At 38.9% G+C, this 278,342-nt stretch overlaps 8 protein-coding genes and 1 pseudogene across 31 annotated transcripts; 7 read left to right on the top strand and 2 right to left on the bottom strand.

The window, feature by feature from the left end:
* Positions 1-27,890: 27,890 nt before the first annotated feature.
* On the top strand, positions 27,891-29,346 carry LOC101083524 (annotated as a pseudogene).
* Positions 29,347-77,576: 48,230 nt separating this feature from the next.
* Positions 77,577-257,227, bottom strand: PDE6H (phosphodiesterase 6H). Of its 7 annotated transcripts, none has more exons than XM_019834578.2 (5): positions 257,106-257,220; positions 113,192-113,254; positions 81,690-81,863; positions 80,623-80,663; positions 77,577-78,394 (listed from the first exon to the last, which is right to left on the bottom strand). In XM_019834578.2, exons 3-5 carry the CDS (start codon positions 81,821-81,823, stop codon positions 78,318-78,320), a joined length of 252 nt encoding a protein of 83 aa, XP_019690137.2. In that variant the 5' UTR covers positions 81,824-81,863; positions 113,192-113,254; positions 257,106-257,220; the 3' UTR covers positions 77,577-78,317. The 7 variants fall into 7 exon arrangements, with proteins under 7 accessions (XP_019690137.2, XP_023112563.2, XP_006933597.2 ...); XM_023256795.2 differs by lacking the exon at positions 257,106-257,220 and adding an exon at positions 115,685-115,748; XM_006933535.4 differs by lacking the exon at positions 113,192-113,254 and having other exon boundaries at positions 257,106-257,227.
* On the top strand, positions 100,130-119,048 carry ARHGDIB (Rho GDP dissociation inhibitor beta). Its single transcript, XM_003988447.5, has 6 exons — positions 100,130-100,280; positions 110,524-110,707; positions 111,361-111,444; positions 114,233-114,309; positions 117,425-117,488; positions 118,347-119,048. The coding sequence occupies exons 2-6, from the start codon at positions 110,530-110,532 to the stop codon at positions 118,544-118,546; spliced, it is 603 nt and encodes a 200-aa protein (XP_003988496.1). The 5' UTR covers positions 100,130-100,280; positions 110,524-110,529; the 3' UTR covers positions 118,547-119,048.
* On the top strand, positions 120,073-145,465 carry ERP27 (endoplasmic reticulum protein 27). 3 transcript variants are annotated; one of them, XM_019834567.2, is made up of 8 exons: positions 120,387-120,404; positions 120,500-120,589; positions 120,783-120,883; positions 122,765-122,902; positions 135,774-135,890; positions 139,893-140,018; positions 142,141-142,338; positions 145,295-145,464. In XM_019834567.2, exons 3-8 carry the CDS (start codon positions 120,836-120,838, stop codon positions 145,349-145,351), a joined length of 684 nt encoding a protein of 227 aa, XP_019690126.1. In that variant the 5' UTR covers positions 120,387-120,404; positions 120,500-120,589; positions 120,783-120,835; the 3' UTR covers positions 145,352-145,464. The 3 variants fall into 3 exon arrangements, with proteins under 3 accessions (XP_019690125.1, XP_003988495.1, XP_019690126.1); XM_019834566.3 differs by lacking the exon at positions 120,500-120,589 and having other exon boundaries at positions 120,073-120,404; positions 145,295-145,465; XM_003988446.6 differs by lacking the exons at positions 120,500-120,589; positions 145,295-145,464 and adding an exon at positions 142,744-143,412 and having other exon boundaries at positions 120,143-120,404.
* LOC101096741 (matrix Gla protein) lies at positions 179,885-183,258 on the top strand. The gene is made up of 4 exons (XM_003988445.5): positions 179,885-180,044; positions 181,504-181,536; positions 182,390-182,465; positions 182,879-183,258. Exons 1-4 carry the CDS (start codon positions 179,984-179,986, stop codon positions 183,018-183,020), a joined length of 312 nt encoding a protein of 103 aa, XP_003988494.1. The 5' UTR covers positions 179,885-179,983; the 3' UTR covers positions 183,021-183,258.
* On the top strand, positions 223,983-237,870 carry ART4 (ADP-ribosyltransferase 4). Its single transcript, XM_003988444.6, has 3 exons — positions 223,983-224,730; positions 226,508-227,216; positions 234,773-237,870. Exons 1-3 carry the CDS (start codon positions 224,545-224,547, stop codon positions 234,862-234,864), a joined length of 987 nt encoding a protein of 328 aa, XP_003988493.1. The 5' UTR covers positions 223,983-224,544; the 3' UTR covers positions 234,865-237,870.
* On the bottom strand, positions 240,902-257,245 carry CB4H12orf60 (chromosome B4 C12orf60 homolog). 14 transcript variants are annotated; one of them, XM_045061430.1, is made up of 5 exons: positions 256,417-257,070; positions 256,138-256,193; positions 251,748-251,834; positions 245,510-245,584; positions 240,902-241,832 (listed from the first exon to the last, which is right to left on the bottom strand). In XM_045061430.1, the coding sequence occupies exon 5, from the start codon at positions 241,806-241,808 to the stop codon at positions 241,074-241,076; it is 735 nt and encodes a 244-aa protein (XP_044917365.1). In that variant the 5' UTR covers positions 241,809-241,832; positions 245,510-245,584; positions 251,748-251,834; positions 256,138-256,193; positions 256,417-257,070; the 3' UTR covers positions 240,902-241,073. The 14 variants fall into 14 exon arrangements, with proteins under 14 accessions (XP_044917365.1, XP_044917366.1, XP_044917368.1 ...); XM_045061431.1 differs by having other exon boundaries at positions 251,748-251,827; XM_045061435.1 differs by lacking the exon at positions 240,902-241,832 and having other exon boundaries at positions 251,748-251,827; positions 256,417-256,483; positions 256,848-257,097.
* On the top strand, positions 244,942-256,003 carry SMCO3 (single-pass membrane protein with coiled-coil domains 3). 3 transcript variants are annotated; one of them, XM_019834573.3, is made up of 3 exons: positions 245,149-245,225; positions 252,773-252,835; positions 254,146-256,003. In XM_019834573.3, the coding sequence occupies exon 3, from the start codon at positions 254,162-254,164 to the stop codon at positions 254,837-254,839; it is 678 nt and encodes a 225-aa protein (XP_019690132.1). In that variant the 5' UTR covers positions 245,149-245,225; positions 252,773-252,835; positions 254,146-254,161; the 3' UTR covers positions 254,840-256,003. The 3 variants fall into 3 exon arrangements, with proteins under 3 accessions (XP_006933598.1, XP_006933599.1, XP_019690132.1); XM_006933536.5 differs by lacking the exon at positions 252,773-252,835 and having other exon boundaries at positions 244,942-245,225; XM_006933537.5 differs by lacking the exon at positions 252,773-252,835 and having other exon boundaries at positions 245,129-245,225; positions 254,190-256,003.
* Positions 257,243-273,223, top strand: WBP11 (WW domain binding protein 11). The gene is made up of 12 exons (XM_011283816.4): positions 257,243-257,379; positions 259,235-259,366; positions 259,853-259,884; positions 260,720-260,813; positions 263,740-263,936; positions 265,217-265,350; positions 265,561-265,760; positions 266,420-266,611; positions 268,843-268,944; positions 269,362-269,655; positions 270,624-270,806; positions 272,208-273,223. Exons 2-12 carry the CDS (start codon positions 259,303-259,305, stop codon positions 272,639-272,641), a joined length of 1,926 nt encoding a protein of 641 aa, XP_011282118.1. The 5' UTR covers positions 257,243-257,379; positions 259,235-259,302; the 3' UTR covers positions 272,642-273,223.
* Positions 273,224-278,342: the final 5,119 nt, after the last annotated feature.

The raw sequence follows: 278,342 nt of genomic DNA, 5'->3' as shown, positions 1-278,342 counted from the left end.
GGAAGCTTAATCTTAGATGGAACAGAGTTGAACACAAATGGCATTAATATCAGAGAAAAGAAGATATTTCACCATCTCATGCTAATAATATCTGGTAGCAGTAGTATAACTAGTAACCAGGAGTCTCTTTTAGAGTAATCCCTATTATATGCACTAAATTTGGAACTACTACGGAGAACACATTGTCCCAAATTTCTGAATGTGAAGCCATTGTGTAATCTTTTAGAATCAGCCCAAGATTCCCTTTTATTTAAAGCTAAGATGGGTGGCTCAGTCGGTTAAGCAGCTGACTTCAGCTCAGGTCATGATCTCGCGGTCCGTGAGTTCCAGCCCCGCGTCAGGCTCTGGGCTGATGGCTCAGAGCCTGGAGCCTGCTTCCGATTCTGTGTCTCCCTCTCTCCCTGCCCTTCCCCCTTTCATGCTCTGTCTCTCTCTGTCTCAAAAATAAATAAAACGCTAAAGCTAAGATGGCATTCCTCCCCCTAACAAACTGTGTATGTAGTCCATCAGTTTTTTTAAAAAGTTGAAAACCTGTTACACTAATGGACTGTTAGCTTTTAATTATATTGCTTCTCTGAAAATTTATTTTAAACTAGATATTTCTTTTTGAAGACACTTAAGGTACCTCTGTGTACCTTAAGTAGCACAGCCATACACAGAGGAAATGAGTGGTATGAAAGCCTCACTTTCTCACAATTTCACCACTTTGCTGTTCCCTCTGGGCAAACGTATTATTTCTGGTATTTTGATTTATTTTGTTTATAAATCTCTTACTATGTGTTATGGTGTTTACAATGCCATACATGGCACCAGGATAAATGAGCCAAATTTCTGCCGTCAGTGTTCAAAGTCTACTTGAGGAGAAGATAAATTAAAATGTTTTCTTGGTATTGATGTAATGTCATGCTCTGATAGAGACAATTATAGATAAAGTACCTGATCCACACAGCAGGATGGGCGTGAGGGCGACCCAGAGCTTTGTGGCAGAGAATGTACACTGGGAGTTCATCTTGAAGGCTGAGCAAAAGTCAGCTCAGTGTGGATGCTTGGAGGATGAAAAAAAAGTAACTGTTTCAAGAAGAAGTAGGCAAAAAAAAAAAAAAAAGTGCAGAATGTGAATGGCACGTCATCCATCGCATTATATGGGTTGGGAGCAAATTATGGTGCATATAGGCAAAGGTGGTTTGGCATAGAATTTCATCATTATTAGATATAAACAGTTATTCCTGAAGTGATACAGACACGTAAGTCTGCACTGGCCAACAAAACTAAAAGTCTAGTATAATATGATTATAGTGAAATATCAGGATTAACAAAATTTTCAGATGCATTGGAAGTTTTTTCTAATCTATCTTCTTGAAAAAACCTGTGATAGAGTTTTTGTCCTCAAATCACACTACAACTCCCTTTCATCTAGTTGTACCTTATAACGACATCCCTTCCCAAAGGAAGAGGATTGCAAGTATCCTACTCACTCCATTAAATTGAGATACAGATATTAATGATCATAAGTGTATAGAAGGAAGCATTTGGCATTAGTATTTCTCTACAGTCATTAAGATTATATCTCTTGCGAGCCAAGGAGACATCAATTTCCTCTGCAATTTTCCTGAGTGATCAAGATATAGCTCAGCTCCATTTGGGTTTGGCTAATAACAGAAGACTACACAACTCCCACAGAGTCTCCCTATGTCCCCAAACAGCTTATTTTAGGGGCACATATGTATGTTTGAATTTGAGGGAAAGCTGTTTTATTACTAAACGTTGTACAGATCAACAGTGCTTTCTTGAAATAGTGAACGCTACAACCTATCAGCCATTTTTTATTCATATCCCTTCCATCCCTATTTCAATCCCAAGTTACTCATTGGTCAAGTTAAAAAAAAAAAAAAAAGAGCCAGAATAAATAAGTAACAGAAGGGCACCGGATAAGGGCAGGAATGAGAGACACTTTATACTTCAGGATGATCAAACTCAACTATTTAAAGCTAGTCATCACTGCTGGGGGTTAGGATAGTTTGTTTCCTTTCTCTGGAAGTTCCTCTACCATAATCATGTGCTTCGAGTAGAACCAGTTCTTAGTTACATTTTACATCTATAATTAACTGCATCTAACAGAAAAATGACAGTTACACTTTCAGAATTGGTTTATGTCTCCTTTCTGGCTTGAAAAGTCATTGTTTTAAGCAAAATTGGGAAAGGAAGGGGATTGATTTGAAGTCTAACATAGTCAGCATTTTTATTCAAATGTTCTTGAAATTTCTGAAGCTGGGTGTCATGGAGACCTATGTACATTCAAAGGGTCACAGCTGTGGCCAGAGGGGTAATAGTTGGTCAGGGAAACTCAAAATATAAGACTAAATACCAGAAAGTATTTAATCAGTATCCTTTGTTTATAAGTGAGGAAACTAAGACCAGAAAGGGTATGTGACATTCCTAAAGGTGTCAAAACGTTGGATGATTCAATAACCAAATCTTTGAGCTAGCGTGCTCTGATATACACACAACAGACCAGCACTGGTTTGCTAACAGTGGTTGTTAGAAGTAACATCTAATCCTGAATTTACTCCTTCATCATTTCCTTTTCAATTCTTCAGAAGGGTCCAAAGACATACACAGGCATTTTACAAAGATTAACAGACACAGAAAATAAGTCTTAAATTATATGAAGGCAATCATACCAAATGTCCTTTTGGAACCAATATCACCTAAATCAATTCTATTCCAGTCATTCTTTCAGTGTTTATAAGAGTTATATTGCTTTGTAGTAGGTTTCATCTTAGTGAATTAATTTCGTATCTTCCCCCAGAGGCTGACAAGATTCCAATACCTTTCTTTCAGTATCTCACAGAATTCCATACAGGAAAGTAGAGGTATTAAGTAATCAAAATACTGAGAAAATATCATATGTAGATATATAGATATATAGATATAGATACATCTTTTCTTTTTAAAAAAGCATTATTTTTAATATAAATATTTTTTACCATCAGAGCAAAAATGAATAGCTACTATAATCCTATCTCAAACTTAATTTGGGAGTAGAGTTCTTTTAGCAATAAGTCTAATATATCTGGTTATTGCTAGCTGATTTGATTGAACTCATTTTAAGACATATACAAACTCCTGTATGTGAGTGGTAGAAATGTGACTATCAGACACTCATCAGCTTGTTATAATTTTTATAGAAAAGAAATGTCAGTTCCATTGTAGGCAGTCAATTATCTTTTATGAGTCCTTGTGAAACCAATAAACCCTATGACTCCACCCCTGAGAGTTCACATAACAAGATTGAGTTTAATCAATCCAAAAAAAAATTAACTTTGATAACCAAGGAAACATAAAAACCAGTCTTTTCAAATAGGAAATGAATACATGAATTTATAATTTTACTTAGCAATTCAAAATGAAAGGTCAAATCATGTCCCTGGGCCAGCAAGTAGGAAAGACTATTGTTAGACAGTAATTTAATAAGGGAATGAATGGACAACTAATCTCGCAGTCATGGAAACTGATTTCTCTGTGACTGTACTGAAAACAGATCCATCTGAGGAAGGAAAAGCTCTCATTTTATTCATACAGCCGGGATCTCATACCAGAAAAAATTGAAGCATAAACAAGTTTTGCTGCTAACATTTTCAATATTTGCTATAAAGAAAATGATACCTATGATGTCTAGCAAAGGTGAATATTTGGTTAAATACCGTATACTCTGGTTATTTTTATCAAAGTGGCAAATAGGCATGTATTCAATTACACAGCATAACATTTTTAAACAAAGATCCCAAGCTATGTTTCTGAATCTGCTGATATGAGAAGCAAATTTTTATGACAATGCATCTATCTATAAAACAAAGCATTCTGATTAGATGTACAAAAGACAAAAGATGAGAGGTAGATTTGAACAGGCAGTCAGGCTGCATAGAAAAAGAAGTAATCTTCCCAAATTTTAATGGCATCTAAACATATATTATACCTTACACTATTTAATTATACATTAAAATACATAATAGTTAAAAATATAGCTCCTTAAATATATATAAAGTATAAATATAATTTTATATAATTACATAAATTATTTATAAATGTAGTTTAATTATAAATTAATTCTATATGACATATAAATTATATAAATAAATTTATATAAAATATATATTATAATATATAAAATATATTTATATATTATATAAAATATAAATTATATAAATTTATAATATATAATATATAAATATAATATTTATATAATATAAAAAATATATTATATAATATTATATACTATAAATTATATACATTTATAATATATATGATATATATTATAAATATAAATTATATAAATTATACAAAATAATTTATATAAAATATAAAAATGTATGTAAATTAAATAAATAAATACATACATAAACAAACACACATATATATGTACCGGTAATAAAGGTCAAAACTGATAAATGTCATGGCTAAGCATTAATTCTGAAGAAGAAAAAGAAGGAGGATGTGGCAGAGGAGGAGGAGAAGAATTAAGAAGAGGAGGAGGGTAATGAGAAAAAGAAAACGAAGAAGAAGTTTAAGCTTATTTAAGTTAATGAACTATGGGAAAGATAAGTAGAAAGCATGATTATACATGTATTTAAAGCTAATAGGAACAAAGTTTCTCCAAAAAATCAGTGATCAAAACTTCTGTTCTGCTCATGAAAGATTTCCACTTTTGCTCATGAGAAGGTAACTAGTACCCAACTGATGTTTCCAAGGTAAGCAATTGTAAAATAGGATAAAATATTTGAGGAATCTATTTTCAGATAATGGACAACAGGCATAGGGCTGTGATCCCTCAGAGAAGAAAGTCAGTGAGATGAGCCTAGGAATGGCCATGACTTTTTGGCTGGGGGTACTTTCCTGATTGATCTACATGAAAGGGAGACTTCATGAAGACCACATGGGTCTCAATAAGCTGGAAAGTCCTAAATCAGACTTCGATGTTACCACACTGGCTGAAATTTGTAGAGCAGTCTACCAGGGAGAAGAGAGAGACAAATGAAAAGAAAGAAAGAAATCTTCATGTGACTCCTTTTAAGATTTTAGCCAAATATTAATATGCACATGCATACGACAATGGTAAGCAAGGTCCTCCAGAAAAGAGATGCTAGGAACTTAGAAGATGAGTGGATCCTAGGGAGACAGAGAAATTCTGACCAGCCTTATACACATAAGGCTAAAATAATGGCTCCTCTAGAAGCAACCTTCAAATGTTTAAAAACAAACCTCAAAAAGCTCAAGCTTATCTACCTGGAAATTAATTGTCTGCCAGAACAATATGAAAGGTGATAAATCCAGATACAACTACACAGCACTCAGAATGTGCAATATACAATAAAAAATTACTAGACAAGCAAATGAGCGAAACAATGTGACTAAACACCAGGAGGAATGAAGGCACATATAACAAATGAGGTAAGACACTGCAAATAGCAGACAGTGGCTTTAAAAAATCCATCATAAAAATGGTCTAGGACTTAAAGAAAAAAAAATATTAATCCATAGTTGCCCAAACTGAGCTTTCAGCAGAAAAAATAATGGAAACTATTAAAAAGAAGAAAAAGGAGAGAAACAGAAGAAATTCTAGAACTGAAATTGAAAACATTTAAAATAAATACTCCCTCAATGAACATAAAAAACAGACTGGGGAAAACCAAAGATTGGTGAATCTGAGGAGAGAACAACAGAAATCTGAAACAATAGATACAAAAAGAATTAAAAACTAGAGCCTAGGTGACCTGGGGAACATCAGCAAATAGTCTACTAGACATATAATTCAAATCCCAGAAAGAGAAGAGAGTGTGGGGGAGGAAAACATATTTGAAAGCACAGAGGCTGAAAATTTCCCAAATTTGGTGGAGAAAAGTGACAGAGGGATCCAAAAATCTCAATAAACTCTGAGCAGAATAAAGACTAAGAAAACCCCAGCTAGGCACATTACTGACAAATTGTTGAGAATAAAGAATAAAGAGAAAATAAATAAAACAACCAGAGAAAAATATCAGATACAGGAAACCAATTATATGAATCATAGAAGACTTCTTATCCAAAAAATTGAAGACCAAAAGACAATGGAGTGACATTTTTTGAAGTATTAAAAAGGTTTTTTTTTTTAATGTTTTTATTTATTTTTCAGACCGAGAAAGACAGAGCATGAGCAGGGGAGGGGCAGAGACAGGGGGAGATACAGAATCTGAAGCAGGCTCCAGGCTCTGAGCCCCACGTGGGGCTGGAACTTACGGAGTGTGAGATCATGACCTGAGCTGAAGTCAAGCCGAAGTCGGACGCTCAACCGACTGAGCCACCCAGGCACCCCCATTGTTTGAAGTATTAAAAGATGAGGAAAATGGTAGCAGGAGGCAATCAGTATTGTAAACCCAGTGAAAATGTTTCATCTACGAAATAAGGTAGTATTAATAGAGAAGAATTAAGAGAATTTGTTGTTAGCAGAACAATAAAATCTAAAGGAAAATTTTCTCAATGCATTGTATTAACATTGAATGCAAACTTGAATACGGAGGAAAAATGAAGAGTACCAAAAGAGGTGAAAATGAGTGTAAATATAAAAGACTATATTCTTCTTCTTTTAATTTTTTTTACAAACAACCATTTAAAGCAACGATAAATGTCTATTCTGGGGTTTATAGTGTATGTATATATAACATACAATAGGAAAGTGGGAATTCCACTATTAAAAAGTTCTTAAATTGTTTGTAAAGGGTTTAGATATCATCTCAAAGGGCTACATTCTGAATACTTTGAATCAAACACTAAAATATAATCCTACAAATATAAAAATATATAGATGTAAACAAAAAGATATACCTAAATGGCCAATGGAGGAACTAAGATGAAATAAAAAATGATTAATCTAAAATAAGACGAGACAGGAAGAACTGAGGATAAAAAAAACATATAAATGACAAAATTTTTATAAGTACAAAATAGTATTAAATCCAACCACATCAATAATTATGGCATATGTAATGATCTAAACCCTCCAAATAAAAAAGGAGAGGTTGTCAGACTGAATCAAAAGCAAGCCTCAAGTAAACGCTACCTCTAACAGACACACTTTAAATATAAGGACACTGACAGGATGAAAACAAATAGATGGAAACAATATTGGCACACTGAAAAGAGTCGGCATAAGAAGTCTGGAGTAACTATATTAATAGCAGATGATGTAGACTGACTTCAAGACAAAGAATATCACCCAACACAAAGGTATTGAGGCGTCTGGGTGGCTCAGTTGGTTAAGCGTCTGACTCTTGATTTCAGCTCAGGTCATGCTCTCACTCTCTGTGGGTTCAAGCCCCACATCAGGCTCTCTGCTGTCAGTGCAGGGCCTACTTCAGATCCTGCCCCTCTCTCTGCCTCTCCCCTACTCACCTGTGCCCTCTCTCTCCCTCAAAAACAAATTTAAAAAAATGTTTTTAAAGACAAAGTTATTTAATAATGATAAAAGGCCAGTTCAATAGAAATCATAATAAATTGTAAATTATAAATGTATGTATGCCTAATATAATAGCGCTTTGAAATACATGAAACACAATACACGGACAGAATTAAAGAAACAAAATCCCCAGAGATAGTTTGATGCCAACACTTCTCTTCCGGCAATGGATAAAACAATTAATTATATAAAACCAAGTAGTGAAGACAAAAAAGATTTACACACCATAACCAACTTGACCTAATTTACACTTCTCACAATATCCAACTGAACTTTATATATGTATATACTCTTTAAGTGGATATGAAATATTTACAAAGAAGGTATGTTTTACCATAGAATAAATTTAAATTCATTTTGAAGACTGGTATCTCATGAAGTACATTCTTTAAACACACAGGATTTGGGGTGCCTGGGTGGCTCAGTCAGTTGGGCATCTGACTTCAGTTCCGGTCATGATCTCACGGCTTGTGAGTTTGAGCCCCACGTCGGGCTCTGCGGTGACATCTCAGAGCCTGGAGCCCGCTTCAGATTCTGTGTCTCCCTCTCTCTCTGCCCCTCCCTGCTCATGCTCTCTCTCTCTCTGTCAAAAATAAATAAACGTTAAAAAATTTTTAATAAAACAAACAGCAGAATTAAATTCGAATTCCATAAAAATAAGATCTCTCAACATTCTTTGAGCTTAAATTATTCATCTGAGAGGTAGAAGAGAAGACATAAAAAGCTGAAATCAATACAATAAAAATATAACATACGATATAAAAATTAAAGCCAAATTGTTTCTTTGGAAAGAACAATAGAATTGGAAAACTCCTACCAAGGGAGTATCATGGTGGGGGGAGGGGAGAAGGAAAGGAGAGGGGGAGGGGGGGAAGGAGAGATTGAGAGAGAGAGAGGAGAGGAGGAGCAGCAGACAGAGGAGGGACAGAGAGGCCACAATTTTCCAAAACTATAAGTGAGAGACAAAACAGCCGCAGATGCCACAGATATTACAAGGATAATAAGGGGTGTCCGGGTGGCTCAGTAAGTTAAGCCTCAGACTCTTTATATTGGCTCAGGCAGTGATCTTGTGAGATACAGTCCAGCATCAGGGCCCACGCTAAGCGTGGCACCTGCCTGGGACTCTCCCTCTCTCTCTTTCTCTCTGCCCCTCCCCTGCTCTCTCTCTCTCTCTCTCTCTCTCTCTCTCTCTAAGAAAAAAAAAAAGAATAATAAGGGCACATCATGGATAACTTTATGCCAATAAATTCAACAGCTTAGATCAAATGCTTAGATTCCTTGAAAGACAAAACTGAATCAAAATTAAGAAAATATGAAATAGAAAATCTGAGTAGACTTATTCCTACTAAGGTAACCATAATAACAAACAAAAAAAGGCCATGAAGAAAATGCCACACCTAGATGATTTCCCTAGTGAGTTCTATTAAATATTTAACAAAGAAATAATAGCAGTTTTCCATATGCCCTTCAGCAGAAGGAAAGAGAATGGAACACTGCCCAGACTGTTGGGGCCAGCATCATTCTGATACCAAAAACTAAACAAAGATTTTACAAAGAAGAGAAAACTGTAGACCAATATGCGTCATTACATACATGCAAAAATCCTTAACGAATTCAGCATATTGGATTTGGCGACAGATAAAAAGAATAAAATGTAATGGCCAAATGGTATTTATTCTAGGAATGCAAGTTGGCTTAACATTTGAAAATCACTCAAGTCGGCACAATGACAGGTTTAAGGAAAAGTCATATGCTTATCTCATCTGATACAGAAAGCATTTGACAAAATTACATGCCAGTCATGATAAAAGTTCACAGCAAATAGGAATAGAATGGAATTTCCTTACTGTGATAAGGGTATTTATTTAAAAAAAAAAAGAAGAAAGAAAGAAAGAAAGAAAGAAAGAAAGAAAGAAAGAAAGAAAGAAAGAAAGAGAAAACCCTACAGCTTACTTAATGGTGCAACACTGAATACTTTTTCCTTAAGATCAGGAACAAGGCAAGGATATCAGTTTTCATCATTGCTATTTAATAGAATACAGAAGGTCTTACACAGTGCAACAAAACAAGAAAAATACAAACTACATAAAAATTAGGAAAGAAAAGTATTTGAAGATAACATGATTGTCTACGTGAAAATATCTGAGATCATTCATGAAACAACTACTAAGAGAATTTATAAGTTCTCCATACAGTCAATATGCAAAATCAATTTATTTCTATACACTTATGCCTTACAATTAAAAACTAAAATGTAAAACTTATATCCACAGTAATATCAAATTAAAATACTTAGAAATAAATTTAGCACAATATCTAAAGACCTGTATACTGAAAACTACGAAGACCCAGGTAAATAAAGGTTATATTAAATTCATGGATTGAAACACTCAGTATTGTTCACGTTAATAATTCTCCCTAAATTGACATATACATTGGAAAACAGTCTAATTATAATTCCAGCAAGATTTCACTAAAAACAACAAGCTATTTCTAAAAATTAAATGGAAATGCAAAGAGCCTATATTAGTCAAAAGGATTTTGACCAATCATCAGAAGACACCAACATATTTCAAAACCTACTATTAAGCTACAGTAATTAACATGTGTCATGCTGGCATTAGGATTGGCAAGTAGATTGATCAAACAGAAGAGAGGGCTCAGAAATAAACAAACTTACACAGTCAATTGACTTGAAAGATGATATAACTATTCAGTAAGCAAATAAACATTTTTTCAATGAAAATGCAGAAACAACGGACTATCCACATGGAAAAGAATTCATCTCAACATTTATCTGAAAAATTAACACAAAATGGACATATGGAAATGCTAAACTTACAAACTAAAATATAAAATCTAAATCTATAAAAAAAAATTAGGAGGAAATATGTATTTGCAATCTAGGATAAGGCAAATACTGCTTGGACAGAATGCCGAAAGCAAAAACAACAAAAGAAGCATTAGATTTCTGTTCATCAAGACAGGCTTGGAAAATAAATTGGCAAACCACCAACTCAGAGAACGTATTCACAGTACATGTGAACGATATCCAGAATATATAAAGAATGACTACAACTCAATGACAAAAAGACAATCCTATTCGAAAATGGGGGGAAAATTGGGATATGTCACTAACAAAGATACAAGAATGACATATAAGCACAAGAAAAAAAACCTCAACATATTAACCAAGGAAATGCAAAATAAACCTCAAAGAGATCCCCTTATACCCAGTACAGTGGCCAAAATTTAAAAGACTGACAACATAATGATATGAAACAAATGGAATTATCATAAAATTGGACAAAATGGTACATTTTGGGAAGGTCTTGGCAGTTTCTTTCATTTCCCATCATTTACCCTGTAACCTAGCAATTCTCAAGAAAGGAAAAGAGAAAGGAAGAGAGAGAGAAAGACAGAGAGGGAGGGAGGAATGAGGGAGGGAAAGAGGATGGGAGAAAGAAAGAAAGAAAGAAAGAAAGAAAGAAAGAAAGAAAGAAAGAAAGAAAGAAAGAAAGAAAGAAAGAAGAAAGAAAGAAAGAAAGAGGAGAAGGGAGGGGAGGGGATAGGGTGTGGGAGGGAAGGCAAGGGAAGAAAGAAAGTGGATATCCACAAACTTATACACAAATGCTTATATCAGTTTGACTTATAGCTAAATATCAGAAATAATCCAAGTGCTCACCATGAAAACAGATTAACAAATTGTGGTGTGTTCATACAATGGAATATTACTCAGCAATAAAAAGGAATAAACTACTTACAATGTAACACAATGGGTAAGTCTCAGACATTGTGCTGTGTGTAAGAATTGGTACACAAGGAAGTATCAACTATGTGATTCTATTTGTAAGAAAGTTAGCCTACGGAAAACTTATCTATGGTGGGAAACAAATCAGAACAGTGATTGTCTGAGGTAGCGGCTGTATGGGAAAGGTCCTCAGAGAATATTGGGAAAATGAAAATACTCAGTATCTTCATTGGTGTGTTGGTTGTACAGAGGAATGCATTTTTCAAAACTTGAATAGTACACTTAATATCTGAACCTTTCACTCGATGTAAAATTTGCCTTTACAACAACTAAAGGCACACTGTCATCAGCGTGGTATCATATGGTAGGTAGCAAGAACCTTGCCCATGATCTAGAAAAGCTGAAACTAATGAGTCCAAACTCTAACTAGAAACCTTAGAAAATTATTTTAACTTCTCAGTGCTTCAGGCACCTATTTTAAAAAAGAAGACATCAATATCCACGCTTTATTCAGTCAATATTTAAGAACCTACTACATGCCAGGAGTTTCATAAGTGATTCTATTACTTCATAGGCTTATTATGAAGTTCAAATGAGAACACGAAAGCAATTTATCCATAAGAAAGTATGCAAACATTATGATTTTTTACTGGGCAAGTAACAGAAACCACCTAACAGGAAAGAAAAAAAAAAAAAAGACATATTTAGGGCTTCAAATTGGAGACACATCCTGTATATAGCAGAAACTAATTTCTTTTTTAATATGAGAGAGAACATGAGAGACCTTAGATGAGAGGGCATATTTTAAAAGGAAAACTACACACACAGCCCTTTTGCTTCATCATCACAGAAAGGACTCTTATTTGTGCAATTAAAGTTGGTTCCCAAGGGAAATAGCAAACCTAAAATCAAAAGCTTAAAGATCAAGAATTTAAATCCCCGAAGTAGAACAGTGGACCCAGAATGAATCAGAAGGAAATGTTCTAATCAAAAAATGGAGGTAAACTGAGGATGATAATAGATCACTTCTATTCTCACTCATTTTAACTTCCATATGTACAATACATTAAAATATGATATTCTTTAAACAGGAATAATCATTGATTTAAAAAAAGTTGTTCAAAGTTAGAAAATAAATGGTTTAAATCTATATAGCTCATAGAAGATAAACAGCCCATTACTTTGAAGTAGAAGTAGCTATTTCCATTTAGTTCTGAACCTTAATCGGAATATCAACTTGGGAACCTAAAATGCCAGAAATAAGCCCCACACCATGCTTAAGATGTCTTGATAAATTCTTCCAAACTTGGCTTTGTGGGATCTAAACTAAGTTTGTAAAATACTTTCATCACTGAAGTTGTTAGTAAATTTTATTTTAATGAAGAGTCTTTTCCTTTTTAATTCCAATGTTGAGGAATAAATTGAATACTTTTGATATCACAAAAGGCAGTGGTGGACAGAATCTATTTCAAAATGGAGAGTGGAATTACGGAGATAATGCTCCCCTCCCTGTTTGTCTTCTTCATACAGTAAATATTTCTAAATTAAATACAGGTGATAAACCCTACAAAAAGGTACATTATTTATATTTAGATACATTTAACTTATGTTTAAATCTTGTTTTCCAGAAGAGTGGCAGTTCCAGTCATGAGATAGCCTTTGAATTCGGGAAACTGAGAATCATTGAATAAAGATCCCAACAAAAAGTTCAGCCAACTTATGAAGTTAAAATAAGATAAATTATTAGAGGGTACCCAAAGTCACTGGGACAATATCTCCAATGAATGTCTTACAGAGCAAGGCGTTTGGAGAATTTATATTGGCAATGTAGCACAGTTTGCAAACAAAAAAGTCTGACAAATAATTTTAGTCTTCCTTTACGCATTTTCAGAATGATAAGGCATAGCTACGTGTTCAGTCAACAAAGAAATGCAAGTGTAGGTTCTTTGTCCAAGACAAAACAAAACAAAGCTGCAAACATACTAATAATGGCACGAAGAGCTTCCTGACATCCATGGAAATTCTTGAGAGATACTGTCTTGCCTTACAGGCTAATTAAGATCCATTCAAATAGGGATCAACCAAACAACAAAGAAAATCTGTTTGTTACAGATTTTTCAGATCTAGTTCACTGGGTGCGTGGATAAAAGTAGGGAGTGTATGGGATCATCATGATGGTGATAGTAAGTAGATTAAAGAAAGTTTAGACATCTATAACCTTAATATTAATGTCTACAACCCACCTACATTTCACACGCTTTATTTTCTTCCCTCCTCACACTAGTCATCAAGGAATATTTTTATATCTTCATTTAAAGAAAAGAAATAGGCATTCAAACTGTAAGTAACTTACCCAGAATGATATAACTACTGAAGGTAGGTACAAGATTTGACCTTAAGTCATCCAAACTTTGACTCGTGGTTTGTTGTGCTTTTTACCACAACCACAACTGAATTCAATTTTTTTTTTTTTTTTTTTACCTATAGTGTTTATAGTTTACCCTTTTCCACATCATATACAGTGCGGGAATTTTTGCATGTGGCCAGATGACTAAAAAGCTCTCTTATTGCATGTAAACATATTGATTCAAATGTATATTGCCTTATCTTTCTAATCAGGACAGCCTCAGTTTAAGGTTAAAAAAAGAGTCCTCAACCGCCCTGCCCCAAAAGCTGGTTACTATAGAGATAAGATGAGTGAATACATTGTATACTAATAGGTATACCAAACCAAAATAAAGATGCTTTCCAAATGCTAAATTGAAACAAGAAAGATTTTAGACTATTGCCACTCTTTTTTTAAATTTTTTTTAATGTTTATTTTTGAGAAGGAGAGAGAGAGAGAGAGAGAGAGAAAGAGAGACACGGAGACAGAACGTGAGTGGGGGAGGGGCAGAGAGAGAGCTAGCGACATAGAATCCGGAGCAGGCTCCGGGCTCTTAGCTGTCAGCAGAGCCAGACATGGGGCTCAAACTCACAGACCGTGAGATCATGACCTGAGCTGAAGTCAGAGGCTTAACCAACTGAGCCAACCAGACTCCCCTAGTCTGTTGCCATTCTTAATGATCAGCACAAGTGAGAATAAATGGAAATTAAATGTTTTGAATAGTGAGATTTAGCTGGGTCAGTATCTCATCACTGCATATGAAATACGGCCTCAAGGGGTTTGCAGATACTTTGTTAATTTCTTCTATATTGCTTTTATTTGGCAATATCAAGACATAGAAGCACATGGCATTACATTTAAAGAAACAAAGATCATATAAGCGTAAACAGTGAGTAGTTACTCTACTCTTGTTTTCCATTAAGTGGATATTCTTTTCAGTTCAACGTCATGGACACTAAGTGTTAGATCATTTCTCAGAGGCAAATATCCCTGTCCTTGCTTATATTAGGATAGTTTTTGGTTCTAGCTCATATTCTTTGGTCCTCAGCTGTCTTTGTGGTTCCATTTTCTAAAAGGCAACCAACTATTATTTGCCCAATAACATAGGGAGGTCTATACTGAACCAATCTCCCTTTAAAGAACTTTAGAAGTAAGTGAAAGCAGAAACTCTTTAAGGAAGACAAACATATGGGTAAAAATTAATTCAGGGCTCTGTCCCTTCCACCCCCCCCCCGACCCCCCCCCCCCACCATCTTTCCTCTTACTCAACTGAAATGTTCCAACATACTGGCTGTTTACTTGCTTCCTAATCCTCCCCGCACAGAAAACAATCTAACTTGCTTTGGCATGCAAGTCTTTGTCATTTTTTCCAAAAATAATTAGTAGGGAAGAGGCATTTGGAACAGGAGGGCAAAAGGGGGTATTTTTTGGACAGAGGGAAAAGGTTGTTGATGCCCTTCAAATCAAAAAACATTAAAACATAACAGTGTGAGCCCAGTTCTGAACAAAAAGGAAAATTTCTACTTGCAACCCTAAACTTTGCAGCTTATGTTTGCATATCAGACATCTAACAACTTGGCTGACATTTAAACATATGGCTAACATATGCCAAATTTGTTTAAAGTTGTGTCCAAAAGTTCAAATGTGGAAGACTAAAAGTCCTTATTCATGTTTTCTTATTATATTCTCCTGAAGGTAACTCAGTGCCAGCATGTCTGTGTGTGTGGCGGGTGGGGGGGGGGGCATAAAGGAAACTTACAGGGAGGGGAGACAATCCTTCTTTGTTTTCCCTCCTTCCTCAGCAAATGGGGAAGTGAGGCAGAGCACTGAAAGTCTTGCGGCAAAGCAAGACTTTGTGACCAGCAGAATACACGTTTTGCATGATCGCTGGAGAGAAGGACACAGTTTATCCAGAGAAATGTAAAACTACCACAATTTTATGAATGGGAGAATATAATAGGGTGGATTTAAAAAAAAAAGCAAATATGTAGAGGCGTGTCAAGGTTCACTTAAAGTTTTACAATTATATTTTGCCTGTGTAGTAGCAACTTTTCAGTAGTAGAAAAAAATATTAGAAAATGAAAATATGTCACCTTAATTACATTACACTTTCTTACTTGTGCCTAACACTTTTTAAAAAGGCATGTATTCCTTATTTAAAGCTCTCAGAATGATCCAAGAAGGTGGATTTTGATGATCATCTGCATCTGAGAAGTAAAGACTCAGATGCACTGAGAAGCTAGATATTTTGGCCAAGTCAGCAGTGTTAGAAAATGGTGGAGCCAGGATTCAAACGAAGGCAACTTGGCTCCAGAATTCTCACCCTTAGTCATAATATCATGTTGATGCCTTGGGCTAAAGAAGGCTGAACTGATCAACTCTGCCACTATTTCTTTGAGAGGGCAGGAAGCAAGTTCCATCCTTAGAAATATAAGGATTATTTTAATTTTTTTTTAATGTTTATTTATTTTTGGAGAGAGAGAGACAGAGCATGAGCAGGGCAGGGGCAGAGAGAGAGGGAGACACAGAATCGGAAGCAGGCTCCAGGCTCCGAGCTGTCAGCACAGAGTCCCACGCGGGGCTTGAACTCACAAACCGTGAGATCATGACCTGAGCTGAAGTCTGGCGCTTGACCAACTGAGCTACCCAGGCGCCCCTAAGGATTATTGAAATGTTTTTTATATCCATCTGTCCATCTACCTCCACTCAGTTATTACAGGTAAAAATATCTAAAAGACAAGATGCTACACGTGATGTACTATAAAAGAACTATAGTTTATCAGCAAAGGGAAGGAGGTAGTCTCATGAGAAATACAGAATGACCTCTCCAGCACCATTAGACAAACACACAGTAGTAGATCGATGGTAAGCAAACAGTGACTAGTGAAAATGTGGTCCTCCGTCTTCTACCATTAACAGAAAAGGGCAAGCCCATGGGGCACCTGGGTGGCTCAGTCAGTTGGGCCTCTGACTTCAGCTCAGGTCATGATCTCATGGCTTGTGAGTTCAAGCCCCACGTCGGGCTCTGCGTTGGGGACATCTCAGAGCCTGGAACCTGCTTCAGGTTCTGTGTCTCCCTCTCTCTCTGCCCCTGCCCTGCTCATGCTCTCTCTCTCTCCTTCAAAAATAAATAAACATTAAAAAAAAGCTTTTTAAAAGGAAAAAAGAAAAGGGCAAGCCCAGAAATAAGTATTAACTAGTACTATAAACATTGGGCAATAAAAATGAGAGGAGATACGCTCTTAAACTACACTAAAGAAGCATCTTCAAAATGACTTTTGTATTAGTAAATAAGATTACATCAAAAGGGCAAGTACATTTATCAATGTGTTTTTCCTAAAAGGGATCTGAAATTGAATACAAGCCCTTCCTCCAGCTGACAATCTACTTATTGTTTGTGACCATACCTGACATTCCTGTGGCAATACCTTTGCTCCTGTCATTCCCATATGACGATAATCTTGCCAAACCCATAAAGTTTTCTTCAAGGGATTTTCCTTCAAGCCATTCCTTTCTCTTGAAGCCTTCTCTTTGAAAGTTGTGACACTGGGGGCGCCTGGGTGGCGCAGTCGGTTAAGCATCCGACTTCAGCCAGGTCATGATCTCGAGGTCCGGGAGTTCGAGCCCTGCGTCGGGCTCTGTGCTGACGACTTAGAACCTGGAGCCTGTTTCCGATTCTGTGTCTCCCTCTCTCTCTCTGCCCCACCCCCGTTCATGCTCTGTCTCTCTCTGTCCCAAAAATAAATAAAACATTGAAAAAAAATTTTTTTAATTACTATGGAATATTTTAAAAGGTGAAAGAAAATGTAAAGATTGATTATAAATTAACAAATAGCTAGAAGCCCAAATAATGATGTTTGTTGCATCAAAGTAGATTAGAAGTATAATTTTACCAATCACAGAGACACATTGATATTCTTGCCAAGATACATTTAAAGTATTCTCTCTCACAATAGTCCAGACTCAAAGGGAATTCACATCACTCTGGGTCACAATTTCTGAACTCACATGTTTACTTTTTAAACCAGCCCAAGGAAGCTACAGTGTGTAACTAACACAACCTATTAGCCACTTTTTTAAAAAAAAATTTTTAATGTTTATTTATTTTTGAGAGAGACAGAGTGTGAGCAGGGGAGGGGCAGAGAGAGAGGAAGACACAGAATCCGAAGCAGGATCCAGGCTCTGAGCTGTCAGCACAGAGCCCAACACGGGGCTTGAACTCATAAACTGTGAGATCATGACCTGAGCCAAAGTCGGACGCTTAACCAGCTGAGCCACCGAGGCACCCCAACCTGTTAGCCATTTCTTTCCTTATTTTGCAGGCAGCCTTCGGAGTCATGAAGCTGGCCTTAATGAAAAGAGCATTCTGATTACCGAGGAGCTGGGTTCCTTGCCTGTTTCAAGTGAAATAAGAATACTTGTTGTTCAGCTTCCAATTTTATTTGGGTCTCGACTCTCGCTGCTAGAAACTCCAAGGACTTTGCAGAAACACTGATGCTAGGATCCCCAAGTCAGTCCAATTAAAATTTTTTTTAATATTTATTCATTTTTGAGAGAGAGAGAGACAGAGGCAGAGCACGAGCAGGGAAGGGACGCAGAAAGCGAGGGAGACACGGAATCCAAAGCAGGCTCCAGGCTCTGAGCTGTCAGCACAGAGCCTGATATGGGGCTCGAACTCATGAACCCTAAGATCATGACCTGAGCCAAAGTCAGACGTTCAACCGACTGAGCCCCCCAAGTACCCCCCAATCAGTCGGATTAAATCATGTCTCTGGAGAGCAGGGCTGAGCATCATGATTATTTGAAACGCCCCAGGTGATTGTAATTCAGGATCAAACCCCACTTCCCCATAGGCTCTTCAGTTGGGCCCAGCAAAGTGCCTGTGTGTGTGGTTTATACTGGTGGCCACTACAGGTGCAACAGCTCAATTCAGGGTCATTTAACAGATAGGGAGGCTTTGCAGAGAAAGGAATGATAAGACTCACCTTCCTGTGAGAAAGAATAGGTACAATGATATTATAGCTAATAGGACTCAAAATGTCAGTTTTATTTATGGTCAGTCGGGTGCTCATTTCTCTACTAAAGTGCAGTGTCCTTCGGCAAGAGTGACTTCAACAACGTGAAAGGCCATTTGTTCCCTAACCCCAAATTGAAGACATCAAAAATACGCAGAACTGGTTTGATTTACTCACCCCATGGCAGGCTAAGAAGCTGAAATAGAGAAAGCAGAAACTTAGTTGGTCCTTCCAGATAAAACCCCTATCTTTCTTTGTCCTTGAAGGGACCAGAAGAACAAGATAAGCCTTTTGGCTGAGTGGTGCCATTTTCCTAGATTTAAAGGAGAGTCCTCTAGAAACTAGTAAAAAGCCACGACCCAATAAATGCACAGACTCTCATTATTCACCCTCCATCTGAAAAGGACAGCAAGTAAGGATGTGAAGTAGGCTTAACACTCTCTCCTATAGAGGTAGGAGATAGATATAGATAATAGATAGATCTATTATCGATACATATATAGATCTATAGATAATAGAAAATTAAAATCTCCTCCTTTCTTGGCCAAAACAGCAGTATAGGGTTGTGCAGTGTCATCAAGATTCCACAAATTTTGTTCTATCATAGCCCGCGGACCGTACGGCCAAGCGTCTGGTCAACCAGCAGTGTGAATGGCCCTCATGGCTGTCCTTCACGGTGCCATGCCACACCACGCTCAATGCCCTGAAATATTCTCCTGAAATTCATGATGTGGCCACTCAGTGGTTGCCCCCAAGTGCTTTGATATGGGTCAGAACAGAACATTAACTCAAAGTTATGCTATCTATACCAAAAGCCAGTTTTATTCTATTTCTCATTTCAAATTACGCTCAGTAATTTTATCCATTGTAACTTACTCAAGATTATATGTGATACCCAAATGACAGCGCAAAGACCATCTCCAAATGATACAATGTGCTGAAAATTAATAAGATATAGATCTTTCAAATATGAAGCTGCCAGAGAGAATTACAGTTTTGGATGGAATATCCTTCTTAGGCACTAAAAATTTTAAGTTCAAAATCAGTTTTCAGCTCAACTCAGAGGATACTCATTTAATCTGGGTTTCTGTAGCACCTGCTGCATGCTGCACTGTCTCCCCCCGGGTGCCTCCTAAATTGTTGTTATTTCGACTCTAAAACGTGTGTGTACCTCTTTGCAGTCCTGCCATAAAAGATATAGGCTATCACACTACTGGCCTCATGTCCCTAAAACTTATACAACAAATTTTTGACCCCGTGGCCAAATTCCTAGGAACAAAATTATTCCATAACTCAAGACTACCTATACCTACAAAAGTGTACCAAGGCAAAATCTTGGTATTATCTTGGAAAGAAGGGTAGACAGGAAGTATAAGAGGTAAAGGAGAAATATATATCTTGCCTTCAGTGATTAGGATGCCACTCATTTTCTGAACAGTAGTCTGAAGCTCGCTATCTGTGAGATGAAACTCATTTCCAAGAAATCTCCCACTGAGCCATAAAGTTTCATAATATGTTTCCCCATCTTGGGGGAAAAATATCTATCATATACAATGCTTTATCGCTCAGTCAGAGCATTTGAGATATTCCAGTTTCCATGAGCCTTCTTTTTGCTCCTTGATCCCACATATTTAAAAAAGTCTTAATTTCCATTTTCCCTTTGAGCTTTATGTACTTAGCGCTCTAGGCATGGAATTTGTGTAAATTATTTCTCACGTAACTACTGGTGCTTCTTATAAGTAAAGCTCCTCTCATTTTCAACATGCAACTTCTCAAAGCAACATTTACTGTCCTTTCTTTGCACTTTTTATCTATTTTTACCTCCCAGGAAGATTCCGAGGCATTCCAGTCTTCTGCCATGTGCTACCTATGAATCCTGCTAGGCACAGTTTCCCCATTGACCCCACATACACACCAGCTGGTGAACTAGCCTCTGTCAGTTCTTGAAATGAAGTCATTTGTGATGCTTCCAACACCCATGCCCTCAGAGATGCAGTGAGGTTCAATGCTTTCCTTCACCTTCAGAAGTTTCTTTCTTTCTTTCTTTCTTTTTTTTTTTTTTTACATTTATTCATTTTTGAGAGACAGAGACAGAGTGCAAGCTGGGGAGGGGCAGACAGAGGGGGAGACACAGAATCTGAAGCAGGCTCCAGGCTCTGAGCTGTCAGCACAGAGCCCGACGTGGGGCTTAAACCCACAAACCGTGAGATCATGACCTGAGCCAAAGTTGGACACTTAGACTGAGCCACCCAGGTGTCCCTGAACCTTCTTTTTTTTTTTTTAATGTTTATTTTTGAGAGAGAGAGCATGAGCAGAGGAGAGGCAAAGAGAAAGGGGGACAGAGGATCCAAAGTGGGCTCTGTGTTGACAGCAGTGAGCCCAACGTGGGGCTTGAACCCACGAACTGTGAGATCATGACCTGAGCCAAAGTTGAACTGTCAACTGACTGAGCCAGCCAGCAGGCACCCTCACCTTCTGAAGTTTCTAGATAAAAAAAAAAAAAACAAAAAAAAAAAACCCTAAACAAATGAAAAAAGAGGCAATTATTAGCTCCAGGAGAAATTAAACTTTTTACAAGAAAAAATGTAATCATAATACACCAAGTGCCTGAGAAAGAGACAGAGCATGCCCAGGAGAGGGGAAGAGAGAAAGGGAGGCAGAGAATCCAAAGCAGGCTCCAGGCTCTGAGCTGTTAGCCCAGAGCCCAATGCGGGCCTCGAGCTCACAAACCACAAGATCATGACCCGAGTCACCCAAGTGCCCCTATAGTTTCTAATTCTTTAAAAAAAATTTTTTAAGTGTTTATTTATTTTTGAGAGAGAAAGAGACAGAGCATGAGCAAGGGAGGGGCAGAGAGGGAGGGAGACACAGAATCCAAAGCAAGCTCAGCAGAGAGCCCAGTGCGGGGCTTGAACTCATGGACTGTGAGATCATGACCTCAGCTGAAGTCGGATGCTTAACCGACTGAGCCACCCAGGCGCTCCTGTGATTTCTAATTCTTTTTTTTTTTAATTTTTTTTTTCAGCGTTTATTTATTTTTGGGACAGAGAGAGACAGAGCATGAACGGGGGAGGGGCAGAGAGAGAGGGAGACACAGAATCGGAAACAGGCTCCAGGCTCTGAGCCATCAGCCCAGAGCCTGACGCGGGGCTCGAACTCATGGACCACGAGATCGTGACCTGGTTGAAGTCGGACGCTTAACCGACTGCGCCACCCAGGCGCCCCTGTGATTTCTAATTCTTAAGCAGAGGAAAGCTATATGCACTTTTCCATTTCCATGAAACAAAGAAGTAAGAACCATCTGGAAAACTCTACACACTTCAGGAAGCTTTATTTGTTTGGGCTTCATAGTGACTTGAAGTTAAAAAGTGTTGGTGGGGTGAGAAAAAGAGATCAAGATGGGTAGGTGAACACTCCATTGGGAAAGATATTTTTGGATCTGAGCAAATGGAAATATAAAACATGTTTGAGGTAGAGGCAGACGCTCCACATTTGGAAGGAGTAGTTCCCATATGCACATCCAACTGACAAACCCTGCTGAGCCTGACGAGGACTTCACACAAGCAAAAAAACTTTTATCAGACTTCTAACTGTATTCCAACTTAAAAGAGAGAGAGGGAAAAAAAAAGACAATTTCCACCTCTGGATACAGGACATAGCATTACACCTGCTTCATAGACAATTTTGCCTTGTGGAAAATGCCAATGTTATTTGAGTCACTGACTTTAGTTGCCGGCCTCTTCCGGGCCCCATCAGTCCATGTGACTGCTATGACTTCTATTTAATGTGCAGAATTCTTGCCCTTTGTTGAATTCTTGTATGTATCCTTTAAGATTTACTGATATTGATACAGTGTTTCCATGTGCTCTGTAATTAAAATCTAGATCAGGAGACTTAAAAAGAAGAGAAATAACAGGATTAGAAAAATAAAACATAAGAAAAAGCTAACAGAATTCTACTTTTTGAATCTGAATGGAGAGTTGAGAAATAAATGTGTCATGTATTTCAATATATAATAAATTATCGTAATGCATAGCAGTCATAAATGTTTTTGTTTCATTGAATAAATATAAGAAACAATTGTAACTTGCTTCAATTATAAATTGAATATACGGGGCTCCTGGGTGGCTCAGTTGGTTAAGCGTCCGACTTTGGCTAAAGTCATGATCTCACGGTTCGTGAATTTGAGCCCGGCATCCAGCTCTGCGCTGACAGCTCAGAGCCTGGAACCTGCTTCGGATTCTGTCTCCTTCTATCTCAGCCCCTCCCCCACTTGTGCGCTGTCTCTCTCTATCTCTCAAAAATAAATAAATGTAAAAAAAATTTTTTTTAACAAATAAATAAATAAATTGAATATGCAACTCTTTGATGATTTCATCCTATCCTGAAATACTCAAACAAGGACCAAGCCTCATATTCAGTTTGCCAACATTATCTTCCTGCCTCCAATTATCTGGCCTGTTGAGACCAGCTTTGGCCTGGTTTCTAGGGTTAACTTCTGCCTAGAGTGCTGGTATTTCTCTGTATTGCACTGCCTCTTGGTAGCTGGTCCCCTTCACACTCTCCCTGTGAATATAAAATGCTAGCTATCTGAACATCTCCTAACAATATCAATATAATTCTGTAGTTTATTCATGTATACATATGGTATGCATATAATACTTTCAAATGAATAATTGAGTTTTTTTAATCTGCAATAAAAGTATTCAATGAAGTTTAAGATTTCTTTCAGTTTTTAGTCCTGAAGTTATACATAGCTGAGGATTTACAGTTATAGTACTGTGTTCCAAGGTCAAGCAGAATAAATATTTCCTTTGTAAGGTTTTTCCGCCAAATTAGTATGTGGTAATGTTCATTTGTTTCTGTTGTTTTCAATTCTTATCAATACCAAAGGATTATTTTTCTTCATTACTTAGTTATTTTATGATGTAAAATATTTACGTAATTCCAAGTTCAAAAGTCAGTGAGGTATCTCAAAGAATTCCTGCATTAACTCTACACTCCCTTCATTGTTTCCTTTTGCAAGGAAAGATTCCAAATGATTTTCCCTTTTTCTCCTTCTAATACAAAAGCTAGCATGCTATATACCCTCTTCTATATTTTGTTTTTTTTTTGTTTTTTCACTTAACAATATATTTTGGAGATAACTATACTTTAATGTATAAAGATCCTTCTAATACCTTTATTCCTTTCTACCACTGCATAGTTTTCATGGTGGGATTGTGCTATAGTTATGCAACCAGTTGCCTATAGATAACTATGCGAGTTGTTTTGAGTCTTTCACTATTATGAATAATGCCTCAATGAATAATCTTGTACATATGTCACTTTTTATTTTTGCGAATTTGTGTTTATGATAGATTCCAAAAGTGAGATTCCTAAGTCAAAGGAGCAATTTTAGTGGGAATTTTACTCACTGTGGTCAAATTCTCTCCTGTAAGAGCTGCTCTACTTTGCACTTTCACTAGCAAAGTGTGAGAGTGCCTGTCTTCTAACAGTCACACCAACAAAGTGGGCCGTGAAACTGATGGCAAGAAACAGTATGTCACTGGGGTTTTCATTTGCATTTCTCTTATTATGAGAAAGACTGAGCAGAGCTTTTTCATATTCATCGTTCGTCAGGGTCATTGTCATTCTTTTTTGAGAACTGTCTGTATTTTTGTCCAGTTTTAAAAATCAAACATTTATCAACGTTTGGAGGTTATTACATATTAGGGTTTTACAACAGGTTTTTCCCAGTGTGTCATTTGTCTTTTTGGTATTTGCCATGAAGAAGTTTGGTTTTGTTTTAATATGACCAAATGTATGTACATTTATGGCTTTTGAATTCTGAGTCATAATTAAGAAGTTTTTCCCTATACCTTGTTGAGAAAAAGGACTTCACAAATGATTTCCTCTAGACATAGTACAATTCCATTCGTATGGTGCTAATCTTTCTGGAATATTTCTTAGTTTATAATATAAGATCTGGATAGAATTTTGCCTTCTTCCAAATGACTAACTAGTTGTTCCAAAACCTTTTATTAAAAATCTGTCTTTTCATCCATGAATTTGAATTTCCAAATTTATCATATCATTTGCAGAATTACTATGTTCATGGTCTATTTTTTAAATTTCTTTACCCTATTCCATTAGTTTTCCTATTTATTCAATAATATCACACTCCCTTAATTATAGAGGCTTTATATTAGGTTTTAACATGGAACATGGAACATGGAACTAGTCTCCTTCAAAGTATTTTTTAGCTATTCTTGTTTATTTACTCTTCCAAATGAACTTTTGAATCTATTTGTGTGGTTTCGGAAAATAAAAACTTGTTGGCATAGTTATTTGAACTACATTAAATAAATTAGAAAGAGCTGGCAACTAAGTGATATTAAATTTTTAATAGGAACGGGGTATATTTGTTTAAGTCAACTTTTAGGGTTTTCACGAGTGTTTTAAAACTTTCTTCATAAAGAGATTGTTCATTTTATCTTTCTTATTATGATTGTAAATGGATTCTTCTATCCAACTATATTGTCTAACTAGATATTGTCTGTATATACAAAGGATGGATGGATAGATTGATAGATTATTATTTTTTATATTTTTCTACCTTATTAAGGGCTCTTATTTTGTAGTAGTTTTTCTACTGATGTGGGGGATTTTAGATATATTATTATATCATCTATAGATGCAGATTATTTTACCTTTCCTTTTACAAATCTTAAGTCCTCAATAACTTTTAACAGTCTAATTTTGTTAGTAATACTTTGTAATGTTAAATAATAGCAATGATATAGGAAATTCTGTTTTGTTTCTGACTTTAGGAGGAATATGTTGGTTATTTAATGCTCTCCTGTTAAATAGGATGCTGGCATCAGAGTATGCATGTTGTATTGTTTTATTCTTATACCACTGATTTTATTTTAATCAGGAACAGACATTGATTTTTGTCAAATGCATTTTCAGAATCTATGGAGATTACCATATAATTCTTCTAGAAATTTCAATATACAGTTTAGATTAGTGGAACCCATAATATTAAAAACCATCCTTGCATTGTTGAAATAAATCTCACTGAATCTAAAGATAACATATACTGAATTATGTGTGCTTTGTGATTTTTATAATTGACTATTTCGCATCAGTATTTTTAAACAAAATTAGTTATTCTTTTGTGAAGTTTTCATCTGATATTGACGCTAGTGCTATATTTACATTATATAAGAATTTGGAATTTTTTTTCCCTATGTACTGGAATAGCCTAAATAGAATTGGGGCTAGCTACATCTTCAAAGGTTAAGGAGCATTTCCCTATGAAATCATCTGGGTCAGTGAAATTGGTCTGCAAGGATCTGCTATATTAACTGCATTTTTAATAAACTATAGTTTCCTAGAGACTTATTCATTTCATTTAGGTTTACACATTTATTTGCAAAATATTTATAGAGTAGTTACATGATAATTTAAAATTATTTCACTTTGCTATTTATTCCCTTTTGTCAACTTACTATTGTATCTGTGCATCTATGCCTAATTCTTTTAACTAGACTACAAAAATGCTTTCTATTTTGTTGATAACTTCCCAAATATGATATTTTTTTTATTTGGTAATTTTTGTTTTCTAACTCATTGGGTTTTTACTTTTAGTAATTACTTCTGCCTTTATAAAGTTAATATTGATGTTCTTTCTCTAACTTTTTGAATTGGACGTCCGGTTCACATATTTTTTAATGAACTATGGCTGTCTGCTACCCCAAGTTGTGCAAGATATGTGCTCAGGCACAAACCTGTAAATTTGCAAAACTTACCTGTTGTATTTTCCATATTTGAATGGTTTATTCCCTTCAGCCTGCATTTGATCACTTTCCGGTGCCTTCCAATAATTGTGCTTTATGTAGTGTCCAGATTTCACAACTGTCATCTTAGAAGAGTTCATTTGACCAAGCTATTGACCAATTACCAGAAGCTAGAATGTCCATCTGGTTTCTAGAAAACAGGTTGGGAAGGTTAAAAAAGAAAACAAAAAACGACCCCACTTTCCTTATATTTCCCTAAATCTCACAGCCTCTGCCTTAAGCAGAAGCACAAGAGGGAGGCATTCTTCATGTTGTATGATTTTCATAGGATTTTGAGAACTCCTGTGAAATGATAATGGCTTGCACTCAGGGAAATAAGATTGCCCTCTGACCCTTAAAAAATAAAGCAAACTTATAATATATTAAAAATTAAATAAATAAAATTACCCTGTAGAGAATGAAGGGCCCTGCTAAAAAAGAGAAATAACTAATGATATTGACACATTCAAGAAAAACCACATAGATGTAACAGTTCTACATAAAATATTAACTCCCGATTATTGAACAGGTTCTTATTTAAATTTTTAAGGTTTAAATTTTAAAATTTGGTTGTGAACATTTTCAAACTCACAGAAAAATTGGAGTAATACTAGGATCAATCCCCTTTACCTCAACGTTTTCCCTTTTGAATGCATGATGGTAATGTAGGTATCACTCAGGAATATGAGGAGGTCAAACATAAAAAAAAAACTCTCAAATTTGCCACATCACAGAATAAAAAAGAAAAAAGAAAAACGTATGCTATAATTTTCAAAATACACTAATAATAAAATTATCAGAAAATTATGGATGGAACAGAGCTTCTTTAATCTTAAGGCTATTTTCCAATCACTTTTAATATAAAAGTTTTAGACAAACTTTACATAAGTTTAGGAGACTGACAAGAATTTTTGTCATTATAAATGGTGCCTCAACCAAGTATTGTAGGTCTTCCTAGTAAAAAAAGGCAAAAAAGAAAAACTATAATAACAAGTAGATATTATTTATGAATGATTTCATTTACAATGAAATCCCAAGAAAATTACTATACATATAACTATAAGAAGTACAATAAATTTACTTAATAAAAGAGCCACATATAAAAATTAATATTCTTCCTCTAGTCCAATAATAATCAACTATAAAAAATTATATTTCACAAAATTTGCACCATTCCTAGGAATTAAAAAAGATGGCATAAGACCTTTATAGAGAAAATCTGAATATTCTGTTAGAGGATACAAAAGATCGTATATGTCTGTATGTGTATATGGGTTAATAGCAGTCTGCCTCTAAAATAATTTATAAATTATACACTCCATGAAATTCCAATCAAAACCTCAGAAAGTTTTGAAAGGAAGATCATTAATAAATTAACTCAAAAATTAATGTGACTGAATAAAAATTCCTGCAGAACTAACACATTTTGAAAAAAAGAAGAACAAAGGTGTTTGTACTCCAGGAACATTGTACTGGGCTCACTGGGGCGTGGAGAAACGGATGGCGGCTGGCGCCTGCAGGTGTTCAGGTGCAAGCTGAGGGAGCGCTGAGGCTGGCCCCGGGGATCGCCTACGGATGGAGGCTGGTTTGCTGAGGATTGACTGAGCACTGAGAAAACTTCATCGCAAACGTAACGATATTTGGAGCTGAAATGGAACAAGCATTTGGTGAGCCAATGGGAGACCAGGTCACACGGACACATTTGACAGAAGATGTTCCAAATGCCAACAAGTGCACAGTGATTGGAGGCGCTGGATTCCTGGGGCAGCACATGGTGGAGCAGTTGCTGGCAAGAGGCCACACTGTCAATGGATTTGATATGCGGCAAGGGTTTGACAACCCCCCAGGGTGGGGGTGGGGGGGGGATTCTTTCCGGGTGACCTCTGCAACCAACAGGATCCGTACCCAGCTCTGAAAGGTATAATCAGAGTTTTCCACCGAGCATCACCCCCACCATCCAGTAACGACAAGGAGCTCTTACAGAATGAATTACATTGCAACCAAGAATGTCATTAAAACTTGCAAAGAGGCTGGGGTTTAGAAACTAATTTTAACCAGCAGTGTCAGTTCATCTTTGAGGGTGTCAACATCAAGAATGGAATTGAAGACCTCCCTTATGCCATGAAACCCATTGACTGTTACACGGAGACAAAAATCTTAAAGGAGAGAACAGTCCTGGACCCCAGTGATCCTGAGAGGAAATTTGTAACCATAGCCACTCGCCCTTATGTCACTTTTGGCCCCAAAGACCCCCAGTTGGTCCCCATCCTCATCGAGGCAGCCAAGAAAGGCAACATGAAGTTTGTGATTGGAAACGGGGAGGACCTGGTGGGCTTCACCTTTGTGGAGAACGTGGAGAACGTGGTTCACGGACACGTCTTGGCTGCAAAACACCTCTCCCAAGATGCAGCCGTCATTGGGAAGGCATTTCACATCACCAACGATGAACCCATCCCTTTCTGGACATTCCTGCCCCACATCCTGACAGGCCTCAACTACGAGGCCCCCAAGTACCACATCCTGTGCTGGGTGCCCTACCACCTGGCCCTTCTGCTGTCCCTCCTGGTGACGGTGATCAGTCCTGTCATCCATCTCCAGCCCCCTTTCACACCGATGCGGGTCACACCGGTTGGCACATTCCACTATTAAGCTGTGAGAGAGCCAAACAGGTCATGGGCTACCGGCCCCTAGTCACCATAGATGACACCATAGAAAGGACTGTGCAAAACTGTCACCACCTATGGAAGATCGAGGGAGGCACCCCGGAGATTGGGTCCTCTCAGTGCATTCCCTGGCCACTAACTATCCCCTGCGGTCCAATAAACAAGCCGCCTTCAAGTGAAAAAAAAAAAAGCCAAATATTTAAAATTGTGCAGTTCTAGAACAAGAACAAATAAATAGACCAGTAAAACAAGTAAAGAATGCATAAAGGAATTTCTGTATACATGTAACTTATTATATAAATCTGGGAGATAACTAATAATGAGGTAATCAAATGTACAAATTGCTTTTTCCTCTTTAGTTTGTACTTTTAGGACATTAACAAATAAATGTATACATCTGACTACATCAAAACTGAGATTTCTCTTCAATTAAGGACCCTTTAGACAAGGCAAATGAATAGAAGATTGAGTGGGGAAGGTATTTGTAATTTTTAAAACTCACTAACTAACTAACTAACTAACTATATATGAAAAACCTCAATCAAAAGATTGAGTGCACCAGAATATCCACATAGTATTGCTTATGGTAGCAGAGTTGGAAATATCTAACATGATTATCACTAGTGGAATGACCAAGGAACATCTGATATATACATAGAATAGAATTACTATTGTAGTAGTCAGAAGCCATAACTAGAATTCTTAACTTTTTTGGTCATCAAGAGCATAATGTTGTGTGAAAAACATAAGAAAAATGCAATTACAACTTTTATTTTATAGCGTTAAATGTATATGCATATTTAACTGACAAAATACCACCTTGCATTCTTCAAAGATTAAAACATGTATGGAAAGTGGATTGGAAGAACATATATTATAAATACTAGAGTGGGTGCCTCCTGAGGAGATAAGGAAATGGAATTGTGTTTGGGAGCTGGAAAAGGAAAAAATAATAAATATCACAAGATAAACATTAAGTCTTGGAATGCTTACTATAACGAGCCTGAAACCTCGCGAGGAGTACAGTCTGTTCTATTTTCCTAAAGGAAGAAAAATAGTATTATTTATTGCATTTTAGGAAGAGAGGTTGTGGTTGTCAGCAATAAAAGCATAAAATAAGAAACACTGACTTATTATTCACTTTCCAGAGAGGAGAATATTCTGGCAGACTGACTCAAATGTCCCATCCACCTTACAGACTGGTATTCAGCAAGTATGTACCATTTTGGTAGATTATGGCCAGAGACCGCATTGGTGACAGTATCCATTTATCTGGGTTGGGGCCCTGCACTTTACCCACCATAGATGCAATTCCACTGTGGAGACTGAATAATCAAATTACCAGAATTTGATAATAGTAAGCATTTAGATTATATAAGTGATCCCTCTCTTCTGAAACCATGCCTCCTGGCAACATCATCATTAGTTTGCCTATAGGAAAATATACCCTGATCAGAACAAGGAAATAACTGCTATACCTGCCTGCTGTCTGGTGTATATTAAGAACATTGATATTATAGTTAACTTTTTATAATACAGTGTCTGAACATACAAAGTTGAGGATGAGAACCCAGACCCTGACAAACTCGTCAAAATGGGATTGCTTTCTATGTTCACTTATTTTTGAAAATTAGATATTTGTTTGGATTTTTAAAAATGTTTCCTGGTCCCATTTCAATATTTATGAGAAGTCTGAATTTGAATGATTAAAAATGGAATTTCCCAATAAATTTTCATTTTGAGGGAGTCTTTCAATAGCAAAGGACCTTTATTACCTGGGCTATTGTCTGAAGTGATTCTAAATTGTTATAAGATAACAATCAAGTTGCCCAATGCATGAGCATGCAAAACAAAGCATGGTTTCCACCCCTAGCTCCCAAAATATCTTATAAAAACAAGGAATGATATTTGATCCACTGCCTCCTTTCTTTTAATGCCTTCTCAGAGTTGACATTTTAATTACACATTCAACCATTTATTTTTTAGTCCAGGCAGGAATAACTTATGTGGTTTTTAACAGTTTGAGTTACTCACAAACTAAGAAGTCTCTGAGCTCAAATCATCTTCCCCTTTTCCTAGAGAGAACCTCCTAGACAATGTGTGACTTGCCCTCTCAAAGAGAGGGAAACCCAAAGGACATCTAAACCCTTGCTACCTAGAGAGTAGAGCCTCAGCCCCCAACCCAGGTCTCCTGAATTAGAATCTCCATTTTAACAAAAGCCTGAGTGAATCACATGCATTTTAAAGTTTGAAAAGCGTAGGTTTCCCTAAGTCTGGGCAATCATCAAAATCACAGTAGATCACTTTTGAAAACATTTAGTCTTGGATCTTACCCATGGAAATGCTGATTCTCTTAGTTTGGGGTGGGTCGAAATCTGTTTTTAAAACTCCCAAAACTTGGTCAAATTCAAGAACCACTGTAGAAAATGTTTTCATCAGTAGTGCCCGGAGATTAATTCCAAGTGTAAATAGCTGTTTGGTTGCATACAGGAAATTGCTCTCCCCTAATGTGAGAGATGCCAGTGCAACTCTGAAGCACCTAACAATGTATCCTTGTGAGATAAATATTTTGTCCTATAGAAAACAGCTGGAGATATGAAGTGATTTATTCAAAATCACATGGTTAGTTATTCTCAGAGCAGGAATTGAACATAAACATCCTGCCTCAAAGTACAGGAATCCTTCCACGATGCAAGAACTCTTCTTTCCTACATCTTTTACAACCATGGAGCCTAGATTGAAATTTTCATTTTACATTTAGTGGAGCCCTAATTGTGCTTGCTCTCTGACAGCCGGGCAAGAGTATGAGGAGGTGAGCAGAAGACCCCACCCCCACAAGTCTTGTGTTCCCTTCTCACTGGAAGACTGTACATTGGGCTAATGGAAATCCCAGTTACATCTTCTCTGTTGCCTATTAAAGCTATAAAGTACACAATTTACTTAGCTCCAAATTCTAAATTTGAACATTATTTTCAAAATTTATGGGGAAATAAAATCTTGTAACCTCACCACCCGACCACAACTTCTATTGTTATATCATCATTTCTAGGTTTTGTATCACATGTATTGACATAGCGACAAGTGCTAAAGCTTGAGCTCCAAGACTTCCTCAAAATCTCCCCCCATCCAAAAACAGACTGTGGTGACCTGAGAGTCACTGAATCCACATTGGTGCAGGAAGATAGCAGCAGAGGCCGGGAAGGGGGAGTTTGGAGGCTCACAGAGAGAACTCCCTGTTTGCAGTCAAAACTTGGACATAGAGCATGTCTTTCATCCCAGTGACATCAACATAATTTCTGCAGAGACATTCTCCTTCTTCAGTCCTGCACAACATTCTGTTTTATTTTGATTTTTAAGGTAATTAGAAAGAGTGACATTAGCAGTGATTTTGATTAGCCTTCCATGTTTGGATTTTAAAAACTATGTAGTTTTAACCAAAAAGAAATCGTCTTGCTTCAATATTTCCCCACTCTTCAGGCAACCATCCTACATATTTTTCGGGGGACAATGAGTTAGGAGAGTGGTTTTGGAACTGTTGGCAGAGAAAAATGGGTTGGGCTTGAGTTTCCTCTCCAGCTATCCCACTTAATCCAGAACAATTCAGATCTATATGTTTTATTTATGTTGCACGTCCATGTTAAAATTTAAAAAAACAGGTGTCTGTGATTTTAAACATCTTGGGGAGTGGTTTGGCATTGGGGCTTTGATGTAGTGTGTGTAGGAAAGAGTAGGAGATAAGAAGTGCAGGGATCACGGGTGGCTGGGAGGAGTGGCAAATGCGACATTTCTACCTTGCCATTCGTGATAGCCAACATTAGAGGTTGTCGGTACCACCACTTTTCCCAAGGCCAAAACCTGCACATGTATTTTTCCCATAGGTGTTTTGCATTTTAAGCTGTTTATTTCTAACTGTAGAATGAAATAATCTGTTTCCTCTGAAAAATTTTTTTTATTATCAGCAAGCCTGAGAAAAGGTACAGTAAGAGTCTTTCCCGTATCCCTAAAATCACATCTCCTTCACAGAAGTAAGACAGTGCGGGCCTGGTAGGAAAAAAAAAAAATCTGTTTGTCATAGATTCGAAGTATCTGAAACTCTTTGATCCTAGTGAGAAGCAGAGTTCTTGGAACTCAACAAAATTTTAGCAATCTAACCAAACGTGGAAAAGATATAATATATCACAACCAAGTACCATTTATTCCATGTATACGTGCTGGTTCAATATTCAACATTTAACCGATGTAATTCACATAACAACCACTAAAGAAGAAAAATCACATGATATAAATTAACACAGAAAAAATATTTGATATAATTCAACTTTCATCCGTAATAAAACTCCTAGTACACCAGGAATAAAGGAGGGCTTTTCTAACCTCAGAAAGAGCATCTACAAATAACTTACAGCTAACATCGTATTTAATAGTGAAAGAATGCTTTCCCTGTAAGACCAGAAATAAGGCTAGGCTATCCATTCTCACACTTTTATCCTACACAGACCTGGAAAATTTTTCCATTGTAGTAATAAGGCATAAAAGAGAAACAAAAGGTTTACAAATTGGAAAGAAAGAAAACTACTACTATTTGCAAATGATATCATATATATACAGAAAATTCCAAAGAATCAACAAAACAAAACCTTCTAGGACAGTTTAGTAGGGTGACAGGATCCATGATCAGCACACAAAAATCAACTGTTTTTCTGTATATTGACCGGGAACAAGTAGAAACTGGAATAAAGGATGCAATACCATTTACAGTTGCTCAAAAGAAAGTGGCATAGTTAGGTATAAAGGTAACAAAACATAGTGAATCAGTTTGCAAAAATTATAAAATGCTCAGAAAAAGAATCAGACTTAAACATTTGGAGAGACTATACCATGATTATGGATTGGAAAATTCCACATAGCACATACATCAATTCTCCCCAAATTTATCTGCCTGCTTATCAAAATGCCTATCAAAATTTCAGACAGTTTCATGTAGACATAGTCAAACTTATTCTAAAATTTATATGGAAAGGGTAAACGTTCTAGACCTTTATTTTTCAAAACAATTTTGAAAATTACAAATAAAGTAGAGGAGTCACTTTTCCTAATGTTCCTAGGCTTCCTACATAGCTGAAAGAATCAAGAGAGTATAGTAGTACCAGAAGGATACAAATGAAGATCACTGGAATAAAATTGAGAACCCAGAAACTGACCTACACAAATATGTCCAATTAATTTTTGACAAATGAACAAAAGCAATTCAGTGGAGGAAGCGTTGCTTTTTCAATAAGTGGCGCTGAAGCAATTGAGTATTTATTGACGAAAGAAAGAAAGAAGAAAGAAAGAAAGAAAGAAAATGAAACGACCTATATCTCACACATTATACAAACATTAACTTACACAAAATGTAACTTATACAAAGATAGGTTACGGATTTCATGTAAAATTATAAAATTCTTATAAAAGAACATAGGATAAAATACTGGGGATTTAGGACCAGCCAAAGGGTTCTTAACACTTAACACACCAAAAGCACAATTTATAAGAGGAAAAAATGATAAATTGGATTTAATCAAAATTGAGAGCTTTGTTTAGCAAAATATCCTGTTAAAATACAGAAAAGACAAATTGTGGACTCCATATATTTGTTAAACCACATAGACCTTATATTCAGAAACATATGAAAATATGTTCAACATCATCAGCGATCAGTGAAATAGAAATTAAAATCACAATGAGCGATAACTACATACCTATCAGAACGGCTAAAATGAAAAATAGTGATGACACCAAATGGTAGTGAGGATGCCAAGAAACTGGATCACCTATATGTTGCTGGTGTGGATATAAAGGGATAAAGCCACTCTGAAAGACTGGCAATCAAGGCGAGGAAACCAAACACAAAACCACCACGTAATCCAACAGTTGGCTCCTGGGCCGACTTACTTAAGAGTAATTAAAACTTATGTTCACAGATAAACCTATGCACAAATGGCCATAGCAGCTGTATTCATAATAGCAAGAAATTAGCAAAATTCTAGATGTCTTTCAACAGCTGAATGGTTAAACAAACTGTTACCTCCATACCACATTTTCATTCTACTTAGAAATGAAAAAGAATGAACTATTGAAACATGCAATTTGAATAGATTTCCAGAGAATTATGCTGCTTTAAAAAGATCCAATTCCAAAAGGTTCATACTATTTGATTACATTTGTATAACATTCTTAAAATGACAAGATTATAGAAATGGAGAACAGATCAGTGCCTGCCAGGGGTTAAGAAAGAGGGAGGAGGGAGGTTAATTTCAACAAACCTTTCAACAAAGGTTAATTAAAACTTTTAAAAAAAAGTCATCTGATATTACCTCTGATGCTGAGAAAACTCAATCAATTACCATACTATGCTTTTCTATCCCAAAATAAGAATTTTCTATGCCTACTCTGAGTACTTCTCTCCCACTCTTGACCTTTGCTGGAGACACTGTGCTGTAGACTGTCAGCACTCACCCACACTCCTTATGATTTTATCACTGGAGTGGAAATCCAACCAATTTTAAACTGACTGAAGGCTTTCTTTGCAGGCCGGAACCTGCACAAACCTGGCAACAAGTGCTGAGGGAACAGTTTCCCTTTTACACTAATCTCTGCAGCATCCCCTAACCCACAGCCCTTGGATGAGCAAACTATGAAGTGCATTTTCTGCATCAGTTCCCAGGGAGTTCCCCAGTAGAATCAAGATCCAGTAGCAAACAGTTGTAATTGGCTTGTCATGCATCGCCCATTTTTGCATGGCTTCTCTCCCTTTCTCAATTTCCCACCCTCTAGCTGGTATTTTCTTGGAAACACCACCTCCCAGTCAAACTTCTTGCATTGGGTCTGTTTGTATTGGGTCCTTGTATTGGGGTCTGTTTCTGAAAAACCCTAAACAAGACACCTAACTTCAAAATTCTGGCAGTGAATTTTGGTGGGCCTGGTATGGTCTCATTTTTTCCTCTGCTTCCTGCACTTCACATTTCTGCACTTACCTGGACCTTGAAAGCTTGAAAATATATGAGATCTGAGGTCCTATTCTTTTCCCATTCTATCTGCTTTCAGCCATGAGCAATGAGTCCAGTGCCTATCCAAACATTCATGGTTCTAGTACAATTGTCGTTCCTTATTAACTCCCTGAACTCAGCCAAGACACAGGACCTCACTGGGTCTTTTATTTCTTTCTTAGATAAATAGGGATAACAGTACTTTCCTGACTGCCATCACAGATTTGTCATGAAGATAAAATGTGAAAGTAAGTGGGAAAGAATAAAGCATGATGAATGTGAAGTCAGAACACTTGTGCCTTCATTTTCACAGGGAAAATTCTTCCTGAAATCCCACTGCCCTGCTGGGACTGGCTAGGGGGATGGAGGAGTCTCTGCGTTGCCCATTTCACCTTCCCCTTCAGGGCTTTCTCCTCATTCTGCCAGCCCCGAATGGCTTTTGTAAGCAGTGGAGGTCTGGTTATGTTCTATCTTATTAGGAACATCAAGATATCCAATTCCCTTTTCACAAATCCTGCTCCAATGTCATTTCACGTTCAGCCTAAGCCAGCGAAGGAGCTTCAGTGCTGCAAAAAGGACTTGTCTGTTCATTTTGTTGTCTTGCATGAATCTCTAACAAAGCCATTTGATTTTTAGGATTTTCTCCCTCCCCACAGTCATAACAGAGCTATGCCATTTTTCCTCTCTTTCAAATTCAAAGGGAAGATGTGGCCCAAGGCACAGAATACTTAACAGATATTCATTTTCCATGTAGCTCTCCCCCTGCTGTGGCTTAATGTAGAGATGATGAAGGTATAGAGCTCATATAATCTGGGTTTTAAACAACTGTGACAAAGGTCTCTCTCACACTTCCTGGCTAATGTGGTGCAGATCCCTTGAAATGAGAGAAAACTTAAGAGTAAAGAAACGAGAAATGTGTGGGGGCTCAGGTTCTAAGAAGTCAGCCCTCCAAAGCCTTCTCCCGATTCCAAATTCTCTGTTTCTACATTTTTTAGAGGCAGTAGTAGCTATAATACCAAAGAGGCTTTTACATTATACTCTTATTTTATAGCTGTGTGGCCTCCAACAAGAGATTTAACCTTGTGAGCCTTCCTCTGAAAAATGGGGCTAAGAATGATGATACCTTCCTTGTGGGCAAAATGGTTAGTTCCTAGCACGTAGTGGGCTTTTGGCAAATGTTCACTGCTTTTATCATTATCAACATCATCAACAGCATTAATGCTATTTCTTCAAAAGTATTGTTATGGTCATTTAGGATTTTCTTATTAGAAGATGTATAGTTGTTGACTAACTTTTTCTTTCTTTGAATGGCAGATATAATGGGGCCCCCGGGTGGCTCAGTCGGTTAAACATTGGATTTTGGCTCAAGTCATGATCTTATGGTTTGTGAGTTCAAGCCCCACGTTGGGTTCTCTCTGCTGTAAGTGTCGAGCCTGCTTGGGATCCTCTTTCACTCCCTCCCTCTCTGACTCTCCTCTCTCTCTCTCTTTAAAAAAAAAATAAACATTTTTTTCAACACGGCAGATTATTCACTTGCTTCCAATGGCATAGAAGAACGGCTGATTTGAGAATCTATCCTACTCCACAGAAAGACAAAATTTTCATAAATATCCTGAGAATCACCAGTTCTTCCCCTGTAATGCTTGGCATGAACAATCAATGACAAGAAAAGGTATCCACCTGTGTTTCATTCATATCGTCTTTAGTTTCTTAAAGGTGCATCATAAAGCAGATATAAATGGTTAAGTAAACTAATTACCTGCCTATTTTCAGGAATTAAGGTGTACTTTTAAAATATATAACTGACTTTGTTTCTTTTTTTAGAGGTAGTTTTAGGTTTATGGGAAAATTGAGCAAAGAGTATAGAGTTCCCATGTACTTGTGTACATTTAAAATCAAAGAAATAATAAAACGATAGTTATGAACCACCTACAAATAAGACTCCATATGGGTACAAAAAGTACGTTCTCTTATAAAAGAATTCCCTGGGCAAGTTTTTAGCAGGGTATTCTAGCCAAAGGAAATAATATACAATGGCACCAAAGTGAAAGCAAGCATGAGAGAGTCTCAAATTAAAGAGCAATGTGCTTGAGAATAGGATGCAGAGATTATATAAATAAGAGGTGGTGCTTGAGAAGAGGCAAAGAGAGAACCCAAAAGATATTGAAAAAGTGTAAAGATTTTACCTTACAGGTAATAAGGATCCACTCAAGAATTTTGCAAAGAAAAACAACATAATCAGACGGTGTGTGTAGGGGCCAAAGGCAGGCTGCCCCGAGACGACCCACTTGAGCATGAAGATCTTTTTTGAGTTAAAAGTAATCAAAACCCAGGGGTGTCTGGGTGGCTCAGTCGGTTAAGCATCAGACCTCCGCTCATGTTTGTGAATTCAAGCCCTGTATCAGGCTCTGTGCTGACAGCTCAGAGCCTAGAGCCTGCTTCAAAATCTGTATCTCCCTCTCTTTTTGCCCCTCCTCTGCTCACACTCTGTCTCTCTCTCTCTATCTCAAAAATAAATAAACATTAAAAAAAATTTTTTTAAGTTATCAAAATCCAGCAGATTCAGGAAAAGCTCTTTGCTTTTTTATACTTCTCCTTTTCATTTTCCCAAACCAGTGAAATGAGATAATCAGGTCTCAACTGCCTAAAAAGAATTTAGATAGAGGACTTACTCCAGGAAGAGAGCAATCGTGGTAGATAACTACATTATAATATGAACTAGGTGTGGTAGACAGGGAGGAACGTAGCAAAGGCTCTTTGGTCAAAGTCATCTATGTTCCATTGTTTCTGAATGGCCCAACAAACATTTGTGTACCAAACATTTACTCTTTTTCATTTTCCTGAGTCGCATTCTTTCCCTTTGAAGTCCCAGACTTCTACATCTTTCTCCTTAGTTCAGGATGACACGTGTACCTCATGTTGCCTGACTGTCTCTGGAAGTTCATGTCTGTGTGGATTCCCCACACATATGAAATTAAATATACTTTTCTCCTGTCAATCTGTCTCTTGTCAGTTTGATTCTTAATCCTGCTAGAAGGACCACGAAGGGCAGAAGTCCAATAGAAGGACCTTGAAGGACAAAGGAAGTTCTTCCTCCTCAACATGTACTAAGGTCCTTCTGAAAACAATATGTTGGATGAATTAAGGAAAGTCAAGGCTAGGTGGGTGGGAACTAATGAATCTGTTGAATAATTAAAAGGAGATCGTTCAAATGAATGTCATTGGGACGTTCAAGTAGAACTATCTAGTACCATGTAAGATGTCATACTTTGGAGTCCAGAAAAAGATATTTGAGCTGGAGATAAGATTTGGGGTCATAAGTTAGTTGATGAGATTTCCTAGGGAGTATGCATAGAGAAGAAAGGGGGGGGGCGGCCTAAGATCAAACCCTGAAGAATACTAATATTCATAGGACCAGCCAGAGGAAGCAGCTCTAGTGGAAAAAGAGCCAGGTAAGGGTGATGTCATGGAAGCCAATAGAGAAAATGTTTTAAGAAGGAGGAACTAATCAATGAGGCTCTATGAAACATGCTTCTAATGTATTTGGTTACCAGAAGGTCATTGACAACTTCAACAAGGAAGAATTTGCAATAGATTGAGGTGTGAAATGTAAGTCAGTCTTATGCATTGCTGAATCCCTACCACCTAGCAAAAAGATTTGTTCTTCTCATTGTTCAGTAAATACTTATTGAGTGATTACACAATATATCTTTTCCTAGGTCATGTAACAGGCAATGAGCAAAGAATTGTTGTTCTTTCTTGTCAACTGTACTTAACATTTAGTGATCCTCACTCTGATCTGAAAGCTTATCTGACAGACTAACACAACCACACTCAGCTACACTCTCTACATTCTGTGTTCCTACTCAATAATTCTTGCCAATATTTTAGAGCAAAGTCTTGCTGTTTGCAAAGTAGCTTAAAATAAAATTTAAATACTTTAAAATGTTTAATTGTAAAAAATGTAACATAAAACTTACCATCATAGCCATTTTTTAACTATATAGTTCCCTATTGTACTATTCCCTATTATACTATTAAGTATACTTACATTGTTGTGCATTAGATCTTTGGAACTTTCTCACCTTGCAAAACTGAAACTTTACCCACTGAAGAGAAACTATTTCTCCCTCCCTCCAGCTGCTGGCAACCACCATTATACACTCTGTTTCTATGAATTTGGCTATCTTAGATACCTCTTATAAGTGGAATCATACAATATTTGTCTTTCTGTGACTGGCTTATTGTCCTCAAGATTCATCCATGTTGTACCACATAAAATGGACCTATTTTTAAAACACAGCTATCATATGTTTTCACTCATATGTGGAACTTGAGAAACTTAACAGAAGACCATGGGGGAAGGGAAGGGGGAAAAATAGTTTCAAACAGAGAGAGGCAAACACATAGAGACTCTTAAATACAGAGAACAAACTGAGGGTTGATCCGGGGGAGGAGGGGAGAGAGGAAAATGGGTGATGGGCATTGAGGAGGGCACTTTTTGGGATGAGCACTGGGTGTTGTATGTAAGTGATGAATCGGGAATCTACTCCCGAAGCCAAGAGCACACTGCATACTGTTATGCCCAGAATTCGTGATCCCCAAAGACCACTAGGGAGGTGAGTCCGATGCAGAAGCCAAAGAGCCTTTATTCGAGCTAGCTCGAGCTCAGTCCCCTACCTGCACCAACGCAGCGGTGAGATACCAGGGAGAGCGAGTTTCAAAAGCACAAAGGTTTTATAGGGGTCTAGGGGCAGCCGATTGGCTGGGGAAGGGTCAGAGTCCTGTTACCTAGGTCACTGGGCGTGTTTTGATCAGGAAGTTTGAACTGGGTGAGTGGGAGGTTACTCAAGGGGAGGAGGCGCGATCTGAGGTTTCTGCGATTTTCCCGGAAAAGGGGTCATGTCGGGGACATAGTCACTCAAGGTGGAGAACACAGAACAAGATGGAGTCGGCCGGCGTAGGCCCGCCCTTTCACATACACTGTATGTTAAGCTCACTTGACAATAAATTACATTAAAACAAACAAACAAACATGGTTTCAGTGTTTTTCTTGTAAAAGTTCTAAGAGTCCAACAACACATGCAAGTCACACAATTTCCAGTTAGGTAGGAATCATGAGAATTTTTCCATCCATTTTGTGGCTATCCTTTTTTTTTTTTTTTTTTTTAATTTTTTTTTTCCAACGTTTATTTATTTTTGGGACAGAGAGAGACAGAGCATGAACGGGGGAGGGGCAGAGAGAGAGGGAGACACAGAATCGGAAACAGGCTCCAGGCTCTGAGCCATCAGCCCAGAGCCTGACGCGGGGCTCGAACTCACGGACCGCGAGATCGTGACCTGGCTGAAGTCGGACGCTTAACCGACTGCGCCACCCAGGCGCCCCTTGGCTATCCTTAACATGGAAGAGATCATTCTTCTTATTAGAAATCATTCCATGACAGGGAACTGCTAATTTTGAGAGCACTACTGCATTTTTTCAAAAAACTACTGTGTTTTTTCAAAAAACCTCATCATTAAAAGCTACAACGCTCTATCTCTGTACTGTTCTGAGGATGCATTTATTGAATCCTAGAATTTGACAGACGTAGAGGAAGTATAGAATGCCAGTTTAGAGCACTTGTTTTTCTTAAAACCTCCTAACATTCTTCAAGTCACCTTTGTCTTTCTGGCTACTAGCCCTTCTATTCCTTGTATCATTAAACCGTAGTTACTTATTAATCACCCCCTTGAAGATGGCTGCAGTAACGATGTGCCCTTAGGGTAAGCTGTCTGGTTTGGGAAAATGTAAAGGGAGAGTCATATAAAAGAAGAGGGTTAGAAACCATCCCTAAAAGCCAAAGACAAAGGAAAGGCAGTCTGGCATCTCAGCTGCTACCTCCTACGCTACTAGATTTTACTATAATTAAGCTCTCAGCTTCCAACTTAGTACGACTGTGATCTCCAGCAGCATTTCACTTATAGAAAGCCTGAAACACATTTCCACATGTCTTTATGTGTAGCTTGGTCTACAGAAAATTTGCAAATGAAAATGAAACTCTGAAATGATGTCTAAGTTTCTACATAAAGAGGAGGTGGGGCTAACCCAGTCACTGTACGTATATCTACGCTTCTGAATTCTGCCACATGTGGTATATCCCCGGAAGAACTGGGTGCATCTTAGTCGATGTCGTTTTTCCTCTTGGCCTGGTGCTAAAGGCTAGACTGCTGAGGCAAACATGTTTAGTTATTTTGACTAGGGTTGAGCAAATAAGCACTAAATCTTGCCTTAAAACTTGAGCTGATCCTCATCATAACCTTTTAGGAAGCTCCAAAAGGTCTTGTTGCCTTAGGTTTTCAGACCGGTGTTTCACTTGTTCCCCTGTTGTCTACCAGCCAATTCCAGTCCTGAAAAAATATATATGCTTTAAGAAAGATTTATCGGCCCTCCATACAGGATATAAGGGGGAAGGGGAGGAGGGGGAGGGGAAATCCATGATTGTTCTGTGTAGGGAGTTACTGAAAATATCTAAAAGTTTTTGCCAGGCAAGTATTCTTTCCACCATGGAACACAAGCAGCTTATAGACATATCGTGATCTTATTACTGAGATTTAATAAGATTTCCTTTTTGGGAAGACCTATACCTGCACATTGAGATTCTCAGAAATTCCTTTAGATGGAAGATGCTAAGACTTGAATTTTACTCTCCCGTCTACCCAGATATAACTGTTCACTCTTGGATGCCTTATAACTGCTGTTGAGCCCCGGGGTTAGGTGATGAAGGATGGCCTGCATTTTAATTAAACTACATGATTCTCCCCGAGGATGAATTTGACTCTCTCTGCCTCCAGGTCCTCCGTAGTTTTGAGTTACATGCCCGCAGCCTCTGACTTACATGAGAGGCACGGCCATACAAAAATAGTAATTCGTGACGCTCTTATGGAGAACACAATCACAAGATATGGTCTCATGTATTACCTTAACACCACAACCTGAGATAATCGGGTCTGGAAACAGAGCCCCATTTCATAGATAAGAAAACTAAGCATAAAGTCATGATTTAAAGACCAAGAGGGGAGCAAAGTGGGATCTTAGGTTTTCTGACTCTCCATTGTGGTTTTCATCTGCTGGTTATCTGTGTAAGCACTAAAGGGAAAGCCACATTGTTCTCAATATTTCATCTTCCTTTCAGCTTTCTGTCTCCCCCTCATCCCTGCCTCCCCCTCATCCGGTCTTCTGAGGTTCTCTGGAAGTGACCTCTGTGTCACAATAACCAGCTCACATTTACCCTTTGTAGCCACTTCCTACAGCTTCCTGAACTTCTGGTTTTCCTCAGCTCCAGAAACCTCTCATTCTGTCAATGCTCTCTTAGATTCTTGGAGCCAAGTCACATGGAACTGACAGGACATAAACAGTTCAGTACAGTTGGGGTGCCTGGGTGGCTCAGTCGGTTAAGTGTCCAACTTTGGCTCAGGTCAAGATCTCACAGTTCGTGAGTTCGAGCCCAGCATCAGTTCTGTGCTGTCAGTGGGGAACCTGCTGTCAGTGGGGAATGGACACCCTCTGTCTCCCTCTCTCTCTCTGCCCCTCCGCCGCTCAGAAATAAATAAACATTAAAAAAAAAATAGTTCAGTGCAGTGGTTCTCAACCAGGTGATTTTGCCCCACGGGAGAACTTTAGAAGTGTCTGGAGCTATTTTTGTGCTCCTGGCATCTAACAGGTAGAGATCAAGTGCTGCTAAATATCCTACAATACACAGGGCAGCCCCCAAGACAAAGAATTACCTAGCCAAATGCTAATAGTGCCCCCAAATGTCAAGGTTGAAAAGTCTTGGCTTAGAGCAATAACCCATCCCATACAACAATATCTATTACAAGCATTTACCCAAAGGAGGAGCCAATGTCAGGTCTTTTGATCACCACGTGGTTGGAGAAAATAATAGGTTTCAGCAGAGGAGATGGGGTAGTGGAAGGGTATGGTGGTGTTTTCAGTCATGTCATGGGATAAATAACCTACTTGGATTGGGTTAACTGATAACTCTGGACACCATAAAGCCACATTCAGTTTGCAGCATTGCTCCATGGCAACACAGCAGAAACTTGCCACAAGGGGAAAGGAGAAAAACCAATGACTCCAAAATTCTCTCTTTCAGAGACACCGAAGGTTTGTTATGAGGCTGCCCCACAGTGGGTCTCCAGCTTCCGAAGGTGACCTCTTGGCAAATGAGTCGCCAGTAACCACATAAGATGGATATGTGATGGGCAACAGCCTTGAGGATCAAAAGACAAAAGATACATTAAATGTAGTATCCCGTGTTGAGGAACACATTGCAGACATGAGAACTTGAGTGTGAGATCTTCAGTCTGCCTTACTGGATCTGTCAGAGCAGGTGGTCATGTAATTTCCATTCATTCTGTACAATAAGACATCTTTAAAAAATTCATTCTGGGACCTATGCCATGTACATGTCTAACCGACAGTACAAAATTCCATTCCATCTCCTGGACAAAGAACAATTTGCTCTCAGCTACACCTTCCTTTCTTCCTTCTCTGACATCAATTCTGTTCTTGGTACCTCCTCTTGAGCCCCATGTGGAACTAGCTCAAAGACAAAGATGTCTCTTGACCCCGCTATGCCTCCACTTTCATGTTCATGACACATATTTACAATATTTGAATGAATGATCATCACTTAATTCTAACACAGTTTTCAGGAAAGAGCATTTTCCTTAAACATTTTACTTTCCAAGTCTAATTATCTCAATCCCAAGAATTTCTCCCTTCCCATTTAGCTAAATCCAGGGGCCACTCTTTATTATCTACTTTCTGGATCCCAGTTTTATACTTGACATTTTTCTATGCTATGTGCTTAACCACTTTCCAGCTTCAGCTGCAGACACGCTCAATTTTTATCTTACTGCTTCTTTATGTTACCAGAACACTATATGTACTTACATTGCTTCCTTTCCTTCCGTGTGTACTATAGGACTGGAACTAAATGAGGATGTAAGTTCTAGCTGCCACCAAGCATGGAAAACTGCATTTATTTTGAACTTGCATCCCAATTGATGGTAACCCACTAGTTACAGGTTAGTTTATCTACTGAGATAAATGGGCTTGAACTAGCTACTAAAGTTTCTCCTTTCCACAATCAATTTTGAGAAACAACTACATAAGGGTGTGGGGGTGGGGAGCAGGGAGGGGTGTTTGTGATTATAAGAAAGAGAGAGAAAGTAGGAAATTACTTTGGTGTATTTAAGGGGGATAGAAGTTCTTTTTCTTAAATAAGATCCTATCTGTGACATTGGCCTATGTAGTACATAGAACATAGCACGATTTCCCCTTGTTCTTCCATTTCAAGATTCAAAGTACAAGGATCATGCTAAGAAAAGAGGGATTTGGGGCTGCATTAGTTTCAGTTCACTATTGGAGCCTCTTCCAGCGGTTGACCCTTATTTTTCCTTTGGCAAGGATAAATTTTTGTTTTGCTTAGAAAATCTTTTGCTGTTGGCTGTGATAGACATTTCAAAGAAGGACAGAATGAAGGAAATGGAATGAACTGTGTGATAGAACATTTTCCTTGATTTTTTTCCCCTCACAGTAGAAGAATGGGGGGTCATTTAGGATGAGAAAAATAGGATGTGTTTTGACCTCCCTGAAGCAAGCACCATATTATTTTGCCTTCCCACAGAGCCTAGTTAAATTTCTATAACCAGTGAGTGTCAGGAAAGTATCATTATCTGACTGTTTTTGTCCCAAAAGTCCAAGAAAAATACTCAAATAAGAATTTCATGTGAAAATATACATTGTACCTTTATAAGAAATTACTGTTTAGAAAGTTAAATGAATCCACCCAGTGAAAAGTATATATGGCTTTAAACCTTTCAGTGTGCTGCTCCCTAGTGAGCGTTTGTTAAAAAGACAGCTAGCTCTTCCAGAACTGTACCACAGACAACAACACTGGGGTCTGTGGGGCCAGATAGGTAGTGGTGTTGGTGGGAACGGGCAGAGGGGATCAGGAAGGGCAAGAAATCCACCAAAGACCCTGAGACCGAAATACAGAGACCAAACCTGGGTGTTCAATGACTACTTATGAGAAGTATCACCACATTAATAGATTTTGCAGACTAAGCCAGCCCCAGGCCTAAGCCATGACAAGCCCAGTGATCACGTAGGCACTGTCTTTTGCAAACTAGGGACTGATGGGAGTAACCGAGAAGCAATGAGCAACAGATTGGTCTACCAGTTGGTGTAAAATAAACAAAAAAAAAACCCGAGGTTCATATACGCAGTCAGAATCCTGTCTCGAAGAGCTGCCTGCATTCTTAGAAATACACCAACTATCCACATTACCTGCTCGTTGTAAGTGGTGTCTTCTCACTTCCTTTTATTATTTAAAAAAAAAAGTTTTTTTGAGAGAGAGTGCATGCAGATGAGCAGGGGAGGAGAAGCAGAGGGAGAGGGAGGGAGAGAATTTTAAGCAGGCTCCGCCTCAGTGCTGAACCCAACACAGGGCTCAATATGGCAACTGTGATATCCTGACCTGAGCCAAAATGGTTCAACCAACTGAGCCACTCAGGTGCCCCTTCTCACTTCCTTTTAGTCTTTAGAGTTACCCTACATACACACAAAAAATTATTGCAGGAAAGATGGAATTTGTGCCGTGTTGGGGAAGGGTTGTGTTTGGGCTCCTGCAGTTAGCAGGCCCAACACGGGCACTCTGTCAAACATGAGTTGTGGGTAAACTGAACCACAGCTTACAAAGGATGAGGAATTTGGTGGTTTCACTACCCCAGTAAGTAGTAAATCTTTTGTTTCAGCATTCTAAGGTAGCCTACTGTCCCCTACTTCGGTGTGGAATATAGGAGACTAACTTCATCAAAAAATAAAATAAAAAGGTAAAATACATTTTAGATGTCATCTTCTTACATAGCAACCCCATTCCCTTTTGATATTTTTGTTATTTTTTAAATTGTAGGAAACATATTGGCTATTATTTTTAATAGCTACTGTCTATTTAAAATTTTTTTTAATGTTTATCCATTTTTTAGAGAGAGAAACAAAGTGTGAGCAGGGGAGGTGCAAAGAGAGAGGGAGACACAGAATCTGAAGCAGAATCCAGGCTCTGAGCTGTCAGCACAGCTGACATGTCCGACATGGGGCTCAAACCATGAACCACGAGATCATGACCTGAACCGAAGTAGGACGTTTAAACAACTGAGCCACCCAGGCGCCTCTGTCTCTTTCTTTTGTAAGTTTTGGGGTTTGTTTGTTTGTTTGTTTTCTTTGTTTTTGTTTTGTTTTTCGGTAATCCCCAATACCCAATGTGTAGGCTCAAACTCACGACCCCAAGATCAAAGGTCGTGTGCTCTTCTTTTTTTTTTTTTAAATGTTTATTTTTGAGAGCGAGAGAGAGACAGAGTGCAAGCAGGAGAGGAACAGAGAGAGAGGGAGACACAGAATCCAAAACAGGCTCCAGGCTCTGAGCTGTTAGCACGAAGTCCAATGTGGGGCTCGAACTCATAAACCACGAGAACATGTCGGTCGGATGCTTAACCAACTGAGCTACCCAGGCACCCCAGGGGTTGTGTGCTTTTCTGACTGAGCCAGCCAGGGGCCCCTACCATGTGTTTCTTTAATCCTAATAATAACAAACCCTGGATGTAATTTTAATTGTCCAAGAGAGTTGCCCATGATTAGGAACCTAGTACATGGCAGTACTGAGAATTAAATGTTTAGCCTAACACTAAAGACACCATGCTCAAGTGGCTTTCTTGCTTTCTTTCTTTTTAAGAATCATTTCTTTTCAAGACATACCTAATTCTGTTGCTCTTTGGAAGATAATTAGTGAAGTGGATGAATTAATATGACCAAATATGACCCTCCCTCTTCTCCTGAGTAACACGGGCACTTGTGACCATGACTTTTTGAGATGATGTCTGACCCAAGGGGGTCAATGGACATTTCTAATCAGCCATAAAGGGAAACTAAACCCGTGACAAAATTGTAGGCAATTTCTGAACAGATGAAACCTTACAATTCCTCTCAAAATAAACCAATACAGTAAAACCTTGGATTGCAAGTAACTTATTCTGTGAGTGTTCTGAAAGATGAACAAACATTTCTAATAAATTTTAAATTGATAAGTGAGTTATGTCTTGCAATATGAATAGCACCTGATGTCAAATGTCACATGAGCACAACTGAGCCAATGGGTCTTCTCTCTCTCTTGCTGTGGGATTGTGGGTGCTTGGATACTTGGTCTCAGGCCGTGATGTTTGGTAGAAATCAGTGATTTTTCAGAACGTTGGAAAGTGCCCACAACTGGCACTAGTGTATTTTTTTTTTTTTTGGTCACTTCAAAGGACCTTTGGCTACTCCTTTGCTTTTTCATACAAGGGTCAGCTTAGGAATGCTTTGCTTCATGCTCGGTCATTGGATAGCTTCCTGGTTAAAGTTGTACAAAAAGAAAAAGATTCCATTGAACCAATAGACAGCAGTGATTCCATTAGTGATAGTGGAAATCATCCTACACAATAATCCTCTCCTCTCTTACCTCCCTCACACCAACCACGAAGATTTTCAAAGGTAAGTGCAGGTTAATTTGTTTATTTTTCTTTATATTTTGTATTTTATTTATTATTTTGTATTATAGTACTGCAATCATTTTTACATGAAAATTTTTGGTTGTGGAACAAATCATGAGTTTCCATTATTTCTAATGGAGAAATCCGCTTTGATATACAAGTGCTTTGGATTACATGCATGTTTCTGAAACGAATTATGCTCACAAACCAAAGTTTTACTGTATTTGTTTGGATGAGTAGACCTTTCCCCCTTCCTCCTCTTATTAAACCCCTTTGTGCAGGGTAAATAGTGTCTGCCACAATTCACATCCATCTGGAACTTCACAATGTGCCCTTATTTGCAATAGGGCAGTAAGGAGAAGTAATTAGTTAAGATGAGCTCATACTGGATTAGAGTGAGCCATCCAGTGACTGGTGTCTTTATAAGAGAAAGGTGGAGCTTCAGACACAGAGACATAGAGGAGACATAAGGGACAGAGACTAGACTAATACAGGTACAAGCCAAGGAAAACTGAGGGTTGGCAGAAGCCATCAGCAGCTCGAAAGAAAGAAGGAAGTTTTCTTCCCCTAGAGCCTTCAGAGGGAGCACAACCCTGCCAACACCTTGACTTTGGACGTCTAGCCTCGGAAATGGTGAGAGAATAAATTTCTGCTGTTTTAAGCCACTCATTTTGTAGCACTTTGTTATAGAAGCCTTGGGAAACTAATATGCCCGTTGTCACTAATTGATTTATCCATGCAGTTATCTCCTAACCACTTGAAAAAGCATAGAATCTGAAAGAATGAAATAGAAAATAATGAAGCTTCAGTGGCTGCCAAAGCATAGGAGTGAGCCATCCCATGTGGTTGGTGGACAAATATGACAACCCAGGAACTGAACTGAAGAGAAAGCAGATCAAAAATATGATATTATTGGGGCACCTGGGTGGTTCAGTCGGTTGAGGATCCAATGTTGGTTCAGGTCATGATCTCACGGTTCATGAGTTTGAGCCCCACATCATGTTTGCTGCTGTCAGCACAGAACGCATTTCAGATCCTCTGACCTCATCTTTCTGCCCCTCCCCCATTCACTCTCTCTCTTTCTCTCTCTCTAAAAAAATAAATAAACATTTTTTAAAAATATGATATTAAAGTGAGACTACCTGCCATTCGCTTTTGTCTAAAGGTCCAGGTTGATGATAGTCAGCCTTGCCTATGTCCTGAAAATCATTTAGGAAAATTAGCATGCTTATTTTATGTAAATAAAACCAGTTTCCCCAATAAAAAAATATCTAACAAACTTTGATTATAATTTGCTAAACCAAAACACACATTTTTAGATAAATGAGTGAATTTTCAAAATAAATAAACTTCAAAAATTGATATTCACGTGAAAGTCTTCCTAAAGTCAACAGTCAATGTGCGTTTATATTAATTCTAGCCAGAAAACTCTTTCAAAATGGTATTTATACAAAGAGTGCTTTGCTTAAGGTTTCATAAAGCCCTTAGTGAATACTTGTCCAGGCTCTTTGGAAAAACAAAGTTGGAGTTAAAGTTGATTGCTTTCTCAGAATAAGCAAGCAGGAGTCTTGGATGGAGTGTGGAAATCCCTTCTAGCCCCATTCATTATTAAGGAAAAAACAAAAAGACTTCGTAGTTTAATAAAAAGAGCCTTGTGCCAAGAGTCAGGGGACTCCATGTGAATTATAGCCCAGGCTCTGACATTGATTTACTGTATGACTTTAAGGCACACATGTCGTCTCCTAATATCCCAAGTTTCCACTCACTTTTTTCTGTGTAATACTGGACAAGTTATAACAATACTCTACCTTTGTTTCTCCACCTATCAGCTAAGGATGACATACTCTTCCCAAATTACTGTGAGGATAAAATGAGTTCATATGTCTAAAGCCCCGAGAACGATGCCTGGCACGAAGTAGCTAGTATTAGTAGCTGCAATATTTCATGGCTTCTCTCCCTTCTAAACCTTAAGCCTCTTAAGGATAGGAATCATACCTTATGCACCTTGGTTTCTCTCAAAACACCTAGAAATGTATCTTGCATAAACTAGTTGCTCAATAAGTATTTGCTGAACTGAATTTAAACTTCAAGGACAAAGTCTATATATTATCTAGCTTTTTGGGGTTGTAGTCATTAATTTTTTTTAATCCAGTTATCTGGGGAAAGAAGAGAGAGCATCGTTTGGGAAAACATCTGTGAACAAAGGATTCCAATGAGAAAAATACTTTAACGAATCTCCTAGTGAGGGCAGAAGACTAGCTCTTTCGACAGCTTCTTTCCCATCCTGCTGGTGGCCTCTTTCTCCCAGGAGAACTAATAGTAAATTCTTTATTGCTTTGGCTTTATTGCTTTTAGCTCTGGAAACAGTGCGCTTTCAGGCAGTAATTATATTTCATGTATAAATATTATTTCTATGAGAAGAGCTAATAGCTTTTTTGTAATGCTATCTGTAATTCTGTAGTTGCTAAATTTATGTGTCAGCTAGAATCTTGAAGTAAACAAAATTTATAAATTGATTCCTTTAGAACGATGTAAGATCTTGCTAGACTCTACTACTGCTCAGATAAGAACAACTGAATTCATCAGCTAAGCCAGCAGTGAAATTAAAATACAATTGAATATTCTGAGCAGTCTTTGAGAACTATGGCAAATTACAATAAAACCCAACAAGTGAATGTTAGTCACTTTGTCAAGAAGTCAGGTTGTAAGTTACTCAGCCTCCTATTCAGTCACAGGTTCATGTGTTTCTTCCTAAGTTAACTTCAAGTTAATTTTCCCATAAAAATAGCTGAGATGGGAAAGAGTCTTTAACCTTCATAGCAAAGAGTTCAAATAATTGTAAAGAAGAATATAAATTACGGATAGCACTACTAACTTCTCTATAGGGTCAGTTGATGGAAATGCTTCGTAAGAAGAGGTTAATGTACACTCTGATGTCTTAGCTGTAATAACGTGTCACGGTGAGGATAGGATGGCAGGTTGGATCCTATCTTCATACAGAGGGCCTCTTAAGGAAACTATGTGCAATGGCCTTCTCAATGCTAAGGAGTATTAAATATTTGCAGATTTCTGCGCACTTGCTGAAATATACACTTTCTCTCGAGAGGTAGCATTATGTCATGATAAGCTGCATAAGCTCTGAGGACAGAACTTGATGGGTTTATATAAAAAAAACGGAGTCGCACAAGTTGTATCAGTTGGTTTTGTTTTGTTTTGTTTTTTTGCATTTTTGAAATGGACAGTAGCTAGGAACATTAACTGAGTTAATACAACTGAAGGATCTAGCACACCATAAAAGATCAATGGTGTTTGCCATTATATATTCCTCTTATTATTTAGAATTGTTTTATTTAGAATAATTATTAGGATTATTCCATTTTGAGTCATTATATTTTTCGATTTATTAATTAGCTCTTTCTTGGCTCTTGCTACCTTAATTTTAGCTCAGGAACTCCAAACTACCATCGGTTCTACTGTCCTGAAGAGGCATTCTGACAACCTTCTGTCTACGACGACCCTGGCCAGGAAAATTCTAATTAGCCTGGAAAGGAGGGAAAATCTCTTTGAAAAAAAATTAAAAGACCAAACAAGAATAAAAGCAATTATAGTCTAAAAAGAAACCCTTACCCGTGATTTTGCTCTCCAAGGTTTCAATTACCTGCAGTCTATCACAGTTGGGAAGCACATGATCCTCTTTCTGATGGTCAAGAGTAGCCTAAAGCTACTCACAAGGCCTGTATCACTCACCTCACTTCATGTCATCATGTAGGCACTGTATCATTTCCTGGCATCACAAGAAGAAGAAAGGTAAGTACAGTACAGTAAGCTATTTTGTGAGCGAGAAGGCCCACATTCGTATAATTTTTATTAATGTATTGTTATACTTTCTACTTATTCGTTATTGTTGTTCATTTCTTACTGTGCTTGATTTATAAACGAGACTTTATTGTGGTTGTGCATGTCTAGGAAAAAACCATCATATATAGAAGGTTCAGTACTATCCACAGTTTCAGGCATGTACGGGGGGTCTTAGAACCAATCCCCTGTAGATAACGGGGGTGCGGGGGGGAGCTGCACAGAATACAGCCTTCCAAAGTGACTTGTTACTACTTCTAAGGGAACTGAGGTCCCTGGGAATCCTCTGTAGTCCCTGGGGGCTCCTCTATTCTTAGAAGCACAATGAACTCAAGCAGTTTTCCTCTCCTTCTCTGAGCTGTGGCTTCTGTTTTCATCGCCTGGGATGTCCTTTCCCCAAGACCTGTTTCAGAGAGGATCACAATTCTCTCTGACCTTTTCCTCTTTGTGCTATCTCCCCAAATTAGCAAACAACCCACTCTCATCCAACGATTTTATTACTAATTACCATACAGTAAAAGAATAGTGCCAAAATTTTTGTTAACAGAAAATAAAATTGGAAGCTACAGGGTTCCCAGAGTTCTCCTGGAACTCTGGGGTTTTGACTCTGAATGCCTTTCTTGGATGAAGCATGGACCCCACTCTCCTCCGGTGCTACCATAAGTCTTAAAGGTGAGATTTACCAAAATATCATCTGTTACTACACTTTCGCCAAATCCTTTTCTTTTTGAAAACTCTTTCAAATAGAGCTAAAGACCTAATTAAGGTGGGTTGATTAGGCTTTTCTCAAGTGAGTGATGTGTATATCAGATGAATTCCAGGCATACATCTGTCCTTCGGGGCCATCTCCGTGTTCCTCTACTTCTGTACATGGAAGGTAGCACTGGGTGATGCCCATGTATTTCATGACTCAGTTCCCATCCTTTAATCCAGTGGTTCTCAAATTTCAGTGTGTATCACAAGAGCTTGAGAGCTTGTTAAAACACAGATTACTGGTCCCTGCTCTCAGAGCTTCTTAGTCAATGTCTGGGATAGGTCCCAAGAAGTTGCATTTCCAACCAGCTTACGGGTGATGCTGATCCTGCTGGGAGTACTCTAAAACCCCTTAACTTATGGTCCTCCTATCCTGGTTTTCCTCTTTGGTCAAATGGGGAAAGCCTTTCTGTAGAACAAAGTCAGGGTCAGAGAAATGAAATAAAAAGAAAGGAAGGAGAACATGGGGAGAAACCTAAACACAACTGCTCAGCTCTGGGGTCCATCAGGGTCTGCAGCCAGCTCCAACACTCCGTTTCCCAGCTATATATTAAAAGTTATAAATATACTTTTTTTATATAAATATACTTTTTGTTATGCCAGTGTGAGTTGGGTTTATGCCACTTGCAACAAAAAATGATACTGCCAACATAATCTCAGTTCGATGTACTATTATAAAAATGTCCACTCAAGAACATCTCCCATTGCTCCTGTAGGTAATCAAAGATGTAATTTCTCCACATCCCTTAATCGGCTTTGTCAACAACAAATATCTGTTACCAACTTAACAACAACTATGTGTTTGTTTATGGAGATCTGATGGTAGCTGAAACAGATGGAAATTCCCCCAGGTAGATATAGGCACACAAGGCAAAGCTGAGCATGTCTTTGGCAAGTCTAGAATCATTCATCCATTTATTTAATAAATATTTGTTAAATCACAACTATGGGCTCCTCATTAGGCCAAATGCTGGAATGAAACAGTGGAAAGACCTCTTTCAAAGATGCCTGTTATTCCTTAAGTTGGGGCAACAGAAATTAAGTCAGTTACAAGAGAGTGAGATCATTGCTCTACAGGCATTGCACAGGACCATTGGCTCTGGAGTGAACACACAGGGTCACCGGGGCACCGGGCATGTGCTCTGTAAACCATCACTCTGAGTCAAGTTTGGGGTGATGGTATGATGCAGTGGACATGGATAGGTTTTAGTGTGTCAAGGGGCAGGCTATGGGCTGTGGACAAACTTGGGTTTGAGGCACAGCCCCACTACTTTCTAGTCTAGTTAGTGACCTTGAGCAATTACCATCTAAGCCTCAGTGTATCTTATTTATAAATCGGGCTTTCAATATTACGTATCTTAGGTAAGATTGCAGTAAGAATTGCACTCCAGCACCCAACGTATATAAGTGTTCTTTCAATGTTTGCTAAAGAAAACACCCAAAAATTATACAATTTTAGTAAAACAGTAAAGGAAGTGCCCATCTTCTGCCAGAAAACTACTTACAGAGGAAATGTGAAACCTGAAGTTCTAATGACCCAGTTGACATTAAAATTAAATAAAGGAGGAATTTCTGAGTAATCAATAGTTTCAGATCTGACACTCTAAGGGGCATCTTTAGGAATCAATACTGATGCCATAAAATCTATTGAAAATTACAAGAGATGGCATGATATCTGTTTTTGAAATGGAAAAATAATGCAAATCAAGAAGAAGTTGAAAGAGACAATAAGTCCTCTGTGGTCTTCATTAATGGAAAATAGGAAAAATGCCCCACAAGATTATGCTCAAGAGCACATCAGCTGTTATAGTGGAAGGAAGGAAAATAAAAAGACAAAACTTCAGGTTTTAAACTTAGTTTTGACAAAGGGCTAGTTCCACCACTTTCTAATTGTGGGTGATTAAATTCTGGGCTCAAGACTTGTGATAAATTATGTCACCATAACACCTACAAACACAGGTTTGTGGGGAACCAATAAAAAAAAATGCATGTAAAGTGTCTACAATAATGCTTTGCACCTAAGAGGCACTTGGCGGATAGGAGCCCCAGAAATTGGTGAGAGAGAGAGGAACACTTTTATGTCCTCTCCATAGGTCAAGCAACACTCTCTACTGATGGCTGGAACCTTCCCATTATATCACGTTTTCATCTTTTGCTGAATACAAGGAAATGCTGTGATCAGCAAAATCAAATGGATTGCTGGACCTTAGGTCACAATTCAGAGACAGAAAGCCTACTGTGGGCATAACTGTGAGATTACACAGAACTTCAGCCATCGTAGATGGCCATTTCTGTTTCTCGTCTGGTCGCAGCCCAGGATTTCCTAATGAGCTGTTTGGAACCCCTTACTCTGACCCAGCAGGAAAGGATAGCTTCCTAAAACATGGTTTTCAAATTCTGTGTACTTGCATCCTTCTTGCCATGAACAGACTCTGGCAGGAATAAGCAAGTGGTCTGTCAAGATGAGGCCCTCCTGAAAACTACTCAAATTATTCAATCTGAATTTTTTTTTACCTGTCTGGGACAGGATTATAAATCTATAGGAAGTTCTTCTCTCCTCCAGTATCATGGAAAGAGATGATGATCTCAGAATCCATGGACCATTCAGGTTTTTTGGGTTTTTTTATGTTGCATTTTTAAAAAGAGTTGCTCTGAAGAGTAAAAAAAAAAAAAAAAAAAATTGATCCAACTGAAATATATTAAAGTTGATGAAAGGAATTATGGTATTTGTATTCTGTACATGTTTCCATGTGTGTTATGTAGTTAAATACCCATCATCAGAAAGATCTTTTAAATTAAAAGAAATCCTGCAATTACAATTAAATTAAATTGTAGCAGCTCTGAAAGTCTGTGAATTATTAGAGCCTTAAAATATAAAATTTGGAGAAACACATATAGCTTTAGGACAAAGAACATGACAAGAATCTTTGTCCACTGAGGTCCAGTTCAGGAAACTAGAAAGCGTACTAATCATTTAACAGATAGACGCAGTATAAAGTAATTATCAGCAACTAAACAATTGCCTAAGTAAGTGTTAGAGGGTGGAAAATGCGAAAAGGGGACATTGAAGGGATTAACACAGAGAGAACTTCCAGAAGCAGGAAGCACCATGGGGAAGGTGCAGTGGAGGGGGGAACTTGGGGGTGGAGAACGGGTCCTCAAAGCCCAGCAGACCGCTGCGGAGACGGCACTGCCTGGCTGGTGCAGACAGCTCTGCAGAATTAGGGAGGGCTTAGAAGGAACTGGAGAACAGACCGGAACAGTCACGGCTGCCAAAAGAGAGCAGCTGCTGCTGGGTATGCTGTTGACAGAAACCAGAACAGGAACGTCCAGGCAGTCCCCTTCCAACCTCACAGCATGCCCCCAGGGCTTCCTCCTCCAGGCAGCCCAAACTATATTTCCCAGCCCTGTGTCACAAAGTTGAAGATAGAAAGCTGGGTTTGGAATTGAGACTAACTTCATAAATCAGCACAGTATCTTCTTAGCAATGACTTCGAGTAAACGGAGGCATTCACAAATCACAGCTGATGGTTCAACTGGCACCTGAGGTTTGCAAACGGGGAACAGCACTGCTGAGTCTAGAGTAAGAAAGCCCCTGTCTATGCCCCATTGATCTTTGCAGCCATCCATGCACACAAATAATCATCTCCTTCATTTTATTCATTCGTGTATTTATTAACCAAGAAATATTTATTGACATCCTTCCATTTCCAGGCATTTTTCTAGGTGTTGGGGTGGTTATAACAGTGAATAAGACAGACAAATCCCCTGTCCTTCTGGAGCTGACATTCTAATGGGGAAGACAGACAGAAACAAATACATACCAATGGCCGGTAGTGCTAGGTCCATGGGGGAAAAGGGTATTCAATCCACTTCTTCTTTTTAATGTGATGAACACACAGAAAATTCTAGAAAAACAACTAATGGCTCCAGTTCACCTGGATTGACATTTTACATTAACTTTCTGTGTTTCATAAGCCATCATTCCAACTGTCAGTGGCTCGTATTAAGCATTCTGGCTAACATCATCTCCCTGATAAAACAACAAGACTTAAGATTTGTGGCGTCCTGGGAAGAACCAAAGACAGACACATGAGCTCAAGCCCAGCACACTGAGGTGGGTGGGCGGCAGGACACTCTCTTGGAGGATGTTTTTGCATCCCAGACATACTCTGTGGTGTCTGAAATGATCTCCTCAAAGTTGGTAAAGAGCTACGGGCACAGATTATACAGGAGAATGAAATCCCAGAGAAGATGAGTTAGCAACTTGTCCTTTGTTCTTTTTAACTTTTTTTTAATGTTTATTATTTTTGAGAGAGAGAGAGACAGAGCACAAGCGAGGGAGGTGCAGAGAGAGAGGGAGACACAGAACTCCAGGCTCCGGGCTCTGAGCTATCAGCACACAGCCCGACGCTGGGCTCAAACTCATGGACTCACGGACCATGAGGTCATGACCTGAGCCGAAGTCTGCTGCCCAACCGACTAAGCCACCCAGGTGCCCTTCAACTTGCCCTTTTTTTTAAAGCTTCAGTGGCAAATCACCTGTTCGTAGCTTAATGTATAGTTAGTTGCCTAGATAAAAATATGGTAAAATGGTTGTTCCAGCTCTGCTATATTTTTACTTTGGGCAAAATAAATACCACAGATGCCTGGACTCTAATTTGTTTTGCTTCTTCAAGGCACTATGACTATTAAATTATGGAGGATATTAATCAAATCTCTATGAGTGTGCATGTGTGTCGTTACAGTAACATGTGTTAGAAAGAGTAACTGAGACTCCAGCATATGTTTACTGATCCTTAATTAATTTAAACTCTGTTTAATATAAAACATCAGGTTATACATACTACTTAAAATGCTATAAATACAATCTTTATTTCCCGAGGGATTAAAAAAACTCTTCTCACCATATTGCTTCTCATAGCTAACATTAAAACCCATATTCTGACTTCTTTTCTGACAATCTGGTAATACTAGGCCTCACTTTCCAGGGTCCACTGCTTGAAGATGTCTTCTGACACGAGCATGCTGTCCTCAGTGCTGCACAACCTCTGGTCCCACTCAGCTTGCTGCACCAGGTTTCCACTATCCCCTGGCCTCTGGAGGCATTTGAGTTTTGCAGACTCTATGTGCTGTTGAATAGCTCAGAAAAGGTATTAAACATATTTAAGAACCAAAAGGCACGGGCAATAAAGTGACGTCCTCCAGGTCTCATGCAGTGCTAGGTATTAACCCATTGGCTTCAGATGTAGAAAAGAGTCTAAGGTGCAGGAGTGTGGGGGGGGGGGCATGTAGGGGGCTCAGGACAGTAATTATGTACCTATGTTATGGAAATATCAATATCTGAACAGCCCATAGGGTCACATTGCCTGAATACCAGATGTAAGTGTGCATTCTTCAGGTGAAGGATTCATGAGACTCCTTCATGAGTTTAAGGTGACCAGTGAGGGAAGGAAAGATATAGAAGGGAAGGAAGATGTGGAGGGGAAAAAAGAGGATAAGAGGCCTTCAGGTCATAGAACTTGAGGGTAGAAGAAAGTGTGTGTGTGTGTGTGTGTGTGTGTGTGTGTGTGTGTGTGTATTTCTACCGAAAAACCTACAGAAAGCCTGTAGAGCTCAGAAAGAATATAGTTTCTAAGGGCCTGAGCATGGGGTGTAGAAGTTGCTAGACCTACAAAATATCTAAGACATTTCTGTTTTGAAATGGTTAAGAAGGGTCACCTGGGTGATTCAGTTGGTTTGGGGATTCCATCTTTCTCTCTCTCTCTCTCTCTCTCTCTCTCTCTCTCTCTCTCTTTCTGCATCTCCCCTTCTTGTGCACGCTCTCTCTTTCTCAAAAATAAATAAATAAACATTTTTAAAAAAATGATTAAGAAAAGCAATGATTCCTTGGTCCTAAAGGCCTGAATAATGGAAGAACTAAGGTGACAGGAACCTCTATCTCATCCCTTATCCCACTCTCCTGTCTGTCTTCTTCCACTGAACTGAATTTCTTTTGTCTTTGTATTTCCCAAATTTAAGACAGTGCCTGGTTCAAAATGCCTCCTCCCAGCCTCTTCCAACTTCAAACCGATTTAGGTGTTCTCCCTTTGTTTTAGTTTATCTGTCTCATCTGGAAACTCCCTGAGGGAAGTTTTTTTTACTGCCTGACTCAGAGTAATGTATTTGTTGAATGGATAAGTAGATGAATATCAATCAGTAAGCTATCTTGGCACACAGTTGTGGGGGGGAATCTGTAATATTAAGCATTTATTTGTTCAAAGTAGGCTGCCGACTTATGAAATAATGGGGCAGACATTGGTGATTGGCTACGCAAAAGGCATTCCCAACCCCTTCATCTTCATGGTCTCTTTGTATAGCAGCTGGAAATCTTTATGGCCTCCTTTTCTTAGAGGTAGCCGTGTGATAGTTCTGATCTGTAAGGAAAAGTCTGCTGGAGTGGGGATAGGAATCAGTGTTGCATTTTCTGGCTGTTTTTGGCTTTTCTGTCTCCTTCGTCCTATCGTGAACATGGATGTGATGGCTGGTGCTGAAACAGCCACCTTGCAGTTATGGGAAAAAAAGACCTGAAAATCTTTTAGCATGTTTTAGCAACCCTGACATCTTTCAGCAATGGACCTGTCACTAGCATCTACACAGCTTCGGTCTGATGATTGAAGAAAAGTGAAGGTTTTCAAAAAAGGTTTAAACCAACAGATTTCCTGTTACTTGCCACTAATGAGTAGTATCAAATGTTAAAGTTACACAATTCTGGAATATAGTTTCTCTGCTAAACACACTGTGGGGATGGGGAATGTAAATGTATTCAGAGCACTTTGGGTCTGAAAGAGTGTGATGTCAGAAACCAAGGTGTATTTTCTCAGTGTTCTCTACAGTCTTCAGATGATTTCCCTCCAGGACAAACGCTAAGAATTAACCAACCCTGCTGGAAAATGAAAAAAAAAAAATTTAGAAATTTACTTCTCCATTTCTCTGGAATAGATATTGAAGTCCCTAATTAAGCTCCTTGTCACTGTAGACAATGTTACTAAACTGTGTATGATTTCCCTCCTTTTCCTAGTTCCCCAATGGCCTTTGCATCTGTTTGATCAGCAAAGAACAGTAAATTTAGCCCTGTCCAAATCCACAGTCCCTCTGTATTTTCACAATCAGACTGTCTTAGTGGTAAGTGCTTTAATACCTTGCTACAATGTTATCAAACCAATTACAGTGATGAAAAGATTAATCATTATATTGCTATCCACTAATATTTATCTTTGAAAAACTAATGAATATTGATGATCTGCATGTTCTTGCCATGCATCTGCAGCAGTTTGAAAACCCCTAGATCTGAAACAGAATAAGCCAACAACTTGAAGTACCTCTAAATGTGATTGTTGCATAAGTTATAATCATTGAAAGGAGGCTTAGAGATTCTATCACCCATCTAACATCTTTGTTTTACAAATGAGGAGACTGAAAGACCTAAATTGGGAGCTGTCTTAACATATGTTCTCATGCTCCCATCAGCTGTATCTATTTCTATAAACAGAAAGAGACAAGGATTTCTTTCACTGTTTTACCCATCTGGCACCCAACACAATACCTTGCTTGCACATAGGAGATGCTCAGTTAGTGTTTATTGACCAAAAAAGTGATTCCACACATTCGATTGGGTTTTGTCTGATTCATTAGACCATAATAAGCTGGCCCTCACTGGGTCCTCTGTGCCTTGATCATTCCCATCTGCCCACCCTCTCTCTAACTATGGTCCTATTTATGCCAACTCAGCTTCTAGCTCCTCTAGGGAGGCATCCACACTGTCTCAAGTCTTCATGGCTCTCAGTCTCGATGAAAGAGGTTAAAAGACAATCAGCTATTTTATACAATTTGGGATTTAATTATATAATGTCTTTTATTGATTCTTGTTTTTCTGAATAGCTTTGTCCCTGCCACTATCATTTATAGTTCCAGAAGGCAGCAACAATACGTTGTGTTTTTATGTACCAAAGTGCATATCATGTTCCAGAATGCATAGAGGTCCTCAGACTGTCCTTGATTTATTATTTGGAAGGAACAGAAACTATCTCCAAGTTCCTTTGTAGATCCTTACTCAACAAAATATGTATGAAATAATTTCTGTGTCCTGAAACCGACATCATAAAAAACAAATTGTGGGAAGATTATTTTTTTAAGAATCAGAAAAGCACACACTAGCACTAATAAAATACAACATTTTAACATCAAAAGGAATCAAACTGTTCAAAGGTACATGCCTTTATGTCCCATATCTCCCAGAATAGATTGAAATATTTCAGAAATATACACACACAGACTCAAGAAAAGAGTACAGATAGAGGGCAAGAACAACCAATACATAAGAGATTTTAGTAAATCTTTGGAAGATAGAATGCAGATGGGAGTTTATTGATGGACTATAGCAAAAGAAGTCATGGCCTGGAATGTTCCATGAGAGAGCTGTGTTGGAAGATGAAGGGGGTGTGGGATGCCACCATCTGCCAACTAGAATATCAGAGGGGCTCTGAGCTCAGGGGGAGGGACTGATTAGGAGCCTGGAAATAGACAGATTTACTGGAAATATAAACAGAGAAATTTTGCTCTCTTCTTCTCTCTCATTGCTGACATTTGCAAGTCTGGGGAGCTAAGACTTCTAGTATGATGTTGACACTCACAGTCAAGTCTCCTCACTCTGACTTTTGGGGAAACCACACCTGACAGCCACCCTCACATCTTCTCATCGTAAAGCTAAGCTTGCCATTGCACAAGCTCTGCCTTTATAAACAGAAGTCCCTCTCAGAATTTCCACTCAGTGAATACTCTAATATCTGAAAGCCAATATTAGAAACCAGTATAACAGGGGAGGTGCTTTTACCAGATCCCATCCTTTATTCTTAAATATGGAGAAACAAACCAAAGGTAACTAGATATGTGAAAAAGTACAGCAGCATAAAGAAAAAAAAAAAGATCATCATCAACAACAACAAAATAACCACAGGGAATAAAAGAGAACTCAGGGATACAAAAAGATTTGACATCCACGAACAGGATGTGCAGAAAAAGGACAAAGCAGAGACTGGTAAAGAGTTTGAAAATAGGATAGAAAAAAACCCCCACAAAACTATAGGAAAAATAAAGGACAAAAATATCAAGAAACATAAGCAAAACAAAAAGGAGAAATATAATATGACAGAAAACATAAGAGAACTAGAGAAACCATCTTTTGACTTAGAATCTCAGAGAGAGAGAACAGAGAAAATGGGGGAAAGAATATTACCAAAGACACAGCAGGCAGAAAAAAATCTCCAAAATTGGGAAAGACATTTTCAGCAGAGAAGGATTTCCTAATTGCTGAGTAGAGTGAGTGAAAAATCCTTGTAAATTTTAGAGCACCAACAACAAAAAATAATTGTAAATATTTCCAGGAAGGAAAACACGAATTTGATCTAGAAAAGAGTATGTCTGGAACAACATAGCTATGCTCCGAGCTTGGAAACCAGCCAGTCCAGATAGGCCCAGTAGGATAGAGGCTCTGGTAGGGAAGTGTCCCCCAGAGGTGGAGGACTTGACACAATAAACAAAATAATCATGAAGCTAGATAAACTATGAGAGTATGATGTAGTATATTGGTTTTTTGCCAAAACAAAAAACAAACAAGATAATTAACAAGTAAACAAATAAATAAAACAAAAAACTTTACAGGACCTTAAATAACTAATGATGTGTAGAGGAAGAAATTCTTTCTGACCTTTATACTGGAAAGATGTTTCCCTGAGCAGTCCAGAAATGTAGACACTGAATGAGTAGAGAAGAGATGTTTACTAAGCGTACTAGTTGGCCCCACTTTGAGGGGTGGGGGGAAATTATATAGTCACAATAATGTAACTGTTGTTGGTTAGTTTTGTTTTTAGAATCAATTTATAGGGAAAATATAGAAGATTCAGGGAGTGCTAGTGAACAGAATGTTAATATTGAAAATCCTGAGAATATAAAAGAAAAGTTGTGGCTGACATAATGGGCAAAAGAAGAAAGAAATTTGGAGAGAGGGGTGAAACCCTAAGAGTGTCATCCTAAATAAGCGAAGATTCAAGATAATGACTAAAGCTGGTAGAAGACGGAACATCACTGAACTGTATCATTGAAATAATAGTGGTAATGAATAGAAAATCTAAAAATAATAAGTATTGAATATAGGAAATGAGAATGGCTAGGGGAAGTAGCCAATGATAAAAGTTAATATGTCATTTTTTATCCCAAGGAGTCTCTAAATATTGTTTAAAGACAGAAGCCTATAATTTTAAGTTATCCTGGTAACTATGAGATGATAAAAAATAGAAGCAGATAAAGAGTTGCCTCTAGGAAGTAGAGAACATAATGGGTATGAGGGGCATTTTACTATTTAGAACAAGCTCTTCCATTTTATCAAATATGTATTTTACACTGATTTTTAACACTAATTTTACAATAAAACAATGTGTTAAGAACCATCCCTCAGCCTCATCCTCTTCTGAACCTCATCTATCCGATTTCTCACCCCAAATCTCGTATCTGTCCAACCTGCGCCTTTAGCCTGTCTTAATCCATTTTGAGCCCTGGAGGAGCACGTAGCTAAAGTTTCAAAATGGCTGATCAAATTGGTCAAATGAAAATATCATGAGTGACCCACCACTTCATCCTCTGTGCCTCAAGTTTTCCTTCTGTAAAATGAGGTCATGCAGTGAATAATTTAAAGTCTGTTCCCATTTTAACAGGTCTCAAGAACATTTGTGCACATGTGTTTGTTTATGTATTTGTTTTTGTTAGCACTAGACTAAGAAGCTAAATGTCCACAAGCTGGCAGTCTCCTAATCTTGCTGGTAGAAATTACAAAGCATAAAGAACTAAGAGAAATGTTTTGAGGAAAGCTCAATAAGGCCATAAATAACATTCAGAGACAGGCTTACTGCCCCCCACTTTCACCATCATTAAACCTGTCCAATAACACGGAACGACATTGCCACGGATCATAACGGCCTGAATGTTAACATATTTTCAAAATAACGATCACAAAACCATATTTCTCTGGTTTGGACCTCCACTCCTCCTGTGGGAAATTTAGTCTGCTGCTCACTAACCCAACCCCTCCACTTAATTTTGAGATCCCCAACAGGTGCTTCATCAACCATACCTCTCAGCACCCTCATGTCCATATCAGTCAATGTCCTAGCGGAGAAACAATGATTAGACTTAAGCATTAATACATTTTTACACAGAAGTTGTGAGAAATTGGTGTATGTGGTTGTGGGGGCTGGCTAGGCAAGCCTGAAATCTTTAGTGAAGGCTGGAAACTCTCAGGTAGAAACTAATGCAGCAGTCCACAGGCCAAACTTTTTTTTAAGGGCAATGTCAGTTCTCCTTTTAAGGCTTGATAATTGATTGGATCAGGCTCACCCAGATTAGCAAGGATAATCTCCTCTATTTAAATCAATTGATTGTAGATGTTAATCACAACGACAAAATTTCTTCCTGGCCTATTCCTTAGTGTTTGATTGAGTAACTAGGTGCTATGGCCTTGTCAAGCTGATACTTAAAACCGACCTTCACAATTTCTTTGCCTTTTTCTTTCTCTCTTGCTCTCTGGGGCAAGGCTGACTCCCAAAGATGCAGATGTTGTGGTGTTGCTCTTGTGCAGCATCCCTGGAACACTCTCTCTGAACCACTGAAGCTGTAACCGCCTAGGCTTTGAATATGCTCATGCCCCCTTGTCCTCTCAGTGCTCTTCCCGGATTTCAGTGACACAGTCTCTGATTACAGCATCTCTTCCTGGGTCTCAGGACACTGGCAAATCTGAGTAGGAAGAACCGAGGACGTAATCTGGCGCAAACACACCATCAGCCACTAGCTCTTTTCTTTGGACTAAACGTGTATACCTTGGCTTTCTCTAACATGCTCTTAGGAGGGATAAATAAAGGTCTAACTAACTCTTGGCGTGACCTTCCAGACACATTGTCTGATTCCCTCTGTCTCTCCAGTCTCGCCCTACAATGTGTTCCTTCTGCCTCCCTACACTCCTGCTTCAACGGTCTCTGCTTCAGTCCTTGAACTTTGCCAAGCTCACTCCTCCTTGGGCCTTTGTATGTGCTCTACCTTCTGCCTGGTATATTTCACCACATCCTCATTAACCCATCATCTGGATAATGAGATTTTTCCTTTAGATCTCACTTCAGTTGTCATTTCTTCAAGAATGTCTGTCCCAACAACCTTATCTGATTACTTCCCCATTATGTATACTTATAGTTTTAAGTACTAGAGATAATTACAAACCTAACCACGGTTGAAATTTTACTTTTCTGTATGTCATCTTTATCTATTTTATTTCTCCCCAACTAGAGTGTAGGTGCCACAAAAGCAAGGATCATGTCTGTTTTTGTTCATTATGTCTACAGTGCGTATTCTTCCCGTGCAAGAGAACCTGGCATAAGCTGGCACTCAAAAATTTGGTAAATGAATAAATAATTAGCTTCTGTATTCCTTTCCAGAACTAACAGTGTATTAATTTCCATACAGCCATAGCAAAGGCAATTAGTGCTGCCATAGCAAACTACCAGAAACTGGGTGACTAAAGCAACAGAAATTTATTCTCTTACAGTTCTGAAGCCTAGTGTCTGAAATGAAGGTATCAGCTGGTCCATGTTCCCTCCAAAGCCACTAGGGAAGGGTCCTTCCTTGCCTCATCTGGCTTCTGACAGTATCAGCTGTTTCTTGGCTTCTGGAAGCCTACCTTCAATCTCTGCCTTCATCATCACAAGGCCATCTTCCCTGTGTGTCAGTGTCTGTGTCCCAAATTCCCTTTTCTTAGGACAATGGTCATATTGAATTATAGTCCCAAGCTATTCCAATATTATCTCATATTGATTACATCTACAAAGACCCTAATTCCGGGTAAGGTCACACTCACAGGCACTGGGAATCAGGACTTTCACATATCTTTTGAGGGGAGTACAGTTCGTTCTATAACACACAGAGTCTTTTGAAAAGTTGATACTGAAAATGTTTATTAAATTTATGTAAATTTTTCCAAACTTCAAGCAGAAATGTCATCACATAATAAATATCTTTTACTTGAGGCCATATATATATTATTCCTAGAACACCTCCAAACTATTTTAAGTTTATTTACTATTTGTTTTGAGACAGAGGAAAAGAGAGGGAGAGAGAGTGTGTGAGTGGAGGAGGGGCAGAGTGAGAAGGAGAGAGAGAATCCTAAACAGGCTCCACATTCATCACAGAGCCTGATGCTGGGCTTGAACCCACAAACCATGAGATCCTGACCTGAGCCAAAGTCAAGAATAGGATGCTTAACCAACCGAGCCACCCAAGCATCCCTTTCAAACTACTCTTTGCATTTCCATGGAACAATAATTTATACTTGAATGTTCAATGTAGTTCAAGTCCTTTTTCATCCTGTGCAAATAGTAGGTGTAATGAAAAGAACTTTCCAATTTGTGTTCAAAGACCAGAATTTTAATCATAGTTCTGTTATTTTAACCTTGCTAAGACATACTCTCCTGTGGTGTAAAATGCTATTAACAATGCACATATTGCGTTGTTATTCTCACAACTAAAAGGGGGTAATAAGTCATCAGACACTTAGAACATGTTGAATGAATATCCATTTCTTCTTTCACCTCTATGTCAATTTTTCTACTACCTCATCTGAGACCACACACACATACATATGTGTACTATAGGTACACTACATATACATGTACTTATATAGCATCTGTATATAAATCTGTGTATATAAAAATATATATTTCATCTGTCCATGTTTGCTATGAAGAACATGGGAAAATATTGGAGCTCATAATAGGAGCTAAAGTGTTAAACCAGGAATTAGTTATCTCCTGGGTCTCCGGACATTATGTGTAAAATGAGACTGTCCCACTTCAAAAGGAAGATCTATAGGACCACATAATTAAAAATGAGAGGGGCGCTTGGGTGGTTCAGTCGGTTGGGCGTCCGACTTCGGCTCAGGTTGTGATCTCGTGGTCCGTGAGTTCGAGCCCCGTGTTGGGCTCTGTGCTGACAGCTCAGAGCCTGGAGCCTGTTTCAGATTCTGTGTCTCCCTCTCTCTCTGACCTTCCCCCATTCATGCTCTGTCTCTTTTTGTCTCAAAAATGAATAAACGTTAAAAAAAATTTTTTTTAAAAATGAGAATAACTCAGCACTAAGGTAATTGGCCGTATCAGATATTTAAGTGTGAGACAAAATTGGCTACCACAATATTTTCCTAAGTGTTCAAAAATATTAATAAAAATGTTGAGGGGCATCTGGGTTGTTCAGTCAGTTGAGCATCTGACTCTTACTTTTGGTTCAGGTCATGGCCGAAGTGTTGTGGAATTGAGCCCCACATTGAGCTCCACACTGGACATGGAGCCTGCTTGGGATTCTCTCTCTCTCTTCCTCTATCCTTCTGCTCCACTCACAATCGCTCTCTCTCTCTCTCCCTAAAAAAATTTTTTTTAAATATTTGAGTAATAGATATATAAAGGACAAAACCAGAGGCTTTGTGAATTAACTCTTCAATTATCCTAATGCCCTTCTCTCTACCTCTAGACAGAATGTTACATAATAGGGGCGCCTGGGTGGCGCAGTCGGTTAAGCGTCTGACTTCAGCCAGGTCACGATCTCGCGGTCCGTGAGTTCGAGCCCCGCGTCAGGCTCTGGGCTGATGGCTCGGAGCCTGGAGCCGGCTTCCGATTCTGTGTCTCCCTCTCTCTCTGGCCCTTCCCCGTTCATGCTCTGTCTCTCTCTGTCCCAAAAATAAATAAAAAACGTTGAAAAAAAAAAACTTTAAAAAAAAAAAGAATGTTACATAATAGAGCTAAAAACAAAAGCTAATATGCTCTAAAACTTTGTGGTCTCTAATTGAAAACAAAACATTCATTTACTCTATGGCGATTCCTGAAAACATAAATCAATAGACTTCTGCTAAGCCAGTGAAGGATATGCAAGCAAGGTGCTGTTGATATGTCTTTAATTGACATTGTTCATGATGTTTCTTGATTTTTAGGAAGAGAGAGAGTATATGTAGAAGTTTCAGCTGAGAGTACAATGCTCATCTAGATCAGCATAATATTTTGCCAGTTTTGCCAAGTGAGCTCTCATGAATACAAAGTCAACATGAAAGAGGGTTCCTTTAGGCTAGGATAGCAATGTTAGGGCCAGAGTCTTTTACTTCATTACTTATTCATTAATTCAACAAATATCTATTCAGTGCCTACTGTCTGCCTGACTCCATGACAGACACTGAGAAAACAGCCAAGAATAATACTTTAAGGTCACTTTTTTCTTGGAGTTTACATTCTAAGTTCTGGGAAAACAGACATTATGTCTGCAATCTGAAGGATGAATTGGGGGACAGGGGTGAGAACAGAAGGATTATTTGAAGTTGGTTGTAATAATTGATCCAGAAGACTATAGAAACGGAGAGCAATGGACAGATTCACCTAAATTATTACTCTTCCTAACTTCAAAACTCATCCCCCACAGACACATCTACCAGTACTGTCATGCAGTTGATGGCTCCCTTCAGTGTGATTTCATATCAAACCGTGCCCTGTGCTAGGCTATAAGCATCTTGAGAGCAAGAGATTCATGATAATAATAACAATGACAATAGCAATTATACTGTGATCATTGAGCATTTACTATGAGCTTGGTATTACATTCTTATCTCATATAATCTTCAAGAAATACCCCCATGAAACAGATGCTACTTTCTCCACTTTACAGATGAGAAAATACATTTGGAGAAGCAAGTTGTTTATCTCTGTGACTCCTGAGTTTGTCTTGGCTGGGTCTCATCCTAATAAGCCTCCAAAAATGCCTATCAGAGGGTCTATTGAATTGCTATAACCAAAGCATACCATTTGCCTCTTTTTCCTGTTCTGATCATTATCTTCCTTGTCTGCATCTCACAACCTTCCACCATGACATTATTCAGGCCAAAATAACTAACTAAATAAATAAATAAAATAATTTCAAGTTGAGAGGATTTGGAAAATACCAAGATGTATATGTATTTTTTTTTCTTTTGGCAAATGTCAGCTTATTTTCAAAAACTAATTTGTTCCACTCAAGGTCAGCACTTTATTTGGTCCAACATTTTGTAAACAGACACAATACCTTTCAAGAAATAGAAGGGAAGTTCTTCAAATGAAAACAAAAAGACACTAGACAGCAACACAAAAGCATATGAAAATATAAACCTTACTGATAACAGTAAATATAGAGAAAAATAAAGAATATTGTAATACTGTAATGGTCATATGTTAATCACCTTTATTCTGGTATAGAAGTTAAAATACAAAAATAGAACTATAACTATAAAAATACGTTCAGGGATACACAATATGAAAAGATGTAATTTGCGACATCAATAACATAGAAAAGGGGAGTAAAAGTGTAAAGTATTTGTATGCCATTGAAGTTTAAGATATCAGCTTAAAATAGATTATTATAAGTATGATAACCAGAAAAAAATTACTTATATAATATACAAAAAAAAATAAGAAAAGAATCAAAGCATATCACTATATAAAATCAATGAAATAAAAAAGAAATTAGCAAGAGAGGAAGACAGGGCAAAAAAGCTACAAGACAGACAAAAAACATTTAACAAAAGAGCAATAGTAAGTCCTTCCTTATCAGAAATGAAAATGGATTACATTCTCCAGTGAAAAGACATAGAGTGATTGAATGGATAAAAAAAAAATTTTAAATATCCCATGTTCATGGATTGGAAGACTTAGTATTGTTAAAATGTACATACTACCCAAAGCAATCTATAAGTTAAATGCAATCTTTACCAAAATCTCAATGGTGTTTTGACATAAATATAAAAAATAATCCCTAATTGCATCTAGAATCACAAAGGTCCCCCAATAGCCAAAATGATCTTGAAAAAGGGCAAACATGGAGACCCAAGACTTCCTCATTTGAAAACATATTACAAGACCCCAGTAATCAAAACAATGTGGTATTGGCATAACCACAGACATATAGATCAATGGAGCAGAATAGAATGCCCAAAAGTAAACCAATACAGTCAAATGGTCAACAAGGGTGCCATAGTACCCAATGAGGAAAGATAGTCTCTTCAACAATGGTGATGGGGAAACTGTATATCCACATGCAAAAGTATGAAATTGAACCCTATATTTCACCATTCATAAAAATCAACTCAAAATGAGTATCAAGACTTAAAGACCTAAAACCATAATATTCCTAGAAGAAAACCTAGACGACATCTTTCATAACATTGGTCTTGGTAATGATTTCATTGATATAATACCTAAAGCACAGGCAACAAAAACAAAAATAGAAAAGTGGGACTACATCAAATGAAAATGCTTATATACAGCAAAGGAAACAGTCAACAAAATGAAAAGGAAACCTATTGAATAGGAGAAAATATTTAAAAACCATATATCTGGTAAGAGATTAATGCCCATAATGAACTCTTACAATTCAATACCAAAAAAAAAAAAAAGAAAAAAAAAGAAAGAAAAAGAAATCCCAAATAACTTGATTAATAAATGGACAAAGGACTTGAATAGACATTTCTCCAAAGAAAACATAACAAATGGCCAACAGGTATGTGAAAACCTCACTAAACCATACTCAACATCACAAAACATGAGTGAAATGCAAATCAGAACCACAAATAAGATATTATTTCATACCTGTTAGTATAACCATTATAAAAAATAAACAAACAAAAAAATGTCCCAGAAAATCAGTGTTTGCAAGGATGTGGAGAAGTTGGAAGCTTTGTGCACTTTTGGTGGGAAGGTAAAATGGTGAAGCTCCTATGGAAAAGTGTGGAAGCCCCCCCAAAAATAAACAGACCTATCATATGATCCAAAATATTTGAATTAGCATCTCAAAGAGACATTTGCACACCCCTCCATGTTTATTGAAGCATTATGCACAATAGCTAGAAGGTGGAAACAAGCTAAATGTCTATTGATAGAAGAATGAATAAAGAAAATGTTGAATATACATACAATGAAATATTATTCAGCCATGAAAAATGAGGAAATATTGTCATATGCTACAACATGGATGAAATGTGAGGATATTATGCTAAGTTAAATAAGTTAGTCACAGAAAGACAAAATAGAATGGTGGTTACCAGGGTCAGGTTGGGGGTGGGTATTGGGAAGCTGCTATTTAATAGGTGTAGAGTTTTAGTCATACAAGGTGAGCCATTTCTAGGAATCTGCTATACAACATTGTACTTATAGTTAACAATATTGTACACAAAAATGTAAGAGGGTAAATTTTATATGTGTTTTTTACCACAATAAAAAGAATTCCAAGGTAATTTTTTAGGAGGGTTCACACACAGGATGAGAGTGGAAGGAGCTAGACAAGCTGATTCTAAATTATACATGAAAAAATAAATATGCAATAATACCCAGAAAATATATGAAAAAGAATCATAATGAGGCAATGGAAGTTTTCTCAGGTCTTATAACATAGTCTGAAGTGGGTAGCTATTTAGAAATAGATCAACATAAAATGACAGAAATAGAGCCACTGTGATAAATACAGCAATTCAGTAAATTAATGGGAACATGGATTGTTAAATAAATAAATCCCATTAGGATATATGGCTGTTTACCTGGGAAAAAATACATCCTACAATAATAACTTTCAGATGAATCCAAGATTTTAAGTAAAACATGAAAGAAAAAACTTGGGAGAAAACATGAAAATTTTTTTTGCAAATTTGGAATGGGAAAAACCTAAGTAAAACAAAACTATACAGAGGTCATTAAAATCAGGGGCGCCTTGGTGACTTAGTCAGTTAAGTGACCAAGTCTTGATTTCTGCTCAGGTCATGATCTCAGGGTTCATGAGATCGAGCCTCATGTTAGGCTCTGTGCTGACAGAGTGAAGCCTGCTTGGAATTCTCTCTCTTCCTTTCTCTCTGCCCCTCCCCCTCTTGCATGCATGTGGGCACTCTCTCCCTATCTCTCTCTCTCAAAATATAAATAGATAACAAACAAATAAATAAATAAATAAATGTCTACCTGATAAAAAATAATATAAAGGAAAATAAAAAACTAAGAAACCAAATAGGAAAAATGTTTTTACTACAGATAAAGATAAATATTTCCATTCAGATAGATTGATAGGAAAATAGAGATCAGTATCTTATAATTCAGTACAAAGATCAATCATTTTATTGGAAAACAGGCAAAGCACTTAAGAAGACAATTTATAAAGATGCAAAAGTGATTTTTTTATTTGTTTAAAAACATTTTTTAATGTTTATTTTTGAGAGAGAGAGAGAGAGAGAGAGCGCATGAGCAGGGGAGGGGCAGAGAGAGAGGGAGACACAGAATCCAAAGCAGGCTCCAGGCTACAAGCTGTCAGCACAGAACCTGACATGGGGCTCGAACTCATGAACGGTTAGATCATTATCTGAGCCGAAGTCTGATGCTTAACCAACTGAACCACCCAGACACCCCAAAAGTGATTTTTAAACATGAAAACTTGCTCACTCTCAGGCAAAATAAAAATTTAATAATATTCTGTGTAGACCAGAGTGTTAGGGAAAGTGTATATAATTGTGTATTTTGTGTTAGTGATTACAAATTATTTGGAGGCTAATTTGGCAATCTCTTTCCTTCAGAATCTATCCATTCTACTACTAAGAATTTGCCCTGGAGATAAATATGTGCAAAAGTGTCATACATGTGCAGACAATTAATGAAAGACATAAGAGTCTAAACATATCCAAAACGTCCATCAGTATGAGACTAAATAAGTGAATTAGAATTCAATCATATAAATGGAACCTATGAGGTGTATGAAAATGAACAAACATGAAGCAATCCCCAAGATAAGATAGGTGGAAAAGCAAGGTATAGAATAGTGAATATAGTATGCTATCACTGTGCAAAGAAAACAATATATACACATAACAATGTCTCTGGAAGTATGTACAACAAACTAATAACAAGGATTGACTAAGAACAGGAGGGAGACAGAAAGCATTGGGTAAATGAAACCTCATTCGCATGTATACTCCTTTAATGTTTATCTTATGCCTGAATAAACATGCACTTGATACACATGAATAACCAAGTGGTCCATTTTAAGTTGGCCAATGAGTGGGAAGAAATTCAGAACTAGCTCAATGAAATTAAAAGTTTTCCATTGCAAATGGTCTTCAAGTTCATGAAGTGTTCATTCATCACAGCAGGTGGCAGTGTTATACATGAAAAGAGCTGGAAACAGCGCCTTAGGACTTCTGGCCAGAAAGAGAACGGTTTCTTCATGTTCGAAATATGCTTAGATTTATTACTTGGTTTTTAGAATTTTGAGCTGCAAGGGACCTTAGCAATTATTTAATCCAATATCTTTGCTTTATTCTCAAACACTGAGACCAAGAAAATGTCTAGCGGATCCTGTGCAGCTCAGCCAGGCAGAACCCGAGCCTCATGATTATTTTATCATAAGGACATGGTGTGACTGATGCGCACAATCGGTTTATGAATCTGGTTTTAAATTTCAGTTTTCATCAGTCTGGCTCTGCCCTTGAAAAAGAAGAAAGTCAAATACTTCATTTTGAGTTGCAGAAAGCACTGTGCTAGTTTATACACATACGTGATTTTTGTGGCTTGTGTAAATAAGCCTTTCCCTCTAGCCTTTTATAAAATACGTCTTTAAAAAAAAAAATTCAGTGTCATATTATCTCTGTTCTCATAATATTAGTTGTTGTGTTGCCAGTCTTATGTTATTGGTTTTCCTCTTGTGCAAGATATTAGTCTTATTGATTAGTCTTATCTATGTGTGTTTTCCCTTCACTTCTTTAGTTGTTGAGAAAATACTCTCCCTCCTTTTCTCAGTTTATAGCGATTCTTGTTTTTCTCATGGTGCAAAGAAAAATATTAGAGGTCAACTGCACAGTCTCAATTGTTTAGTAACAACTGTGTATATTTCCCCACACTGGGACCCTCCAGAAGAGCATTTCCTCCTTACACACTTTTTTCTGCTTTAACGCTCCTGAGCTCTAGAATGGGAGTTGCTGCCTGCATCACCAGCACCATCAACCCCAACTTCTACCCATTGATGGGAACAAATACAAAGGGGTGACGGATAAGTGAAGGTCACGGCCTCCACCTGCTGAGACAAAGCTCTCTCCCTCCCTGGTCCCCTCTACTCCAGTCAGAGGGGACAAATGAGGACAGAAAGTGACATTGACTACACAGAGGGCGGCCATGTGAGACAATGGTAAGAGGTCCACCCCAGAAGTAATGGTGCCTATTTGGCCCAATATTTCTTGGAACTGCCTCAGTCTAACACTTACCTTCTGAACTCTGACATTCTGTACAATTGGAGAAGCATTTAACTGGGTTAGGTCTGAAGTCATGAGGCATGTCTATTAGTCTAAAAGAGTCAGAACACATAAATGGTAGCCCCTGTTCTCACATATATTAGATATGTTTTTATGGCAAGTAGGCCCAGTGAAATCAGTCACCTGGATGTTATTAGAATTCTCTAATTCCTAACATTTCCTAACGTAGGCTTGGACGGCATCAGTGTTTTCAAGGTGGTACAAATGTGAGAATCACCTGGAGTCCTTCTTGAAAACAAAAGATGTTTAGATCTCACCCTTGGAGACTTTTCTTCAGAAATTCCAAAATGTGGCCCAAATTTTGTGTTTTTAACAAGAAATCCTCAATGGTTTTTATTATCAAGAAAGTGTTAGAACATTTCAAAAATCCTCCAAATTGCGGAATGCTATGTAACTTCCTTCTGGGATTGTTCTCTTTTTCTGTTGTGTTCTGCCTGACATTATCCTTCCTCCACCTTTGGTTTACATATACCTTAGGTTTTGCGCATACACAGGCTTATTTCCCAACTCCAACTAACAAGCTCTGGTGGATGAATGGTTTCTGTTCTTTGATACTGTGCCCAGTTGGATAATTCCCATTTGCCCCTCCACTCTCTACCCTTCTCCACCTGATCCCTGTTGTTGGAATCAACTTTAGGAAATGTCAATGGGCTCCTTTGTCCTCTGACTTCCAATTGGGTTTATCTAATGGGAGGCATCCGCAGAAGAGTAGAGAATGAGAGAAGAATAACATTGGGTTATTTATCAGCCTCATCCCCACTCCCTCATGATTACTCACAGGATCCCTGTGAGGTGGCTGTGTCCTTCTACAGCCCCCTCAGTGGCCTTTCTTATAGAGAAGACCTACTGGGATTCCTTCAGGCCTAGGGTTTGAAATATTGTAGTTCCAACACTGCAGCCAGCCCCAAGTTACTGTCCTACCTTTTTTAGATATTCCTTAACCCTTCCCAAGCCTTCTTACCTTACTCTCTCCTTTTTTTTTTTTTTTTTTTTTTTTTTTAAGGTAGCTCTACACCCAATGTGGGACTTGAACTAATGAACTCAAGCTCAAGAGTCACATGTTCTACCCACTGAGCCAGCCAGGCCTTTTCCAAGCGTTTAAAAAAATTTTGTAATGTTTATTTATTTTTGAGAGAGAGACAACAGAGCATGATCAGGAAAGGGGTAGAGAGAGGGGGAGACACAGAATCCAAAGCAGGCTCCAGGCTCCAAGCTGTCCAGAGCCCAACACTGGACTTGAACTCATGAACTACGAGATCATGAATGAGCTGAAGTCTGACCACTGAGCCACCCAGGCACTCTCCCCACCCCAAACCTTAAATAGTTCCTTTGTTAAAATTTCCTCAGTTACTCTGAGTATGGCATTTCTGCTGCCAGGACTTTGATGGAGACCATGATTTACCTTTATTCTCTTTCATATGTGTGCTATTTATATGAGAAAGGTTTTCTTGTTTCTTATTAGGAATAATAGAAATGGTAGACATAGAATTAGAAATGGAAAGGACAAAATTCTAGAATTTGAATGGCTTTCAATTATATCTGATTTGGCTTACCACTAAATGCTATACTTCATAAAATAGACCTGCTTCATCCCACTCATTACAACTTTTCAAATATTTGCTGGCAATTATGGTTTTCTCATCTAGCCTAAATATTATCAATTCCTTCAACAATTTTTCATGCAGCATGGTTTCTAGATCTTTCTCTAGCCTGACCATTGAATATGTTCCTCTGGGTGCATTCTTAAAATGTTTAGAGAATCATTTGCAAAGTAATCCAATGGAGAAATCTCACTGAACTGGAGAAGAACCCAGACCTCCCTACCTGAAAGGCACGGGAATGAACAAGCACACCCGGAGGCTCTGGCCATCAAGTGGAGTCTCTGACTTGAAAATAGGAGCATGAGTGGAAGCAGGACTTCCTGCTGGAGGGGAAGTGCCTACACATCATCACTATACTTCCTGCATGTCACAGTTCCAACTCTTAGATTTTATGCTTTACTTTTTCTTCTGTACTTTTTCTTTTCTTTTTTTTTTAATTTTTAATGTTTATTTCTGAGAGACAGAGAGAGACAGAGCATGAGCTGGAGAGTAGCAGGGAGAGAGGGAGACACAGAATCCGAAGCAGGCTCCAGACTCCTAGCTGTCAGCATAGAGCCCAACATGGGGCTCAAACTCATGAACCATGATATCATGACCTAAGATGGATGTCCAACCAACTGAGCCACCCAGGTACCCCTCTTTTCTACTAAGGAAGAACAGCAATGGACTTCTAGCCAGGCCAAGAATTAAAATGAAACATAGGAGTGCTTTAAATTCCCATGGTCTGGACATCTCCTTACCCCCAACCAATCCAGATTCCTCCCTTGGGCTTCAAATGTTTTGGCCAGAGGTAACTAGGTCATTTGTGCAAAACAGTGCAGAGCCTGCAGCACAAGACATTTTCTTGAATGCTGAGCTTCTTTGATTTTCACACTCACACTCTGCAGACCTCAAAGTTGTGGAATTATCAATACCGTGAACCTAGATGGCCTAATTCAGGCAAACCAGAAGATCCAAGGCGAAAGATTTTTGTCCAAAATTGCAGAGTAATGTACTGGTCAAGCCAGGATTAGAACCCAGATTTCTTTTGTCTCTGTAACCCTGTCTTTCTTTTCAGTTAATTTTCCCCATTCTTTTACCACAGATTACGAAACTGAAATGAAGAAATCAATACTGCTAGTACCCAAGGCATCCAGGTCACGTAGGGGCAGCAATTGAATTGCACAATTGCCGTGAAAGTATTGGGGAAAGATGGCTATGTGCACATTACATTTGACACAACCTCAGAGGTGAAGCAAACCATCATTTTATTCAGAGGGTTCAACTACCTGTCCCACCTGAGTCTAAATTCCGTAGCATATAAATATTTTCAATCAACTGAGCCAGGACACTAAAAGGAAGGTTCACATTAACAGAATCCTGAGTTTCCGTCTCCAAATTTAGACACAGAAAATGTACGATTTACAAGTTACAAAGTGGAATCAGAACTTGACTTTATTCCTATGCTCTTTTGCATGCTTTGTGTTTATTTCCTGTACGACTGTGCCCTCTTTGCTGAACTGACTTTCAGAAGAGGGCATCAGATATTTGCATATAGCATTTAATACGACTTCATCATAAGGTTCAAGGTAAGTATCTCCTTTATTAAATGAGAAGGGGAAGGGGGGGTGACAAAAATGTTATCTTAAAAACTACTATTAATTGTAGGGACTGCCTGGTAAAAACTAAATTTGAAGGGCTTAACAGATAAACAAAATTTCAAGAACTATCACTGAATTCTAACCAGCTGATAGGAAATTTGAAATGTCCTAACAAAAGTCTATTTGCATCCACTGTTCTGAGCTGAACTATATAGGGCAAGAGAGAATCTCACACCAAGAGAACTCTTCATAGCAATTTAGGGGGAAATGACTGTGTAAGCTGAAGAAACCACTTCCGAACAGCTGAATTTCAAGACTCTGGCAGATCAATAGGGCAAAAGTAAGCAAAATTAGAGCAGATGCTGTTGAAAGTGGCAGAACCTCAGGTGCATCAGATGATCCCAAACTGAGCAAGCTCATGCAATTCCAGGTGGCTGAACGCCTCCCAGGGGCAAATCACCGTGATATCTGCAGAAGAGGGAAGAAGAACTTGTAAGTCTGCCTCACCACCACCACCCCAACCCTTCAGAGCCTCTTCTGCTCAGAAAGACATCCTTTGGGCAGAGACACCTCACTCCTCTCTCCTACTTGTTGTCTCAGCAACCAGGAAGTTATCTAGAATGGCCCTGCAGCCCAGAAAGGATCAGACCAATTGGGTTCTGATGCCCCCAGAACAGACTCCACTTAGTAGGCATCTTCACATAGGTACAGAATGAAAGGCTCAGTTTCATTCTGTACCTCTTTGAAGAGATTACCCAAGGCTTTTGACTGGAGCTAGCCTGAGGGGGTGCATATCACTGATCAAACGGGGTCTCCCCAAAGCACAACCACTATGGAAGGAACACAAGTGGAATTCTAGTCAGGCCAAGGGTTAAAATGGGAAATAGAAGCACTTTAAATCCCCACAATCTGGAAATCCACTGCCTTCTTACCCCCTACCAATTCAGATGCATTCCTTGGGCTTCTCTGATGCACTCTTTTGTTCCTTTACATTTTGAAATGCCTACAATGCCCAATCACGTACTGAGAAATAATCTCAAGACATCTACTAATCCAATTTTTCGCTTCAGGCAATAAAATACTATTATCCCTGGATTACAGACAAGCTGACTGGAACCTAAAGAGATTAAAAACCTATAAAAAAAAAAAAATCGGAGTTACAAGGATGGGACTAGAACCAAGCCAAAGATCTCAAATCTCCCTTCAGTGTAAAGCTCTTTCTAGTATTCCAAATATGTTGGCAGAGTTAAACATAAGCCCAAAGCAAACCTACCGGTCTTCTATACACCTGGCCAAAATACGGAAGCAGTTGATTTAGGAGAACAGCGAAATGAGCTCTATAAAGGGGCTAGAAAATGAATTTGAGATCCCAGGGGTGGCACTTGACTGCAAAAAGCAAGCACACTGAGAATTGCCTGGTAAGGACACTGATTGCCAATTATATCATTTGTCAAAAGAATATTGGGTGAGTTTAAGGCATGTTCACACAAAAACATGCACAATTGTATTCATGGCAGTATTATTCATAATTGTGAAACTTGGAGGCAACAAAATGTCTTTCAATAAAATAAGCAAACTCTGATACAGCCATTTAATGAAATATTATTCAGTGGTAAAAAGAAATGAGCTGTCAAGCCACATAGGACATGGAGGAACCTTAAATGAATAAACATTGCTAAGTGAAAGAAATCAGTCTGGAAAATCTGTATATTGTGTGATTCCAACCATATGACAATCTGGAAAAGGCAAAACCCTTGAGAGTAGAAAGATTTGTGGTTGTTAAGAGTTTGGGGAGGTGGGAGGAGGGATGAACAGATGGAACACAGGGGATTTTTAGAGCATATATTCTGTATATACCTGTAATGATGGATACACAACGTTGCGCATTTGTCAAAACCCATAGAACTGGACAACACAAAGAATGAATCCTAATATAAACTATGGGTGTTAGTTGATAAAAATGTTACCAATACTGGTTCACCAATCGTAACAAATGTGCCACACTCAAGCAGGATGCTAATAATAGGGGAAACTATGTGCAAGAGGAGGAAGGTGGCAGAGGGGGCATGTAGGAGCTCCATACTTTCTGCTTAAATTTTCTGTCACCCTAAAACTGCTCTAAAAAATAAAGTTTAATATTATTAAAAGGAATATCTGGTGATTTGTGTTCATTAGCCAACAAATCAAGTTATTCTAGTCAACCGAAATTTTGTATTGGATACATTCAGGGTGCAGGCCCTGCTCTGGGTGCTGGAGGATGTGTAAAAAGAGGAAGTTGGTTACAGAGTGGTTTGCCAGGCCCCACCCTTTTTTCCAATATCTCACTCGGGGGCCTCAGATTGTCCCTTAATTTCTCTCTGCCTCAGGTTTCTCTTCTGAAGAAATAATGAAGTTGGGATGGACTAACCCTGAGAATCTTTCTACATTGAAAGTCTACGACTCAACCATTATATGTCCTCAAGAGTTGCTTAACAGAAGAGGGTTTAGTAACTCTGGGCCTTAGCTTGATTCCTGTAGGTGTGTTTCTCCTGGGCACACGTGCACTTACTTAGGAGGTAAAATTAAACCCCACATTTCTACGCCTTCAAGGATCTGCTGCCTCAGGTATTTCTTTTAACTTTTCACAGCCCTTTGAGGCCTAAAGTGTGTATAGTAGTGAAATTCCGAGTGAAAGTCCACATCTTTTGGTGGCTCACCTGTTCCTAGCCCCTCCATGCCTGGAATGTCATCTCCAAACCTGGGGGAAAAAAGAAAAATTAAAAATTAGCTGAAAGAGTGAAAAGATCTTGGAATTACTCATATAGTTTCCTGATGAAAGGGGAAGAAGAGGTTTAGGTTTTTGTCTTTGTGAAACACCTTTAATTTGCATTGACCCAGGGCAAAGGCGATGTCACTCAGGCTGTTTTCAGACAGCGTGTCCCCTTGGAGAGAGATTTTTTTCCCTTGTGAGAATATAGCCTTTGACAACTGAGAACCAAATAGCACCATCATGGGGGCAATTTAGTCAAGTTCCACTTTTAAAAATAGAAATTGGAATGAAAACACAGTATGAAAGGCATTAAAGTGATCAATTTACCATTTGACCAGTTATCCAAAAGCATTTAGCAAAGCATTTACTATATGTCAGGCATCGTATTGAGCATAGGGAATTAGGGAAAAAATAATAAATTTTCTTTGAGGGACTTCAATCCCTAAGAACAGATGTAAGTAAACAAATGTAGTGTAAAATAATACAAGTTGTGATAGCTGAATGTATGAAATGCAAACATAGAAGTAATGATCACACTTGTCTAATAAGAGAGTCAGTAATGGCGTCCAAAAGGAAATTAACAAATGAGCATATGTTAAAGAATAAATAGAATTTGGCCAGAAAAAAGCAAAGAACTGAAGGCATAACATTTGTTGCCATACAAATAAACTGAATAAACTCTGTGTTCTGGCAATGGCCAGTGTTTTAGTATTCCAGATTAAATCACAGGGTGTGCTGGTGAGGAGGAGTGGTCAAGAAGAGTCTGGAAGGTCAAGTCGAAGTTTGCTGTGATAGGCCCCATTTGCCATGCTAAATGTCACCACAGACCTGGTTGGTGAGGGAGAAAGGATTCCAGGGCTAAGGACACGATTCAGCGAAGATTGTGGTAGAGAGGAAAATAGAGCAGAGGGTGGAAGTCTTTGTAAGTCTGTTTACATTTATGAGCACTAATTTCTCAAAACCAAAGCAGGGTTGTGGGGAAAAAATAGAGTCTTCTTTTTAATTTGGTCTTACCCTTTCACCCCTTTCTTAGGAGGTTTGCTCTTGAATTGGCGAGTCTGCCTCTGCTTGAACTTGGGGGGCCCTTTGCGTGGGGTAGTGGGACCCTGGTTTGAAGCTGGAGGAGCCAAAGCAGTGTTGTCACTCATTCTGATGTCCTTGGGTGTCTGGTTGTTCTCTTTCTTGCTCCTTAGGCAGTGAGAGAAAAAAAAGAAAGCCCTTCAGGGTACAGGAACCATTGCTTCTTAAACCCTCATTGGACACTCCAGAAAAACTTAGGATTTTGTGTTGACATAAAAGGGAAGAATTTATCATCTTTTAAAGAGATTTTCAAGAAAATATCAATGGAGGCACTTAACATAGACTGACAATGAATAGATGAAAAGTCTATTTTAATCTAAAATAATCCCCCAAAATCTAAATAGACATGTTGTTTCAATAAATTGTCCCTAGCTTTCAATGTGTCACTAGTTTTCTGGTTTATTATAATATATACTTCTCCGTGATTACCAGTTCCACCATCTGTAAAGACAAGGAAATGGACTAAATGCTAACTATAGTCTTTACAGCATTGGTATGTTCTTTAAACTTTCTATATTTTTCCACCCAACTGCAAAATAACCCGACTCTGAATGTTTATTGACTCACATTTTATGGGCTTCTTTCTTTATAATCCTTATTTTGTCTAATCCTCGTGTGATCAAGTTACTTCTCTAGTTCTCTACTTCTCTACTTCTCTAGTTCTGGGGGATAGCACTTGGGGAAGCTCTGCACCAGGGATACTAACACCCACATAGTATCCGATCCATTCCAGTACACACGTGCACGCACACACACACACACACACACACACACACACACATCAATGGAGGGTGATTAAGTAGTAAATTTGTGCTTTAGCTCCATATCCAGACGTGAGGTTCTTAAGTCACCCATTTCTCTGAAATGTCCAATATTTTCTTCTATCCAAATCATGGAACTTATCCAATGTGACTTTCACAGACTTTGATTTTAGCTACAGAAATGTACATTGTCATTCTTCAAGTAAAAATAGAGGTGTGTTAAAAAGATAAAATTAAAAAATACATATGCTACGCCAAAGGATGACTTTTTTTTCTTTCTTCTTTTCTATCACAAAAGTTGTAACACCTATCCTCGGAAGGAAGATTCTAGAAAGTGCTGAACAACTTCTCAGTAGCCTTAATCACTTACTCTGAGCAAAACCATCTCATACTCTGCTACCTGGAAGGTTTATATAATCTGTAAATTATAGACTTATGCTAATATTATTAGCTTCAACTCTCCCTGACACTCTTTGGCCCGTGCTAACCATCTTTCTCTTTTTCTGCCACACTGACCATCCCTCAAATCTTATATTGTATGACTTTGAGTTCATCAACTTTTTCTGATTACTTTCAAATAGGGTTAAATTACTATCTTTGCCAAAAGATATTTTTTCCTTATCTTCTTTTCCCCACTTACTATTTTCATTTTCTCCTGCTGATTCTCAAGTTCTTCAATAGAAACACGTTGACTAATCTGTAAGTGGGTACCAGGGGTGGTGCACCTGGCTAGGGCTCTGGATCACTTGCTTATGCCATGGATTTTATCTAAGTTCCCCACTGGAATGTGTTCCATAAGCCCGTTTTTTTTTTTTTTGTTTTCATTCATTTCTGTGACCTTAGAACCTACAACAGTGCCTGGAGCATAGCAGGTGTGCCATATATATTTGTCGAGTGGGTGAATAAATAAGTGAAAAAATTGAACTAATACTTGGGATACTGGGTTGCAAGATCCTGACCCTGTGACTTCTCCATCAAACCATAGAGAAGGCATCATTTGGCCTTCATCTCACAAAGCTCTCAGTGGCTTTTGGAAATAGGCTGCCAGCTCCTTTGCTCACTGAATCCAGTCCTTGTGCTATGGTCCCTCTTCTGCCCTAGTAAACAGCCAAAGTTTGTGCCTCATCCGAATGTGGTTGGGACCATGTAACTTGCTAGTAGGCAGCCAAGAGACACATTATTGTCAGAGTTTACCACCGCTAACTGACACATCCCAACTCTGACAAAGTCATAGAGGAAAACTAGACAATTTCTCCCAGATCAAGTTTTTGTGACTTCTCAATTCTTTCAAAATGTTAACATACCACAAACTTTCCTTTCTCTCATCTGGAGAGTTTACTAGGACTAGGATTACCAGATTTAGCAAATAAAAATACAGGGCACCCAGTTAAATTTGAATTTCAGATAAATAACAAATATTTTTAGTATAAGTATATCCCAAATATTGTATGGTGTACTTATACTAAGAGAATTATTCATTGTTTATCTGAAATTCTAATTTTACTGGAAATATTTTATTTTATCTAGCAAGTCTAATTAGGATCCCACCATGTGAGATCTAGAGTCTACAATATGAGGGCCTAAGGTAAACTAATCAGTCAAATTACACTTTGAGGGCAGTGCAATGTAAAAGGTATGTGCTTGGGGTCCCTGGGTGGCACAGTCGATTAAGAGTCCTACTCTTGATCTTGGCTCAGGTCATGATCTCATAGTTCATGGGTTCAAGCCCCACATCAGGCTCTGCCCTGATGGCGTGGAGTCTGCTTGGTATTCTGTCGCTCCTCTGTGCCCCTCCCCTGCTTGTGCGCTCTCTCTCTCTCTCTCTCTCTCTCTGTCTCTCTCTCAAAACTAAATAAATTAATTTAAAAAACAGAGAATATGTTTTAGAATCAAATAGACATAGTTTCAAATCCCTGTTCCACAAAACTGTCTATGTGACCTTGGATAAGTTGCGTAACTTCTCTGCTCCTCATTCCATCTATAGAGTCAATCAAATATAACTTCTTTTTTAGAGTTACAGGGAAAATTAAAGGGCATAAAGTAAATAAGAAATAAGAAAAAGAGTAACCATGCAATAGACCTTCTATAAGTAGTGGAAACCAGGCAAGTAAATCTATAATTATGACACAGTTTCACCTGCACTCCTACACTCATTCTCCTGGGCCAACTGCTGAAGATCCCCTGTCATGTACCAGAGAGGTGACCGTCATTCAGCACTTGCTGGGTAATCCTCTGCATCCCTCAAAAACCCTGACTATTAATTTATGCCTCGTCTTGAAATTCTGTCTTAAACCTTCCTTGGATTCCTTTGACATCCCTAACAGCAGTCCCAAAGAACGTAAAAATTACACTTGATTTCCATCTTTCCCTGATTATACTTCCCCTTTTTTCTTATAAGTTTCTTTTGCATGTTTTCACATATAATTTTGAAGTTGCACCTCTGGGCTTGCACAGACTTCCTGTCTATGCTAGGTGTGATGCGTTATGTAAAAGAATTCTCTTCAGAAAGAGTTACATAACAGTTGCCTGGTTAATCCCTGGATCATGAAGATAACCCTCAGGGCTTGCACTGTGGAAAATAAGTTTATGTTTCGTGTGCATTTCATGTACGATATTTCATTTTTGAGTACATAGGAGTACATAGGTTGAGTACTAACCCCTAGAGTGTTTCTGTCATAGATATGCCCTGTAGTTCTCCCTGTTCAACCTTTGGGAGGAGCAGACAAATATGACCCTTTCCTGGGTGGAAGTTAGTATTGTCTGCCACAGATATCACTATAGCTAAACTTATCCTGGCCATGCTTTCCTAGGAATTAAAAGATATCTCCCGGGCTAAATAATTCTGAATCTAGAGTCAGACTCGATTTTACCTAAAAAGGACGTTTCACATTTTTGCCTCCCCAAAATGTCAAGCAATCCATTCCTTTGTGAGGCAGAATGGCTTTCTATTTTTAAGGTGATGCTAGCTCTTCTCCTTTTGAAGGTTATGAAGCATTGTTCTTCAGGAAGAAGTGGATGCTGCAGGGTAATACATCAAGGCACAGTTTGGTAGGAAACCAGGGTTGGTGTCGCCTTAGAGCCAAGGCAATGGAGCTCAGCTGTAGGAAGCTACAGAGGATGATCTTTTATAAATTCCAGCTAAGGAAGAGCAGTTTCAGAAGGTTCTTGAGTAAGGATCTCTGATGCTGCTGCTATCACCCCAGACTTCCGGTCTCTCTTCAGCAAAGATATAGGCTGAGGGGCTACAAGAGAAGGGTTGGGGAGGAGATAGTTGCAGGGGTGTTCTTTCTGCACTGATGGGGTTGAACCCATAAGGATTCTGCTGAAGCAGAGAGAATCAAATAATTTGGAGAGCCAAGGAAGACCCAAACCAAAGTCACGAAAAGATAAAAACAAAAATCCAACAAGTGCCTTCCTTCAGACTGGAACAAACACTTTGACCTCAGAAAGAGAAGGCTAAGCCACCCACACTGCACCGAGGTCATGCCTGTGCTGGCTCTTGGCTTTCTTCCTCCTTATCCTCACACTCTCATGTCCCCCGTCTTGTGCCTTGGTCCTTTTAAGCACATCCTAGGAATAAATACTGTTTTCTCTGTGGTCATTTAGTGCCCCAAATCCCTCCTTTCCCAGAAAACTGTTTGCCATGGAACCACAGAAAAAAGGAGGGTCAGTTTGGAGTTCTTTCCAAATGAATTTAGTAATCAAGTTTTGCAATGACCTTGTAACGATCAAGTTTTACTTATAAGCTTGCTACATGACATTATAAGGCTATTTGGGTGTATTTCTTTCATGTTTTCTCCTAGTTTCATTCCCGGCCCCAGTCCAGGCCCACAGGTTCAGTGTGTCCTCTTCTTCCATTTCTTTATTTTAGAGCCAGATCAACCCCTACCCCCGCCCCCCCCACCAAAAGCCCTTCAGTTATAATCTGCCTAAACACCACAAGTTGAGAAATACTCACAGAGTTGAATGTTGCTCTCATAAACTGTCCAGTGGCCTTCTTCACAGGAGATGAATAAAGGATCTTTGCACCCCGATTTATCTCCCTATAATACCCACATGCTTCTTAATCCCACTGTTAGGAGCTTAGAGAGCCAACCCAGGTGCAAAGAAGTTGGAAGAACAAGGGGTGAGACTGGGACAGGCTTAGGAGTTTTCTGACAATTGAATACTCTCACAAAACTTACTTGGGCTCTCTCCTGTCAGTAAATAGGTATTGAATCCACAAACACACACACAAAGTGTTGATATCCAGGAGTATATTTCCAGTTTGTGCCTCCTCCATTCCCACCGTTAGTCCTTGTTATCCTCCCATTCCTGCCCTTTCCCTGACACACACATCCCCAATCATAAATCAATCCCCAACATATGCACATCGTGTCATAATTCTCCTGGGACTCTAGATAACTGGAAAGAAGAGTGTCAACCATCGTGTCCCCCTACACCCCATGGGGACACTGGGATGCTGATTGTGTGAGCCATGACACTGAAAAGTATTCAGCATCTCTCCCTAACAGGTACTGTATATATTTCCTCAGTAAGACAGAACCACAAATCAAAAAAGACACAGAATAACTGCTAACCGATGGCATTTATTTGAAATGATTGCTGGATCTTCGTACCCAAAGGCTTCAGGAGCAAGACCCAGGCTGCAATTCAATTCATTGGTACACTTGGCTTCAGTCTTTCAATTACATTGAACCACTGGTGTTAGTTTGGACATCAGTTTGTATAGATCTTAGCCTAATGTTAATATCATCAGGCTCTTTTGACATACTTAGCATAGAGAAATAAAGTGATTGATTCAAAACTGCCGACGAAGTTAGTAGTGAATCCAGGAGAAAAAATCTGAGCACACCTTACATATTTCAGCCATCTGTCTACTGTAGTAGAGCGAAGCAGACATAGACCAAGATGTATCTGTCGCTGGTCTTTCTAACACCTTGCCAGCGGATTGTGATGTGCCTTCCCTAAATCATTACTTGTTAGAGAATTGCACTCCGTAAGATGATAGAGAAAGAAGGTCAATTCATCCTTCTCGGGCAGGGAAAGCTTCTCAACCAGGGGCCCCGAGCAGATTAAAGGGGCAGCTAAACAGCTCACAGGGTATTTTGATGAGCTTTCCTCTGGTCTTTACCAAACTTAGAGGAGTTCTGAAGCAGCAGACACCTCACAGAGCTGGCAGAGTGTTTGGTGTCTGGATGAGTCTTTCCACTCCCACCTCTGTGTCTCCATTACCATTGAGATCTTCCTCTACTCTTACACACTGGGCACATGGAAACTGAGATTCTTATCTGTCAAACCCTCACCCATTCTCTGTTTCTTTGTTGAAGGACTGCAATTCATACAGGCGGTGAATAGAACAATAAGCTGAATGTTCTCGAGTGTTGCTACTCAAAGTGTAATGGCATGCACACCACCTGGGCATTTGTTAGAAATGCAGGACCTCAGGCCCCGCTCCAGACTGCCTGAACCAGAAGCCGCATTGTTACAAGGTATCAAGATGATTTGTTTGCATATTAATGTCTGAAAAGTACTATTATAGACCCATGTGCAGACCCGTTTTACCACATCTCTGCTATGTGACAAGATCACCACCTCTTCAGGTCTCAGTTTCCTCATATGTCATATTCCATAATGTGCCAAGGTTCTCAGTTTCTGCCATCCCAACAACATCTGAGAGAGATAAACCATACTGATCAGTAGCAGGATTTGTAACCAGTGATTTCCCAATGTTAGAAGGAGGACGAGGGCTGTTGTGCCACGACTCTTCTCCCTCCCAGGGAGACCCAGGAGAATGGAGAGTGAAGAGTGGGATGTGGGGGGCAAGGTAAAGTCTATAGTTGGAAAAAACTCTCCTAAAATGATTCTAATATAGCTCTCGATGGTTTATGATTAGAAAAATCTTAAATTGCTTTAAAGATTTAAAAGCTTCTATCGTATCCAGTTCTGGACAAGAATGGGGTAGATATACTTCTTTCCATTTCTCTTGCTAAGTACAGCAAAACTCCTGGATATTACATATGGAACAAACATAAGAATATTTTAAACGTTCAAAAGAAGATAGATCAAATAGGCAACTTGGGACTCAAAGAACAATGTGGCAGCAAATTCTTTGAGTTCTCTTTTTGCCTTGTATATCCTGACCTAGATGCAAGGGAAGCATCTAGGGAAACACAAACAGGAGCAGACAAAAAAAATTATATATATATATATATATATATATATATATATCCTCACAAAAAGCCTACTCTCTCTAGACAAATAACCAGGAAAGAGAATCTAGTAAGGCAGAAAATAAGTAGAACAAAATCTCGATGCCGTGGAAACAAATCCAACATCAACAAATCCAATATCATGGGAAGAAAAAAAGGCCAACATCAACCCCCTCAGCACAAGCAGAGTAAAGAGACTTCCATCCTGGCCCAGCTATAATTAGGTAATCCTACCCCATCCCTACCTGGGTAGTATCAGAGAAGGCCATATGGGGATATTAAACTTTCATCTCCCACCAGTGATAACGAGGCACCCTCTTCCTTTCTACCAGAATGGTATCAGAGGAGGCCAAATGAGGAATCTTAATTTTCATCACTATTCAGCAATAGCAAGGTATCTAAAGAAGAACAAAATGAAAATTTACAACTGAAAAATAAAACAACCAGCATAAAAAAACTCAATGGATGGGCTTGACAACAGAAAAGAAGAAGAAGAAGAAAGAGAGGAGGAAAGGGGAGGTGGAGGTGGAGGAGGAGGACAGCCTGGGACCTGGGAAACTAAAAGATCTAATATTCTTGTCTTCAGAGTTCTGGGAGAGGAGAAAAGGATAAGGCTAAAAAAGTACTTGAAGAAATAATGACTAAAAATTCCCTAAATCTGGTGAAAGACATAAGTCTATGGAATCAAGAAGCTAGCAAACCCCAATGAGATAACCCCAAAGAAATGTATGCCAAAGCACATCATAATCAAACTTCAAGAAACTAAAGACAAAACAAATTTTGAAAGCAATTAAAAATATATATATTTATATATATTTGCTTTTGAAAGCAACTTAAATATATATATGTATATATATGTATATATGTACATATGTATATATGTATGTATATGTGTATACATATGTATATATGTATACGTGTGTGTGTATATATATATATAAATATATATATGTATATATATGCCACCTTACCTAGACGTGAAAAAAAATAGAATGACAGAGGATTTCTCATCAGAAACCATGGGTCAAAACGAAAGAAGCACAACACTTTCCTAGATCTGACCCCAAAAAACACAAAAAACAAAAACAAAAAAACCTGTCACCTCTGTCCAGAAATTTATCCTTCAGGAATGAAAGGAAATAAAGACATCATAATAAAGAAAGGCTAAGGCAATCTATCCCCAGAAGACTTATACTAAAATAAATGAGAAAGAAAGAAAGAAAGAAAGAAAGAAAGAAAGAAAGAAAGAAAGAATTTTGAACATCTAGAAAAAAAGAACAACAACAAAAAGAGATAGTATGGGATACAAGGGAAGTGTGGGAGATAGGACCCTCAACCACATTCAGCAAGGTCTGGTGGAGAATGAAACAGTGTTCCAGACTCTGTGAAGTTCTAAAGATCTGGTCATTTTGTACCTTTAGGAAATGTATCCATTGTTCCCTGTTCCAAGGGGCTGTTCTTTCTAACTATTCCTCCTGTTGCCACTGAGTCTTAGAGGATTTGAGGAGCCTGGCCTATCAGCAGTAAATACACACTGCCTCTGTCAGACAGAACAATTCTACCAGATCACTTCATTGGTCATTGGCTAGGTTAGTGATGACTGACTTTTGATTGGTTGCCTATCTCAAGATCTTACCATTCAGGTAATGGAGTCACATGGCACTAAGCAAGCTGACTGATGACCAAGAAATTTCTCTAGACGAACTTTGGTTGTGCTGGACACTAAGATTTCAAAGACATAAGAATAAAACCAACAAGAACCATGCTGGAAAAGAAAAGGAATTATTATTGATAGATGTAATAACATAGATAAATATTAAGCACATTTCACTAAGTGAAAGAACCCAGAACTGGAAGGCTCTATACTGTCTGATTTAATTAATGACATTCAGAAAAGACAAAACAATAATGTTGAAGAACAAATTCGTGGCTGCCAAGGGTTGAGAGAAGCTGACTGCATGTAAAGGGACGATGCAAGGGATTTTACAGGGTGATGAAGTTATTTGGCATCTTGATTATAGTGGTGGATCTATAAGTCTATGCATTTGTCTAAACCCATAGAAGTCCACACCACAGAAAATGGGTTTTGCTATATGCAAATTTAAAACTTAAACATCATAAAGTACTTTTAAAAAATTATGTTTCATAGCTCTATAATCCTTGGTTCTTGATACTTTCTGACAGATGGGAAAGTATTATTAATCATATACAGGAAAAGACTCAAAGGGCAGGTACTAAGTAATTAGAAAGTGATTAAAATTTTAGCTGTCCGATAAGCTCCTTACACAAGTGCTAATCTCTAATCCTTCTTTAGTGTTTCTTAAAATACCTTTGAGTAGGAAGACAGACATCAGAGACAGATTCCTTCCACATTTGGATTTTTCTAGTCTGAGATTCCATCTCTAATCAATACATAGTGGACTCCAGAGAGGAACACCCTAAATGGGAAGGAAGAAGTTACCTTCTCTTAATATCTTAATATCTCATCATATTATGCATTTTCCAGACCAACAGTGCGAATCTTAAGATAGCAAAAAGGAAAAATACTGATCAATCTCTCTCATGAATTTAGATGTAAAAATCCTTAACAAAATATTATCAAATCAGATACAGAAGTACATAAAAATAGCACCCCATGATCAAGTGGATTTATTCCATGTATGCAAGACTATTTAAAACCCAACTAACATAATGCACTGTATCAACAGGCTAAAGAAGAAAAATCATATGATCATATTAATTGACACAGAAAATGCATTTGGCAAAACCCTGTGCCCATTTATGACAACTCTCTGCAAACTAGAAATAGGAACTCATAAAGAACATCTACCAAAAAACCCCTACAGTTAACCTCATACTTAATTGTGAAAGACTGAATGCTTTTTCTCTAAGATCAGGAACAAGTCAAGAATGTCTGCTTTCATGATTCTTTTTTTTTTTAATTTTTTTTTTTAACATTTACTTATATTTGAGACAGAGAGAGACAGAGCATGAACGGGGAAGGGTCAGAGAGAGGGAGACACAGAATCTGAAACAGACTCCAGGCTCTGAGCTGTCAGCACAGAGCCTGACGCGGGGCTTGAACTCATGGACCGCGAGATCATGACCTGAGCTGAAGTCGGCCGCTTAACTGACTGAGCCACCCAGGCGCCCCTCATGATTCTTATTTAACATGATACTGAAAGTTCTGGCCAATGCAATTAGGCATCAGAAAAATAGATAGCATACAGCTTGGAAATAAAGAAACAGAACTTTCTATTTACAGATGACATGACTATCTACATAGAAAATCCTAAGGAATCTGTATTTTAAAGCTATTCTATAATTAATAAGTGAGTTCAGCAAGGTTGAAACATACTAGGTTAATGCAGAAAAAATCAGTTGCATTTATATTTAACAATGAACAAATGGAAACTGAAACTTAAACAGTACTGTCATTTGTCACTGCTCTAAAGACAATGAAATAGGGGCGCCTGGGTGGCGCAGTCAGTTAAGCGTCCGACTTCAGCCAGGTCACGATCTCGCAGTCCGTGAATTCGAGCCCCGCGTCAGGCTCTGGGCTGATGGCTCAGAGCCTGGAGCCTGTTTCCGATTCTGTGTCTCCCTCTCTCTCTCTGCCCCTTCCCGGTTCATGCTCTGTCTCTCTCTGTCCCAAAAATAAATAAATGTTGAAAAAAAAATTAAAAAAAAAAAGACAATGAAATACTTAGGTGTAAATCTAACAAAGGATGCACAAGATTTGTATAATTAGAAACTACGAAATCGAATTAAAAAGAAACCAAAGCAGACCTAAATAGTTGAAAAAACATACCACGCTTATGGATTAGAAGACTCAACGTAGTAAAGATGTCAATCCTCACTAAATTGATCTATGTTTATTGCAATTCTTATCAAACTTTTAGCAAGGTTTTCTGGAGACATAGATAAGTTTATTCCAAAATGTATGGCCAAAACAAGTTTGAAAAAGAAGGAAGTAGGGTGGGAAGGAATCAGTCTTCCTGATGTTAAGGCTTGCTGTATTGCTACAGTAGTCAAGACAGTATGCTATTGACGGAGTGATAGACACACACATCAGTGAAACCAAGTAAAGAACCCAGGTGTAGACCCACACAAATATGCCCAGGTACTTCTTGACAAAGGTGCAAAAGCAATTAAATGGAGAAGGGATAGCCTGTCCAACAAATGGTTCTGGAGAATGAGTAGCTAAAGCTTGGGCAAATGGTGCTAAGCATGGATATTTTGTCCATGGACATCCATAAAGAAACCAAAAAAAAAAAGTGAATCTTAATCTAAACCTCACACCTTATGCACCTAAAATTCCACACCCAACCCACACACCTTGTCTAAAAACTATCTCAAAATGTATCACAGACTTAAATGTACAATGTAAATCTATGAACATTTAGGAAAAAAAATAGAAGAAAATCTTCAGGGCCTTGGACTAAGCAAAGAGGTCTTAGAGTTGCCAGCAAACGTACTTGGCGGGAAAAACTGATAGATGTGACATCATCAAAATTTAAAACTTTTGCTCCGTGAAAAACTCTGATAGGAGGATAAAAAGACAAATTACATGCTGGGAGAAAATATTTGCAAATTACATACCCAACAAAGGATTTGCATCTAGAATACACAAAGAACTCTCAAAGTTCAATATTCAAAAGGCAAACATTGGGGCGCCTGGGTGGCTGAGTCAGTTAAGCGGCCGACTTCGGCTCAAGTCATGATCTCGCGGTTCGTGAGTTCGAGCCCCGCGTGGGGCTCTGTGCTGACAGCTCAGAGCCTGGAGCCTGTTTCAGATTCTGTGTCTCCCTCTCTCTGACCCTCCCCCGTTCATGCTCTGCCTCTCTCTGTCTCAAAAATAAATAAACGTTAAAAAAAAAAAAAAAAAAGCAAAAGGCAAACATTCCCATTAGAAAATGGACAAAGAATACAAATAAACATTTCACTGAAGAGAATATACAAGTGGCAATAAGCACATAAAACGATGTTCACCATAATCACCCCTAAGGGAAATGCAAATTAAAACCACAATGAGGAGGAGTACCTGGGTGGCTCAGTAGGTTAAGCGTCCAGTGTCCAACTTCAGCTCAGGTCCTAATCTCACGGTCTGTGAGTTTGAGCCCCACATCGGGCTCTATGCTGACAGCTCAGAGCCTGGAACCCACTTCAGATTCTGTGTCTCCCTCTCTCTCTGCCCCTCCCTTGCTTGTGCTCTGTCTCTCTCTCTCTCTTTCTCCCTCTGTCATGCAAAAATAAATAAACATTTAAAAAAAAAACCACAATGAGGAAATGAATCAGGTATGGACATCTGGGAGAAGAGGATTCCTACAGGGAGAGTAATTGCTGAAATAGGAATCTCCTTCTGATGTAAGGATTAGCAAGAAAGCAGGGACTGGAATGGAGAGAATAAAACAGTAGGGAGAGCAGTCTGGAGTGGTGCAAGGGGCCAGATCGTGAGTGCATTAGTTATCTAATAACATAAAAATTGCCTCAAAATTTGGCAACTCATAGCAATAAACATTTGTTAATATCCCACGGTTTCTGAGGGTCTATCCAGGAGGAGTGGAGCTGGCTGGCTCCTGCTCAGTCTTTCACGAGGTGCCAGGCAAGCTTTCAGCCGGGGCTGCGGTCATCTGGAGCTGGAGGGTTCACTTCCAACAGAGCTCACACGCATGGCTGTTAGCAGAAATCCTCAGCTTCTCACCATGTCTTTCCTATGTCGCTTCAGTGTCCTTACGACATGTCACCTAGCTTCCCACAGAACAGGTGATCTAAGAGATAGAGAGGCACAGTGTCTTTTATAACATAGCCTCAGAACTGATATAGCATCACTTCTGCCATGCTGTATTGGTCACACAGACCAACCCTGATACAGTGTGATCAGGGCTGATATCAGGATCAATGGGGCCATCCTGGAGGGTGGTTACCACAATGAGAAAACCTGCTGGCTGTGGTAAATGCTTCAGTGTTAGTGTAAATGGGTAAAACGTGCCTAGAAGTTTCAGAAAGAAGGAATGATCTGGTCATAAGAATGCTTCGTACTCTGACTACTTTGAAGACAATAATGCCTACAAGGAAGCTGTTGCTTCCTTTCACTGCAGGCACGGTGAGAGGAGGACTAGGCTTCTAGAAGAGGAGGAGATGAGAAGTAGTCAGCAGCTTATATATTGAAAGTAGAGCTTTCATAAAACAGGATTTTCCTATGCGTGGCCAACTTCTCTTTTTATACTCTTTCAGGATGATCTCATCCTGAGGGTCTATCCAGGGTCTATGGTTCAAACCACTGTTTCTCAAACTTCGCAATTTACCTGCAGAGTTTTTTTAAAATAGATTCCTGACTCCAACCCTAGACATTCTGATATCATAGGCCTGCAGTTGACCTAAGAATTTGCATTTCTAACAAATTCCTAGGTGATGCCAATTTGCTGATCCACGGACCACACTTTGGGTAACTTGGTTTAAACTACTATCCCTAGCCTGATGAAGTATAAATCATTAGTTTAGAGTTGAAATCCGGGCATAGATATATATATCTGTCTGTCAAAAAATCGTCTCCTAGAAATAGCACAGGTTTTTCAAACTCAACACTCGATACGTCCAAATTCAGGCCATAATCTCCCCCAAAACATTTATTCTTTCTTTTGTATTTTCTATCTCAGTTGATGGTACCCCCAAGGACATTGTTGCAAGAAACCCGTAAGTCCTCACTCCTCCTCACCTCCATCCTTGACACCCCTCCAATTACAAGGTCGTGCCAATTTTACCTAAGTATTTCTTGTATTCGACAGCCTCTGTCCATCCCTCCTGTGAACGCTCTAGTTCAGACCTAAACAGTCTCTAAACTGGTTTTGTTCCCATCCAACCCATCAACACAGCTACCAGAATAAACTATAGAATAAAATACAAATCTGTTCACGTGCCTCTTTTAGTCTCAACGCTCTATCGTCATTGACAGGATCAAGACTACGTTCCTTATTTGCATAGCATAAGAGATCTACTGTGATGTGAACCCTGTGCCTGCCCTGCTCTAGACACATTTCTTATCCTTATATAATGTTCACTTTGGAAGTCCAGCAACCTTGAGCTTCTTCTTTATAATTTCCTGGACATACCACACCATTTTAGGCTGCCATGCCACTGCTCATGGTCTCCCTTTCCTCAATTGCCTTGCCCTCCACTTCCAACCCTCCCCAGTGTACCAATGTATACTACCCTTTGAGATTTAGCGTTGCAGTCACTTCCTCCAAGAAGCCTTCTTTATGGGGCGCCTGGGTGGCGCAGTCAGTTAAAGCGTCCGACTTCAGCCAGGTCACTATCTCGCGGTCCGTGAGTTCGAGCCCCGCGTCGGGCTCTGGGCTGATGGCTCGGAGCCTGGAGCCTGTTTCCGATTCTGCGTCTCCCTCTCTCTCTGCCCCTCCCCCGTTCATGCTCTGTCTCTCTCTGTCCCAAAAATAAAAATAAATAAAAAACGTTGAAAAAAAAATTTAAAAAAAAAAAAAAAGAAGCCTTCTTTGATGTCCTTACTGACTTCTCTCATACTACCCCATGTGCATTTCTTTTCCTAAGCATACATAAAAAATTTCATTTGTTTCTGTCTTCCTCACTACGTTGTTAGTAACATGAGGTCTAGGATTGTGCCTCAGGACTGTGTTTCTCTCTGCTCCTGTGCACAGGTCCTGGGATATAGTCGGGAATTCTTAAGGGCTTGTCGAATTCGGAAATAAGCCTTTACGTCAAGGCTCTGAATCCCTGCAGAATGTAGTTCGCTGTGTCGTATATATAGAAGAAAGGAAGAAACAGAGAAGTTGGTTTCAGTGATTCCCTGTGGACACACGACCTTGCTCATATTTGTATTCTTTCTTCGCCAAGGCAACGCTCTCACCAGAGGAAAGAGATGGAGTGGGGTGCATAATGTAGGCATTCCTGTCTAATTTAGACATATACATATCTACTAAAGAATTTTACTCAATGTCTTGCATAAGTCTGACAAGCATTATGCGAGCCACTCCAAGCATTACACGATACGAACGACACCGGCCTTTCCTCACACATTTTATATTTGGGTGGAGAGATAAGTCTAACGCTCAGAAAAGAATCGCTTAACACAAAGCAGCGCTCACTAAAGGTCTAAATTGTAATTGTATAAACAGTGCACACTCTAGGGGAAAAAAATACAACACACTTGTCCTGGATCGGTGCTGGAAAGCTTCAAAGAAGAAGGAGTTACTAGATAAGATATTTATATTTGAGATTTATGGATGCTGATTGTGAGTACTTAGATGAAAATGCCTCTTTCCTACTTATTCTAATATGTGTTATGCAAAAATAAGGATCAAAATGTAAAGTGGGGGGGCGCCTGGGTGGCTCAGTCATTAAGCGCCTGACTCTTGATTTCAGCTCAGGTCATGATCCCAGGGTCATGGGATCAAGCCCCGCATCGGCCTCTGTGCCGGGCGTGGAGTCGGCATCGGATTCTCTCTAAAAATAAAAAAAATAATAATGTGGAAATGATGATGGTGATGATTTTCCTAGCCTCCACCATTTGTTGAGTATTGAGCACTTTTCTGAGGTGGAAACCTTGCTGGATGCTTTCTCACACGTTATTTCCAACCCTTCTAGCAATGCTGAAGGTTGACATCATTCCTCTTTCACAGTTGAGAAAACTGAGGCTCAGAGAAATGAAAACCGTGGCCCAAGGATCCACTGATGGGAAGACACAGAGCCAGAACCTCTGTCTGAACTGCAGCTCTACCCCCAGCCTGCTGTTGGTGCCTCGTGGGCACATTTGAAAATGGATAGCTCTCAGGGCAGAAAGTCTTCTCTGAGAGTCTATTGTCTCTACTTGTAGACTCAGAGAAATACGTCTGTGCAAAAAGGGGAAGTTTTAAGTCTGTAGTCCTTTGTTGCTTTTTTTAGGCTCGAGGCAAAGGCACCGCCCCTTGGAAGATCTGCCTAGAATTTACCTTTCAGGCGGTGCTTATAACAACAAAGGAAAGCTGGAAAATACCTCAAAGTTTCCATCATTTCTCTAGAAATTCTTAGGCGGTTTTCCAAGTTCTGCTGATTTCGTTTGGCAGCACAGAGCTAAGGTCCTTAGACTGAGAGCATCCTTACCGCCACGACGGGCCTCGTCTTACATCTGAAGAAGCTTAGATATGGGGAAGGAAGTTTCGATGCATAACACACCTTCGTCAGCATGGGCTAGAAGCAGAGTCTCCCATCGTAGACTTCTTTGAAAAGTCTTCTTCATCGGTTTTCCCATCCGATAAATACAGGTGAACAATGAACTATGATGGAAGAAAAATGAGAAATGGGAATTTTGGATAGATCCCTGCCCTGACTGTGATACCAAAGGATATTTTAGGAGAACATCACAGTTGTCCCCCAAGTTACTGAAAGTCCACTGCTATATCATCAAGAAGAGGCTTTAGGGGTGCCTGGGTGACTCAGTCCGTTGAACATCCAACTCTTGATTTTGGCTCAGGTCATGACCCTGGGGTCGTGGAATCTAGCTCCTTCCTCAGGCTCCACGCTGAGCACGGAGCCTGCTTAAGATTCTCTCTCTCTCTCTCTCTCTCTCTCTCTCTCTCTCTCTCTCTCCCTCTGCCTGTCTCCCCTGCTCATTCTCTCTCTCTCTCTCTCTCTCTCTTTCTCTCTCTCTCTAAAATTAAAAAGAAAGAGAGGCTTTAAGTTGGCAATTCTTAATCCTTTTGAGGTCATGGACTCTTTTGAGAATTTGATGAAAATTATGAATGTTCTCTCCTCCCCCAATAAATACATACACACTGCACACGTACAAACTGATTTTACAGACAATTTCTAGTGGTGTCTATACCTTCTAATGCCATACCTAGAGCAGTGCATTAAGAAAAATTGTGGAGTCACATTGGACTTGGCAGGAAAAAAAAAAAAAAAAGCCCTGTTTGACTCGTGACGTCTTCCCAAATAGCATGAGAAATGGGTATGGCATGGAGACTATGAATCTACCATTCCCAATTTTTAAATCTTTCTTGTTCTAAATAATTTATTCTACCTATGTTATTTTTTAATTGTCTGTCTCCCCTAGAACGTAATTTCCACAAGAGAGCAGAGATTTTTGTCTGTTGTCTACTGATGTTTCAGTGGTGCCTAGAACAATAACTGGCAGAAAAAAGGTGCTCGACAAATGCTATTGAAAGAAGAAATGTGTCCCCTCTTGAGAATACTAAGCTACAAAATCTCTTCCCTGCAGACTAATATTTGCTTTGATTTATGATGCAGTCAGATGCTTTGTTTCAAGGGCTATCTTCTCTCTACATCATTTTGAAATTTACACACTAAGTCTGTATTTGGTTTTCAGCGCTTTTGCCAATTTTAATCATACACTGCTGTCCTTTTTCTATTTTTCTAGATTAACCTCTTTTCTCCCACCAAATGACCACCATCTCGATTGTTTCAGTTCCAGTGACTAAAGGTAACGTATGTTTGGTGGCATCCGTTTACAAATTAAAGGGAGCAAAGTGCAGTACGCTTAAATGACAGCAAAATAGATGTCCATTTCTTCAAAAATATTTGCTTGATTAGTCAGCTGTAAACGTACTGAAATGATATAAATAGTGAATATTGAAATGTTAGTATAAATAAGCGTTGTTTATTGGCAGCAGCTATGGAAGTGTTTGGAATAAATGTGGTTTGAATGCCTAAAAAGTGTTCCTTTAAATGGTTTCAATATGGCCTCCGCAACTCGTTCCCATTTAAATTACTTCACAGACCAATTCCCTAGATATGGTACAATTTCAGTACTTGTTAAATTATCACAAATTCTGAGGTAGAAGACAACGAACTAATGAAGTTAGATGCTATTTTGTGATCTTCATTCCTAGGTTTAATCAAAAGCAGTGCTTTACGTTTTTTACTTAAAACATTTGGCCACAACGACAAGCAACATTTGACTGTGCTGCAGTACAGAGAGCTGCATTTTGAAATTATACCAACAAAACCCCCAAAATCTGTTTGAGGACAATTTTTTTAAGTTTAGGGCCAAGTATATGCAGTTAACATTCATAATTCCTTAGCACTCTGTATTCACAGCCAGCAAACTTTCAAGATATCTGGCTGATGAGAAAGCTGGCAGAGACCATATAGGATGAGACGTCAGTGCTATGAACTGACGCTGGTGCGAATTTATTGCCACTGGTTTCAAGGATACTTGCCTCAAGAAGCTTATGCACTGAAATGACTCGATTTTTAGACACACCCACACAATTATTCGTAGTGCTCAAGACTATGGCCTCGATGCCCTTGCATGGACACTCATGCATACCCAAGTTCACACTCACGCGGGCAGTCATGCTCCCACATGTCCCATTAATTGACAAGAACACTGTTCAGTTGACTGATCGAGAGATATGCAGTCCAAAGGAACAGAATTTGAGACAGCCCAGGGTTTCCTCTTCTAGTAGGTTTAAAACATTTTTTTTTCCCCTCACTAACTTCCTTCCTGTTCTAACTGCCAGTACTCAGAAGTCAGAGTAAGAGACAGAGGCACCCCAGAGAGCTGTGAGCCACTGAATGTAAGTTGAAATACCTCGGATGCGGGAGGCTCTAGGTGGGCGCAGGGAAACGTGGTAAATCTCGCAACTAGGCTACGACCCTCTCCAGTTTATTATTTTTTTTTTAGAAGGGCAATTCCTCTTTAAAACAAACTTTATGATAAGAAAGTACTAAAGAGGCTGTTGGAACAGTTCTGCAGAGAATGGGGAAGTCAGAGCAGGGAATGTTAGCAATGACTCAGGGGAGAGAGCCCCGTGAGGGAGGGGAGGGTGTGCCCTGCAGCCCTGGGGATGAAATCCTGTGTGTCTGGGGAAAGGACTATGAGTGTAACTGCTGCAGAGTGCCCGGAGGGGTTTCCTACAAGGTAGGACTGGGCATCTAGCCGAGTTCAGAAGCACAAAGACTGTGGACACAAACTGGTGTGGAACATGCTGGTAGATGATGGGTTGCTGCTGGGGTGGAGATGTGTGGTTTCCTGTTTTTAAGTAGATTGAAAGAGACTGATTGCAAAGCAAAAAAGATAAAGACCCAAAGCTGTCAAACATTAAACTCGTTGCCACTAAAGAACTTTTCTGGGGATAGGAGGGAAACGCATAATGAAAGCCTCCCTTGGAGTACGGTGGGATTTAATAATCGAAGGGAAAGTATGGTAGAACATATTGTTACTTACTTATCAGTCATATAGAGACAGATTTCCACCATGAACAGAAACCGTTTATTAAATGCCTGCAGTCAGACGGGCGGAAAGATAGTGGGTATTGTTGCCAAAAAATAGCTCTTTACATCCGAGAGAACTGAAGGCAGACATGGAAGGCACCAAATAATTTATTAAGAGATAGGTTCTGGGGCACCTGGATGCCTCAGTCAGTTAAGCGTCTGACTCTTGATTTGAAATCAGGTCATGATCTCACGGTTTGTGGGGTTGAGCCCCGTGTCACGCTCCTGTCAGTGTGGAGCCTGCTTGGGATTCTCTCTCTTCTTCTCCCTCTCTCCCTCCCCCTCTCATGCATGTGTGCACATTCTCTCTCTCTCGCTCTCTCTCTCTCTCTCTCTCTCTCTTTCTCTCGCTCTCTCTCACTCTCCCTCTCTCCCTCTCTTTCACTGTCAAAATAAATAAATAAACATTAAAAAATAGAGGTTCTACAAAAATCCAAATAGATCTGTTAGGATATCTGATCTGGGAAGCCACTAAATTTGGAGACCATTAGAAAGAAGTGTTTTAGGCATGACCTGAAATTCTTTCTTCCCTTTAAAGGACGCTCCAGTCAGCATGTCTTATAGATCTTGTCTGTAATTAAACTCTAGACCTAGGGTAATTTATCCTGGGTCTGATAAATCCTGGGGAAGGCAGACTGCTTTCATAGAGAGGTCCCATGGTCACCCCTTCACGTGGAGACCAAGAGCCACTGAAATCGAGGTGAGCGTGTTGGATCCTCACTGCAGGAACGATCAAGCAAGGGAAACCAAGAGGCCGGTGTTGGCCCTGGAGGTTCAGGCACAGGTAGACATCCTTGATCTTTGCCATTGCTTTGTTTTGTTAAGTGGACAAGAAAATATCCCTCCCAAATCCAAATACGACACAAGCATAGTAGTAAGATCATCTTGCTCTCTTGTAAGATGTGTAGAATTCTGAGAGAAGAATTCATTCTTCATGTATGCTACACAGTCCCAGCACTTGTGGAAGAGCTATGTCACAGATGTACACAAGCTGACTGGAGTGTTCCAGGGACTGGAATTTCGTCCTTCCTTGTTTGGGAGAGCATGAATCTGTCCCTAGGGAAGTGTGCTGTGAGCAGCATCGAGGTTCTGTTTTCAGCAAAGTCACCCTGACAGAAAGATTGGCCTGGGAGCACAAAATGTTACAAACCGCAGCTAGCAGGGAGAGAAGCCCCAGGGAGGAAAACCTAAGCAGATAAGCAGATAGAGAAAGAACCAGCATCTGTCAAGTGCTTTCTTGGTAGAAACTCAACTCTGAATCCTGAGAGGACTCAGAGGAGACAGTAAGGCTCAGAAGTGTTAAATTATTTGACTAAAGTCACATACTGGTGCGAAAAAAAAAAAAAAAAAAAAAGAACCAACAGCTACAATGCCTTAGAAGGACATTTTAAGAAATGTCTCATGGGAGAAATTGTTTTTAATCCCTTGTTTGTAGGTCAGTGTTATGTTGTCAGGGACCCTGGATGAAAGTCCATACTGGCATACCCGGAGATGGGTCTCATGTTGCTCCCGAAACTTCAATGCTTATCCCCTCAGCAAGCACTTACTGAGTCCCCCTGTACTCTGGTCACCATAGCCAGAGCTGGTAAAACGTCAGTAAAGCTTTCTTAAAGGGCCTGATCTTGTCGGCACAAGGGATTATAGAGAGTGTCTTTACTTATTTTCATGCTTAATTTAAAACTTCTGTGACTGTATTGAGTTATGGCAGTGTAGTATTTTGCTTAATAACGGCTTAATGCAGTTTTTGTTGAGGATTATTTAAAATAAATATTTGCAGGGGCGCCTGGGTGGCTCAGTCGGTTGGGCCTCCGACTTTGGCTCAGGTCATGATCTCGCGGTCCGTGGGTTCGAGCCCCGTGTCGGGCTCTGTGCTGACAGCTCGGAGCCTGGAGCCTGTTTCGGATTCTGTGTCTCCCTCTTTCTCTGACCCTCCCCTGTTCATGCTCTCTATCTCTCTGTCTCAAATAAATAAATGTTAAAGTAAATATTTGCAGAGGTGCCTGGGTGGCTCATTTGGTTAAGCGGCTTACTTCGGCTCAGGTCATGATCTCACAATTGATGAGTTCAAAACCCACGTCGGGCTCTCTGATTCAGCATAGAGCCCGCTTCAGATCCTCTGCCCCCGGCCTCTCTGCCCCTCCCCTGTGTGTGCACGCTCTCTCTCCCTCTCTCTCCAAAATACATAAGCCTTTAAAAATAATTTAAAAATAAAATAAATATCTGCAAAAATACTGAGCATAGTAACTTCACAGGGTAGACACCCAGAAAAGTTGAATGGGTCCACTGAGTCCTCTCTCCTTCCACGTATGAATCTGGGTTAGAAGGATGTATTGTGAATACACAGGGAAGAAATTATGTATTGGTTCTCCCACCAAGGAAAATGTTAAAGAATTCTGCATCTAGTAATATGTCCCCTCCTCTGGATTGATTTTAATGTTTACTGGCCCTAATAGGGACTCTCAGGCACTTAGTTGATTCCCCTCATCCAGCTTTGCTCTCTTGGATGCTCTTCATAGAGCGAAGATGGTAGAAAGCCGCCCTGAGGAGCCTGGGAAGCACCGATCCCGCCATGGTGCTATGGAATACTGAGAAACCACAGAGGACTCCAGAACCCGGACAGCTTGTGGTGTCCTGAGGGATGACCTTGGATTCCCCCAGATAAGCCAATCACCAGGCAGCCAGGAAAGCAGAGCCGAACCCTTGACCAGCTCTGACATGTGGACAGTCCTTCAGGGATGGCCCAACTCTCCAGAGCTGGGGAAAGTGGGACGTGTCCTGGTCAGCAGGGAAGGGACAGGACACGGTGACAGAGAATGCTCATACTCACATAGGTACTTCTCTGATGGAAATCCCCCTACTTCTGGTACTTCCCTCTCTCATCCCCACCATTTCTATCTAATAATATTCATGGCCTGCGCGTCTAGATACGTGAGTGATCTGGCAACTTCGGAACAGAAGTTAAATCTCCACAGTGTTTTGCTCCACAGCCAAAGGAAGTTTTCTCTATTGGCCGCCCCTGTGTCTTTTATCAGTTCTCATCATTCACAGAGTGAACTCTGGCTTCAATTATGAAAGAGAGCAATAAATAGAATCTAAAATTAAATTGCCCATGAGGAAGCTTTTGTAAAGAAATAGAATAGTGACAGTCCCATTTTCAGGTTGATCCAGTTAATAAACAATCCTTGCGATTCCCAGAACTTCTTGTCTCTTCCGTACGCCTCAAAGAAACAAAATCTATTTTTAAGAAGGAAGGAGTGGACGTTGTCAACACCGCAGATCCAAGGGAAAGCACTTGGTGCCTAGGCAGTCAGTGACCTCACTTTGCTGAAAGTGTTCAGCAAAACAGATGGCATCGCTGGGAAGGGAGCAGAGGACGAGCATGGGTCCTTTATTCAGCATCTACCATTGGCCAGGACAGCCGGGAACTTTTCATGTCTTTGTTCCAATTCTTCAACCCCGTAAAGAAAGATTATTACTCCCACACTACTAGTGGAAAATCTTGGGCTCAGCTAGGTTGATAATTTACTTGTGTCATGCAATAATTCAGTGCAGACCCACATTTTGTTTTTATTTTACTTTTTTAATGTTTGTTTATGTTTGAGAAAAAGAAAGAGAGAGAGAGAGAGAGAGAGAGAGAGAGAGAACACAGCGGGGGCAGGGAGATACAGAATCTTAAGCTGGCTCCAGGTTCTGAGCTGTCAGCACAGAGCCCGATGCAGGGCTCAAACTCATGGACCATGAGATCCATGACCTGAGCCAAATGTGGATGCTCAATCCATTGAGCCACCCAGGTGTCCCGCAGAACCGCGTTTTCAATCTCTGACCCATCAGACTCAAAGTCCGTATTCTAGTAGGCACTGAAGATCACCTTTCTTTGACATAACAAGGTGATTTGTTTTATCTAAAGTCGAGTTTCACCTTTTCTGGCCCTCAGCTTATTTAGAACTGCATTAGTGAACCAGACAAGGGTGCTCCATCCCGAGGTGGGTGCAAATTCTTAAGGGTATTTCACTTGCGAGGTCTTGGAAATTTCACTCAATTTGCAAGCAAAACCACCAGTTTGGTGCTATGGCATTCTTGCACCATGAGGAAGCATCCTAATTTAATGTGGCATTTTAATTGAGCCTGAGAGGATTAAGTTCCTAACTCAGCACACCCTTCGTGTTTACACTGCTTTGCTGAGTAGCAAACACAAGGGTGTGAGCGTTTCACTGTGAAAATTCATCTGTGGAAGCATCAGTGAAACAGAAGATAAAGATAATGAGTAGTAAGCACACACACACACAAAACCAGTATGTGCTTCAGGTCCTGCCGGAGCCCACGCTAACCTCGTTAAACATGTAATTGTTCATTGTCCATTCCACTTTTACTGTTTAAAAAAGCCAAAGTCAAAACAACATACAAACAGCAACAACGACAAAAAAAAAACCCAGCTCTGCTGTTTGTGGAACAGTGGGTGAGCTGCAGAGGAAGGTGAGAAAAGACCAGCCAGAATGTTCTACACAGATGGACTGGGTTCTCCCCTACCCCACCTCCACTTCCTCTTTTCTCATTTCAGAGGCTTCTGTAAATTAAGGAGCATTCGAGCATTCATTGTATTAGGAAGAGGTTTCAGAGACCCTTCCAATGCAATGATTTCATTCTGCAGAGGACAAAATCCGGAGCACAGGGAGGTTCCGTGACCTGTGCCAGGTGACTTGGGCAGAGTTGCATGGAAACCCTCTTTATATGACACTTCCCTGCCTTGCTAAAGCCTGCAGAGTTTTGCAAAGAAGCATTTACCGCAGCCTGGGCACCCTCAAGATAGATTCCCAAGAAGACTAATGGGTTCTATAATTTTATCTTTACTTCTTAATAAAGACGGCTGAAGCAACAGATCGTTGCTCCTGGAAGCCAGACAACCTGGGCTCAGCTATAATTCTGCCCCTTACACAGCATGTCATCTTGGGCAAGTTACTTACCTGAGCTTTAGTTTCCTGAAGAGAATGATAATACCCGTCCTCAAGGCTGTCATGAGGATGATGAGATAATCCTCAGGAAAGCATTTAGCATTATGTAAGTTAACTATTATAATTATTACCATCAATAAGAGAACCAGTTTTTCTTTTTTTTTTTTTTAATGTTTATTTATTTATCTTTGAGAACGCAAGTGAGGGAGGAGCAGAGAGAGAGGGAGACACAGAATCCGAAAGCAGGCTCCAGGCTCGGAGCTGGCAGCACAGAGCCCAATGAGGGGCTCGAACCCACAAACCATGAGATCATGGCCTAAGCCGAAGTCAGACGCTTAACCAACTGAGCCACCCAGGCACCCCGAAAATCGGTTGTTCTTTAGATGATACTTGAAGATAGTCTATAGAATTTCCATGACATGCCTATTCTCACTTTAGCAAGCACCCATAAAATGGGGGGATAGAAAGAGAAAACGGATATCTGTGGTTAAATATATGCACACGTATAATTTGGGAAATCGTCATCAAACTATATAAGCTATTGTGGCTGAGGCTTTGGCAGAATCTGAAGTTCTGCAGAGATGAACTGTGAAATGAAAAATGCAGTTCCTTTTGGGAAATCATGCAAATCTGAAATAGTAAAACAGAGATAGATAAGTCTCTTGGGTACACAAGTGAAATAAGGTAACTGAATGACTGTGGCTTAGTGGACACATGACTGCAGGGCAGGAGAAATCTACAGATGGAGACCTTAGGAAAGATACACTTAGAGGTTGTGTGCTCCAGCCCCCCAAACCCCAAGATAAGGAGAGTAAGATCCGCAGTATTTGAAACATCTTCTTAGGGTGTTACAGCTGATCAGTAGCAAAGCCAGAACCAAAATCCACACGTGATGAAGTCCTAGTTCAAAGCAGAGATAATTATCCAAAATCAAGTATATTGAACAGAACTCTTCCCCTAAAGAGCTGTGCCCTTTGCACTTTTGCTCCTCTGCCAGGCTTTGTGCCATTACCTCAGATATAGACATTACCTGGTATCTCCTTTTGCTTCTACATAAGCCAACATTTGGGGTTTGATACACATGATTCTCAGCTGAAAGCTAGGTGGGGTCAGTGACCCAGCCAGGCAAGCTTCCATTGTAACACTCAACTCTCTGCCTCATGTTTCCAAGAAGTCACAGTGTCAAGGTCATGTTTCTAATCTTGGACTCCAGTAAAGCCTAGGAGCCTCTGGATTGCAAGCACAATCTCATAGGTGTATTCCTTTTTTCTAAGTTGTGACTTTCACCAGATTTGTCAAGAGACCTACAGTTTCTGAAAAGATGAACCAACCAAACCACTGTGGTTGTCCATCCCCCAGCCCTCTCTCCACTTTGGAGAGTAACTTAAACACCAGTATGAGTGTGCTAAAGCACTGTGTCTTATAAATAGTAGGTGCTCACCAAACATTATGCTTTAAAGAAGTTTCCTTGAGAATTGCTTTTCCAGTTCTTTATTTCTTGTATTATTATGTTTTCATCTTTTTCTACTCAGCTTTCCAGATTGAACTGGTTTGGGACCATCTAGCTTCATATCTCCTTTTTATATGCTATGTGATTAAACCAAATTATTTTGGGGCGCATGGGTGGCTCAGTCGGTTGAGCGTCCAACTTCGGCTCAGGTCATGATCTCACAGTTCGTGGGTTCGAGTCCTGCATCAGGTTCTGTGCTGACAGCTCAGAGCCTGGAGCCTGCTTCGGATACTGTGTCTCTCTCTCTGCCTATCCCCTGCTCACACTCTGTCAATCTCTCTCTCAACAAATAAATAAACATTAAAAAACAAACAAACAAATTATTTTGATGTGGTCCTGAATTTTCTCTTTACTACAGCAATTTTATACAGTAACCTCATACTATCCTCTGCTCTTACACGTCTTTTAAACAAATTTGTTTCATTTTTGTGAAGCAATTATTGTATACCTGTTTGCAATGAATCAAGCAAATTTAGACTTGACATAAGTCTCAGATTTACTAGTAAGAATATCAAGATCTAGATGACAGATAAATTGACTTGCCAATGATCACACAGAGGTTGTCAAACCCTGTCTGAGATCAGGTCTTTGTCCTTGTCTCTCCCTTCTCTCTCTCTCTCTCTCTCTCTCTCTCTCTCTCTCTCTCTCTCTCTCTCCCTCTCTTTCTCCTTTCAAAATTGAGATTTCAGCCTGCAAAATAATAATTCCCTGCAGGTTATGGAAATTACCTTGGGCTAGTTAGTGAGTACGTGTGATATCTTTTGATGGTCAGACTTCAAGCAGATGATTTGTTAGAGCCAAGCGATATATTCCAGAAAGGCCTTTTGAAGAGGGCCAAGATGTCCTCATCTATAGATAGGCTTCCTGATGACCTGTCCACAGGTTTGTTATGTGACTTCCATTCTGGGTATCTAGTCAGGCTCCTGGGTGTCACCAGAGGAGAGCCTGTCTCTTCTGATTAGTCTTATCTGGTTTGCTCTTCATCTCACTGCTTCATGATTGTCCTCAAACTACCTACAATCTACAATCTCCACCCACTGTGCCCTTCATTATTTTTCTAACCCGTTCATTCAGTTTCCCTGAGTGTTGTTTGGAATATTAGTTGAGCTGGTCATGATGTTTATTGTGCTGTGAGAGGCTCAGCTTTGAGTGGTGCTGAATCTTGGGCTGAAGCAAGAGTTGCCATAGGAACAAGCCTGCCTGTTTCCTTCCTGCACAGGAAGTGGACCTGGGCATTGCAATGCTGTTTGCAGACTTGATCAAGCGCATGGTGTTTGGCTTGTTATTTTGCTAGCAGAGGATCGATGAGCCAAGAGATAGTGTTTCTTTCTCTTCTCTTTCTTTTCCTTCCTTTTCTCTTAAAATTGTTTTTGTTTGGCTTCACTTCCCAATTATTTTCCTTTCTGATGCCAATGATGGAGACATCGAAACTCAAAACCATAACTGGTTTTGGCCAGAGATAGCTTCATCCCCTGGGGGACTTTATAGAGGTTTGCAGAGTCATTTAAGATAAGATATGCTAGATATTGTCTCACATTTGTGCCACTCAGGAACAATGTAGCCTTTAACATGGCAGGGAAGAGACATACTCTTGGGGGAGGACTGAAGGAAATCAGGAAATTATCTCCTTGCCCAAATACCTCCTGTGTTTCCCCCAAATAGCTCCATTGCTGCCAGCCATGGGCCTGAAATTCTTCCAGCACAGACTTCCTCTTTATTAGGACACTGCAGTTCCAGCTATAGGAATTTGAGCATTTCTCTTAACCTCTGACTTTCCATTTTTTCAATGATTCAATGAGGGGTTGAAATATATCACCTCTAAGTTTCCTTTCTGCTCTGAAAATCTCTGACTACACATGCCCTAAAATGGGTAATTTTTTAAAAATCTATTATTCAGTCACTAACAACTAAGTGTGAATAATTTAATTAGAATCATGCCTCAGGGCACCTGGGTGGCTCAGTCATTTGGGCATTTGACTCTTGATTTTGGCTCAGGTCATGATCTCATGGTTCCGCGAGTTTGACCCAATCTGCACTGGTGGTGCAGAGCCTGCTTGGAATTCTCTCTCTCCTTCTCTCTCTCTCTCTTTCTCAAAATAAATAAATCAATTAAAAAAAAAGAATCTCCCCTCACTATTTTAATACACAGCAAGTAAAGGTAGATTATAATGTGATAATGGAAGAAGACAGACTCCAGAGTATGCCTAGATGAGGCCTTAGGGCATAAAGTCACTAGAAATCTGGGTAGGGGAGGTACTAAAAGGGAAGGGGATCCAGAAAGGGGAGATCAGTGGAAGGTAAAAGTAAAGACATACTAATCCTTACCATTTCGTCTGGAGGAATTTAATTTTGTTATTTTATGTCATTTCAAAAGAACAGAAGATCTTTAGCTATAGAACCAAACAAATCAAACAATGGATGTTTATAAAATGCCTCCACTATTCAATTATTATGGGAGATTCAAGAGAAACACAGAACCTGGTACCTGCCCTCAAGGAGTGTTGGATGGGAACCATTCCTACACCTCAGGCAGGTATCATAGGGGTCTACAACGTTGCATGACTTACCTTTGAAGTATTGCAGGAGTTCAGGGAAAGATTCAATTAATGGGAAGATGCCAACTCTTTCTTTGGCTCCCTGTGTTTTGAAACCATCATAACCGAGACTGTACAACGTTAAGAGCCTTGACACTGGAGGGGTGGTGGCTGGATTTAGAGAACTGTGGTTATTTCTATAATTATTTGAACTGGGGCTCTCTGCTCATTATTTGGGGCTGCCTGTGTTATGTTGCTTCGCTTACACATTACTCACAAATGAGCTATTTCTTTCTTGTCAGTTTTATTCGGTGAACAGGAGACATTTGTCACAGTGCAGAGAAATTCAGGAAGATCTGAGAAAAGACCAAATGCATTATATTCTCATTGCATAAAAATATGAGATTAAATTAGGAAAAAATATCCTGGAAAATCCCTGACAATGACAAAAGTCCATTAGGGCAAGGATGGTGTTACCAGTAGCCCCACAAACATTTTCCATACCTGTGGACTTTTGGCTAATGGACTATCATCCTCTCTGTCTCTAAAATAGATCGAAATGACTGAAAAGGACCCAGAAGCACACCTGGAGGAAGATGTTGATGAGCTGGACAGCAAGCTCAATTACAAGCCTCCACCTCAGAAGTCGCTGAAAGAGCTCCAGGAGATGGACAAGGATGATGAAAGCCTAATCAAGTACAAGAAAACACTCCTGGGGGATGGCCCTGTGGTGGCAGGTGTGTGTGTACAGGGGGATAGGGGAAGGTGGGAGGGCCCCGATCAGGCATACATTTTGGCAACACAGGAGCAGGTGCAAAAGAAAGAATACCAAGTGTTTCCAGGGCTCAGTGAGTGAGGCACGATCTATATATGCTGCATAAAGTGACAACTGCAGGATTAAGTCCTCTTTGGAGATAAAGTGCAAGCTGGCATTGAAATAGGCAAAAATTACACATAAGGAAGATTTAGAAAGAACTTCAGACTACCACTCAGATGGCATTCTCTTCATTCTCTCACATTTTCTTTCCTTCTTCTCTTTCTCTTCCTTGCTCCTTACTTAACCGTTCCTCTCTTCCACATACACAACAGCAGAATTGGATATAGATGGGCACTGCCAATCTAGCAGAGGAATTTACCCACAGCCACTCAGGAAATGTTTGCTGTTGATAACTAAGATGGGCCTCCAAAAGCTTGACACAGAAATAGTCCTGCTCGAGTTTCTGAGGCCATTAAGGCCAACATAGTGAACTTGCCGCTTTCATCTGTATATTCGCTCCACATTAGAGATATCACTTTTCTTTTTATATTCCTTCTCTCCTACTTGAAATGTACACACACTGTACCCGCATGTTCTCTTCCCTAAAATTACATTCTTTTCTGAATCCTGCAGACCCAACAGCCCCCAATGTCAAGGTCACGCGGCTTAGCCTCGTTTGTGACAGTGCCCCAGGACCAATCACCATGGACCTCACTGGTAAGTGGACACATCTGTTCTGTTCAAAGGCGTCTAGCGATATCGCAGGGAAAACTTAGTCTCCGCCCCCTCTCCCAGCAAAAGGAAAGGCCGGCAAGGTGAATGCCAGACACATGTATGCTGGCATTGGTTCACAAATCATTGCTCTCAGAGTGCAGTATTTACCATGCTTAATGAAAAGCTCAATCTCTGTCTCTAATTAATTGGAGGGAGTGCAGTCATAAGCGTTGGATGTATTTACTTGTATCATAATTACTTCAGAATTTTATCTCTACACAGTACCAGGGGAATTACTATCCGTATAAAGCGACTGATGATGGAAATATTAAGAAGCAGGCTGTATGCTTCTGAAATGTAATATTTATACATTCTAAACATCAGAGAAAATATTCATTTACATCACCTAGAGACCTTACTTGAAGGCAAGAAGCAATCTAAAATCTTTTATTAATTTTTTAAAAATTTTTAATGTTTATTTTTGAGAGAGAGAGACAGACAGAGCAAAAGCAGGAGATGGGCAGACAGAGAGAGAGGGAGACACAGAATCCAAAGCAGGCTCCAGGCTCTAAACTGCCAACACAGAGCCTGATGCAGGGCTCAAACCCACGAATCACGAGATCATGACTTGAGCTGAAGTCAGAAGCTTACCAAACTGAGCCACCCAGGCACCCCTAAAATCTTTTAAATAGTGCTGGAAATTCTACTGTTAAGTACATACTATTTTAGCCTAAAGCTCTGATTCTTGTATAAGCAACTTCCCCCACTAAAGATGTACCAATTAAGATGTTATTTCTTTTCCCCTTATTGTGACAAGGGTCAAATCCTTTCCTGGAACTTAAATCATGAGGAGATAAAGACAGGCTGAGAAGTCAGGTATTATGGGTGACGTGTGCATCCCAGGGTAGAGAAGGAAGAGCCAGGAGGTTGAGGGTGTCCAAGGTAGATCTTCAGCAAAAAATAAAATTACCAGATTCAAAAGGTGGACTCATGAGACAGAGCAAAGCATGATTCTAGCAGTAGGCTCAGCGGCCAGGTGGCTCCCTTCTCCCAGGACACATCCACTCTTTGCCTTATATGGGCTTGTCTGAGGGAGGAAATCAGAGGCTAAGACACACTTCCCCTTCAACTGAAATCATTACAGCAGACACAAGTGCAGCTACCCCCACATTCTAGCATCTCTCTAGGAGAATCTCTCTCTCTCTTTCTTTCTCACCAGGACTCAGGCCTCTTCCTGTGTGAAATTGGGTAATGTTACCAGGTGCAACTGTCAATTTGTTAGATGGGGTCTGAATTAGCTCTGAGGAAATCTAAGGGCCCGATGGTATTGCAGGGAAAACTCAGTTTCTTTCACTTTCCTAGCACTGGGATGTCTTAAGTTTGGTTTTCTGTCACAAAAAGGCTATTGAGGTGAATCCCAGTATAAACACACACACACACACACACACACACACATATATAATACCCATAATATACAGTATATATAGAAAACAGTGTGTGTATGTATATATGTGTACATATGTACAATATACTTTATATATATAGTATATATACAAAACTGTGTGTGTGTATATATATATACTATATAAATGCACACACACACACACACACACACACATATATATATACTATTTGGTATATATATATGGTATATATACTATGTAGTATTGTAGTATATATACTACATGGTGTGAAGCACATGCTCAGAGCTATGCAAAACAGCAAAACACACACACACAAACACACTTACCCCTGAAGGTCAGATGACACAGGATCACATTGGGAGAAGAACAGAGAGTGATTATCTCCATACCTAAAGTACAGGAATTAGAGTCAGATCCTGGTTTTATGGGTCCTGAAGCTTTTATTACTTAAGGGACTCTCCTTAAGGAAAATAATATGAAATTACAAATGCAAAAGCAAAATTAAGTACAAAGTGAATATATATCTAGAATGATAAAAGGGAAACCAAGAGAAGTAAATTTTTTTAAGGCTAGAAAATGCCATAAACATCACCGAATCTACAAAAACAATTAGGTGGTACTACCATATAATATTTTTCTTATATTTATCTGTTTGAGAGGTAAGGGCATATTCTTTAATCATCTTTTTGTTTGGCCACATATGTGATATCATTTTCAATAGAGAAAATAGCAAGATCATTCAGATGTTCCTCTAGGATCACTGATTAAAACTTGTTTTTATTATTGATAATTAGAAAAGACATTGTCAGGGGCGCCTGGGTGGCTCAGTCGGTTAAGCGTCCGACTTCAGCTCAGGTCATGATCTCACAGTTTGTGGGTTTGAACCCCGCATCAGGCTTTGTGCTGGCAGCTGGGAGCCTGGAGCCTGCTTCAGATTCTGGATCTCCCTCTCTCTCTCTCTCTGCCCCTCCCCCACTAATACTTTTTCTCTCTCTCTCTCTCTCTCTCTCTCTCTCTCTCTCTCAAAAATAAATAAACATTAAAAAAGAAAAAGAAAAGACATCGTCACACACAACTCACTGCTGTTAATACCTTATATATTTTAGGGTTGTCATCAAACTTGGGGGAAAAGTACTATCGCATTTCTTCCATATCTAGCTATAAGATTTCAGCTTTTCAAGTGTGTGTGCGTGTGTGTGTGTGTGTGTGTGTGTGTAGCAACTAGTCTCAAATATTCTTTGAATTGAGGGCCATGAGGACTGTGTTGCTCTGATGAGCCCAGCAAACAGCTCCGGAGTTTAAATCATTCATCTTCTTGTGTTTCTTCTTCTGAGGAGAATAATCTCTTTCTAAATCTACTTCTACAGGAGATCTTGAAGCTCTCAAAAAAGAAACTTTTGTGCTAAAGGAAGGTGTTGAATACAGAGTCAAAATTAACTTCAAAGTGAGTATCTTTCCCTGAATGTTTTTATAAAGCTTAAATTCTTCCTATAATCAGAGAAGGAAAAAACCCAAATGTCTTGCATTAACATGCTGTCATAGTTTTTGTGTTTCCTTCCCCCTGACCTCCCCTCTCTAGACTGTCCTCTCCCCAACTCTGAGCTCTACCTGCTGAGGCCCACCCTTGCTTCATGCCTTTTCCCAACCAGTGCCCTCGCCTTGAACTCTCCATTGATAACTCAACCAACAGGACTGTTCTGTGAACTCCCAACGCTCCCGTCCATGAAGCACACCCTATTTTGTATTGCACCATTTGTGGCATTTCTTCCCTGTACAGCCCAAGCGCCCTGAGAAAGGGAAAGATTATTTATCTCTTGTTTCCAGTATCGTACCTGAAACTTTGTAAATGATATTTAGTGAGTACTTATTGAGAAATCGATAAATGAATGAATCAATTATTAGTAAACAATGGAACAGATGGAGCCACAGTTCTAATTGCTCGATGGTTGTATAAATCCAGGAGTATGGACCTTGGAAAATAACTGGAAACTACAATTATAGTTGTGGAGCAAGCAAACAGGTAACAGCAAAAACTGAACAAGAATTGACATATAAAGAATGAATGCATACCCCATTGAACAGCCAAAAGCAAGAAGAAAAATAATCTTGACTGAAAACAAATAAGTCAGAGATGTACTGTTTGCTCTCAATTGCTTATATTTGCCTTGGTTGCCCTTCTCAGCCATATCCTTCAGGGACCTTTAGGGCCACCAAGGAAGACCCCATCTGCCCTCTGTGTTTGCACACTGGGCTCTTCTTTCCCCTCAGTGCGGGGTTGATTCAGGGTCTGTGGACAATCACTCTGTACCACGTATAATTATGCCTCAAAATAATTTCATTCTGAAAATACTTGTTGATGCCTACTCTACAATATGCACTGAGCCATGGTTCACTTGCTTGTTTCGTGTAGTATTATTCATTATCAAAGCACTCGAGAGTTTGGTATTGTATCTAAATACGCCTAGAATTATATCTAAGGCATTGCATCCGAATATGCTTAGAAGGGGTTACACATCGGTCGAATTTTTAATCATTAATGCTATTGCCTTAATTTGTCAGTTTAGTAAGCCCATTTGTACCAAATGAAGGAGGTAAGGTAAATTTTGATGGGAACAAGATGAGAAGGAAAGGTCTGGAGCATAGGCCTCTGCTGTGGTGGGAAAGCCGAAGAGGATGCAGTGGTCGGGGTTACACATGAGGGTGATGCAGGAGGAGGGCACAGAAAGGAGTTTTCAGGTCCCACCCGCTTCAGATACTTAGCATTGTCTCAAGCAAGAGAAAACCATTCTCTGTGTGCAACCCACACAATGTTAACCAACCTGTGGCCTGTCCCAGCATGGGGCTCCAGGTAGAAGAAATAACAGGTCAAAACTGGAAATAATTGAGAAGCGTTTTAAGTCTTTACTGACATCTGCTGAAAAGTATCCAAGAAAGTTTGCATTTATAACACCAGCAACACATTCCAAAAGTCCTCTTGCATTATCTGTCTTTCAATGGTGTTCAGTGTTCTTCTCTTTCTTCCCCCCAAAACCTGGCCTGGGGGGCATGGTTCTTCTAGTTTCTCCCCCTTTTCCTTCTGCTCCCAAGGACATGTAGTATCTCTGACTCACAGTACTCTGGTCACCAAGGCTTCTTCCTCTGGAAGTGGAGAGGAACAATGGGAAGGCGTGCAGACAGAGGAAGAGAGTTCTATGAATATTCGTACTTTTCTATTACCCATCTCAAACATATTTATATTAAATGAACCCTCTATGGAGCAGTAGAAAAACAGGAGGCTCCGTTTTGAAGTCCTTATGGTGAGTAGCAACCACCATTCCTGTTTTTCAGTCTTTTTACCACCAGACCACATCTCCTACAAAGACCAAAGGACTAGCTTAGAGACTTCTAGAAAAATGCATTCACTTTTTTTCTATTTGTATGAGCCACATCTGGCAGAGTGATCAGAAAGTTAGGGCATCACTTTGTCACAATTTCTTCCATGGAATTGTTTTCATTCTGTATGCTTTTGATAGATTTGTACGACAGATTTTACTGAGTGACCATCTAAAACCTAAACTAGGGTTCATGGCTGAGCTACCTCATTGCCAATAAAACAAAACATAGCACTGATAAATTGGTTTAATTATTCTGTCCAAAACAGGAAAGCAGCCATAATTACTGTTGGGAGAAATTATTTGAAGATGCTTTCATTCTTCATCTTGGCGAACAATTAACCAAGCCCTCCAGCTAATGACGCAATGTCCACTTTATTTGTTTGTATGAACATGAGCACAGTATAAAATTAATGGGCAATGCAGTTCAGTCCTAGGCAAAATGAATCATGGAAAAACAAAGTGCTTGGGCTATATATATTTTCATCCTACTTTAGTGAACTTTCTCTGAAAGGCTTGGGAAAGTGGTGACATCTCAGACAACATGTGAAAATAACAGACATCCAAAATGCTTGCCAAACACGAGTGGATTTCACCCATTATTTATCAGTTTAGTAAGCCTATGTTTCCATGAGGCCCATCTCCCCATCTTTAGACTCCAGTCTCAGTGACATTACAGGCACAACCATCTTTTAAATCTGATTTTCCATTACAGCTTTTCTCCTTGTTGTTTGTTTTTCATGATAGATAGATCATCTCTGAGGTTAGGGTTTTCAGGTATTCACATAATATTTTCCATTGGTACCTTTGTAGCCTTTCCTAAGACAAGGACAGTCTTCTGGCCAGTAGTATCAGGGAGGGGAAGCTCAAGACTGTTCTTAGGACCTTTGGAGGAAGGATAAATGTAATGAAGAACACTGAGACAATGTTTTAATTAAGCACCCCCCTCCCCCAAACCAAACAGCACAGTATTCCATGATTAGAACCAGATTGGCAACGTTGAGTCTTGTGATCTCTCCAATCTCCGCCTCACCATCACATGAAATGATAATAGTAACACTTATTCTGAATTAAATCTCAATCTTCTTCCGTCCTCAGAGAAGACTGCTAGGTAGGATAAGCATGAAAGATGAGGGAAAATGAAAGACCTATTTTAATCTGAATTGCTTGGATCCTTCCCACCTACAGGTGAACAGAGATATTGTGTCAGGCCTGAAATATGTTCAGCATACCTACCGGACTGGGGTGAAAGGTAAGGGACCCACACTTTACATTGTCCCAAACTCTGCTCCCCACTGATACTTAATCTTCTGCTTATTAACAATTTTAATCATAGGCTCATGTAAGAATCTGATTAAAAGCTATGGGCGCTCCCCCTAGGAAAAAGCACATATGTACCTCTGACCTCGACACCAATGGTAAGGCCTACGTCCAGAGATCCAGTTTAGACTGGGTCCACCACTAACCTTCAGCATTCAGTTTCTGGAATTTAAGCTTATTATTCATAAAGGGGAAGAGTAACCAAGATAAGTTTGAATAAAGATGGAGTATATTAAAATACTCTCAAAAAAAAAAAAAAAAGTTCACAGGTATACATGTGTCAGAGAAATCCAAGACCAGAAGAAGTTCATTGCATATAGGAAGAAACAGAGGCCCAGAAATGTTATGTGACTTAAATAGTTGCAGAGCTAAGATCAGAACTCAGGTTTCCGTTAATGTGGAGTTTTTTTTAATGGTATAATCTGCTACATCTACCATAAAAGAGTCTTGATCCCCATAGCTTTAAGGCACAGATTTCCCAACTCTCCTGATAGTATCAGCTGTGATGCTTTTTAAAACACTGATTCTTGGGACCACCCATGGAAGATTACTTGTCCATAGTATCTAAGAGTGGGTCAAAGAAAACTGTATTATTAAAAGGTACTCCGATAAAAAAAAAAATATTTTAAAGAAAATAAAAAGGTGCCCCATGTAAATCTGACATTTTGCCAGTATTGGAAACTGTGGCTCTTGGCGTTGATCACTGTGAGCTGTGCTCCGAAATTTCCAGTTTGCTGTGTTTGTTTTCTCTTTCAGACTCTTACCCTAATGAACTTTCCTTTCTTCCTAGTGGATAAAGCGACATTTATGGTTGGCAGCTATGGGCCTCGGCCAGAGGAGTATGAGTTCCTGACTCCAATTGAGGAGGCTCCCAAGGGTATGCTGGCCCGAGGCACTTACCACAACAAGTCCTTCTTCACCGACGATGACAAGCATGACCACCTTACCTGGGAGTGGAACCTGTCTATTAAGAAGGAATGGACAGAATGAGTGCATCTGCCCTTCCTTTTCCCCACCGTGCCACTCAGAAGTACCCTCTCTGTCATATTCATCACCCTGTCCCTCCTCCCTGTTCAGAGCTGGGTCCTTTCCCCAATACTCCCCACATTCTGTTATCAATGCTTCTTGTCCCGCAATGTCTCTCAAAGTGGTCCCTAGCACAAGATGCTTAACACCCAGACTTTAATCCTGCCCATTCCTTCCAATCCTCATCATGGCCAGATCTTCAAAATTCTTCATTTCAATACATGGTCATTTAGTATTTCCTTCTATTTTTCCCATGTGAGCAACTAGAGGCCAAGAAATAGGCAAACTATCACTAACAGTCCTTTGCCTTGGGTTCCAGTAGCTCATTCCCATCCCTGCATTCTTCTGGGGTTGCTGCTGGCTCAGTGAAGGTCCCTAATCACGTTGCCTACCAGTTGGGGTTCTTCTTTTATGGGAGACACTGTAAACAACACAAGAGAATAAATAAAACAGTTGTATGATCTGACTGAGACCCTCATTTCCCTGCCTTCTTTCTTTGAACAAATATGATAACTACATTGTTTACATTTGTGAGCTTCCTCAGAGCATATGTGTGGGCTGGACACAGTAGAGACGGTATTTACATCACTAGGAAATGTTTAGTCTCCCTGTTCTAGTGCAATGAGCAATGAATATTCAGAATGTGAATAGTAGAAATCCTGAGATATTTTATTTTATAGTAGTACCATATGGAACTTTCTCCTGAGCTTGAGACCCATATATCCTACTACCTATGGGAATCCTATCTTGGATTTCAGAGGGCACGTGTGGGCCAAATCAGCCACTGCTTCTCTCCTGCTTACGACCTTCCAATATAATCCCAGTTGCTTAGAGAATAAGATCCTACACTTATTGTATAATACCCCCTACAATCTGGCCTAAATTCAATTACTAATAATTCTCTCACACATTACATTTGCATCTCCGTGTTTGGGCTCTTTACATGAATGGGCTCTTTACATGAAACTCTCCTTCCACCTCTGTTGCCTGGAAAAATCCTATTTACAGGGGACTCTGCTTAGGCATCCCTTGTAGGAAGAAAACCTTCACTGAACCCCACCATTGTGCTAAGTGTCCTTAAGTCTGTATTTTCATAGTATCCTATGAGTTTCTCAATTTTTAATCACCTCCCATTTTATATTTAAATGATCTGTTTATTTGTTCATCTTTCACACTAACAATCTGGGAAAGGCTGGATCAGATCATACTTATCTTTGTATCCCTAGTACTTAGATCAATACCTGCAGAGAATATTTCCTTTTTAGTTAATCTAAATGAACAGACTTGGGGTGCCTGGGTGGCTCAGTCTGTTGAGCGTCAGACTTCGGCTCAGGTCATGATCTCACAGTTTGTGGGTTCAAGCCCCGCGTCGGGCTCTGTGCTGACTGCTTGCTCAGAGCCTGGAGCCTGCTTCAGATTCTGTGTCTCCTTCTCTCTCTGCCCCTCCCCCGCTCACGCTTTGTCTCACTCTGTTTCTCAAAAATAAATTAAAAATGTAAAAAAAAAAAAATTTATAAATGAACAGACTTGACTTTCTTCTGGCCGGTTATGTTCTGAGATCTTGTCACTGAACCTGGTCTTTAATCTCAGAAGTTGAAGGTTCCCATAGAACCAGCTGCAAAGTTCCCAGAACACTAACAACACTATGGCCAGTTAACTGGAGTAGGCTGCTGTGAATTGGCCTCCCATAACAGGTCCAGGGCTTGGAGCAGGAGCAGAAAAAGAAGGATGGAAGCTGACCAATGCAGATTCCTGTTTCTATTATTTATTTTCATGTGCCAACTATCTCCAGAAGTTGCTGCAGAAGTTCAGGAATCCTCAGGTAAAAGAAAAAAGCACTTGGGTGACCATAGGGCAAAAGTATTGTGAAGGAAAGGGAATATGGTAGTGATCTGGGTGTTGTTCCTCCCGATGTAGGACATCTTCTAGGAAATGCTGGATGAAGATTTGTGTTCCATAGTAGAGACAAGAGAAGCCTAGCATTATTCTTCAGAGAGAGACCATGAGGTGAAGTCACCTTCCTTATAAAACAATAAAGCCTTGGGATGATGACAGTGCCCCTAGAGACTGTGATCTCCTTGGCCTTAGTACGGAGAGAAAAAGTATGGATACCCTCAGCATTTAGAACTGCTTCTTCTGCACGTGATACCCCAAAACCTTCTGCTTCTCTCTCTCTCTCTCTCTCTCTCTCTCTCTCTAGATGATCCTGGTGCTTCCCGAGAAACTGTGCAGCTCACAGATGTCCCAGCTACCATGGAATTCATTGCTGCTGCTGAGGTGGCTGTCATAGGTTTCTTCCAGGTTTGTCCAGTGACCCCATTTCTGTTCCCCCAAAGAACCGGAAACATTCTACCTCAGAGCAGACATGAGAGTCACCTGCTGGCCACCGCACTAGAAGTCAAGGGGCACAGACTTCACTTTCAGCTTATCAATCTAGACCTCTCAATTTCAAGACATTCCCAGTCTCTGAATTCTGTCTTTCTCACACTTGATTCAAGACTTCTCAGTCTTGGGGTGCCTGCGTGGCTCAGTCAGTTGAGCATCCAACTGTTAGTTTTGGCTCAAGTCATGATCCCAGGGTCATGGGATCAAGCCCCTCATTGGGCTTCATCACTGAGTGTGGAGTCTTCTTGGGATTCTCTCTCTCTCCCTCTCTCTCTCTCTTTCCCTCTGTCCCTCTCTTCCCCCCATCCCCCCCCAAAAAAGAGTTCTGGATCTTCTCATCTATAAATGCTTTCAATGTTAAGTCAGTGTCTGGATTGCTGAGGCAGAGACCAGAGTAAACCCAACCTCTATCATCCAGGGAACACACAAGTCAATAGTTAATCTCTTTCTAAAGCCTTACCAAGTAGGTAGTCCCTCACTCGTCTTTCTCTTTGTTTGTTCCGAAATGTTGAAAAAGGATGACATTTTGAATATTTGAGGTATTAGCCTCCATCTTCCAGATTGGCTGCCTGACTAATGAAAGCAGCCATAAATGAAAGGGCACCATTCCAGCATTTTTATCTTTCTTTGAAGGTAACATCTGGTTATTCTCACAGATCAAGCCCCTACTCTTATTGCAGACCTTCTTATCTATTTCCACTAATTAGTCACCATCACCCTGTCAATTCTGTGTACACAGCTGGAAATAGCTTCAGTGAGATGCATGTGGGGAAGGAAGACAGGGGGGCATGTTTCTCAGTGATGAGAGATCTGAGCGGTAGACAGAAACGGACACCTTCAGAAAGGCAGGGAGAGGCAAAGAAAGTGGGAATAGAGGAATTTGCAATAACTTAAACAGCCACCAGATGCCGTCCGTCATTTGATCCATGAGTAATTCCACTCTAAGGGGAATTAAAAAAGGGCAAGCCTAGATTAGCAATTGTTCATAGCCTCGGATGAACTCCACACACCCTGTCCAATTACCCCAGATGCAAGGTTAGTCAGCTTCTTTCTTTTTGCACATCTCTTCCTCCAGCCCAGAAAGATGTCAGAAAAGAATATGCTCCCTCCTGTTTATCGCCTGGAGCTGCTATGGGCAAAGGTCCTGTGACAGCAGGGAAAATGATGCCAGCTTGCTGTAGAAGGACTGGATCATCGCTTAGATGTGGTTTCCCTGCTGTCTGCTGCAGGCCTGAGTTCTAGAGTTGGAACAACACAGAAACAGTATCTTCATGGGCAATACCTCAGGCTCAGTGCAGGGGAAGAGGATTGTTCTTCCACATCCGGCACAAACTTTTGTTAATAAAATCTCTAAGTTCCATTTTAATTTCCTTTATTATTATTATTTTTTTCCTTTCAGGACCTTTGACAGTACCTATTTATTTCTGCATTCCTTCTTTCCTCCACAAATTGTTCCCAAGACATTTGCCTCCTCGGGTATATCAATGACAGTGCAGCCAAACTCCACAGGCATCTATGATTTTGAGGCCCTTCTCTGCTAATAAACTGCAAGTTTTATGGTAAGGCCAGACAGGAGTTTCAGGCTTAGCTACAATTTTGTAGTTACCTATTAGCCCACCAAGCCTGGAAAATTCAACAATACCACTGCAAGTTTAGAGGTAAATGTTGTTTCACTTGACACTAAATCAAGTCTATTATTTTTTTATACGAGTGAGCACGTTTCTACTCCCTATTCTATTTCTATGTGTCTCCTCTCCAAAATAATCCCTGTGGGTTTTTTCCCCCTCTTGTTTTCAGGATTTAGAAATCCCAGCAGTGTCCCTATTCCACAGTATGGTGCAAAAATTCCAAGCCGTGTCATTTGGAATCAGCACGGATTCTGAGGTTCTGGCCCACTACAACATCACTGGGAACACCATTTCCCTCTTCCGCCTGGTAAGTTGGGTGGGCTGCTCGAGCCTTCTTCCAATTTTTCCTTTGGTTGTGGATTCACAAATCTGTGCAACTAGGAAGGGCTCTGTGACTTTAACACTAATGATGGTGCCAGGGACCATTAAGTCAGGGACGATAATGACAAAGACGGTGGATCAACTCAAGCTTCCCAAACAGGTGCTGTCATGAGTTGGAAAGAAGACTGGACTGAGCGTCAAGAGGTAGGATTATAGCACTGCTTTGTCACTGACCAGCCATGCGACATGGGCAAGTCACTTAGCAGTTTTTAGTTTCAATTCCTTCATCTGTAAAATAAAAGAGTTTGACCATATCATCTCTAAGGTCATTTTGAGCTCTAAAATTTTATATTTTTATATCACTGGGAGTTCACTTACATTTACCAAACATGCATTAAACAATATCTGTGTCATCTGCAAGATACGGATAATAAAAACATGTTAAATACGTGCCCTGCTCTCAATAGATCTTAAAACATAGTAGAGAATGTAATCATAAGTATCTACAATGCAAAAAACATCACTGTGGATAAAGTATTATAATGGTTAAAAAGATAAATGCAATGCAGGAATTCTGACCAAAAAAAAATGAGGAAGGAGGGGCACCTGGGTGGCTCAGTCAGTTAAGCGTCCAATTTCAGCTGAGGTCATGATCTCGCATTCACAAATTCAAACCCCACATTAGGCTCTGTGCTGACAGCTCAGATCTTGGAGCCTACTTCAGACTCTATGTCTCCTTTTCTCTCTGCCCCTTCCCCACTTGCTCTCTGTCTCTGTCTCTGTCTCTGTCTCTGTCTCTGTGTGTGTGTGTCTCTCTCTCTCAAAAATAATAAATAAACATTAAAAAAACTTTTTAATGAGAAACTGGACTGAACTGGAATTTAAAGGGTAGATAAAATTTGGACAAAGTAGAGGAGCATTCATGTCCAAGGTGGGGAAAAAATTAAACTCAAGAAACAATGATCAAGCCACTTTGACTGGATCTCAGGGTACAAGTTTGGAGAAAAAAAATATAAGACAGAGAAGTTTGATTGAAACCATATTATGGAGAAACTTGAATACCAATTTAGTGGGTTTGCATTTAACTGGGTTGGCACTAGAAAACCCTTAAAGCCTTGAGATCAGGAGAGTAACATGAACAGGAATGTGTTTTTAGCAAGATGATTTTGGCAGTGATGGCTGGGATGGATTGTTAAGCAAAAACACAAGAGTTAGAGAGGACTTTGGTTAGGTTGACAAAATCAGTCATGTACTGAGGGTCTGCAGTAGAGAGGTAGCAATAGAAAGTGAAGAAAAGGCAGGTCCTGCTGCTGATTAAATATAAAAATTGTGGAAAGGAGGCAAAGTTTAAAGGCAGGGTATGTAGAAATAGTGAGGGCATACACAAAAAATAGGGTTTTCTGATGCTTTAGTTAGTTGTTGAGTTTGTATTGTTGGTGGCATATCAAGATAAAGATGTCCAGAATCCACTGGAAATGCAAAATTGGGACAAAAGATAAAGTTTTCAAGATTTCTGCACAAATGGCCTTCTCCCTCCAGCCTCCATCCTATATATTTCACTTCTCATCCACATCTCTTTTAAATGTGTTTTATATTCAGTGTCTCCAATTTTCTTTAAGCTCTTAAATACACTGCTATCTTATCTATGCCCCACACCCCCTCAAAACTGCTTTCACTGAGGTCAGCATTGCTTCCATATTTCCAAACCCAATGAACATTCTTTAGGTCTTACTTAAGTAAACATCTCTGCCATATTCGACATTGTTGACTGTCTCTTTAACATTCTTTCTTTCCATTACTTCTAGGAGCCTACTTCTGGTCCTCTTCTGCTTTTCTTAGTCTCCTTGAGACCTTCTCTGCCTCCATCTACACTGCTTTCTGACCCAGTGCTCTTTCTAATCTGGTTTATAGAATTCACATTCTGTAGAAGCAGAGACTATTTTGTCCATTACTTCAACCACAGAGCCCAAAAAAGTGTCTGTCATATAGCAGGTGCTCATTAAGTGTTTGTTGAATGAATGAATGAATGAATGAATGAGTTTTCCTTAGGTAATACAATTCTTATTGTTTGACTATCATGAGTCTGCTGAGGATTTGAAGTGCTTTATCTCTAGCCTGGACCTCTCTCATGATTCGAATGCTTGTTGTATATAACTATTTGGATACACTCATAAGCACTACCATCCCAACATGTTCAAAACTGAATTTATCATCTGCACCTGCTAAATTATATTTGTTCCTCTAAAACAACTGTATTGAATGGTTATGTTCATTTGGTCTAATTTTTGCCCATTGCACCTCCAATCTTATTGAATCTATATTCCCCTTTACTTTTTCTACTTTATTTCCTAGTCTCTTAGCATCTTTGACATAAACAATTTCGATAGCTTCTTACTCTCCCTTTGTTACTTCATATCCAGTTTCTAGATTGGTATCACAATGCTGTATTTCAAATGGAAATTGGGCCATGGTATTGCCTTCTTAAAACCTCTTCAACATTCCCCATTTCTTACAAGATGAAAAACTGACATATTTAATGTTACATATAGTCTTTTATGACCTGGCCACTATCTGCTTCTCTAGTCCCTTTTCCAACATGCTCCTACCATAGGCTTTATCCTCTCACTTCCCAAGAATACACAGTTTGATGACACAACTCCATGATTTCACTCACACAGGCTGTTCCTCTGCCTAAAATGCCACCACCCTCAATGCCCCCTTTCACCTAGCCTCACCCAGCTAACTCCTCAGATTCCAGTGAATGAGTTCAGACATTGTATCCTACACAAAGCCTCCAAGGAATCTTCAAATTGGCCCGCCTATTCCTCTATACTTTGATATCTCTATTTATATTTATCACTTTATAGTGCGTGTCATGTATCTTTGTGTCTGTCTCACCTACTACTCCATTAGACCATGAGCAGTTCAAGGGTAGGAACCACGAATTGTTCACATTTGTCTTCCAAAGCCCACAATATGCCTCTGGTCACAAAGACCCTCAGAAGTACTTGAGAAACTGACCCACCTCCAAAAGCACATCGGAGTCCCTTCACCAGTTCTTTCCCACCTGGACAGTAGTTGCAGGTGTGCATTTCACCATTGTGAAATTGGATTAAATGAAGCTCTTCCAATGAAAAGCTTTGGTAGGTAAGATGGAAAGTTAGGCTAATGCCTTTTGCGTGACTGTTGGACCACTGGTAGTAACCCTTCAATAAAAAAATTCTAATCAGCTACATCTCCACAAGTACTTCTCTCCCAGTTTGTTATTTTAAGTCTCATAAAGAACTGATTTTTTTTTCTTTGTTTTTAATGTTTATTTATTTGAGAGAGAGAGGGAGTAGGGGGAGGGGCAGAGAGAGAGGGAGACCCAGAATCCGAAGCAGGCTCCAGGCTCTGAGCTGTCAGCACAGAGCCTGACTCCAGGCTCGAACCCACAAACTGTGAGATCATGACCCGAGCCGAAGCTGGACACTTAACCGACTGAGCCACCCAGGTGCCCCTCATAAAGAACTGATTTTAAAAGTCTTGGTACTAAAATAAATAAATAAATAAATAAATAAATAAATAAGTAAATGTCTTAGTACTACCAAGATACACATGTGGGAAAGAAAAAAACAAGTGCTGTTGCTTCCAATGTCTCTACAGATTTTATAACCCCTAATAGGCACATTAGCTTTGCTTACAATCTATCCTTTGTGAAGCCCCGTAGATGACTTCCCAGAGCTGTTCATGCTCCCTTAGCATCTGCTTGTTGTTTACCGCGAAGGGCAGCCCCACTCTGAATGAACTCCTGGGAACCCTGTGGATGAGATTATTGCTGTACCATACCAAAAACAAACACACCGGTTCCGCCCTACTCCACTGGCAGGTCTGGGAGAGGTTCGGCTTGTGCTGCGCCAACTTTTAGATAAACATATTTTTCTCAGTTTATACTTTCAAAATTTTGGTCCATATTTTAACAGGATTATTATTCAGGAGTTTGGGATGACTTTTTTTTTTTTTTTTTAAAGAACATCAAGACCATGCATTTTTCAATGAGGAAATGGGAACCTGCTGCAAATTTCTTGGTCCCTACCTTCATCTTAAATGTATAGTTCATTCTGTTTGTTTTTATGTTTGTTTTTAGTACCTAATTTATCATAGACACTATGCCAGGTGTTTTTCAGTGTTCTACCATTTAATTCTCGCACAAATCTGATGCAATCATTATTATGGTCCCTGCATTATCCAGAAGGAAGCTAAAGTTCCATGAGATCAATTCAGTTGTCAAAAGTGTATAGAGTAGGGGCGCCTGGGTGGCTCAGTCGGTTAAGCGTCCACTTCGGGTCAGATCATGATCTCACAGTTCCTGAGTTTGAGCCCCACGTCAGGCTCTGTGCTGACTGCTCAGAGCCAGGATCCTGCTTCGGATTCTGTGTCTCCCTCTCTCTCTGCTCCTCCCCTGCTTATGCTCCCTCTCTCTCTGTCTCTCAAAAATAAATAAACGTTAAATTTTTTTTTAATAATTAAGAAAAAGTCTATAGAGTAAACAGACATCTGATTCATACCCAGCATAGCTGTCTCCCAATCATGCCATTTCTGTGATACTAGAGTGATTTTCCAAAGTACTTAACCCTGACAAAAACCTTTGTTTTTGCTCCTAGATTCTATCTATTCTAATACCTCTCATGCTAAAGCCTACTTATTTAGAGCACTTGCTCCTAAACGATTCCTCAACCCCACCCCCACCCCTGCCTTTGCACTACTTAAACCTTAGCATCATTTCTCCAGATTTACTCTAGGCATTACACATTTTGACAAAGAAATCTCAGGATTTAGACATAGAGAGTTTTCAATGGTAAGAACATATTTGGAGATAAACTGGAATAATGATAGGTGAAAACACAGTAAGACTGCAATGAGTTGACAGGACTGGGTGCTTTGAAATGTTTGAGCAATAAGAAGCCAGCAACTGTTATATTCATGGAATACACCACTCTCCAAAAACAGGCAGGACAACTATACAGATGTGATCAGGAAGAATTGAACTAAGTGGAACAATAATAAGTTGTGTATGACAACTTGTTTAGTGTGTACGACAGCTTGTCTTTTGTGAGGGTGACTGTAGGGAGACCCTCCACACTCTCTCAAGTGCTCTCATTGTTGCCCTAATGGAGGTATAATCCTGGGTTGAATAAACCATGAGCCTGTTCTAAAATGGAATTTCAGATATTATTTGAATGTTTATCCCGCTTTGGGTTTCTTCAATCACCTCTATTTTAAGAAATATAATTAGCCTAACTTTGACCCAATAGGATAGTAATGGAAACACAGTAAAAGCATTCTTCCATTCCTTACACGGTTATGTGCTGGCTACTTATTATACGAAAAGCACCTTGGGGCACTGGGTGGCTTAGGTCAGTTAAGCTTCTGACTTGAATTTGGATCAGGTCATGATCTCACAGTTCATAGGATTGAGTTCCATGTTGGGTTCCATGCTGACACTGCAGAGCCTACTGGGGATTCTCTCTCTCTGCCCCTCCTCTTCTCTCTCAGAGAGAAAGAAAGAAGGAAAGAAAGAAAGAAAGAAAGAAAGAAAGAAAGAAAGAAAGAGGAGGAAGGAAAGAAAGAAGGAAATGAAGGGGGAAAAAAGGAATGTACCTTTCCAAACAAAGAGAATCAAAAGGAATGAGTGCATAAAAATAAACTAATAAATGCAGGAAGTAAGGTATGTCAAATTATTAAGTTTTTTTTCTAAAGTATAGTTTTATGAACTATATGGCAAGCTAAATGGTTTATAAGAACAAACCCAGGGACATGAGGGATTTTGTTTAACAAATGATTTCTCAGCGTTATTCAAGATATTTAATACTGTAACTGTGGTGTAAACTAAGACAACTTTAATATACTTTATGAAGTGCTGGGTTGTTAATTAAAGAAATACATAGAAATTCAAAAGAATATTGCTGAAGTACTAATGAACAGAAAAAAAAAAACCTGATTAATCTTTTGGTATGATAGTAGTGTCTAAAACAAAATAATCCACTTCAAATATTCTTTGGGGGGTCTCAAAATTATATTGTAAGGTGGAAACTCTTCTGGTTTACAGTTTCTGTTTTTCTTCTGGTGCTTCTTTCTTGGGGAAGAAAAATAATATGATATCTCAAGTAAAATTCTTTCCAAACACTGGGGAAAAAAAATATATTAAAAAATCTTTCCCCAGCTCTTGGTTTCAGGATCAGATTTTCTGTCCAGGGCATTATGCAAATACTTCCCTTTACAGAGGGAGATTTCCTGTTCGAATATTGTTTCCAGCAGCCCTACACATGACGTTCCAGAGTTTATTAGCTTAAGAAAGAGTGACCCAGTCGGCCATGTTTTATTAAAAGAAGCACTACAAACTGGAGAGACTTCAGGAGAGTGGTTTTTATTAAAACTCTTTGCTACTTCGAGAATGTTATCACCACTTAACATCCTCCGCCTCCAGTATGCCGCATTCCTTAAGCCCAGAAACACCTGGAATAACTGGGCTTCCTGCTCTCCCTGTTCTGGGAAATGGGAAGGACTGCCTGGAAAAGAGCAGAGAGGGAGGGGCTTCCTGACCGCAGCACAGCTCTGTTAGGTGAGGCCCAGCCGCTAGAGTTCCTAGGCAAATAATCAGGAAGTAGTCCGACATATGAAATAGTAAAAGGACCCTGATTGTGATTATAATAATGATGAGCTTGATGTTTGCAATTAGCAAAGCCTTAAGTTCGAAGGACACATGCCAGCTGGCAAAGCAGGCCTTAAGCAGCCTCAAAGATCCTGTGGGCTCATTTTCTTTCTTGCGTCACTCTTAGTGCCCTGGGAAGGAGGATAAGAGAGGCTGGGCCAGGACTCCCCCTAGGAAGACTTTTCCTTTTGCTTTTATATTTCTGCCCCAAACCCTCCCCTCGGTTCCACTTTGTGAATATTAAAACAATTAAATATACAGAGAGAGAGTTCACATTTTATTTTTATTTATTTTGAGAGAGATAGAGCATGCGCAGGGGGGAGGGGCAGAGAGAGAGAAGAAGAGAGAATCCCAGCAGGCTGTGCACCAGCAGCAGCGCAGAGCGCAACTCGGGGCTCCAACTCACAAACCATGACATCGTGACCTGAGCCAAAACCAAGAGGCAGATGCTTAACCGACTGAGCACCCAGGTGCCCCGCGACTTCACATTTTAAAATATCCTATGGTTTGGGGGCGCCTGGGTGGCTCAGTCGGTTAAGCGGTTGACCTCAGCTCGGGTTATGATCTCAGGGTCCATGAGTTCAAGCCCCAGGTCGGACTCTGTGCTGACAGCTCAGAGCCTGGAGCCTGCTTTGGATTCTGTGTCTCCCTCTCTCTCTGCCCCTCCCCTGCTCATGCTCTGTCTCTCTCCGTCTAAAAAAAAAATTTTAAATATCCTATGGTTTTGATGAATTTTTTTCAAAACTCTTATTTTGAAATACATATTTTTGTACCTCAGCATTTATTTATTTCTTAAATTTGAGTTGTGCAAAACAGTCATAAAATAATTAAATCGCTATCTGAGTGAATGTCAGCACTCCTGTGCCTCAGTGCCTAATATACAACAGGAACTCAACAAATGATTCATTTGCAAATGTATTACAGGAGATATATCCAGAATTAATAATATTAACCATAGCGTGCCTTGGACTTCTTAAAGGTGCATATTACTTTTAACTAACCAATGGGAAACCGCCTTGAACAAAAGAAGAGAAAAATACGCAACTGCGAGTCATCATGCGAAAGGCATAATGAGCAATCTTGGATTCCTAGTGTTTAATTTACCTTTAAATGAATTCCTTCCTGCATAAACTAAAACGACACTTATCTCTGACTTTGCTGGGTTGACTCAGAGAAAGGAGCTTGGGGGGTAAAAGGATAGTTCTGATCCAGACCAAGAGCAGATTGGGTAGGACCTATATGAGAAAGCAGACATAAGGGAAAGGGGTTGAGATGTCCAAGGGTTGGCAGCTCAAGGATCTCAAAAGTGATTCAAACTATTTTAAGAAACAGAACTGTTCAGAAGCTAGCATTTGTCTGTAGGCATAGTTGCTCTGGGTGATGGAAGTATTATCTTGTGCTTTATGGACAGGAGTAGATTGGGGGAGGGGAATGGAAAACTCTGGGGATAAGAATTGACAGTATGAAGTCCTATCTTTTAATGTATCTGAGTATGGTGGAAAGGTAGTCCTAAAATGCTAATCTGGGATTACAGACTAGGTAACCAAATAATCCCTTTCACCAGTAACAATTTATTTTAAAATCCAGGCAAATAGTAAAGGGGGCAAGAGTCTTTGGAGAACTAGCAAGAGAGAGAGAGAGAGAGAGAGAGAGAGAGAGAGAAATAACTAGACTAAGATCTAGAAGATAAAACCCCAAAAGGAAAACCCTGTATTGGGACCGCTTTTTGTCTAGGGGGCTCTTCTTGCCAGTTTTTAAAGAAGTAGTCAAGAGTCTGAGGAGTTTAACAGCTTTTTTGTGACACTCAAGGAACCTGAAAAGTAAGTGTTGAAATCCTGGGCCCAGATGAGGAAGTAGGAGGTAGATTTAGTAAAACAGCCTTTGCCCCACTTTGAACCCTAAAGAACAGTACCCTAAGAACAAGGATTTACCATAAGTAAATCATCCTTCCCAAGGACTACAACAAATCATCTCAATCCCTGAAATTGGATTAGGATGATCGTATGTGAATATAATATATATACACATACCCATGCACATAGATATACACACATATACCTCTACACATATATAATTATACATATGTATCATATATATAATCTACCCTTAGCCATGCCACAGTATAATAGCTGACTCAAAGAAAAAGAGAATAATTTTATTTTATTTTTTTTAATGTTTATTTATTTTTGAAACAGAGAGAGACAGAGCATGAATGGGGGAGGGTCAGAGAGACAGGGAGACACAGAATCTGAAGCAGGCTCCAGGCTCTGAGCTGTCAGCACAGAGCCCGACGCGGGGCTCGAACCCACGGACCGTGAGATCATGACCTGAGCTGAAGTCGGACGCTCAACCGACTGAGCCACCCAGGCGCCCCCAAAAAAGAGAATAATTTTAAATCAGAGAAAAGAGATTACCCTCAAAGCAATATCAAAAAGGCAATACTAAATTTCACTGATGACTTCTCAGTGGAAAGAGTGGAATGTTACATATAAAGAATTATATCTTGCAAAAACAGAAAGAAAATAATTGTGAACATAGACTTCTACCTCCAGCAAAAATAGGCTTGAAAAATAAAGCTGAAATAAAGATATTTTCAGAAACCAAACTGAGAGATTATGTCGCCCAAAAGATCTGACTCATACTAAAAGGTGCTTTCTAGACAGAGGGCAAAACATCCCAGATAGAAGCTCAAAAGTACAGGAAGAAATGAAGAAATCTCACAAAAAAAATATGAGATTTAAAATTATAATACACAATAATAATCATCTGTAAGCCTTGAGTGTGGGGTCAGGGTATATAGTTGGATGGAGGAAAACTGTATTAAATTGTTCTAATCTCTACATTGTCCAGGAAGAGACAAAATTGCCAGCTAAAATTAGACTCTGACAACTAAAGAATGCATGTTGTGTAGTGCATGCTGGTTATCTTCAAAAGAATAATTGTAGCTTGTGTAACTTCTAAGCTAATCAAGGGGAGGAAGGAATAATATAAAGTGCTCAATCAATTCAAAGTAGTCCAGAAATGGAAGAAAGTGGGATTTGGAACAGGCAGAAACAATGGGAAATGCATATGGAAATAAATATATTAGTAATTACATTCTATAAAAAATAATGCAATGCAAAGACAAGGATTGGCAGACTGGATTAAAAAATACAACTCTGAGCTTTTTACAAAGGACATATTTAAAAACATGGGGACACATGTAAAATAGAAAGATAGATTGAAAGTAAAAGGATAGAGTCTAATACATGGCCTAAGAATATATAAGCAGAATCTAACAGAGTTATAAGAAAAAATGGTTAAATTCACAATCATGTTGGGAGATTTTAATACTTTTTTCCCCTAAAGTTAATTTATTTATTTGGGGATGGGGGAAGGACAAAGAGAGAGGGGAAGAGAAAGAATATTAAGCAGCCTGCGAATTGGCTTTCAGAGCCTGACGCAGGGCTCGAACTCAGGACCTGTGAGATCACGACCTGAGCCAAAACCAAAAGTCAGTCGCTTAACAGACTGAGCCACCCAGGCACCCCAGAGATTTTAATATTACTCTCTTGATAAAATAAATTGGTTAAACAATTCAATAAGAATATAGAAAATTTGAATTATAAAATTAACCAAGTGAGTCATTAGTTTATACAGAATACTATATTAAAAAACTGCAGATTATGCATAATTTTAAGGACATATATAACACATGCAGAAGTTGACAAATGCTATAAATAAAATGTAGAAATTAAGCTACAAGGTTAATACTGATTACAAGATTAATATTGATTCATGTCAATACAAGATTAAATTAAGTTCTTAAGAGCCAATAGGTTAGAGAAGAAATAAGAACAGAAATTGGAAAACATTTGGATTGAATGATAGTGAAATCTACATATAAAATTTATGGATACATTTATAGCCCTGTAAGGAGGAAATGTGTAGATTTTAATATATATTTTAGAGAAGGATGATGATAAAAATCAAGGATCTAAGCATCCATTTTAAAGTGAGAGAAATAAGTTCCAGGTAGATCTTAGATCTATTGTGAGAGATAAAATAATAATGTTTATGGGAGATAAGAGAATTTCTTCATGACTTTGGTGCAAAGATTTTTAAACAAAACAAAACAGGGGTGCCTGGGTGGCGCATCGGTTAAGCGTCCGACTTCAGCCAGGTCACGATCTCGCGGTCCGGGAATTCGAGCCCCAAGTCGGGCTCTGGGCTGATGGCTCAGAGCCTGGAGCCTGTTTCCGATTCTGTGTCTCCCTCTCTCTCTGCCCCTCCCCCGTTCATGCTTTGTCTCTCTCTGTCCCCAAAAAATAAATAAACGTTGAAAAACAAAACAAAACAAAACAAAAATACACACTAGTTACCAAGGAAAATATTGATAACTTCAACTACATTGAAATTACCTTCCGTTCATGAGAAATAGCCAACAAAAGGGAAGGTCCCTGTGAAGGAAGATATGCCATACAGAAGCAACAAAAGACTCACATAACAAAGTGTATAAAAGCATCTTCAAACCAGTGAAAGAAAGATAGCTCAACAGAACAATAAGCAAATGATTTGAATTGACACTTCGTAAAAGAGGACATACAAGGGGTTACTCAGGGAAATGCAATTAAAGCCACAATAAGACATCACCACACATTCACCAGAATGGATAAAATTATAAGGGCTGGTAATACCAAGTGTTGGACCAATGGGAGCTTTCAAACAATATAGGTGTAAGCAGAAATTATTATCTACTTTAGAAAATAGTTTGGCATTTTTTTAAGTTTATTTATCCATTTTGAGAGAGAGAGAGAGAGAGAGAGAGAGAGAGAGAGAGAGTGTGTGTGTGTGTGTGTGTGTGTGTGTGTGAGTATGGGAAGAGCAGAGAGAGGGGGAGAAAAAGTATCCCAAGCACAGAGCCCAACATGGGGTTGGATCTATGACCATGAGATCATGACTGAGCCAAAATCAAGAGTTTGATGCTTAACCAACTGAGCCACCCAGATGCCCCAATAGCTTGGCAGTTGTTGTTAGTTGAAAATACACACACTCTCTAATGAAAAATCCCAATCCGAGGTATATGGACAACGGTTATGTCCCATGAACAAGAGTGTTCACTGCAGCATTATTTTAACAATCAGAAACTGGAAATAACCTAAATATCCATCAGTGTAAAATGAGTAAGTTTTGCATATTTATACAATGGAGTATTATATGCCAAGGAAAATGAGCAAATTTCAGCTACATATGATGACATGAATGACTATATACAGAATGTTAAGCAAAGAAATGAGATATGTGTACATAAAATATACTGTTAATTTCTATTTTCATGAAGTTTTAAAAAAGAAAACTAAACCATAGGATTAAAAAGTGCATCTTTAAGTGCATCTAAAGCTATAAAGAAAAGGATGACAATGCCCACCATAAAAGTCAGGTAATGGTCAACTTTGGCAAAAAAAAGAAAAGGGCAAATTATGGATTAGAAGGGAAGACAGAAGGCATCAGGAGTTCTGGCAATATTCTACTTCTTTACCCAAGTAGTGGCTCCACAGTTGTTTGCTCTGTGATAATTTTTTAAACACTGAGTTTTACATTTTATGTTTCATGCTTTTCTCTGTGTGTGCATATTATTTCACATTAAAAGGGTACATACATAAATCTGATTATGTAAATGTAAACCCTTGACTTCAGGTTCTTAGAGTGTAATCTATTTAGCTTGACTTCAAGGCCCTTCAGAAGTTTGCCCCAGCCTACCCCACTAACCTTGTCCCTCTCCTACTCATACTCAACTAGAATTACTGTTATAGTTATGACAAACTAACTGCAGCTTCCAGAACATAGGATCTCTCATCTTTTTGTCCATTGTAAATACTGTTTTTCGAATTAAAACTCTCTCCCCATCCTCATTCATCTAACCAAATTTTAGCTATTTTTCAAGACTTGCTTCCCCTGGAAACTTCTCTGCTCTTCCTTTAGGTGATATATGGGCCCATGATTCCCCTGTGATGACATTTCTGTATCCCACAGGACAGTGTGTTCTTTGAAAGTGGAGAATATTTCTTATTTCCCTTTATGTCTTTTGAGTTTTAGTGCCTGACACGTGGTAGATAGTCCAGAAATATTTATCAATGAATAAATAAAATCAGAACAGTGACAATTTTATCCTTTTTGTGTTACCCAGGTGGATAACGAACAATTGGATTTAGAGAGCAAAGACATTGAAAGCATTGATGCCACCAAATTAAGCCGCTTCATTGAGATCAACAGCCTCCACTTGGTGACAGAGTACAACCCTGCGGTAAACAATAGTCCTTGGCTCCAGACCCTTAAGTCCCTATGTCAGGGAGGGTACTTGTCTCCATACAGAGATCTCTCCTTCCAGGAGTTTTAATCCTTTGACCAATAATAACAGTAACTCATATTAACTGAACACTCAGCTGTTTATGTTGCAAACTTTACTCCAACCCTTTAAGTTTGATAGACTTGTCCCTCCTCAACAAAGAAACAGAGTTAGAAAACTTAAACACTCATCAGACGACTAGTAAGGAAGAGAGCCAAAATGTAGAGTCAAGGTGACCGAGTCAAACACTTCTGAGCTTTGCTGTCTGAGAGTGTTCGCTAAAAGCAACTCATCTAAGCAACACTCTAGACCACACTTCTCAAACAAAATTGTAATCGATGCTGAAGATCCACTTTTCCAAAGGCATCAGTGACCAATCCACTTGCAAAATACAATTTAATAGAAAAATTAAATATTAAAAAATAAAGCCCACTGATCACATACTTGGATGTTACAGCGATGTAAAATTTCTACAAAAGTTTTTAAAACTTCGTCCTACCTCCTTGTGGACCTGTAACTAACAATTCTTGGTCTGGCACCCCCTACTCATGCCTAGACCCTCATGGTGACGTAGCTTTCTTTCTAGGTTTATCTTCTTATGGTGTTGCACACTGCATGCCACCTGGGTGAAGGCATCAGCCCACCCATTCCGATCATCTTCTGGTCGTCTAACATTCTACAGCGTACACAGTGAATTAATTACCTTCTATGTCCTGTCTTTTCTTTTCCCTGGTGTAGAACATAAGGTGATAGCGTATTAATTTCCAGTGATCTCATCAGTTCTGAAATGCTGTGCATTCTCTAATAACAGTACTTTAGAGCACATCATGGTTTTTAGAACTCGCAAAGCCAATTCACACCCATTTTCTCACTTAATGTTCACATTGATTTTTTGAGGCCAAAGAGAGAAAATTACTATGCCCATTTTATCAAGGAGCACATTTAAGATCCAAGTGACTTATTCAAGGTCACTAAGTCAGAAAGGTAGAACTGAAGGCAGAAATTTTAACTCCTGATGGATTAGCTCATATTGTCTACTCCCATTTCACAGGAAAGAAAAGAGAGTTCAGAAAAGGGAAGTTCCTCAAGGCCATATGACTAGCAATTTGAGCTTCCGAAACAGCTCTCTGCACTTGTCCCTGCTTTTTTTTTTCATGACTAGTCTGACAGAATCCTGTGGTTTTTCCATTGCCCCACACAGCCTTCAATAGGAAACACCCCTTTTCCTGTTGACTAAATTCCTGTCCATCTTTCACACCACGTTTGTCTTCATAGAGTGGTGACTCCATTTCCACCTCTGTTAAGATTCCAAACACACGCACCCCAGGGGTATTGGCAGCAATAATCAAAAAGGCAGTTTTCTCCTAGACATCATCATTCTCATGATTATATTTGTAGAGGTCAGGAGTGCTTGTGGGAAAAGAAAAGATGATCTTAGAGTCCCTAGGTTTATGGCCCCAGGGTCCTGGAGTTCTGCAGGCTAACTAAACAAGGACTGGCCTTCCTGAGTTCTTGTGCCTAGTTCATCTCTTATCTTATAAAGTAATGACATATTACTTTAATGACAAGTACTTTAATTACTTTCACTCCACATTAGTAGTGAAGGCAAATCACATCAAGAAGAAATTAGGTAAGAATTTCTTTAGAAAAGCAAGTTCACCTTTTGTTGTGACTTCTACATTTCCCAAAGGTGATATTTTTCTCATTTGGAGACCTGCCTCCTCTAGTATAGCTATTTCTCATCTGCTGTTGATGCAGAGGTTTGCACCAGTAACAACGAGGAGGCAGAAACTCACAATCATGTATTAAGCCAGCTGTATACGTTTAATGCCCACACTTGATACTTAGCTTCAAGGTGGAAAATCAGACTCTCTGTTAAGATTAAATTAATCACTTCTGATATACCCAAGACAGCTGGGTATACCCAAAAAGTAAGACAGCTGTACTTTTTAGCTTTGATTTCTTGACTTCCCCAAAATTATTCTCCAACTCAGCTCTAGGAGGATACATGCATGCTTTAAGTTTAGGTAGCAGGATCTAGTAAAACAAGAGACTCTTATTTAACATCCAATCTCCCAAATTTAAAATCTAAGAACTGGCTTTAAACTCCAGGTAGAGGGGCACCTGGGTGGCTCAGCTGGTCAAGCAACCTTCAGGTCATGATCCCAGGGTCATGGGATTAAGCCCTGCGTCAGGTTCCATCCTAAGTGTGGAGCCTGCTTAAGATTCTCTCTCTCTCCTTCTGCCCCTTTCCCTTGCTCATTCTCTCTCTCTCTCTCTCTAAAATATAAATTAATTAATTCCAGGAAGAAAGTTTTGGAAAAGAGATCATTGAACACTCCTTGCCTACTTGGCCAATACTGCTGGAAAATCTCTACGGAGTAGTGTGTAGCTTCCAGAAGAATCCGACCTAGCTGGCTCCCCTTCTCAGCATCCTGGGACTCTGTCTTACAGTTCATTCATCCACCATATTCTCGCTTCCTGTACACATGCTAGTTCTATAGAAATGCTTTCTGTATTTAAGCAGGAGAGGTGAAAAGGGATAGGATTTATTTAAAAGAGACTCTGGAGCACGGTTTCAGGAAAAGAAAGAAAAAAAAAGTGAAGAGAGACAGTGCCATAGTTTCATGCTCTCTCTTCTCCTCACTCTGGCTCATGGCTGTACTACTCCCCTCCATCACTGATAACTTCATGGGAAATCACCATCTCTAATAAGCAAAAAAGGGCCAGTGCTTCTGGCCTCCTGAAGAGCTTATCTTATTGCTGAGGTTTCAGGCAAATGGCTTTCATTTGAGTTGGTTTAGATGGGGTTTTCAAATTAACTATGTATAAAGCAGGACAACCTGATGGTTAAGAGCATGGACTCTGGGGTGCCTGAGTGGCTCAGTTGGTTGAGCTTCTGACTCTTGATTTTGGCTCAGGTTATGATCCCAGAGTCGTGGGATGAAGCCCTGTGTTCGGGCTCCACACTGAGCATGCAGCTGCTTAAGTTCTCTCCCCAGCTCCCCCTCCCACTGCCCCTCTCCTCTCCTCTTGCTTTCTATCTCTCTAAAAAATTAAAAAATAAAGAGCATGGACTCTGGAGCCAGACTGCCTGGTGTGAATCCCAGTCCACAATTTATGTAACTTTGGGAGAGTTTATGCCTTAATTCCCTCATGTATAAAACTGAAACTTTGAGGATCAAGTTGGTTATTATATGTAAAGACCTGGAAACAGTGTCCAGCACATAATAAGCATTCAAAAGTGTATCTGACTGCTCTTGCGACATGGAAAGGGACTGACAAGAAGTAACTGATAAGTTACATGATATATTCGTTGTCTATTGATGTATAACAGATTACCCCAAAATTTATCAGCTTTTTTAAACAGTAAAGTTTGATTATCTCACACGGTTTCTGTGGGTTAACAATTTGGGAGAGGCTAGGCGAGGTGCTTCTGATCTGGGGGTTCTTGTGAGGTTGTAGTCATTGGTCAGAGAGGTAGTCAGTCATCTGAGGGTTGGACTAGGGCTATAGGATCTGCTTCACATAGCCGGCAAGTCAGTGCTGGCTATTAGTAGAAGACCTTCATTTTGTGCTGTGTGAATCTCTTCAGAAGGCTACTTGTGTGTCCAACACTGGGACTGGCTTTCCCCAGCATGAGTGATAGAAGAGAGAAGGCAGATGCCCCTATGTTTTTGATGACTTAACCTTGGAAGTCACACTCTGTCATTTCTGCAATATCCCAATGGTGGCTCAGTTCAGCCTTTTTCATCATGGATGACAGGGATCTACACAGTTGCATGACTGCCCAAGGGGAGACTTATGGAGGGCCGAGATGGAGACTAGTTATCATTTGTGTTATGGGTGGATAGTTCTCATTTATATTTCAGCCTACCTATTTACTGGGTTGCCACTAATGGTTTGTTGTTGTTGTTCCTTGTCTATTCCATTTAACTATAATACACTTCAATTTGCCAGACTGCGATTGGCCTATTTAATAGCATGATTCAGATTCATCTTCTACTGATGATGAACAAGGCCTCCCCAGAGTATGAGGAAAGCATGCACAGATACCAAAATGCTGCCAAGCTCTTCCAGGGGAAGGTAAGTCTGGAATGGCAGATACCCTTTTGAATACTCAGTACTAGGACACTAAAAAAGGCAGATGGGTCCAGGGAGGTTAGATAAATAAGGAAAGTGAGTATGATTAAGAGATCATGAATTAAGAACTGGGACATAATAAGTCACATTACTCCTTTTTAAAATTAAAGATGTTGCGACTGGGGCACCTGGGTGGCTTGGTCGGTTAAGCATCCGACTTTGGCTCAGGTCATGATCTCGCCAAATGAGTTCGAGCCCCGCGTCGGGCTCTGTGCTGACAGCTCAGAGCCTGGAGCCTGTTTCAGATTCTGTGTCTCTCTCTCTCTCTGACCCTCCCCCGTTCATGCTCTGTCTCTCTCTGTCTCAAAAATAAATAAACGTTAAAAAAATTTTAAAAAAATAAATAAATAAAAATAAAGATGTTGCGATTGCTGTATTAGGTATTTACCCAAAATATACAAAAATACAGATTAATAGGGGTACATGCACCCTAATGTTTATAGCAGCATTATCTACAATAACCAACCTATGGAGAGAGCCCAAATGTCCATCGACTGATCAATGGACAAAGGAAATGTGAATTTATATATATATATATATATATATATATATGTGTGTGTGTGTGTGTGTGTGTGTGTGTGTGTGTGTATAATGGAATGTTAGTCATCAAAAAGAATGAAATCTTGTCACTTGCAATGATGTGGATGGAGCTAGAATGTATTATGCTAAGTGAAATAAGTCAGTCAGAAAAAGACAAATACCATATGATTTCACTCATATGTGGAATTTAAGAAACAAAACAGATGGGTATATGGGAAGGAGGGAATAAAAGAGACGACAGGGAAACCAACCACAAAAGACTCTTAATGATAGAGAACAAACTATGGGTTGCCAGAGTGAGGTGGGTGGGAGGTGAGCTAGATGGGTAGTGAGTACTAAAGAGGGCACTTGTGATGAGCACTGGGTGTTGTATGTAAGTGGTGAATCACTGAATTCTACTCCTGAAAAACAAAAACAAACAAACAACAAACAAACAAAGAAAGCTGATTAATGAGTTTCCTAAAAATAAAAAAATTAAAACTTAACAAAGGTACAAATATTTTCAATATGAATAAAATGAAGCAATATAGACAAACTTTTTTGCTTGCAAATTCAAAAAAAAATAAATTAAATTAAGTTAAAGATGTATTTCATACTATTAAAGACCTATATAACCATATCTTCCCTTGGTGGTAAGTCTATTTTTTTTCTGTATTGAAAAGTGAAGAAAATAGAGACCCAAAGATGCTGAAAATAAAAATCACTTTTTAGTCACAATTTATTTATTCCCTGCCATTGCCTCTTAAAGTTTTAAACTCAGGACTTATTTCCCATATAAAGCACCTATCATACCTGGGGCCTACTAGATGTCCCATAAATGTTTATTTCTGTCCCCTCTCTACTTTGTACAGTTCTGTTTGGTATGACTGAAATAGTAAAACTTCAACCACTTCAAGGCTACTGCATTAAACTAGAGACATTTTCAATACTGACATCTGTCTGGTAGTAACATAAGTTGACTTTCTGGTGGTTGTTTCCCTAACACTGGCAGTTTTCAGTGTTTCTAAATGTAGACGATCCTCTAACAAGAATATTCTAAATATTTCTACTTTGGGTAGAAAGTTTGATTTAATAATATAAAATAGTTGACATTTATCAAGCATTTATCATATGCTAAAAACTGTACTGAAAATACTAGATGGATCCTCTCATTTAATCTCCCCCAACAAAAGCCTATCTTGCCGATGAGAACACTGAGCCTCAGAAAGGCTGAGTAATGTGTCAAAGTCACACAGCTAGAAAGTACCAGACACAAAACTTAAAATGTATCATCTGCTTTTAACCATTAGGCTATCCTTGCTTATTTAGCTAATCACTAAAGTTGCTTCCAATTCTCTGTCCTTAAAATTAAATAAACTTGATCAAAGGGGTAAAATACCAAAGCAGTGAAAAATAAGAAGCAATCCATTCAATTGGATGGCACAGACCACAAGTTCAATCAGTATAACCTGCAACAATCGTGAAAAGTCTCTTTCTCTTCCAGACCTCAGATAGATGTTTCCCTTTCAAACCTCTCCAACTGCAGATTCTTTTTATTCTGGTGGACAGTGGTGTGAAGGCCAATGGGAAGGTGATCTCATTTTTCAAACTAAAGGAGTCTCAACTGCCCGCTTTGGCGATTTACCGGACTCTAGATGAGGAGTGGGATACACTACCCAGAGTGGAAGTTTCAGTGGAGAATGTGCAGAACTTTTGTGATGGATTCCTGGGAGGGAAACGGCTGGTAAGTGGGAGACTTCAGGAAGAGCAAGTTGAGTGTTACTCTCTGTGTCTTCTCATTTCCTGTTGAATAAAAATTCTTTAAGCTCTACTGGATTTGACTAAGAGCAAAAGTACATGAGGATATGGTGGACAGGATCAGGAGGCTTGTTAGGATAGAATCGTGAGAATAGAACTACACATGCATCTTTGGAAGATGTCTTGCACATGCAAAGGAGCTGAATTTGGGGTTTTACCATTCTGTTTGCATTATTAATGGGAAATAAATAAGATTCCCATATATAAGAGTTCGTGAAATAAAAATTAAAGATGGATTTAGGTCTTCCAGGAGTAATTACATAACTCATTTTGCTAATCTCTCAAAACCAAGAGCCCCAAATCTAAATAATAGTGTTGTGATGTTTTTCAGAGAGAAAATCATGAATCAGAAGAAAAGACTCCAAAGGTGGAACTCTGAGCTCTCCCTGATACTCCCGCATACTACTAAGAATTTACACGATATAACAAAAGGGCAACTCAAACTTCAGAGATGCTAACCAACAGGATGAACAGGCCTTAAACACACACACACACACACACACACACACACACACACACACCTCCATTTTGTTCCTTAAAATCTCATTTACTCTCCTTATCCTTTCTTTTAAATTGTCTACACTCTCTCACTACCCATCCGATCTTCTTCTACGCATTCATACTGTGTAGTCCCGTACACGGCAACACACATCACTGAATGGAGCCTTTAACAGAAATATTGTGATATTTCTTTGAAGGAGAGGCATTCCTGGAGGGAGGATATTCTGATTTGTCATTTAATATTGAATCTTTACACTGCACAGGACGTACATGCAACTCTACCTTCCTCATGAGCACATGTCCCTCTCTAACTCCCAGCCGAGAACAAAAGGAAGGTTTAAACACTTTTGCAGAACTGCGTTTTTGCCGGGGTCAACCGGTGTTTCCAAGTCTCTAAACTCAGCAGAAACAGACTATGTAAAAACTCTATGCTTGTGTAGCATTCCTAACTCCCCATGTAAATCAACAACCGCATAATAAATAAAAAGCAATAATGTTATAGGAAAAGACTGGCATCTCTTTGCAGGCCAAACCTTTTGTAAATACCCAGATGCCCAATTAAGCAGTAGGCACCTCACCCTTCGGTGTCCACTGTTTAGCGTCCGGCCATGAGCCACTAATGTGTTATTGTTAACTTGGTGGGTGGGATGGAGAGTGGGTAGAGACCATCCTCCATGAGGATTGGTATAAATGTGGCAAAAGAGCTAGGAGTCGAATTATGTAAAAGGTTGGGGAATAGGTAGGGAGGGGGGCACTTGGCTCTGGGGGGGGGGGTTGGGGCTGACTAGGAGCGGATTATTGCAGGTAAGGTGTTCAATCCAGCCCATGTGAAACAGAGGGAGAGTTTGGCTGAGTGTCTCTGGCCTACAGGCTGTTTCTGTCAACACACAGATGCTGCATTGTTCCCAGGAGGCCCTTGGCTCAGAAGGAAAGGGACTAAGTGCCGAAGAGTTGAAAAACCACAGTGTGCACCTTAAGGATTGGTCCAAGTGCGGAACAGAGAGTGAAAGACTTAGTTGTTTCTTTCTGTGGGGAAAACTCCACAGCCTCTGAGCTGGGAGTGGACAGCTGGCAAGGACACTATGAAAGCAGCAGTGTATGGCATGCTCCCTCAGCAACATGAGACTGAAGGATTGTGAGGAGGCCGTCCAGTTCAGCCACGGGGAAGAAACCACCCCGTCTTCTCTCTCGAGGCTAAAATATATTCCTAGGGTAGGCACATCCCAGAAGCCTCTCTTTGATCCTGTAAACCAGAGCTCTTGATGTCTACAGTCAGGAAATTCTTCCTGATATTCAGCTGAAATCCTCTGGCCACACGAACTCGTTTCTTCTTACCTGCAGTCCATGGAAATTCTTAATAGCTGCCAATCACCATCTCCAAGTGGCACCCCCAATTCTTACTGGGTGTTCTTAACCTCCTTATCCAGTCTTGTTTTCTCCCTACCTACAATCCAACTCTTCAGCTAATTTGCTTTATTTCCAAGTCACTTAATTGGCTTTATTATTTTTCCCTCTTCCCTCTTTCTCACATTTCCTTCTTTTTTTTGCTTAAAAAATAGCAGATTCCAAACCACTGTGAGAATTTGGTGGATGTCAAAAGATAAATTCCCATGAATTCACCCAATATTCCACATTGGTCAACACTGACCGCATCTTTATAGTGCATTTTGCTGCTTGATGACATGCGACAGAAATTTTATTATATATTGTCTTTTAATGCTTATCTTTTATCTTTATTGTATTGAATTGTTCCTTCAGTTTATGGTTTTCCAGAACTGGGAGAGATTTTTGCCTGTCTGTTTCACAGCCAATCTGGTTTTTGTAGCTCTGGCAACTCATGACCAAAGAAGGGAACTCTTTCAGAAAGAAGAAATTTCTAAAATTTCTCATTCATTCATTAAATATCAGACTTAGTATTATAAAGTTCTACAGTTTCTAGATCTTCTCTGTCTTCGGATAATATCTTCCTAAGACTCTGCATTCTTTCCCCAAGGTCATGTTATTGTTGAAACATCTAGATATATGTTAGCTACTTTTCATGATGGACTCATTCTTTAGCCCTAGCTGGCAAGAAATTGCCATACTTTTGTTTAAAGTTTGAAAGAAGTGGTGATGTCATACAATAGAACTTTGTAAAAAGATACTAGAAGATAGAAGACTTTGATAGAAGAAGTAGAGAAACAGGGCATGATTGAAGGAATGCCAGGAAAATTGGTGTGTGAGTCTCATGTCTTCTGTGTATGGGACTCTGTGACCTTGGAAAACCCTATCTTTAAATTTCAGTTCATTGAGGGCAATACAATAATTCACAGGATTTTTTGAGACCCCAAGTTGATAATATGTATGAGGTAAAGTGTGTCATTGCTTTTGTTTTTTAACAGAATACTATGCTGCCTTCTCTGGATAACAGCTATTTCTCCAATCGTCTGAACTTTTAAAAAAGGAGAGACTTCCTTTGGAGTCTTAAAAGAATTAGCACGGGAGGCCTCACACTTGAGATTAGAGAAGTATTTGAAATAACTATTTTAAAATATAGATTCGGGGAGCACCTGGGTGTCTCAGTCAGTTAAGCATCCGACTTTTAGTTCCAGCTCAGGTCATGATCTCACGGTTCCTTGAGTTCGAACCCCACATCGGGTTCTGTACTGACAGTGTGGAGCCTGCTTGGGATTCTTTCTCCCTCCCTCTCTGTCTCAAAAAAAATAAATAAAATTAAATAAATAAATAAATAAATAAATAAATAAATAATAAAATGTAGGTTTTATTGTTGCTCAGGCATGGTGAAGCCAACAGACCAGGAGGCAATTGACATTGAAAAGATAGTTTGTTATGGTTTCCAAGAGGGGGGAACATGCCATACCATGGGGAAGGACCACGGTTGGTCAGGAGGCAGAGGGACCAAGGGGAAAATATAAGCAATAGCCTTTATTGTGCTTTGTGTGGGAAGGAACAGTCAAGGCCAGGTAAGCAGGCTTAAGATTGGCTGCTTTGAATAATATCATCTGTCCCTAGCTGTCCAGAACCTGGTCCTGAGGTGATGAGAGAAGGTGAATAGTGGATCAGAGTGTGAGAGCCCAGTGAGAGCTCAGTTAAAGCAGGTTTGGGAGAGTATGGTCTCTGGCTTGGTTGGTTTGCATATGAAAGACAGCCCTGTGTGAGTTGTTCACCATCTCTGCGAATTAGCTAGCCTTATGAGGAGCAGTCTCTCCAGGGTCAGCAAGGCCCCAGACGTCACATCAAAACATCAGAAGCACATGGTTAACACAATACTCTCACATTCATCTGTCATAGGACTCCTCTCCCAACTCACCTAGTTTGGTCCTGCTACAAGGGAAGGCATGTTGTTTTCTTTCAGGCCCTTGTTTATACATGTTTACCTTGAGTGGATGGGGGCAGGGTGGGTGCTAAGTGGTGTATTGTGAGGGAGCAGTTTATTGATTCATAGTCTCATCCAGCTATTTAAATACTTACTAACCAAGTATAAGTGTGCCAAGCAAAATTGCTTCCTAAGAGAGAAAAGTTAGCTGTACAATAGGGACGTTTCAGTTATAGTAACAACAGGTAGCAGGGAGGCCATCAGACTGACTGTAGGTCATGGCCAGGAGAGGGAGGAGAAGGAGAAGGACAGGAGACTGGCAATAAACCAAGAAGTCTCAATGTTAGGGGAAGAGTAGCCACAAAGAAAAATAGTCTGCCGCAAAAGGGAAGAGGCTCATCATGGACAAACTATTTCACAATGCGTTTGGAACCAGCCCTATTTATTTATTTTACCTTTCTGAAAGTATCTGGTTTTCTAAGCAAAGAAAAATAAAACAGGGAGTGGGATATATCTGACCCATGCTCCTAATTACAGTACTTTTACATTTCTAGAGCCTAGAAAAAGGAAGAACTTAATTAAAAACCTGTTTTGAGTTTTGAACCTTTGGAGAAAAAGTACTCTAGAAATCAAACAAACGAATTTTAAAATTCTACCCCTGTAAATTTGAAGGGGAGTCCCCACCCTTCAAATCATTTCCACGATAGCCCAGTGTCTCCCTCTTTTCTTTCCATTCTGTCATTGTTTCCATGGGCTTGACAATGAAACGCCTGAGTTACACCAGGAGTGAAGGTAAGAAGGGGACAGTGAAGGGCGAAGGAGTTAAGTTACTTCTATAGGTTATGAAAAGTGTGGAATCCAAACTTGAATGCTTCATTATCCAAACAGTTAGTTACACTAGTCTTTTTTTTTAATTGAAGAACAATTGACATAAAATATTGTATTAGTTTTGGGTATAAGGCATAATGATTTGATCTTTATATACATTATGGTCACTGCAAGAAGTCTAGTTATCATTTGTCACATTACAATATTATTAACTGCATTCCCTGTGCTGTACCTTACATCCCATGTCTTATTTATTTTATAACTGAAAGACTGTACCTCGTAATCTCCTTCACCTACCTTGTCTCCCAATCTACTCCATCCTTTATATGTAGATAAGTGAAATTGAATGGTATTTGTTTTTCTGTCTATTTCACTTATGTAATTAATAGTCGTTAGGTCCAACCATGCTGTTGTAAATGGCAACATTTCTTTTTCATGGCTGAGTAATATTCCATTTTATATATATCACATCTTCTTTATGCATTTACCTACCAATGGACACTTGGGTTGCTTCCATATCATGGCTATTGCAAATAATGCTGCAGTGAATATAGGGGTTCATTTGTCTTTTCAAATTAGTGTTTTGGTTTTCTTTGGATTAATACCTAAAAGTGGAATTGCTAGATTGTATGGTAGTTCTATTTTTAATTTTTTGAGGAACCTCCATACTGTTTTCCTTAGTGACCACACCAATTCACATTCCCACTGACAGTGCAAGAGCATTCTTTTTTCTCCACATCCTCATCCACATCCAGTTGTTATTTTGGTTCCACTAAGTCTTAATAGCAGGATACAATTCTACATTAGGCCCACTGGTCTTAATATGGGAACATATGGTGTTAGCCGAGGCTTGAAGAATTAAAAATAGAAAAGATCTGACATAATTCTAGCAGTGGTGACGTAAGAACTTTGAAATTAAAAAACATGTTGTGTTAGAGGTTATGTTTCCCAAGAAGAAGACTCTGAGACTAAATTTCCTTGCAGGAAGTTTATTGGAGAGTACCCTAGGGACCTGTGGGGAAATGAGGAATGTAGGATTGGGCAGAAGGAAAAGTTGGGCTATGACACAGTCACAACAAGGGCTCAGATTAACTCATGGGCATATTTAGTGCTGGGATGTACTTGCAGAGTTGTCTAAAACTGGAGAATGGGGCCAGGCCTTTATACCCTCACAGTGATCGTTTGATGCAGGCTGCACACAGGAAAGGTGTGTGATCACAGGAAAGGCAGCTCACCTTAGCAGAGGGAAATCTCTGTGTTGGAGGTCGGTGAGTGGGATTCAGCTAAGAGCTGAATCGATACAACCAGCAGCTGGGCGGTCATGGTCTGAATGTTTGTGTGTCCCCAAAATGCATTTATTAAATCATCATGCCTAATATGATGTTAGTAGGAGATGGGGGGTCTTTGAGAAGTAATTAGGTCAGGACAGTGAAGCCCTCATGAACGGGATGAGTGTTTTATAAAAGAGACTCCAGAGAGATTCCTTCCTTTTCTCCCATGTGAAAATACAATTAGAAGTCTGCAACCCAGAAAAGGGGCCTCATGCGACCATGATGGCTCCCTGATCTTGAACTTACAGTCTACAGAACTGTGAGAAATAAATTTCACTTGTTTATAAGTCACTCAGTCTGTGATATTTTATTATGGCATCCCAAACAGACTAAGACATAGGTGAAGAGTGTGTCTGATCTAAAGAAGTTGGGGGTGATCTATGTGGCTCACCATAGTATCTACCGTAGCAGATGGAACAGTGTTTTCTTTCAGATTACCATAATCACTGAACCAATGCAATGCAAAAGAATGGATTTATTTATCAAATAAAATACGTAGTACCTTCACTGAATCAGGGTTGGGGCAGAACATATGACCATGTTGTCTTCACTAAAAGGATTAGAGTAGGCTTCCAGCAGCAGTACAACATGATCAATCACTCATTCATCCCTTCGTCAAATATTGATTGAGTACCTCTACCATGAGATGAAGATGGACCAGAAAACAGATGAGACACCCAAAGCATAATGTTAACTTCACCTCTTCCCATCCTCACCATCTGATTCCCCAGATGGGTTACAGGACAAACACGAAGTTCACTGGGAATTTGAGAAGTGGTCTGAATTTCTAATATACTTAGTAGATATTCAAATATTTTGATGATGGTGGTCATAATGCACATCAACAAAGAGAAAGTGAAAACTTGAACAGTAATTAGTGACTGTGCAAAAATTGATGTTAGGCTTAACTCTAAATTGTGACCGTGATGCTTATTTGCACCAACTAAATTTTGTGCACCCAATCATATTTCTTGCTACATATCTTTTCCTTTTTTATCCAAAGTTGATAGTACCTTACCTTGCTATCTCCACTTCCTGCCGCTCACTTCCTCTGGCACATCAACCTTCTTGCTAATAATTACCACCCAGTAGTCCATCCTTTATTGCTTTCCTACAAACTCATGACCTCTGTCTTTACTCCTTCCTCTATCTTCACCTCATCCTAGGGTGTTGCTCCAGGTCACTGGATGGGGCAGAGATTGAATCAGGTTGAGTTATAGTATCAAGGCTGAGTACAAAGGAGTGTGGTCAGGGAAGGAAGTATCTGGAGGGAAGTGGTATACACTGAACAGTGTATCGAAAGTTTTGGCCCTGTCCTGAAATCTCTACACTCTACATCAGGATCATAAGAATCTCACTGCTCTCAAAGGGCACTCCCCCACACTTTGGCAAATATACCACAGAAAGAGTAACCCTCACTCCACCACACTTTGGCAAATATGCCACAGAATGAAGGTAGGAAATAATTACTTGTGATCTAATTCCTTAGACCTGCAGCCTCTCTTGGACTGACTCATTCTGTTCACGCCACATGCTTCTTTCCTTTCACACCACAAATGATATGCCAGGGTTGGAGACGGAAGAAGCTAGTCAGTCAATAAAGGGAAATATTAGGTGTTCACAGCAGGCAGGTAGTTTGTGGTAAGGTACGTATTTACATGACTGTGAAATGCAAGAATGGTAGTGGCCAATAATGTGATGTTGATCTGTAAGGTGAGGGCCAAGGGTCAAAGAACCACTGCTCCCTTGGGGTCAGCTCGTGTTTGGGAAAGAATGGTAGCCAGTGAGGTTAAGGCTGGATATAATTATGGAAGCCACACCAAGTGTTAAAATGGCAATTTACTTAGGGCTACAGTTTTAGAACTGTCATCAGCTTATGGCCTTCTAGTTCTCCTTCCACCTTCTTATTTTCCAATTTGCTAAATTATAGAATATTCAAGTTCATCAGGGTTTCCTGAAGGAGAAATTCACCATTTTCCAATCTGTGTGATTTTAAGTATATATCAGTATCTTAGCATAACAATTTCTGAAAAGCTCAAGTCACAAAACACAATTTCCACATAGTTCTCAAATGTCTGTTTTTAAGCACAATGTTTTCAATTTCCAGTAAGAGATAGACATTTTAAGAATAAACTTAAAAGGACTTTGTCGCTAGATGACTAATGAGTCAATGAGGAAAGCTGTGATAACCATCAAGCAGGATCTTAAAAGAGATGCATTTGGAATAGGCCATATATCAGTTACAGTTATTAGTCACCAAAAACAACAGAACCCAAACCACAGCAAAGGCTGTTGTGTTTGTGGAGCTAATATTAATTTCTCACGCACTTCTAAGAATTCTTGACCGCGATTCTGTAAAGGACACATCCCTTAAATAAACAGATACTAAGAAATCCATCAAGATAAAAGATTTCATTTTTTTCTCCCTCTAGAGAGATCAAGCCTCTAAGATCGGAGAGAAGTGGCCATAGTTGTAGGAAAGAGAAAAAGTTTTAAGTGAATGGGAAATCTAAGGAAAAAGTCACTTCTCTAAGCAACTATCTTTTCCATCTGTTATTTCTCTGCTCTGCACTTAAGAGACTATTATGAGGTTTCATTTATTTAAGGCATCTCGTCTTTTATAATCTGTCATAGTAAAATGATTGTCCATAAGAGGAGAAAGGTATGGAGTACTGTTCATCCCAAAGAGGACTGTCAAAGGATCTGCCTCTTTAGATGTAAAGATTTAGATTTTAAAATAATGGCATCCAGAAAAAAGTGACTCTTAGGATTCCAAATGCCATACATCTTTTCAAAATTGACCCAACGTGTTGAAGCAAATTAACTAACGAACGTAGGAGCACCTGCACTTTCCAGCGTCCATTTATTGTACAACTGGTCTAATTCATACTAATGGAAGGAGCGGGCACAGTGTGGCCCTACCACTAGGAAAGCTGAAACAGTTGCGACTTCTCCATTAAGTTTAGCACGTCCCCCTGGGAATGTGACTGTCTTATTTTCCTATTCCCATCACTTTCCCACTCCATTAACATGTGAAATTGAGTTAATTTTAACTTTCTATCTCCTCACAAATACATAGCAAAGATAAAATGAAGTGAGGAATGGAAAGCACTCTGAGATGTAAAAACACACACTGATTTTGGCCTGGACCCAGAAACTCCTCTGAACAAGCGCTCTACAAACACACACACACACACACACACACACACACACACACACGTCCCTGATGCTGAAACACTTCAGCCTCAATGGCTAAGAAAGGGAGAAAGGTGTGCAATCCTCCAACACACAGTTAATCTAATTGATAGACTTGGCTCTGTGAGTTTATGGTCAAGGGTGTGCAGACTGAAATGTCTCCACATTTATTTTCCCAGCCCAGAAGAGCCAAGAATGGAATCTCCTCATCTGTAGGTGCCGTCCGACAGCACAGGCATACCGTAGTTCGAATGTACTTCTGTCATGGGCACAGGAGGACATCTGACTTCTCCAAGTCTCAATTTCCTCCACACAAAATAAGGGGATGAAGGAAATGACTGTAAGGGTTCTTTTCAACTCCGACATTTTGGGTTTTGAAAATTGAAGGAAAAGGAGGGCAGAACTGACTAGCTCACGTCCTGGGCGCCAGGCCAGACATTTTACCTCCCCATTGTCTCCTCATAATGAAAATAACTTTGGTTCAGTTAAGGCCAACACAGCCTACATCTCCCACTGGTTTGTAAATCAGCCATTAGACTCAACTCAAAAGCAGCTGATTCTATTTCTGTCTGGCTTTCGGTGCCAAAGCTCAACCCCCAGTTTGTTTGGTTTTAATAAATTTATTCTGTTGTTGCGGACATTGTGTAAAATGGAAAAAACAAGTCTAGACTGGTTTGACTTCAGGAAGTTTGGGCAGGGTCTCTTTATTAAAAATAAACATCCTCCCTCTTTCTTCCTTTTCACTCTTTTCTCACAAATCTGCTCCCCAAAGCCCTCAGAATCTGGGGCTCCACTATCTGATTATTGCCCCAGATCCTTGAAGAACATTTCAACCCCTTCATGAATAATATCACCAACTATACAAGGAATTCTTTTTTTTTTTAAGTTTATTTACTTTTGAGACAGAGAGAGACAGAGCGTGAATAGGGGAGGGGCAGAGAGAGAGGGAGACACAGAATCTGAAGCAGGCTCCAGGCTCTGAGCTGTCAGCACAGAGCCCGACGCGGGGCTCGAACTCACGGACCATGAGATCATGACCTGAGCCAAAGTCAGACACTTAACCGACTGAGCCACCCAGGCGCCCCAATACAAGGAATTCTTAACAGAAGCTAACAATAATACAATTTGGACACGATAAAAGATGAATTACCTGAACCCTGGTAGGATCTTTTATCTTCCGTTTATAAAAGTTAAGACATGAATCCCAGTGAGGGAGACCCATTTTTATCTGCATCTTGCAGTCTATTTTTTGGCACTCACTGCCCTTCTAGCTTTAATTAAGGATGATGGTCTTCATCACTTCCTGTTCCAACAGGGCACTCAGTTCTACAACGCGAGCCAGGATTGAGATTGCTTTCAGTTCTCTCTCTTCCACCTTTTAGAGAGTTTCCTTTCCTCTCGAATCTGCCTCTTCCTTTTCTCTTCAGAAGATTATGTGAAGTGCTATTAAAATGTAGGGGTTTGTGATTAGTGAAGTTCACAAAGGACTTGCCAAAGAAACCACACTAATAATTATTTCTAGTTCTTCATTTGGAACAAATATCTGGAAGAGCCTGGTGGAAGGCAATGTATCATGACAGGCACATGGGCTCTGGGTTCAGACAGTCTGATTCTACAACTTATTAACTGTGTGAACTTCTCCAAGTTTCTTAATTCCTCTGTGTCTCCTACAGCGCAAAATGGGAATAATAACAGCACTAACCTTGTAGGTTTATTGTGAAGATCAGATGAAATGCCACAAATTAAGGACTTGGAACATCACTTGGCAACAGAGTGAGCATCAATTACTATCCCTGAGGAATATCCCAAAGGGGGCAGACGCACACTTCACAAGCTTTCTTTGTTTTTCTTTTTCTCTTCTAGTTTGTACTAAGGTACTAACTATTTCTACACAGAATATCTGCTGTGCCTTCCCTAGTTGGAAGCCTGTCATTAGCCGCCAAGGGCCCTACTCAAATGGGTCTCTCTAGAGGTCCCCTTGGGCCTCTGGGCAACCTGAGTGCATGATACTGGCCTTAACCAATACAGCATTGATCATATCTTGTTGCCACTATTTATTTACTAACTTTCCTTTAAAAGCATATAGCATACACAGAAAATTGAAACATAGTTTAGAGATCTCTGGGATACATCCAAAAACCTGTTTTCTACATTTCTTTCCACCACCATGTCTATGGTAATCTGAAAATGTACGAGCATAGAACAGTGACAAGTCAGAAAGAGAATCCACAGAATTTGTCTTTTCAGTTTAGAAAACTAGCTTGGTTGCCTCCAAGAATAAATTTGTTAGAACCTCTATATTTTCTCCTCTTAAAAACTTCAAAACCATATATATACACATATATATATACACACACATATATATACACATATATATACATATATATATATACACACATATATACATATATGTATACATATGTATATATACACATATACGTATATGTGTATATATACATATGTATACATATATGTATATATATGTGTATGTATGTGTGTGTGTATATATATATATATATACACACCACACACACACACACAAGGAAGACCATACAAATTAGCCCCTGCTGAACAAATTAACTTTTTGGAATTTATTTATTTACCTAAAAAGCTTTTGGAAAATTATACATATAAATTAGACATTTTACTAATGGAAAATTAAATCAGGGAGGTGGGAAGAAGTGTTGAAGTATGATATAAGAAAACTTTTTTTTTTTTTTTTTTTTAGTGAATGGTGTGTGGCACCTGGGTGACTCATTCGGTTAAGCATCAGACTCTTGATTTTGTCTCAGGTCATTATCTCACAGTTCGTGGGTTTGAGCCCTGTGTCAGGCTCTACACTGTCAGCACAGAGCCTGCTTGGGATTTTCTCTCTCCCCCTTTCTTTCTCTGCCCCTCTCCTGCTTGTGTGCACACTTTTTCTCTTTCAAAATGAATAAACTTTAAAAAAGTTTGTGAATAAGAAAGAAAAAAAAAACAGTGAGGGCAAAAACAAACAAACAAAAAAGATGAAAACCAAAAACCAATAAAGAACCTGGAGCTTTTCCCATGTGAAATGAGGAGACATAAAATGTGGGCCTCCTCCTTTCCAATAGCCACCTAGCTATTAGCTACCTAACGATCTATCTATCTATCTATCTATTTCTCTCTCTTTCTCTGGGGCCCATGTGCAATGGCTCTAAGAATGGCCACAGAAGCTCCAGGAGATAGGTAACATAAACTGTGCAACCAATTCAGATTAATCAACTCAACAGATATTCAAAGGGAGCCTGGAGTGATGGAAACCAAATCTGAGTTTTAGTCTCAACTCCAGCGTTCACTGGTTCTATCTTTGAGCAGGTTAACCTTTCCAAACCCGAAATGGGTGTAACATACATACCTGGAAAGGTTTTTATGAAAATTAGAAATAATGTAGGTGAAATATCTAGAATATAATTGGTACTTGATATATAATAGATATTATTATTCTTATCATTACTATTATTTTAAGAAATCTCTACACCCAACGTGGGGCTCAAAACCATGACTGCAAGATCAAAAGTCATAGGCTCTATCCATTGAGGCAACCAGTAGCCCTTATTATCATTATTATTACAAAGTACATAAAGCAATATAAGCAAAACATGGTTATTACTCTCAGAAGGGTTTAAAAGGACTAAACTCAGAAAAAAATCAGAAAAACTTCTTGAAAGTATTGGAGAAAAGAGAGAAAAATGCTTAAAGATGTTAAAGGCTGCAAAATTTACCTCCTAACACAAACATACTACAGTGACTGGGCATTTTTATTAGGAAATAGATTTTGCTCGGTTAGTCTCAGGCCAAATAAATACTGTATCAGTGGTGACACATGACATGGGAATTGAGCTGGTCCAAAAGAAACAAGCAGGATTTAAGTAGACAGAGAGGAAAGCATTCTAAAAGAGGGGAGTGGTGTGGGGCAAAGGGACACAGGTGTCTGAGATAATCCTGAGCCTTTAAACACCCACTTCCCAGAGCCAGTGGAAGAAACTTCTGACATTACTTTATTCAGAGCTATAAAAATATTAATATCTTTAATATTCTCGTATCCTAGGCTCAGAGACCTGCAGCTAATCTCTTGACTTCTTGGTACATTTTCCATGTACAGCCTGGAACTCTACCTTAGGACCCAACATTTAACGTTGTTCCTCTGGTGCTATCTCTTGCTCCCCTTTCCTTGATAGTAATTTGAACTTGGCCCTTACATAGTGTCTTTTTCTGGTCCCTCCAGATGATTACTCAGCCTGATCCCATGAGGCTATTACAGCCCAGATTAATGCCGAGTACTTGGTCCCTAGAGAAGGAATGGAAAAAGACATGGAAAATACAAGATATTTGTAAATTAATTTGACTGAGGCAGAGCATTTGGGAAGATGAGTGGTTAAAAACGTTGGCAAAATCTTTTGCAAATTGTAGAGTTCTTTCCACACTGCCTCTCTCATAAAACACTTTGTGTTTGCCAAATTATATTAGCTGAGCAGGCCCATGGTCCACCAAAGGCTAAGTGACAGACTGAAACTTTGGGTCTGAGGTTATGTCAGGTCACTGAACTAGGCAGCCAAAGTCAGCATCTCCAGAGTGGGAAGGGCTTTCTCTTGTCTTCTTAAAGGGGAGTATTTACGGCCATATTCATGTTTTTTACAACAAACCCAATTGTAAGCCATCATTTAAAAAGTGATTTAGCAATATTTTTAGTGTGACTTGGTCAAATAACAAATATGTATCGATCGCCTACTCTGAGCAAATCATCCCAATGAACTTGTGTGTTTAAACTCTCTCTATAACTCTATTTTGTTGATATTGTGCAATACATTTATTGTTTGGTTTTATTATTATAACTCATGAAGGAGTTAGGAAATAGTAAGCAAAAAAAAAAAAAAAAAAAAAAAGACTCATCTCCTTCCTCCATCCCTGAGTATAAAGCAGCTCATTTTATGGAGGAAGACAGGTGGGAACCCATTTAGGGAAAGGTATATTTTCATTTACTTTGAAAAATACACGTGTTTTATTTGAATGGGCTCTTGACTCCCAAATTTGCATTTCCAGCTCAGATCAGACGCTGAACACCAACCACATGCTCTACATTTCTATCTAGATATCACAAAAACATCTCAATTCATTCTCATTTCTCCCTAAAACTGTGAACTGCTCCAGATCAGCAACAATTGTATAATCTAGAAACAAAGGCACCGTCTTTGACGCACGCCTTTGCCTCTACATTTATTGGTTCAACATTACCTTCTAAGTAACTTCTATGTCCCTCCTCCTTTCCCTCTTTCCAACGGCATCTTATATTAAGCTACCATCACCCAGCACTGAGTTTCTACAATGGTCTTCCAAACAGATCTTCCTGAATTAATTCTTGACCCTTTTCAATCTATTCTCTATACGGCAGCCAGACTCATGTTTTAAAAACAGTATTTTATTATGTCTTCCTTCTCCTTCTTAAACTTCTTCAGTGGTTTTCAATTAGTTTTAAGATTTAAAAGTGTTAGGGGCGCCTGGGTGGCTCAGTCGGTTAAGTGTCTGACTTCGGCTCAGGTCATGATCTCTCGGTTTGTGAGTTCACTCTCGGTTTGTGAGTTCACTCTTGGCTGTGAGTTCGAGCCCCACGTCAGGCTCTGTGCTGACAGCTCAGAGCCTGGAGCCTGCCTCAGATTCTGTGTCTCCCCATCTCCCTGTCTCTCGGCCCCTCCTCTGCTCATACTCTGTCTCTGTCTCTCAATAATATATAAACATTAAAAAATTTTTTTTAAATGTTAGACCTTTGGCATTTTCACATGGTCCTGCCTAATTCCCAAGACTTATGTCTTTTTTTTTCCAGTTTTATTGAGGCGTGACAGACAAATAAAATTTGTATTTATTTAGGCTGTACAATGTGTTTTTAATGTGTGCAAAATAATGACTTAAATATGCATTGTGAAATGATTACCGTAGTCAATTAACTCATCCATCCCCTAACATAGCTACCTTTGGGTGTGCGTGTGTGCAAGGAGAACACCTAAGATCTTATGCCTTCGGATGCACAAAGCCTCATTCCACCTTACAATGTATATAGTTACTGTAGTTCAGTTTTTCTCTTCCTATTTTTACTGCCCCTTTTATGCATTTAACTCGTATTTATTCTTCAAATTGCAGACCAAACATTCTTATTCAAGAAATTTTTCCTAACCTCTTAAATCAACCTCTAGATCCATTGTCATGTAGTTTCTTAACTTGAAATACTTTTCCTTCATAACATTTATTGAAGTTTATAATTATGCATTTTTCGCGATCGTCTCATTCAATAAGACTGTGTGTTCCACAGGATGGAGATATATCCATCTTGCTCATTCGCATAGCACCACACTGTGATAAACAAGTGTTGGGAGTAGATGGGGGTGGGCTGGTCCAAGGGAACATTTAAATATAAGTAAGTGAGGGTGCCTGGGGGGGCTCAATAGGTTAAGGGTCCCACTCTTGATTTCGGCTCAGGTCATGGTCTTCACAGGTTGAGCCCTGCGTTGGGCTCTGTGCGGACAGTGCAGAGCCTGCTTGGGATTATCTGTCTCCCTCTCTCTCTGCCCCTCTCCTGCTTATGCTCTATCTCTCTCTCACAAAATAAACATTAAAAAAAATTTTAAACAGAATTTTTAAAAAATGACCAAATGAGCTTCACATCTTGCAGTACAGGTACAGGCCCTCCAAGCAATTCCTATAATCTTTCCATTTCTTCTTAGCATTTACCCCTATCTTATATAAAATTATTTACTTATTTTTATTAGTTTATTATCTGTCTCCTCTGCTGCTAGTACCTACACATAGTATTAGCTTGACAAATGGATGGTGTGAACAATGAATTAAAGTGGATGTTACATTAAAACGAAAAATGGTAACGAATCAATTCGAAAGAAATAACTCATGCCACAAAAATGAATTTGTGCCCCAGGGAAGAAGGAAATTATGTCTATAATTACAAATCAGTATAAATGTGTGAGGGTGGCCAGTGTCTCAGAATAACACGTATGACTGGAAAGTGGAAATGAATATCTGGAAAGGTAGCTCTGGAGAGAGCACTGGGCATAGGAAGTGGCTGTGGGAATTCGCAACCACATGGATGGAACTGGAGGGTATTACGCTAAGTGAGTAAGTCAGTCAGAGAGAGATAGCAGATGATTTCACTCATATGTGGAATCTGAGAAGCTGAACAGATGAACACAGGGGAAGTGAAGGAAACATAAGATAAAAACAGAGAAGGAGGCAAACCATAAGAGACTCGTAGATACAGAGAACAAAATGAGGGTTCATTGTGGAGGGTGGTTACATGGGTGACAGGCATTAAGGAGGGCACTTTTCGGGATGAGCACTGGGTGTCATATGTAAGAGATGAATCACTAGATTCTACTCCTGAAGCCAAGACTACACTGTATGTTAACTAACTTGAGAATAGAAAATAATAATAAATAAAATAAAGGAAGTGGCTGTGAGATATGTGGTTACATTATTACAGATGTTGAATGCATCTCCGTAAACCTCTGTTGTTGCTGTTGCTATTTTAATAAGGGGTAAAACTAACAACCAGTAGACAAAGGAAGGATGTGATTAATTAATCTTTGGTTGTATTCACCCCATTTCACCACCTCAGTGAAGAATGAGCCTCTAATACCTGTTCTGCCTTTTTTATATATTCTAAGCAGCCTAAATGTTGAAACCCCACTATGGCAGACCTATGAGCTAGGTGAGAGTATTGGGGCCATTTTTCTAGGCTTGATTGAGCTTTGAGGCTTTTCAGAGGCTAGAAACATGAGCAGCACAGACTGACCATGGTGACTCATGCCAATACCTCATTCTTTCCATTGAGAAGTTGTAAAAACAAATCAACAAAGCTTCCTGGCTCTAGAATCTGAAGTAGGAAGTGCAGTGTCTATGCCCTGGCACAGACTGGACCTGGCTAACTCCTGACGAGGCTCTACTGCCTTGAAATGCAGGACTGCCTACATTTCTGCTACTGTGACATTTGAGTGACTAACTGAACCATTTTACATTCTTTTTTTTTTTTTAACTTATTTATTTTGAGAGAGAGAGAGAGACAGAGCAGAGGAGGGGCAGATGGAGAGTGCGAATCTCAAGCAGGCTCCAGGCCATCGGCAAAGAGCCTATCGTGGGACTCAAGCTCATGAACCATGAGATCGTGACGTGAGCCAAAGTCAAAAGTTGGATGCTTAGCCAACTGAGCCACCCAGGCACCCCTGTATTCTGGGTTTGTTTGTTTGTTTTGAAAAGTATATCAGGGACATCTTTGTACTGAGAGTAGACAGCATCTAGGACTGTGTGTAGCACACAGTTAATATGCAACAAATACTGTTGAATAAATGAGTCAATAAATGACCAGAAAGAAATTCATGCAGTAGCATAGAGGGATTACATGGATGCTTGTTGGTATCTGGGTTTATATCCAAAAAATGTCTCCCATGAGAAATCAAAAAGTTAGGTCTACTCTGAAGATGGGTTTGAACTCTAAATGTATACTACCTTTGTATCTAAGAACTCTCAAGTTGATGAATTAGCACAAAATTCTGCCCCCTTGGGCAACTGCATAGAAACTAAAACAATTCCGGGCGCCTGGGTGCGCAGTCGGTTAAGCATCCGACTTCAGCCAGGTCACGATCTCACGGTCCGGGAGTTCAAGCCCCGCGTCAGGCTCTGGGCTGATGGCTCAGAGCCTGGAGCCTGTTTCCGATTCTGTGTCTCCCTCTCTCTCTGCCCCTCCCCTGTTCATGCTCTGTCTCTCTCTGTCCCAAAAATAAATAAACGTTGAAAAAAAAAAAAAAAACTAAAACAATTCTGGAAAGATAATCTAATGACTTGGCTGATTAGGATTCCTACAAAGAGTAGCCCAAACAAGGTAAACTCATTATTCAAAGAGACAAAATATATGAGGGAACTCATCAACAGACATAAGAATCAAGAAGAGGGGCGCCTGGGTGGCTCAGTCGCTTAAGAGGCTCACTTTGGCTCAGGTCATGATCTCGCTGTTGGTGAGTTCGAGCCCTACGTTGGGCTCTGTGCTGACAGCTCTGAGCCTGGAGCCTGCTTCAGATTCTGTGTCTCCCTCTCTTTCTACTCCTCCTCTGCTTGCACTCTGTCTCTTTCTCTCTCTCAAAAATAAATAAACATTAAAAAATTCACTAAAAAAGAAGAAGACATTAGTGAATAGGGGGAAATATTTTAGTAAGCTACTTAAAATTCAGTAAAGAATTCAGTAAAATATTTTAGCAAACTACTCAGAATTTGGTATGAAAGAGTATTAAGACACATGGAGGATAAATTGAGCATGTCCAACACCAGTTAGTAAAAGTTGAAGAAAGAGGCGTGAACGAAAGTGAGACAGAGGCAGTATGTGAAGAAATAACGTCTTTGAAAATGCCATTGAAGAAAAGCATGAATTCATCACATGGCCGAAGCGCAGTCCTGAGTCATGTAAATAGAAACATAAACACAGATACCCATGTCATAGTGAAACACAGACCACCAAAGAATTAAAAGAAAAATCTTAAAATCACTGATGAGAAAAGGCAACTGTTAGACTGACCTCAGATTTTGCAACAGTATCGGAAGAAGCCAGAAGGTAATGGAAAAGCATTTGAAAGTACTAGGAAAGCAAATTTCAAACTAAAATTTTTATTTCTAGGTAAACTATCACTTCAGAGGAAGGACAAAATACACAAATATATTTTTGGATGAATACTGTAATTTGTTGGCAATGTATTTACTTCAGAAAGTTGTACAAAGAGAGGTGAAATTGAATGCAAGGAGATTGGAAAACAAATGTGTAAGTCAAAACAAACAGTGGGTATCTAAAACATTAATGGTAACTGTGACTAATCATGGGAATAACTTAATTGGCATTAGACTTTTTAATCACCAAGCAAACAAAAATAATTTAATAAGGCCAACATTAGAAAATCTATTATTATAACCCATCATATTGAGAGATAAATGAGAAGATAATCTGTGATATTGCAACACATGAAAAAACAAACTTATATGTATAATTTAAGACCCCTCTTGGTTTTAAAAATAATAACTCTTAGCAGACTAAGATTTGAAGAGAACATTTTCTCCAGATAAAGGATATTCATTTTTTAAAAATCTATAAATATATCACATCATAATCAGGGGGAACATGAGGAGCATTTCCTTGCAAGTTAAAAACAAAGAAAAGATACCTACTATCTACCTTATTCCTACCAATGCAATAAAACAAACAAAAAATCTAAAATATATTTTTGAAAAGAATATAGAAAAACAGCATTGTCAATATTTACTGTTTATATTTGCCTACATAGAAATTGAAGGAAGCTATAGACAAATTTTTAGATTAATATGGGAGTTAATTAATATGATAATCAATATGATTACCGTGTTATAAAAAGAAGGTTTTTTTTCTGGAGTCTGCTTTGGATTCTGTGTCTTCCTCTCTCTCTGCTCCTCCCCTGCTCCTGCTCTGTCTCTTTCTCTCTCAAAAATAAACATTTAAAAAAATTAAATAAAAATAAAATAAAGGGTATTTTTAAAATCCTCAGTGTTCCTAAATACACCAGTAGAAATTATATTCGTGTCACTTTTAAATGCCTTTCACAACAACACTGAAAGTCATAATAAATCAAACAAAAGATGTTCAAGATCTTTACGGGAAAAAATGTAAAATTTGTCTAAAAAATATAAAATCAACTGAAGAAGTTTTAAAACACGTCATGGCCATGGATGGACACATTCAATTTTCTAAAGATGTCGTTTCTCCTCAAATTTCTCAGTCGTTTTAAATAAAATTCCAAGAAAAATCCCAAAAAGATTTTAAATAAAATTTGACAAGGCTAATCAAGAGTATATGAGAAGCCAAAAAGCCAAGCATAGCCAAAATAATTTTAAGAAAAGGAGAACACTTAGTCTTCCAGACAACAGAATTATTAGAAGTCTTGGGAAATTGTAAGATTTGTTATGGCACAAGGAAAACAGGTATATAACAATACAGAAACCGGAAACAGTTCCTCTTTGAAGGCAGCTTGAGAACATTGCAAATCAATAAGGAAAGGATGTACTGTTACATAAAAGAAGCCAGGACAAAAATATTTCCAGATGAATTAAAGATTAAATGTGAAACATGGAAAGTAAAATTTTTAAGAGATTATCTTTATGACATCTCAAAATTTACAACTGGAATTTTTATTGGGATCGCACTGACTTCATAAAGTGCAGGAAAACTGATATCTTTATAGCGGAAAGTCACGCTATCCATGGGCATGGAAGTTATTTCCATCTATTCAGATTATCTTCCATCGCTCTTGCTAGAGTGTTGGCATTTTCTTCATAGAGAGTCTATGTAGTCTTGATTATATTAATTCAAAGATACCCAGCAGTTCTTGCTGGTATTATGAAATGTATTCCATTTTCGTTGTATTGTTCAGTTATTTCTGATGTAAAGAAATGGTATTGTCTTTGTCAATTGATCTGTGATAGGCAAGTTTGCTAAACTCTCATGGATTCTAATAGTTTGTTGAATGGATGATTATTTTTTATGTGTTTTGGGTAACATTGTTTCCAAAAAAAAAAATAAAGTTCTTTATCTTTCTCTCCCCATCCAGTCCTTGTTTTACTTCTTCTCTCTCTGTATAACACAGGTCAGGCCTTCCGGTTCTGTGACAAATAGTGATAACAGTAAACATACTTTTCTTATCCCCAGTTTTAAAGGAAGTGCGTTTTTACTTTCTCCATTAAGAAGAATGTTTCCGGGGCGCCTGGGTGGCGCAGTCGGTTAAGCGTCCGACTTCAGCCAGGTCACAATCTCGCGGTCCGTGAGTTCGAGCCCCGCGTCGGGCTCTGGGCTGATGGCTCGGAGCCTGGAGCCTGTTTCCGATTCTGTGTCTCCCTCTCTCTCTGCCCCTCCCCCGTTCATGCTCTGTCTCTCTCTGTCCCAAAAATAAAAAAAAATAATAAAAAAAAAAAAAAGAAGAATGTTCCTGGGGGCGCCTGGGTGGCTCAGTTGGTTAAGCGTCCAACTTCCACTCAGGTCACGATCTCACCAGGTCACGATCTCATAGTTTGTGAGCTGGAGCCCCGCATCAGGCTTTATGCAGACAACCTGGAGCCTGCTTCGGTTTTTGTGTCTCCCTCTCTCTCTGCCCCTCCACTGCTTGCGCTCTGTCTCTATCTCTCTCTCTAAAATAAATAAACATGAAAGAAAAAAAAGCTATGAACCATTAAAAAAAAAAAAGAAGAAGAATGTTTGCTGTGAGTTTTTGGCATATAACTACCAATTTAACAAATTTCCAATATATCCCTAATTTGGTAAGATATATGTAATTATATGTAAATTACATCATGTTTATATTTATAAATACATAAATACAAAATCAGTATAAAAATATATATAAAATCAAAAGCTATACATCACCAGCTGCTTTTTCCGCATCAGTTGAGATAATTACACACTTCTTGTCTTTGGATCTGTTACTATGGTGAATAACATTGATTTATGTTCTAATGTTAAAAATGCTTGCATTCCTGGTACAAACCTACTTGATCAGTATGTAGACTTTTTAATATTTTTTAAGACTATGTTAACTAATATTTTATTTTAGATTCTAGTATCCACATTCATAAAATAGACCTACAATTTTGTTTTCTTCTGCAGTTTTTAATTTGGTTTTATAATGAAAAACTCACTAGTCTCATAAAACAAACTATATATCTTTAACACTCTTAAAATTTGGCAGAACAACTTGTATAAGATAGGAACTATTTCTCAAAGGATGTGTATGTCTGAACTAAAAAGCCATCTGGGCAGGGGGTATTTTGGAGGGGAGATAGTTGGTTGCCATTTTCATTTCTTAGATGTTTAATAGTCTGTTCAAATTTTCTATTTCTTCTCGTGCCAGTTTTGGGTTTTCTACTTTTGTGTTTGCAGAGATATTTCTCTTATTTATCTTTCAAACAATAAGCTTGGATAAATACCTCCTATATTACATTTTGCTCTATATTTTATCGATTTCTTATTGTATACTTATTGTTTTGTTCCTTCTTTTCCAGGGTTTTTCTCTTGCTCTTTTTCTCATTTTCCAACTCAGACTGCATGCTTAGCTCACTTGTTTTCAGCCTCTTTTTTTTTTTTTTTTTTCTGATTAATGCCTGTAAAGCTATGCATTTCCCTCTCGGCACCAATTTGATTGGCTTTCACAAAACTTGATATATAGTGTTATTATTATTCAGATCTAAGCATTTCTTTATTTCCTTTAATCCTTTATTTCATTTTTTTCCTAAAGATTATTTGATAATATATTTTTAATTTCCAAACGTTTGACTTTTTTTAGCTGTCATTTTGATATTAAATTCTAATTTTACTGGATTATAATCAGAAAATGTAGTCTATATAATGTTGGTACTTTGGAACTATTGAAGCTTCCTTTGTGTCATGAAGTATAACATTTTTCAGAATAGGATAGAAAAACAAGTATTCTTTGGTGAGCAGTTTCTGAGTTTCAAAGAAAGGTGTATGTGTTAAATATCCAGTTTTAGAATTTGTTTATCCCTGAAATTCTGTAACTTATTGCTTGATCTTGTCCCAGGTTGCCAGGTTGAGTGTGCATGCAGTGAAATGTTAGGCACGCTCATGTTCATGATGGTTATGTTTTTCTGTTCTACTGGTGTTTTTTTTTTTCCAGTATAGAACATACTCCAGTGTCCTTTATGATATTTTTTCTCAACTTCTTTTTTGTCATACATTAAGAGTGATACCCCACTTTCTCTTGGTTCAGATTTGCTTGAAATAATTTTTCCATTCTTTTATTTAAAATCTCTCTGTATCTTTTGTCTTAAATGTCTCCCGTAAGGACTACATAATATTAGACTTCTTTTGAAAAATCTAGTTCAATAGTCTGTATTTTAATTGGTGAGCTTGACTCATTTACATTAACTAAAATTACCATTATATTAGGATTAGTTCCTACAGTATAATTTTTTATACAACTAATAAAAGATTTTCTCTCAGTATTTATAATTATTTGTTTATATATCTTCCTACCCCTCTAATTGCTTGAGACAAGATATGAATTTTAATTCATACAGTATCTAGATAGAGTAGGCAGTTTATAAGCATTTGTAGAATAAATGAGCAAATGAATGAATTATCATTATTGTGCTTAAAAACTGCTCTGTCACTATGTTAACTTGTTTTATGTATTATAATTATAACATGCTTTCTACTTGCCAGGCCATGTGCCATGTGTTACATTACAATACAGATAGGAGTTGAACAAAATCTTCACTCTTTAAATATCCATAATCTAATATACTGTAATTTAGTACAAATGGTATATGCACAAACATATAAACATGCACACATCGAATCGTTCTAATCAGGTAAAGCCCAAGGCATGTAAGCCCATGGTATTGGTATCGTTTAGACAAGTCAGTGGAGAGTTCTAAGCCTTCATTTTCCCATAAGAACTTTATAAAGATAAATTAAGGGCACCTGGGTGGCTGAGTTGAGCGTCTGACTCTTGCTTTCAGCTCAGGTCATTATCCCAGGGTTGTGGGATCAAGCTCCATGTCAGGCCCTAGGAGGAGTATTGAGCCTGCTTGAGATTCTTTCTCTCTTTCTGCTCCTCTCCCCTACTCTCTCTCTCTCTTTCTCTCAAATAAATAAGAATTTTAAAAAATAATAAATAAATAAAACTATATACTCCTTATATGAAGATAATATTTTAGGCTATATTTTGCGTTTTGTAGGCATATGTGAATTTTATCATAGATTTGTTCAGTTGTTTGTCTGCCTTTTACTCCTGGTCCTCTTTAAAGAATAATAAGAACTGTCTCTTTATTATGCATGTATTTTTTTTTCAATTTTGGTACACACTGTTAGTGAATTTTTAAACATAATTTAAGGCCTATGTTTCCACAAAACATAAATTAAGGCCTTAAAACATAGCTTAAATAATAGGCTCCATGCCTTGACCTGCATAAATTTATTTCGAGAGTCACTGACATGTTTCAGTATCTTTTCCTTTCTTGTTCTTTTCTTTCGGGACAATTAAAATGCCTTAGGGCTCTTCAACTGCTCTGTGTTTGAATAATTAATCTTACACCATATGGAAACCATTCCTACAAGTAAGCCTTGCGAAATCTACTCACGGCAGCCTACGTTGTTGCTTTCGTTTAGGGCAACAGAGAAATTCGCCAGCAAGAAGAGCAGTGAGTTTGCTTTTTTTAAAATGTATCTTTGAGCCTCCGCAGGAAAAATGCGGCCAGATAAACTGTGCGTGACCCTGGAAGGGGTGAGTCCAGGTACGAAGCACAATATGAAGGCCGAATGTGGCGGCTGAGAAAACCAAGTCAAAGTTGCCAGACTTGCTAAGGTCAAAGGCCTCCAGCTGTTCCGGGAACATTTTTACTTTTGTGCCATTGTCCATTGGATTTATTGCTGGCACAAAAATATTAAGTATGTTACAAACTGCTTTTCTGGAGAGTCCACAACATAGAGAATAGCCAATCTCTGTATCAAAGTTTCTTCTCGTTTCCAAGAATCTTTGGCTTCAAAACACAAATCCCCACAAATCCTCCAGCTCTGGTTGCTGACCTTGTAAGAAAGTTCATATGTTACAGTCATCTGAAAATGGGAAGAAAGTGCTGAGATTCATTCCAATAAATACAGCACAGCTTCTGGGAAGAGGGAAAATGGTTCAGCTATTCTGTAAATGTTTAGTGAATATAAAAATTTTGCAAATTGAGGTAGATGAGAAGCTTTTGGATTGCCCTACCCTATTTTTAGAATTAACTTTCTGTATATTAATTATAAATAAGCCAGTCATCTTTCTCCTTTTAAAATTAAAAATTGGGCTTTGTTTCAAGCTATTTGGCATATATAGGGTTACTATGAGAAGATATCAGAGATATTTAACTCAATATGTGAACTCAGCAAGAGAATCCTAGGGTTACTATGAGAAGATATCAGAGATATTTAACTCAATATGTGAATTCAGCAAGAGAATCCTTTCTTCTTTCAGAAAGAAAGATTTCAATCTCCCTGGAAATGATAATTTCCTAGCTAATGAGCTAGAATCTGGCAGATAAATGTGCCTAGAGACCGGTGATTTTACCATCAACAGCTGGGGAGAAGGTAAGTAGCAAGATAGAGAACAAAAATGCCTGTAAACTCAAAAAGGAAGAAGATATGTAGCAGTAAAGAAATAAAAGAGTATTAAGGGAGTGTTTAATGGGAAAAAAAATAACCCACTTGGAGGCTAACTTAAGTAATATGTCATGAAGTCAGTGGTTTTTGAGATAAGCTTCAAAAAATGCCCAAGGTTGTTATAGACAGAGGCAGAAAAACAGAAAAAGAGAGTAAACAATAAAAGGAGCAAAGGTTGAGGGACGTCTTAGGAACAAGTTGCTCATTTTGGCTAGAGTATTGGTTATATGCAGGGAAATAGTGAAAGAAAAGAATGGAAAAGACAACCAGGAGTAGAGGTTTAATGACTTCTACATTTAATGACTAACCACTATATCACAGGCACTGTGTATTTTATAAGGATTATCTCAATAAATCTTTACAACAATTTATGTAACAATTGTTATCCGTCAAATGCTACAGTGAGAAAATGACTTATCCACAGTCACATAGTTAGTTTGAAATAACAATAGTTACTTTCATGGTATATTAACTATATGACAGCACTATGCCCGCTACATGTGCTCATGCATTATTTAATTTAATCCTCATTACAACTGCGCAGGCTACTTTGCATTATCACTGCCATTTTTTTTTTTTTTTAAGATAAAGAAAATGAGAATCAGGGAAATGGCAGAGATCACAAAGTGACAGACCAGAACTCACGTTCTGTCCCATTGACTCCAAAGCCTGTGCTCTTTTCCACTGTTTTCTGTCACCAGAGAACCGGGGACACATGTGAAAGGGCTATTGGCTTAATTCAAGCAGTGGGCAGCTACTGTTGTATGTTTTAAAGATGAATCAGATCCAGAGGCTAACCTCAAAGACCTCAAAGTCTGGAGGAGGAGCAAGACAAATGAGTATTCATGCCAAACCCTCATCATTACTAATCCACATTCCAGCCCATATCCATTTCACCTGCCCTACTATTGCTCTTGCAAAACATAACACAAAACTACATTACATCTTGTTTTCTTCAGTTTATCTTCCTTTCCTTTGGATCCCATTCTTACACCCATTCATTTATCTCCTACCAAAAAACCAGAGGAAGAACTCCCTTTCATTCCCTCAACAGAATAAAAGTCGCTTTCCAAATTCTATAGGGACAGGAAATAAATAATCTAAGATTATGAGGAAGACAGGAAACACAGAGAATGATCAACTGGAAGGAACAGAGTCTGGGTGAGGCCACCCGGATTCAGATAAGCCCTGGTTATGGGACTGCTTAAGTGAACGCCGGCAGGCAGGGCCTAATTAGGTCTCCACGGGTCATCCCGACACACATTTCACAGCGTTATTTTCCAAAATGGTTCTATTGGAGAGAATTCGGATGTGGAAACAATCTCTTATTATACAACCCATTTGCTTTGTAGCTTGATCAGCAGAGACATGTTCTGCACCCTACGCTCCCTAATACTAACCTGAAATTTTTTCCTTTGTGTCCTGTCTAAAGATCCTTTTTCTGAATTTCGTCCTGTTTCCAGGATTGGCAATGACCAGATGAGGAAACAAAGGAGAGAAATTGCAGAATTACACATCTCCTCCATGAGATTTTTCCCTCACTGACCAAACACTGGCTGAAAAAAATCTTTTTTTTTTTTTTTTTTTTTCTTTTTGTCCCAAAGATTTCAAAGCATATCCACATCTCATGCAAATGTACGAAGATATTTGACTGCCCTGGGAAACAACAGCTGCCTGGGCCCTACTGGCAGGCAGTGATTTGAATGGAACATTTGTAAGACATCTTGCTAGCGGCTTTCAGGCCTAAGCGTTGCCATCCAAACACCAGTCAGTCCTGGAAGCACCACTCCCAAAACAGCATTAAGGACAGAGTGTTCCCTCAAACACTGGATTAGAGAATAATTTTCTATCTTGTTGATCCACTTCAAGGATGAAATAATCTAGCAGCACAAACTTGTACAAGTCTATTCCAACCAGTGCTTGAAAAAAAAATTGAGCTCTCGGATCAAAAGTCACGTAGGCATTACATGGCAGCGTAAGAATTAAACTGAGCTCTGCCAGCTCCCAATTTGGTTCCCATTGGAGGGCACCTTGCTGATTCAGTCGCTTCCCCTTTTTCCATTCTCTGCTCTGCTTTGGCCATCTATTCCTCCACTACTGGGGAAAATCGTAAGTAACACTAAACCAATGAAGTTAACCCGATCTTATTGAAATCATATTTATTGAATGTGTGTATTCCATGGCATTACATGCCAGCCATTTCTCAAGGAGCTCTAAATTTATTGCTTTTTTTTTAATATTTATTGTCTTATTTAATCCGTCCAACAGTCCTTTGGGGCAGGTTTTATAATGCTTATATGTGGCACTGAGGAACGCGAGGCTCAGGAATTTAAATAATTTGTCGAATGTCACACAAAGAGTAAACAGCAGAGCCAGAATTTAAATCCAGGCCTTTTTTTGTTTTGTTTTGTTTTTAGTTTTACTAAAACTAAATTTGTATCATTTGTATAATTTGTATAATTAACAAATAAAAATTGTATACATTTGAGATGAATGTGATGGTTCGATATGCAAACTGTGAAATGATTACCACAATCAAGTTAATTAACATATCCATCACCTCCCATAGTTATCTTTTTTTTTTTTTTTTAGTGCAGTGAGAACACTTAAGATCTACTCTCTTAGCAAATTTCAAGTATACAGTACAGTATTGTTAACTATATGTACCATGCTGCACATTAGATCTGTAAAACTTACTTATCTTGTAACTAAAGTTTGTACACTTTGACCAACATCTTCCCATTTCCTACCCCTGGTCCTTGGCAACTACTGATTCCATTCTCTGTTTCTGTAATTTTGACTTTTTTAGGTTCCATATGTAAGACAGATCATACAGGATTTGTTTCTCTGTGTCCAGCTTATTTCACTTCGTATAACATCCTCCAGGTTCATTAACGTTGTCACAAATGGTTTTATGGCTGAATAATGCTCCATTGTGTGTATACAATATTTTCTTTCTCCATTTACCTGTCAACACTTAGGTTGTTTCCATAGACTTTCTTATTCCAAAAAGCACATCCCTCAGCCAGAAGAGCTATTTACTTCTTACAGAGCCTTTCTTTAGAGTCCAATCTATTTAATGGGATGGTTGTTTGTCTGAGGGAATACCAAAAGTATGGAGGGAATACCAAAATGGAATGAAGATGAGAAATGTTCACGTCCCCAACTTGTTGTTTGTTTTGTCCGAGAGAGCAATGCAAGCAAGAGCAGGTGAAAATGTGCTGCAGTGCAAAGGAATTTGCTAGACTTGTTCCATGCAGCTAGCTACTAGATTTTCCTAAAGTTTCCTGGTCAATCTGTTTCCTAAAGTTAAAACCACTTTAAGAATGATTTAAATTCTCATTTAAGTGAAGTACCTTTGGATTATACAAGATCCATCCAGATATCTGTCTCTAATTGAAGGATTTCAAAAAGCATATTTTCATTTCTCATGTCACCTTTAAAAGTTGCCAACTAATTTTGAGGAGTGCCTGGATGGCTCAGTCGGTTCAGCATCCCACTCTTGATTTTGTCTCAGGTCATGGTCTTCCAGTACGAGAGTTCCAGCACCACATCAGATTTTATATAGATATTTTATATAGATATTTTCCCATAACTAAAGAAGAGTATTCTTTAGTGGAGAGACTATTTGCAGATATTCCCAGGAGTGACAACAAAGGGATTAGAGAGACAGTGATATGACTGGCAGTGTTTTCAGACTATACAGGAATCTTGTGAAATTGGCAGGGTGGTATAACCTGGGCAACAGAAGCCACAGGCAAAACAAGATCTTGTATTCCACCTGCCCTCAGGGGGATAAGAGAAGCATGACCCTGCCCTCCAGAGACAGAAGTAGTCTCATGGTTTAGTCATTCTTTCATCCATCCAACCAGTCATCCGACCATCAATCCATCTAACAAATGTACTGAGCATCTTCTATGTGCCAATTCTAAACTGGAAATATAGGGGCGCCTGGGTGGCGCAGTCGGTTAAGCGTCCGACTTCAGCCAGGTCACGATCTCGCGGTCCGTGAGTTCGAGCCCCGCGTCGGGCTCTGGGCTGATGGCTTAGAGCCTGGAGCCTGTTTCCGATTCTGTGTCTCCCTCTCTCTCTGTCCCTCCCCCGTTCATGCTCTGTCTCTCTCTGTCCCAAAAATAAATAAATGTTGAAAAAAAAAATCTTAAAAAAAATAAATAAATAAACTGGAAATATAATGGAGAAAAATACAGAGATGGACCCTAGCCTCATGAATCAAGGGTGACATTAGGTCCCAAATTTAAGTAGTGGTTCCTCTTCTTTAAAAATTTGTTTGGGCGGCCAACCGGCCCTAGAAAAGTCTAAGTGGTGTGCTTTCTCGTTGGACAAAGTTTTTATTAGCACTTGGGAGCATCGTTATTTGCAGAACATTGCATAAAGCACCGACGACAAGCTCAGAGAATTCTGAATTCAGGGAGAGAATGGAGGAGAGGGAAAATGGTCAGATCTGCCAGAAGCTCTTCAGAAAACTATTTGCTGGAGGACATGCCAAGAGAGTTACCCTTTTCTATAGTATTTCTGTGACTAAAATAATGGCATAGTAATAAAATTAATATATTTCTCACCAATTCTACTTCCTCTGTCCGCCTTGCTTATTCGTCCTCTCTTTTTCAGACTAAGTATTTTGTCTCTTTGAGGAATTTTCCTGGCTCCAGTCAGACTTTTTTTTTTTTCTGTTCCATGAGATTCAGCTTTATTTACAGAATGTTGGTTTTATGAGTTCATAGTATTATTTTACTGGCAGCACTAATATCCTTGGTCTTGCCAGTAAAGGAAAAAGGCAAAGGGGAGAAGAATTAGGCAGTACCAGCCCTGAAAATGTAAACAGAAATCACTTTCTAGGACAACAAAGGGCAACGAAATGAGAGACAGAAACCTAGCCAGCTTCACAGCACAGTGCTGACCTCTTCGTTCTGTTCATTTAAGGGAAGATCCTTGAACGGATTCTACATCTCAGATTCCTTAACTGCCATAGCTTCCTGACCACTGAATCCCTGTCTCTTCTTAATTTGTTTTAGCTGAACTAAGTGAAAATAAATGCTTGTGAAACTCAGACATGGGAGGGGCATCTAGGGAACCATGTACAGAAATGTCTGGGGAAAGGCAGAGAAGCCTGGATATTAAATACACTGAGCTTCTGGTTGGGGACAGCTGTCTTCCCATATAGATCATCTCCTCTTCCCTTTTCCTTTCCATTAAAACTTCAATATTTCAATAAGATAGCAGATGTGAAGTAATAATCATGTAACTATCCAAGTAATATTATCATGTATCATATAGGTATGATAATCAGTTTTTATTCATTATGTTATTTACTTTTCATAATTATCCTATAAACTGAATGTAATTATCCACATGTTATATATGAGAAAATTAGGGCTCAAAGAGGTTATATATTTTATGTATATTTTATCCAATGTCATACAGTAACTTCATGGCAGAGGGTTATTTGATTTCAGAGAAACACAGGGCTATTTGATCTCAAAGAATATGACTTAACTGCTGATACAACCATGCAATATTCCCCAAGGTTCTGACACCTGCTTAAGGAATTCTGTGGTCGCATGTACAGGGATGCATGAGTCTAAAGTCTCAGAAATAAAGATAAAATTATAAAAAGATATACATATTCAAAATGCTGATTTCTTCAATGTCTTTTGAAATTTAACAATAAGAATGAAAGATTTGCGTATCACCACTTACACCTGGATAGTTAAATGGCTCACAAAATCAGAGAAAGGGATGAATTTGGTATTGGAACCCAAATACCCCATGTCTCTGTTCAGGACTCTGCACACTAAATTGTCTGTCCAAAGAAGCTCTAACTCAAACATGCTGCTTTCCAAAACCTTTCAGCTTACTTTAGAAATCACCAAGTCTATGAACACTCACGTTTGCTGACTGTCATCTGACATTTACTCTGGTTTGGTATAAGAATACAGGTTCTGCAATGACGGCAAAGTCAATTTCTACGGTTACTTCAACCCCAGGCAAAACTGGAAATCAAGGTTCAGTTTACAACCTGCTCCTTCAACTCAGAGCAAAATAGAGAACAGCTTCTATGTCTCCTGTCTTGGCAGGACATGAGGTTAGGAAAGTTTGGCCATTTGCTCATCAGTCTCCAGTTGCTGCTTCAGAATGAGGTGTGAAGGAAAAGTCTGGCAGAGACTTTCTCCCACAGCACCAATGGCCTTAGCTGGAGGGGAAGGAATCCCCTTAGATCTCTTCTACTGGCATTCCACATTCTGGTTCATCCTTGTATTCGCCTTTCATTATTCCAACTCTAAAATGCTCCTTCCTATATTCAGGAAATTTACAACAGAAAGCAATGGACCCAAATAATCTGTAGGAGTTGAAGGAGATTTGGTGCCTCACAGGAAGAGGAACCTTGCAGGTAGGACTGGTGAGCTGGGATGTAAGGGGGAATGAGCCGATGTCTCTATGAAGGAGGTGAAAACAAAGTACTTGTGTAGTCAACATCTGTCAAGACATGAAGGGAAGGGAGAGGATGATGGCTTTGCTCATCAAATCGTAGGACACAGGAACTTGAGAGCACAGTCACAAGTTGTGAGAAATAGTTCAAAGGAAGATAGAATACTAGTTTTAAACAACAGCAAATGATTTAACAGAAATTTAGTAAGCATAATAACAAGAATATTAGCTATTAATTTTAAAAAGAGCTGGCAACTTTTAGAGCTTTTTTTTTTTTTAGTTTATTTTATTCATTTTGAGGGGGTTGGGGGAAGAGGCAGAGAGAGAGAATCCCAAGCAGGCTCCACACTAATAGAAAAACGTCTTTCATAATTATCTAAAATCCAGATACAAGCTGGAGCTTCATGTAGTCTACTCTTTACAAGATATTTCAATGAAGAAAATACAAGCTAGCAACCAACATTCATTAAAAACTATTTTAAGGGGTGCCTGGGTGGCTCAGTCAGTTAGGATTTCGGCTCTTGATTTCAGCTCAGGTCATGATCTCACAGTTCTCATCAGATGGAGCCCCAAGTCAGGGCTCTCAGCACAGAGCCTGCTTGGGATTCTCGCTCTCCCTCTCTCTGCCCCTGTCCCTGCTTGCACTCATGCTCTCTCTCTCAAAATAAATAAACATGTTTAAAAAACCCAATTTTAACATTTTCTGGTAATTCTCAATCTTTTAAAATCTCAAACAATCTTATTCATAACCAAAGCAGCTCTTGTTTGTCTTTTCCAATGTCTCACTTTTAATTTTTTTTCATGTTTTTATTTATTTTTGAGACAGAGCATGAGCAGGGGAGGGGCAGAGAGAGAGGGAGACACAGAATCCGAAGCAGGCTCCCGGCTCTGAGCTGTCAGTACAGAGCCCAATGCAGGGCTTGAACTCACAGACCATGAGATCATGACCCGAGCTGAAGCCGGATGCTCAACAGACTGAGCCACCCAGGCATCCCTCTGATGTCTCACTTTTAATGTCTCACATCTTACAGCTGCCTCAAAGCTCTTCTCTCTGTGACTCAGTCTCTATCTAAAACTCTCCTACAAGGCTCTTCTTATTTCTCTCCTTCCACTTTTTTCTACCTCCATTTTTTTTCTCCCTCTCTCTTCTTTCCAATGAATCAATCTTGACCCTTTCCAATACAAAGCCCCCATTGAGTTCCCCATTGAGTTAGCCCAATCCTCTTCATAAAAACACATAACTGGAGTTGGCACATACAAAATTATCTTTGAGACAGGGAGTGGAATGGGAGAAGAGAAAAAAGAAGGGCTCTGAATTCTCACACATGCTATTAATTTTTACAAATTATATAAAAATGGTACTTAGCATAGGAGAACCCATAAATAAATGGAAAACAGTAGACAGGGAAGATGAGTGACTGGTGAGAGACCTTTTCCAACAGAAAGTGTTAGCCTTGCAAAGAGCAAGAAGATAAGGAAAAATGCTTACAAATTTAGAAATCCAGTGGAAGCAGTGATGAAAAAAACTTGTGGGGAAGGGGTGAAGCTTAAATTGGAAAGAGAAGTGTAAGATTTTCACATTTGGATTCAGAGGTGTAAAAATAAATAATTGTGATGTCAGAAGGCTGACAGAGCACAGTTGGAATCTGGCCAGAAAAGACCAAGCTAATGTGCATTACAAAGCACGTGTTTGTACAAGTGCACCAAGAAGCATAAAATACCTAGGAATAAATCTAACCAAAGATGTAAAAGATCTGTATGCTGAAAGCTATAGGAAGTTTATGAAGGAAATTTAAGAAGATATAAAGAAATGGAAAAACATTCCGTGCTCATGGATTGAAAGAATAAATATTGTCAAAATGTCAATACTACCCAAAGCTATCTACACATTCAATGCAATCCCAATCAAAATTGCACCAGCATTGTTCTCGAAACTAGAACAAGCAATCCTAAAATTCATATGGAACCACAAAAGGCCCCGAATAGCCAAAGTAATTTTGAAGAAGAAGACCAAAGCAGGAGGCATCACAATCCCAGACTTTAGCCTCTACTACAAAGCTGTAATCATGAAGGCAGCATGGTATTGGCACAAAAACAGACACATAGACCAATGGAATAGAATAGAAACCCCAGAACTAGTCCACAAACATATGGCCAACCAATATTTGACAAAGCAGGAAAGAATATCCAATGGAAAAAAGACAGTCTCTTTAACAAAGGGTACTGGGAGAACTGGACAGCAACATGCAGAAGATTGAAACTAGACCATTTTCTCACACCATTCACAAAAATAAACTCAAAATGGATAAAGGACCTGAATGTGAGACAGGAAACCATCAAAACCCTAGAGGAGAAAGCAGGAAAAGACCTCTCTGACCTCAGCCGTAGCAATCTCTTACTCGACACATCCCCAAAGGCAAGGGAATTAAAAGCAAAAGTGAATTACTGGGACCTTATGAAGATAAAAAGCTTCTGCACAGCAAAGGAAACAACCAACAAAACTGAAAGGCAACCAACGGAATGGGAAAAGGTATTTGCAAATGACATATCGGACAAAGGGCTAGTATCCAAAATCTTAAAGAGCTCACCAAACTCCACACCCAAAAAACAAATAACCCAGTGAAGAAATGGGCAGAAAACATGAATACACACTTCTCTAAAGAAGACATCCGGATGGCCAACAGGCACATGAAAAGATGCTCAGCGTCGCTCCTTATCAGGGAAATACAAATCAAAACCACACTTAGGTATCACCTCACGCCAGTCAGAGTGGCCAAAATGAACAAATCAGGAGACTCTAGATGCTGGAGAGGATGTGGAGAAACGGGAACCCTCTTGCACTGTTGGTGGGAATGCAAATTGGTGCAGCCGCTCTGGAAAGCAGTGTGGAGGTTCCTCAGAAAATTAAAAATAGACCTACCCTATGACCCAGCAGTAGCACTGCTAAGAATTTAGCCAAGGGATACAGGAGTACTGATGCATAGGGGCACTTGTACCCCAATGTTTATAGCAGCACTCTCAACAATAGCCAAATTATGGAAAGAACCTAAATGTCCATCAACTGATGAATGGATAAAGAAATTGTGGTTTATATACACAATGGAATACTATGTGGCAATGAGAAAGAATGAAATATGGCCTTTTGTAGCAACATGGATGGAACTGGAGAGTGTTATGCTAAGTGAAATAAGCCATACAGAGAAAGACAGATACCATATGTTTTCACTCTTATGTGGATCCTGAGAAACTTAACAGAAACCCATGGGGGAGGGGAAGGAAAAAAAAAAAAAAAAAAGAGGTTAGAGTGGGAGAGAGCCAAAGCAGAAGAGACTCTTGAAAACTGAGAACAAACTGAGGGTTGATGGGGGGCAGGAGGGAGGGGAGGGTGGGTGATGGGTATTGAAGAGGGCACTTTTTGGGATGAGCACTGGGTGTTGTATGGAAACCAACTTGACAATAAACTTCATATATTGGAAAAAAAAAAAAAAAACAAAGCACGTGTTTATAGCTGGAAAAGAGAGAATTCTCTTTAATTCTGGAGATAGGATGGAGAGGAGGTGGAGTGTCCTACTCATTTTAGAGAAGCAACATTGGAACTAAACTTGCTTCATATCAGGTAAATTGGGGGTTAGTAACTGAGTTGAGTACATATAAAATGCTACATGAATAGGCCACGGCTAGTTTGTTTTCCCCAAACAAGCAATGCAGTAAATGAAGTAAATGCAATGTAGTAAACTAGCTTTTGCAAATATAACAATTTGGATGATTTCTCTTGTAAAAAGGGCACTGAAGCCAACCCTGAGAGCAAGTTTGTGATTTCAACTTTTTTTTTAAGTTTATGTATTTATTTTGAGAGAGAGAGACAGACAGAGAGAGCACACAAGTGGGGGGGGGGTGGGGAGGGGGGGAGAGAGAGAGAGGGAGAGAGAAGAATCCCAAGCAGGCTCTGCACTGTCACACAGAGCCCGATACAGGGCTCAAACTCATGATCCATGAGATCATGACCTGAGCCAAAACCAAGAGTGCTTAACCAACTGAGCCACCCAGGCTCCCTGCAAGTTTGTAATTTAAAGAGGGAAACAACCACCAATCTTGTGACCAGAAATCATGATGGGTTTACTTTATCAGGGATAAGCATACAGGGATAAGACGTCTCCTTTTGAAGTCTTCTTTAAGATTTTATCACAAAGAATATGCCTCTTAATAGGAATAAATCTGGAGGGAAAGCCTGAATTTTATTGGTCCTTCACAACTCATGAATCCTTCAGATTATAAGCGTTCTGAACTATTTCCTTTAACAGGGAATCCTAAAAGCTCTTCAGCGGGGGGAGGTTGGGAAGGAAATCCATTCCAATAAGACTAAAAGAATGAGGCTCCACCTAACTGTCCATCACTGCTCCTTGAAAGAAACTATTATTGAAAACTACACCACCCGCTCTCATTCCCAACCCTTTTGCTGTTCGAGCCCGAGTCAGAGTTCCTGCAGCTTCAGCTCATCTACAATCTGCTGCTCTGTGACTCAAGTCTATCTGTCTGCCAGGAGGACTCTTGGGTACCAGGCAGCAGAGACACATCTTGATAGAAGAGTTTTCTAAATTTCCAAGAAGAAGAAGAAAAAAAAGCTCTGCCTCCACGATAACCAGAGACACCAAATTAGAGTCTGTCTCCTATAAAAAAAGAAAAGAAACAGCATTTCTGCTACTGAAGGTATAGTGGAAGTGTGAGTTTGTGAGAATCTATGTTTGAGGATACATGACTGCTAAAGAGCAAAGCGAATATACAAGAAGCTATTACTTACCTCCTTAGGGACGTGTCTTGTTTGTCTCTAGATCCCCCAGAACACCTAGCACAGTAACCAGCCTCTCACCTATCACTCACGAAGAGCATATTGGATTAGTTCATTATCAAGACACTGCCTTCAGAAAATAAGAGATGAGTACCCTTTTATCCTCACTGCACTTTAGATCAGTGATATCCAGCCTAAGAGAGCCTCAGGGCACAGGTTTGGACTCAAGTCACAAAACTGGACGGGCAAGTTACGATGGGGCCAAGGGAGGAAACAGAACCCATGGCATCACTGGGCATCTCTGCCGTGCTGAGGGCTTGGAAGAATGCAAAAAGTTGCGTATCACCGGACACATGCCAAGTGATCCAGAATTGACAGCTCAACCTTACTGGGAAAGTAAGTCTGTATGAGAACCAGTTTATGAAGTGGAGTCCTTTGCCCTCAGAACCTCTCGTCCATCCATCAGGGGAGCGAGCAGAACACTGCAGCTCTGTCTTCAAACCAGACTGCACTCAGGGCCAGGAGAGTAGATCAGAGAAGGAATCAGAAAGGCAAACACGTGTTTGTGGCAACTCCCTGCTCTGTGGAACTTTGCCCAGATCTGGCCCCAAATATAGGGTGGCCACAACTTCTGTCTCAGGGCAGCATCCTGCTACAGCCCAGTCAGGTCCAGGAGTGAGGGAAAACTGCCCACCCAGAGTAGATAATATCTGGAAGGAATGAATATTTGGGAAAAGTCCCAGTGTTAGTTTAGGGCCAACCAGTCTCCACCTTCTCTGGCCCCCTCCCACTGGTTCCTCCCATTTCAGCTGCTCTAGTTCTTATAAAAACTCCACAGCCTTCCACGGACCGCCTGCAGGAGCCTCTCTCCCCTCTGCTGCTGCGCAAGCCAGTGAGACCAACCCACAGGACCACAGAGACACCATGAAGAGCCTGCTCCTTCTCTCCATTCTGGCTGCCTTGGCCGTGGCAGTTCTGTGCTATGGTGAGAGACCTTTCTTCTGCCATGCTTCTGGTGTTCCTTTCCTGTCTCCGATTTCAGTTTACTTCCATTTGTTCCTCCCCCTCCTCCTCTTCTTCCCCCTTTCTCTGATATCATCTTAAAGTATCGTTAACTTAACATTTCCCAAGCCCTGTGGACACTGATTCATTCCATCAAGTGGTTTGTTTTTTTTTTTTTACATACTAAATATCCAGACTTTCGTATACAACTTGACAGGCATGTCCTGTCTCTGGTAAGTCACTATTCACCTAGACACTTCACTGTTTCAGAAAGAAGATATCAAATTCCCAGCCCCTGAGTTCTCATGTTTAGGGATGTTTACTTCTACGTTGGGAACTGTTGGTTAAAGGTATTAGTTAAATCGCTCACCTTTAAGAAAATCAGTTTTCACATGAAGTGTTAAGTATAGCTCTCTCTGCAGGGACAAGGCAATCTCCTAAACTTACTACATTTCTTCAGTGAATTGATCTAAAAACAAAGTTTTACACTTAAAGAACCTCAGAGAAAAATAGACGGTATAGTTTCTATTGTCCAAAGATAAATTTCACCTGGTTTCTCTATGTTGTTAATTATATCTGCGTCTGATCAAAGCTTATGAAAGAAAATCCAAAGCAAGATTATTTTTGATCAGTCTTACGCTTCAGTTATCTGGATATCTTAGATGTTCTTAAACCTAAATCATACTAATAACCATCTGTATTTCTTCTCACTCTTGAAATTATTCACATGGTTTCTGTATCAGAGGATTTGGTATTTTCATCTCCTTTTTAATTTTTTACATAAAACCACTTGTTTACGAATATAAACCTCTTATTGCCAAATTTACCTGCAGCACATGGGAGAGCAGTGGAAAGAAGAAAACTTTTGCCTTGGCATCGTCTCAGTTCTTTCTCTGAACTGGCATCACGCCCAGTGTGAGTTGTCCTCTGGAGCCAGTGGTTTTTGTGCCTGCCAAGTTAACACAGGTCCTTAAGAGGCTTTAGGAACCTCTTAAAAACCTGTCTTGGTAAAGCCCAACTGACCATCTCCCCAGTCTGCCTGGAGGACGTTGGCTATTTTCTGGACCCTTCTATCCCTTTCTCAACCCTGCTCTTAGCCAGGTCCCAAATTAATCAGAGAAGATGCCTCTCTGGAGATTTGTGTGCAACATCGAAATTATCTTATTTCACTAGCCTGAGGACCTCATACCCTTGAGAAATTTCAGTCAAGGCCATGATGACTAGCTCCTTCAACATCAGCAAATCTGAAGTATAGAGATAATTACACCAAGGACAGAGCTAGAGACACAACTTGCAAATCCAAAATGCCTGAAATTTGTAATAACCACACTACTAAATATATTCTTCACATCTTTTTGACTCTTTTCTCTCCTTCCTTCCCCAAATGCAGACCATTGTCATGTCTGATAAATAACAATCAAATGAATTTTTTTTTATTCCAGAATCTCATGAAAGCATGGAATCCTATGAAATTTGTAAGTGAATATTTGACTTCCTTATTTAAATCTCATGTATTAAAGAATCTCTCTCCCTAGTCTTAAATAGACAAAATGATAATACATTGAGGTAATACAGGGAAGAGAAAGAGGGTCTCTTTTGGAAAACTACATTTAAAAATCTAATGACCGTAAAAATCGCCAGACGAGGAATTTTTTTTAAGCTTGAAATAGCATAATATGGCCTTGAAAGTGCATTCGACAGAATTGGAGCCATAAAATCTCACTTGGAAATTTTAAGTTGGCACCACGTCAACCACACAGATGGAAAACAAGGAGTAACAACAAATGGCAGAGTAAGGAATTAGAGGCCTAGTCAGCTGGGAAACCGCAGTCATCAGCATTACATTGAATGTTACTGAATATCTGGACTTTCAAAGACTGAGTGTGGGAAGAAGTAAAGTAACACTCTCGTTTTCAGTTTTTCACTATTTTCATAACATTGACACTGTCCATTTCCAGTAATCAAAAGTCATGCTTTACAAGCATGTCCTTCCTCAGGACAGAGAGAATTTCTCCTCACAGGAATTAAAAGCACACCGAATAGGAACACCAAAATTGAAAACGGCAAAATGATTTCCCAAAGGGGAAATAAACAAACAGAAATTACTGTGGCCTATGTAATAAGTCTCTAAAATACATACACTGCGTTCCTTTGATCTGGCAGTTTATGAAATTGGCTTTATCTTTCCCTTTGGCTTTTGTAGATCTCTAGTTACATGGAATGCATGAATTAATGAGTTTTCAAATATATTTGTGTCAGGGAATATTCATGGAAATATTTTCAACTACTGTTTCCCTAAAACTACAATTATGTTTTTTTTCTTTTAAGATCCCTTCACTAACAGGAGAAATGCTAATACTTTTATATCCCCGCAACAGAGATGGAGAGCTAAAGCCCATGAAAGGTGGGTAACAAAACTTGATGGAAAGAGGTAATTTTTCCCAACGTAGCATCGCAGATCGGAATGGAATGAGAAACGTTTTTTTTTTTAATCATATATATTATTTCTAATTGTGTCCCCTAAATCAAAGAATTTAAAACAGTATACAGAAAACAACTGAATTTCAAGAAGACTAGTTTATGAAACACCCAGAAAGCAGAGGGAGGGAGAAGGAAAAGGAGGACAGAAAGAAAATTTCTATTTTTATTAAAAAAAAAAAATTACTCCTGTTCCTCCTTTCCTCCCTGTTAAGTATCTCTTAATATTGGGGTGTGTCTCCTATATTTTCTTATTCTTTTTTCCCCCTTTTGCTTTTTAAAAAAAATTTCTATTATGGTTCTCATTTGGGGCCTCTTTTTTTCCCCCCCACTTTCTAGGATTAGAGAAAGGACCAAGCCCACCTATGAGATCAATCGGGAAGCCTGTGATGACTTCAAGCTTTGCGAACGCTATGCCATGGTTTATGGATACAATGCTGCCTACAATCGCTATTTCCAACAGCGCCGAGGGGGCAAATGAGATTGGAAAAAGTCTCTTTCTTTCCAGAGCCTGGTGCCTGGTTTTGTATTCCTTTGCAGTAGCATCACTGAACTATATAAACACCTACAAAGTGCTTATTTCTTAAACGTTCTTGTCTGGCTGCAGCCCTCCTCCCTGCCCCCAGATTGATAAGCAATGAAAGTGCAGCGTAGTGAAAGTCAAGAAGGACTTAAGATGTGTAATTATTACAAAATAAACTGCTGGTTGGATACTTTCATTTTGTGAGTCTGATTTCTTCCGGCAAAATGCTGAGATATTTAAATCATGGCCCACCTAAGCCAGAATATGAGATTCTTTTCATCATGTTCTAGTCTTGATTAGAAACATAACTGCATAGAAAGAATGAAACTTAGAAGGCATAAGTCACCCAGCCATAATTTGTCTAAACTCTACCTTGGGACTGGTGAGTGATTGCTTCTTAGTATTTCCAGGGTTTTCAAACATTATAGATAATCATATGATTTTCCTGCTCCCAAACTTTTTAAGTTTTATTTATTTAAGTAGTCTCTATACCCAGTGTGGGGCTCAAACTCACAACCCTGAGATCAAGAGTCACATGCTCCTCTGACTGGGCCAGACAGGCGACTCTGCTCCCAAACTTTAAATGGTCCTAAATCCTTCCTGTGTGGATTCCAGGTTCTATCTTGGCTCATCACCCTCATCATAATTTCCTGAGTGTTATCATTTCTTAAGATGTCACAGCTTTGACTCTTACTTAGGCCAAGAAAATGTTTGCTTTCACAATCACCAGAGATTTTTTAACAATTCAATCATGGAATTTTGGAGCCAGACAATATGCTATAACTCACTTAAGCCTGGTTTGTCAATGAGGAAATGAGACTCCAGAGTCTCCCACTTGGTAGTTAGAGACAGAGCCCGGGACTTCTCAATCCCTGTTCAGAACTTTCTCTTCTTTGCCATGAGAACTTGTTCATGCCCACCTTTATCATCCATTCCTTTTGGTAGGCCCACTGCCTTCACATCTTTAGTGGATGATCTTTCTAATCCTTCAAAATCCAGCACGATACCCAAGCACTTTATGAAACCAGTAATGATTAAATCCACCCACTTCCTATCACACCACTCAAGCCAGTGTCTAGCCCTTGAGGAATATATGTAAAGAGTCAAGTACAATAACATTATTCAATTCGTTTAAAAATGTTTAATGTTTATTTATTTTTAAGAGAGAGAGAGAGAGAGCACAAACTGAGAAGGGACAGAGAGACAGGGAGATACAGAATTTGAAGCAGGCTCCAGGCTCTGAGCTGTCAGCACAGAACCCGACACAGGGCTCAAACTCATGACCCATGAGATCATGACCTAGCCAAAGTTGGACACCTAACCGACTGAGCCACCCAGGAGCCCCTATTCAATTCATGTTTTGATCAAAATTTCTTTTTATGTATATTTTCTTGGCTAACGTTATGGTAAGAAACTGTAATTTCTCTTCTCCCTACAGACTTGGTACTAAGTTCTGTTCATAAAGGGTTTTCAATGAAAGCTATATAAACACAGACTGACTAGTCATGCCTGGGAGGGATCCCCCAATTTTGTTACATTCATCATAATAATGTGCATTATATAATTTAAACCATCATCATATAAATGTAACGACGACTGTTTTATCATTTTCTAAGCTATTATGCATGTGATAACTCATTGGGTCTTACAATAGCCCAGAAGATGAGTAGTATTTATTAGATGGTAAAATTGAGACTCAGAACGGTAACTTTCTGAAGACATTGTAGTGAATGCCGTGGTGTATTACTCAAGCTGAGATATGCCCCTGGCCACCAGATATATTGACAGCTGATGGTTCCCAGCCAAGGATTTGAGTACAATTCCCTACAGACCTCTAGAGCTCTCTCTTCTGTGCATCTCTCTCCTCTCTGGTACTCTTCTCTGTGATCACTAGCTACCTTTCTGGACTCCCAGCTCTGTCTCCTCAATTTAGGAAGGCCTAAGGCTTTGCTGGGTTCTATTTTCTGTTGTATGTTCTGAAAAGTCTCCAAAAAATTGGGGCAGTTATAGGACGCATCCTCATTTGCATCAGTGTCAAGGAGTCCAAAATAAAGCAAAATATAGGGGGAAAGGGGAACAAAAAACTAAAAGGGACAAATTGAAAACAAATGGCAAGATGATAGACTAAAACCTATCACACTAATCTCATTATACGTAAACAGTCTAAATGGTCTAGTTATTTTTTTGCTTTTACATATGCTATAGATCCTATAAGACAATTTTGTTATTTTTGCTTTAAAGAGTCAATTATTTTTTAAAAGGCTTAGATAATACAAAAAATATCTCATACATTTACCCATGTAGTTTCCATTCCCATTGCTCCTCGTTCTTTTGTATGCATCTAGATTTCCATCTGGTCTCATTTTCCTTCTGCTTGATGGACTTTCTCTAACATTACTTGTAGTGAAGGTCTGCTGGATTCTTTAAGTTTTCAAATTTTGCCTTCACATTTGAAATATGTTCTCACTGCATATCAAATTCTACATCGTCAGTTTTTTTCTTTTCATTCTTTTAAGATGTTCCACTGTCTTATAGCTTGCATTGTTTCTGCTATAAATCTGTTGTTGCTCTTATCTTTATTCTTCTATAGGTACTGTCTTATGTCTTGCAGCTTCTAAGGTTTTTCTATCATTGGTTTTGACTAAATTGATTATGCTGTACCTTGGCGTGGTTTTCCTTATTTTTTTTGTTCTTCAAGTTTATTGAGCTTCTTAGATTGCATTACATTTTATTAATTAAATTGAATCAAATATCAGTCATTATTTCTTCAAAGATTTTCCTTCCTTCACTCCACTTCTCCTTTGGAGACTGCAATGACATGCACTTAAAGTTGTCCAGGGCTCCCTGTTATTAATTTAATTTTTATAAGCTTTTTTTTCCCTCTGTGTATTTCATTTTTGACAGTTTCTTTTAATGTGTCTAGAGTTGATTCAGTTATATTCAGTAATATCTAATTTACTGTTAATCATATCCAGTGCGCTTTTCATTTTAGGCATTACAGTTTTCATCTATGGTAGTTTGATTTGGATGTTTTCTTATTTTCCATATCGCAACATTTTAAACATCTTAGATACAGTTAGGATAATTTTTTTTTAAAGAGAGGGAGAGAGTGCGAGCAAGGGAGAGGGACAGAGAGAGAGAGAGAATCTCAAGCAGGCTATGTACCCAGTGTGGAGCCCAATGGGGGGATTGATCCCAAGACCCTGGGATCATAACCTGAGCCGAAATCAAGAGTCAGACATTCAACCAACTAAGCCACCCACATACCCCTGGATAACTATTTTAATGTCCTTGTTTGCTAATTTCAATATCTGTGTCACTTCCACACTTGTTTTGGTTGGTTGATTATTCTACTTATTATGGATCATAATTTCCTACTTCGTTAATTCCTGGTAATCTTTTATTTGATGCCAGACATTGCAAATTTTATTTTTGTGTGTGTGTGCTGGATATTACTGTATTTTTATAAGTATTCTTGAGCTTTGTTCTGGGAATAAGTTAAATCACCTGCAAAAAGCTTCATTGTCTTAAATCTTGCTTTTAAAGTGAGACAAACTCAGTATTTAGTCTAGGCCAATTGCTTCCCCCACACTGAGAAAAGGTCTTCTTAGTGTTGTACCCAATGTCCCATGACTGGGTGGTAAGAATAGGCAATAATCCCAGCCCTTAGTTAGTGCCAGCCACTGTTCCCTCTATTCCTCTTGGATGAGTATTTTCTTATATTTATGTGCCAATCAGCTCCCTACTACATATGTGAGAGGTGTCCTCAAGATATCCGGAGATCCCTCTCTCTGTAACTCTCTCCTTTCCAGTATTTTGCCATGTAAACTATAACCACCATATTCTCCCAGGACTCTCAACTCATCAACTCAACAAGTCCACCATATTTCATTTTGGTCCTCCCTCCCTGAGCCATAGCCTGGAAATTCTATTAAGGCAACAAGCTGAGGTAATGACAGGACTCACTTTGTTTCTCATCTCTTAGGGATCACCATCATCTTTCATTAACTGATGCCCAGTGTCCTGAAAATCATTATTTCATATGTATTGTCTGTTTTCTTTAGTTATTTATTAAGAGAGGGTAAATTGCCTAAAAGCCCATTATCAGACAGGACTACTCTGAATAGTCATCACAGCCTCAGAGTTTTCTCACAGAACTGACTGAGCCATTTACTAAAACTGTTTAACAGTTCAAATGTTCACTCTGCCTAGGCCTATGTTCTTCACCCCTCTCAGGCTGTACCCAAAAGTACTCCCTTATAAACCATCTGCACACAAATCTCTGAGTCTTAGAGTTTGTTTCCCAGGAACCAAATCTGTGACAATCAATCAGATGGTAAATAGTGGGACCAGGGTTTTCAAGCTCCAGACCTCTTATCAATTACACAACACTGTAGTCATAGTTTTTGAGCTGACAAGGAGTTCATCAATAACCTAATTCAACCTCCTGATTTTATGTTGAGTAATTTGAGAGCTTAGAGACTGAATGACTGTTCCAAGAGCAGGTAATTTTATTCTCTTGAGAAATTCACTTGTACTGATCTCATGAAATTTAACTCCATAAGCCACTTTTTAGAAAGGGTTATGTACAAATGGTCCATATATTTGTACCAAACTTTCGCTGTATATAGTCACACTTTACAATCTGATGAAGCTAGTTTTAATGTAGTTTCAAGTCGGTCAAAATTTTATCTATCCACCTTCTTAGTTCTATTTCCTTTTTGATATGCTTTGGTTTTTCAGAGCTAAGACAAATGAAGTAAGAGGTCACAGGCCTAATTATCTTCCCCTTTCATGATCTTGGTGAGGCCTTTCGTGGAACAGTACATTCTGGGAACCAAAGAGTGCTTGAACATAGGCAGAATACTCTTCTCCCAACCTATAAAGAAATCTTACATTTTAGCATAGAGTTTAAGAATAAGAACTTTGGAACTCCCAGCTTCACCACTTAGAAGTGTGAAATTTGTGGGCAAGTTATTTAATCTCAGTGGGTGTCAATTTCCCTATCTGTAAAATAAGATTATTCTAGTACCCACCTTAAAGTTGTTGTAAATATTAAATAAATGAAATATATGCAAGTACACAAAACAGTGTCTGGCATAGAGTAAGTGTTTAATAAATGTTAGCTATGGTTACTGTTATTTTCTATTCTACTCTTACTATCGTTGTAATGTACTATCCTCTGTATATTAAGAAATGGCAAGACAATTCCTCTTGGGGATTCCCACTTATACTTTGAAAGCAGTCAGCAGAACTTATAGCCAAAAGCTATTGAGAGCACTGGCCAGCTTGTACTCCACTCTTCCTCAATTTGCCCGCATGCAATATCTACCTATGCTGATGAAACATGTAGTGTAAGAACAGTAGGCCAGAGTAATTCATTTTTGTTAAGAAAAAATTATTATCTTAGCTTTTATGCTCAACTGGGTTTAGAACTAATGCAGCTGTGTTTTTATGCAGTCATAAAAGTATCCATATTAGAATGGAGTGAAAGTTATATACTTAAATAGTAGTAGTACATTTAAGCACTATTTAAATCCCTATCTCTACCTTTTCAGTAAAGAAAATTTGCAAGAAATCTGTTGTTCTACCTCTGAGTTCTTAAGTACCTTGATTACCCATCATTAGTCACCTTTCCTTCATTTCCTCAATTCTTATGATCTGGGCTCGGTTCTTTGCCATAATACATAATTCTAATGAGAGAAAGTTTTATCCTAAACTTATTTTGATTTGGAACCCTGAAACTGCCCAAATTGGCTCTTTTTTTTTTTAATTCACAAAGTAGGGTTCTATTTCATCCTAGGTGGCCCTCCTCTGGAGCCTAGACATTGCCACCTCTCTGACTATCACTAGATATATCTTCTGCCATGCCTCCTCCATGAGTCAGAATTCCTGGTAATTGATGTTAATTCAGAAAAGAACATATTAATCCATTCCATTTTCTCTACAAGAAGGGGCATCTTTATCCATGATGTATTATACATCCTAAACTATCAAGCATAATACTTCAGTATGTCCCCACTAGAGACTGAGGCCTAAGTGAGAACTAAGGTAAGGAAGGGTCTGAGAACTAAGGTAAGGAAGCAGGAGTGGGGTCTGTTTATCACATTTTGTAACCCACATGAAGAATTTATACTTTCCCTCCCTACAGTTCTAATACCTGTGGTTTGAAAATCCTGAGTCATACAAAAAGAACAATTTCACCACAGGACATTTGCAAAAGTCCCACTTAAGCTCTAGATGCTGCTGGTCACATCCCTTCATGCTAAGAGGACAGTTGGCAAATAACAGAGTCATCTTTTTCTCAAGGAGATAACTGAACATGTTTATCAGGAGAAGGTAGGGCTTCTGAATCTAAGAAGGGAAAAATGCATTTGATATCTAGGTAATCCATTGGAATACCTCTTGATGTTTCTCTGCCCAATTGTGATAAGAAATGGACAGATATATCAGCCATGGTCTGAGAAGGGCATGGCGCCCAGCTCATAACTCTCAGGAATGGGGATCTATTTCACTTAGTAAATTAGACACCTAGACCACCAGATGTGTTGACTAACAGTAAGGTGATCTAGAATGGGTAGTTGAAAGTGAAAATAATGAGTATTAGTGGTTCTCAGCATTACAATGAGCTGCAGTAGCAGGGGCTGTGGTTTGTCCTGCTATTTTTTAAAAGTATTCTAACTTGCTCTAGGAGGGAACTAGATTTCAAACATGAGAATATACTAAAAAAGAAGTAGAGCTGAGAAAGAAGAGATCATTGTTATACTAAAACTGGGAAATACATTTCGATAAAACAGGAAAATGTGACTAGAGTATAATTTTTTCCTGGAAAGGAGTCCAACCAGAATCCTGGAGAAGCTGCTTCTGGAACATAAACAGTGTTTATGTGGATGTAACAGTGCAAGTGTAGACTGTAATTGATTTTGTGGTCCTTTCCTTTCCCCAGGACTGAGGCACTCATTTCCTCATATGCCAGCAGCTGATGGCTTTCAGTGGGCTGAGTCCCTGTCCCCAAAATTGCCCTTAGCTGAAGAGAGCAACTTGCTGCAAGTTATGAAACAGCCCACATCTTAAAACTGGTCAGTGCAAGGGCATAAAGACATAAGCCTTTTCCCCGACACTGGATTCTTTCAGTCTTGTGATTACTTCTTTCTTATCTTCCCTTCCCCTGCCAGCTCAGTTTTAAAAAGCCAGAAATGTTTGGCTTAATTGCTCAGTTTATGAATATATGTGCACACACACACACGCATTCACACAGCAGAGGGAGAATATGGAAATATTTTGGTGGACTCTAAATTCATCCTGAGATTGAAATTGGCCCCATTTTTCTCCAATTTAAAAATGCAAACTACCCCCAAATTACCCTTAAGTAAGTTGATGGTAGGGACTACATTATGAGACTTGCCTATTAATTTCTTTTAGAGAAATGAACTAGGTGACCTGTTGGGGGTTTTTCCATCTCTCATTTCTCTGAATTCAGACAGTGAAGGCTAACCAACAAACAAGAAAGCCAGGAACATAAGTCATCTAGGGTTGTTAAAACATGAGGTTAAGCTTTGAAAAATACTGTTCAAGAAATGTGCTTTTCTTCAGTTAATACAGGAGATTTTTATGGTGCTTACCTAGAAACACTCTGACTCCTTTACTTTGGAGAAAGTAATATACAAAATTTGTCTCTACCCATTTCATCTAAGGATAATGACTTCTTCTTTTGACCACAAACCTATAATAAAATAGAAAAATAATCTGCATACATTTAGATACAGTTTTTAAACATTCCGAGAGAGAATTTTCCTCCATACAAGGAGTCTTAGAAAAGATCCTAAAGAATAATGATTTTGTATTATAAAAGTATTCAAAGAAAATCATAAATGCTGTGACTTACTCCTAGGAGTGAATTAGACCTCAAACATGAGAGTGCACCAAAAAGTCATAGACCTGAGAAAGAGGAGATAAATATTTCAATAAACTGATAAATACATTTCCACATACAGCCATGCTATACAGGAAAAGATGGCTAGAACTACAAAATTTGGTAGAAGCACAAGGACAAATAGCACCCATCTCTTCGAAAACATAAAAGGAATTAAGAGAAGAAAAAAATGGAGCAAATTTACACCAGTGTTTCCCAAAAAAATATTCTAAGGAATGATGTTCAGTCATTGTCCTGCCAAAAGTTGTTTTACGCCCAAATAAGTTCTATTGTTTTTGTATATCTCCTCTTGGAGGCATATACTTATATAAAATTTGGTATATTAAAACCTCTGTATGGTCCATCAATAAAGGGATCTGTTTGAATCTATTTAACACAGGGGGTCACAATTTGACTCTAGAATGTTCTTTACAAAGAGCATTGATCACCACCGTGCCCAACTTACAACTTACTTTAGAATTGTTGGTCAAGCCCAACCTCTCACTCTCTCCTTATATAGCATGCCTAGCATGTATTTAACATTTAAAAAGTATTTATCATATACCTGCTCTACACTACACCATATGGCCATACTGTAGCAGATGATTAGTTTGCACTTAAATCTCTAGTGTTGTAAAGTTCTCTAGGTCACATGATGCTCTAGCTCATCTTTGGATAACTAATTGTTAGGATAGAAATTTTTCTTATATTGAATCCGTCTAAACATTTTAGCATTAACTCTTCTCTCTAGAATAAAACAGTGTGCATATATTCAACTGCCTTATATATCTTTTTTCTTTTCAAATTTCTATATTTGCTATGCTGCTCAGACACATTCATACTCCCATATATCTTTTCTTTTCTTTATTTTTATTTATTTATTTTTAGCAAACAGAAACACAAACTCCATTCATTTGTAAAATAAACTTATTCTCTTATCAGGAGCATGGCAACCTGGTATATCAGCCATGGTCTGAGAAATACATGGTGACCAGGACCTCACAACTCTCAGGAATGGGGGTCTATTTCATTTACTGATTGAAATATTCTTTCTATATTGATGCAAAAAATAGCCCAATGCTATATGTTCCACTTGCTATGATTCTAGTACAGAAAAGCTACACAATTTCTTTTTCATTATTTTATTTTATTATGGTAAGCACACTTAACATAAGATCTACTGTCTTAATTTTTTTACATGTAGTTGTTGACTATAGATGCAATATTGTATAGCAGATCTCTAGAGCTTATTCATCTTGTTTAATTGAAACTTTATATTCCTGGATTTATAACTCCCCCACTAACCCTTGGCAATCACTATCCACTCTTCAATTACATGAATTTGACCATTTTCACATATCTTACATAAGTGGAATAATGCAATATTTTCTTTCTGTGACTGACTTATTTCACTTAGCATAATGTAACAAGATTCATCCACATTGTTGCACACTGCAGAATTTCCTTCTTCTTGAAAATTGAATAGTATTCCATTGTATGTATATACCACATTTTCTTCATTCATCTGTCAATGAACATTTTACTTGTTTCTACATATCGATTATTGTGAATAACACTGTAATGAACATGGGAGTTCAATTACCTCTTCAACATTCTGATTCTTTTTTTGGGGGGGGGGTGTATACCCAGAAGTAGAATTGCCAGACTATATGTTTTAATATGTTTTTATTCTAGTTTTAATTTTTTGAAGAACTGCCATATTATATTTCATAACAGTTCACCATTTTGCATTCACACCAATAGTGTGCAAGGATTTCAATTTCTCCACAACCTCACCAATAGTTATCTCTTTTTTTTTTCTCCAAAATTGCCATCCTGACAGTTGCAAGGTGATATTTCAGTGTGGTTTTGATTTCATTTCCCTGATGATTAGTGATAGTATCTTTTCACATATCTGTTGGTGATCTGAATGTTTTCTTTGGAAAAATATCTATTTAAGTCCTTTTCCCATTTTTTTCATCAGGTTATTTTTTTATTTATTTTATTTTATTTTATTTTATTTTATTTTATTTTATTTTATTTCATTTTATTTGCTCCTGAGGTGTAGGAGCTTCTTATATATTTTGGAGATTGACTTTTTATGAGACATATGGTTTGCAAATATTTTCTCCCAAACTCTAGGTAGCCCTTTCACTCTGGTGATTCTTTTACTCTACAGAAGCTTTTTTTTTTTTTTTTAACGTTTATTTATTTTTGAGACAGAGAGAGACAGAGCATGAACGGGGGAGGGTCAGAGAGAGGGAGACACAGAATCTGAAACAGGCTCCAGGCTCTGAGCTGTCAGCACAGAGCCCGACGCGGGGCTCGAACTCACGAACTGTGAGATAGTGACCTGAGCCGAAGTCGGCCACTTAACCGACTGAGCCACCCAGGCGCCCCCTACAGAAGCTTTTTAGTTTGATGTAGTCCCAATTGTTTATTTTTGTTTTGAATACCTTTGCTTTCTGTGTCATATCTATGAATCATTGCTAAGACCAATGTCGTGAAGATTTTCCCCTATGTTTTCTGCTAGCAGTTTTATAATTTTAAGTCTTAGGTTTAAGTCATTAACCCATTTTGAGTTGATTTTTGTGCATAGTGTAATGTAAGGGTCTCATTTTATTCTTTTGAATGTGGATAACTAGTTTCCCAAACATGATTTGTTGAAGAGACTATCCTTTCCCCATTGTGTATTCATGACACCCTTGTTGAAAATCAGTTGACTGTATATTCATTTATTTATTTCAGAGCTCTCTATTCTGTTCTCTTGGTCTATATATCTGTCTTTATGCCAGTACTATGCTATTTGGGTTACTGTAACTTTGTAATATATTTTGATCAGGAACTTTGATGCTTCCAGCTTTGCCTTCTTTCTCAGGGTTTTTGCAGTCATTTGTGGTTCCGTATGAATTTTAGAACTGTTTTCTTCTTATTTCTATCCAAAATACCATTGGGATTTTTATAAAGACGGCATTGAATCTAGAGATTCCTTTGGGTAGTATGGGCATTTTAGCAAGTCTCCCAATCATTGAACATGGGATGTCTTTCCATTTATGTCTTCTTTAATTTATGTCATCAATATTTTATAGTTTTCAATATACAAGTCTTTCAACCTCAATAAGTTTACTCCTAAGTATATTACCCTTTCTGGTGCTATTATAAATGGAATTATTTTCCTTTTCAAATAGTTCATTGTTAGTGTATAGAAATTCAACAAATTTTTATGTTGATTGGTATCCTACAACTTTACTCAAATTGTTTATTAGATCTAATAGGCCTTTTTAAATAGAGTTTTTAAGGATTCTTATATATGAAATCTTGTTGTCTGCAAACTAGGACAATTTCACTTCTTCCACTTTCACTCAATGTAATACAGGAAGTCCTAACCAAAGCAATTAGGCTAGACAAAGAAATACAAGGCATACAAACCAGAAAAGAAGTAAATTAAATTTGTTAAGACTTGTTTTATGACCTAATATGTTATCTATCTTAAGGAAAGATCCATGTATGCTTGAGAAGACTGTGTATTCTGCCACTATGGGGTGGAATGTCCTGTATATGTATATTAGGTCCAATTGGTCTAAAGTGTTATTCAAGTCCTCTGTTTTGTTTTGGTTTTGTTTTTGTTTTTGTTTTGTTTCTTTATGAATCTTCTGTCTGGGTGTTGTATCCATTATTGGAGTATTCAAGTCTCCTACTATGATTGTATTGCTGTCTATTTCTTCTTTTGGTTCTGTCAATGCTTTATAAATTTAGGTGCTCTGATGTTGGGTGCATATATATTTATAATTGCATATATATTTATATCTTCCCTGTTGAATTGGCCCTTTTGTCATTATTTAATGACTTCCATTACATCTTTTGATGGTTTCTGACCTAAAGTCGACTTTGTCTGTTATAAATATAAACACACCTCCTCTCTTTTGGCTACTATTTGCATGATTATCATTTTCTATCCCTTCACTATCAGCCTATGTATGCCTTTAAACCTAAAGTGAGTTTCTTACAGACAGGATATAGTTGGGATTTTTTTAATCCATTCGGTCACTCCATATTTTTTGCTTTGGGAGTATTATCATCTGAATGTATCCTCTCACCCAGATTCATATGTTAAAATCCTAATTCCTGAAGGTGATGGTATTAGTAGGTAAACTTTAAGAAATGCATAAATCACAAGTGTGGAGCCTTCATGAATGGGATTAGTGCCTTATAAAAGAGGTGTCAAGAGCTCTTTAGCCCCTTGCTGTGTGAGGACATGTGTGAGAAAATGTTGGCTATGACTCAGAAAGAACTTCACAAGAATGTGACCATGCTGGCACTTTGATCTCAGACTTCCCAGCCTCCAGAACTGTGAAAAAAAAAAATGTCTGTTGTTTATAAGATATCTGTTCTGAGGTATTTTTTTACGGCAGCCCAGACAGACTAAGGTGATGTGTTTAATGATGTTCAGGTTATGTGTATTAAATGCATTTTCAACTTAAGATATTTTCAGCTTATGATGGGTTATTAAGGAATAACTCCATCAAGTTGAGGAAGATCTGTACATTTTGGGAGGTTCATCTTATTTAGGCTTTTGTTGGGCTTCTTAAATCTGAATGTACATATCCTTCCCCAGATTTGGAAAGTTTCCAGCCATTATTTCCTTGAATAAACTTTCTGGTCCTTTCTTTTTCTCTTCTTTTGGGATTCCAATAATGTGTACACTGGTTCTCTTGATGATGTTCAATTAGTTCCCTAAAGCTTTCTTTTCTTTTTTTTTTTTTTTCAGTCTTTTTTGCTCCTCTGGCTGAATTATTTCCAATGCCCTGTATTCAGCTTTGCTGATCCTTTTTTCTGCTTCATCTAGTCTATTACTGAACCCCTCTAGTGAATTTTTCAGTTCAATTGTGTTCTTCAGCTTCATGATTTATGTTTGGGACTTTCTTATACTTTCTTTCTCTTTGTTGAAATTCTCACTTTGCTCATATATTGCTCTTTTGACCTCAATGAGCATCTTTATGACAGTTATTCTGAATTTTCTCTCAGGTAAGCCATATAACTCCATTTCATTAATTTTGGTTTCTGGAGATTTATCGTATTTATTTGTTTAGAAGATCTTTGCCTGATTCTTCATTTTTCTTGACTCTCTATTGGGGTCTGCACCTTTGACAAAGCAAGCACCTATCCCAGTCTTCATGGACTGGCCTCACACAGAAGAACAGCTTCACCTATCAGACAGCCAGAGATTCTAGGGGCCTCTATTAACTCTTTTTCCTCTCAAAGAGAAGCAGAAAGCTGTGGTTTTTGTCCTCTTGCTCTGTGCTGAGCTGGGGAAGCAAGAGGAGGTGTAACTATGGTGATTACCAGTCCAAACCATTATTTCTATTCCTCCTTATTGTCAAGACTGTGCTGGAAAAACCAAAGCCCCAAAACTGGCAAAATAGATACCAGTTCTTGGGGATACTCCCAGAGAGGCTGGGGTGCTAGATGCATGGATCAATCCTTTTCTCCTCTGAGGGAAGCAGAGAGCTGGGGGCAGGGGGAGGTTCATTTGCTTATCCTGTGCTAAGCTGGGGAGAGGATCTATGGCATCTACACACTTGGCCCATTCTCTCCCAGCAGCTAGACTGTGCCAGACCCATCAGACACCCAAGACTGTCAAAACTGACAAATGTTAATTCTTTGGTCAGCCCTAGAAAAGCTGGGGCTCTAGACACATGAATCAACTTTTTCATCTCCCGAGGTATAGCTGAGAGATGACACTCTTCATCCTAATAACTCTGCGCTGAGCAGAGAGAAGGATCTATTGCATCTACCAACCCAAGATGCCATCTTCATTTTCCCCCGGGTGGCTAGGTTGTGCCAAACCTGTCAGAGTTTGGCACTAGTGAGACAGAAGCCAGTCTTCTGGGTAGCCCCCTGAGAAAAGTTAGGATGCTGGGTGTAAAAACCAACAGCTTCCTTCCCCTTGAAGAAGCTGGGAGCTAAAGGGTTTCTTCCAGATCATATGGTTGTGCTAGGGACAGGGACTCCAGTGTGAGGGGGTCCCAAGTTTCTCTACCAGCTTCAGTGAGTCTGGATTTGTGTTTGCTCTAGGCACAGGAGCCTTTCAATTAGTTTCTGGATTACTCACAAAGAGAATTTGTAAATTGTTGCTGAATTGATGTTTATAGGGAAAAGGCAAGTTCAAGCCTTCCCACTTCACCATCTTGCTTATGTCACACTCCCTCAATGCATCCTTTTCTGAATATATTCTAGTTTATCAGTATCTGTCCCATAGGACCCGAAGTACAAAATATTGTCTGATGGTTTCAGAGTTCAACTAACTGTGACCTGTCATGACCCAAACCTGTTTCATCTATGAGGAGTCCAAGCCTACATTTATTTCTTTCATGGTTGCTTCTCATGGGCTGTTATATCCTTCAGGTGTTTTGACATAAGCTACTAGCAAATCATATCTTCCCCCATCCTCTCCTTCTGAGTACATTTTATAATCTAAATGCAAAGTATATTTTATTGCTTTTTAAATGTCATCTTGCTGAATTCGATAGTTGAAATAATTTTGTCATTTATTTTATTAGCTCTTTTTGGAGATATGACTCACCTGAAAATTTGATGACAAAGTCTTTTATGCCTTTGAATAAAATATCTTTACCAATGAAGATTAGCAACAGATTCATCAGGGGGAAAGAGCCAAAAAGAGTGAGGGAAGGCAGCACTAGGAAGGAAAGGTTGGCATCAAAATTCACTTCAAAGCTAATTGTAACATCTTGCCACTGCATCCTCATTAATGTAGCTTGCTATATTGGAGGTCCCAGTGCAGATTTAGGGAGCCAATAAGTTCATTACATATGCTGTCTGAGGTCAGTCACTTGACTCCCGTTTACTTTATCCCCTTATCATTCAAAACGCCTAACAGAGTTATCAGGTGCTACATAATGATTTGCTAACATATAATCCAATATAAACCCAGCTAACCGGGCCAAGAGGGCAAAAGACAAAGGAAGTTCATTAAAAGTTTGCAATGAGTCAGATAAAGTCTCCCAAATGAAGTGCTATTTAGAGGATTTCCCAGGCCAGGCCTTCCTCACTCCTCCCTACCCCAGAGGTTTAAGTCCATGTTAGGTACTAACATGTGCTTTGGCATAGAAAGACATGAGACCAGGTCATCTGAGCTAGAACTATGACAAAGAAGGAAAATATTGTCTTAAGGATCCACACTTTTCCTTTCCAGTGTCTTTTTTTCTCCTCTCCACTACTGACTCAAACAAGTTTGCCTTTGTTTTTCTAAGGAGATGTCTGCATTTTAAAAATAGAATTTGGAGAGGACTGTGTTCACACACACACACACACACACACACACACACACACACACACACACAAAACTAGTCTCAAAGAGTGACCTTAAAGGCATCAAGACAAGCTCCTGAACAAGATGTTTTGTCACAGGGTACATCTCAAATCATATTATAAAGTAACAATCTAGTCTACTGACAAGTAAAGAGGCTCTTCTTTGCCATCTGAACAGCAAGTTTCTCTGGTTGTGAACCAAAAGTAAAGAAAAAAGACACCCAGACAATTCCTAGAGGAATTCTCTAGATGAGGGGGAACCTGAAGCTTACCTTGGGAATTATTCATTTCTAGAGCCCCTGCATTTTCCCAGCACATATAAGAAGTCAGGATTGGTTTGAAAGAGAAACATTCTAGGCCTAATATCTAGAATGGCAGCTATGGATGCAAACCTAACTAGAAATGGTATTTGTGTGTGCGTGCATATGCGTGTATGTATGTGATGAGAAGAAGAAGAGAAGCAATCTCACTGCAGATAACCCTCCTCTCTCCCAGCTCACTGCAAATGCAATTCAAGATCTTCTCTGTACAAGGTCTGTCCTTACTTCTGCCCATGGCACCTTGGATGTATGGTATTAATTTTTCATTTTTATAAATGAATTTATTTTAAATGATTTCACATATATACATATTTTCCACTGGTACTAACAGTATCTATGGGTTTTAAGCAAAGCAGGTATCATTATCCATAATCAAGAGATGTGAAAACTAAAACAGTACTAAATTAAAGTCATAAGTAAGCTAAAAGCAAAACAAGACTGAAACTTAATTTTTGACATCTGAATGGCCCCTTATTCACCACAGGTGAGAAGCTTTGGGAGTCTTTTTGCAAAAGCAAAAAAAAAAATAAAATAGGGATGGACAATGTTTGCAAACCGACCATACTTTCAACAGCAGAGAAAAAAAAAAGACCAAACCCTAATGCTGAAGAAATGTTGAGAATGAAAAACTCCTGTGCAATCATCTTTCAGTTTCTGATAAGACTTCTTTGGGAATCACAAAGTTATATGTTTGAAATCAGTCTAAAAAGCACTTTTCAGTTGTAAAGATTCATCTCCTGTCTTGGAACAAACTAGATCCCTTGGACAAAATCAAATAATTCAATTTTAGTTTTGCAAGAAGGGAAAATAAACCTGTACTTCAAAAATATTTACAGTTCAGGGTTTTTTTTTCCCCCTTTGCACTCAGTGACCTGAAAGATGAAAAGAGGGCGCTGAGCCAAACCAAAATATGGGTTTCTAAATGTTGCAGTTAAAAACCTTCAAAGTCATAATTCAGCTCTGTGCCTGCCTGGTGTACACATACCTACAATTTTAAACAATGACATGATTTATTATCTTCACATTGAAAACAAAGAGATCTTACTTCCAGAGGCGAAAGAAGATCTTGACAGGATCAACTAGGAATTCAGATATTCTGTAGAATTAGCCCTATGTATACTTCAAAAAGTTTTTTCAGTATTTTTAAGCCTCCAGATTTCCAAGATCTTTCATCAGAGACCACCCCACAGGATATTTAGTTTATCTAATAGATAACTATGCTAATCCTGGTACACATAAATCTGGGCTTTCAAAGAGAATCAAGGAAATGCCTTCTTTCTGTCTTCAGCTACCAAAAGAAATCCAGAATAATTCATTTTGGATGCACCAAAATGAAGCCTGTGTCTATTCCCCTTTTGGTGGTGGCACTCTGCTTCCACAATTCATCATTGGCTGATGTTTTGCTGGGCATGTGAGGTTTGGGGAAAGGTGGATTGGAAAGCTTATTCCTTCATGTGAGGCCATGTATTTCTCTAAACTTAACTGGAATTTACTTTCAGTATCTCTCTCCGTGTTTTCTTGCGCTCCAGTCACTAGAGCCAAAGAGGGTCAAAACTGGAAGAGCAGATCCCTTCTTCTGTTGGACCTCTCTTCATGTCATAATCTCAGTAACCCAAATCTCCTCCTTAGAAAGTTCAGATGTATGTGTCCGTTAAATCAGAATGACTGTCTCTCTATCGTGACTCATCTTATGGCTCTATTTTACAGCAGAGAAACGGGCTCTGGATATCAGGCCATTATGTCTAGAGGAGAATAAATATGAAAAGGAAAGGATTTAAAACTAAGCTATATGACCAGTGGTTAACATCATGAGTGCTGTTTGGTTGGAAGCAGAAAAGGTGTATATGACCTCCAGGTACAAACATGCAAAAGTTTAACATGTGAGAAAGGAAAAAGATTTACATGGTGGGATTATGAACAAAGGGTAAAAAAGACAGGGAGAAAAAATCTTTCAATGAATGCAAAATTTAAGAGACAAATCCAAATTGGAAAAAGGTCGTTTCAGTAAGCTTCTCACCACGGACTACGTTTAAACATGGGGATAACACCACTCAACAGGAACAATGAAAAGGGGATTCTTGGAATCGATTGTCAGTTAGACCAAATGAACCTTCTAACCTTAATACTCTGTGATTTTTATCCATGCTCAAAAAGGAAAGATATATGAATCCAATATTTATATCCATAAAACCAGCTGTTAGCCCCCCCTCTGTTCAGAATAGGGAGAGGATTATATAGTATACAATGCAAGAAGCGGGCTGAAGAAAGTGAGGTACTCCAGGACAGGTACCCCATATGAACATATGAGGATGGGCAAAAAAGGAGATGATCATAATTGAGCTATTAGTTCAATGAATGGTTACAGAATAAAATAAAATAACCATTTGGCATTTAGGCTCACAACTTGACTCTTCATTAATATGCACAGATAACATATATTTGAGGTGAGCATATTTGGGGCTTTGGACTTTATTTTTTGGATAGCTTATTTCATTCTTTAGATCTTATTGTAAACATAGCTCTGGGTTATGAAACAAATGTGGTCAAACGCAGGTAACATTTAAGAGTTCGACAAGGAAGGAAAGAATTTCTATTACTCTCTAAGCATCTTGTGTCTCATAGTCTTAAATGTAATTAAACTAACATAAGCAAGGTAATACACATTTTATTTTGCTATTGTCCACGTGATATAGTAAAAATGAATCTGGGCTTAAGAACAGTAGATAATAGATGGGGGTCTTATGCCTAATCCTAACACTTGCTGGTTACATAGTACTTACCAGAAGCATTTGGCCTATTTGACCCACAGTTTCTTCATTGTGAAAAATAAAGCTAATAATGTCTGTTCTACCTACTTTATCACTTATTACAATTAAGTTGGATAATGTGAATTTTCAAACTGCTAAGTGTATATTTGGTATGCAGCAGGGGACATGCATTAAAAACAATTCTCTACCCAGGTTAGATATTTTTATCTACATTAGTACATCCTTCTAGATATAGAGCTGGTAAAAATACACACTACTCAACCACTTTTTAGCAGATCATGAATCACTTTCTTTTTTAAAAAATTTCTAACACCCATCTTTAAAATAAAAGTTTCCTATGTGCTACAAACAGTTAAATGTGAAAATATACTAACTTATGTATCTCTGTGTTTTCTGATAATTCAATACTTCTAACCGAAATCTGATAATGGAAGACTTCATCACACAAAGGACTATCTCAAGGTAAAATCCTTAAAATAGATTTGTTTTACTTCACTGTCTCTCATCCCTTTTGCTTGCCCCTCCTTCCATTACCACCTCTTACTGCTAGGTAAGGGGTAGCCCTGTGCCAGCCCCATTAACCCATACTCCAATCCAAAATCTCCCCCTTGGGAAATAATCTGCAGTCAGTCATGAAAACCAATGTGTCATTCTTGATACATGAAAATCAATGTGCCATTCTTGTTGTAGATAATCACCTTTTTAGATTTATCCCTAGCTGTTGCCTGCAAGCCTAGTCCTCTTAAATGTGAGGAAGATCAGGCACAAGTGAACCTGTAGAGTTCATGTGCTTAGTTTCCTATCCTTTCTGACCCAGCTGGCTCTAAAAACTCACAATTTCAAATCATTGAGAGAATTATAGTAAGCTGTTCTTCTGGGCTAATAAGTGAACAACACTAATCCTGAACCTTTGGTGTGAGCAGCTGTTTTCCTGGTTATTAGTCATAAAATGTCAATGTTTGTGCACCTACAGTCAAAATCCAGAGGCACCAGCTTGACCAAAACTTTCCTTCTCAATATTACAGAACGGCTCTACGTCTGTACACAACTTACATGAATGTAGAACTGTGTGGTTATATTAAGTTGGCCGGAAAATTATGTTTTCCTTGACAGCAATTAGGGTTTTACCCAAAGGTCTTTCAGCCTGAAACAACAGTTAAAAGCATATTTTTAAAATGAAGGGGAAAAAATAATACTAGTAATTAAGCGATGAAACTGGACATCAGGCCCAGAAAACCTACATTATATCTCAGTTAAAATATTCTTACTTACTCTCTAAATTTGAACAAGAACATGATGGCTACCAATTAACATTTTTATGATTAAATATACATTGAAATGACAAAGCATCTATTTGCAAAATGTACATATGTTTTCTTCTATAAGAAAAAAAATAATCTTTATAGCATTCATAAATGCTTTAAAAAAGTAAGTAAGAGGGGCACCTGGCTGGGGTGCTCTACTCAGTCAGTAGAGCATGTGACTCTTGACCTTAGGGTCATGAGTTCAAGCACCAAGTTGAGCCTACTTCAAAAAAAAAAAAAGAGAGAGAGAAAAGAAAGAATAAGAATAAACATAATAAAATGTTGAACAGTTGCAACTTAAGGGAAGTGTATAATTTAAAATTAAAAAGAACCATAAAGGTCCCTCATCTGATACTTAAATCCCTCTTCCCTCCACCACTTTCCCAAAGGTCTTTGCTAAGCAAAGATATAAATATTATAAATATAAATTATTTAAATATACGGGAAAAGTGAGGTTCGTTTGTCAGGAAACTATTGTACAGATAAATTATTTTGACTGGTTTGTTCTGATGATTAACATATAGTATTAAGAATAATAAAAATACCAATTTGAGCCTAGCCAAACTCCTTCTAAATAATAATAATTATAGTAATCAAAACTATAGTAGTAATTGCCATTACTTGAGCACTGCCTATATAATACTGTCTTAAACACTTCATAAACTTTGTTCGTTCAGTCCTAATAATGACCGTATGAGTTGGATTATCTCCATTTGCCAGAGAGGGTAAGTAATTTGCTCAGTGTCATCACACTAGAAAAAACAGAATCTGGAGTGAAACCCACATCTGCCTATATCTTACGCACTGTGTCCTTTGATCCTGCAGGGACTTGAAAGATAAGTCCAGTGAGAACTCAGACATGAAGACTCTAAGTCTGGCCAAGAAGTATTAAAACTGCCTATAATTCAAGACAAGATTAGAGAATCGCAAACCATGTGCATCAGGGTTTGTGAACTGGACAAACTCTGTCAAGTTCAGAGAAGTAAGCTGAGTCAGAAAGGAGACATAAATACTATAGTTTCATAAGGAAAAGAATCGAACATAGGAAAAACAGACATGGGGCACCTAGGTGGCTCAGTTGGTTAAGGTCCGGACTCTTGGTTTCGGCTCAGGTCATGATCTCATGGTTTGTGAATTCAGGCCCCAAATAGGGCTCCAGGCTGAAAAGGCAGAGTTTGCTTGGTATTCTCTCTCTCCCTCTCTCTCTCTCAATCTCTCTCTTAATTTGCCTCTACCCAACATGTGCTCCCAAAAGAAAGAAGAAAGAAAGAAAGAAAGAAAGAAAGAAAGAAAGAAAGAAAGAAAGAAAGAAAGAAAGAAAGAAAGAAAGACAGGCTTGTACCACCACTCCAGGAAAGCAAGATTCAGAGTACAAGGGGTCAACAACAAAGTGAGAAGAGTGAAGACAAAAGAACTAAACACCTCCCCACTCCCCTGACCCCAACAATGGATCTAAGGAAGAAGAGGTAACAGAAACCAGGAAAGAAGGCTAAACTTTATTTACCTTAAACCTCAATTAGTAAACTTGAAGTAATGATAATAATATTACCAAAAAATGACATTTAGTTAAGTGAGATTAAACATATCTGGAAATATAGAAAAGATTCAATAAATGGTGGTGGTGGTCTTATTGTTTTAAAGGGTTACCTTCAGCTTTCTAATATAGTGCAGTTTAGAGCAAACACTCATTGACTAAGGTCAGGAGATCTGGTTTAAATCTTTTGTTTGCTTTGTACTAAGTGAGCAAAGTTAGGCAAGGCACATTGCCTGACTCTCAATATAATCACCTGTAAAAAAGGGACTATAATACCTCCTCACAACATTGTTGACATAATTAAGAATATATTAGAAAATTCTTAGCATAGTATTTGGCAAGCACAGATTCATTCACACATACCCCCCAGCCCCCGCCAAAAAAAAAAGAAATGTATTCAACCAAAATTTACTGAAGGCCTATCCAGGTGACAGGCACTATTATAAGCATAGGTGATAGAATAGTGAACAAAAGATTTGATTTCAAATCCTACTTAAGTGTTTGTCTGATCTGAACTGCATATGGAATCAAGCTGATAATATGACTGCCTAAGAACGACAGCCCCACAAGCCCTGATTTATTAGAAACCAGTGGTAGACCATACTAAAAATGGAAGAGGATGAAGAAACAAGATTATTCATCACTGCTCCAGATAGAGAAGAGTTAGCATAGTCATTCTGGCCATTAGACACACAAAGTACACAACTTAATCACCAATCCACAGTTAATAGGTGGTGGACCAGCAGAATCATATTTGTAAATGAAAAAAAAAAAAGCCTTTAAGAACAACAATAACTACACATTGAATAGAAGTCTACTGAGAAGACAAAGACAGTAAACTCCTTTTTGTTTATTTATTTTTTGAGAGAGAGACAGACACAGAGTGCAAGTGGGGAAGGGGCAGAGAGAGAGGAAGAATCTGAAGCAGGTTTCAGGCTCTAAGCTGTCAGCACAGAGCCCAACGCAGGGCTTGAACTCACAGACAGCGAGACAGTGACCTAAGCCAAAGTCAGACACTTAAACGACTGAGCCACCCAGCTGCCCCAAAGACAGTACACTCTTAAAACACTACCCACTTCCTTCAGAATATATAAATTTAATTTAAAATATAGTTATCTCCTAACACAAATAGCTGTTAAATATATTGGGGAACTTAGAGTTCGCTTGGACTTATTTGGGAAGTTCAAAAAGCTTACCTAAAACAAGTTCCTCTCTCTTCTCAACATCATGGGCCCTAAATTTTAGCAATAAAATGATGTCAAATTCTAGAACAATTTAAGTATACAAAATGATAGAACTATCATTGTTATGTTGATGTGACCCATAGTGATAGCTCCAAAATGCATACACAAATTAATAGCAACCAGAGGGTAAATATAGCAAAGACTAAGAGCTTAGAAAAGCTTCAAGAAGACCTGAGTGTAGATTAAGCAAATATGTGGCATAGGAAGCCAAAGAACATGGAAACCATGAGATCCCTAACATGTCAAAGTCATTTGGAAGGCACAGAGAAGAAAAGACAGAAGAGGTGATAATCTAATCAAAGCAACACATTTTTTTTTTTTTTTTTGAGGATAGGTATAGAATATTTGAGGAGCACCTATACCAAATGCTGAGGAAAATTAGAAAATTAAGTAAAACAAACAAGATGATTAGCATGAAGAAATTTAAATTAATAAACAGGATAGACCAGATTCTTATGAAATAGGTTTTCAGAAGTTCAAAGAGAGAACAAACACAACTGAACGCAGAAGATCTTAAAATGACAGCTGAGTTAATAAGGTTGGAAGAGGTAGGGATGCCTAGGTGGCTCAGTCTGCGGCGAACTTCAGCTCAGGTCATGATCTCACAGCTGGTAAGTTTGAGTCCCACATCAGGCCCTCTGCTGAGAGCTCAGAGCCTGGAGCCTACTTTGGATTCTGTGTCTCCCTCTCTCTCTGCCCCTCCCCTGCTCATGCTCTGTCTCTGTCTCTCTCTCAAAAATAAATAAACATTAAAAATTTTTAAAAATAGGGTTGGAACATGTTATATCTAGATTTTAGGAAAGCATTTGACCAACTTTCATTATGTTTCTAACCTGTTGATCATAGTTAAAATCCCTATCTAATAGCTCTAACATCTGGATCCCAGACCATCTGTATGTTTGGCGCTACAGATTGATCTTTGGACATTGTTTTTCTTGGTTTTGCATGCGTGTCATAATTTGTGGTTGAAGGCTTGATGCTGTGTCTAGAAAACAATAAAGTCGAGGTCAGTGGTATTTGACCCTGAAGAGACACTCATCTTATCAGGCTATTAGTGTTGGGAACTAAGTCAACCTAGTCAGAAGTTGAACTGTGTTGGATTTTGTTTTGCTCTAGCTGCCTTCAGTGCACCACAGACTTCAAACTCCCCCAGTGATGGACTGCTGTTAACTTGTGCCTGGTGTGGAGTCTAAGGTGCCTAATTGATTTTCTCCATGTTTCTGTTCTATTCTCAGTTTTCAGCAGGTCTTGTGCACTTGTACTACCAGGGGTAGGAGATCATCTCTCTGTGTGATCTTGCTCCTCCCCCTGCAGTAGTTGGCTGTTTCTTACTGCTTGCTGCCAGGCTCCTTGTGGAGCAGGGAAAAGGGTTCTCTGTCCTCCTTCTATAGCCTCAACCTTAAGAAGGACTCTTGGCCTGGCCTCTGGGATTGAACTATCTCAGCACTCCCTTTATCTACCCTAATTTCCCCCTCTACCCCTTATCATGACAGCCAAACTCTGCCTTGTATCTATGAGGGATCTTGCAAGGACAGTTTCCCGCCCCTTCCCAATGAAGTAGACCTTTGCTTTCTATCATGTCAGGCTCCTGAGCCAGATGGGTTTCCCTGCCTCTCCCTCAAAGGCAAATGGCCTTTGCTTTAAATGAGAGAAGTTGTGAACCTGTTTCCATCACCAAGGAGGAATCTCTGATCTTGAGAATTAGTGTCTATTCTCTTTCAGTCTGGAGCTTCAGAGGATTCTAAATGGTTTTGCTAGCCCACACCTGACCTTTAAGAATGTGTTAAAATTTTGGCTGCTTACTTTTTCCCTACTTTTATGGCAGTTGCATCTTTCTCTTCTATTTCAACAAAGATGAAGCGACTTACGTGTCCCATATCTCCTCAGGGGGTCTGTTACCCTTTGAAATTCAGTTGACCTGTTTGTCATGTGACCTTGGTTCTTTCACGGATTCCAGGAAATTTATGATTTTGTAGATTATCTGGCTTTTTTTTCTCATTTTCAGAGTGAGAGTGATAGTCTATTAAGGTTTCTACATCCTAAGTAGAATGACTCAGATAAGGTTGGCATATTCAAACGTCTAAAGAGTCCAGGTGGGTAGATAGCATATGCTATTAAACTGGTCTAAGAGTAAAAGGTGTGAATTATGGCTAAATGGAGAGTACAAACCCACCTAACAGCATTTTTTGTAATATAATTTATTGTCAAGTTAGCTAGCATACAGACTATGCACTGTGCTCTTGGCTTCAGGAGTAGATTCCCATGATTCATCACTTACATACAACACCCAGTGCTCATCCCCACAAGTGCCCTCCTCAATGCCCATCACCCATTTTGCCTGCCCCCTTAACCCCCCACCTCCATCAACCCTCAGTTTGTTCTCTGTATTTAAGAGTCTCTTATGGTTTGACTCCCTCTCAGTTTGTAACTATTTTTTTCCTTCCCTTCCCACATGGTCTTCTGATAAGTTTCTCAAATTCCACATATGAGTGAGAACATATGATATCTGTCTTTCTCTGAGTGACTTATTTCACTTAGCATAATACCCTCCAGTTCCATCCACATTGATGAAAATGGCAAGATTTCATTCTTTTTCATTGCCAACTAGTATTCCATATTGTGTCTGTGTGTGTGTGTGTGTGTGTGTGTGTGTGTGTGTGTGTGTGTGTATACCACATCTTTTTTATCCATTCATCAGTTGATGGACATTTGGGCTCTTTCCATAATTTAGCTATTGTTGAAACTGCTGCTATAAACATTGGGGTACATGTACCCCTATGAATCAGCACTCCTTTATCCTTTGGATAAATTTCTAGTAGTGCTATTGCTGGGTCATAGGGTAGTTCTATTTTTAATTTTTTGAGGAACCTCCACACTGTCTTCCAGAGTGGCTGCCCCAGTTTGCATTCCCACCACCAGTGCAAGAGGGTTCCCCTTTCTTCACATCCTCACCAACATCTGTTGTTTCCTGACTTGTTAATTTTAGCCACTCTGACTGGTGTGAGGTGTTATCTCTATGTGGTTTTGATTTGTATTTCCCTGATGATGAGCAATGTTGAGCATCTTTTCATGTGTCTAACAGCATTTTTAGAAAAGTTTTTAAACATTTTGCGTGTTAAACTATCTTTTGATTTCACCTGATAAATTGTGAACCTGGTTAAGATGTTAGCAGAATTAGATGTGCTCAAACCTAGTTGAGCTGACTAACTGATTGATGTATAACTAAAGAGAACTTTAAAATGCATAATTTCAAATTAATTAATTAATTAATTAATTAAATGCATAATTTCAACCTAAAAGAAACACCTATTATCATACCCAGGAATCTCTACTTAGTCTTGTGCTGTTTTTAATATTTTAATTAATGTTCTGATGAAGATATAAAAAAGAATAGTTTTCTGATTTTTGCATGAAATTAAACAATGAGTTATTGCTGTAACACTACATATCAGAATCAGGATTCATGAAGTCATTGACGGGTTAAAATAAAGAGGTTAAGTATGCATAAATGTCAGGTCCTAAAAGTCAGCTTGCTAAATCTACTTCAAATTTACAGGTGCATATTATTGGTGATATCTGACTTAACAGTAGAAGTTCATGTGCAAATAACATAATTTCTAATAGGTGTGAATTCAGTGATTCAAAAAAATGATATAGTCCCCCAAAAGCTTCTTCACCTTAGGTTGCAACAGTGGAGAGTGTTCAGAACAAAAGAAGTCTCAGTCCCATTAATTAGACACATGTGTGGTGTCCTGTTGCCATGTTTCACAAGGGTCATTGAGTTACTGGAATTGAAAGAGGAAGATGGCCAGGATGATAGAGTCTAAGGAAGGGTGGAGTCAGAATGTTGAGTCTGGAAAAAGAAAACTTGGAAGAACAAAATAGGATCTTCAAGTTTAGAAAAGAAAGAGGGAGGAGGGATTTGGCCACCACTATCAGAGATTATTCAAAACAACAGTGAATACATTGGGATTAGACGAAACTGATGTAATACTATGTGCTATTTGATACATTATTACATTTGGGATAAAGTAGACTGAAACGTTTTCTCCTCTAGTTAGTAGGGGGGAAAAAGCTAATGATTAAAGAAATGTGATTTGTTTGTATCAGTCATTGTTAATTAATGTAAGATTTGTGACATGCCTCAGAGTAAGAGGAGAGCAAAGTTCTGTTAGCGTAAGTCCAGGGTAATTAATTTTATAGAATAAGACTAATATTATATTTATGACTCAAACATCAATTTTTCAAGTAGAAGATAAGAGTTTTTTTTTTAACGTTTATTTATTTTTGGGACAGAGAGAGACAGAGCATGAACGGGGGAGGGGCAGAGAGAGGGGGAGACACAGAATCGGAAACAGGCTCCAGGCTCCGAGCCATCAGCCCAGAGCCTGACGCGGGGCTCGAACTCACAGACCGTGAGATCGTGACCTGGCTGAAGTCGGACGCTTAACTGACTGCGCCACCCAGGCGCCCCAAGATAAGAGTTTTTAAAAGAAAATTAAATTGATAAATCATTTAATCTTTAAATTGATAAATCATTTTGATTTCAGATATTCATAGAACCTAGGAGAAAAAAATGGCTGTAGCATAGATTATTCTCTATTTTCACCACCATCCATTAAAAGATAGTCACTTTGCCCAACTCTCAAGAAACATCAATGAGCAGTGAACCCAGAATACACCTCTCTTCTCAGAGAGACAATACCTGGGTGGAGAAGAAAGGCCGTCGATTTTTACTAGAAGACAGAAACTACAAAGTTTTAAAGACACAGTCAGGACTGAAGGTACTAAAAGTTAATTATATTTCGAGGGAGTGGTTTATGAACCCAGAGAAGCAGGAGGAGTAATGGGTTAAAAGAATGATTCCAGAGGCAGACTTCTGAGTCACAAAAGTATTTATTCACTATGAGCATCAGGAGAAGAGTAAGGTTCATCCTCCCTGAATGATTGTTTTCTGATCAGTGGTAGAGATACATCATACAGGAAATGCAAGAAAGGGACCGATCACACACACAGGATACAGATGCTAACGTGGTATAAACCCTTCCAGTTCCTTGCCCTTTAATGAACAAAATGAAAATGTGCAAAGAAAATATTATTGAATATAAAACTATTATACCAAAACAGAAATACCTTAATTTCACCAGTGTCTAGGAGTCAACATAAGCGTGGAACTGAATTTACAACTACTAAGCCATGGAGCACAGATTTGCATCTGTTGGTTGGAAACTTTGGTCAATACCTAGCAAGCTCCTCCCTGTACATGAGAAAGAACAAGGGCATCAATCAAAACATGTACCAAAGTGAGGAAAGGGCAGAAAGTGAAGGAACATAGCTCAATAGAAAACTCTTTATCATGAAGAATACTTGCATACAAAATATTATATTATCATACACACACACACACACACACTCACATACAAAATCTATAAAGAGCCCACCAAACTCCACACCCGAAAAACAAATAATCTAGTGAAGAAATGGGCAGAAAACATGAATAGACACTTCTCTAAAGAAGACGTCCGGATGGCCAACAGGCACATGAAAAGATGCTCAACGTCGCTCCTCATCAGGGAAATACAAATCAAAACCACACTCAGATATCACCTCACGCCAGTCAGAGTGGCCAAAATGAACAAATCAGGAGACTATAGATGCTGGAGAGGATGTGGAGAAACGGGAACCCTCTTGCACTGTTGGTGGGAATGCAAACTGGTGCAGCCGCTCTGGAAAACAGTGTGGAGGTTCCTCAAAAAATTAAAAATAAACCTACCCTATGACCCAGCAGTAGCACTGCTAGGAATTTAGCCAAGGGATACAGGAGTACTGATGCATAGGGGCACTTGTACCCCAATGTTTATAGCAGCACTCTCAACAATAGCCAAATAATGGAAAGAGCCTAAATGTCCATCAACTGATGAATGGATAAAGAAATTACGGTTTATATACACAATGGAGTACTACGTGGTAATGAGAAAGAATGAAATATGGCCCTTTGTAGCAACGTGGATGGAACTGGAGAGTGTTATGCTAAGTGAAGTAAGCCATACAGAGAAAGACAGATACCATATGTTTTCACTCTTATGTGGATCCTGAGAAACTTAACAGAAATCCATGGGGGAGGGGAAGGAAAAAAAAAAAAGAGGTTAGAGTGGGAGAGAGCCAAAGCATAAGAGACTCTTAAAGACTGAGAACAAACTGAGGGTTGATGGGGGGTGGCAGGAAGGGGAGGGTGGGTATTGAAGAGGGCATCTTTTGGGATGAGCACTGGGTGTTGTATGGAAACCAATTTGACAATAAATTTCATATATTGAAGAAAAAAAATTAAACCCCTCAAATAGAGATGTCAGCAATCTCACTAGAGTGACTGCTCACTAGAGTGACTGCAGGGCTGCTCATGCCATAATACTGCTCCTTCCTTGTTTCCTCTCATTTCTACCAGCCTCAGTTTCCCACAGAGGGTGCCACTCATTCCATCTCTGAAAAACTCAATCCTGTTCATTTCCAGATTGCCATACACCCAGCCTCATATGTGCACCTCAGAGAGACCCAGGGCCTGGGTGTTGGAAGCAGGACTTCTCATTTGCAATTCTCCCATACAAGAACTTGCTCTCAGGATTTATCAGGGATTACAGACCTCTTCCTAGAAATGTAAGTAGCTTCTACTACCCTCAATCCTAACTATGTCTTCAAAATTTTATAGCTTCCATTCTCTACTAAAAATTGCTCATTTGGGGCTATGCTTCAGTTCTAATCTCCTGAGGCATAGGATTAATTAATTAATTAATCTGACTAGTATTATATATATTATATTATATATATATACAACATATATATATATATAATATGACAGAAAGAAAAAATGACAGATGATAGATGATGATGATAGATAGATAGATAGATAGGACCCTTTTGAAAGATGGAGGTTTTTGCCTGAATTTTCTTCCAAGTGTTAAACCCCTGTTACCTATGAGCTGACCCTCAAAATTGCATAAATCTAAGTTCCTTGAGAGTCAGGACCTTTCTGGTTGTTTTTGCTGAATCTCCAGGACCTCAGACAGAGCTCAGCAAATGTGTTATAAGCAAATGCATGATGGATGGCTACTCCCTTGCCTGGTATTCTCACTCTGTTCTTCCCAAGTGTTGGGATGGTCCCAGAGTTATGATGGATCTTCTGCTGCCAGTTATGCACCCAGAGCTACAGACAGACCCAAACATAGTCCTTGGACCTTTGTCTTGCCTATGAGCCTGGGCCTCAGAGCATCTTGAAGGAATCTTGTCTTGTCTGTCTAACCCCTAGTCCTTTCTACCTTCTCTTCCAGCTTTAAGTTTCCTAGTCTTCCTGTCTCCTTCCATTCATCGCTTCATCCTTGAAGACAATATTGCCCCAGTCAGGGTATGCACATGCACCAGCAAAGAAAAAAGTGGGTAAGATTACAGCAACTTAATAAAATGTCTTCATAATTTTTGAAGTTATCTTTTTTCTTTTCTTCCTTTCGTTCCTTGTCTTTCTGCTTTCCTTCAGCCACTTTTTCTTTCATTTAGTTCTTGATTCCTTCTGCCTTCCTTCCTTGTTTACTTTCTTTGTATTTATTCATTGTTTATTCTCCCATGTTTCTTGAGAGAAATGAACTTGAACAAATGGCTAGAAGATTATTGGAAATGTCGGCTCTTCCATTTCTCATTTCTAATGCAAATGTCAACTTCCTAGGGTGGTGGAAACTGTCCAGTTACTGAAAGTTTGCAAGTGCTCATTCATTCACTCATTCATTCATTCAGCAAACACTTATTGAGTGCCAACTGTTGTGTGGGGGCTATCAAGGCAAACACTCCTATATGTCTCCTAACTCTCAATACTCAGCTACAATGCCATTTCACTTCTGACACCAGATGTGTGGGATGGGATTTTCACACATTAAGCAATTCTGCAACAGTGGCTGGGTGGCCTATAATTAATTCAATCCACCTGAGTCTTACAATCTACTCAGAGATAATATCAGATTCCACAGGTGAAGGGTTCATTCAGTCCTTCTAGACCGCTTCCCCCACTTTAGATGCCAATCACAAGTCCAGTTTATCAACCTGTGCTTCTAACCAAATTGCTATAAATCAGAGATTCTTAAGATCCCCTCCTTGGGTTCAATTACTGTGCTAGAACTGCTCACAGAACTCAGAAAAACACTTCCTTACATTTGCCAGTTTATTATAAAGGATACAGATAAGCAAGATGAAGAGGTACATAAAGCAAGATCCAGAAGGGTCCTAAGTGCAAGAACTTCTGGCCCATTGGAAGTGAGGTGTGCCACCATCCTGGAATGTGGGTGTGTGTGCCAACCTGGAAGCTCTCCAAATTCCAGCCTGATGGATTTTTGTGGAGGCTTCTTTACATAGGCATGATCGATATATCATTGGCCATTGTTGATTATTCAACTTTCAGCCACCTCCCCTCCCTAGAGATAGTGGGACGGAAAGTTCCAACCCTCTAACTTTGGTTTGGTTCCCCTGGCAACCATCTTTAGGGGCTTTTTAAAAATGACATATAAGTAATTTTTATCTAAAAATAACATATTTAAAATTATTATCTTTAATTTTTATGGTTACAAATAGCTTGAGACTCTAATATAAGTTATGGACTATCTCCTCTGAAAAATGCAAGAACATACATTATTTTACACACTTGCAGTAAGTCTATGTTTAAGATTCCTTGACATATTAATTTCCCCAAATGCCAGTTACATAAAAGAGATACTTGGACCTAGAAGGCTTTTTTTCAACTTTATTGTATTTATTTATTGTATTTTATTTATGTTTTTGAGTATAGTTGACACACAATGTTATACTAGTTTCAAATGTACAACTTAATGATCTGACAAGTTATTACATTATATTATGTTCACCACTAGTATAGCTACTATCTGTGCTATTACACTGCTTTTACAATATCATTAACTGTATTCCTTATGCCCTGCTTTTTATTCTTGTGACTTACTCATTCCATAACCAGAGACCTGTATCTCCCTCTCTCCTTCACCCATTTTGCCCACCTCCCTATCCCCTCTCCTCTGGCAACCATCAGTTTGTTCTCTGTATTTATAGTTCTGATTTTGCTTTCACTTATTTTTTAAGACTCCATTTATGAGTGGAGTCATATAATATTTGTCTTTCTCAGTCTGACTCATTTCACTTAGCACAATACCTTCTAGTTCATCCCTGTTGTCTCAAATGGCACAATTCTCATCCTTTTTATGGCTGTGTAATATTCCATTATATATGTAAAACATTTCCTGTATCCATTCATCTATTGATGGACACTTAGGTTGCTTCCGTGTCTTGGCTATTATAAACAATGCTGCAATAAACAGAGGGGTGCATGTATTTTTTCAAGTTAGTGTTTTCATTTTTCCTGGGTAAATACCCAGTAGTGGAATTATTGGATCATATAGAATTTCTATTTTTAATTTTTTGAGGAACCTCCATACTATTTTCCACAGTGGCGGTAAAAATTTACATTCTGACCAATAGTGCACAAAGGGTTCTTTCTTCGCCACATGCTTGCCAACACTTGTTTCTTGTCTTCTTGATTTTAGCTATTCTGACAGGTGTGAGGTGATATCTCATTGTGGTTCTGATTTGCATTTCCCTGATGATCACTGAGGCCGAGCATTTTTTCATGTATCTTGGACATCTGGATGTATCCTTTGGAAAAATGTCTATTCAGGTCCTCTGGCCATTTTTATTTGGATTATTTGGGGTTTTTTTGTTTTTGTTTTTGTTTTTTGTTTTTTGGTGTTGAGCTATGTAATTCTTTATATATTTTGGATATCAACCCCTTTTCAGATATATCATTTTCAAATATCTTCTCCCATTTAGTAGGCTATCCTTTTGTTTTGTTTTGCTGTGCAAAAGCTTTTTATTTTGATGTAGTCCCAATAGTTTATTTTTGTTTTTGTTTCCCTTGTCTTAGGAGATATAGCTAGAAAAATGTTGTGACGGCTGATGTCAGAGAAATTGCTGTCTGTGTTTTCTTCGAGGAATTTTATGGTTTCAGGTATCATAGTTGGGTCTTCAATCCACTTTGAGTTTATTTTTGTGTATAATATTAGAAAGTAGTTTAGTTTTATTCTTTCAAATGTAGCTGTCAGGTTTTCCCAGTACCATTTATTGAAAAAATTGTCTTTTCCCCACCGTATATTCTTGCCTCTTTTGTCATAGGCTAATTGGCCATATAAAGGTGGGTTTGTTTCTGGGGTGTCTATTCTGTTCTATTAATCTATGTGTCTTTTTTCCCCAGTATCTGTTGTTTTGACTACTGCAGCTTTGTAGTATATCTGGAAATCCATAATTGTGATACCTCCAGCTTTGTTCTCCTTTCTCCAGATTGCTTTGGCTGTTTGGGGTCTTCTGTGATTCCATAAAAATTTTAGTATTATTTGTTCTAGTTTTGTGGAAAATGCTGTTGATATTCTGATAGGGATTGCACTGAATCTGTAGATTGCTTTAAGTAATATGGACATTTTGACAACATTAATTTTTCCAATTCATGAGCATGGGATACCTTTCCACTTGCTTGTATCATCTTTAATTTCTTTCATCAATGTTTTATGGTTTTCAGTGTGCAGTCTCCTTTAAACTATGACTTTTTACAGAAAGAATAAAGAAAATAATAATAATAATTAATAATAATAGAAAAAAGAAAAGAAAAGAAAAAATTATAGAAAAGAAAAAAGCAGAAAGAAAATAACAAAACCAAAAAATAAAAAGAAAACAAGACAAATTTTTAAAATAAAAAATATATATGTTGAATTAAAAAAATATTTAAAAAATTTTAAAAATCCACAAAATCACGACGTGTTTTCTATACCCCAACACCAAAGGTTGACTGGTGTGGGCTTATGGACCCTGGTCTCGCTGAAGTCACAACCTCTCTGTGAGCTGGACTCTGCTCTAGTCTGGCCTTTTTAGGTAGATGGGGAGAGAACTTTCCCACAGTTTCTCAGACCTTTTAAACCTCGTCTTTTTTTTTTTCTGTGCTTCAGTGTGATGGGGGGGGGGGGGTAGTGTGGGCTTTAGGTTCCTGCACTTGTTGAGGTTACAAGTTCCCTGTGATGAATGGATCCACCAGTTATGGTTTCTAGACCTGCTCATTGGGGCATCAGGACCCTCCAAGGATGCATTCTGAACCTGCCCTTTATGGCAACGAACACTTTACCTTATGGTATTCTGACCTTCCTACGGTCTGTTCTTTTAAAGTGGAGGGGGAGAGAATGTTCCTGCAGTTCTGTGTCCCAGCATGGCTAGGGCTGGTGGGGGTTTGTCGACCCTGGACTTGCTGAGGTCATAAGCTTTCTGTGCCAATCCAACTGACCAGTTATGGCATCTGGACCCACCAATTATGCCATCCCAACCCATACCTTATGATGTCCAGACCCTGATCCAGTGTGGGATTTTAAGGTGGCATGGGGAGAGCATTCCCACATCTCCTTGGCCCTTTTTTTTTTTTAAAGTACAGTTCACGCCCAGCATGGAGTCTAATGGGGGGCTTGAACTCATGACCCTGAGCTGAGATCAAGAGTAGACAGTTTAACTGACTGAGCCACCCGGGTGCCCCTTCCTGGGACCTTTTAAAACTCAGCTCCTTTTTCTGTGCCCCAGCATGACTAGCGCTGATGTGGGCTTGTGACTCCGGGGCTCACTTAAGTCCCAGGCTCACCGAGACAACCGCACCTGTCTGTTTCGGTGTCCAGACCCTGTCTCGGTCTAGGTGGGTGAAAAGGTAAACCATGTCCCTCTGACATGGAAAGGTTTCCCAAAGCTCCTCCACCACTTGCCAGGGTTCTAGCGTTGTCTCTTTTATATGCTAGTTGCCCTTTTAAACCATGGTTTTTGTCCTGTGCTCAAGGACCCAGGGATCTATTCCCAGAACCTCAGTACTATCCCTCCCCACTATGTTTGCAGCCTCAATGGCGGGGGTTCCATTAGTTACTGTGTCTCTGTCTCTCTTGCAGTTCCAATGCCATTCTCTCTATCTTTGGTTGCTCAGTAGCTGTTTAGTCAGCCCTCAGTTCTTCAGGAGGAATTGTTCTGTTAATAAGTTTAATTTGGTGTGTTCCCCGAAGGAGGTGAGTTCAGTCTTCCTAAAGTGGCCATCTTGAACTAGAACCTCCTTAGGGCCTTTAAAACACCACTTCATTAACATAACCTCAGTGGAATTGTTTGGAATAACAAAAGACACCAATTTTACCCTTTGGCTCTGGAGCTATTTGAGGAACTGGAAAAGATGTCCCTATAGCTCTTAGTGCTTAAGAAATTACAAACCATGTGTGTGTGCCACAAACCATGGACAAGAGCAAATATTTATTTGCTATAAATCTCAATATTACAAGAACACACACAACAGAAGTTATTCTGTAAGAATGTTGAGGGGGAAATTCACCGTGGGTAGAAGACGATTCCCAACACTAAGGTCCTATACTTAAAAAAAAAGTGGAAATAAGAAAGGTTAGACAATATGCTTCATAATGAAGCTATTGATCTAACAACTATTATTACAAATACATTGAACTAATGGATGCAAGTGCCTCCTGGGATAGCACATCTTTTCTGTGATTTCCCTGCCAAAACTCTATGACCTGAAACTAATCATCAGGAAATAATAGAGAAGCCCCAAATGAGAGACATCTACAGAATAACTGGCCTATAATTTTCAAAAACGTCAAGGTCAAAAAGCAATATAAATACTGAGGAAAATGTTTCAGTTTAAAGATACTAAAGAAACTTGACAACTAAATGCAAAGGGTGATCCTGGAAAATAGCCAGAAAGGAAATTATAGGAAGAGTTGATGAAATCATTTCTGGACTATGTGTAAGATAATAGTATTGTATAAATGTTAAATTTCTTGATATTGGTTAAGGGAGCATAAGCCAAGCTGACAGGCCGCAAACGCTCCCCCATCCCCCAGGTGCCATACTTGTGATATTCCTTGGGCACTCCTGGCTGCCCAAGAATGAAGGAAAGGAGAAAAACAAAGGGATAACCAATAGAGATCATAGTCCTGCAGGATTTGAGTCTCCATCTATTGACAAATATCTTAGTAAATCACAAGAAAAAGGCAATCTTATCAATAGCCTAATCTCCAGAAACCAACAGACTCCGTTTCCTGGAGCCCCAGCATCACCCCTTCATAGTGATGTGAGAAACAAAGGCAGAAGGAAATGGCAGATAGAACCCAATTTCCTTATAACCTGCAGCCCTTTGACCAATACTGGAGGCTGGCAGAGCAAAGTTTCTCCAGAAACTCCTTATTATCTTAATGTCAATGCTTTGCTAGAGGGAAAAACAACCTTAGCTTGACAATAGCTAGGCCTCCAGGATCCTGTAATCTTAGCATATGAAAATCTCACAGGAAACTTCCCCTCGACTTTACTTCCCCCGACCCCATAGTGTATAACCAGTCTCTCCTGTGGTCCAGAGTAGCTCTTCTTGGCCACAGGTCCTGTCCCCGTGCTTCAATAAATCACCTTTTTGCAACAAAGACGTCTTTAAGAATTCTTTCTTGGTCATTGGCTCTGGACCCCACGAACCCCACTATCACCCCAAAAAAACATCATCATTGGTAATTGTATTGTGGTTATGTAAAAAAAAAATCTTTGTCTTTAGAAAATAAATTCTGAGGTATTTAAGCGTGAAGTACATTAGTTAAACAAGGAAGTCATTTGACTGAGAAGGTTCTAGTACCTTAATAGCCTATGTAAGCAAACCAAAACCTAAGCATGTAAAGACCTCAAGGTTAAGAAAGCAGAACCTAAAGACAACCAATCACAAACAGCCAACTAAGCTTTCCCAAATGAGGCAAATGCTTACACTACAGCCAATCAAATAATGTCCTTGCTTTGCTTCCGCCTTTCTCCATAAAAATCTTGCCTCTGGACCCTATTGGTGGAGCTCTCCTAATCACTTCTGGTCTGGTGCTGCCTGATTTGAATCTATTTTTGCACAAATAAGTTCTTAACATTTTTAATATGCCTCAGTTTATCTTTTCACAGGGGGATGATGTCTATGATTAATTCTCAGGTGGTTTAAAAAAAAAGTAAGAGAATGATAGAGCAAGTGGGGGAAAATCTAGAAATCTAAACATGTGTGCTATCTATTATGGATAGGGTATGGGGGAATTCCTTGGACATATGCATGTTCCTTGTGCAGACTTGAAATGTTTCTGTGAGTTAAAATCTTTATCTAAATAAAAGTTATAAAAATATGAAATGATTAAGGAAGTTTTGCTCACTTCTGTAAGGGTATTGAGGGTAAAAGAGAACTAACAAGATGTTAAAACCATCCCAAATTACCAAATTTGGGGGTCTGCATCAAACTACCTTCCTTTGGATAACAAAGGATTTCTGGCAGATGGCAAGGATTTCTGGCCTTAAATTGACACGGGTCCAAAGGAGTTTACTAAGATCCAAACAGGAAGTACTCAGGGCCATTACAAAACCTTTAGGTTGGTGGCAAAGGACACAGTTCCCCTGGGACAAGACCCTCTAGGACTACTTCAACCTATGCTCCAAAAGTAGCTTTAGTAGCTTTACAAAACTAGTCTAGAATGTTTAGAATTTATTCTAGAAAACCTTTTCTTTCTTTCTTTCTTTCTTTCTTTCTTTCTTTCTTTCTTTTCTTTTTTTTTTTTGAAAACCTTTTCTTAAACAGTTGTTTATTTGGGAAAAAAATAATAAAAATTAACTTTCACTTTGTTGGACACCCTGTGAGTTGGTGGTCTTCACAAATCTGAGTAGAGTGTAAGCTGAGCCCACATGCCTTGAGAAGCTGGTGTCAGTGGCACTAAGAAACAGGAAACTGAGGAGCAGAGAGGTAAAATACTGTGCCCGTGGTCAGACATTAAGGTCATAATAGAACTAGGAATTGAACCAAAGTGCCTCTCTATTCACTAATCAATCTGCTTCCAAGACAGTATGGTTCATGGATCCATTCCATGATATTTTATAGAGTATCTCAATTTCACTGCCATCACAGCCCTATAAGAGTGATACCACCTCCAGTTTTACATGTGAAGAAAATGAGACTGAGAACCAACATAACTTGTTCAAATTCACAAAAAGAAGGAAGACATAAAGGCAAAATACCAACACAGTTCTGTGCGATTTCAAAGCCCACGTCCCTTTTACCCATCAAGACAGCAGAGATAGATTGCATTTTGAGGAACTGGGTATCAAGAAAATGATAATGGAGTGAACTCCCAGCTCTAAATGAACTAATATTAAATTATCACATGGGAACTTTCATAAAATAGCCCCAAGGCAAAAGATGATTTTTTTAATGACTCTACATATTGTCAGAAAGGGGCGCCTGGGTGGCTCAGTCGGTTAAGCATCTGACTCCTGGTTTCGGCTCAGGTCATGATCTCTGGGTATGATAAGGGAAAGGTAGGATAAAATAGGCAGGGAGGGAAAGGTTAGAACCTGAGGTCCCAGGGTGAAAAACAACACATATTTTGGAACAATGCTGGGAGCATCTGACCACAGAAAGCTCCCTCGGGCCTAAGGTTCTTCTTAAGAATGTTAACAGATACCACCTCCTCCCCCTCAGGTTCTCCTCAGGAATTTGACAGTCAAAATACCTAACTAAAAGAAGTAAACATAAAACTTATGTTATACAAGGGATAGTATGACCATAGTCGGACTCCTAACACAATGGAATCGAACCAACCAGGAATGGACAACCCAGCACCTAGAGTTATCAAGCCAATAAGGATGAAAACTGAGAAGAAACAAGGGGGAAAGTATGGGGGGACTGACCGGAACCTTCTAAAGCAAAGAGCCTTGCCTATAGTCGGGGGCATTCATTTTCACATGCTCCTTCTCTGCAAAGAGAGCTTTCATACTATTCTTACTTTCTAATCTTACACTGTAATAAACTTTTGCCTGCTGCACATTTTCACTTCTCACATTTTTACATTCTACTTCTTTTCTTCAAGCCAGGGAGACAACGAACCCCGGGGTATTGAGGTAAAGAATCCTGCAACAATGGTCCATGAGATCAAGCCCCTCATTGGACTCTGAACTGACAGCACAGAGCCTGCTTGGGATTCTCTCTCCCTCTTTCTCTGTCCCTCCCTCGCTCATTCTCTCTCTCTCTCTCTCTCTCTCTCTCTCTCTCTCAAAATAAATATTTTTTAAAAAACATTATCAGAAAATATTGTTTTCATTTTAATCCAAAAACGTACACACACACACATCAGACCTCTTGTCTTTCCCTATTCCATTTTATTGTCAGAGTTCTCTCTTCCTTTCCTCCATCCCTGCCTCCCTCTCTCTTTAATCAGCTCAACGACAATAGTCTCAACTTCTCACTACTGTTCTTAGACCCACTCTCTGCTCTGTCTCTGTCTCTCTCTTCCAGCTCCTTTAAATTCTGGACAAAGGAGCTGTATAAAAAGGTTACAAGGTTTCCTGCTTCCCCCTAGTGGTATTATTCTGGAAGTGGAAGTCACACTTAAGGAAAACTAGCAAATGTTTACAGACAATAGAAATAAAATGACAGACTCCTTTAGAGTTTTTGGAGACAGGGAGCCAATGGGAGGAGAGGAATGAACCTGTGATCACTGACAGTCTCTTTAACCTCACACAGCCTCAGGAAATGCACCTGTGACATGGAAGTTAAACTATCTCCTCACAGTGGTCTTGTAGGTTGAGATACTAAAAAAAGGGTCTTGAAACAGTACACTCCCAATAAAAGGTAACTGTTACTTACTTTTGACAACCCTGTAAGGTTAGGAAACTGAAGCTCAGCACAACTTGCTGTTTCTTCTTCTTCTTCTTCTTCTTCTTCTTCTTCTTCTTCTTCTTCTTCTTTTTGTTTATTTATTTGGGGGGTGGGGAGCAGGGGCAGAGAGAGATGAAGAAAGAGAATCCCAAACAGGCTCTACGCTGTCAGCACAGAGCCTGTCAGTGCAGAGCCCAATGCGGTGCTTGATCTCATGAACCTGGAAATTATGACCTGAGCCAGAATCAAGATCCTGACGCTTAACCCACTAAGCCAGCCTGTTTATTCTTCTTGATCCAGCCAGCAAGCTGTAGAATTAAGCCCATAGTTCAAGTTTTCAGACTCTAGTGCTCTTCACCACACCTCAGTCTCCCAAATTGATGGTTGATAATGAGGAATCTTAAGAATTTAAAAGTCTTAAGAATTTAAAAGGGATATTTATTTTATCATGTTTTCCTTTAAGTCCAAAAAATATGCATTTCAACGATCTGTGGTCACATCTCCAGATTTGCATCTTAAAGTTGCGAGAAACACACAAAGATTTATGTCCCAAACAGGCTCACAAATCATTGCTTATAATAGCACAAAGTTGAAAGCAAGCTAAATGTAAGATATTTATTCAATAAACCTTGGCACAAATAATGATAATTGTTTTTATTTGTTTATTTAATTGATTGATTGATTTCTCAGGGCCAGAAGCTGTTGTAAGAATTAAAAACAGGTCAAAGCGTTGAATAAGGGAGGTACTATTATGTTCTATTCATTGATCAGTCTGTTTCTGAGATGGATGCATGGATCCATTCCATATTTCATTGCATTGTAGCACCTATGGTGGAATACTGTGCAGCTATAAAAAAAAGTCATGTTTTCAATAATTATTAAACTATAGGGAGATGTGCTTACATTAAAAATGTTAAGGGAAAAAAGAGTATGAAAATCGCATACTATATTAATTCAGTCCTAAATGTGTGTGTGTGTGTGTGTGTGTGTGTATTGTGTAATACCAAAATCTAAATCTAAATAGTACCCTTATCCAGGTGATAGGTTATGCGTAATTTTGTATCCCCTTTTATACTTGTGTGAATACTCTGAACTTCTGTCATGAGACAGAACTGCTGTGATCATCAGAAAATTTAGATTACAAACTATTTTAGGATGCTGAAAAGAATACCATAATTTCATGGGTTTTTTAATGTTTATTTATTTTTGAGAGAGAGAGAGAGACAGAGCGTGCGTGGGAGAAGGGCAGAGAGAAAGGGAGACACAGAATCCAAAGCAGGTTCCAGACTCTGAGCTGTCAGCACAGAGCCCAATGTGGGGCTCAAACTCATGAACTGTGAGATCATAACCTGATCCAAAGTCAGACACTTAACAGACTGGGTCACACAGTCACCCCCAAAAATACCAGAATTTCTAAGAACAAGATTTAGTCTCTCTTCACAGTTAAATAGTGAAATGGGAAGTGTTAATGGGAAAGATTTGCAAGAAAAACAATTATCCCAATGATTGGGAACAGATGAAAGATGTTCAAACTAGAGAGGGAAGTGCCTGAGAGTGTCTAACAGAACACTTGTGCTGCATTAACTTAGCACACTGGACCCTGCTTTTGATTGATGTCAGCTGTTCAGAGGCTGTCTTCTGACAGTAGTCAGTAGGATTCACTATACTGAAATAGTGTGGATAGAGGATCTGATGCCTTCAGAAGAGAAAACAGAAGAGCTGTGACCCCAACAGGAATAGTTTCTGGATTAGAGAGTTTCAAGGCTATCGTGGGAAAGCAGCAATGAGAGCCTTCTTTTTGACAGTAACCCTAAAAGGTGTGCTGCTTCTTATCAGCCCCTTCTGGGCAGGGGCGGCCTATCAGCGGCACCAAATGTACCTGACATAGACCCACCTTGAGGTGGCATCTTTCCAGCAACCTGTGGGAGCCAATCATATCACTCGTGATGAAACCCTGCAGCTCAAGATAATGTCGCTTGGCCCCGGACGCTGTACAGCTTGTGCCTTTTCCTGTCTTCCTGAGAAAGTTAAGGTTGAGTTGCTGAGCCTGACCTTTAACAGGCCTTTGGAATTCCCCCCACACAGACTAGATAAGGGATTTTTTTTTTATGGGAAACGTAACAAGTTCACTTTAGAATCCCTTTTTTGGTGCACAGATCTGGCTACTTCACAGAAATATCAGCTCTGCAAGTAAGTTGGAGTTGATCTCTTCCCTCAGAAAACTGCTGGCTGGTAGTCATCAACAAGATGTGAACAAGGAAGGTTCCCAAAGGAGAACACTGAACACTCGTTTCAGGATGAAGCCGCAAGAGCAAAGAAGTACTTTTAACACAAACAAATACCATCCATTGACCAACAGATGCAGGAGGACTCTTTTCCCAACTACTCCTACAGCCCCTGTGCTGAGAATCTGGCTCCTTCCAAAGCAGCTTCCTCTCCTGATGCTGTTCTCTGCCTTGCAGACACCCTCTGGGAGTTCTGAGGTAGGGCACAATTGAAGAGATTTCTTTACGGTGAGTGCCCCAGTGGGGCACTTTCCTGGTGACAACCTTTAAATGACCTTTAGGCACTTGGTTCTAATTTCTTTCAGACATTTTAACAAATAATGCTTAGTGAAGGGGGTTGAAAACAATGATCAACAATTGTGGAATTCTTTAGAGTTTATAAATTTGGCATTATGGAAGCTAGGGGCATAGTATTCTTTTCTTGATTCTCCATAAAACTTAAGTGAAACACTGCTTCTGTAGGACAAGTGGTGCAAAATAGCCTATTTGACTTTAGACTGTGTCATATGGATCAAGTCACAAGAAGTATTATAAAGTTCTGCATAAGGAAAAATAACCTACTGTTAAGAGATAACAAAGTACATATTTGAGATCGAGTAATATAGTAAAGTTTTTAGAGCTTACAGGATTGAACAGAACATGATATTATTGATTTTGGCTTCTTTTGGCGTAAATAGATTCTGTAGAACTATTTGTAAACCTTCCGTAAAGAGCTATTGGTTAAAATCATTAAGCAGTCTTAAAAGTCTTTTCCATTTTACATACAACTAAACATCTTTTCATCATAAATAACAGTAAAAACACCAAATGTATGTTTTTGAGTGTTAGCTGCAACATCTTTGACATTGACTGGATGGAATCCTATCTCCTAATATAATGAGTACTGTCTATTAGAAAAGCACAGTTTCTTTGCCAAGAAGAAAACATCTTGGAATTTGGATAATTGAAAATAGGGCTCTAAAAAATATGGACTGATGATGCTTAATGAATTTGTATTCAAATCTCTAACCTCAGTTTAATATGGACTAGATATTAATAAGTAACATTCTATGGACTACCAATGAGAAAATGTTTTTCCCACTCCTGTCTCCTAAGAGGAGGAACTATCTTCGGCACACTCCTGACCACTGTACTTCTCCTCTGGAGCTGGGCAAATTTACTTGATTGGTAACATTAGGATTAATAACTGGGTATTCTGAGTTTGAGTCTGCTCTTCTTCCTGGGAGTTAGCCTGATGGCAAAGGGCATGAGCTCCGTGTACCTCCATGACCAGAATCTTACTTTGGGCAGGACCACAGTCCAACACTGTCTACAGCTAAGTAGGCAGGTCTGCCTCATTCTGAGGTTTACTCTTAGCAAATCTACTTTCCATCAGACCTAAAGATGTGTACCCCAACAGTTCAGTAGTAAAGATGTTAATTTAACCTTCATATATGCTTTCCCACCCCCCTCAATTTTTTCAATTGGTCAGAAAAGAGGGCTGTTATATACTGGGGCCCCCTTGGGAGAACCCAACATTACTCATCACTGAAGGTTTTTCTTAAATAAAGTTCAAAGACTTAATATAGGTTTTAAGTATTCACCTACAGAGATATTTCTTAACACCCATGAGAGAATGTGGAGGGAATCAACAGGGGAAACAGAAGGTATACATAAACTTTAAGATTACAATTTTTTTCTTCAAAGTACTCCCTGTGCAAAAATACTGTTTTTGGTTACACAAGAAGGGTCACTTCCTCCCTGAGGAGATGAGGGTTTTTTGAGCTTTTACTAATATTTATCAACCCAAATCCAATCTCTAACACAGGTCACTGATGCAGGGCATACGGGGGCAGTGTGTAATGAATATGAGTGAAACTTACTTCAGCAAATAAGTTTTGAAGCAAAGACTTGGCTTTATGGAGTATAGCAAGTCAGCCACCACACCTACCATCTGATATGAATGGTTAAAATCAATATTTTTCTTTTCTTATAGGTTGCCATTAACATCAACTTTGACTTGGCACCAAATTCCTTTGATGATCAGTACCAAGGATGCAGCCAGCAGGTCATGGAGAAGCTAAGTCAAGGGGATTATTTCACAAAAGAAATAGAAACACATAGAAATTACTACAGGGTCTGGAGTAATGCCTATTTAACCTGGTTGAACCAAGCAAAAGATCTCCCCAAGAACATTAATATTACGCATGCTGTGGCCATCTCAGTTTATACATCAAACAATAGCATTCGCACAGACTTCATCAGAGCCATGGCCAGTGCTACTAGGACTCCACGGCAGTATAAACATTCATTCCATTTCAAATACCTACACTACTACCTGACCTCAGCAATCCAGCTGCTAAGGAAAGAGATAGTCGGGAAGAATAACTCATTGTGTTATGAGGTGCATCATGAGATGAAGGGTATCAATTTGGAAGCCTACAGAGGTGCCACCATCCGATTTGGCCAATTCCTCTCCACCTCCCTCCGAAAAGAAGACACACAGAAGTCTGAAAACCAAACTCTATTTACCATATTCACCTGTCTGGGTGCACCTGTAGAAGAAGTTTCTGTCAAGAAGGAGGTCTTGGTCCCTCCCTATGAGTTGTTCAAAGTTGTAAATATGAGCTACAACCCAAGAGGAAATTGGTTGCAATTGCAGTCAGCTGGGAACCAGAGCACATATAACTGTCAGCTACTAAAAGGTATTATATTATTGATCTAAATTGAATCCACTCTAATCAGGATCACAGACCACTGTTCTTTTACAAAAGTTATTTTTCTGGGTAAGTTTGTTGAGGGAAAGGCCAAAACCATGGAAACTGGCCTTCAGGGATGGTGGAACTGACAGATTAGAGATAACCTGCCTTCTTTCTTGGTTTCCCTTCTCTTCTTTCTGCTAAACTACCTCTAGAAAAAAAAATGTATTTCTGCAGTGGGGCATTCTAGACATAGAGAGTAAACCTCTACTGAAAAAAATAGCACATAAAATATAATATTTTTACCTTCTCCCTCTAACTCATTTTTTTTTTGTCATGGCCATTACAGGAATAAGGAGTGCTGAAAGTAAAGCAGGAAGCATGATTTATTCATTCACTCTTATCTATTAACTATCTTCTATGTTCCAGGAACTGGGATGGGAGACCCCAGGCAATGTGAAATGAATAAAGCAAGATCATTATCCTAGGGAGATTTTTAGGCTAATGAGAAATGGAAATATGAACAACTGTCCACACTCAAAAGCACTAAGCAACACACCAGATGTTTAAGCAACGGCTGTGGCTTCCCTATGCAGGAAGCTGTTCATTGTCTCTGGAGAAAGTAAGAAAGGCTTCAGAATAGAGAACCACATGGGACTTGAAGTAGGAATGGGGGCTTTCAGTGAAAGAAGAGAGGAAAAGCCATTGCAAGCAGAAAACAGCATATGCTGAATCACAGATTTCAAATAGCTGGTGTCTTTAGGGAATCTCCACGATTCTGGATGATTGGAATGTAGGAGGTGTAGGACATAGGAAGAGTAGAAAGGGAATATGGGATTGATTGGAGTGGGAAGATTCAGATGAGCTAGACCATTAAAACTCTTGTATTCTATGCTGAGGACTTTTCAAATTTCATGCTATAGATAATGGGAAGTCATTGGAAGTTTTTAAGGAATGGAACATCGATTAGAGCAGTATTTGAGCAAGAGCTCTGATGATACCATGAAAAAAAATGAACTGAAGCAGGAGGAATTGGAGACATCATGAAACAAAAATATATGTTAAGGCCTTTTTTAGAAAAATACATGGCTGACTCCTTTCCATCCCTGTATGTTGCCAGCCACAGTCACTGCACAAAAGGGTACTTCTGTAGCAAGTGCTGTGCCCTGTTTGATTCAGAAGGAAGACCGTCCTTATCCACCTGTGCACTCATTCCCACTCACACAACTGCAGTGTCTACCTTTGAAATATCCCTGAATCTTTCTCCACTCCATCACTATCGGTACTGTTAGTAATTCAGGCTGTCAGCGTTTCTCAAAATTTGGGGGCTACAGTGTTACAAAGATCTTGAAACTATCATCCAGGCTGAAGTCTTGGGCCTGCTCACTCTGGTGCTATCTGCAAACACAGACCAGGGGAGAGGTGACGTATCAATACTTTTATCTCCTCCTGCCTCTCCTTGGAAGTGTGATAGGCACTACTATGCGTGAAATGAGTATCTGTTCCACAGAACCAAGAGATTAGTGTTTGCAGAGGAGAATATGAAACACTAGAGTATGAAGAAAACAGTGAGATTTTGATAATAAATGAGAACATTCATAGCCAGTTTCCAGGATTCTTTGGAACTATACTTGACTATGACATGGTTGCTTCATCCTCATCATGATGAAGTTGAGACAGAAAAATTTTTCTACTAGGTTGATGAGCACAATAAAATATATTAAGTAAAAAGTTGTAGGGCATTGACACAACCAATATCCACCTATCTCTACTTATTACCAAAAAAATGTATTAATTTCATGATGTTTGTAGCTTTCAGGAAACTGAGAAAAAGGAGAATATAATACAAACAATTATCCATACTCTCTTCTCTGTAAGTCTCAAAGAAAAGGTGTTTCAAGACCCTCCACACCAAATTAATGACCCTTGCTTTCCCGTCAGGAAACAACTCAAGCACAACTTTGAGTTAAGGCTTAGCTGGAGTAGCCATGCATATCACTAGATTCTGGAAACTTGGTTGGTCTTGACTGGATCTTTGGAATCACAAATCATACTTAAGGGAATCAATAATCTTGTACTGCTCTGTAAGCTTTTTGTGAGCCAGGATATGACTACATTGTATTTAAGAGCTTGGCATGGAATCCAGGCACGTGGACCCCAGATCCACTCTGTCTAAATTCCTGTCCAACTGGTACTACGTTTTAGCTGTGTTCTCAATCCAGTTGCTTAAACTCCCTATGTTTCTTCAGCTATGTAAGGAGCATCATAACAGAGCCCCACAGGGCTCTTGGGAAAATAAAATAAAACACTAAAGAATTTCTACATTCCCTAGCATATAGTATATGGTAAATAAGCCTTAACCAATATTAATTTTAGTTTCCTGGAACATAGAGGTACTTAATCTGTATTTGTTGAATAAGTAAGTGAATAAATGAGGCATTCTCTTTCAATGCCTCTACATGACCTGGGCCTTGGGTCAGATGACCAGATAACACAATTGACTAAAAACAGTTTCAATACTTACTAGAATAAGAAAATATTCTAGAAAGCTCAACCCCTAGTCAAAAACTAAGGAGCTGTAGCCACAATATAAATGATCTGGAATGTGGGCACTTGCAATGTGAGTTATTATACCTAAATCTTTCCTAGAAATTCCCCAACTGTGCAGTCTTGGGAAGAAATTGTAAATGGTGGAATGAAACTACCACTGGTCATAGAAGGTGATGTTTTGGTCAGAGGCATTACATGGTAGGCCAAGAGCTGGAGTTGGAGTGTCTTCCCAGCCAGCACAACTACAAAACTATTTGGGAGATTGAAAGAGGGAGAGGAACAAGCCCAAGCTGCTGTGATGCCATTCTTCCTTTGACTCCTTTGGTTCTGGCTGAAAGTTGCAGAGAAGGCTCCTCCATCCTCTGGTTCTGCCTTCCCTAAACCCCTTAGGGAAGCCAACTGAGGGAAGCCTCAAGGCTGCCATTGGCTGGTGGTTAGCATAGACACTTTAGTTGAGGACAAAAAGACTAATCTTGAGACAAACACAACCAATATCCACCTATCTCTACTCACTACAAAAAAAGTTTGATTAATTTTACAATGCTTGCAGCCATTCACTGCAGTGGTATTTGTTTTCTCAATGAGTAAGCTATTTCTGAAATTTCCTGAAGTCATTTCTGTTAACTAACAAGTAACACTCCACTTATCCCAATATCTTGGAGCAGTATTGGATTGATCCATACATGAACAAAGGAAGGAGGAAGGTGGCCGTGTGTTTTTCTTTTCTGGGAGTCCTTCACTGGAAGGGAGTAAAATCAGTGGACTCTCTCCAGACCTGTTTTTCTAGGTAACTGATATTGTTCACCATCAACCTCAGTCTAGGGCTGCACAGATGGTATTCTACTGATATCTAATTCCTCATGAAACCGGAGTCCTCTCAACTGTTTCTTATCCCTTCAATTTTTTTCCTGAGCAGAAGCCACAAACTATCTTATGTCTCAACAATTCCCTCTCAGCCAGTGACTTGTTTCCTCTCCTGTTCCCTCTTAATCTGACAGACAACATATTTGAAAGACAACACGAAGACCTTTAAAATTGGTCAGCCAGGACACCATAATTCTCCCAATGAAAAGACAGTAGATTAGAGAGCATAGCTTCTTCAGTCCTTCAATTTATTTCAAAATTGGTTCTGTTAACTTGTAACTACAATTCCCAAGTTCAAAGAGCACCCAGGAATCTGTTGCCTTCAGAGAGTCAACAGGTCAAATTGGTAGCATAATATATTTAAGTGAGTCAATTTGAAAAAGACAAATCATTTAAGACATTCTAAACTAACAGCTCTCCCTTCTAATTCTTCTCTCACCCCTCATATGACCTATACTGGTTACCATAGAAACAGATGTTTTCATGCTCACTGAAACATTCGAAATATGTTATGTCAGTTATTTGTCCTTAAATGTTGCTTTGTTCAAGAAAATAATCCGTGCCAAAAATCTGTACACACACAAATACATGCTCTGTTCTATATCGTTGGATTCACAAGGAAGGATTTATTTGTTAAAATGTTTCACATAATCAAAATTCTTAAGCATGTTTCTAGAAAAAAATACAGTCAATTGTTTGTAGCAAGCCTGGTTTTACATGTTAACTTTGCCAGTTACTAGCAGTAAGGACATGGACAAATGGCTTAGTTCTTCCATGCTTCCATTTCTTTATATGTAACACAGGGGGAAATTTTAATAAAAACCTACCTTATAAGATTCTAGTGAGTATAAAATGACTTATGCATGTAAAAGCTCTTAGAACAATACCTGATGCTAGTAAGTACTCCAAACTTACAGCTACTATTACTGTTACATATTATTTATTTTATTAACTTCCTGTTTCCTGTGTTCTCTGACTCTGGGCTTTATCTCAAACAAGTTTTCCCTATTTGTGATATCACATTACTCTTGAAAGATAGTGTCTATCTCACCCGAATGCATGAAAGAATGAGTAACTGAATGAATCTAGGATGGTGGAAACCACCACAGCATGGTGGGAAGAGAAGAGACTTTGGAGCCAGGATGGGCTGGACATATGTTAATAGCTACGTGGCCTTGTGCAAATGACAGCCTATAAGCCTGTTTCTTTATTCATAAAATGGGGCAAGAGGGAATGTTGTGGTAGTACTTGGTATCCACTCTCTCAAACACAATTGAAAAACTCTGCAAAGTACTTTGCACATGGAAGTGGAATAATAGTTTAATGGCACAAATGCGTGCTTCAGTGACATTGAGAGTTAAAAATAAAACAAAAGAAGAGGTGGAAGAAACAATGCTTGCCATTGTTTGAGTGCCAACTTTTTCCTAGATAACTCTCTAAAATAATGACACTCATTAATCTCTGCATTTTGACAGAAACGAGCTATAGATAGCATTCGGCTCCAAATACCAGATTACCTAGATACGCTGTATGTCAGTTTTAGCTTTTTCTGTTTTTTTCAAGGGATTGACTCTTTCTGAACAATCTGGTATAATTCGCAGATTCAGAATTCATTAAATAAAAGGTATAATAATCATATGTTCTCCCCAGGCTGTATACCCTAAGGTATAGATGACCAAATTGAGGTTATAAGTCACTAGTAAAATGATATTTATGTAGCAATTTCATTTACAAAAGGTTTTCACACACATTATCTGTTTAATTCTTACCACCACCCTGTACATTGGGTTACTGACCCCACTGTACTGATGTAAATACTGAGGTTTAGTGAGGTTAAATGGCTTATGTGAGATCATGCAGCTTACAAATGACAAAAGTACAACTTTTTCCCATGCTTTATGACAAAAAGCCCATGACAGTTTTCTCTATAGAGTATTTTCAGGAGATTTATTTGCTGTTCAAAAATATTACTAAGAACCTACCATTAGTCTTAATCCTCTGTGACTGTGACTAGATTATAACTCACTTTGCATACACATAAATTACAAACACACACACACACACACGACAATTAGTTACCATTTTGCATGCCGTTTAACTAGAGTGTTTTTTATTCTAACCCATTTTATGACATTATTAAAGAGTGATGGTCATGACAAGGCATCAATGCATCACAAACTCCAATTTGAAAAATACTCTACTAGGGACAGAGGGAACACAAAGTATTAAATAGATAGTCTAGAAGAAAAGTAAAAACAAATACAAAAGTCAATTTAATGTGAGTTATCCTTAAATGAAAGATTTTGTAGATTGCATTGAATTTAATTCACAGATGTTTTTCATTTATTCTCCTAAACAAAGATATTGCCTGTGCAAAAAAATAATAAAGTGTGAGGTAGAAATTTAATGACTGTAAGAAAGGTAGAGAAAAAAGGAACAAAAGAGGAAAGAAAAGTTACTTTAGCTGAGAAAATAAAATTAAAGTAAGCTTTTTTAATATCCTGGTTATTATGAAAGGGGCTTAATAGGTGGTTTGAAGGATGAGTATGATTCAAAATAGTAATATCTGTATGTCTGTCACTTCTTTGAGCCTCATTGTAATAGCTGTGAAACGAAGTGGAATGACAGTGATCCGAGTATTTCCAAACACCTCGAGGTGCTCTCATTTTACAGATGAGAAAACTGGGGCCCAGTGAAAGTGACTAGCATGGTAAAGGTAGGCTAGGGGCAAAGCTTCAAGACCAAAGCTAATTCCTTCCAATAACCATAGTTTCTACCTGCTATATTGGTTTGCTGTCAATCAATATTTTCTGATAATTCTCCAGTAGAATCTCATCCCGTTAAAAAGTGAGGAAAGGCAGGGTCAGAGGTCCTTGGGACCTCAGCCTGAATGAAGAGAAAACAAAACAAGAAGTGAATAATGAATAACCTGAGACAGTGGTATTAATGGTTCCAAGGTCCCTGTGAGAGTTCAGATAATATAGTTTTACACAAAGTTTGGCAAAAGCTTAGAAATCTGTACCCACTATTAACTCTCCGTGTCTACTCTTATTGGTGAAAACTGGGGTTTTAAATATCGTTTGCATATATAGAATTCCGAGAAATTCCAGGAAACTCAAAGGATTTTACGCATTATTATGTGAAAGTAGTGGAAAAATATTTATCCATCATCAGGTTGTCCTATCAAATGAGATGTTTAAATAGGCAATCACAGAGCTGAAAGTCTTCCTACCCTAAACATCTTTTCTATTCTAAATAATCAGTGAAGGTTGGTTAAAAAGGCGATTCCACTCTTTATCTAGAGCCTTTTTTAAAGGTTTCCATCTTCCAACTCATTCTATATCCTCATCCCATTAAATTCCCAATTAGTAGTGATACCTGACATAGTTTCTTGTATTCCAGTCTTGCTTCCATGAGCCACATCTAACTGCCTGCTAACCTTCCCCATACTTCCTGTGAAGAGCATGCATGTGTAGGCAGTACACACACACACACACACACACACACACCACCACCACCACCACCACACACCAAGCAAGATTGTGTGAATACCCTTGGCCCACTTTGTCATTAAAAAATGGACATGCAAAGTATGGAGAAACAATATAGTGGTTAAAAAGATGTGTGATGTTTGGTAAATTTCTCCACATTTTGTGTCACCATTTTACCAACTGAAAAATGGGGATAATGAAGAATAAACACTGCATAGATTTCCTGTGAGGATTAAATGAGTTCATCTATAGCAAGTGCTTAAAATAGATCATAGCACAGAATGAGTTGTTTAATCAATGTTAGCTTTCATAATGATGATGAAGCTGATGGTAATTAGATGGGGGTAAGGGTGATGGGGGGAGTGCTGCTGATGATAATAAAGGTGGCAAATCAGGAGATCTCAAATACCTACTAGCTGGGTAACCTGCAGTAAATATCTGAACTTCTTGGTGCCTGTTTCATCATCTGCAAAATAAACAAGCTGAGTTCTGTTAGAAAATATCTAAAAGAATATTTTTTTTAAGTAGCCAACTTAAAATACTTTTATTAGGAATTTTCTAACTTTAAAAAAAAGTGAATCAAAGGAGAAATGAGGTCATTTAAAAAAAATTCTCTTGCCACCTAAAACATCTCTAACTTTGTGTTTGTTTTTACAGCTTCCAGCAAAAAGTACAACCCAGCTCCCATGGTTATTGCTTCTCTCTCCTTCTTGACCAGTGTCGTCATCTCTTCCAAAAGTAGAGTATAAAGGAACCTTGTGGTTTTGCTTTCTCTGTGCCCTTTTGCTTGACGCCAGCCAGGGCACCCTGAATACCCTTGGGGAATCACTCTGTCCAGTCACCAACTGACACGGAGCTGGCCCAGCCCACTGCCTGTGAGTGGACCTGTAACTCCGTATATTTCTTCTCCGTGGACACAGAGATTCATACTGAAATAGAAAAGGACCCAGCCAGAGCCAGTGAGATACAATCATGGTAATTTTTTGGCATCAGGATTGGGAGTGGGGTGGGAGCCTTTTTTTTTTTTTTTTTTTTTTTGAGTGAAGATTAATGAAAGCAGAGTGAGTAGGAGCCTGGAGCTACTAAGCAGCTATCTTGCCACCAGCAGGGGAGACTCTATCTCCTTGAGAATGGAGCGAACACAATGAAGGAAGAATTGAGGAATGAAAAGAAACCATTTTGATGAGAGTAAATGAGCCCCTAGATCCAATTGTGCCTGAAACTGGACTCCTGGGCTTTTTTTATTACAGAAATCAATAAATAGTATATTTGCATAAATAATATGAATTGAATATCCTACCTTAAGCAATTAAAGGAATCATGAATACAAGGATTCTCCATTATTTTTTTTAGCAATCCTAAGTAGGAACAAACCAGAGAAGCTTGAGTTCGAAAGCAGAGACCAAATTCTTCATCAGATGGAAAAGCTTTGAAGCCCAGAGGCATAACTAAAGTGTGAGATTTTTATCAGCATTCAGGACCAAACCAGTGTAGTCTTAGATAGGAGGAAATATGAAAACTTGAGAAATAAAAGGGAAAGTTAATACAAGATGTTAGTGAAATCTCATTCATTCACTGCCAGTAGTAGGTGCTGCACGTGTTTCTAAAACACTACAGAAGTGAGAATTTAAATTCATATATTAATTTAGAAAGAACTTTACGGCAAATTGGATTTTAAGTCAGCATCAAAAATGTAAGTACATTTATTAGGAATGTACGTAGATGTGTGTGGAGATAAAGGAGAAGATGTAGGAGAAAAAAAGTCTGATAACCAAGCACATATCAAAGATACACTGAGTCGCCACTATGTGACAATAATTAAGTGAAAGGGAGTATAAATCAACGAACTTCACAGCTGGGAATGTTCTCCAACTCACCTCAGTAGAATACAATATGAGTGGGGCAATGGGGTTGTTTTAGCGGATTTCCAAAGACCTTAGTATTGGGCTAAATGGAGTGAAAGTGAGGGCTAGCTCTATACCTTTGAATTTTGAAAGTCTATGCTACTTAGCCCCTCTGAGATTTGAGTAAGAAACAACGAAAGTAAAATCAGCTTAACTGACCCCAGGAGAACTTTCTAAAAGGACCGTGCCATGAGAGAAGAGACTCAGTGAAGAATTAGCCTAAAATCACCTGGTAGAGAATTCAGGCATCTAATACTTTACACGGAATTTTGAGAATAGGGCCAAGCGCATCTCTGTCACCTAGCTTACATTGGTCTCTATACCTAATAAAGCAAGGATAAAATTTCCATAAACACAATATTCCTGATTTATTGCCCAGGGACCTTGGCAGGTTAGTGGCTACTGAGTAGAGTCCCGCAGGCCTGACTCTGGGAAGAAGCTTTGCTGTGAGCCTCAGTGAAGCAATAGAAAAGCCTGCCAACATCTTGCATATGTAATTTTTTTTTCTGTGCCACATAAATGCACTTATTGAACCATACTATGTACAAAACACTTTGGGGATTAAAAGTTGAATATCGTAGGCCAGATCTTCCATGAGTTTACAATCTCTTGGGAGAAATTAAAAAAAGAACATAGAGTCACAGAGGAAATAGCAAAAGAAAGGGGGAAATCAAGCCTTCTGTTCATGATAGTTCAAAAGAGAGACTCCTTCAAACTGAGGCAAGAAGAGATGCCAGGAAGGCTTCAGGGAGGAGGCAGGATTTGAACGAGGTCTTGGAACACTGGGAGTGGAGCAAGGGGTTAGAGGAAGAAGATAGTAAGTGTAGGTATGTGTCAAGTGCTTAGTGTCATCGTGCATACAAATAAGCACTTGAAGTTTAGAGAAAAATGAGATCCTTCTGACCTATGGTTGGATACAGCTTTCTATCAGAGATGAGGCTTGAGAAAGGGGTTCAGATGGGTAGAAATGAGACACCTGAGCAGGAGAGAGTCGGAGGATATAGGAATGACCAGTGTACGTAAGGGTCAGGAAGTAGGTCTGGTAGAGTGAAGCTGTAATGTGGACCAGAAAGGAAAGAGTCACCCAGTCAAGCTAAAAAGGCAGTCTAATGCATTGGATCTCCATGAGAAATCAGTTTTCTGAATAAGACATTCTAAATAGGTGACTCTTAACACATGCCTCCAGCACCTGCGGCATCAGTGTCCCTTAAGAATTTGTTAGAAATGTGAGCTCTAGGGCCTGATCCCAATCCATGGAATCAGAAACTTAGAACCTATGTTTAAGAAGCCCTCCAGGCTTGTGACTTATGGGATTACGATCCTGCCGCTGCTTTATAGAACAAATCTCCAGAGATAGAAGTTATTCCCTTGAATTATGTAGATTTGTAGGTTAAGGATGAATGTCCATAGTTTACGTTCCCTTGATCTCTCTCTATGGTCCACAGTTTTTGTGCAAGAAAACCGTGAAGTGCACCGTTGATTTAAATCAATTCAAAGTCTAAGTTCATGAAATTTTAGGACATCACTTTCAAAAATTTCACTGTAATTTCTGCTCTTTTTTTTCTTCCGGGATACCTTTGAAGATAAAATGGACACTTGACTGTGCACAAATTCACATGAATTGTTAAAAGAGCTGGTGTTATAAAGTTGCATAGTATTTACCTCCTATAGTAATTTTTATTAAAATAAAACATGCTTCTCTCCTTTTTGTGTACACAAAAAGTTATCTGGCCTCATCTATTATTTTATTTTTATCTTTATAATTTAGTGTTCTAATATGCCTACCTGATTGTCGTGAATTTCTCTGTTTGCTATTACTTTGAAAAATAATAAAGCCAGTGAAAGAAAATTTCTGTAGAGTTTGATTTGCCTGGGGAGCCAGGATTCTTGGCCTGAGTTGTGTCATGATCAGAATCAAATTGACTTATGCTCTATGAACCAGCTCTTGATTTGGTAAAATTCAACAAACATTCATTGAACTAGATGCTTTCAGAGATGCCAACACGTACCAAACACTGGCAAGTGAGAAAACGTGAAGAAAAAAAAGCATTACAAGCATTACAGGACTCCCTTCCTACTTTCCTTCCTTGTTTTCCTTCCTTCCTCTTTCCTTCCTTCTTTTCTTTATTTTCTCGTAGTAAATGCCTCGTAGTAAATGAAACATTACCTGTGTTTCATTTTGTTTTGCTTTATGGCAGTTCACATTTTTGTCCCCACTTATGCTTCATTCAGTTAGTTCACACTGGGCTCATGGCCCCTGAGGACTGAAACTAGATAAGAGGTAGAAACTAATGAGTCTTCCCCATGCTGCTTTTCAAAACCTGGAGGAACTGATAGAAAATGAGAGGAACCCAAAACAAAGAATTTGAGAGAAACATTAAACAAGAGTAATAGGTTTGAAAGGAGTGAGGCTTCCCCACCGACACACACACAGTATCTCCACAGGCTGGGAAGCAGCCGCCACCAAGAAGTCATCAATGTGGGAAGATTAGCGGTCCTGGGTGGTGGGGGAATATCTGTGAGAGGCACTGTCAGTGATGGCCAGCCTCACAGGAGCCACCAGCATCTGAAAACCACTCTTACTGATGCCCTGCCCATCTCTGAGGTCAAGGGATGACACTAGCTGTCGTTCCCATTGACATGTGGTGAGGACTTCCCTAGAACTGCCACCAGTCATTCTTCCAGTCATTTCACAGAAAGACTGCCTAAGACTTTTCTTGGCCCTTGTCCCATTCATTTCCACGTGACTCCCCCTGCTCTTGTAATATCCTGGGACACAATCTTAAGACCAAGAGAAAGCAGGTGAAAACCTGAATACACACAGTTTCAGAAAAAGTAACAAAGTGAGAGCCACGTCTCCCTCCTCCCATTTATATATGCGTATTTTTGAAGTCAGGATAGAAATGGATCAGCTCAAGAATGTCCTCAAAATAAGACAGCTATTAATGGATACCTATTGCAAACAAACAAGGTTTCAGCGTTGGAGCTGAGAGAAACTGCAGACTCCATGTAATGAACCTCATCCTTTTTGCAAACCCTCTAAACCCTGGAAATGGTCAAAATCCCCATGGCCCTTGCCACAGGACGTTCTGAAGGTCTTATTGTTAGGGAGCAAGGAAGAGATTCCTAACTTAAAATTATAGTGGTGATTCCAATGACAGCCTTGGCTTTGGAGCTGAGCTCCTGACTCAGGTTAGCAAAAGTGCCACTTCAAAGTAGCCATGACTGAGGAGGTGACCTGGGAACCTTGGTGGAAGTGACTGCATCGCAGGCTAAAAAGTACACAAACTGAGTGCCATCTTCCCCCCTCCATCAAATGCCCACCATCTCTTTCCCTTTTAGTTTCTCATGCTGCAGACTTTTTTTAAGTATAAGGAAATATGTTTTCTCTTTAAAGAAGAAAATGGGACTTAAAGCTTTAGATGAGAAAATGTTTACACGAGGAAAAAACTTAGGTATTCTCAGAAAAAAAAATTCCAATAAAGAACTAAAATTACTGGGGCGCCTGGGTGCCTCAGTTGGTTAAGCGTCGGACTTCGGCTCAGGTCATGATCTCGAGGTCCGTGAGTTCGAGCCCTGCGTCGGGCTCTGCACTGACAGCCCAGCGCCTAGAGCCTGTTTCGGATCCTGTGTCTCCCTTGCTCTCTGCCCCTCCCCCGCTCATGCTCTCTCTTGCTCTCAAAAATAAATAAAACATTAAAAAAAATTTTTTAAAGAACGCAAGTTACTAATTGCTTTTCTTATTCTCAATGAAGTTCTTATTAGGTTCATGTAGAATATGGCAATGTTGAAAGCATATGCTTCTTCCCACTGAATGAGCGTCAAAGACTTTCTGGTAGGCAAAGGGACTTGTCTAACTTTTCTTCCCCCATAAAAGCACATCTCAGAAATCCTACAAGTGTTTCAGTCTTCATGAAAGGTTACAGCGACTCCATTTTCAACCTCCAATAGTTCCTAATCACAAAACTTCAGTAGGAAACAGACAAGAATAAATTGTTTGCTCTGGTCTTAGTCAAGTAAGCAAGAAAACAACTACTCTTCCTTCATTGTTCTTATTTACTTCTGGGAGCGCCTGGATGGCTCAGTAGGTTAAGCATCACGATCAGGTCATGATCTTCGGCTGAGAGCATGATCTCATAGTTCATGAGTTCAAGCTCCGTGTCGGGCTCTGTGCTAACAGCTCAGAACCTGGAGCCTGCTTCGGATTCTGTGTCTCCCTCTCTCTCTGTCCCTCCCCCACTTGTGCTCTGTCTCTGTCTCTCTCAAAAATAAAAAATAAACATTAAAAAATCAATCAATCAATCAATCACTTCTGGATAAATCATACCAAAAGTATTTACTGATGGCATCTAAGAGTTAAGGCACTAATGTTCCAGAGATGGGTATATAAGGGACAGAAATGCAGAAGTTTATTTTATACGTGTCCTGTCTCAACAGTAGTTTCTGCCAGATTATCTAATGATAACGTTGACATTTACCTGGATTTCGCACTGCAGTATCTAGAAATAGAATTACTAAGGGTGGGGAGTGCTTGGATGGCTCAGTTGGTTAAGTGTACGACTTCAGCTCAGGTCATGATCTCATGGTGCATGTGTTTGAACCCCACGTCAGGCTCTGTGCTGACAGCTCAGAGCCTGGAGCCTGCTTCTGATTCTGTATCTCCCTCTCTCTCTGTCCCTTCCCCTGCTCACATTCTGTCTCTCTCGGTCTCTCAAAGGTAAATAAATGTTAAAAAAAAAATTACTAAGGGTGGAAATTAGTTTGGGGTTATTTTAACTGTTTTAAGATGACAGGTAACGTTTAGAAACATCCTCAAACGTAATACATTACCTTGATTTTCTGAACAAAATGTTATCTTTAGTAACTGCCACTTCAAGCAGGCTTTCTTTGATTATTTTTATTTGAATAAAGCAAAATTCAAGGTAAATGGTCTGTTGGGTGACTACTCTTTGCACTTATGTCTCAACATAACACATTTCTAGCATGAAAGGTCTTAGAACATACTCCAAAATTTCACAGGACTCAAACTGATTCTCTGACAGAAATGAGCACTCCTACTGGTCATTGGTCTTCTTAGGCACAGGCGTCTTGGTTTCCATAGTGCTTATGACTTTTTGGAGGACCTCTAAGATTGGTAGCAAAGCTTTGACAATTTGCTCCAGCTGATCTGCAGTGGACTTGATGGTATTCTTGGTTTGCTCAGTTTTCGGCGCACCCTGCAACTTCTTCAAGGTGTCTATTGTACTGCTTTGGGGTGGCCCTGGGCTTGTGCTTTTCTCAGATGTGGTGGCATCTGATTGCTCTTTGGTGTCTTTTCTATAGAGGTCACTTAACCGAAGATTCATGATGGGATATTTCATCAAGGATGAGACGGAAGATTCTAAACTCCCCAGGATGTTACTACTATTCAGCACAGAGACAATGATTGGTGTGTGGACATTTTTGAACATTTCTTTAGCTGACTGATGCAACTCCTTTACATTGGTGTTCTTCTCAACTATGGAACAAACAGCTGTTGCAATCTGGGAACATAAAGGTTCCTTTTGCATTTGGTCATACTTTGCCTCCAGTACAGATTGCATCTCCTTTAAAATTTTGAACATTTGTTCAAAGACATCCTTAATATTATCATCTTCTTTCACAGTCATGTGGTTGATCTGAGTATTCATACTGCAGTTAAACAATTCAATAAGTATGTTAGTGAAGGAAGCAAGATCTTGCATATGAAAGAAGAACTTTTGGGCAGCTTGAACCAGCCTGTCTCTATCTTTTTCTGATTCTGAAGACATGTCTCCAACAAAAATGTTTCAGCACTGCAAAACAAAGTAGTAATCCGAATCAAAACTAAAATTATATTTGTCTACCATAGGGAGACTGAAAGTATAATCTAAATGTGGAGGTAACTCCTGTCAAGGGTAGGAAAGCTACCCAAGCTATAAAGCAGAAATGATCCTGTGTTTTAATTAAAAAAAACAGCAAAAATAATTAAAATATATATTTTCTATATAAATATATATTTTCTATATATAAATATATAAAGTAGGGGTGCTTCAATGAACTTAAGTCTCATATTGAATATTGTGTGCTAGATCCACAATTAGATGTGCTGATATATGGAGTAGCATTATTCTCAGAGATTATCCTCAATAACTATCCAATCTAGTGGAGAAGATGGTATAAGTCTTACAAATTACATAGAGGGGCTCTGCTTCCAGTTAAGATAGAGCAAGCACACTCCATCCAATCTTTTCCCATTGAGTACAACTAAAAATCCTGGACAGAATATATAAAGTAACTATCAGATAGCTGTGAGAGGTGGATAATAGCAGACCAAGAAGGTAGAGTGCTACACTCCAAAGATCAAGGCCATCTGATGCAAACTCCATCAGAGTCTCTCTTGCCTCAGAATGTTTCTGTACCTTCACTGCAATTCCTCCTCTTCCGCTTCAGAGAGGAGTGTTGATGTCTCTAAACAACGTTCACAAGTAGAATTCCAGAGGAGATACAAAAAGACAGGATTGTGAACACTGGCCCCGGAGTCACAAACCAGCAATCCACAGGTAAAGCCCAACCAGCAGATGTGGTTTGTTTGACCCACCATAAAGTAGTTTCAAAATGCATATCAACTGCTAAATTCAAAAACTGAAAGATAGAAATCTGGATTGCTATTGATGATTGAAAAAAAAATGAGATTAACTGGCAGCACTAAGCCCATGTTATAAGTCAGAAAAATCGTCTGGAGCTACAGCTGTCCTTTTTAAAGTAGACAGTTACCCTCTACACCCTACTGTCTTACACTAAGTGTTTCAGCTAATATGTTTTTTCCAGTTACTGTAGGCACTGGAGTTACATTATTGGCTATACCCACTAATGCACTTTATACGAAGTAACCTTCCTGAAATCCAAACCTCCTCATATTATCTCATAATAAAAAACCTTCAATAATTCAGTATTGCCTAGAGAATAAAATACAGTTTCCCGGAATGGCATTTAAGGTCATCTACAAACTGTTTTCAATTTTTCACTACTTGCCTTCCCTTCACTGTTCTCATATAGATCCTGTGCCACCAGCCTAGTGGATTAATTTTGTTCCCTGGAAATGCTCTACAATACTTTGTTAGCTCCTTTGTTCACAGTACTCCCTCCACCTGCTTTATCTCTTCCCACTCCTTCCCCCTCCACACCTATTGAAATTGTACTTATCCATCCATACTTACTTTTTTTTTTTTAATTTTTTTTCAACGTTTATTTATTTTTGGGACAGAGAGAGACAGAGCATAAATGGGGGAGGCGCAGAGAGAGAGGGAGACACAGAATCGGAAGCAGGCTCCAGGCTCTGAGCCATCAGCCCAGAGCCTGACGCGGGGCTCGAACTCACGGACCGCGAGATCGTGACCTGGCTGAAGTCGGATGCTTAACCGACTGCGCCACCCAGGCGCCCCATCCATACTTACTTTCAATACACTGTCTACACATCTTTCTTCTCTTTTTTCCCCCCATGCCTGTACATGGTAAGCCCTAGGATATGTCAAGTGCAAAATGACCCACTGGGACAAAAGTAAAATAACACCCCACTTAATCCTTCTTTAAAACTATAGAGCAGCATCTTTACATTTTACACATTTTCTAGTTGGATTTGGTTCTATATCCTCTACCCATTCAATAGCAACAGAAATTAGTGTTGTTAATATAATAATTAACAATAATTAACAATTATAATTAATTGTTAATTAACAATTAATAATTAACAATAATTAGTGTTGTTAATATAATTAGTGTTGTTAATATAATATAATATAATATAATATAATATAATATAATATAATAAGAACAGCTACCATTTAATAAGTTTTTGCCATATTATACATGCATTATCTCACTCAATACATAATGACAACCCATAAATTACAAACTAATACTCAAATCACACTGATGAGAAAAAATTAGATTAAGTAACTTTCCCAGGGCTACATAGCTAGGAAGTGATACTTGGGGTACACAAAATCAGGACGGTCCAATTCTAAGCCTGTGTTTTTTCCATTAAGTTATATGGGGACTGACTGATTTTCCTGCGTCTGAGGTGTCCCTGCCGGCTGTAGAGGAACCAGTGGGTATTAGGGCAGAATCTAGATGAAGAAGCATAGAAGACTCTGATCAAAGCATTTTTTTTTTTTTAATGAGAGAGAGAGAGAGAGCACACACATGAGTGGGGGAGGGGCATAGGGAGAGGGAAAGAGAGAATCTTAGGCAGACTCCACACTCAGCTCAGAGCCCCGTGCAGAGCTCAATCTCTTGTCACCATGAGATCATGACCTGAGCTGAAATCAATAGTCAGACACTGGGGTGCATGGGTAGCTCAGTCGGTTAAGCGCCTGACTTCAGGTCATGATCTCACCACTCGTGAGTTCAAGCCCTGTGTAAGGCTCTGTGCTGACAGCTCAGAGCCTGCACAGAGCCTGAAGCCTACTTCAGATTCTGTCTCTGTCTCTTTCTGCCCCACTCACACTCCATCTGTCTGTCTGTCTGTCTCTCTCTCAAATATAAACAAACATTTTTTTAAAGTCAGATGCTTAATGGCCTGAGTTACCCAGACACCCCATGATCTAAGCTTTAAGGGAAAGGAGTCAGGTTGGTCTTTCGGGCTTTTCTGTTGTCAAGACATTCACCAACGCAATGAGAGACAGTGATAAAGAGCAGAACTTCTACACACAAATCACATTTGGCTGCAGGTATCTGGATTTACATCTCTTGAGAACCCAAAGCCACCAGCAACAGATGGAAATATAAATGCAACAGAAGCTAAAGGAAACTTGATGTCTGGAATAGCAGACAGGACAGAATCCCAGAATCTGAGAGCTGCGATCAGAGTCATCTTCTCTGCTGAATGAAATTAGTTCAGTTGTACAGCCCTTCAACAATGAAGTCCATTCAAGAACAGAAAATTAAATGGCTCACTACTTTACTAGTCTTTCTAATTATGTTACTTAACATACACTGACTTTATATTACACAGGAAATAGAAGAATTCTGAGAACAAAGAATGCAGAAATTGTCTATAAACCAGACAGGCAGAGGGACCCAGCAGAGACTAGCAAAGGCTATAAGTCATCACATTCCACGGAAACATCCGGATGAAACCAGATGAAAAAGCCCTTCAGCAATACTCCTAAACAAGCTGGGGCTACTGAACTCAGGAACACAGCAAGGTAAGCAATATGGATATTTCTACTAGTATTGATATGATATTCTGTTTCTCCGGATTAAAGGGTTCCTTAAACAACATGTCAGTCTTGAATCCTAGCCATAAATATAATATAGTCACAAAACAACTTTGTTTTAAGAGGATCTGATGTCAGCTTCCTTGTGATTATTTCTCTGAAGACACCAGATTAAAAAAAAAAAAAAAGTAACAGCTCATAGGACTGATTAAATCAGAGGGGAAGATAAAGCAGTAAAGACATCACTATTAGGATTAAAGAAGAAATGATACCTATGTGAATGTGTACTGTTTACATGGACTGTAACATTTCCTCTTGTCTTTAACACCAATATAAGCACTGAGAATCTGTAAAAGAAGAAACGTATAATCTACTACTACTTAATTTATACTGCTTCTGCTCCTTCATGTTACATTTAAATATCATTAGCATTTGCTGTGTATCTCCAAATTGACTGTCATCTTCTTGAGGGCAAGAAACATTGTCTACTAATTTTTTTAATTCCTTAAGGCACATAAGTAGAAGATTCTCACCTGAGCATTTGATAAGTCCTTGATACTCCTCTCCCTAGTCAGAAATATTTTTTAGAAGAACTCACATGGGAAACAGTGTCATGACACCATGATCAGCTTCTTATTTTTGTTGTTGTTGTTGTTTTTAATGTTTGTTTATCTTTGAGAGAGAGACAGAGCATGAGCCGGGGAGGGGCAGAGAGTAAGACACAGAATCTGAAGCAGGCTCCAGGCTCTGAGCGGTCAGCACAGAGCCCGATGCAGGGCTTGAACTCATGAACTGTGAGATCATGACCTAAGCCAAAGTTGTACTCTTAACCAACTGAGACACCCAAGCACCCCTGATTTTGTTTTTTCAGTTAAAGGCCATGGTTTTGATTTATAGAAGGAGGCCCAGAACGAGTTAATAGCTGTTATTTTCTCCTGAAAAGCTTCGGGCTTCACCTATACCCTCTTCCCATGTTCCCAAATAAGTGAAACTTGTATGATCGCCGGACCCAAAATGGATAGTGAGGAAAAGTAACAGCCTAGAGAAATGTAAAACCTCAGAGAGCACAAATGACTAAACATTAGAGGCTGAGAAGTTATCTTTTTCTTTAATTGTTATTGTGGAAAAAGTTCAAACATACACAGAAGTGGAGATAATAAAAAAATAAACTCCCATTTACCCATAATGTAGCTTCAAAAATTATCAAAACAAGGTTGATTTTATATCCTCTGTAACCCTACTCCACTCTCCCTTCCAGATTATTTTGAAGCAAATCTCAGAGATCAAGCATATCGTTTTATCATTAACATATTCACTATGTATTTCTACAAAAGCAAAAACTTTTTGAAATTTAACTGCATGCTCCCCAAATTAACAATGTTTAACAGAACCATCTTTGACTTTGAAACATACACAGTGTCCTGCTGTAAAAATTTATTTTTGATGGTAGTGTAAAAGTTTTTGGAGTGCAATTGGCAATACTTATCAAAAGCAATAAAAACTTTATTTCCCATGGATTATAGAATTTTCTGGAAATTATCCTGAGGAAATAATCCAGATAATTGAAAAGGGGAAAAAAACCTGTGTATTAAAATGTCCATTAGAATATTATGATGGGGGGGGTGCCTGGGTGGCTCAGTCGGTTAAGCATCCGACTTCGGCTCAGGTCATGATCTCACGGTCCGTGAGTTCAAGCCCCACATTGGGCTCTGTGCTGACAGCTCAGAGCCTGAAGCCTGCTTCAGATTCTGTGTCTCCCTCTCTCTCTGCTCCTCCCCTGTTCATGTTGTCTCTCTCTGTCTCAAAAATAAATAAACATTAAAAAAAAATGTTAAAGAATATTATGATAGGGAAACAATTGGATATTTATTAAATTATGATAGATATCTTATGGAATATTTTATATAATGATTATAAAACTAGAAATAAAGGAAAGTGTTGAGGTAAATTAATATAAGATGACAATTTTACTTACACTGTTATTGCAACTTTGTAAACTACTTGCACCTTTAAACAAACTTTAGAAAGGAATAACCAAAAAAAAAAAAAATTAAGATAGGTTAATGGGTGTTTTTCTCCTATTTTAAAGTGCTTATATATCAGTGCTATTGACTTTATATTTTAAAATACTTTTTTATCAAATCTTTTAATTTCTTCATATTATAATTCTACCATCTGTCAAAACACATATCACATGTGTTTCTCCATGAAGCTTCCTCTGAACACCTCAATATAATTTCCCTCTTTAAATTTCTGTGACACTTGACATTTAACTACTATTATTCACAAAAGTATCCTGAGAATTTTTTATTTGAACATGTGATAATCAATACATTTTCACTTTGTAAGGTGGTTCCTTCCCTGAAAAAAACTAAAACAATTGTATAGTATCACTAAATAAATCTTAACTTTTAGATACAATCAATATATTTCTACCATTTATACGCTCTTCTGTCTTGAATGTTGACTTCTCATTTCAACAAAATTGACAAGGTTAATTTCAGTAAGAATCCACTGAAGCTAGTCTTTGTTCACATTCCAATTTCCCAAGACAAAAATACCTGCGATTTCCAAACTTCCTTTTAGCAACAGAACTCTGTCATCAAATAAAATTTTATGCACCCACAGTCCATATACAGCAACAAGAAATCATAGCTGCTTCAGCAAAGGCTCTGGAAAAACAGGCATGCCAGAGACCACGAGCTCCGCCTGCTGGCCAGCAATTCTCTATCAGGCTGCCCCAGAATCTTTGGAACCTATTTCATGAACCACAGCAATAAAATAACTCAAACAACAGTACAAACTCTGCTGTTAAGAAGTGGATGCTAATTGCATAAAGTGAATTCTTTTCATTGACAGGGAGCACTATCATGTGATAACAAATAATGTAAAACTCACATTTACCACACAAAAGGTGCAGGTAATAAGTAAGAATTGGATGAAGTGTATACCACTTAGCTACCTGTAGGTGCCAATCTTTAAATGTCTTTTATAAAATGACTTTGAAATGATTTTTGAAAGATTGAATTTTAAAGTCAATGTTTAAAAGGTCATCCCTGGGGCGCCCGGGTGGCTAAGACGGTTGAGTGTCCCACTTTGGCTCAGGTCATCATCTCACGCATGATTCGTGAGTTTGAGCCCCACATCGGGCTCTGTGCTGCCAGTGCAGAGGCGTTTCAGATCTTCTGTCTTGCTCTCTTCTCTGTCTCTCCCCCACTTGCGTGCTCTCTCTCCATCTCAAAAATAAACGTTAAGGGGCGCCTGGGTGGCGCAGTCAGTTAAGCGTCCGACTTCAGCCAGGTCACGATCTCGCGGTCCGTGAGTTCGAGCCCCGCGTCGGGCTCTGGGCTGATGGCTCGGAGCCTGGAGCCTGTTTCCGATGCTGTGTCTCCCTCTCTCTCTGCCCCTCCCCCGTTCATGCTCTGTCTCTCTCTGTCCCAAAAATAAATAAATGTTGAAAAAAAAATAAATAAAAAATAAAATAAACGTTAAAAAAAAAACCTAAAAAAAAAAAACTAAAAATAAATAAATAAATAAATAAATAAATAAATAAATAAATAAATGGTTATCCCTGAAATTGTAATAAAGATAGGAAGAAGTATACGACCCAGAACTCTTCTTAGGTAAGTGAAGTGTATTGTTGGTAAGACATCACTTGAGGCATGCCCAAGTAACACTATGATCTTCAAGAAGGGTGGCTCCGAGGCACCCGGATGGCTCTGTCGATTAAGTGTCTGACTTCATCTCAGGTCATGATCTCATGGTCTGTGAGTTCGAGCCCTGCATCAGGCTCTGTGCTGACAGCTCAGAGCCTGGAGCCTGCTTCAGATTCTGTGTCTCCCTCTCTCTCTCTGACCCTCCCCCGGTCTCGCTCTGTCTCTCTCAAAAATAAATAAAGATTTAAAAAAGAAGAAGAAGAAGAGTGGCTCCAACTAATTGCAAGGCTTTTGTTTTGCTGAGTGAAGTAAGCAATTTGAGAGTCGAAGCTAAATTGTCATGGGCAATAGTAGAAATGCTGCATATTGTCAGCTGTTTTTCCATGTGGTTTGCAACCTCTCCTCTAAATATCAAACACTTATTTAAGAGTAACAGCTTTAAAGTGTACAAATTGTTAACCTTCCCTAGATGACTGAATATTTCCATATGGCCCCAGTGTTAATATATATTAACCTGTGGGTTGTTCAAAATTTGAATGTGATAAAGAAGATGTGGTTTATATACACAATGGAATACTACTTGGCAGTGAGAAACAATGAAATCCTGCCATTGGCAGCCATGTGGATGGAACTGGAAGGTATTACGCTAAGTGAAATAAGTCAGTCAGAGAAAGACAGATATATGTTTTCACTCATATGTGGAACTTGAGAAACTTAACAGAAGACCATGGGGGAAGGGAAGGGGAAAAAATAGTTTCAAACAGAGAGGGAGGCAAACCATAGGAGACTCTTAGATACAGAGAACAAACTGAGGGTCGATGGGGGGGTGAGGGGAGGGGAAAATGGTGATGGGCATTGAGGAGGGCACTTGTTGGGATGAGCACTGGTTGCATGTAAGTGATGAATCATGGGAACCTACTCCTGAAATAAGAGCACACTGTATGTTAGCTAACTTGACAATAAATATTTAGAATAGAATAGAAATTTAAAAAAATATAATAAATAATTTGTAGAAACTGGTAAAAAAAATTAAAATAAAATAAAATTTGAATGTGCACAAGTCAAGCACCAAGCCTATAATTTCAAATGACACATTACTTTCAACTCCACGTGTACTTTTAAATGTCTTAACTACCTAACTAGATTGGAAATGCCATAAAAGCAGGGACCATGGGGCGCCTGGGTGGCGCAGTCGGTTGAGCGTCCGACTTCAGCCAGGTCACGATCTCGCGGTCCGTGAGTTCGAGCCCCGCGTCAGGCTCTGGGCTGATGGCTCGGAGCCTGGAGCCTGTTTCTGATTCTGTGTCTCCCTCTCTCTCTGCCCCTCCCCCATTCATGCTCTGTCTCTCTCTGTCGCAAAAATAAATAAACGTTGAAAAAAAAATTTTTTTTAAATAAAAATAAAAAATAAAAAAAAAAAGCAGGGACCATGTACTTTTTCATTTTTGTGTGCTTTATAGAGCCTAGCATGCTTTCTTAGACATAGTAAGGTACTAGTCCATTAGATAAATTGTTACTGAATTATTAAACTGCTTCCTTCACCAGCTTCAAATTTCACGTGTCCAAAAATAATTCATTAGTTTCACCTTAAAACCCTACCTCTCCTCCACCTAATTCTCTAGTGTTTACCTCACTGTTGGGATAAAAATAATCTTGAACTTATTCAGTACCAGAGGAAACTTTTCAACACCCTTCCCCAAGAGAAAAGGAGCTAGAAAGGTAAGCCCAACTCAGAAAAAATAAAAGTCATTTTTGATTAGATTTGAAAAACAATTCTGAGCAAGTCATGGTGTCTCTTATTCAAAATTGTTACTGGCACAAAATTATAGCTTGATATCTGGAAACTGGGAAGAAGGGTATAAAAGTGCAGGTGTAACGCCTTGGGTATATAAAAGAAAGAAAATATAATTGAAATACTGTCTTTCAGGTTAAGATTTAAGTTTTTTCATCAATTAATTAGCTACTATTCTTTTACTGTCCTGTTTAAAGTTGTTTGCTCATTTAGCTATTAGATTACTACTGTTTTTCTTATTTATTACAACACTCTTTGAAAATTCACACTTCGTTTTTCTTGCACGTTTCCCAGTTTTCTTTTAGTTCTTTTTACATGGTCATCCTTGTTAATCAAATTTTTGTGTAACTTTTTACTTTGGCTTTAAGTGTATAAAGTCCTCCTCCATATAAACATCTGAAAATTATCCATTTTCTTCTAGCTACTTTATAATTTTTTACATATATTACATTAACTTTTTAAAATTAATTTTTAACCCCCCAAACTAGTCTATTATGCCAGGAACATTCACAGAATAATAATTTCAATTACTATCAACCTGAGATTCTGTTTATTATTTATCAAATATATAAAAGGATCTGTTTTCAGAACTGTTTTGTTCTAGGAGTTCATCTATTCTTATACCCGTACAATACTGATTGTTTTCATAATGTTTTAATACTGAGGGAGGAAAAATTCCCATCATTACTTTTCCTGGAAAAATAGGAAACCTCACCTATTTAGTTTTGTTTAAACCCTTGGGAGAAAAGAAAGAGAAAATGGAGTCCTCTGTATCTGTGTGGGATCTGGTACATATTCTCCTCAGGTAAACAACATCCTGATTAATTGTTACTTTATGATTCATTCATCAAGTTGTGCTAACACAGTGAATTAACTGGGAAGAAACTGACCACTTGGAAGTATTCACCCTCCCACCCAGAAGGCAGACTCATCTCTCCATTTGTTTATCTTTACATACATAGGACCACACACCTTTTCTGGAAGCCATGCCTTCAGATAATGGCATAGGATAGATGCTAGAGATATTTTATGCTTTTTCAGGGTAAGAACGACTCCTCTCACCTAAATATCTGAATAGCAATGTAGTTGATGATCTTCTGAATTCAAAGTCAGAAACTGTAGTTTTCACTTCATGATAATATCTGAAAACTCAGAGCCAAAAAAAGAAACAAGTTTAAGGGAAAATTTCAAGAAGATAAAAGAGAAATCAAAGTCCAGATTCGTGGTTATTGAAGTGCAGTTTGCAACCCAATGGTGTGTTTGGGGAGTATTTAATAAACCCTCAGCCATTTCTTTAATTGAACTTGAGATATTTTCTAAGTACAGTTTTGTGGCAATTTGTGTAACACATGGGTGTGCCGGATCTGAATCAAATATAAAAATGAATTTCTGACTAGGGCACCTGGATGGCTCCATTGGTTGAGGGTCTAACTCTTGATTTAGGCCCAGGTCATGATCTCAAGAATTGTGGGTTCGAGTCCTGCGTCCAGCTCTGTACTGGCAGCATGGAGTCTGCTTGGGATTCTTTCTCTTCCTTTCTCTCTGCTCCTCCCACACTTGCACTCTTACTCTCTCAAAATAAATCAATAGACTTTTTTAAAAAATGAATTTTTTGCCATGATAATTTATGCTATCAGGGGTATTGAGACATTTTTTTTCTAAATTTAAAAGCATAAATAATTATGTTCCCTATCCATTTTTAAAAAGTGTACCCCTTTCCATTGTCAAATGGTATCTTTATGACTTGGAGAATAGGTTATTTTCATATTTATTTTCTTGAGAAAAAAGTATCTCCATTCCTTCATTCCATGCTTGTGAGGTTCCTCATATCTAGGCCAAGACCCATGGTCCCAGAATAGATAGGGCCTGAATTCCTCAGGATGTTGTTTACTCAAGACAGAATGTGCCAGACCCCATACAGATTTCATTTTCTCTTTTCTCCCAAGAGAATTTTAAACTAAAAATAGACTGGCCAAGCACATAGTAAGCCTATTCAAATGCATATGGAGTAACATTGTTCTTACAGGACTCAAACTTTTTCACCCAAATAAACTCAGAACGTGATTGTTCGTTTTTTCTCTACATAGTACCCTGAACCAGAAGTACAAACACAAGGAGGCTCCTACCAGATTCATTTTATTTATTTGATGGTGCGTTCTTGCTACTCATTCCTTACTACCTTCACGAAATGGTATTGTCTTCTTACTGAGGCTAGCTCTTTTTTTTTTTTTTTTTTTTTTTTTTTGAGAGAGAGAGAGAAGGAGAAAGACAGCGAGAAAGCAGGGAAAAGGAAAGTGAGAATTCCAAGCAGGCCCCATGCTGTCAGCGTGGAGGCCACACAGGGCTCAATATCACAAACTGAGATCATGACCTGAGCCGAAATGAAGAGTAAGACGTTTAACTGGCTGAGGCACCCAGGCATCCCTCTAGCTAGTCTTTTTTTTTAATTTTTTTTTTAACATTTATTATTGAAAGACAGAGAGACACAGAGCGTGAGCAGGGGAGGGGTAGAGAGAGGGGGAGACACAGAATCTGAAATAGGCTGCAGGATCTGAGCTGTCAGCACAGAGCCTGACGCGGGGCTCGAACTCACAAACTGTGAGATCATGACCTGAGCCAAAGTCGGTTACCCAACCAACTGAGCCACCCAGGCGCCCCTCCCTCTAGCTAAACTTAATAGTGCCCAAGTGCACTACAGACCAGTCTAAATAACTTACAAGATTTACAAATGGACACTACAGAGGTAGTCATAACTACACTGTGTCCGGCACCATGAACGCTTTCTCCCCAAGGGAGATTTTAATCTAAAGAATTTTGAATATGTGCTCTTATTGTGAAAATTTTGTGTAAAGATTCTAATGTTACATCTGTGTTGCCTTTGGATGGCCCCTGCGTTTAGAGACCAAATAATTGCCTGTAAGGACATACAGAGTGACTTGAATAGTATAAAGTAACAGTATACAAACAAAATCAAATATTAATAGCCCTGTAAACTCAGATCTTACTATTCTTCTGGCCCTAGTAACTTAACTCCAAATATTAAAGAAATCAATCTGGTAGGTGACTAGGGCTTGGGAAAATTAAGGAGCACTGGAAACCAAGGGCTAACTACACAGTATGTCAAATGCTATTAAATATTACTTGGAAATAATCACATTTGTCAAATAAGATACTTGATAAACACAAATGTTTCCTATCTAGGATTTCTCTCCACCACAAAAAGCTAGTGCCCTAATTAATGCACCAACAGGTTGCATTCTGTTACCCACATTTCCATCCACTGACTCTAAGTTTCATAAAACTAATTGTTTTGAAGAACCTGTTGAATTTTCTAAGGAATTCCTTAGACAGCACAGTGCTATTTTTCTATTCATACAGTATAAGATTTCCTGGTCAAATGTATGCAGACAGCAGCTATTTTTCAAAAGTTTTAGTGAATATTTACTACTTTATTTTTCAGAAGTTATATTTGAAATATGGCTCACAGTGACTTCCTCTACCCAGATAACCCAAGGAGAAGGCAAGAAGTCAACCGTCTTCACCAGCAGCTTCTTGACTGCTTATCTGATAGCTTCAACGCCACCAATAAGCTCATTGGGGTTTTAAACATGCACTTGCGGTGCAGCCTGGCCTCCATTGAGATGAAAAGAGATGGGACCATCAAGGAAAACTGTGATATCATCATCCAAGCCATGATGGAAATCCAAAAAGAATTGCAAAAGGTTGATGAAGCACTGAAAGATAAACTAGAGCCAACCCTTTACAGAAAACTTCAGGATATTAAAGAAAGGGAAACAGAGAAAATTGCAATAGTACAAAAGGTCATTTCAGTCATCCTGGGAGAAGCTACTTCTGCAGCCAGTGCAGTGGCTGTCAAACTTGTGGGCTCAAATGTCACAACTGGCATAATTAACAAGTTGGTCACCGTGTTAGCTCAAATTGGCGCTTCTCTCCTTGGTAGTATAGGGGTTGCTGTTCTTGGCCTTGGCATAGATATGATTTTCCGTGCTATCCTGGGAGCAGTGGAGAAAACACAGCTTCAAGCAGCCATTAAAAGTTATGAGAAGCATCTGGTGGAATTCAAGTCAGCTTCAGAAAAATATCATCATGCCATTACCGAAGTCACCAACATAGTGAAACACCAAATGAAATAAACAGCCACTGTGCCACTTCTGCTTCTCAACAACAGTGTTCTGCTTCTTTGATTAGGTTCATTTTCTGTACGTTTCCAACATGGACATAAATACAGTTAACAACGTGGAAAGATGGTTTAGAGATGCTGAAACTAGATGCCTCTAGAGTTTTGTATCAACAATGAATGCCTAAATCAGCTGGTGCTAGACCCTGTGGGGTAAAATTATATCCCAGGATACCTTCTTACACTGCTGTACCAGATCAACATTAGGTTTAATGCTACTGTAGGAGAGCAGGTGTAAGGGTTACCTTTTCCTTTTCTAATTCCTCAAATCTTTAAAATTTACACTGACTTTTGTTTCTACTACTAGCTTCAGACATCATTTAGTTCTAAGGCGATGTACTTGGTAACTGCTGCCTAGACAAACTGTGACCTTTGAATGAAATAGAAATGCAACCATAATTTTGTTCATCAGGTTAAATCCAATTGTCTATAAACTGGAAGAGACTGAAATATGGTTTTGCAACAATCCAATCATGAAAGAACACAATGGTTCTTTACCTTCTACTAATCACACGCTATAACCTGGATGGATTTTTTAAAAGATAAAAGTTAAAACTAAAAAGATAAAGGCTCTGTTTCTATAATGGCAATCAACCCTGACCAACTGTGGTGTGATGATTAAATTATCCCTCATGTGAACGTGTGAACCCTCTGGAACATTTAAAAAGAAAACATGTAAACCCCAGCTACACTTACATAACATGCATTTAGGATGCAGGGGAGGAAGCTGTTACTCTCTTAAGAATTTGTCACTTTGTCATTTAAAGGAGAGTCATAATTTTTATTACCCTGAGTTTTCAGAAAAATGAAATTTCATTTTCAATACTATCAGAATGGAAGCTACCTCTGCTACATAAAACGTTAGGTGGCCCATTTCATTAATTACCTGATTTCAGAAAAATCCAGAGGTTGAGGCCTAATGGTTCAGTTAATTTCTACAGACACAAGTGTTTTTTCGCCAATAACTACCCATTGAGACTCTTAGGTTCTAGTCACAAAATTATTAATAAGTTGTTGATGCAAGAATGTGTTTGTTACAGTTTATTTTTTGCATAAAAGAAATGTCTTGAGATTTTAAAATCTCATCATGTCCCCAAAATTAAAAAGCTAGATGAAATACTTTAATGTTTCAAAATGTACTCATTTTCTCTTCTGTCACTGCTTCTTAAACTTAGTTGCAAACTAAATTTGTTCACATTCAAAATTAAAGCTTATTTTTTTATTACCTAACTTACAAGTTCTAAACTACAATACCTTGTTAATGCTTTCTGGGACTCAAAATTCGGTCCAAAACCAAACCGGGAAAATTTCTAAAACAAAGGATAGTTTAGGTAAGGAACCGATCTTAAATGCTTAAGTGCACATTTAAATATTCTGCTGCTAAAATTAGTATGTATCTCCTTCAATGTTGGAGTATTTACAATAATTGATAGTAAGAACTATATCTAAAATATTTTCCTATTAAGGGATATTAAAATCAGAAATAACCAAGGGAGTCTTTTAAAAGTAAAATTTTTAAATATTTGAGCTTACCTTTAAGGGGAAAGGGGGAGGAGTGTCAGACAAACCGCAGATAGCAGGGAAGGATGAAAGACTAGACCTAAGTGAAAATCCGTATATAGGTATAATGACATCATAAAGGACTTCTAGATGGTGAAAAGACCAAAAGGGAAAGGAGCCAACATAAATCAACCTCGCCACTTCTAGATTTAAAATTGCAGACGTATCTCCACATTTCCTCCTCAAAAACTTATTGTAGATTACTGTAGTAGATTAATTTATCGTAGATGAACAATCTGGAACTCTAAAACGGGCACTAACTTGCTCAAATCTACAAAATGTTCTGTGTGCCTATAAAATTTCCAGACGGATGACGCTAGCAAAGAGCAACAAACACAGTACCAAGTGCAATTTGGGGGCCCGCTCTCAAACAGACACAACCAAAAGAGACAGCACGCGCTTACATCACGAAAAAATCCAAAATCCAAAAACTAATATAATTCTGGCCAAAAGAAACACCGCAAAACAGCTAACTGGAATCGTCCCGTCCAACCCAACGTGACGGAGACCCCGGAAATTAAGTCAGAATGTCTCGGTCCTAGAGGGAAAGTAGTCTTCTCATCAGCCAATCACCTAGCCAACTTGCTTCGCTTTCCTTATTTCTATTGGTCTAAAGAAGTGTCAATTAACGTGGTTCTGCCAAATGGGGGGCGGGCTCTTACCAGAAAGTCAACCAATTCGGTATTAATCCGGAGCGGAAGAAGACTCTGGTCCGGGAGTTCTTGGTTCCTCTCTATGGTACCAGGGCGGAGAAACGCTAAGATCTTCGGCAATAGGGATAGGAAGTGACGTAAGGATGGCGGAGGGGCGCGAGGTTTCAAGATGGCGGTGGCAGGGTTGCTGACCGGGAGGCAGAGGTGAAGGCCCCTACGAGGTAAAAGAGGCCAAGAATCGTCCCATGCCCGCTTCCTGCAGTCCCAGGAACCCAGCAGAATTGTGAGTGTGCAGGATTGTTCCACTCCGTTCCTTCATCTCTCCCGACCCTTCTCCGGGCCCGCGCGTTTGCCTCGGGGACACCAGGCCCGTCAGCTCCGCTCTTCCTCTCCGCGGTTGGGTCTCCCGGGTCGCGGACCGGGGGATCTTCGAGCCAAGGGCGGTGCGGCTTCCAGCGTTTCAGCAGCTGTTCACCCGAGTCAGTTAGCGCCACCTCCTGCCTGTGCTCGTTGACCGGCCGCTTTAGATTTGACGTCTTCTTGTACCTCGAGTCAGGGTCAACCGTCGCTATGGTTTCGGCAGTTGCTGCTGCTGTTGCTTCCCTTGGTAAACTGGGCTCCGTCCCACTGCTGCCTCTTCGGTTAAATTTAGTTTCCCCAGGGTTTTGTGGCCCAGTTTCCCTGTCGTTTCTGCTTTTAAACCAAAAGTAGTTCGTGCAGACTAAGGCTCCATGGTCTTCTGTAGAAATCCTCTGTAATTAGTATCTGTTCTTTGTTACAGTTGCGGGAGAGGAAGGTCAAAACAGGAGCCTGAGGGTAATTGAGAAAATAGCAAAAAAGATACAAGTCATCAAAGATTAGGGGAGCCTATATTTCTGCTAATGTTGCTTGTTCCCACCTCCTTTCTCCCCGACTCCCAGTTTTTTCTGTGAAGGAAATCCTGCGCAGGGTGAATTAGTTGCCACTGGAAAAGCTTTGAAGCATTTAGCAGAAATCAAGGCATTTGAACACTTGCTGAAAGAGGCATTAACTAGTGAACTTTTCTTGACAAAATCTTCATACGAGGAAGAAGGGGAGGTATAATTACTTGTATAGGCTACTAAAAATTTTATCTCATGATCTTCCCTTTCCCACCCTTTAAAAGTCTACTTTCAGGGGTGCCTGGGTGGCTCAGTCGGTTAAGAGTCCGACTTCGGCTCAGGTCACGATCTCACGGTTTGAGGGTTCGAACCCCGCGTCGGGCTCTGTGCTGACAGCCTGGAACCTGCTTCGGATTCTGTGTCTCCCTCTCTCTGCCCCTCCCCTGCTTGCGCGCGCGCGCGTTCTCTCTCTCTCTCTCTCTCTCTCTCTCTCTCTCTCTCAAAAAGAAAGAAATGTGTAAAAAAAAATTTAAAAAGATAAATAAAAGTCTACTTTCAAAAGAAAGTAAATTTGTCAACTTTATTATTGGGAAGGGTAAGCATTAAAAAGTTAACCCTTAATTGGAACGAGAAAGAAGTAATATAATAATGTCTCAGATTAGTAAAAATCTTGACTTGCAAAATATTTTCTCTCAAGCACGATCATCCCTTTCAGTTATCTTAAAAAGCACAAATCAGGAATCAAGTGGGTGCTAGTAAAAATGTGTGTCTTGACATTCTTGGACACTCCTTCATATAATACTTTTCATTTTTAATATTTGCACCTTTAGTTATGTTTTAAGCTCTTGAGAGTCAAGAATTCTATCTGAATTAGAATGAAATCTGAATAAAATAGCCTTAAATTAATGAGTTTTTACTGTCTTAAAGATGTTGGGAATACATGACAAGAAAAACCATGGAGAGAGACAAGAATGAGCTATCTGTTTTTTTGAACTCACATTATTACCACCATTCTCTTTTGATTCCCCTTTCACCCTAAATAGAAACCAAGGGTGGAGGAAAAGATCTAATGGTTTTTCGTAGGCATGATTTGTCCCCATATTGTCAAAGCATATTCTGATTCTTTTCAGTTGACAGAGTCGGTCTGTTGTGATCCATTTTAAAAAGTTAATAATCAAAGCAATGTTTCTTTTCAAGAGATTGGTAGAAGTTTTGTAACATAAAATGGAAGACACTTTGTAAATAGAGGAAAAATAAGCTATTTCTTTGTCTTTGCAGGTTTTTGGTTTTGTTGTGTTTTTTTTTTTTTTTTTTTTATGAACAAGTAAATCATACAAGTTGTCAACATGGGACGGAGATCTACATCATCCACCAAGAGTGGAAAATTTATGAACCCTACAGACCAAGCCCGTAAGTGTCCATTAGTATGGAATGATAAAGAAGAGGAGTGATAAAATTGCAAACATTAGAGAATCTAATATGCCTTAATTATAAAACCAGCTGTGCTAGGAGTCAGTTGTATGAAGTTATCCAGTGTTCTTGGGAGTACATGATGAAAACTTTAAACATGCAAAAAAATTAGTACCCATATTTTTTTAAGTTTATTTATTTATTTTGAGAGAGTGTGTGCATGATTGGGGGAAAGGGCAGAGAGAGTGACATCTTTTTCTTTCAGATTCATAGTTACTTTTTAAGAAGCTTAAAAACTTGTCAGGACATTTTTGGTTGACATAATTAAAGGGTGCTGTTGGCATCTAATGGGTAGAGCCCACAAATGCTCCTAAATATTCTGGAGTGCATAGGACAACCTCCCACAATAAGAATTAATCTGTATTAAGTTGGAGAAAATGTTAGTGTTCAAGATTTGAAAGTTTTATGTTTTCTCTGTCTCTAAAGGAAAAGAAGCCCGGAAGAGAGAATTAAAGAAGGTACGATTTCAGAAGCATCCTATGAGCCATAGTGGTGTTTGGCACATCTTACTATTTGGGATTACTGGATTTCAAAACAATATTTACAATTATTTGTCAGGGAAGATACTTCATACTGCTTCTAACAGACCATAAAATTACTAAGCCAAAATACCATATTTGGAAACAGAACTGAAAAAACTTTGCAGTTAAGCTCATGAGGAGTTATTGTAACATTGTCTATTTGATTATCTTTCCCAGTGAGTTAAATATCTTTGAAAGGAATTTCTTTTTGCTATTAAGGCATATTGCTCTGTTAAAAGCTACTGAATTAGTGAATGGAAATAAATATGGTTCTGAATAGTTTTGTGGGTTCCTTTTTTTCATTTTGTAGCTGTCGAGTTTCTGGCGAAGTGTTTTCCCAGAATAAAAAAGTATTTATAGTATCATGCCTTAACACATTGAGAGAATGCAGATTTTTAATAGCTTTTAATGGGGTTTTCTTAGTTCATTGTTCAGTATCAAATCTGCAAAACTTTTCTCTAATATATAGTTTTAGAATTAAGCTTAAAAAAACTAAGATTTTTTTTAAGTAATTGCTAAAGACCTCACAAAATTGAAGGAAATACTTGCCTAAGAAAGCACACATAGTAATGGTCATTTATCTTTTTGTCTAAAGTTGAAATATTTGAGAGCAAAAAATTACATAGCTTTGGTTGTGGTGGTTGAAACGAGATCAGAAACCGAGGAGAAGTTTGGCTTCATTTCAAATAGATTCAGATTCTTGATGCAAATGGAAATAAAAACTCATATGGGTGTCCAGTTCCTTGACATAGTGCTCTTTTGTTTCTCTAAGAACAAAAAACAGCGCATGATGGTACGAGCTGCAGTTTTAAAGATGAAGGATCCCAAACAGATTATCCGAGACATGGAGAAATTGGATGAAATGGGTAAGAATTTATAAAAGGCTAGATTTCATAGCAGGTATAACAGTCTTATACATGGAGGCAGGCAAGCAGGTAATGAGGAGAGCAGCACAGGCCTGAGTAAAACAAACGCATGATGACATTTGACAGTTAGGCTTAGTTTTAGTATCAGGAAGACTAAAATGGAGGGGTAGGGAGCGATTTGCACACTGAAGATCTTACCTAGTGTAAGATGAATCCCATTTATTTAGCTTGAACTAATTGTTATTGAAGCAATGAAAGCCTGTTTTGACCAGTTCAAAAATGAAAGCCTGTTTTTTCCAGACAAGACTGAATTCTGGAGGTTTTTGTTTGTTTTGGTTTTTAATTTTGGCAACTACAACGTACATCTAAGTATTATCCCACCATGAATTTATCAGTTTCCCATTTTTCCCAATGAGAAGATCAGACACTTGACCCACTTAGTAAGGTGGTAGAAGTCATCAAATACTTAAAATCTAATTTTATAGAATATCGTATTAGGATTTCTCCCTTTTTTCACATTTCTTTGAGTAATTTTACTCAGTTTCTTCATATGCATCTTCAGTGTCACAAGTTTTTTTATAACTAGAATCATACAAATAACTTGTTATCTTTCCTTGAATCAAAGTTGCTTGAGAATTGTCTGTGTGATGCTACCACTGGAAATTTTATCCCAACCCACAAAGATCCATTCAGAACATGGGATTTTTTATTTTTCTGCCTCCTTTACCTTTTTTTAATTTAATTTTTATTTTTTTTAATTTACATCCAAGTTAGCATATAGTGCATTAATGAGTTTAGGAGTAGAAGCCAGTGATTCATCCCTCTGTGTATAACACCCAGTGCTCATCCCAACAAGTGTCCTCCTTTATGCCCCTTGCCCACTTAGCCCATCACCCCACCTACACCCCATCCAGCAACCCTCCATTTGTTCTCAGTATTTAAGAGTCTCTTATGTTTTGTCCCCCTCCCTATTTTTGTGTGATTTTTGCTTCCCTTCATCTGTTTTGTATCATAAATTCCACATGTGAGTGAAGTCATAGGATATTTGTCTTTCTCTGATTTCACGTAGCATAATATACTCTGGTTCCATCCACGTTGTTGCAAATGGCAAGGTTTCATTCTTTTTGATTGCTGAGTAATACTCCATTGTATGTATATACCACATCTTTATCCATTTATTTGTTCATGGACATTTGCTTCTACCTTTTTTTTTTTTAATTGCATAATGAAATGATTTTTCCAAGTTTTGTTAGCAAAGGTTCCCAGTTTTAGTGGTTTGCCAAAACTCAGATAGTAAGCAAAAGAGGTACAGTGGGTCTCAACAATACATTAAATGAATTTTTAAAATCCAGTTATGTGGGATTATGGTATTAGAAGTTTTGTTAAATAATGTGGCAAATCTTGTGCATTTAGCTGGGGCAAGAGTTCTGGGTCAGATTGCGTATCCCAGATGTTTCCCAGTTCACGTGTAACTGATCCCACTTGTTGCCTCTGCGTTAAATATTACCATGGACAATTGCTGTCCCTGAGATGTCAAGACATTACCTATTAACATGACTTCAATGATTTTTGTGGTTTTAAAGGAGATAATAGTCTCAATTGAGGTTTATTGAGTTCTTATCTTGCTATTTACCAATTTTTTTCCAGATGTTATTTAACCCTTGCAACAGCTTTTGGGTAGGTGTGTTCCACCTGTTGTATGAGTGAGGAAACTCAGGCACATACTTTACTCAAGGTTGTGCTGTTAGGAAGTGGCAAGCTGGGATTAAAACTCAGGCATTCAACACTTGTATTAATCACACTAAGAATAGTGTGTGATGTAAGACTGTATCTTCCAAATAAATCACCAAGGTTAATAGGATTTAGGGAAGAAGATAATTAAACTTGCTATCTGTAAAAAAAGAAGGGAACACTGTTGATCAGGGCTCTAATTACAATTTATAAAACTTAACACAGTTTATAAAACTCAGTATAAACTAGTGTAGGCAGAAAAAATATGTACATTGACTCCCATAGTTGGTAAATCCCAGAGGGAAGCTCTCATGTGTCTGTCTGGTCTACTCTCTTGTTAGCCTCATTCAGTATATTGCTAATGAACTTCTTGGGATGGAAGGTGAGATATGTGTGTGTGGAATTAGTGGGACACAAGGTCACAGCTTTAGGTTTATTTTATCCCTCCTATGAGGGATCCACACTTAAAATCTCCACATCCACATTTAAAATCTCAGAGAAGTATCTAGTTTCAGTTTGGATCATGTGCCATTTGATCTCTGAGTCAGTCACTGGCAGGGGGAGTGGAGGGAGGCAGGTATAATTGACCAGGCAAGCCTGGGAGTCTTGTGCTGATAATCCCTCTTGGGGCAGAAGACTTGAAATGAAGCCCTATGTTGAACACATGGAAAGAGAAAGGATTGTATGGTAACTAGACACCAGTCCACTATAAAAATAAGTAAGTGGGGAGGTAGACACTACTGGATATTTTATTTGTGATCCCATTAAGTCATCAGACTTTGTTGTAAAGTAGGTGATGTCCCCATTTTCCAGATGAAGACGTTAAAGACCATAGAATTCAAGTAAAGTGCCCAGGATCTCAGAATTAAAGGACAGAGTCAGGTCTGACTGAAGTCTCACTATATAGCAAGTTGTTAGCGTAAGGGAATGAAAATCGATTTTTATTACAGTGATGATGAAATCAATTAGGTGCTGTTTTTATAAAAGAAAGTAAAATTAATGGCTATCTTAAAAGGGTGGAATTTCAACAAATGTCTGTTGCACTTTATAGTAAATTTTAGAAGTATATACTTGGTCTAGGTCCCTTTTAAAAGTTTTAGCATATAGGGAGATTATATTAAATTATATAGTTAGTTGATAACCTAAATGAAACAAGTTTTTGTGTTTAATTTGAATATCTACTCTTTTCTCTCAGAGTTTAACCCAGTGCAGCAACCACAGTTAAATGAGAAGGTGCTGAAAGACAAGCGTAAAAAGCTGCGTGAAACCTTTGAACGTATTCTACGACTCTATGAAAAAGAGAATCCGGATATTTACAAAGAATTGAGAAAGCTAGAAGTAGAATATGAACAGAAGAGGGCTCAACTTAGCCAATATTTTGATGCTGTCAAGGTAATCAAGTTTCTTTTAGAGAAACTAAAATGTTTTTAGATTTGCTCTTAAAATTGACAGTGTGAGAATTGGTCGTATTCTTCCTCTTGACAGTTTTTTTTTTTTTTTAATGTTTATTTATTCTTGGGAGAGAGAGCACAGCCAGGGAGGGGCAGAGAGAGAGAGGGAGACAAACAATCCAAAGCAGCCTCCAGGTTCTGAGCTGTCAGCACAGAGCCGGGTGTGGGACTCGAACTCACGAACCATGAGATCATGACCTGAGCTGGAGTCAGGCACTTAACCGACTGAATCACCCAGGTGCCCCTTGGCAATTTCTTGTCAAACTAAACATACACCTTCTCCATGAGCCAGCAAATCTAATGCTACATATTTACACAAGAGAAATTAATCCATCTGCCAACACAGTAATAGCCAACAACTGGAAATAGCCCACATGTCCATTAATAGGATAATGGATAAACAAACTAGTATATTTATAAAATTGAATGTACTCAGCAATAAAGAATGACCTACTGATACTCAAAACCACATGGGATAAAAAAATTTTTTCATGGATATGTGTCAAAACATGTTGAACTTCTTTTCATAGTTATTCCATTTGTATGACATTCTAGAATAGGCAAAACTAATCTGTGGATGAAAAAATTTATAACAGTGGTTGCTGTGGGATATTGTTAGGGATCGACAGGAATATGAACTATATGCATTTGTCAAAACAATTTATACATTTCACTGTGAATTCTGTTTCAAAAATGTAAAAAAAAATGATATAGTTGTTATAAAGTAGGTAGTATCGGTCCTGCTTTATAGATAAGGAAACTAAAGTAACTTTGCTTAGTCACACAGCTAGTGTGTAGCAGAAATTCAACGAAGGCAGACTAACTTTAGAAACCCAAGCTCTTCCACGGGTTATATGCTATTTCTAAGTTAATTGGTAAGTGCTATTTATCATCCAGAACATTTAAAAGGGTGGCTTTGGTGCTAGATACTTTTAATAGTTGGATTTCCATAAACAGCTATTTCAAACCATAACCCAAAAGGATAAGTTGATGATAGGAGGGAGAAGAGCAGCAGAGTTTGTCTCTTTTAGAGGTGATAAGGATTTTTTTTCCATTCATTGACAGGTTTTGGAAATATTGACAAATACTGGTATTGATATTTTTTCCTGATACTTTACGTTAAGTGGAAAGCAAATCCAGTTTATGAAGCAGCAGGTGGTTAATTTTTAGTGGTGAGTTTGTGGCTTGCTCTTATCATACCATTGAAAAATTTTGTTTCAGAATGCTCAGCACGTAGAAGTGGAGAGTATTCCCTTGCCAGATATGCCGCACGCTCCTTCCAACATTCTGATCCAGGACATTCCACTTCCTGGTGCCCAGCCACCCTCCATCCTTAAAAAGACCTCAGCCTATGGGTAAGGAAGCGGTAGCATCATCAGATAGCATTATTAAAAGTACCTTTTGACTATCCAGTGCCAAAATTATTGTAGTGGAAATGAAAGGCAATGTGAATGTAAGTGGTGCCCCGCCTGATTAAATGTGAAGAAATCCCTTAAAAATGTTTGAAGAGAGGAAATAAATATCTTCTCATTATTAACGTGGTAACTGTAAAATTTTCTTCATAGACCTCCAACGCGGGCAGTTTCTATACTTCCTCTTCTCGGTCATGGTGTTCCACGTTTGCCCCCTGGCAGAAAACCTCCAGGTCCTCCCCCTGGCCCACCACCTCCTCAAGTCTTGCAAATGTATGGCCGTAAAGTGGGCTTTGCTCTAGATCTTCCCCCTCGTAGGCGGGATGAAGACATGTTGTATAGTCCGGAACTTGGTAAGGAGTGACTGTTTCTTTTGCTTTTAACAACCTTTCTACTGTCATTTTTTAAGCTGGCCCTGTTTAACATCTTGTTTACCATCCTCAGAACTTGGAAAATGAATGAGGATTACATGTACATACTAACAGACGGATAAGTCACAGAATTTGCTTAAGTAAAAGCATCATACATAAGAAAATATAGAAATGTTTATTGTGTTTTAAAATAGGCTCTATTAAGAGATGTCACCTTCTTACTAACAATCCCTTAAGATTCAGATACTTGTTTCCTTTTCAGTTTTATTGCCCTCAGACTAGAACATAGTTTTATATGTTCTCTATATAAACAAATATCTTGTATATGTGTGTGCATCCAAGTTTCCACATATAGAATTTGTTTTCAAATTTAAACCTTTTAAAAAATACCTTACGTTATCAAAAAGGTTTTAAAACTGTTACCATATGGAAATATTGTTAGACGGTATGAACAGCTCATATCATATACAGAACCTTTCTGGTTCATATACAGAACCAGAATCTGTAGGTTCATATACAGAACGTACAGAAACAGGTAGGTCATTCTGAGTTAAATAATAGTTTTCTGTGCTCTGAGACCCCGTGTGTATGTGGAGGATCCAATAGTAATACTTGTTTCCTGCTCCCTCCTACTTTGTCAGCTCAACGGGGTCATGACGACGATGTTTCCAGCACCAGTGAAGATGATGGGTATCCTGAGGACATGGATCAAGATAAGCATGATGACAGTACTGATGACAGCGACACTGACAGATCAGATGGAGAAAGTGAAGGGGATGAGTTTGTGCACCGTGATGATAATGAAAGAGACAACAATGAAGAAAAAAAGTCAGGTATGTGCTGATGAAAGGTCCATGGTATTGATCAATAAATACACAAGACAAAGGTCTTGATTTATTAACACATCTGTAAAAATAATTGTGAATATCTTGAAAGGAAGGATCATAGCTCCATTCATCTTTGTATCTCAATCTTAAAAGTTCTTGACACATACTAAGTACTCGGTGGATGTTTGTGATGGAAAAATAAATTAAGCAGTGTATGTAATAAAGTCCACTTGGGGAGAAAAATAACTATTTCAACAGCATGAGGATGTACTTTTATGGGGATCTGTAGGAAAAAAGGAGAATAAGCACACAACCATACTGAGAAAGCCATATTCACATTGTTGGTTTGTTTGTTTTTTAATAAGTGTGTTTAAATAACTTAAGTTTTCTGTGTTCGTTGTGTCTTCACATGAACCAGACCACAATTATAATTCAGGTACACTTGCAAGTGAGTCATGATGTAATGGAAACATCCAAAATGTAGGTTATGTGTCCATTTGATTATTACAAAATCGGACTGAGTTACGTGTACTTTTAAAAAGTAGTTATGATATTCATCAAGAAAATGTTAAGCATCATGATAGAAACTGAGCAGTGCAAAATGTATAATAATCTCTCACACCTCTGTAGTCTTGCAGTTTCTTTTAAAATTGTTTTTGTAACCTACAATACCATATTTATGTGTTAGTAATACTACTGATGTATTTATAATGATGACAGATCTTTCCTCTGATATTTCTTAAAAATCATGGTTGCAAACCAAAAAGCTTGGTTAAAGGGGTGTGTAGAGCTGGTAACGAAAAGTTATGGAGGACTTACATAGGAGCTAGCACTCAAAAATAGCAAGTCCTTAGAGCCACAGCAGCTCCATTTTTCTCTGGCATTGTGTGATCCTTTGCCTCATTTTTCCCTTTTTCTGCCACCTTTTGTTACTCATACATACTCATCAGTGTACATGTGCTGAAAGTGGCTATCCTAACTATAATTTGACATTCATCTAATATTTGTTCATTTTGTACTGTATGCAAGGAATTTTCCTAGACAAAGGATACAAAGTGAACACAACTAAAGCCCTGCCCACATGGAACTTTGTAAATGTTTACCAACAAAGATTGCTTCCAATGTTGTACCCTTTGGCAACATGTTTAATAGCATCTAGTAGATAGCTTGATTTATCAGGTTAAAAAGGTCCCTTCTAGTCCTACTTTGCTAAGAGTTTTTGTAATAAATATTCTTAAGCATCTGTGGGATGTTATGGTTTTTAAGTTGTTTAATGTAATGAACTATATTCATGGCTTTTCTAATGTTAAACCTCACCTTGCATTTCTGGGACCAACCCTACATGTTTATGATGTATTTTTCTTTTAAAACACTGTTAGATTCTGTTTGGTTATACAGGTGGGTATGACAACACCAGGGTTAGGAGCACCGACCCTGTGTGCAATCAGAACATCCGTGCATAACTTTTGGTTCCCCCAAAACTTAATAGCCTAGTGCTGACCGGAAGTTTTACCGATAACACAAACCATTGATGAACACACATTTTGTCTGTTGCGTGTATTATATACTACAGTCATGCAATAAAGTAGGCTAGAGGAAAGAAAATAGTGTTAATAATTCATAAGGAAAGTACAGTTACAGTACTGTACTATATCACAAAAAAAATCCATGCATAAGTGGACCCACTCAATTCAAACCCATGTTGTTCGAGGGTCAACTGTATCTTATAGTAGGTTAGTTTTGGTATCAGGGTTGTGCTGGCTTCATGAGTTCTGGATTGCATTCCATCTCTTCCTGTGCCCTTTTACAGGAAATTTCTGTAACTCCCACGTTTGCCTGAAGTTCCTTGTAAAAATTATTTGGGCCAGGTTAAAAAAAGATTTTTAACTACCACTTCAATTTTATAAATTCTGGTCTTATCTCTTCTCTGGCCAATTTTTGTAATTTATATTTTTAGAGAGAACTGTCTTTTATCAGGGTTTTCAGTTTTACAGGCATAAAGATATTGATGGTATTCTTCAAGTTTTTAAAATTGATGGATTTGAAATCACAATTGCATATGTTTACCACCAGTAGGCACTTCTTCTATTACCTTTTATATGGCTCTTTCAGCACTTAACTTCTGCCAAATAGTGGGCAGCCATCATATCTGGTGCTTTATAGCATTCTATAGTAAGCATTTACTGAATTTTGTTGTTCCTGATCTACCCCATTCTCTCCCTCCCCTGGCCCCTAAGGTCTGAGTGTAAGATTTGCAGATATGCCTGGAAAATCAAGGAAGAAAAAGAAGAACATGAAGGAGCTGACTCCTCTTCAAGCCATGATGCTTCGAATGGCAGGTAAAACTGGGAAAGAGGCGTGAAATCACCTTTTGGATAGTTCCTCCTGCTAGTTCCTTTACATATGGTTTCCCATTTAGTGTCTCAGCAACCCTAAAGTAAATAATAAATCCTGTTTTACAAAAGTTAGGTTTGGAGACATTAAGGTAAGCTGTCCAGAGTTGCCCAGCTAGTAAGTTGTTACACTGGCATTTAGATCCAGGTCGGTCTTGTTCAAAAGCCTGGGCTTATTCTGCTCCAGTAACATAGATGAGTGGAATACTGTTTGATTCTTCCACATCTAAGTATTTTACTGAAGAAGACTATTGAGATAATTGTAAGAAAGCACTGAATTGAGCATGTGTCTTCAGGCATCACTTTTTTGCAGACTGTAAAAAATGAATCAGTCCCATTTACCTGGTTTAAAATTTCCTTTAGGTCAGGAAATCCCAGAGGAGGGACGAGAAGTAGAAGAATTTTCAGAGGATGATGATGAAGATGATTCTGATGATTCTGAAGCGGAAAAGCAATCACAGAAACAGCATAAAGAGGAATCTCTTTCTGATGGCACATCTGCTGCCTCTTCACAGCAGCAAGCTCCCCCACAGTCTGTTCCTCCTTCTCAGATACAAGCACCTCCCATGCCAGGACCACCTCCTCTTGGACCACCCCCTGCTCCACCTTTACGGCCACCTGGACCACCTACTGGCCTTCCTCCTGGACCACCTCCAGGTAAATTAGCACTTCGGTATTGTGAAAAATAATTACATCTCTCTGTGATTAGAATGATGAAGTCATTTCAAAAATATACATCATTAGTGCTGATGTTTTCTTTTCTCCTGATACCCTAAGAGAGAAAGGATAAGTGCGATTTATTCCTACAGCACTATTTGCAATTCATAGTACTTACGACAGCCGTCTTTTTCTCCAAAGGTCTTCTTTTTTCAGGGTTCTTCACTTCTGACGTTCGCAGGCGGAAACTGGAATACGAAACGGGGGGTTTCTTTAGTACTGCTTTTTAATATGACAGGTTGGCCGAATTCTAAATTGATAGCTAGTGAGACTAGGGCACAGTAAATACTATCAAGTATCCTTCTTTGGTTGGGAATTGTTGGATGTCAGTCTTCAGAGATAAAAGTGATCAGTATTAATGTAGTTTGGCATACCAGTATAAGAAGTTTATTTAAAATGCGAACTTCTTGGCCATTTATGATTTTATAGTTCTTCATCCTGCAGTTGGCCAGTTAAGTTTTTTCACTTGAGTTTATCCTTTTCCAATTGGTGGTGCAAAAGCAAATTACCTATCTTACACCCTTTTCAGTGGTCTTTGTCAATATCTTACTGTGTTTCAGGGGAGTTCTTAAAGCACCCTGCTCTGTATTCCATTTTCAGCTTTATTTTGGAAATTTAAGAATTCTTCTCATCTTTGTACAGTGTCTAGCCCAGCAGAGCTGTGATTATGTTTTTTTTCAGTGCTGGGATATAAACAGAAATGATCCATAACAAAATTACTACCCTATCTGGTGCTCAGATATTTGTTGAATGAATTCAGTTTCCACATATGTTTTGGTCAGTTTTTGAAGTTACCTGATTTCAAGTTAAAATGATAAGTCAGACCACATCAGAGTTACCTTTATACCACAGTTACCTACTTCATATGTTATTTGTCTTACGCTAATTTGCCGTTTTTCTGTTTACAGGAGCTCCTCCATTCCTGAGACCACCTGGAATGCCAGGGCTCCGAGGGCCTTTACCCCGACTTTTACCTCCAGGCCCACCCCCAGGCCGGCCCCCTGGTCCTCCCCCAGGTCCACCTCCAGGTCTGCCTCCTGGCCCTCCTCCTCGGGGACCCCCACCAAGGCTACCTCCCCCTGCGCCTCCAGGTAAAGCTCTTGATTTACACTACAAAAATTTGACTACCACATACTTCATCCTGCTCTAAGACATATTGTCACATTTCGATATCCTGAAGTCAAGGGGTATTCTAAAATGCTTTTAAATCGCTTTTGGCGTAGGTTGAAGTTGAGTTTTTCCAAAGGGTATTTGCATTGGATTCTGTCTGTCGTATGAGGGATTTTTCCCAGCCAAAGACCACCTTGGATTAAATTCTCCATTTGAGTAGGGTGTTTTGCACAGACAGGGACAGGCAACGCTTCTAATTGTGAAGTCATTCTATTTATTTACATGAGTATGAATTTAAAGTTTAAAATTATAAGGCAGATTCCCCCTCCTCTCTTAACCAGTATCAGTGTGAAATATGCAGATTTCCTTGCACTCTTAGTTTGTGTGGTATGTGTATTTCTAGTTTATTACATTGACTCACGGTTTAATGTGAAAGCCTGCTTTTAACCCCCCCCGATTCTCAGTGGTATCCAGAATAATTATGAATCTGTATAAGTAATAGCATCTTAGGTTCTGTGAAACTTGGTACTTTATATTCAATCTTAAAAGTGGTGTTTGAAGAAAAATAATCTGGAGGTTCTGGGTAAATGACAATGGTATGTCTGAACCATCAAAAGGACACGAATTCTTTTCCAGTGGTGGTGACATACTGTGATTAGTTACGTTCTCTCATTCCAAGGTTAGAATTACATTTCCTGCCCATGGGGCTACTTTTTTCAGGGGAGGAATGGTATGGAAATCAGTAAATAATGCATGAGAATGAAACCTTGGCCTTGATAGTATCTGCATTACACAGCTAGTATAGTGTCTTGGGCTGTCAGATTTGAAATTTGACAAAGGTGACATCCTACTTGAAACCAGTTGGTGTTGTCAACTTTATAGATTAAAATAGTACATTACTCTGAGAGGAAGAAAACATAAGTACAGGGACACACACTGAAAGTGAATACAATTTCCTGGGGCGCCTGGGTGGCTCAGTCGGTTAAGCGGCCGACTTCGGCTCAGGTCATGATCTCACGGTCTGTGAGTTCGAGCCCCGCGTCGGGCTCTGTGCTGACCGCTCAGAGCCTGGAGCCTGTTTCAGATTCTGTGTCTCCCTCTCTCTCTGACCCTCTCCCATTCATGCTCTGTCTCTGTCTCAAAAATAAATAAACGTTAAAAAAAAAAAAATTAAAAAAAAAATGAAAGTGAATACAATTTCATGATAAAATATTCCTTCCTATCAAAAAGTATTCCTGAGTTTCAAAAGCAAGCAGTATGATTTTAGCTTATTTTTTCTAAATTGCCCATTTTTTAAAAATTGTCAACCTATGTTTTTAACATCTTTAATGGTTAAAATGGCTTCACGTAGTATTCATCGGCCCGTTTTCGCCTTCATTTAGGTATCCCTCCACCCCGTCCTGGCATGATGCGCCCACCTTTGGTGCCTCCACTTGGACCTGCCCCACCTGGGCTTTTCCCACCAGCTCCCTTGCCGAACCCGGGGGTTCTAAGTGCTCCACCCAACTTGATTCAGCGACCCAAGGCGGATGATACAAGCGCAGCCACCATTGAGAAGAAAGCCACCGCAACCATCAGTGCCAAGCCACAGATCACCAATCCCAAGGCAGAGATTACTCGATTCGTGCCCACTGCGTTGAGGGTACGTCGGGAGAATAAAGGGGCCGCTGCTGCTCCCCAAAGAAAGTCAGAGGATGATTCTGCTGTGCCTCTTGCCAAAGCAGCCCCCAAATCTGGTCCATCTGTCCCGGTCTCAGTGCAAACTAAGGATGATGTTTATGAAGCTTTCATGAAAGAAATGGAAGGGCTACTGTGACAGCTTTTAATGCCAGAACAGGTTTCTGTTCACATGAGTGGTTCGTGGGGAAAGAGGCTCTTGCTAAACTTAGTGAAAGAGCTACTTTCACTGTCAGGGTATTTTTACATTTCAGTTCAAGGAATATCCTAAAACTTAGCCTTGTTCAGAATTTGTTGCATATAAGACAGAGTTATTTCGTTCAGAATAGATTGGTTATTGAAGCCGTGCTGCTAACATCCTTTCCCTTCATGCCACCATTTTCATCCCGTTTGTTCCCCTTCTCCAGTTCTTTGGAAACGTGATCGGGGGATCTTTGTTACTTATTTGTTAGGATTCTCTTCTTGTGTGCTGTGGGCACTGGAGTAGAGATTTCTGAAAAACAGTTTATTTTACCCCATCTTGCCTTTTGTGTTTGAGTTATTTTAATATTTTCTTGTAAATATTTTGTAATATTTTAGTGAAATGGATCGCAATGTCATTTCCTAATACAAAGCAAGATATGTGGGAAGAAATTGTACAATTCTTTGATTAAAATTATTTCCCACTGACCTAAACTTTGAGTGTTTCATGGAATAAATAAATAAATGTTCTACACCAAGACATCCTCTGTGTTACTGGTAATATATAAATATACCTGTGTTATGGGCAGAAAAGAAACCAGTATTTAAAACTTGGGTTTTAAGGAACTACCGTAGCTGGTACACAATGAAACTCTGATTGAAGATATGGTTAAAACTAAGTTTTAAATTTTAAGGGATCAAGAAAAGAGGATTACTTTCTTTCAGAATTAATCTTATTGGCTTTGGAGAAATTGAGAGGTTATTAATTGTGTGGAAGATGAGTCTTCTCAAAGACTATTTGCTTTCCCAGAGCTTTGTGAGCTGACACTAATTGATGATAAAAAGCTTTGAAACCATTTCTAAATCATTAGATAACCAGATAAGGTTACTTCTTTTACTTTATTGCATTGTCAGTTGTATAAGCTTTTATTAGTAAAAGCACATAAGGGTTGCCGGGTGGCTCAGTCAGTTAAGCATATGACCGACTCAGGTCATGATCTCACAGTTGGTGAGTTTGAGTCCCACATCAGGCTCTGCGCCTCCAGCTTGGAGCCCAGAGCCCGCTTCAGATTGTGTCCCTCTCTCTCTGCCCCTCCCCTGCTTGCACTGTCTCCCTCTCAAAAATAATACTAAAAAAGGCACATGAAATGAGGGATGCCCAGGTATCTGACTTTGGCTCAGGTCATGCATGATCTTGGGGTTCATGAGTTCGAGCCCCACGTCGGGCTTTCTACTGTCCATGAAGAGCCTGCTTCAGATCCTCCGTCTCCCCTTCCCTTGCTCATGTGTGTGCATACTCTCTCAAAACTTAGTAAGCATTAAAAAAAATAAAAGCACATAAAATGAGTAAGGATGCTTAATTTTATTAATTTACATCAGTACCATTTTCTAACTAATTCATCTAGCCAGTAATCCTGGGAAATGATGTTCGTAGATACTTTCCCCATTTTACAAATGAGAATATTGAAGCCAAAAGGTTTGTGTGACTTATCCAGTGGCCCAAAGTGTGAATATTCTACGAACAAAGACACATGTACAAGCCCAAGGAGACCATGTATACACTGAGTTTAGGCTAAGTGTACCTATTCTTTCCACTAGATCTTAAAAACCTGTCATGTGAGTCATCAAAAATTGGTGACATCCTAAAAAGATAGTAAAATAACACAATAAGGCTGTTCTTCTCTTGAGGGTGATTTCTTTGATGGATTTTTACATTTCTGTTCTGAGATTTGTGTATGTGACTTTTTCTTGGAAGTTACTCCGGGTTAAAGCAAATCCTGTCAAAGCAGTCTATGGATCATTTGGAGGTTTTTGTTTTTGGTATAATCAGTGCAGGCCAGTAAGTGAATTGAATCTTTTATCATTTAGATACAAGATTGAGACACAGTTACATCATCATCAAGTCAACATTATAATCTAAGTGTAAACAATTGTTCTTCGGTATTTGGTCTGCAAATTTTTAATGTTCTTGCTTAAAATTTATATTTTTGTCCAAGAGATTTGTGTTTTCACATTTATTAAGGGAGCTGTTGACAGTTTATCTTAAAGTCATTTCCTAATATCACTAGTTTAATTGTATGAAAGGTCAGTTGCACAATCTGACACATTTTATATGTTAGCCATATCTGCAGGAAAAGGGAATCAGCAGTTCAAAACTTGGGTCGATTCTGAGTCGGCACTTAACCATCAGGATCATAATTTATGTCATGTTTTCAAAAAACTGGTTTGATCACTGCTAAGCTTGATACAAATCTCTAAGCAGATAATATGGATAAATATTACTGTTTCCTTCTCAAAGTGTCACTTTGTTACACATTAATTGCCCCTTAAAGTCATTTTGAAACTCCTTTTACTCTTTTTCCTGGGCTTAAGATGTGAAGGATCACCACAACAATATTCTGCCATGGCGTAGAATCAGCATAAAGTCCTAGACGACACCCAAAGTTTCGTTTAGTTTCAATTCTCATTTTGTATATTCCAGTTTGTGCTCTTTATAAAATACCACTTTATATAGAGTTGGGAGACTTTTTTGTAATATTTCTTAAACTTTCTTTTACTTCATCAAGTAATTCTTCAGGCCACAGAAGATGCCACAATCACCACCTCATATACAACTGCACACTCAGGTTGTGTCCTCAATTCTGACTGCAGCACATCTACTATATGAAAAGGGTCGTCAGTCAGAATCCGTTTGGAGGACAGGCCTTTACGGCAGCACTGCTAGAGTTCAAAGCTGTCACTGAGCAGAGGTATGGATAATTTCTACACACCGAGTCCTGGGTTCAGGAAGGTATAAATGAGCTGTGGGGAAATCTTTCTGTTCTTTCCATCCCTAGGATGAAGGACTTTTAGCAAAGGTCAGAGCTGGGACCTCTATGAGACCAAAATAAGTCTCCCTACCACAGTTCTCTTATTTCTTTTCTTTTTTTTTTTTTTTGTTAATGTTTATTTATTTTTGAGAGAGACAAGAGTGTGAGCAGGGGAGGGGCAGAGAGAAAGGGAGACACAGAATCCAAAGCAGGCTCCAGGCTCCGAGCCGTCAACACAGAGCCCGACGCAGGGCTCAAACTCACAGACCACGAGATCATGACCCAAGCCAAAGTCGGCCGTTTAAGCGACTGAGCCACCCAGGTGCCCCTCTTATTTCTAAGAATGCCTTATAGTTTGGCTGTGAAGAGAAGTAGGTAGGACAGAGGGCAGGTGGCTGAAGACTGGCTGAGCAGAAGGGTTTTGCTTGATCAGCATGCTCAATTTTGCTGAGGGTCAATGGACAGTAGAGAAGGAGAGGTTGGAGAATGAAAGGGTAGTTGATGGAATGAGGTATCTCCTGGCTTAAGGAGACATGAGAAATAAACTATTCATTCTGTAGATAGTTGCTGAGCACCTGCTGTGAGCTAGGTGCTAGGAAAACAGTGTAAAGCAAAATCAGATGAGGTTCCTACCTTCAAGGTCCTTAGGGAAATTTCAAGAAATAAGCATGTGTCTGTATCACTTCTGTCCCATACCTTGAATACAGTATTTACCAACACTAATTTTTAAAAGAATTTTATTTAACCTGTGCTAATAAACAATTTGGAAAAAAATAATCTGACGGCTATTACATGCCACGTAGCAGTGAAAGACCTTTTCATCATATCTTTATAATCTTTTTAAAAAATCTTCTTAAAAATCTTATAAATGAGTTTTTTAAAAGTGGAAATGTTTTTTCTGAAAGGTTAGAAATACTAAATATCAACTGATTACCTTAATAGTGCTGCGACCCTAATAGGAAAAACATTTTGTTTAAAAAAAATAATAAGTTTGCAAAGAAAAGACCATGGATTCCCACATACATGTTTTTCCTTGATCTGTTACCATATTCAAACAGGTTATTTCCCCTCATTAGGCTTCCGAAGCCTAAAAGTTGTCTTGTATTGCAATTTACCATAATGAATCCCTATTTAGTAAGAATTGTATCACATTTACAAGAGATAAATAACTGATAACTAGGAGAATTAACACTTGAATAGTGCTGTGAGATGCAAAAAAAAAAAAAAATGTTTTGGGGCACCTGGGTGGTTCCATCCGACTTGGGCTCAGGTCATGATCTCACAGTTAGTGGCTTCCAGCCCTGCGTCGGGCTCTGTGCTCAGAACCTGGAGCCTGCTTTGGATTCTGTGTCTCCCTCCCTCTCTGCCCCTCCACCGATCGCTCTCTGTCTCTCTCTCTCTCTCTCAAAAATAAACGTTAAAAAAAAAATTTTGTGGGGTGCCTGGGTGGCTCAGTCGGTTAAGCGTCCGACTTCAGCTCAGGTCACGATCTCGCGGTCTGTGAGTTCGAGCCCCACGTCGGGCTCTGGGCTGATGGCTCAGAGCCTGGAGCCTGCTTCCGATTCTGTGTCTCCCTCTCTCTCTGCCCCTCCCCCGTTCATGCTCTGTCTCTCTCTGTCTCAAAAATAAATAAACGTTAAAAAAAAAAATTAAAAAAAAAATTTGTTTTGGGGATTTGTATACCAATGTTTTGGGAGGAAACTTAGAATGCGATAGTGTTTATATCCATAGAATCTCAAGAAAAATTAGAGTCCAGGGAAAAACAGGATTAACTCCATTATTATCACTTCACCCAGCAACCTTGGCTCCAATAAAATGGGGAATGAGAGTAAAGAAAGAAGGTAACAACCAAAATTCAGGCAGGGAGAAGGGAAAAACAGATATTAAAATAGCTCTGAAATCCTGTCTGATTTTATAAAATACACTACCCACAAACGAAAAGGTCATTCTATCTTTATGAAAGCTGGACTTTTTTCTGGGAGTTGATAAAGGTTGCCATAGTTAGGGACTTAACTGCAAAACAAAAAATAAAGCGTACAGACAAAAAACTCCATACCTTCAAATAATACTTGTTGGCTTTTTTGAGTGATAAGGGAATCAAAATGCAGAGTACAAACCCAACATCTATAGCCGTTCTTATTACTGAGTAACACAGATCGTAGGATTTTAAAATCCATAATTTGTACTGAGAGTTTATTCATAAAATACATGTTCATGAAAAACCTTATGGTTAACAAAAAAAAGCAAAGAATAACATACCACATTTATTAGAGCAACCCAGTTATTTAAATAGATGCTTTGCATTTATTTGGTTTTTTTATTTTGTATTTTTATTTGTTCGTTTCCACTATTAGACTAGAACAGGGATCAGCAAACTTTCTGTAAAGGGCCAGATGGTAGATATTTTGGGCGTTGTGAGCCATACAGCCTCTGTCACAACTACTCAATGCTATCTTCGTAGTGTGAACCCCACACTGCAGGCAGGTGGCCTGCCTGTCACTCTCGCTGACCTCAAGGAAAGGACCCCAGGAGATCAACTCTGGGGAAGCAAGCACGTGAGGGAGTCTGGGCACCACTGAAGGCCAGAGGCCTGGAGTGTGGTCTCCCTGGTGGGGGGTTACGGGAAGCTGGTCCCCAGAGCGAGGCAAGATTGCCAGGTCACAGAGAGACGGTGCATTCTGGGCACATGGTAGGGACAGATTGCCACCGGGTGTCCTCACACCCTCACTGCTTACCCACCACAACGACCAGCAGCCTGAGCCAGCAAGATTCGCCCTTTCCTCCTGCAAAGTCATTCCAGTGCCCTCTACTGAGAGAGACAGCATGCTTACCAAAATGGAAAAATCACTA

This window comes from Felis catus, chromosome B4, assembly GCF_018350175.1.
Source record: "Felis catus isolate Fca126 chromosome B4, F.catus_Fca126_mat1.0, whole genome shotgun sequence".
In the NCBI taxonomy this organism is placed as follows: Eukaryota; Metazoa; Chordata; class Mammalia; order Carnivora; family Felidae; genus Felis; species Felis catus.
Note: the sequence above shows the minus strand (reverse complement) of the source record. Positions and strands in the feature narration are given on the sequence as shown.

Excerpts from the sequence above, each read along its gene's own strand:
- CB4H12orf60 (XM_045061433.1), bottom strand. The coding sequence starts at position 241,808 with ATGTCTTCAGAATCAGAAAAAGATAGAGACAGGCTGGTTCAAGCTGCC.
- SMCO3 (XM_006933536.5), top strand. The coding sequence starts at position 254,162 with ATGGCTCACAGTGACTTCCTCTACCCAGATAACCCAAGGAGAAGGCAA.
- ARHGDIB (XM_003988447.5), top strand. The coding sequence starts at position 110,530 with ATGACTGAAAAGGACCCAGAAGCACACCTGGAGGAAGATGTTGATGAG. Across the intron at positions 111,445-114,232 it reads AATCACCATGGACCTCACTG|GAGATCTTGAAGCTCTCAAA; the intron begins GTAAGTGGACAC and ends CTACTTCTACAG. Across the intron at positions 117,489-118,346 it reads CTACCGGACTGGGGTGAAAG|TGGATAAAGCGACATTTATG; the intron begins GTAAGGGACCCA and ends CTTTCTTCCTAG.
- ERP27 (XM_019834566.3), top strand. The coding sequence starts at position 120,311 with ATGGAAGCTGACCAATGCAGATTCCTGTTTCTATTATTTATTTTCATG. Across the intron at positions 120,405-120,782 it reads AGAAGTTCAGGAATCCTCAG|ATGATCCTGGTGCTTCCCGA; the intron begins GTAAAAGAAAAA and ends CTCTCTCTCTAG. Across the intron at positions 122,903-135,773 it reads CCATTTCCCTCTTCCGCCTG|GTGGATAACGAACAATTGGA; the intron begins GTAAGTTGGGTG and ends TGTGTTACCCAG.
- PDE6H (XM_006933535.4), bottom strand. The coding sequence starts at position 81,823 with ATGAGTGACAACACTGCTTTGGCTCCTCCAGCTTCAAACCAGGGTCCC. Across the intron at positions 80,664-81,689 it reads CCTAAGAAAGGGGTGAAAGG|GTTTGGAGATGACATTCCAG; the intron begins GTAAGACCAAAT and ends TTTTTCCCCCAG. Across the intron at positions 78,395-80,622 it reads CATGGAGGGGCTAGGAACAG|ATATCACGGTGATTTGCCCC; the intron begins GTGAGCCACCAA and ends CCTCTTCTGCAG.
- LOC101096741 (XM_003988445.5), top strand. The coding sequence starts at position 179,984 with ATGAAGAGCCTGCTCCTTCTCTCCATTCTGGCTGCCTTGGCCGTGGCA. Across the intron at positions 180,045-181,503 it reads CGTGGCAGTTCTGTGCTATG|AATCTCATGAAAGCATGGAA; the intron begins GTGAGAGACCTT and ends TTTTTATTCCAG. Across the intron at positions 182,466-182,878 it reads AGAGCTAAAGCCCATGAAAG|GATTAGAGAAAGGACCAAGC; the intron begins GTGGGTAACAAA and ends CCCACTTTCTAG.
- ART4 (XM_003988444.6), top strand. The coding sequence starts at position 224,545 with ATGAAGCCGCAAGAGCAAAGAAGTACTTTTAACACAAACAAATACCAT. Across the intron at positions 224,731-226,507 it reads CACCCTCTGGGAGTTCTGAG|GTTGCCATTAACATCAACTT; the intron begins GTAGGGCACAAT and ends CTTTTCTTATAG. Across the intron at positions 227,217-234,772 it reads TAACTGTCAGCTACTAAAAG|CTTCCAGCAAAAAGTACAAC; the intron begins GTATTATATTAT and ends TTGTTTTTACAG.
- WBP11 (XM_011283816.4), top strand. The coding sequence starts at position 259,303 with ATGGGACGGAGATCTACATCATCCACCAAGAGTGGAAAATTTATGAAC. Across the intron at positions 259,885-260,719 it reads GGAAGAGAGAATTAAAGAAG|AACAAAAAACAGCGCATGAT; the intron begins GTACGATTTCAG and ends TGTTTCTCTAAG. Across the intron at positions 265,351-265,560 it reads AAAAAGACCTCAGCCTATGG|ACCTCCAACGCGGGCAGTTT; the intron begins GTAAGGAAGCGG and ends TTTTCTTCATAG.